This window comes from Ornithorhynchus anatinus, chromosome 2 (genome assembly GCF_004115215.2).
Source record: "Ornithorhynchus anatinus isolate Pmale09 chromosome 2, mOrnAna1.pri.v4, whole genome shotgun sequence".
Taxonomy (NCBI): domain Eukaryota; kingdom Metazoa; phylum Chordata; class Mammalia; order Monotremata; family Ornithorhynchidae; genus Ornithorhynchus; species Ornithorhynchus anatinus.
Genome location: NC_041729.1, coordinates 151,059,792 through 151,348,149, shown reverse-complemented (window position 1 = coordinate 151,348,149; position 288,358 = coordinate 151,059,792). Strand labels below are relative to the sequence as shown.

Sequence of the window (288,358 nt, the reverse complement as noted above, 5' to 3'; positions counted from 1 at the left end):
ACACAGGGGAATCAGGTTGTCCCACGTGGGGCTCACAATCTTAATCCCCATTTTACAGATGAGGTAACTGAGGCACCGAGAAGTTAAGTGACTTGCCCAAAGTCACACAGCTGACAAGTGGCCCAGCAGGGATTCGAACCCATGACCTCTGACTCCAAAGCCCGTGCTCTTTCCACTGAGTCACGCTGCTGAGGTGAATGTTGGGGTGGTATGATCCATGAAGATAGAAATTCAATCAGGGATGCCTCCTGTAGGAGGTGGGATTTCAACAGGGCTTTGATGGTGGAGAGAGATGTGGTCTGGTGCATTTGAAAGTGTGTGGGTGGCTGGGGAGAGGCTGGGGTGCTTCATGCAACCAAGGGATGTGAAGCTGAAGAGGCAAAAGCGAGGGATAGTGAAATGTTGGCTTGGAAGGAATACGGAATGAAAACTAGAGAATAACAGATGTAGACAGCAGATATGTAAGAAAAAGAGATCTGGTAAAAAAAAGTCTTGAAGCCTCATAACTGTACCTCAATCTAGATTCTCTGGCCTCCACCTCCTCCTCACTCACAGTATCCCTTCTGGCTAGGAACTCCCTCCCTTACCTCATCAACAGCCCACAGCTCTCCCCGCATTCATAAAGTCTCCTAGAAATCCAACTCCTCTAACAAGTTTCCTTGATTGATTTCCCAGCACACTGAGCCATAACACTCCTCTAGCCAATTTATTGATTGTTTCCCTAGAGCTAGGTTTACATGTCCATTCAATCTGTTTATTATTATTATGGTATGTGTTAAGCACTTACTATGTGCCAGGCACTTAACTAAGTGCTGGAGTAGATACAAGCAATTCAGGTTGGACCCAGTCCCTGTCCCACGTGGGGCTCACAATCTCAACCCCATTTTACAGATGAGGTAACTGAGGCACAGAGAAGTCACGTGACTTGCCCAAAGTCACACAGCAAAGAAGAGGTGGATCCAGGATTAGGATCCACGCATGACCTTCTGACTCCCAGGCCCGTGCTCTGTCCACTGCACCATGCTGCTTCCCTAATTTTGACCACTCTAGTTATAGATATCTAGCTTTAATCCTGGCACTGCCACTTGTCTTCTCTGTGACCTTGGTCAAGTCATTTCACTTCTCTGTGCCTCAGTTACCTCATCTGTAAAAAGCATATTTAGACTGTGAGCCCCATGTGGGAAATGGACTGTTTTCAACTTGATTAACTTGCATCTACTCCCAATGCTTATGTCAGTACCTGGTACTTAGTAAAAGTTTAGTGGCATAAAAAAAAAATGATAGTGTTTGTCTCTCCCATTAGAGTTTACTTAATCTGTAATTCCTGAAGGCTAGTTAATGGATGCTTTGGTTCACCCATGATTTTGGATGTGTACCTGTAAATTCACTCCACCTTCAGCCCCACAGCACTTATGTTCAAAGATGTAATTTATTATAATGTCTGTCTCTCCCTCTAGACTGTAAACTCATTGTGGGAAGGGAACAAGTCTACCAGTTCTGCTATATTGTACAGTTCCAAGTGCTCTACATGCAGTAAGAGCTCAATATATTTAATCGATTGATTGATCACTCAGTAAATGTATGACAACCACCACCACACTGTGGCCAAAAGTTTTTACCCAATGTAGTGGGAAATGGGTAGTCATTGGAGATTTCTGAGGAAGTTGTCAGGAAGATGATCTGAGATGCAGAATACTGTACAGGCTAAAGAGGGGAGTGGCTAGAAACCAGGAGACCAACAAGGAGGCTGATGTACTTGTCTTCTGAAGGGCTGATGAGCAACCCTTTCATTTCAGGATGGTGGCCTTTCGAAATGCAGATCTGAAAAACTAACACTTCCATCGATCTTTTCTAGAGAACCAAGGGGGAAATAATTGAATCGAATTTTCTGTATATTGATGAGAACATTTCCCTAGTAGAACACACACAAAAACCTTCAGATAATACTAATGCAGGGATCAATTCATGCTTACATATAGAAATAATTAACAGGCCTTTTCCAAATTTCAGAACAACAGATCTCTAGCCAACTCCAGAAACAGCTTAAGCTGTTCTCTGACAAGCATTTCTACCCTTCACTGTATATTTAGGAGAGAAGTGCCAGACTACTGCAGAGATGGGAGTTCTTTTCTTGGCCAGCACAGTACATCCTACAATTTAGCATGCCATATCCTATAGCAACGGACCATGGTAACAAAAAACAATGCTGAGTGGAAGTGATAAACTCATGCAAAAAAAAAAAAAATGCTAGACTCTGCCATATCAGGTGATAATTAGGAGTAGGGGAGTTAGGCAGGTTCTGATAAAAGAGATCTAGCTTGAACCTCACCTCAACCCAAATATGAACCAAAGAACTGGCTGAACTTCAAAACTATCTGATGAACTCTTTTTTCGGGTGGTGTCTCATCTGTGTGTGTCTGGAAGCTGCCAGATTCCAGCTATGACTAGCAGCAGAAGCCCTGAAATTCTATAAGAGAGACAGTGCCTGGGCTATTTCAAGCGTAATCGGTTACAAGGAGGACAGAAACTTCTGAGGCAGATGACGATTAGGAGAGGAGCAGCTCCATTTTGAAAATTTCAGATTCCCGACTGGTGATTTGGATAGTCTAAACAAGTGCTCCACGTTATCTCAAAATTGAATTTGATCCTTCAAGGTTTGTGGAGCTCCAGGGTCTGGCTCGGACCAATCAATAACAATACATCAGTGAAAAGCAAGTCTAAGAAAATACAGAGCTCACAGCTCTATGGAATCTATAGACTTTTACACTGAGCTGGTTTTACAAAGGCCCTCTCCTATGTGAGGAATCTTTGCTGCTCATGAGAAACGGCATGGTGTAGTGGATAGAGCACGAGCCTGGGAGTCAGAAGGTTATGGGTTCTAATCCCAGCTGTGCCACTTGTCTGCTTTGTGACTTGGGCAAGCCACTTCAGTTCTCTGGGCCTCTGTTACCTCATCTATAAAATTGGTGTTAAAATTGTGAGCCCCACTTGGGACAACGGGACTATCTTGTATCTACCCTAGTGCTTACAACAGTTTTTGGCACATAGTAAGCGCTTAACAAATGCCATCGCTATTGTTATTATCATCCAAAGTACTAATAAAGGTCAAAGGGGACCTAAAGAATTTGACCAGAATCTTAACAGATCTTACAATAGTATAAAATTGGAAACAAGAACGTAAATGCTCTCCTCAAGAGCCTCCCTCCAAGAGAAGGAGATCATTGATCCCACTAGATTATAAACTCCCTGATAGATTGTAAAATTTTTCAGATTAATGATGATGATTGGCTACGCCAAGTATGTCTGAACATAGGTCAAGAATATAATCACAGCCCAAGGAAATGATCAATGTAATCTATTATCCTTCCTTGACTACTGCATCAGACTTCTCGCTGACCTCCCTGCATCCTGTCTCTTCCCACTCCAGTTCGTTCTTCAGTCTGCTGCCCAGATCATTTTTCTAAAAAAGCATTAGGTTCATGTCACCCCACTCCTCAAGAACCTCCACTGGTTGCTCATCCACCTCGGCAATAAACAGAAACTCCTAAACAGCATGATGTAGTGGACAAAGCATGAGCCTGGGAGCCAGAAGGTCATGGGTTTTAATCCTGGCTCCACCACTTGTCTGCTATGAGACCTTGGGTAAGTCACTTCACTTCTCTGGGCCTCAGTTATCTCATCTGTAAAATGGGGATTGAGTCTGGGAGTCCCATATTGGACAGGGACTGTGTCCAAACTGATTAGCTTGAATCTACCCCATCACTTAGAACACTGCTTGGCACAGAGTAAGCACCTAACAAGTTTCATAATTGCTATTATTATTGTTAACATGGTGCTTCCAGTGACAATGTATGGATCCAAAAGCTGGACACTGAAAAAACAGGATAGAAAGAACATTGATTCTTTTGACATGTGGTGGTGGAGAAGGTTTTGTGAATATAGGGACAGCCCGAAAGACAAACAAATGGATTTTAAAGCAAATTAAACCGAAGTGGTCTTTAGATTAGATTAGCATATTTTGGACACATAATCAGGACTAGTTCTCTGGAGAAGATGCTAATGCTAGGAAAAGTCCAGGGAAAAAGTGGACAAGGCAGACCAGCACCCAGATGGATAGAGACCATAACAATGGTAACAGAAGAACCATTAGAAAGGTTGCGGATTATGGCAGAGGACAGCACGTTCTGGAGAAAGTATATCCATGGAGTTGCTATGAATCAGAAACGACTCGCTGGCACTTAATAATAATAATAGACCACATAGTCCCCAGATCTTCCAAAGGTCAAGCACTCTAAGGATTCAACAGTTCCATAGCAGAATGGGAAGCAGCACTGCCTAGTGGAAAGAGGGAAACAGCACGGGCCTGGGAGTCCGAGGACCTGGGTTCAAATTCCAACTCTGCCACTTGTCTGGGACCTGGGTTCAAATTCCAACTCTGCCACTTGTCTGCCATGGGACCTTGAGAAAGTCACAGCTTCTCTGTACCTCAGTTTCCTCATCTGCAAAATGGGGGTTCAATATTTGTTCTCCCTCCTACTTAGACTGTGAGTCCAACATGAGACCTGATCATCTTGTACCTATTCCAATGCTTAATACAGTTTCTGGCACATAGTAAGTACTTAAATACCACAGTTATTATGTTTATTATTATTACAAAGGCCAGATGCTCCAGGAGTATTTAACAGAGTTTATCCTGTGATTATGCTGCCTCAGGGCACACTGGTCTTCTGGCCATTTTTCTCTCCCATTCCAAGAGTCAAGAGCTAAAGCAGGATCTTTGGGGTCCACAGGCAACTGAATTAGGTGAACTAAGGGGACCTTAACCAGAGTTAATCCATAAAAAACAGGCTAACCTTTTCTCAGATGGAATTTACCCAAGGATAAATTTCTAGCAGAGGTGCTCTTGCGTGCATAATATATCTTATTTGGGTTTAAGGAAAGGCAAAAGAATGTAAACCTGGGACACAAACTATGTGACATGCTGAATCAGATCACATTTCAGCATAGAATTTTTCTGCATTATTTTTTTATATGGGCTAATGTATTTGATGAATATGAATCTGGCAACCTTTAGAATGGAGCAAAGGGTCACCATATAGAATGGTTTGGAGAAAGCAATTCAGAGATTTAAAAACTATTTGCCACAAGAAAAAAAGAATGCATGAACACCTTGCAGCTACTCATGAATTTCAAAAAAACAGAGGCCTATGAAAACCTGAAATGGAGCACACAGCTCGAGAAATGATCTTGATCAACAAGCTTCATACCTTATTAAAAGACAAGCCCCTTACCTCTTCTCTCCTCAACAGCCATCTTCAACCACTTAATTTCCAGTGGCTTCTTCCCCGCTGCTTTCAAATATGCTGATGTGACCCCTATTCTAAAAAACCCCCTGTTGACCACATGGCTCCCTCCAATTCTCACCCCCTCTCCTAACATTCCTCTCAAAACTTCTGGAGAGAGTTGTTTACTGCAGCTGTCTCCTCTTCCTCTCCTCCAATCTGGTTTCTGGAACCTTCGCTTCACAGAAACAGCCTTCTCTGAGATAAAAATGACCTTCTCACCAAATCTGATGGCCTGTATTCTATAATAATCCTCCTAGTACTCTCAGATGCCTTTGACACTGTAGACAACCCCAATCTCCTTGAAACTTTACCAAACTTTAACTTTACTTCCTCTCTTGTTCTCCTCCTATGTAACTGACTGCTGCTTCTCAGTCTCTTTTCCAGGCTTTTCCTCTGTCTCCCACCTTCTGACAGTAGGAGTCCCTTCTGGCTCAGTTCTGGTTCCCCTTAGAACTCATTCACTCCCTTGGTTTCAACTCCATCTCTATGAAGATAATTTCCAAACCTCCATCTGCAGTCCTGACCTCTCTCCATCTCTGCAGTCTCTGAAAAGCAGCGTGGTGCAGTGGAAAGAGCACGGGCTTTGGAGTCAGGGCTCATGAGTTCAAATCCCAGCTCTGCCACTTGTCAGCTGTGTGACTGTGGGCAAGTCACTTAACTTCTCTGTGCCTCAGTTCCCTCATCTGTAAAATGGGGATTAAGACTGTGAGCCCCACGTGGGACAACCTGATTCCGTGGGACAACCTGATTCCCCTGTGTTTACCCCAGCACTTAGAACAGTGCTCTGCACATAGTAAGCGCTTAACAAATACCAACCTTCAGAACATCTCTACCTGAATGTCCCACCAGTACCTCTAACATGTCCAAAACACAATTCATCTCCCCACTCAAACCCTGTCCTCCCCAATCTTTTCCATCAGTGTAGAAGATACTACTATCCTCCATACCTCACAAGTCCATATGCTTGGTGCTTTCTTCTACTCCTGTCTCTCATTCAACCCTTCACCAAATTATGTTTGTTCTACCTTCAGCACATTGCTGAAATCCACCCTTTCCTCACCATTCAAACTGGTATCACTCTGATCCAAGCACTTATCCAATCCCACTTTGACTACTCCATCTGCCTCCTGTCTCTCCCCACTCCTCAGAAACCTGCAGTGGTTACCCATCCACCTTCATATCTAACAGAAACCTCTTACCACTGGCTTTAAAGCACTCCACCAGCTCGACTCCTCCTACCTTAGCTCACTGATCTTCTACTACAGCCATCCTATTCGCTGTGATCCAATCTCCCCTATTTCACCTCTGACCACTTTCCCATGTCCTTTCCCTAGCCTGCAACTCCCCCTGCCTCCATAAACACCAGACCACCATTCTCCCCACCTTCAAAGTATTATTAAGGTCACATCCCCTCCAATAAACTTTCCCCGATTTTTTCCCAGCTCTCTCTCCCTTCTACATCATCCATGCAGTTGGATCTGTGAACTTTGGGCACTTGATTCATTCATTCAATCATACTCATTGAGCGCTTACTGTGTGCAAAGCACTGTACTAAGCATTTGGGAGAGTACAACAACAAACAACGAGCTCACAAGATATTCTTCCCATTCTGAACCCCACAGCACTTATGTCCATATGGACATAATCTTAAATTATATATTATCAATTATTTACTTACATTAATGCCTCTCTCCTCTAGACTGTAAGGTCATATCTGCCAACTCTGCGGCATTTTATTCTATCATTTAGTGCAGTGCTCTGGACATAGTAAGCACTCAATAAATACCCTTGATTGATTAATCAGAATGATATGATAATCCATTTCACACTGAGAGCTCATAAAGTTAGCCTTGTGCTGTGCTTATACATTTTCCATTTGCAGCACCAGATAAGGTTTCTCAACCCCTCTTGGAATATCCATCTTTGGACAGCTTCTGCTCAAGAAGAGAACTCTTCTCACTGCTACATGCCATCAGAGTGTGTTGGCTGCTGAGTCAGTCAGTCAATCATATTTATTGAGTGCTTACTATGGGCAGAGCATTTTGCCAAGTGCTTGGGAGAGTAGAATATAACAATAAAAAGACACATTCCCTGCCCCCAACGAGCTTACAGTTTAGAGGGGGGACAGATATTAATATAAGTAAATTACAAATATGTACATAAGTGCTGTGAGACTAGAAGGAGGATAAGTAAAGGGGCAAATCAGGGGGATGCAGAAGAGAGTGAGAGAAAAGGAAAGGAGGGTTTAGCCGGGGAAGGCCTCTTGGAGGAGATGTGTAAGCTCCTTCTAGACTGTAAGCTTGCTATGGCAGGGAATGTGCCTATTTATTATATTATCCCAACTGCTTAGTACAATGTTCCACACACAGTAAGCGCTCAATAAGTACGATTGAATGAATGAATAAATGAATGAACAAGGATTTGAAGAAGAGAAGAGTAATTTTCTGCTGAAACTCCCAACAGCCTATTGCTAGGACACATTGTTTGAGTCTGTACTTCACTGAGTCTTTTAAATATTTGAAGTCCTGATGCTGGTCCAGTGGAAAGACTGCTGCCCTGGGAATTAGGAGTCCAGAGGTCCAATTCCAGTTTGACCTGAATCTGGCTAATAATAATGGCATTTGTTAAGTGCTTACTATGAGCCAAGCACTGTTCTAAGCACTGGGGGGAGATACAAGGTTATCAGGTTGTCCCAGTTGGGGCTCACAGCCTTAATTCCCATTTTACAGATGAGGAAACTGAGGCAGAGAGAAGTGAAGTGACTTTCCAAAGTCAAACAGCTGAAAAGTGACAGAATGTGGATTAGAACCCATGACCTCTGACTCCCAAGCCAAGGCTCTTTCTACTTTCTACTACTACTACTTTCTACTTTCTACTACTAATGCTGCTTGAAGAATATGTCCCACTTCCTACACTCATCACTTGGTTGTTATGCCACATCTGATCCATAGAATTATTTGGGGATTTGCCTGGAAAAATGACAGCATTACCTACTGGAAAGAGCTTGGGCCTGAGAGTCAGAGGACTTGGGTTCTAATCCTGGCTCTGCCAATTGCTAGCTGTGTGGCCTTGGGCAAGTCACTCAACTTCTCTGTGGCTCAGTTTCCTCAACTGCAAAATGTGGATTCAATATTTAACAATATGAGCCCCATGTGGGACAGGGGCTGGGTCCAACCTAATTGGCTTGTACCTACCCCAGCGCTTAGAACAGTGTTTGACACATAGTAAGCACTTAACAAGTACCATAAAACAAGCAAATCTGTGGTAGTTTTGCTCTGAACACAGGCACCAGTGGTAATGATAATGATAGGAAAGGTGGTATTTGTTGAGCATTTACAAACAAGCCATGTGCTAAGCACTGGGATTAATAAACTATAAGCAGATCGGACACAGTTCCTGTTCCATAAGTTCCATGAAGGATTAGCATCATTTTGCACTTGACCCATTTATCTGGCAAAGTCTTCCAAGGCACAACAGTATCACCCCTCTTCCTCCATTGTCTAAGTGGTTTAAACTATGTCAGTCCCTGGCCTACTAGGGGGCAGAACCAAGGAATACCCGTTCCATGGTACCCGTTCCCACCCTACCTGCAGAGACATCTCCAACCCCCTCTACTCACAACACCACCAGAGGACTCCTCTTTCCTCCTCTTCTTTTCCCTGAACTGTAAGCTTGTTATGGGTCGGGAACGTGCCTAGCAACTTTATTGTACTGAACTTTCCCAAGACATTCTCAGGGTCACTCCTGGAGAGTTTCCAGTACTCTACCAGTTTCAGCTACGGGAGGGAGAGTCAAGTGAGGCATACCCATTCCATTCCTAGTTTGGCCAGTGGCAAGCAAGTGGAAGGCAAACTGCTACAAGTCAAGACTCCTCTGGGCTGGGCAGCAGCGGCAAGGAGAGAGTCGAGGGTGGAGACTCAAGTTTACCGCGCAAAAGAAGGCAATGGTAAACTACCATTTTTACCAAGAAAACCATATGGTTACACTACCAGAACAGTTACAGATGGAGTTGAGGCGTCTTGGGAGGTATGTGTCCATGGTATCGCTATGGGTCAGAGACGACTCGACAGCATAAGACAAGACTTTCCCAAGTGCTTAGTACAGTGCTCTATCCCCAGTATTTATGGATTCCCCAGTAATTTTTCTTGGCATCCAGCCTGGAGAAGTCCTGGGACCAACTCCTTCTGGAGCCTCGATGGCTCTCCACGACCAATTGGAAGGTAAGCTGGGAGCATCCCTTCCTGACAGTGATTTTTCATGCCTGGCCTGAAGGAGATCCTGGAACAAACCCTGCTGGAGCCAGCAGAGGCTCTCTATTTCCCAGGGGGAGGAGACCTGGGAATAACTCCTCCTGAAGCCCGTAATAATAATGATGATTATAGTAATAATAATGTCATTTCTTAAGCGCTTACTATGCGTCAAGCACTCTTCTAAGTGCTAATCAGGTTCGACACAGTCTCTGTCCCATTTGGGGCTCACAGTCAACCTCCATTTTACAGTTGAGGTGAGGCAGAGAGAAGTTAAATGATTTGCCCAAGGTCACACAGCAGACAAGAGGCAGAGCTGGGATTAGAACCCAGGTCCTTCTGCCTCCCAGGCTCATGCTATATCACTAAACCATGCTGCTTTCCCCAACCTTCCTCTACCACTACCACCTAGCAGCGATAGGGCGGTGGGGATGAGGATGGATACTGATTTTCATTATTCAGAAACATTCTCTCTGTCTCTGTGTCTCACAATGTTGCTGTGTCAGAAGACTGGTAGATCTTCTGATCAATCAGAGCCAATTAATAGGAACCATTGAGAGGATGTGGCTCATGAATGTACCATAAATCAATCCCTCCAAATGGGTGATGTATGAACAGATATGATCAGATGTAGAGAAGTTAACTATTGCCATTCTCTGAAGAGCTAAAGCAATACTTGTATTTTAGAAGGAGGTATAGCTGTCAAAAGGAGAATAGCATAGCCTAGTGGCTAGAGCATGGGCCTGGGAGTCTGAAGGACCCGAGTTCTATTCCCCATTCAGCCACTTGTCTGCTGTGTCACTGCTGTGTCACTTTGGGCAAGTTGCTTAACTTCTCTGTGCCTCCTTTGCCTCATCTGTAAAATGAGGATTAAGACTGTGAACCCCATATGGGTGACAGACTATATCCAACCTGATTAATTTGTACCTAACCCAGCCTTTACTGCAGTGTCTGGTACATAATAAGTACTTAAATACCATGAAAAAAAATTTAAAAAGAATAAGGGGGTGGGGGAGTTGGAGATAGTTTAATCTTCCCACCTTAGCTTTTGCCCAGTGCTGTATGCTTTCAGGGCTTCAGTTGAAGGTCCAGACTCAATGTTAGCAATAATAATGCCATTTGTTATGTGCTTACTATGTGCAAAGCACTGTTCTAAGCACTGGGGTAGAGCTAATTTTGTTGGACACAGTCCCTGCCCCACATAGGGCTCAGGGTCTTAATACCCATTTTAAAGATGAGGCAACTGAGGCCCAGAGAAGTTAAGTGACTTGCCCAAGGTCACACAGCAGACAAGCGGCAGAGTTGAGATTAGAACTCGGGTTCTTCTAACTCCCAGTCCCGTACTCCTGCCTCACATTTCTCTGAGGCTAATGGGGCTACTGAAAGTCTGGCCTTTGCTAGTACAGAGCTCCGGATGCAGGAAGTGCTCAAGAGATATCATTGATTGCTTGAATGCTAAAATGTGCAAAAGAGATCGAGCTAGATTTACACTCCACAACCATTTGGTACGTGTCACTGCACTGTCACTCTGGCAACCAGAAGGGAAAGAATGAGAGATGTGGAACTATTTTTATTTGCCTTCAGAGTACTATTTAAAGAGTCTGGAGAACATTGCCCAATTCAGTGCAATAAGAGAACTGAGAGGCTGCAGCTGACTTTCCAGGTTGTGCTGAAGTGATCCAGGCTTCTTCCTAACAGCTGTTCAACTTGGGAAGCTTGGGGAATGCATGGTGTTTACCTGATCAGCCTGACTTTCTGGATGCCTAAACAGAGGATTCAAAACAAGCCCACAAAGGCAACTGGGACTGAGATTTTGAGCCAAAGTGATGTACCAGAAAACAATTCTGACAGAATCAATCAGTGGCATTTATCAAAAGCTCACTGTGTGCAGAGCACTGTACTAAGCACTTGAAATCTCTGCTTCCAAAGTCCCCCTTTGACTTGAGCACCACTGAAGACAAAGACTGTGCCCTATCTGGTTACCTTTTACCTACCCCAGTGCTTAGTACATAGTAAGCACTTAACCACCACAATTATTGTTTTACTATTAATATTATGATTAGATTTCTCACAGGCAACTGGTAACTTCTCAAACAAAAAAATGCACAGCCTTCTGTTTGCCCCTGCAGCAAACCACAGACAAGATCAGAGAAATGGAGCAAGCAAATCAAGCTTGGGGACAAATTTCCTGGAGGAATTTAGCATGAAAAATGTAGCCTCATTTTAGTACAACATACATGCAGACAGTTGGAACTAAAAGTCTGTGTTGGTGTTGAACTAGAAATGGCACAAGTTGCCAGTCAAAGTGGCAGTAATAATAAAAATCATGGTATTTATTAGGCACTCATGTGCCAGGCACTGTACTGAACACTGGGGTAGAGACAAGATAATCAGGTTGGACATAGTCCCTGTCCCACATAAGGCTCACAGTCTTCATCCCCATTTTACAGATGAGGGAACTGAAGTGTGGAGAAATTAAGTAACTTGCCTAATTCATACAGCAGATAAGTGGCAGAGCCGAGATTAGAACCTAGGTCCTTCTGACTCCCAGGCCCGTGCTCATATTCCCCTTGTCTTCCTCCCCTTTCCCTGCCACCTCCACCTTCTACCCTAAGGGAGGAGGAGCAAAGAGGAGTACAAAATATAGACGTGAACTGTCTGAGGCTTATTTGATTGAATTAAGACCATCCCTGGACTCCCATATCTAATTGTTCTCCACTCAATTGAAGGGGTTGATTTATGACACACTTATGAGTCATGTACTCTTATTGGTTCCTACAGACAGGATTGGATTGATTGGAAGATCTGCCAATCTTCCCATGCAGTGAAACCGTGCGGAACCCAGAGCCCAAGAGAGAGACAGAGAGAATGTTTCTGAAAAATCAAAATCAGTGTCCTTTCCTGAGAGCTCTATAATGTGCGTCCTTTCCTTGAGGGGTTGGGGAAGAAGTGGTGTCATGCCCACCACTCCCATGAGCCTTACAACAGCACATCCTAGCTCTTTGTGGGGAGGTGGGGGGGGAAGGCGGGGGCAGCGGGCATGCCCCATGCCGAGTCGCATATCCTTGGGGTGGGAGGGGTCATGCCTGCTACCCTTGCTAACCTCAAAATGCTGTATCCCAGTTCTTTGGGGCAGAAGAAAAACCAAGCTGGCTCTATCCCAGTACCTCAGGATATGTCATTCCCACCCGAAGCATTTCCCTCCATAACCCCTGTTCCCACCACTACTGCCCCTCTGGGGGACAGAGAGGAAGTGAAAGGAGGGTATAGGAGGGTTAATGTCAATGGAAGGGAAACAGAATGTCCCTTGTCCTCTTCCCTGGCTCTACCACTATCACTAGCCCTGTGGCTAACATAGTTTAAACCACAAAGACTATGGATGAGACTGCAAGATTCCACAGCAGCTTATCTACTGATCTTAGAAGACATCACCAGGTAAGCAGGTTGTAGTTCAACTACTGGTCTTGGAGGACATCACCAGATAAACAGATGTAGTTCAAAATAGCGAGAATCCTGTGTGGAACCCCAGAGAATAGGATGGCAAGTGACAGCATTCAGGGATGCCAGACATGTTTTGGCCAACCCAGAAGTAACAGAGTTATGCATTATGCAGATTATGCAACATAACATAGTGACAATAATAATAATTATGGTATTTGTTAAGCGCTTACTATGTGCCAAGCACTGTTCTAAGTGCTGGGGGAGATGCAAGGTGATCAGCTTGTCCCAGTTGAAGCTCAGTCTTAATCCCCATTTTACAAATGAGGTAACTGAGGCACAGAGCAGTGAAGTGGCTTGCCCAAGGTCACACAACAGACAAGTAGCGGAGGCGGGATTAGAACCTACATCCTCTGACTCCCAAGCCTGTACTCTTGCCATTATACACGTTGCCTCTTTATACTGATGCTATAGAGATCTTCTTTAGGAAGCCCAAAGAACCTGGAAGACTTCTCACCCCACCCCCATCTTTGCTCCAAAAATGTTATGTTCCCTCCCAGGTCCCTGGAAAACATAAGCTACTCATGAGTTCCGGGACACTGAACAGGAGTCAAGGCAGAGGGATGCTGACACTGAAAAACACTGAACATAAAAGGAGCTGATGCCAACAGTAGTGGAAAGGGGACAGACTGGCTGAAAACCAAACTGTCTGGTGTAAGACTAGTTGGGTGGTGGTGGCGGGGGGAGGGACGTGACATGTCCGGAACGTTTTTCCTGAACATACTCCCTTTAAGCACTTTTTCAGCCCTCCTCCATAGCATTTATGTACATATCCATCTGTAATTTCTTTTAATGTCGGTCTCCACATCTAGCCTGTAAGCTCCTTGAAGGCAAGGATCATTTCTACCTACTCTATTATATTCTACTCTCCCAAGCACTAAGTACAGTGTTCTGCAAAGAGTAAGTGCTAAATAGATACCATTGATTAACTGAGAGTACAGAGAGTTAGCAGACATGATCCCTGCCCTCAAGGCAGGGATACTAGCAAGAGAAATAGACACTCACATAAAAAACAGGAAGAAGGAAGCAAAAAAATATAAAAATGTGTCTCTAAGTACTTAGGCGATGTGGAAGTGTTGAAGTGCAAGAGGAAGGGAAAAGATTGGGGAGATTAGAAATTAATCAGGGAAGGCCTCCTGGAGGAGATGTGATTTCTCAAGGGCTTTGGAGATGGAGAGAGCAGATGTGCCAGATGTGAAGGAAGAAAGGGTTCCAGACAGAAAGGAGAGGGTGAGCAAGAGGTCAGCAGTGAGAAATGAGACAGGCACAATGCATAGGTTGGCTTTCCTGGACCAAAGCAGGAAGCTGGGGTGTAGCGGGAGAGGAGTGGGAGAAGATTGAAGATGAACAGCAGACAGAGACCTAAATAAGTGCCTTAAAGATAATAGTCAGGAATTTTTGGTCAAAGAGGAGAGGAATGGGCAACCATTAGAGGTTTTTGAGGAGTAGGGAGATATATGTAAAAAACAATGTTTTAAAAGAGTAATAAGGAGCAGAGAAGCAGCATGGCTTAGTGGAAAGAGAATGAGCAAGGGAGTCAGAAGACCTGGGTTCTAATCCCTGCTCTGCCAATTGCTTGCGGTGTGACCTTGGGCAAGTCCCTTAACTTCCTCAGCCATAAAATGGGGATTAAATGCCTGCTTCCTCTCCCACTTAGACTGTGAGCCCCTTGTGGAAGAAGGACTGTGTACCTACCCCTGTCCTTAGAACAGTGTTTGACACATTGTAAGCACTTTAATCCTCATTTTACAGATTAGGAAATTGAAGCACAGAAAAATTATGTGACTTGCCCAAGGTCACACAGCAGACCGGTGGTGGTATAACTCAGGTTCTCTTACTCCAGGTAGGTGCTTTTGGGAAGCAGCATGGCTCAGTGGAAAGAGCACGAGCTTTGGAGTCAGAGGTCATGAGTTCAAATCCCAGCTCTGCCACTTGTCAGCTGTGTGACTGTGGGCAAGTCACTTAACTTCTCTGTGCCTCAGTTACCTCATCTGTAAAATGGGGATTAAGACTGTGAGCCCCATGTGGGACATCCTGATTCCCCTGTGTCTACCCCAGCGCTTAGAACAGTGCTTGGCACATAGTAAGCGCTTAACAAATACCATTATTATTATTATTATCACTTAACAAGTACCATTAAAAAAAAGACTGAAGTGGTTGAGGTAGAGAGGTCAGCCAGGAGGCTGATACAGCAGTTGAGTTGGGATAGAACAAGTGCTTGATCAAGCATGATACTGTTTTGGATATAGAGAAAGGGGTAGGTACTGGAGATGTTGTGAAGGACAGACAGGATTTGGAATCTGACTGAAAATGGGGTTTGCAAGAGAAAGAGGAGAGGATTTTGCCAAGGTTGTGAGCCTGAGGGATGGAAAGATGATGGTGCGATCAACAGAGATGGAAAAGTTAGGAAGGGAAGAGTATTTGTGGGGGGAAGATGAGTTCAGTTGGGATATGTTGAGCTTCCAGGGATACAATCATACAGAGACATCCCAGAGAAGGGAGAAGATGAAATATTGCAGAGAAGCAGAGATGTCGGGGCTACCGAGCGAGATTTGGAAGTCATCCATGAAGCCACGAGAAGCAGCATGGCCTAGTAGAAATAGCACCTACCTGGAGTAAGAGAACCTGAGTTCTACTACCACCGGTCTGCTGTGTGACCTTGGGCAAGTCACATAATTTTTCTGTGCTTCAATTTCCTAATCTGTAAAATGAGGATTAAATCCTATTTAGACTGTGAGCCCCATGTGTGACAGGGACTGTGTCCAACTTGATTATCCACCCCAGTGCTTAGAACAGTGATTGACACATAGTAAGCACTTAACAAGTACAAGTACCATGGTAGTTGAAGCTGTGAGGGCAGATGAGCTCCTCAAAAGAGAATGTAGATGGAGAATAGAAGGGGACTCAGAGTGGGAAGCTGAGTGGGAGCTGGAGAAGAGGATTAATCATCAACTGTATGCACTGAATGTTTACTGTGTGCAGAACACTTTACTAAGCTCTTGGGAAAGTACAATAACAGAGGTGAGCTGTTTCAACACCCTGTTCCCCCACTTCCTCATCTCTTCTCTCAAATGACCTGGCCATATTCTTTGTCAATAAAATTGAAACGATCCCTGAAATGTCCTGTCCTCCTCTCCAGTACCTCCCTTTACATGCTCCCTGTGAAACTTTCCCATCTTTCCCAGCAATAATAATAATGTTGGTATTTGTTAAGCACTTACTATGTGCAGAGCACTGTTCTAAGCGCTGGGGTAGATACAGGGTAATCAGGTTGTCCCACGTGAGGCTCACAGTTAATCCCCATTTTACAGATGAGGTAACTGAGACACAGAGAAGTTAAGTGACTTGCCCACAGTCACACAGCTGACAAGTGGCAGAGCCGGGAGTCAAAACCATGACCCCTGACTCCGAAGCCCAGGCTCTTTCCACTGAGCCACGCTGCTTCAAGGACATCTCCCATCACCTCTCAATATCTCCGCCTTCCACCCAATCCTTTCATTCATTCAATAGTATTTATTGAGCACTTACTATGTGCAGAGCACTGTACTAAGCGCTTGGAATGAACAAGTTGGCAACAGATAGAGACAGTCCCTGTCGTTTGACGGGCCTACAGTCTAATCGGGGGAGACAGACAGACGAGAACAATGGCAATAAATAGAGTCAAGGGGAAGAACATCTCGTAAAAACAATGGCAACTAAATAGAATCAAGGCGATGTACATTTCATTAACAAAATAAATAGGGTAATGAAAATATATACAGTTGAGCAGACGAGTACAGTGCTGAGGGGATGGGAAGGTAGAGAGGGAGGAGCAGAGGGAAATGGGGGGAAAAGAGGGTTAAGCTGCGGAGAGGTGAAGGGGGAGCGGTAGAGGGAGTAGAGGGAGAAGGGGAGCGGTAGAGGGAGTAGAGGGAGAAGGGGAGCTCAGTAGAGGGAGAAGGGGAGCTCAGTGTGGGAAGGCCTCTTGGAGGAGGTGAGTTTTAAGTGGGGTTTTGAAGAGGGGAAGAGAATCAGTTTGGCGGAGGTGAGGAGGGAGGGCATTCCGGGACCATGGGAGGACGTGGCCCAGGGGTCGACGGCGGGATGGGCGAGACCGAGGGACGGTGAGGAGGTGGGCGGCAGAGTGGAGCATGCGGAGTGGGCGGTAGAAAGAGAGAAGGGAGGAGAGGTAGGAAGGGGCGAGGTGATGTAGAGCCTTGAAGAGTGAGGAGTTTTTGTTTGGAGCGGAGGTTGATAGGCAACCACTGGAGGTGTTTAAGAAGTGGAGTGACATGCCCAGATCATTTCTGCAGGAAGATGAGCCGGGCATAGACTAAAGCGGGGTGAGAGAGGAGGAAGGGAGATCAGAGAGAAGGCTGACACAGTAGTCTAGCCGGGATATAACGAGAGCCTGTAGCAGTAAGGTAGCCGTTTGGGTGGAGAGGAAAGGGCGGATCTTGGCGATAAAGGTGAAACCGGCAGGTCTCGGTAACAGATAGGATGTGTGGGGTGAACGAGAGAGACGAGTCAAGGATGACACCGAGATTGTGGGCCTGAGAGACGGGAAGGATGGTCATACCATCCACGGTGATAGGGAAGTCTGGGAGAGGACTGGGCTTGGGAGGGAAGATGAGGAGCTCAGTCTTGCTCATGTTGAGTTTTAGGTGGTGGGCCGACATCCAGGTGGAGACATCCTGGAGGCAGGAGAAGATGCGAGCCTGAAGAGAGGGGGAGAGGACAGGGGCAGAGATGTAGATCTGTGTGTCATCTGTGTAGAGATGGTAGTCAGAGCCGTGAGAGAGAATGAGTTCACCAAGGGAGTGAGTTTAAATGGAGAACAGAAGAGGGTCAAGAACTGACCCTTGAGGAACTCCAACAGTTAAAGGATGGGAGGGGGAGGAGGCGCCTGCGAAGGAGACCGAGAATGACCGGCCAGAGAGATAAGAGGAGGACCAGCTTCTCTCTCACCTAATCAAAACACTTTTCCCTTCCCTTCTTCCCTCCCGACCACCATCGTCAACAATTCACCTTCCACTGGCTCCATCCCCACAGTGTTCAAACTATCCTAAAAAAAACAAACCCTCCATTAACCCCATGGCTCCCCCCCATTATCATCCCATCTCCCCCCTACCATTATTTCTTTCTACATTCCTTGTACATTGTAATCACTTGCTGACTCAACTTCTCCTCCAATTCCCTCTTTGGTCCTCTCCAATATAGCTTCTGCCCCTTCACTCCATGGAAAATGCATAAAGATCATCAATCTTCCTTCCGTCCTTCTTGCCAAATTAAATGGCTTCTAATCCTACTTAAACCTCACACTGTGGACCAACCCCTTCTCCTGGACCTAACTTTGGCTTCACCGACACTGTCTTCTCCTGGATCCTCTCATCTCCCTGGCTGCTTTATTCTACAGGCTCCTCCTCTACCTCCCACCCTCTAACTGAAGGAGTCCTTCAAGACCCAATTCTGTGTCCCCTTCTATTCTCCATCTAGAGCCACTCCTTCAGAGAACTCATTTGTTCCTACCGCTTCAATTACCATCTCTATGAGGTTGAGTCCCAAATCTACTTTGCCAGCACTGATCTCTCCTTCTCTCTTGTCTCACTTTTCCCCCTGGCTTCAGGACATCTCTTCATGATGCCCCGCCAACATCTCAAATTTAGCTTGTCCAAAAGAAAATTCCTCATCTTCTCATCTAAACTCTATCCTCCCCATCTCCTTCCCATAACTGTAGATAATAACACTATCCTACCTATCTCACAGAGCCAGTAAATTTGGCATTATCCTCAACCCATCTCTCTTGTTCAGCCTACAGATTCAATCTGTCAAATCCTGTCAATTCTACCCTCACATCACTAAAATCTGCCCTTCCCTCCAGTCCAAACTGCTATTGCATTGATCCAAACACTTGATCGTATCCCACCTTAAGTATTGCATCTGCCTCATCCCCAACCTCCCAGGCTCCTGTCTCTCTCCCTACTCCAGCCCATACTTCACTCTGCTGACTGGATCTTTTTTTTTAATAAAACATTCAGTCCACATCTCCCCGCTCCTGAAGAACCTCCAGTGGTTACTCATCCACATCCACATCAAACAGAAACTCCTTATCATTTGCTATAAACAACTCAATCAGCTCACCCCTCCTACTTTACCCCACTGATTTTCTAATACAACCCAGCCCGCACACTTCACTCCTCTAATACCAACCTACTCACTGTACCTTGATTTCAATTATCCCACTGCTGACCCCTTGCCCATATTCTCCCTCTGGCCTGGAACTCCCTCCATCTTCATATCCAACAGACAATTACTCTACACATCAACAAAGCCTTATTAAAAATCATATCTCCAAAAGGCCTTTCCCAACTAGGCCCTCATTTCCTCTACTCTCTCTCCCTTCTGTATCGCTTACCCACTTGGATCTGTACCTGTTATGCACTTCAAAATTACCCAGCTTCAGCCCCACAGCACTTGAGTAGGTATCTGTAATTCATTTTATTGTCTCCCCCTATAAACCTAGAGCTCATGGAGGACAGGGACCATGTCTAACTCTGTTGCACAGTATTCTCCCCAGTCGCTTATTACAGTGCTCTACATACAGTATATTCCCAACAGTATCATTTATTAATAGTCAATAGAATCTCAGCACAGAGAAACAGTGTGACCTACTGGATAGCGCACAGGCCCAGAAGTCAGAAGGATCTGGTTCTAATCCCAGCTCCGCCACTCATCTGCTGTTTGACCTTGGGCAAGTCACTTCACTGGGTCTCAGTTACCTCTTCTATAAAATGGGGATTAAGGCTGTGAGCCCCATGTGGGACATGGACCATGTCCAACCTGATTAGCTTGTAACCACCCCAGCACTTAGTACAGTGCCTGGCACATAGTAAGCACTTAATGAATACCATAAAAAATTATAGACCCTATCCAATATCTTAATAAGAACAGAAAAACTTTGAGCAACTGTAAGTTTTCTTAAAAAAAAATAAAAACAAATAAAAATAAAACTGGGCATTATAGCCCAATCTACACCAGCAAGAGTCTTCCCAGGGAGAGGGTTGAGACCAGTCCACCCAGCCCTCATCAGAAGGATCTAATATATGTCACCCAGGACTTGAAGAAAGGCATCAAGTTCTTTGTACATCTGTAGTCTAATTTTCTAGGGAAACTGATTATCCTGACCATTCTTATCCTGGCCTAAAATATGATCTTTATTTTAGGAACTGTAGAGTTGAATTTTAAATACAAAGAAATTTATTTCCCTATAATCCTTTCTCTACTTTTACCCTTTTAACTCTTGCTACGGGATTCCACATTTTTACAGCACATCACTTCTCATTGCCCTAACTTTACTTTCAAATCAAATCCAAAATTATCCCAAGGAATTTCATTTTTACCACAGTTTCACACAGCCACTTCATACAATCAGCATCTCAGCATAATTTCCAATCAGCATGTATTCTAATTGCTACCCTAGTGTGGGCACCTGATTTTTTTTGGGGGGGGGGGGAGGGTGGTATTTAGTGAATAAGGTTATCATAGATCATCTTATTTTAACCCTTCCATTTACTCTCCTGTCCCTTGAGTTCTCAATTAACTTTTCTGAAATTCCATCTTGATGTGTAACCCTTGTTTTGCCAGACCTTCTCCTGTGAGTCATTAACTTAATTGGATAATGATCGCTAACCCATGTATGTTTCTCACAAAATTCCCCATGTACAACTGGATGCAATTTCTTCAGAACTCTCCACAGAAAGAAATCTCTTCCAGATAGAAACAGTGAGGCCCCAGCATTTCAATTTAAAGTTACAAAAAAAGCAACTTACTGGCACTCAACCCATGGTATATTGAATTGTGGAAATGAATAACTGAATGTATTTTATAAGCTCCATTACATTTTCTTGAAAATCACCTCAATTTTCCATGCATGAACTTATAGAAACCATAGAGGTTGAAAGCATGGATGATTGCTGTATTTTTTATGACATTCATTGAGCACTTACTATGTGCCAAGCCCTCTGCCAGGTGTTGGGGTAGATACAGGAAAATTAGGTTGGTTACAATCCCTGTCCCACCTAAGACTCACAGTTTCAATAGGAGGAAAGAGGATTTATTCCCCATTGGACAGATGAGGAAATTTAGGCAAAGGGAAGTTAAATGACTTGCCTAAGGTCACACAGCAGGCAAATAGTGAAGCCAGGATTAGAAGACAGATCTTGCTACTCCCGAGCCAGTGCTCCTTCCACTAGGCCATTGAATTTTGACCTATGATGAGTCTGTGCAGTGATTAACAATAATTTGCGTGTCTTCTTGTGTATGTGACTTTATGCAAAGCAGCTGCATCTTCAAAAATAGCAGTACAAAATAATAATAATAACTGTGGGATTTGTTAAGCATAGGCCTGGAAGTCAGACAACCTGGAAGTCAGGGAACTGTGTGACCTTGGGCAAATCACTTAACTTCTCTGTGTCTCAGGCAACTCACCTGTAAAATGGGGATTAAGGCTATGAGCCCCAGGTGGGACATGGATTGTGTCCAGCCTGATTAGCTTGTATCTTACCCCAGTGCCTAGGATAGGCAATAAATCAATAAATACAATTGAATGAATGAACCAAATATTGCTAAAATGCAGATCAATCAATCCATCATATAGGAGTTGCAGGCCTCTTTCCATTTTCGCTGATCTTGAAAAAGCAGAGGCCCATATGGGACAGGGACTGTGAATTTTGAGTGTTTGCACAAAGTACCATAGTAACAAATACCAGACCATTTTTATTCTACATTACCAGTCTCTATGCATTGCTCTCCCTATAGCAAGGGCAACAAATAGCAACTTGTGCCAAAATTTCTACCTGCTAGTTACCCAAGAAAAAAGTCATGTGGGAAAATCAAAAATGCAATAATTCCAAACTGTTGAACTGCTATTTCAGGGGTAAACAAGACATCCACTGAATTTCAAGAACTGTAATTTTTTGACTATGCAAAACAGCTGGAAGCTCATTCCAAAATGTGTCCTTTATTAATTCATTAGCTAAAAAGATCCATTTACAACTATTCCCAATTACTTTTTGTTATGGGGTACCAATTATGGAGCACTGAACTCTACATACCCTATCTCATTTACAGTCTCTTTTAAAATTTCATATTTAGACTTGATTACCAAGTCATCTCACTGAAGGTAGTGACCAGTAAACAACATGGCCCGGGCTTGGGAATCAGAGGTCATAGATTCTAATCCCATCTCCATCGCTTGTCAGCTGTATGACCTTGGGCAAGTCACTTCACTTCCCTGAGTCTTAATTACCTCATCTGTAAAATGGGGATGAAGACTGTGAGCCCTACGTGGGACAACCTGATTATCTTTTATGTACCCCAGAGCTTAGAACAGTGCTTGGCACATAGCAAGTGCTTAACAAATACCAGCATTATTATTATTACTACAATCAGAGGGTTGGTAGAAAGATCATGGGCTTGGTAGACAGAGGACCTGGGTTCTACTCCTGGCTCGGCCACTTTTCTGCTGTGTGACCTTGGACAAGTCACATGACTTCTCTATGCCTCATTTCCTCATGCATAAAATGGGGATTAAGTTCTTGTTTCCCTCTCCTGAGACTGACAGCCCCATCATTCAATTAACGGTATTATGTGCTTACTGTGTACAGAGGACTGTACTAAGTGCTTGAGAGAGTAACAATTATGTTATTTGTTAAGCACTTACTATGCTCTAGGCAATGTACTAAGCGTTGGGTGGGTGAAAGCAAATCAGGTTGGATGCAGTCCCTGCCCCACATAAGGCTCCCTGTCTCAATCCCCATTTTACAGATGAGGTAACTGAGGCACAGAGAAGCTAAGTGACTTGTGCAAGGACACACAGCACACAAGTGGCAGAGCCGGGATTAGAAACTATGACCTTCTGACTCCCAAGTCCATGCTCTCTCCACTGTGCCATGCCGCTTCTCACAGCAGAGTTGGTAAACACATCCCCTGCCAACAACGAGCTTACAGTCTAGAGGGGGAGACAGTTGTCAGTGTAATTTAGAATATAAGCATAAGTGCTGTGGGGCTGAGAGTGGGTAAGTATTTAACAAATACCAAAATTATTATTGATATTATTATCATTATTGAAGTAGTTTGTGGCTTCCCTACTCACCCCCCGACAAAAGCAACCTAGTGAACTCTTCACAATTAGCAATCAAACTCCTTTCATTCAACTGAATTATAAATAGAATGAGGAAAAAAAACGCAAATATTTTACCTCAATTAATTCCTTAGAACATTAGAATGTGTCATACCACCATTATCAATCCTACTATGTAATTATAGCAAAACATCTTGCAATACATTGTAGCAATCACTCTCATTTTTCATTCCTAGTTGATAACTAAATTTGCCATTTAAATCTTAAATCTTTAAAATTTAATAGTCCACCTGGATTTTGGGGAAAGTCATGGAGGCCTGAAGAGAACAAATCTGTAAAGCTATTCAAATGACATGATATATTCAGATGAGGCATAGATGGCAGACCTGGATATAAACAAAATAAAAAAAGCATGAGTCTCCCAGATCTGGTCAGACCAATCTTCATTCCAACCAAGTTTTCAGTCTCCAGCAGGGGTAAACAAAAAATGTCTGGAGAAATGATGAATGCAGAGATCACATCTTCTAAATCCATCTTAGTTTCTGAAGTGCTTAGAACAGTAGACTCACAATAAACACAGTTGATCAATCGGTTGCCTTCTTTGAGAGCCATCCAGAAGGTTGGAATGTGCCACCTAATAACTTGAACTTCTCTTCATCCATAAAGTTTGGAAATAGCCTCCACTAATCTCTCTCATTCAACCCACATATTCAATCTCTAACCAAATCCTGTCAGTTCTAGCTTCACAATGTCATTAAAACCTGCATTTCCTCTCCATCCAAACTGCTACCCACATTAATCCAAGAGCCTATCCTGTCCCATCTTGGTCACTGCCTCCACCTCCTTGCTTACCTTCCTGCTTCCTGTCTCTCCCCACTCTAGTCCATACTTCACTCCACTGCCCTGATCATTTTTCTACAAAGCAGTTCAGTCCATATCTCCCCACTCTTCAGGAATCTCTCCAGTGGTTGCCCAACCACGTCCACATCAAACAGAAATTGATTACCATCAGCTCACTCCCTCCTACCCCACTTGGCTGTTTTCCCAAACCAGCCCAAAACTTTGCTCTGCTACTGCCAACCTACTCACTGTACTTCAGTCTCACCTCTCTCACCACTGACCACTTGCCTAGATCTCCCTCTCCCTTCATACGCACACTCACCTTCAAAGCTTACTAAAACCATATCTCCTCCAAGAGGCCTTTCCCAATTAAACCCTCATTTCCCAGACTCTTTTTCCCTTCTGCATCGTCTATGCAGTTGGGTCTGTACTCCTTAACACACCACTCACAGTCCCACAGCACTTATGGATACATCTGTAATTTATTTTAATGTCTATCTCCCCCTCCAGACTGTAAACCTTTTGTGGGCAGGAAACATATCTACCAACTCTGTGGCACTGTACTCTCCTAAGCACTTTAATTTAATTCAATCATATTTATTAAGGGCTTTCTATGTGGGCTTTCTATGTGCAGAGCACTGTAAACTGTGCTCTTCACACAGTAAGCTCAAAAAATGCAATTTGTTGATAGACTGGTTGTTTTTCCACTTTAAGTATAATTCTTGACTTTTCCTGATGATGCCATGTATTTTGTTGACTGTTGGAAATGATCATTTCAAGGAAGATCTGTTTCCTGAGTCCATAGCCATGTCGTAGTAGTTTGAATCATCATCTGTTCACAGTGAAGCACATCTGCCACTATTCTACCCAATCATTCTGTTTTTGAAGTTTGCCTGCAGTTTAACCCATCTGGACAGGAAAAGTTAGTTTCACCTGAAAATATGGTGATTACATCTGGAATGCTTTTCATTTAGGTTTTTATGTATCTGTTAAGTGGAAAAATTTCTAGCAACAATCCTTCGGGTTCATCTATATTAACACTTACCCATCTTCTTCATTGTTTCATACCTTGGCACCAGTTTTCTTCTCATAGTAGCAGCAGTAGTATTTACTGAGCACCTATTTTTGCGGAATGCTTTATAAGGTGCTTGGGAATTACAAAATAGCAAAGTGGCATGTTCCCTGTCCTCAAGGGGCTTACACTTCAGTGGGGAAGACAAACAAATTTTCTGTGCCTCAGTTTTCTCATCTGCAAAATGGGAATTCAATTCCTGTTCTCCTTAGACTGTGCGCCATTAGTCAATCAGTCATATTTATTGAGCACTTATTGTGTGCAGAGTACTGTTCTAAGCTTTTAGGAGAGTACATTATAAATTTTGTAGGTCATGGACTGTGTCCAACTTGATTACAGTGCTTGACACATAGTTAGGACTTAAGTACCACAATCATTATCATTATTATTATTATCATTATTTCTGTGGGTTCTAATCCTGGCTCCACCACTTGTCTACTGTGTGACCTTAGGCAAATCACAACTTCTCTGTGACTCAGTTACCTCATTGGTAAAATGGGGATTAAGACTGTGAGCCCCACGTGGGACAATCTGATTACTTTGTATCTGCCCCAGCAGTTAGAACAGTGCTTGGCACATAGTAAACACTTAAATACCATCATTATTAAATAGCATCTCATGACAGAACATTCTTGCCTGTCCATAATTACTCATGGGTCAATTTTTAAGCCTTTGGTGAGGAATCTTGCCAAAGGCTTTTTGAAAATCTAAATATATTTGGTCTTCTGATTCTCTAATTGTATGGGTTTTTTTTTTTTTTTACCTCTTCAAATAATTCTGAAATATTAGTGAGGCATGATTTCTCCTTATACAAACCACAAGGTCTCTCCTCAGTTGATTTACTTTATGTAAGTGCTACTGGTCCCAAGAATGATAGAGTCTACCAGTTTGCCAAGTAAATCTCAGGATCACCTTGACAGTCCTTCTGTAGTTAGCAATTACAAAGCGATCTACTAATCTTCTGGTAAACTTAAGGGCAGAGATCATATTATGTGCTTGTCATAATCATTATTATTTTTATTGTGGTACTTTTTATGTGCTTACTATGTGCCGAGCACTGTACTAAGTGTTGAGTAGATATAATAATAATAATAATGTTGGTATTTGTTAAGTGCGTAGTATGTGCCAAGCACTGTTCTAAGCGCTGGGATATATACAAGGTAATCAGGTTGTCCCCCATAGGGCTCACAGTTTTCATCCCCATTTTACAGATGAGGTAACTGAGGCACAGAGAAGTTAAGTGACTTGTCCAAAGTCACACAGCTGACAGGTGGCAGACCCAGCATTTGAACCCATGACCTCTGACTGTCAAGCCTGGACTCTTGCCACTAAGCCACACTGCTTCTCGATGTCAAATATCCAGTCAGACACAGTTCCTACCCAACATCAGGCTTGCAGTCTAAGGGAGAGGGAGATCAGGAATTTAATCCCCATTTCTATAGAAGAAAAAACTGAGGCCCAGAAAAGTTAAGTCACTGACTCAAAATCATGCAGGTGGCAGAGCCAGGATTAGAACCCAAGTCCTCTGACTCATAGGCCTGTGCTCTTTCCACTAGGTCAAGCTGCTTCTAAACAATTTCCCAAATGTCCCATCCAATGATCATATCTAGACTGTGAGCCCCATGCGGGACAGGAACAGTATCAACCTGATAACCTAGTGTGTATCCCAGCAGCAGTTAGAGCAATGCTTGGCATACATATAGTAAGCAGTTAAATGTCATAATTATTACTATACAATAAGTGCTTAATAACAATTGTTTATTATAGTGATAAACCCTTTGGTACAATGCATTGCTAGTGGATGCTCAGCATACATTATTAATACTACTAATGAAGATGAAGATGGCTTAATGGCCATTTGTAATGACAGGTTACATATTCATACCTAGAGATCAACAATTTTCCTACCAAGTTTCCTTGAACATTTCATTGGATGCCATCTAGTCATGGTGATTTGTTTGTAATCAGCTTATCAATTTTATTTGAAATGTCTTGGAGGCTAACATACTTTCATCAAATTCCTTGGACCGATCCACTCAAAATTACTTGAATTTGGGACTCTCTATTAGCTTCCTCAAAGAGGAACAAAAATAATCCACTGAGTCTTTCAGTTATTTCCTTTTCATCTCTGGATGCACCTTCTATGCTATAATCAAATAGCCCCACTGATTTCCTAGCTGGCATTCTGCCTTTTCATATCCAAGAATCTTTTAATATTAACTTTGCAACCCTTCACTCTTCAAACTCTTTTTGGCCTGCCTACATTTTTATTTTCTCTTGGCATAACGTTTTTATGGGTTTCCATTTCTCCTTACTCAAGTAAGATTTAGAATAATATGGAATAAATGTGACCAAGAATTCAGTTTCTCACCAGCCTTACGGAGAGTCGCCACCTTGAAATGTACAGCCAGGTGTAACTTACATTTCCAAGATAGAATTACAAGCAACTAAGAAAGAGTCACATACATTGCATTCAATCACCTGAGAAATGATAAAAACAACTTGGTGAAAAGTGCTACATAGACATATTTTTTATTACCTGATACTCCCTGATTCAAATATACTTTTATTGCCAGGCTTCAAGAAAGTGCTGATTATATTCACAGGCCCACGGCTGTATTATTAAACAAAATAACAAATTTGCTATCATGTAATTTAATCATTAAAGCCGGTTTCCACAAAATTTCACCATGGATGCAACCTTGCATGGGTGGCACTTAAGAATGATGGGGGGCGGGGGAGGAAGGGAAGGCGGACAGAACAAAGTGGAATACGCCCAAAACTCCCTCCTTACCCAGAAACCACCAGAGGCTCTGGGAGAAGTTTGGGTGGAGGGAGTGGTAGCAAGGTCAGCAGACATCAAGGTGTGGACTTCTGGATCTTCCCAGGGGTGTGGTCAAGTGCCATTTGCCGACATGATTCACATAAACCTTGAAAATATGTACCTCCCCTTCCTAAAGCAAAGTCATGGTCATAGTCAAGAAACAAAGCCATGAAGGAAACCATTGATTTTGGAAAATGTCTGGTGGTTCTTGCTTTTTCCTCTGCACTTCCTATTTCTACCAAGGCAGGAGTAGAATGCTAACATTCCATTAGAGGAGGTATTCCTAAAGTATTGGTAGTCCCCAAAGAAACAGGAAATACTTGCTCTCCTGAGATTTCCAAGCAAGTTTTTCTAGACTCCAGAAATACAGAATGCTTGGCTAAATAGTGAAATTTTCATAGGACATCCAAAACACAAAATATAAAAAAAAAAAAAAAAAAAAAAGCTCCTGAGTTTTCCCAATTGCAATTCATACAATTATTGAATACATTCCCAATTGCAACCCCTTATACAATTATATACTTGCCTGGCATTTTTTACCCATTCTTTTATACAAATATCAATTTTCCCTTTCTAACTGTGCCCTGAATGGGCTGAGAGCACTATAGGATTAGAATCAGCCCTGCACATTTTGTTTGTTTCAATAACAGTAATAATAACTGAAAATATGCAATAAACATGTTTCTCTCCCATCTGGTTGTCATTAAGATAGTTGCAAGTGGAAAGGAAGCTTTGGCTGTGTTCATTAAAAGCATTTCTGAAGGTTTACTTGACTTCTCATTGCGTGCAGTTGCTGCCTGAATGCATTAAAGGATTGGTTTCCTGCTAGGTCATCTGAACTTCCATTCCAGTGAGATGAAGGAATTCTTCCAAGAACGCTAAGCTAACAAGATGGAAACAAGTAGCAACAAATTGCAACAGAGATTCCATGGTGGTCAAACTTTCCTTGTAATGATTTGAGGCTAATTTCTAGAGGAAGAGCACTGGTTTACCTCCCACTGAATGTTTAACTTCAAGGTTGTCTGAGGACTCAAATTCTGAGACCCGTAGAGATATGGCCAAGGTCATTCCTGGTCAGAACAGGTTCAGATCTGTTTCTAACTTTGGCAACTGGATGCATAAAGGAATTCCTATTGTTACCCTATTTTTCAGCCCCCAAACACTGCAGAAATACCAATAATTAATCAGTGGCATTTACTGAATACTTCCTGCATGCAGAAGACTGTATTAAGATCTTGGAAAAATGCAAAGGGAAGTGCAAAGTGCTCCTGTCCTCAATCCAAAAGAAGAGATATTAAAATAAATTGCAACTAGGGAAAGGAACCGAGTATAAAAATCCAGGAAAGGTTGAGGGGTGGGGTGTGAGGTAAGTACTTAAGTGCTTAGGGGCCACAGACTTAAGTACATGGTTGACATAGAGTGGAAACAGGACAGATTTCAGTGAGAGATTAGTCAGAGAAGCCTTCCTAGAAGAGATATAATTTTAGTAGGGTTTGAAGATGGGGATGGGGGCAGTCCAAAGGATATGAAGGGGGAGAGAATTCCAGGCAGGAGGGAAGGTGAGTGTAAGCAAGAGATCAGCAGTAAGAGTGACAAGATCAAAGCACATTGAGTAGGGTGGTTTTGAGGAGTGAAGTGGGTGAGTTGTGTTACAGTAAGAGAGGAGCAAGGTGGTTAGAGTAATGAATTTCTGTTTAACAAAGAGATGGATACAACCACTGGAGGTCTTCGAAGAGGGTAGTTGTGCTCAGAATGATATTTTAGAAAAGAGGTCCAGTCAGAAGACTGATGAAGTTCAGACTGGACAGCGGTGAAGTGGAGTCTTTAGTAGTCAGTCCATCCAAACCACTCAGGCATATCATGCAGCCATGATACTGGCTGTGATGACCTGGATTTCCATAGAAGCATCAGCTGCCATGTTGACCACCTGGGCCAATTCTTGGAAGTTCCCAGTGTAGTCAAAGACAGCATTCTGAATTCACCAGGAGCACCAGAAAATGCCTATGTGGCCACTACTAAAGAGGAGATGGAAGAACTAGAAAGAGGATCCGACAAAGGTTTAAAAGAGTCTGCATAGATGCTTCTCTTCCCTCTATCCCTTGCTGTTGCCTCTCTACGGCTAGCAGCCAGAATGGAAGTGGGACCCAAATGAAACCAGGGGAAGTGCTTTTGGGTTGTGAGATGGGATCCCATGGAATCACTCATAATATAGAGTGAGTAGGTTGGTGCTAGAGAAGTTAAGTGTGCAGGCTGGGTTGTAGTAGGATATCAAGGTGGTAAGGTAGGAGGGAGCAAGGTGATTGAGAGCTTTAGGGCCAATGGAAAGGAGTTTCTTTTTGATAGGGAGTTGGATGGGCAACTGCTGGAGAGGAAAGACCAGATTCTAAAGCTGCTGAGAAGGATGAACCAACAGTGTTTGGTAACAGATTAAATAACAGGTTGAATGATAGAGATGACTCGAGTATAATGCCAAATTTATGAGCTTGAGAGACAGGGAGGTTGGTGGTATTCTGTACAGGGATAGAAAAGTCAGGCGAAGGACAGGGTTGGGATGGGAAGATACAGAGTTCTGTTTTGGACATGTTAACTTGAGGTGTCAGCAGGACATCCAAGTAGAGATGTGCTGAAGGCAGGAAGAAATGAGAGTCAGTAGAGAAGGAGAGAAAGCAGGGATGAAGATGCAAAAGTGGGAATCATCTGCATAGAGATGGTAGTTGAAGCCATGGAGACGAATGAGTTCTCCAAGGGAGTGGACCCAGAACTGATCCTTGAGGGACTCCCACAGTTAGGGGGTGGGAGGCAGAGGAGAAGCTTGTAGAAGAGATTGAGAATGAGCAGTCAGAGAGATAGGAGAAGAACCAGGAGAGGACGGAGTCAGTGAAGTCAGGGTTGGATAATGATTCCAAGAGAGGGGTTGGTCGAAGGCAGCTGAAAGGTCAAAGAGGACTAGGATGGAGTAGAGGTCATTGGATTTAGCAAGGATATTAGTGGTAACCTTTGAGAGGGCAGTTTCTGTGGAACAAAGTGGGTAAAATCCAGATTAGAGGGAAGAGAGAATTGGAGGAGAGGAAGGGGAGACAGCAGATGTAGACAACTTGCTCAAGGAGTTTGGAGTGGCAGGTAGAATACCTTGCCTCACAAGTAGAGGCATAGTAAATGCTATTAGTCTGAAGACAATCAAGGAACTGAAGAATGATAACATTAATAACAATATTAACTATGAAAAGTGGTATTTGCTAAGTCCTTACTATGAGTCAAGCACTGTGCTAAGTACTGGGGTATATAAGATGATGAGGTCAAACACAGTCCCTGTCTCACATGGAGCTTGCAGTCTAAAGGATGAAGAATAGGCAACTACTGCCAATTTTCCTGGGAGAGACTACCTCCTAACCCACACCGTTCATATCCCTGCAGTTAACTCCCTCTTTCTATGCCCATGGCATTTTTTCCATCTGTGGCTGCTTTCTGCAGTCAGCTGTTAGATTCTTTATTAGTAGAAAGACTTTCACAGTCTTTTAGAGAGTCAGAGGAACCTAAGTTTTAAACCCAGGTCTGCCACTTGCCTGCTGTGTGACCTCGGGTAAGTCATCTATTTTCTCTGTGGCTCAGTTTCCTCATCTGTAAAATGAGGCTTCAATACCTGTTCTCACTCCTACTTCGACTATAAGTCCTGGGAACCAGAATACTTTGTATCTGCTACAGTGCTTGGCACATAGTAAGCACTTAAAAAAAAACTACCATTATTTTAGAAGCTAAGCTTTTTTTCCTTCTGGATTTGGAGAAACGGAACAGATCATCGCAGTCGTTTCTTTTTTTCTTCAAAGCAGAGCTAAAAATACTGCTGACTGTACTGCAGTCTCCATTTTCCCTCTTTGTCGATTTGCCTCTCTCTGCAGTCATTATCAGTTGCTATTCTTGCACAAGTAAATCAGTCGCTGAAAGGCCTTGTACTCTTTTCTGTGAAAAACTTAGTAATGTTCGGTGACTAAGGTGATGTAATTAAATCTCAAGACTGACAAGGTGCAGATACCTGATATCTGAACATGCTGACAGTTTGAGGTTTGAGGTAGACTAGTGAACATGCAACTCATTTCCTCCCCTCTAGACTTAATGATTCTTTTTTTTTTTTAAGTTCACACCAAAGTCTTTATTTTTGCACTTTTACATCTAATTATCTTCAGTGTGCAATGTTTGCACAGGATCACTGCAAACACCATATCCTTATACTTCACACTCAAGCACAGTGCTCGATTGTGCTAGATTAAATCGTGTTTGATATGAAATTATCAGCTAAATTATTTGCTTTGTGTTTCTACAGTACTGCTCAATTCAGGCAGAAACTTTACATTTCTAATAAAAAAGAACCCGATGCATAAATTCCACCAAGGAGCATGAATATTCTATGCATAGTATCTCTTTTCATTAGAACAGTTTTCAAAAAGCAGACCAAGGCAAGAAGGAGGTCTTTTTGCCTTTTGGAACCAGAATACAGACACAGCACTACTGTTTAACACCGAAATGCTATTTATTAGATAAACATTACATTTAAATAGCACATGAAGCCATTACAAGAGTGAACCTATTTTTATTTTTTTTTTTGCCACTATAAGTCTTTCATGTTACTCCCCTTAAAAGAGGGACTTTCATAGGGGAGAAAACTTGGAAAAAATGAGACGATAAAAAAAGTCTTTCAATGTGCCAGTTTTCTGAGCTTTCCAATCCATTATTTTAGAGATTTATTTTTGAATGTGGACTCTTTCACAACCAAGCCTTTGGCCCTCAGCCTATCCTTCAGTGAAGTTGTAGTCATGTTTGAATTTCCACAGACTGGTGGTTGGAAAATTTGTGCTGCCGATTCCTTTTAACAGATTAAATTCTGACACTGTGGGTCTTCCTGTATACTTGGGAATACTTTGCAACGAATGTTGCAGTCACATGAAACTTTATGCAGGGACAGTAATAATAATTGGGGTATTTATGAAGCATATACTGTAAGCCAAGCATTGGGCTAAACTCTAGGGTTGGTACAAGAGAAAGTTCTTGTCTGCTGTGCTTCAGTCACCTCATCTGTATAGTGGGGAGACTGTGAGCCCCATATGGGACATGGACTATGCCCAACCTGATTATCTTATTTCCCTAATGAAAGCTCACCTCCTCCAGGAGGCCTTCCCAAACTGAGCCCCCTTTTCCTCTGCTTCTCCTTCCCTACCCATCGCCCCAACTCCCTCCCTCTGCTCTACTCCCCTCCCTGCCCCACAGCACTTGGGTATATATGTATTTATTATTCTATTTGTTTTATTAAATATATATATATAATTCTATTTATTTATACTGATGCTATTGATGTCTGTCTTCTTGTTTTGTTCTGTTGTCTGTCTCCCCCATTCTAGACTGTGATCCCATTGTTGGGTAGGGATTGTCTCAGTTGTCGAATTGTACTTTCCAAGCGCTTAGTACTGTGTTCTGCACACAGTAAGCACTCAATAAATACATTTGAATGAATGAATGAATAGTCCAGTGTTTAGAACCGTGCCTAGCATATAGTTAGTGCTTAGTACCATTAAAAAAAATCATCATTATCAAGAGAAGGTACTCTGTATGTTACTAAAGAACTTGATTTTCTCACCCACACTGGAGGGATCTTGAGTTCACAAAATCATGTGCTGACATGGTTAGCACATGGTTTATGTGGTGAGGAAGACTATCCCCTTTTCTATGCTCCGATACTCCAGTAATGTGCAGGCCTCAACCCACATGTAAAATGCTTCAGTGTAGAGCCTGAGGATGTGGGTGGCAACCTGAACTCTCCAGAACTCTGCAAAAACAATATTTGTGTAAGAAAAGCTCTCCCGCTGGCCACAGAAACTCCTTCCCCGATACTCCAATTTAATACTATTTATTAAATTCTAAAGCTTAGTAGAGACCCAAATGGCTGGGGCCTGAAGTCCTAATAGTAATAGTAGTAGTAAAATTAATTGAGAACCCATTTGGTATTATGGACTGTACCAGGCAGTTGGAAAGTACAGAATAACAGAGAAACCCAGAGAAACAGTGTGGATTAGTGGAAAAAACCGGAAGTCAGAGGTCTTGGATTCTAATCCAGACTCCACTTGCCTGCAATGTAACTTTGGGCAAGTCACTTAATTAACATATGCCTCAATTCCCTCATCTGTAAAATGGGGATTAAATGCCTTTGTGCCACCTACTGGTCCCCACCCTAGACTGTGAGACCCAAGTGAAATAGGGACAGTATCTGCTTCGACTGTATTTGTATGCACCCCAGGCCTTGGCATATAGTACGCACTCAGTGTGGCTTAGTGGATAGTGCACAGGTCTGGTCAGAAGGACCTGTGTTCTAATCCCAACACTGCCATAAATCTGCTGTGTGACCTTGGACCAGTCACTTCCCTTTCTGGGCCTCAGTTACCTCATCTGTAAAAGAAGTATTAATACTGTGAGCCCCATGTGGGATAGGGAGCATGTCCAACCTGAATAAGATATCTACCCCGTACTTAGAACAGAGTTTGGCACACAATAAGCACTTAAGTACCATAATTATCACCATAGTTAGTATTGGGTCTTCTAATCCTGGAACTCGATGGCTAGCATGAAGAGCAGGAACTGAAATGGCAACCAAATCAGCTTAACTAGGCAACAACTTCCTAGTCTATGGTATAGTATTGGCACTCGTGGCCTCGTGGATAGAGCATGGGCTTGGGAATCAGAAGGACCTGAGTTCTAATTCCGGCTTCACCACTTCTTTGCTGTGTGACCTTGGGCAAGTCACTTCACTTCTCTGGAGCTCAATTCCCTCATCCATAAAATGAGGATTAAGACTGTGAGCTCTGTGTGGGACTTGAACTGTGTCCAACTGTATTACCTCATATCTACCCCAGCATTTAGAACAGTACCTGGCATATAGTAAGCACTTAAATACCATATCGTTATTATATTAATCTGGCCTTAAGCATAATGTGCACCCACAATTTCAAGCACTTCACAATGCCCTCCACCTGATCACTGTGCTCACCTCCTCAGCAGGAATATGACTGGCACAGAGAAAGGATTGTGAGTGCCACGATGCATGAGAGGAGCAGCATGGCCTAGTGGCAAGACCACAGGCTTGGGAGTCAGAGGTCAGGGGTTCTAATCCTGTTCTGCCACTTGTCTACTGTGTGAACTTTGACAAGACAACTTCTCTGTGCCTCAGTTACCTCATGTGTAAAATGGGGATTGAGATTGAGAGCCCCACATGGGACAATCTGATTACCTTGTATTTACCCTAGTGCCTTGGAAGAGTGCTTGGCACATAGTAAGCGCTTAATACCATAATCATTATTATGACAGTCAATTATTCTCCCAAGTCCTCAATCCTGATGCTTCATGACTGGATCAAGGAAAACCTGTCATATACTCAGGGAGAAACCACCACCATTTGGGATTCATAAACAAAATCCAGCCCCAAAATTTTAAAACACGTAGATTTTATTCATTCATTCAATCATATTTATTGAGTGCTTACTGTATGCAGAGCACTCTACTAAGCTCTTGGAAAGTACAATTTGGCAACAGATTGAGACAATCCCTACCCAACAATGGACTGACGGTCTAGAAGAAATAATTCATTCAGTAGTAGTTATTGAGTGCTTACTGTGTGCAAAGCACTGTACTAAACTCCTGGGAGAATACAATATAACAACAAACAGACACATTCCCTGACCACAACGAGCTCACAGTCTTCAAGAGAAAGTCTCTCCCTTTTCCAAAATGCCAACCCACCCTGGGCGGTGATTCATTTCAGTGATTTACTCTTACGCTACACTGACTCTGCTGAGTTGCATTCTTCAACTTTTAATAACAGTGAATCTCGAAAGTGTCATATCTGCCTACATCATACGCCCTGTTTCAACGGTAGCTACCGAGCTCTTAGCTCCCGAATACAAAGAAATCATTTATCCCGTCTGCTGAAGTTGTTTACTGGGGCCAAAGTTTTGGTGGGTTTCTCAGGACTGTAAATCCATTCATGGACCCCTGTGGGCAAAGATCTTCCAAGTAGTGAAGGTTTTTCTTTAAATTTCACAACGAAGCTCAATTGAACCGTTAGACCACAGAACAAATCTGGGGTTTGATTCTGTGCCACCAAGTTCGCAAATCCTCCTCTAGCTTAGGTCTCCAGATGAAGCTAATTTTTTTAACATTAAGTCCTAAAAGCCTTAGGAGTGAAAAATAAAGAAAGAGATGGGATCTGATCTTGCCAACAGACTACGATCTTGTCATTTAAGGCCCAGGAATCTCTGACAGGGCTTGTTCACTGTCTTAGGTCTCTAAGCCAATACACCTTCGGAGATGGTCTGAGCCATTTACTACCTGAACCAGGTAATGATAATAATAATTGTGGTATCTGTAAAGCACTTACTAGGTGACAAGCACTAGTCTAAGCATTGGGGAGATACAAGATAATCACACTGGACACAGTCCTATCCCCCATGGGGCTCACAGTCTTAATTCCCATTTTCCACATGAGGAAACTGAGGCCCAGAGAAGTGAAGTGACTTTTCCAAAGGCACACAGCATATATTTGGCAGAGCCAGGATTAAAACTCATATCCTCTGACCCCAAAGCCCGTGCTATTTCCACTAGGCCAACCTGTTTCCATTACAGGTACACATTAAATCTCTGTTATTTGAATTGTTGCTCTTTTGGGGTCTTAACAAAGGTTAAGTTTCACTGAGGCATCAATGACTTTTTGTTTCTACTTTTTTATTTCTCTCTTTTCCTAAATACCTGAACCTCAGTCAGTGGTATTTATTAGGTGATTCTGTGTGCAGAGCACTGAACTAAGCACTTGATAAAGTACAATGCTTGGTAGATCTTAAATCCCTTGAGGTCAAGGACCTCCTCGCTTCTTACTTATAACGTACACTACCAATCTCTTAGGTCACTGTAAACTAGACTATAAAGCTCCTAAAGGGAAAGGAACCATGGCTATTAATATCTATATTGTACTCCCCAAGTGCTAGGTATAGTCTTCTGCACAGAGTAATCACTCAAATGCCATTGATTGATTCCTCTGCATGAAGCAGGTTCTTAATACTCTACTACGTGTTCCCCATCCTAGCCTGTAAGTCCCACTTGTCCACGTCCTACCGCTGGCCTGGAATGCCCTCCCTCCTCACGTCTGCCAAACTAACTCTCTTCCCCTCTTCAAAGCCCTAGTGAGAGCTCACCTCCTCCAAGAGGCCTTCCCAGACTGAGCTCCCTCCTTTTCCCTCTGCTCCTCTCCCTTCCTCCTTCACCTCCTCTCAGCTGAGCCCCCTTCCCCTCTGCTCCAACTCCCCTCCCCACAGTACTGTGCTCATATATTATTTATTACCCTATTTATTTTGTTAATGAGGTGTACGTCCTCTTTATTCTATTTATTTTAATAATGTTGTCTTGTTTTTGTTTTGTTCTGTTTTGCTCTGCTGTCTGTTTCCCCCGATTAGACTGTGAGCCTGTCACTGGGCAGGGATTGTCTCTATCTATTGCCAAATGGTACATTCCAAGCACTCAGTACAGTGCTCTGCACATAGTAAGCGCTCAATAAATACTATTGAATGAATGAATGAACTTGTGACAGGGGATGCGTCTGACATGATTATCTTCTACCTACCCCAGCACTTAGAACAGTGTTTGGCACATAGTAAGCACTTAGCAAATAGCACAAACAATTATTGATCGGTCCTCTAAAATGGTGCCATAATATAGAACAGAATTGGATCCACCACATCACCTGGTTCCACTACGATGAGATTGGATGAAGGACAATAATGGTGGTATTTGTTAAGTGCTTACTATGTGCCAGGCACTGTACTAAACACTGGGGTGGATACAAGCAAATGGGGTTGGACACGGTCCATGTCCCACATGGGGCTCACAGTCTAAATCCCCATTTTACAGATGAGGTAACTGAAGCACTGAGAAGCAAGGTGACTTGTCAAAGGTCACACAGCAGACAAGTGGAACAGCTGGGATTAGAACCAAGGTCCTTCTGACTCCAACACCCATGTTCTATCCACTAGGCCTTGTTGCTTCTCAAGATGGGATTCCTTCACCTATGACTTAGCCGGGCATATCATTAGGGAGAAGTATTTTGGTGAATGTCTTTTTCAAGTCTACTGATGGTACCATATTCTTATAAAGTTTCTAAATACAGTACAGCAGTCTTACTTTTACTCACTATTCTTCTATATGAGTCACGTGAGCAGACTGTGTCTGCTGTGCTTAGGTTTGAGGCCACTCTGGGATTCAAGGAGCACATAATTAACATTGTGGTTCAGTAGCCTGTTCGTAAGAACTCTGGTGAGAAGCTTGCTGACAATAGAGATTGGTGAAATACTCCTGTGTTTCAGCTTTCAGATCCTCACTGTGTTTCTAAAATAGTGATAACAGTTTCCCATTGCATGTCCACAAAGTTCTGTATGTGAAGAAGAGCCTGTGCTAAAGTAACTTCTTGTTAGTAGAATTCTGCAGTATTCCTATTAGACCTAGTTGCTTTATAGTCTTACTGACTGCAATAATGGTGACTTCAGAAGTTGAATTTTGAAGCATTCTTGATTTCACTTTCATTTATGAGTATAATGGCTTTAATTGCCTGAAGCTTCGGAGAGTCCCATCTCCTGATAGAGTGTCCTTTGTTTCTAAGACCACACTGCATCCATGAGGGTGTGGATCTTTAAGAGAGAATCTCTGACACACTTGGTTCTCTAGACTGTAAACACATTATGGGCAGGGAACGTGTCCGCTAATTCTGTTGTATTGTTCTCTCTCAAGAGCTTAGTATAGTGCTCTGCACCAATACCACTAATTGATTCAGAAGTTAGTGAAGACCTTGGAATCACCTTGCCCAATTCTTTAGGCTTCTTAGTTTCCCATTCTTATGTTGAAAGGCATATTCATAAGGAACTGACATTTTTATCACCTTCCTGACTCCAGCTGGTCTTTGATGAAGCTATCTCTTCTCTACAATAATGTTGGGATTATATTTACAGAGCCAAAAGCAATTTTTGGGAAGAGGTAAAGATTTTTAGTTTGGTGGCAGTCACCATAAACTTAGATCTCTTTAGTTTTGATTACATGCATGATCTCAGTTTGATCTGCATGTCGCAACACAGGCTTCCAGAGGCCTCCCTTTTATTGTGATCATAAGGAGTTGCAAGTAATAGAAGGTGCATTTGCTTTCCTTTAGTTTTTAAATCTCAGTCATTTCCATCAAATCATTCTTGGTGGTGGTGTCTTACCACATCCCCATTTCAATCATTCATATTTATTTACTCTCAATGGTTTTTGCTAAGCACTTGCTCTGTGCCAGGTACTAAGCACTGGGTTAGATACAAGCCACTCAGGTTGGACCCAGTCCCTGTCCCATGTGGGGCTCACAATCTTAATCCCCATTTTACAGCTGAGGTAAAAGGTACTGAGAAGTGAAGTGACTGACCCAAGGTAAATACACTAGTCAAGTGGCCAAACCAGGATTAGAATCCAGGCCTTTCTGACTGCCAGACCCGTGCTCTATCCATTAGCCATGCTGTTTCCTTCATTGAGCACAGAACACTATACTAAACATTTGGTGAAGTACAATATGAGTTGCCACAGTGACCCACAACAAGCTTACAGTCGACAGGGGGAAAACAGACAAAATGAATTATAACCAGGGGAAATAGCAAAGTTTAAGGATGTGTTGTGTGACTGAGGTGAGTATTAAAAAGGGCTTAGGGGGTACACAGCCAACTGCAAAGTCGACATAGAGGATAGGGCTGGTAGGGGAAATGAGGGCTTAGTCAGTGAAGGCAAGTTCTTAGGGAAGGGTTCATGTGTGTTCCCCATTAGTATTTGGAAGTGGGGTTCCTTGCTTTAGCAAGGCAGTTGCCAAGACAGGCCAAATGGCCGCTCCGATCAAATACCACGGCTCCTTCTACTGACACTGTGGTTTCCATGGCAACAGCCCTTCCCAGAAACTGCAGCACCTCACCCCCACCCCACATTCACCACAGCTGTCTTTGAGGGACCGGCTGCTTCACCCTCCACAGCAGCTGCTGGGGGCTCCCAATCCCCACTTCTCCCTGGCAAAACACCCTGGCACATGCCTGGCTTCCATCTGGTGCTGAGGGACATCATACTTGACCACCCGTGACTTTCAAAAGTCACTTCCTTCCTCCTGTCCAACTAGCTAAAACATACTACTCCAGTCCACCTCAGCTCTGGAATTTGTGATTTGTGGGGCGGTGTGTGTTTGTGTGTGTGTGTGTGTGTGTGTTGTGTGGGGGAGTGAGAAACTTGGGGAAGGAAATGTGGCTGAGTTGTTGCAGAGTTGTGTGTGTGTGTGCTTGTGTGTGTATGTATATATGAGAAAAAGAGAGAGAAGAAAAGAGAAACTACTCCCATCCCTAAATCTCTTACCTACATTAAAATTGAATTATTCCACACTATTATGTATGTGTACATATACACTAATGGAAGTAAACAAATATGTATATAACAAAACAATCCTTAAGGCCAAAGGAAACCAAAGAGGTATTCTGGCACCTGATCCATTCCTATCAAAAGCAAGCCAGGTTTCACATTAGCCATTTCATGGAGATAGTTGTCTTTCCTGCCCTTAAAGATCTCACTCCAGAAAAGGAGAGCCCAGGAAACCACTCTATTAATCAATAACTCTGATACTTAGATATCTTTAACTCCTGGAGGTAAAGTTAGTGGGGTTCAAAAAAATTTAAAGATTTCCCTAGGTCTTTGTCTGCCTTAGGCAAACTCTTTTTTGGAGAAAAAAATTTCCACAGACTGTAAACTGTAAGCTCCTTGTGGGCAGGTATTGCATCTAACTCTGGATGTACTGTATTCTGCCAAGTGCTTAGTGGAGTGCTCTGCACACATTAAGCCCTTAATACGGTTGATTGAAAAAACCTAATCTGGGCCCCAGTGAAGGGGGAGCAGACAGTGCTGTCAAACATTAGCAATTCATTCATTTAATCTTATTTATTGAGCACTTGTGTGCAGGGCACTGTACTAAGCAATAATGGGAAGCAGCGTGGATCAGTGGAAAGAGCACGGGCTTGGGCGTCAGAGGTCATGGGTTCAAATCCAGACTCTGCCACTTGTCAGCTGTGTGATTGTGGGCAAGTCACTTAACCTCTCTGTACCTCAGTTACCTCCTCTGTAAAATGGGGATTAATACTGTAAGCCTCACTTGGGACAACCTGATTACCCTGTATCTACCCCAGTGCTTAGAACAGTGCTCTGCACATAGTAAGTGCTTAACAAATACCAACATTATTATTAATTGTGCAGTACAGAAAAGGCAAGTGCTTTGGGAGCCACATATGTACTATTGGACCATCCAAGAATTAACCCCCAGAACCTTGGAGATCGGCCTGCCTATGTGTTTGACAGCCAGCATTTCCAAGTTTTCTTCTCCTCTCCCAAATCCTTAACCACCACCTCTCTGCAGCTCAGTCATTGTCTTTGTTGAGCGCTTACTGTGTGCCGAGCACTAAGTGCTTGGGAGAGTACAGTATAGCAAATGCATTTCCAGCCCACGACAACCTTACAGTGTAGAGGGGGAGACAGATGTTAATATGTCTCCCTTAACCTAAAAAAATTTTTAAAACCCCTCCCTTGACCTCATGGCTCCCTCCAGTTATCACCCCATCTCCTGCCTACCATTCCTCCCAAAACTCTTCCAGCTGGTTGCCTACACTTGCTATCTCCACTTGCACTCCTCCAATTCTCTCCAACTCCAATCTGGCTCTACCCTCTTCACTCCACAGACACTACCCTCTCAAAAGTCACCAGTGAGACCACCTTCCCAAATCCAATAGTTTCTACTCCATCTTAATCCTTCTCGTCCTCTCAGCTGCCTTCAGCACCACAGACCACCCCCTTCTCCTGGAAACTTTAACCTTGGCTTCCCTAATACAGTGAGCTCATTGTGGGCAGGAATGTCTCTGTCATGTTATACTCTCCCAAGAGCTTAGTATAGTGCTTTACACAGAGTAAACGCTCAATAAATATGACTGAATGAATGAATATCCTCTCCTGGTTCTCATCTCTCTGGCCGCTCACTTCCAGTCTCTTTTGGAGGCTCCTCCCCTGACTCTCACCCTCCAACTGGGAGTCCCTCAAGGCTCACTTCTGGGTTCCCTTCTATTTTTCATAAACACCCACTCCTTTGGAGAACTCATTTGCTCTCACAGCTTCAACTACCATCTCTATAGGTTTGATTCCCAAATCTCTCTCCAGCCCCATTCTCTCTCCTTCTCTGTAGTCTATCATTCGCCCCCGACTAATTGGGTGCCTCACCAACACCTCAAATTTAGCATGTGCAAAAGAAAACTCATCTTCCCACCCAAACCCTCTCCCTCCCCTTTTCCCATAACTGTAGATCCTCCCTGCCTCACAGACAATATCCTCCCTGTCTCACAGAGCCAATAAATTTGACATTATCCTCGATTCATTTCTCTCATTAAATCTGCATATTCAATTTATCGCCAAATCCTGTAGGCTCAACCTTTGCAATCTACCCCTTTCCTCTCCAAACTGCTACCACGTCAATAATAACAACAATAATAATTGCATTTGTTAAGTGCTTACTATGTGCCAAGGATTGTACTAAACACTGGGATAAATATAATCAAATCCCAACCCACAGTTTAAATAGGAGGGCAAACAGGTATTGAATCCCCATTTTACAGATGAGGGAACAGACACAAAGTTAAGTGACCGGCCTGAGATCACATAGCAGACAAGTGGCAGAGCTGGGATTAAAATCCAGACTCTCTTACTCCCTGGCCTGTGCTCTTTCCAATGTTGCTGCTTCCACACTGCTTGATCCAAGCACTGATCCTACCTCACTTCAACTACTGCAATAAACCTCCTTGCTGACTTCCCTGCCTTCTGTCTCTTCTTAATCCAGTCCATACTTCACTCTTTTGCCCAGATCATTTTTCTACAAAAATGTTCAGCCCATGTTTTCCAACTCCTCAGGAACCTCCAGCAGTTGCCTGTCTAACTCCACATGAAAAAGAAACTCCTTACCAAACACTTTAAAGCACTTAATCAGCTTGCCCCACTTCTATCTTACCTCCTTGATTTCCTATTACCACCCAGCACATTCTCTTTGCTCCTCTAACACTATTACTATTCACTGTACCTCATTCTCGGGTATCTTGCAACCAACCCCTCACTCATGTCCTGCCTCTGGCCTGGAGCTCCCTCCCACTTCATTTCTGATGGGCCACCACTCTATCTACCTTCAAAACTTTATTAAAATCACACCTCTTCCAAAATGCCTTCCCTCACTAAGCCCTCATTTCCCTTACTCTCTCTCCCTTCTTTGTCACCCTTGCACTAAAATTTGAACCCTTTATTCTTCCCACCTTTGGTCCCAAAGGATTATGTACATTTTCATTCATTCAATCACATTTACTGAGCACTTACTGTGTGCAGAGCACTGTACTAAGTGCTTGGAAAGTATAATTTGATCCGTAATTTATTTCAATATCTGTCTCTCCCTCTAGACTGTAAATTCCTCGAGGGCAGTAAATGTGTCTACCAACTCTGTTATATTGTACTCTTCCAAGAGCTTAGCACAATCCTCTGCACTCAGTAAATATGACTGATTGATTGCAGCCCTGAGTGGTTTCCAACAAAGCTTAATGGAAAGAGGATGGGCCAGGGAGTCAGAAGATCTGGGTTTTAATTCCCACTCGGTCACTTGCCTGCTGTGTGACCTTGGGCAAGTCACGACTCCTCTCTATCTCACTTTCCTCATCTGTAAAATGGGGATTCAATACTTGTTCTCCTTCCCTGTGTGGAACAAGGAATGTGTCTGATCTGATTTATCTCAAACAAGCCTCATTTACTTAGAACAGTGTTTGGCACACAGGATGCATTTAACAAATACCACAATCCATCTGCAGGGCCCAGAGTTGGGAGGTGAGGTGGAGAGGGAATGGAAAGCATTCCACCTGATAATGGAGATACCAAATGGGAGAGTTAGAATACTGATCAAAGCTTCAATCTCAGCCACAGTCCTCTATCCACATGACCTCAAGCTCTTGATTTTTAAGCCCTGACCTCCTCACTCAGAACAAGAAATACTTGAAGAAAATTCCTCTATAATTAGCTGCTTAATAAGTCACATATGAGCCACAAGATATTCCAGGATTCCTTGGCCTTTCAACTAGGCCATGCTGCTCCGCTTTATACATATCTTACGTACCCTATTACTTATGCACCAACTCCTGCACACAGTTCACTCTTCCTCCTTCCTCCTAACTGTAACTTTAGTGTCTGTCTACCACTAGATTGTAAATTCCTGGAGGGCAGGCAATCGTATCTACCAACTCTACTGGTCTTTCCCAAGGGCTTAAAGCATTCAGTAAGCATTCAAATACCATTGATAAATTCTAAGTTCCATGATGAGCACACACTTTAAACTGAGAAATAGATATCAAATGGGGTAGTCAAAATAAATAAGTGAATAAACAGGTATGAAACTGAGGATAGGTATAAATTCAATTAATCAGCAATATTCATTGAGCACTTACTCTCTGCAGAGCACTGTATTAAGAACCTGGGGGATTACACTAGCTTTAGTAGATATGATCCCTGACTAACCAACTCTGTTATAGTGTACTCTCCCAAGCATTTATTACAGTGCTCTGCGCACAGTAAGTGCTGAATAAATACAATTGATGTACTCCAGAACCTCTGGTTTGGATTTGTGTTTCAGAAATATTCCAAACCTAGAGTCAGCTCCAGAGGTGGAATGGCTCAATAGCTGTGTGCTGACCTGTAACTCCCTCCCCTTTAATTTATGATAGACCACCACTCTCTTCCACCTTCAAACCTTATTAGCATATCTCCTTCCAGAGGTCTTTTCCTACTATTTCCTCTATTCCCTCCCTCTTAAGCATTGTCTCAATTGTTCTGAGTTCTGCATTGTCTATACCGAATTGTACATTCCAAGCGCTTAGTACAGTGCTCTGCACATAGTAAGCGCTCAATAAATACTATTGAATGAATATTCTTTGCCAGAAACTCCCTATGAACCAATCACCTCAGGACGCCAGTTTATCAAGGCAGCAATTATTCTAACTAAACTGAACACTTCCTTCTCGGCTTTTATCAGATGAGGGCACACTGTTTCTGATTCAGCCATGACCTCTTAAGAGGCTCTGTCAGTTACGCAATATACAGATGAGAATACACATCGTTTCTCGCAGAACTCAGCTGCTCTTAGGTTCCAAGAGGAGTGGAGGAGAAACCATATGTCAAAGTTACAAAATCTTTTCTCTATTTCTGAGCATGCCTGCTGCTTCATGGTTTCTGGTGCCAATTTAGTGCACAGAGCATTTTGAGATGGCAAGGCACAGACTATTCCACACTGTCTACAAGAACTAGAACAAGGGCCAGTCTTCCTCTTCATTTGCTCAAAAGCCACTTCTTCTTTGATGTGGTTAATTATGACCTCTCAGGGCACAGCTCTATTCTATCAAAAATCAACCTCTAATCTTGTGAAAATATCTTCTCTCCTTTGCTTTATTACTACTCTCCCTCCAAGGATGTTCTCTGCACTATGTAATCAGATAGGAATGGCTTTATAACCAATGGGTTTAACACGAAAGACAGACAACACAATTAAGACGTGAAAACAGCAGGTGAGAATGTTGGAAGACTTGACAGGTGAGAAGTTTGTTTCATTTTTTTTCCCTTTTGTACTGTGTTATCTAGACTCATTAGCTGATATTAAAAATGTCACAAAAGTAGTGAATTTTTTGGAGGGACTTAAGAGAAGAACTAAAACAAACCTAAAGAATTTCAAAGATGGGAATAGGGAGAATGGGGAATGGGAATGGCAAGAATAAGGTAACAGGGAGAAAAGAAAATTTGGTAGAAATGAGACAGATTCTAAACTGAAAAAGCAGAGGAATATATTGAAAAGTGCCATGCAACAGCAAAGCAGGGGGAACTTAATGAATGGAGGGATGTCAGAGTAATGAGAAAGATGAAATTGACACCACAATTATATGTGCACAGGTAAAAGGACGAGTGGGAGGACACTGTACCAGTTGGAGGGAATGATAATCAACTTGCCATGAGCCTTCTAGCGCTAGAGAACAGCAGTGGGCTTAGCTGATGTTCCCTTGACTGCAGAAAGAAGGGAATGGAGGAAGCGCAAAAAAAAAAGAAAGAAAAGGGGGTATTTCTTAAGCACTCACTAAGTGCTGGGGTAGGTTACAGTATAGGCACTGTCTAAGAGGGAGGGAAAACAGATATTCTATCCCTATTTTACAGATAAGAAACCTGAAACACAGAGAATTTGTGACTTGTCCAAGGTTACACAGCAGGCAAGCAGCAGAGCCAGGATTAGAAAACAGGTCTTCTTTCTTCCAGGCCCATGGCTCTTTCCACTAGGCCATTAAAGCAAAGGAAGTGATCCCCCGAGCTCTGTAGTTGAGAGATCAAGGTAAACACGAAATGCCTAATAGTGACCAAAGGAAACGAGCCAGAGGAGACAGGAAAAACCCACAAGTTATTAGAAAAAGCAGATTTGGAGAGTTCCTCCACCTGACTGAAGTCTCCTTGTGGGCAGCAATTGTGTGTACAAACTGTACTGTGCTCTCCCAAGCACTTAGTACAGTCCCCTGCACAGAATAAGGGCTCAATAAATGCCACTGGTTAAGGCAGATTTTCACAGGAAGGAAAATGAATAGGGATATACTTAGAAGAAGGAGCAAGAGGGAGGTGTACAGAACAAAATGCTCCACTACAGATGCTACACTATCCATTTCACTGAACTTGGAAAATGCTCAAGTTGACCATCTGGATAAAAATGGGGAAAGAGGCCAAGCACTTCAGTGCCAGTGGAGCCTATGAGACCAACATCCCTGTGGGTGTTTGAGTTGTTTGTATGTCGAGCTAGTCTCAGCCTTCTTCGTGTTTGGGAGTGAGCAAGGGGTCTCAAGGAAGAGCAGCCAGATCCCAGATGTCCTGCAGTGCCCTGCGGCTTGAAGTTCTGGATAAGGCTCCCAAAGGGAGCCTTCTCAATAATGCAGGCAGAGCCTTCTCTGAACCACCTCCTGACTCTTGCTACCGTTGCTGAGAAGCAACGTGGGGTGTGATAAGTAGCATGGCCTAGTGGATAGACCACGAATCTGGGAGCCAGAAGGTACTGAGTTCTAATCCTGGCTCTGTCACTTATCTGCTGTGTGATCTTGTGCGAGTCATGTCACTTCTGTGGGACTCAGTTCCCTCATCTGTAAAATGGGGATTGAGACTGTGAGCCTTAAGTGGGACACAAACTGTGTCCAAACTGATTATCTTGTGTCTACCCCAGCGCTTAGAACAGTTCCTGGTACATAGTAAGTGTTTAACAAATACCACAATTATTATCATTATTATTGCCAGCTCTGAGAGGCACAAACTTTGGCTTCAGAGCACCCAATAATCTCCCATTCAGTGGGTCCATGAAGGCTTTCGTTGAAGTCTGGTATCTTTCACTACTAAACTCAGAAAAGTACTCTTCTAGGAAATTTGCGAACCAGCTACTATGAAAACTGAGGCTTTATGACTCTAACATGTTGTGTAGGCTGATATAATGATTTGTAGATTGGTATACTAGGAAGCCCTTCTCAGGGTCACGCCTGGAGAGTTTCCAGTACTCTACCAGTCTCGACTATTCATTCATTCAATAGTATTTGACTATGGGAGGAAGAGTCAAGCAGAGGAATATCCATTCCATTTCTAGCTTGGGCAGTGGCTAGCGAGTGGAAGGCAATATGCTACAAGTCAAAACTCACCTGTGCTGGGCAGCAGCAGCATGGGAGAGAGTCGAGGGTGGAGACTCAAGTTTATTGCCTGGAAGGAGGTAAACTACTTCCATATTTTTATCAAGAAAATTGTATGGATATACTATATTATATGGATTGCAGGTGGAGCTGGAGCATTCTGGGAGGGATGTGTCCATTGTGTCGGTATGGGTCAGAGTTGACTCGACAGCATAAGACAATATTAGGAAGCACCAGAGGAGAATTCACCAGTGTCCCTTTCCATCTCTTTATACAAAACATGTAGCTGACCTTGGGTGGGGAGGATGGAGGAGAATTGTGCCAGAGAAGAAGAACTGAGCCTGGTCAATAAGTGTCTTGGGGACCTTGAAAAAGACACTTGTCTTACACTCTGTGCCTCAGTTTCCTCATCCATAAAATAGGGCTTCACTTTGTTCACAAGGGCGTTGGGAAAAATAATTAGTGTTTGTAAAGCTTTGAGATCTTCAGATGAAAGGAGTGACATAGGTGAAGAGCATTATTATTATATAAAGTATGGGTGACAATTTAGACATAGGTTCATACTTCACTGTCTACAGTAGATCTCTGGATAAACAAAAAGGGCAGTAGACTGTTATTATCTTCCTACTTTTTCCCATGTCTGTTAAATACATTTTTTTGTTTTTTTGTTTTTTCTAATTTTGCAAGAAATTTCCCCTTCAGCAAATATATCGATGAGGTGATGGATTTTTTTTTAATTGAAGTTCAGGTTATTTGAAAGATAAATTTCAGATGTGAAACCAATGGAGTTTTGCTCATGGCTAAAGAAACTCTATGGTCCCAAATACATTACCACAATCCCACTGGACAGTGCAAACAGAACCACTCTCATCACAAAATCAAGCTCTTACACATAGCGAAGACACCATAGTGATTAACAGTGTGAGAAGCAACATAGTTTAGGAGAAAGATCATGGGCCTGGGAGATGGAGGATCTGGATTCTAATCCCAGCTCTGCTACTTGTCTGCAGTGTGACCTTGGACAAGTCATAACTTCTCTGGGTCTCAGTTACTTCAGCTGTAAAATGGGGATTAGGAATGGGACCCTATGTGGGACAGAGACTGTGTCCAACCTGATTAATTTAGTACAGTGCCTGGCACTTAAATACCATTTAAAAAATGATTAAAATAATAATAATGATGGTATTTAAGTGCTACTCTGTGCCAAGTACTGTTCTAAGCAGTGGGGTAGATACAAGGTAATCAGGTTGTCCCATGTAGGGCTCACAGTCTTAATCCCCATTTAACAGAGGTGGTAACTGAGGCACCAAGAAGTTAAGTGACTTGTCCAAAGTCACACTGCTGACAAGCGGCGGAGCCGGGGTTAGAACCCATGACCTCTGACTCCCAAGCCTGTTCTTTCCACTAAGCCACACTGCTTCATGAGTGTGGATGATGATTACATTATCCAAAATAAAGGAGGAAGAAGGCTTTCAAAGCCTGAAAAGCTAGTCAAAATTGAACGATATAGGCTTAACTCCATTTTTTGAGTAATTTCCACAAAGCCACAAAACAATAAGAACTTTAATCTAATGACATACCTGAAGAACTCCTCAAGAAAAGAGGGGACTTAGTTTTCTATCAATCCTTCATATTTAGTAAGCACTTCAATCCTAATTGCTTGGGAAAGTCCAACATAAGTAAAACACTATTTCTGGCTCTCGAAGACCCTACAGTCTGAGTGGAGAGACAGACAGAAACAAAGTATTTACAAAGAATGGGAGGAGAAAGGAGAACAAAGATATAACTGGTAATAGAGATGAGTAGGTTTATATAGATGACTAAGTACGATACATAGATTGACATATTTCACCAATTATCTACCTTAGCCCTTAGAATACTGCTTGAAACCTAGTAGGTGCTTAAATTCAGTAATTATTATTATATGTAAGTGAACATAACTGCAAATGCCACAGTTCTCCAGAGTGGCTGGAGAGGCTGCTATAACTTGGGGTGACGAGAATAAGTCAAAATCTTTTCTTAGGCAAGGTGGGATTTCACAAGGTTTTTGAAGATGTGCAAAGATGGTGGATTTGAAAAAAGAGGGAGTTCTTGGCTGGGGGGGGCAAGAAGTTCAGTTTAGAACAACTTCAAAGATGTCATCATAATCTCATCTTGAAGGTGTGGGTTGGGGGAGAAGAAAGACAGATAGTGAGAAACCAACTTTATATTGTACTCTTCCAAGTGCTTAGTACAGGACTCTGCACACAGTAACTAACAGTAATGATAAATAAAATGATATTGAAGGGATATTTTAAATCCCTTCTACATGCCAACCTCTGTACTAAGTGCTGGGTAGATATAGGATAGTCAGGTCCCAAAGGGGGCTCACAGTGTGAATAGGAGGAAGAATGGGAATTGAATCTCCATTCTGCAGATGAGGAAACTGAAGCACAAAGATGTTACATGTCCAAGGTCACACAGCAGGCAAGTGCGGAATCACCATTAGAACCCAGGTCCTCTGACTCCCACGCCAGTGCTTTATCTACTAGGCCACCTGCTTCTATCAATAAGATTGACTGAAAGACACAGAACAAGAGAGAGACACACAAACACCATGGAAAACTGGTAGGAAACACTTTCCTTCATCAATAAGATTCTAGACCAACATCCTTCGGAAAAGACTATGGGAGAACAAGGTCAGCTTGTACTATCTGCCTCCCATTGTGGATTAAGACCAATGTATAGCACAACAGATGTGATCTTCATGTCACAAAAGATCTAGGAAAAGTGCTGGAAGCAACAGGGAGGCTTCTAAACTATTTTCGGAGACTTTTCAATGCATTTGTCTCCATTAACAGATCAGGCTCTGACAATTTGCTAAGTAAATTCAGCTGGCCTGGAAATGCGCCAAGATCCTTAGGGTATGATTGGTTGAGACAGAGCCAAAGAGGCCTCGCCTAACTTTCCCCCACCCCAAACACCTCCAAAGTGAAGTGGGTTGTGGATACTTTCAGTCCTGTTCTTATGTTAAGCCTTAGAACAGTGCTTTGTACACAGTAAGCACTCAATAAATGATTGAGTGTTGCCATGCTTGAGTCTGGAAGTTGGCATTAGAATACTCTTTACTTTGTGCATTTGTCCCTGTCTTATGTTGTTTACCTTTTTTTTTTTTATGGCTTCTTATGTGCCTGCCTCCTGTCCCTTCTCTCTGACTTACAATCTGCAACAGTGTCCCTGGCTTTCAAGGAGCCCACAATTTAATTCCCACCAGTGGATTCTTCCCCAGCTTTTAGTGCACTGCTCTGCACATACTAAACACTTAAATATTTTTACTACTACCCTGAAATTCTTCCAACTCAAAAGACTATGGACATCATCAAGAGTCTTAGTGACAGTCATGCAGGAACTAACAACTATGCTCGAGACATGTGCCGTAATAATAATTATGGTAGTTAAGTCTTCACTATGTGTCAAGCACTGTACTAAGCACTGGGATAGATACAAGATACCCACAAGGGTGTCACAATCTAAGTAGGAAGGAGAATAGGTATTGAAACCTGTTCAATACCTAGAATCCGTGTCCCCTGACTCAGTCCTGTGATCTTTCCACTAAGCCTGGTGTCCTCCTCTATAACAAAATGAAGTTATAAAACTGTGTGATCTGGTGTCCAACCTTCTCTATAGGTGTACAAGAGAAGACATCTTCTTGAGATGTTTCACCCGCATCACCTACGAGTCATCTTAACCTCAAATGGCAGGACGACTTCAATGATGAGGCCCTAGATTGCTTAGGTGGCTCCCCAGGATGGCTGAAAGCACTGCTCACCACACAATGAGAACCAGTATGCCCTAGAGAAAAGATACTGGCCTGCTCCTTGTGGGCAAGGAACCTGTCTACGAAACCTGTACTCTCCCAAGCGTTTAGTATAAGGCTCTGCGCACCATAAGCATTCAAATGATTGATTGGGAGCCAGAGGACCTGGGTTCTAATCCTGTCTTTGCCCCTTTGTTTTATGGTATCTGTTAAGGCCTTACTTTGTGCTAGGCACTGTACTAAGTACTGGGGTAGGTATAAGCTAGTTGGGTTGGACACTGTCCTTGTCCCATTTGGGGCTCATGGTCTTAATTGTCAGATGAGGTAATTGAGGCACGGAGAAGTGAAGCAACTTGCCCAAAGTCACACAGCAGACAAGTGGTGGAGCCAGTACTCCCAGGCCTGTTCTCCATGTGACCTTGGTCAAGTCACTTCTCTGTGCCTTGGTTTTCTCATTTGTGCATGGTGGATTTCAATACCTGTTCTCCTTCCTCTTTAGACTGAGTCCTGGGCGGGACAAGGGACTGTGTTCAACCTGATTATGTTGAATCAATTGCATCACTTAGTACAGTGCCTGGCACATAGTGAGCGCTTAATACCACAGTTATTACAACACAGTGTGAGGAGAATGGATGATGCAGGAAAGCTAAACAGCTGTTATATGATGTCCGAAAGGGGTTCATGGAAGATAAGAGGGCAGAATAAATGATTTGAAGAGAGTGTGACAGAGGGTCTCGATGTGATATAGCAGTGGACGGACCTTTGCAGGACACAGGGAAGTTTAGAAGGCAGCAATCACCAGGACACACCATCTCCTTAGCTGCTCTGATTGCTCGCTGCTACACTTGCCTCATCATCAAACTGATCACAATCTCTCTGTGACTCAATTGCCTCATCTGTAAAATGGGGATAAGATACCTAAGACTGTGAATCTCATATGGATCACTGGCACAGTGCCTGACCTAATTATCTTGCATCTACCCAAGTATTTAAAAAGAGTGCGTGCATCCACAGGAAATATCATTATATTAGTAAGATTTCACAGGGAATGGGATAGCAAAGAACAAGTCTTGAAGATTGAGGCAGATACTGAATGGGGCAAAAATCATACTCATTGTAGTATTTGGTAAGTGCTTTCTATGTGCCAAGCACTGTTTTAAACAGTGGGGTAGATTCAAGATAATCAGGCCCCACCTGGGGCTCATATCAATCTGGGAGTCCAAAGACCCAGGGTATAATCTCAAATTGTGAATTGAGACAAATCACTTAATCTCTGCCCCAATCTCTCTTAATCTTATTCTCCACAGTAGAAGAAATATTATTTTCAAAGGAAATCCAGAATTTTCAGAAATTTTACCATGTCAAAACAGTTTAAAGTTTGGATGACTCCAAAATCCGCTTCTCAGTATCAACACTTGCACCTTTTGAGTGACCTCACTGCCCACCAACCTGAATAAGATTCATGTGGAATTAAAATATCTGAACCTCTAAGCCACATCATTTTTTTGAACTAATTTGTTTAGGTCGAGAGGATCAGCTGAAGCCAAAGAGGTTCATTAGGGAATCAGGATTAGCATGGGGAACATTTCTACGTATTGATCAAATGGGGAATAAAATTCCTAATTCCTCTAGTGCACATTTAAGAAATGTTTAAAATTAGTTTTACATGCGGAAGCCTGTGGAGAGCAACTCGAAAACCTATGAGCTTAACTGAGAAGGTGTAGGTGTTCATTTCATTTAGAATAAACCCCTGAAATTTTTAATGCTTTCCAAAGTATTCAAAACTCATTTAAACTGCAGAAAGTAGCTGGAAGTCCCATAAGACCAGGTTCCCTTGTGTGTTTTATAGTACTTCCTGTTGCCAATAAAGTTGAAAGTACCTCAAGGTTCTCACAATACATTTTGTTACTAGGCTCGCCCAGAATCAGGAGTCACAAAAGGATGTGAAAAGGAAATAGAAAAGGAAAGTTAAATGATGCATTTCAAACTCCCAGAATGTTTACCTCAGGGAGAAGAAAAGTCATTATATTCGCTGATCCAAATTACCTTTGGCTATTGTGTTTTGGAGAGGAAAATGTGATGGTGTTCACTTCTAACTTGTAATCTGCTGGAATGTTTTTGAGGAACAAGAGAAGGAAGGGAGAGAGGGGGAGGACGAGTTTGGGGGGTTGCCATGCACAGTCTTCATCCTCCCAGTTGAAGGGAGAGCATCTCCTTTAACTAGTGGAGCATTGGGAGGGGACCAATCAAGGACCCCTCCTGTCCTTGAGCTGAGGGAAAGGCTGTGAGAGTGAGACCTTAATGAGAAGCGGTGTGGCCTAGCGGACAGAGAACCTAAGTGGGTATCTAGAACCTTGGTTCTAATCCCAGCTCTGCTTCTTTTCTGCAGCATGACCCAGAGCACTTATTTGACCTGTCCACCCCTCTAGACTGTAAGCTCTTTAATCAACAGGGAACGTGTAGGCTCTGTTGCATTGTATTCATTCATTCAGTCATATTTACTGAGTGCTTACCCTATGCAAAGCTCTGTACTAAATGCTTGAGAGAGTACAGTAACAGACGCCTTCCTCCTCACAATGAGCTCAGTTTAGAAGGGGAAACAGATATTAATATAAAATATAAACATAATATTCAGATATATTCATATACATATAGAAACACATTTACATTGCACTCTCCCAAATGCTTAGTGCAGTGCTCTGCACATAGCAAGTGTTCACTATTTAGCACTAATTGATTGATTCTCTGTGGTTCAGTTTCCAGATGAGGATTAAGTACCTGTTCCGTTCCCATAGTGGGACTGGGACTATGTCTGACCTTATTATTCTGTACCTACTCCAGCATTTAGCACATAGTAAGCACTTACATATCACAATTAATGTTGTTAAGCGTTCGAGCAACTGGCAGGGTTTTGCTTTCTTAAGGGGCTCAGAACAAAGCCTGAGTGAACACTGGTCCCGGTTTTTCTTCTTTAAGGGCCTTGGCAGTTTCCTCTGTTCTGTTTCATGATATTTCTATCATGCTGTAAGTAAAACTGTCCTATGTTCAGAACAAAGACTATCTTGGCTTTCATTTCACAAGTGGGAGCAACACTCAGTCAACCAAGGGTATTTACTGAGCACTTACATGTGCAGAGTACCATATTAAACACTTGAGAAAGTACAATGCAACAGGGTTGGCAGAAACATTACCTGCCCACGAGGATGCAAGAGTGGCAGATTCAATCCTGAACTGATTAAATCTCACTGACTATATCATTTTTTGCTAATTCTGTTGCATTATACTCTCCCAAGTGCTTAGTACAGTGCTCTGCACACAGTAAGTCCTCAATACCATTGATTGATTGATCTTTGACCAAAAAAAGACAGATTTTTATGTACCCTATAAAAAAGGATGACGCCATTTTGAACCCAGCGCATGAGCTTGCAGCAAAGCTCCCCAAAGAGTGAAGTAAAGGGGAAAAAAGTAAAAGCCAAAGACATCCACAGAGCTGGGGTGGTGGACCCACAGTCAGTCAGTCTCTCTCTCACTCTCTCTCTCTCTCTCTCTCTGTGAGCTAAAAATAACAACTGCTGTGCTAACTGCTGCTAAGCTCTGGTTAGGTACATCAGATCAGGCAGAGAAACAGTGTGGCTTAGTGGCAAGAGCACGGGCTTGGGAGTCAGAGGTCAAGGGTTCTAATCCTGGCTCTGCCATTTGTAAGCTGTGTGACTTTGGGCAAGTCACTTAACTTCTCTGTGCCTCAGTTATTTCATCTGTAAAATAGGGATGAAGACTGTGAGACCCATGTGGGACAACCTAATGACCTTGTATCTACCCCAGCACTAAGGACAGTGCTTGGCACATAGTAAGTGCTTAACAAATGCCATCGTTATTATTATCAGGCCATCCTATCCCACAGGTGGCTCACAGACTAAATGGAAAAGAGAACAGGTATTCGATGTCCATTTCACAGATAAGGAACAATGTGGCCTAAGGCAAAGAGCAGGGGCCTGGGTGTCAGATGACCTGGGTTCTATACCCAGCTCTGCCATTTGTTTGCTGTGGCACCTTGGGCAAGTCATTTAGTTTATCTGAGCCTTAAATACCTCATCCGTAAAATGAGAATTAAGATTGTGAGCCCCTTGTGGGGGACAAGGACTGTGTCCAACCTGATTAGTATGTACCCAACCCAGCATTTAGTATAGTACCTAGCACATATGTGCTTAACAAATGTCATTAAAGAAAAAAAGAGGAGGCACAGAGAAATTAAGTAACTCCCCAGAGCCATGCAGAAGGAAAATGGCAGAACTGGAATTAGATTCTAGTCCTGGGCTCTTTCCACTAGATCACGCTGCTTCTTCGCAGATTTGTGAAGGGCCAGAAGGCACATGAGGAAAGCAATCCGATTGTGGAGAGGAGCCCCGTTCCTGGCTAGAGGCCGAAACCATGTGGGATTTGGAGTACACCTCTTGCTGAGGCCAGAGCAGAGAGATGGCTGAGACCAGGTCCCCTGTCACAGCCCCTGCTTCAAGCAAGCCCCCATCTTGGTACAAGAGGTAGGCCACTATTTCATGGAGCAATAACTCTCATTTCACTTCCAGGATCAACCCCCGGCTAGGAACTCATTCTCCATCATGGTGTAGTGGATTGAGCACAGGCCTGGGAGTCAGAAAATCATGGATTCTAATCCCAGCTCCTCCACTTGTCTGCAGCGTGGCCTTGGGCAAGTCACTTCACTTCTCTGTGTCTCAATTATCTCATCAGTAAAATGGGGATTAAGACTATGAGCCCCACATTGGACAGGGACTGTGTCCAACCACATTTGCTTGTATCCACCCCGGTGCTTAATACAGTGCCTAGCACATAGTAAGCACTTAATATCACAATTATTATTGACCTTATGAGCACATTTAGGGGCAGGGGGAGGGTTGTATTATTTTCATGGAATCGTTACAATGGAAGATGAAAAAAACGCAGTACCAATTTAGCTATCCAACTGCTAGCTGTGTGACCTGAAGCAAGACACTTTACTGTGCTACAGTTTCCTCAACTGTAAAATGGGGAACTCCATACCTGTTCTCCCTCCCAATTAAGACTGAGAGCCCCATGCGGGTCAGGGACTGTGTCCAAACAAATTGACTTGTACCCACCCTGGCACTTAGAAGAGTGCTTGAGACACAAACTTCACTCTGCTGCCCAGATTACCAAATATATAGTTGGTAGAAACGTTTCCAGCCCATAACAAGTAGACACCATCTATTGCCTCAAGAAGCTTACAGTCTTATCGGGGAGACAGACATAAAAATAATTTCCAGAGAGGAGGAATAAGAAAAAGAGAATTCCCATATCAAGGGGAGAACTGACTGTTATAGAGCAATGGAGTTGTAGCTCTTTGTGGGGGGAGCTGAAGCTCTATGAGGAGGGGATGTGCACTTGTCTGTGTATTCTTTAAGCACTTTGACATTCAGTCCAGCCTCACAGCACTTAGGTACCTATCCTTATACTCTACCATTTCCCCTATTTTAAATTTCTTTTAATATCTGTCTCCCACTGAAAACTGTGGGATCATGTCTGCCAATTCTATTGCTTTGTACTTTCCCAAGTGCTTAGTACTGTACTCTGCACACAGGCTCCTCCTCCCCTTCCCATCCCCTAACTATAGGGGTTCCTCAAGGGTCAGTTCTTGGTCCCCTTCTGTTCTCCGTCTATACTCACTTCCTTGGTGAACTCATTCGCTCCCATGGCTTCAACTATCATCTACGCAGATGACACCCAAATCTACATCTCCTCCCCTGTTCTCTCTCCCTCCCTCCAGATTGCCTTCAGGATATCTCCACCTGGATGTCCGCCTGCCACCTAAAATTCAACATGTCCAAAACTGACCTTCTTATCTTCCCTCCCAAACCTTGTCCTCTCCCTGACTTACCCATCACTGTGGACGTTACTACCATTCTTTCCATCTCACAAGCCCGCAACTTCGGTGTCATCCTTGACTCTGCTCTCTCCTTTACCCCACACACCCAATCTGTCACCAAGACCTGCCGGTCTCACCTTCATAACATTGCCAAGATCCACCCTTTCCTCCCCAAACTGCTACCTTGATGGTACAATCTCTCATAATATCCCAACTAGATTATTGCATCAGTCTCCTTTCTGATCTCCCATCCTCTTGTCTATCCCCACCTCAGTCTATACTTCAATCCACTGCCTGGATTATCATTCTACAGAAAAACTCTGGTTATGACACTCCCCTCCTCAAAAATCCTACAACCTACCCCATACACTCCACTCCTCTGCTGCTAACCCGCGCACTGTGCCTTGTTCTCGTCTGTCCCACCGTCGACCCCTGACCCAGATCCTACCACTGACCTGGAATGCCCTCCCTCCCCACATCTGCCAAACTCTACTCCCTTCTTCAAAACCCTACTGAGAGCTCACCTCCTCCAGGCCTTCCCAGACTGAGCCCTCCCTTTCCCTCTGCCCCTCATCCCCTCCCCATTCCCCTCATTCCCTCCCTTTCTCTCCCCACAGCACTTGTGGGTGTATTGTTGCATATATTATTTCTCTATTTTATTAATGGTGTGTATACATCTATGATTCTATTTATCTATTTTGATGCTACTATTTTGATCTATTTTGATGCCTGACTACTTGTTTTGCTGCCTGTCTCTTCCTTTTAGACTGTGAGCCCATTGTTGGGCACGGATTGTCTGTATCTGTTTCTGTATTGTACACTCCAAGCTCTTAGTAAGTGTTCTGCATACAGTAAGCACTCAATAAATCAATAAATACACTTGAATGAATGAATCAACCTTTGCATTAGGCAAAAACTCCTCGCTCCTGGCTTCAAAGTTCACTATCACCTTGGCCCCTCCTACTTCACCTCCCTTCTCTCCTTCTACAGCCCACCCCGTACACTCCGCTCCTCTGCTCCTAACCTCCTCATGGTGCCTCGTTCTCGCCTGTCCCACCGTCGACCCCTGGCCCACATCCTACCTCTGACCTGGAATGCCCCCCCCCCCATCTGCCCAACTAACTCTCTTCTCCTCTTCAAAGCCCTACTGAGAGCTCACCTCTTCCAGGAGGCTTTCCCAGACTGAGCTCTTCCTTTCCCTCTGCTCCTCCTCCCCTCCCCATTCCCTCTACTCCTTCCTTCAAGTCTACCCCCTTCCCCTCCCACAGGACTTGGGTATTGTATAATTTATTACTCTATTTTATTAATGATGTGTATATATCTATGATTCTATTTATTTTGATGGTATTGATGCTGTACTACTTGTTTTGTTTTGCTGTCTCCCCCTTTTAGATTGAGCTCATTGTTGGACAGGGATTGTCTGTATCTGTTGCCGAATTGTACATTCCAAGTGCTTAGTGCAGTGCTCTGAGCATAGTAAGCACTCCATAAACATGATTAAATGAATGAACGAACATAGGAAGTGCTTTAACAAGTACCATCAACACTCACTTATGCTGGGCAGCAGTGGCATGGGAGAGAGTTGAGGGTGGAGACTCAAGTTTAATGAGCCAGAGGCAATGGTAAACCACTTCCCTATTTTTACCAAGAAAACTCTATGGACACACTACCAGAACCTAAGGTGGGGCATTCTGGGAGAGGTGTGTCCATGATGTCACTATGGGTCAGAGATGACTTGATGGCAGAAGACGTTCAAACTTAGGTCTATGCCAAGTATCCTTAGGTCTATGCCAAGTGTCCGTCTAATATTCTTATGCCTTAACCTTCTATCATTTAGTCTCATATTTAAATAATTTGGATATAGGTTTCTTTGTTCCCATAGTAGAACCCAGAATTGTTAGAAAGCTTACTGTTTCCCCTCATACTCAAGAAGCTTCCCCCAGTTATATGAGGAATCACCTTAAACACATCACTTTTCTGGAATTGATCTCTGAAGTACCTGAAGAGCAAATTGCAAACAGTGACACATACATCTCACTTGTCATTTAACAAGCTACATTATCTTTCTTGGTTCTTTCCCTCCAAGAATTTACTCATATCTGGGGCTAAATGAATGTTCTGCAACTAAGCATTGAAAAAATAAAATGTTGAGTCATGAAGTCCAGGATTTGGAACACTTTACTCTCATTATCATCTTGCTTGAAAGAGACCACCCATTTCCTTTCTCTTCTGTTCTGCAGACCTATTTCCAAATGATACTTCTTCTGGATTTTTTTTTAATGGAGGTGTAGAGGACTGCTAGCATATCAATATACGATTACCTTTCCAGACCACCATTATGAAGCAGCTGGCATATCAATATACAATTACTTTTCCAATCCCGAATCATGTCATTTTCTGCTCATCTTTAAAAGCTTATGACCAGAAACAGGCATCTTACAGTTTTTTTCCAATAGTCCCACCAAGAGTATGGAGCTGAGGCTTTCATGGAAGAGTAGTTCCTGGAATTAAATAACTTTTCCTATCTCCTTCAGTCTGGGCTTTATAGTCAGAATCTGGAAGCTCAAGGAATTCAAGAGAATAGAAGTGGCACTTGAGGGATAGTTTCAGCTCCAGATGTGCTAGCTAGCTCTTCAGTAGAGCAGCAGGTAGCTAAGGGGCAAATGACTAATTATTCCACTGAGCCCAGTAAAGAACAGGTGGTCAGAGTTGTAGGTCCTGACTATCAAAAAGTGTCTCGTGGAGATGAGGGTTTTAGTTATCAAGGGAATAGGATCAATGGTATTTATGTAGTTCCTGGATAAATAATTCTCATAAACTACTATTGACTTTCTGCTAAATCATGAGTTCTTTGGTAAAGGATTCCAAAGTGAGTTTATTATGAGCACATATATCCTTTGGGTTTCAAGAACACAACTAATGAGATTTTTATTGGTGTGTGAGAAAGTGACTGATAAGGCCATTGCACAACTGACAATCCTTTCCACATCGGGTGTAAAAGATTTTTCTTTGCTGTGCTGTCTCATCTCTTCCCTTCAGCGGTTGGAGATACAAATATCGATGGGTAAGGCAAAACATTGTACAGCTACACAAAGACAATAAAACCTGCTGAAGAGATTTTCTAGTCAAGTTTACTTTGAAGTTTTCTAGTCAAGAGCACAGACTTGGGAGTCAGGAGACCTGGGTTCTCATCCTGACTCCCCCATTTACCTGCTGTGTGGCCTTGGACAAGTTGGTTAATTTCTCTATGCTTCAGTTTCCTTATGTGTAAAATGGGGATTCAATATCTGTTCTCCCTCCTAATTAGAATGTGAGCCTCTATATGGGAAAGGAATTGTGTCCAAACAGATTGTCTTGTAACAAATCCAGTGTTTAGTAGTGTATTGATCACACAATAACTGTTTATTACCACAATACCTCCAGACTGTAAGTTCATCGTGGGCAGGAAATGTGTCTGTAACACTGTACTTTCCCAAGCACTTAATACAGTGTTCTGTGCAAGGTAAGCACTCAATAAATATGATTGACTAAATTACTTATTATTGTGTCTTACCATTAAGAGACAGTAAGTAAAACAAAACAAAATGGACTGTGGAAGTCTTTCTGTGATAGTCAGTAGGCATTTATCTATGCATGTATAGGATGAGGTAAACGTTGCCATATAGTTAAGGGGAGAGTTGTCAACTGGACTCAAAGATGACACCAGTGGTTGTAAGATTTTATAGATATACATCCACACTGAATGCCCACCCATGTAAGTTTCCTCTCCAGAAGGATTGTGACATGTAAGACCACATGACATGGAAGGTGGAATTTCCTTCCCTGGAAAGCCTTCAAAAGAGGATAATTTTGGTAGTCCTGCTAGAAAGATCAGTACCATGCAAAAAGATTTATGGTTCAAGGCTCTTTGCACACGATCTAGAGCATATTTGCATGGCATTAACCTGCACACATCCAGTAGTGCTATTGGAGTTAGCACAATATGAGAAACAGTGTGGCTAGAAGCAGTGTGGCTCAGTTGATAGAGCACAGGCCTGAGAGTCAGTAGATCCTGGGTTCTAATCCCAGCTCCGCCACATGTCTGCTGTGTGACCTTGGGCAAGTCACTTCACTGGGACTCAGTTACCCCATCTGTAAAATGGGGATTAATAATAATAACAATAATATTGGGATTTAAGGGCTTACTATGTGCCAAGCACTGTTTTAAGCGCTGGAGTAGATAAAGGGTAATCAAGTCCCACGTGGGGCTCACAGTCTTAATCCCCATTTTCCAGATGAGGTAACTGAGGCACAGAGAAGTTAAGTGACTTGACCAAAGTCACACAGCTGATAAGCAGCAGAGCTGGAATTAGAACCCATGAGCTCTCACTCCTAAGCCTGTACTCTTTCCACTGAGCCATGCTGCTACTATAAGAAAGTGAGTCCCATGTGGGACAGAGACTGTGCCCATCCTGATTATCTTGTACCTACCCCAGTGCTTTGAACAGGGCTTGGCACATAGTAAGCACTCAACTAGTACCATAATTATTATCAATAATGTCATACAACCATATTTGGATAAAAGGAGATGAATCCCCAAATCCTTACTTCCACTGCATAATTAGACCTTTGAAGAAAATGATTCGCTGAACACCATTTGTTAGACTGTGCGCTCCTTGAAAGCATGGATCGTGTCTACCAAGTGTAATGTACTGTCCAAAGTGCTTAGTACAGTATTGTGCATAAAGTAAGCACTCAACAAATTCCACTGATTAAAAACTGGAAACAGTGAGTGAGATAGCAGAGCCAACAGATCTGAGAAAATTTTACTTGTCCAAAATGATGAACTTTGCTCAGTAGTTTAGCAACCCCCTCCAAAAAAAAAGGTTCTGAACTTTCCACATATTCAGCAAAAAGTGTGTTTTGTTTTCACAGTGGAGAGCAAAGGTTCAAGACGTAAATCACACTTGCTGAGTCACATTTCAGGCTTTAACTTCTGGTGCGTTGGAAACTCAGGTTCTTCTGGAAATTCTCACCATTATCTTAAAATACAGAGTCAGGAGGTGCAATTTTTTTTCTTTCTAAAAATAACTGATTCAGATATTCATCCCACTGAAAAATATTTAATTGTACTTAAGTGCTTATTATGTGCCAGGTACTGTACTAAGCACTGGGGTAGATATATAATAGGTTGGGCCCAGTCCCACGTGGGGCTCACAGTTTAAATCACTGTTGTAATCCATCAATAAATATAACTTGCTAAGTGTCTCCTCTTCTGGGAAGAGCACTGTATTTAGCATTTGAAGAATACAATAGAGTTAATAGACATTTCCCTGCCCTCAAAGAACTTCCAAACTCACAGAAAAGATGCACAGAGAATAATTGACAGGTAAAAGAAAAAAATTGATATGGATAAAAGTGCTAAAGTAATGGGATGAGCTGATCTGTACAGTAATGGGATGAGCTGAGTTTGAGTGCCGAGGTAGTAACTTGTCTTATGACATTAAGTCCCAAGGAAATTCAAAGAATAATAAGAATAACAGTGGTGGTATTTTTTGCTAAGCAGTTACCAGATGCAATCAGATCAGAAGCAGCCCCTGTTCCCAAGGTGGTTAACTGTTTAAGGGGGAGAGAGAAATGGTATTCAATCTCCATTTTACAAATATGGAAGCTGAAGTATTAAGTGATTTGCCCAAGATCATACAGCAGGCAAAGGGAAGAGCTAGGATTGGAACCCAGATTTTCTGACTCCCAGTTCCATGCTCTTTCCAACTAGGTCATTTTAATATACTCATCTACCAAGCGCTATAACAGTGCACTGCACACAATAAGCACTCATTGATTGGCTCTCACATCAGTGAATATTATTTGTTGAGCACTTGTGTGCTGGGCACTGTACTAGGCGCTTGGGAGAATATAGAGTTGGTAGAGATGTTCCCTACATTTGGGCAGGAAATACATTACTTTGCTTTGCACTTAAGTACCACAAACCTCACATGGCAGCAAGTGAGTGCTCAATAAACACTGTTACTACAAAACTTAATAATATTTAGTATTAGCTTGTAAAGAAGTTAGCAGTGAGATTTAAAACTGTTTCATCGTCAGATGAGCATCCCATTTCAAACCAGGTTCCATGTAAGCCCACTTGGCAAAATCCCACCTGCACTTTCAGGTTTACATTGAGCCTAAAGCTCTCTTATATTTCATTAAATGGAACCTCTCGGAAAAGGGCTATAAGGGAAAACCGGCACATTCAGAAAAGTAAAGTACTCTGACTACTCAAACGGTATTTTACTGTGGATCACTTGCCAGTCAAGGAACAACACACAAATGCACAGTGATGGTCAGCACCTTGGTAGAAGAGCAATCCTAGAATTTCTCAAAGATAAGGAAGGTGTCTGCTAATTCTGTTATATTTCACTTTCCCAATTGCTTAGTATAGTGCCATGCGCATAGTAATTGCTCAATAAATACCACCGATAGGCCATCTTTCATCAGTCAATCACTAAGCAAACAGGAAAGCTATAGTGGGTTTTGTTGAGGGAAGGCTAGACAATTATATTTATTGAGTGCTTACTGTGTGCAGAACACTGTAATAAGTACTTTGGAGAATACAATATAACAGAATTGGTAGACATTCTCTTAAATAACCTGAATGGAAAAAGAAAGTGAAAGAAGAAATCTTTAGGAAAAAAACACAGCTAAACTACATTGAATTGTAGAAATTTTCCAGCCTCTGTCGCTCATGACAGTATTTGTTAAATACTTACTATGTATCAAACACTATACTAAGTAATAGATACATCAATTAATAGCTGTTACTGAGTACTTACTGGGTGCAGAGCATAATCAGGTTGGACTCAGCCTCGGTTCCATATGAGGCTCAGTCTAAGTAGGAGGATAGCAGTTCGAAGAGGAACGAGAAAAGGTACTGCATTCCCATTCTACAGATGAGACAACTGGGGCACACTAAAGTTAATTGATTTGCCCAAGGTCTCACAGCAGGCCATGGGAAGAACCCAAATTAGAACCCAATTTCTCCAACTCCAAGCCTGCCTATTTCCACTGGGTCTCACTGTTTCTGGGCATCCACTACCAATTATTCAGGAGTTAGTGATCCAATTTGTAGATGATTTCAACTTTTCAAAAGAGGTAAAAGCCAAGTCAACCTGACCTGTTATAGCTATTCTAGCAAAAAGAAAATGAATTAGAAATTTGAGTTTTGATAAAGATTTTTGGGAGGATTATCTGCAGCCAACACTTACCCATGTTCTTGCTTTCTCCCATGGCCATAACCAATTGAGTGTTAAAGAAATCAAGCAGCTTGGAGGCAGAGCTTCTGAAATTCCCAAGGTTTCATAAAGAGGCTTGAGCACAGCTGTTGAGTTATTCTAAGGTTGACCCTTGACATAGAAGTATGACTTCTCCAGCACCCCACGGCCTAGAATATCAATCCCAACAGGTCTCCCAACCCCACAGCCTCAGCTGATTCCACCTCCCACACAGGCAAGCCTGATTCTGCCTTCCTTACAGCTGAGAGGAGGCCTCCTCTCCTGAAACACCTGCCATCTAGTCCTAGAGTCCTCTCCTTCTCTCCGGAGCTTGGAGGCCTGGCCTTTCCACCCAAACAACACTGCCCCCTCAGCCTGTTTTTTTCCAAGGAGGAGGTCAGGGATAATAATAATAATGGTATTTGTTAAGCACTTACTATGTGCCAATCACTGTTTTAAGCACTAGGGTAGGTACAAGGTAATCAGGTTGTCCCACATGGGGCTTATAGTCTTAACCCCCATTTTATAGATGAGGGAACTGAGGCACAGAAAGTGAAGTGACTTGCCTAAGGTCACACAGGAGATAAGTGGCGGATTCAAGATTAGAACCCACATCCTCTGACTCCCAAGCCCGCGCTTTTGCATCTAAGCCATGCTGCTATGTGGTGGAGGACTCACTGCTACCCCTTCCCTGCTCTTATTTTACATCATACTCTCCCCAGAGCTTACGACAATGTTCTCCACGCAATAAGTGCTCAATCAATTCAATGGATTTTCCCAAGACTTGTCAAACAGTATAGTTTATTAAATAGATTTCTATAAACTCTATTCATCCCATGAAGCTTGGAGTTGATAATAATAATAATAATAACAATAATGATAGCATTTAAGTGCTTACTATATGTCAAACATTGTTCTAAGCCTGGAGGTAGATACAAGCTAATCAAGTTGGACACACTCCGTGTCTCACATGGGGTTCACAGTCTTAATCTCCATTTTACAGATGAGGTAACTGAGGCCCAGGGAAGTGAAGTGGCTTGACCAAGGTCACACAGCAGACACACGGTGAAGCATCCTAGGATGCTTTCATCTGTGAATGGCTCTTCCCCCAAGGAGAGGGAACAACTTTTCCTTTGAGAGTGGGGTCAAAATTGGAGGGTGATAATGAGGCAGGGGTCGGTCTTCTTCTCTATGGCTCCCAAGAGCCTAATACAGTTTTCGCCATCCATAGCAAACCCAGTGAGAATGAGGGAGTGGAGGAGGAAGAGAGAGGAGTGGGGTTGGAAGTCTAGATTGTAAAAGACTTGAGATGCAGAGGAGAAGAATATGGAGGTAGAAAGGAAAAGAGGCAGGGAGAAAGAGAAGAAAAGGAGGAGGAGAAGGGGAAAGGAAGAAAAGGGAAAGGGGAGTCAATGTGCCAAAATGGTGTCTTGCAACTCCTCTGTACTTAATCTCCCAAGCGCTTAGTATAGTGTGCCGGATACAGTAAGCATTCAGCAAATACCCCTGATTGATTGGTAAACAACAATAATAATAATTAACAATAATTATGGTACTTGTTAAGTGCTTACTATGTGTTACGCTCTAAGTCCTGGGGTAGATACAAGTTTATCAGGTTGGACATAGTCCCTGTCCTACATGGGGCTCATACTCTGAAATTTCCATTTCACAGATGAGGTAACTGAGGCCCAGAGTCATGAAATGACTTCTCTGGTCACGTGGCAGACTTGCGATGGAGTCAGGATTAGAACCCAGGTCCTTCTGACTCCCAGGCCCATGCTCTGCTCTCACCCTCTCTTCCACACTGTCACTACTGCCCCTCCCACCACAGAAGCATTCAGCAACAACAATTCTTTGGAGAAGGAGGAGTGAAAGTGGAGGGGAGCAGAGGAGCAGACCAGCACTACCAATTCCCTGCCTCACCCTTGAAGGATCCCCTGGGCTTCCTGGTTAGTGAGACAATTTAGAAGGCATTTGATCAAAAGCTAACAATTTTAAACAGTGGCTATCATTAATTTTAAAGTAATTCCATGAACTAGATCTTTGGGTCAGAAATGTTCCCTATTTTAGTTCTTTTTGTCCTTTTTTCATGTTATTTGTTAGGTGCTTGCTATTTGTCACTCAGTGTACTAGGCACTTGCTGAGGTAGATATAAGATAATCAGGTTGGATACAGTACTTGCCTCAAATGGATGTCCAAATGACAATAGCACTGATCACTGACTAAAAGGCCAAGCTGGCCCAGAGCCTCCAGTTATACCACTCTGAACTAGAGAATTATGAACAGGTGATCTGTCTGCATGGAGCAGTTTTTATCCTATGAATCCTCATTATTTGACAACAAAAGCTTCCCCTTCCCCCCCTTCCCCTCTCCCTAAATTTACCTTTTTTCTTTCCTGGCACAAAACAGGGAATGCCTTAATTTGTAAAACGTAGGAGGTGGTGGCAGAATTCTACTGGTGAAAAACAGTGTGGCCCAGTGGAAAGAGCCTAGGCGTGGCAATCAAAGAACCGGGTTCTAATTCCAGCTATACTGACTGCTTTCTGTGTAGCCTCGGGCAAATCACTTCACTTCTCTGTGCCTCAGTTTCCTCAACTATAAAATGGGGATTAAATCTTTCTCCCTCCTACTTAGACTGTTAGCCCCATGTGCAACAGGGACTACATCCAGCCTGATGAACTCATATATACTTCAGTGCTTAGAATAGTGCTTGACAAATAGTAAGCACTTAACGATACTATAATAAAAAATTGGGGCTCACAATCTTAATCTCCATTTTACAAATGAGGTTACTGAGAAGCTAAGTGACTTGCCCAAGGTCACAGGGTAGACAAGTGGCAGAGTCAGGATTAGAACCCAGGTCCTTATGACTTCCAGGCCCATGCTCTACCCATTAGGCCAAGCTGCTTCTCTGATCCTCTCATCATCCTTAGCCATAAACATTCTAAACCTTTCTTCTGCCTTCCCCATGTTTACAACCATTTAGATCATCAGCAGTTATTGTGTCTCTATTTTTTTAGTGGTACTTGTTAAGTGCTTACTATGTGCTTACTAAGTTCTGGGGTAGATACAAGTTAATTAGATGGGACACGGTCCCTGCCCACATGGACATGCTAGCAACTAAATGGGAGAATAGCTTGGATTGTGATTTTGCAGTTGAAGGAAGTGATACACAGAAAAATTAAGTGACTTGCCCAATGTCACACATCAGGCAAGTGGCAGAACTGGAATTAGAACCCCACTTCTCTGGATCCCAGACCTGTGATTTATCCACTAAACCACACTGATTCCTTCCATTTAATCATCCTTTAGCCAATCTCTACATACATATCACTTTTTATCTTTTCTCTCATGAATTAGTCCTTCATTCCATTTATCATTATGGCCTCTGAACCTTTTTCATTTTCCCAGGGGATTAGAATAAAAGACTCCTTCTTGAAGAAGGATAGCAGTGATAGTTATTTTTTGAACACCCACAGGCACCCTGTACAGTTCTGACCTCATTGTTTGGGAAAATTCAACAGAACCTGAGATATGTTCCCTGCTCACAAGGAACTTACACTTTAATAGGGAAGATAGACATAAAAATGTTGACCAATAAATGAGCAAAAGAAAACTGATTTCAGATCTCCTTCATCTACTACACCCGTGCCCTTCCAAAACTTGGAAAAACATATCCGAACTATCCGTGTTAGAGTTTTTGGCTCTTAAAAGCAAGAAGACTTCTAAAAGGGTGTCACCTTCACTTAATAGTGAATCGCTGTTTCTCTCCCTCATCCCTCATCTCTGTCAGGTGGATTTGAAAAGCACTTGAAACATGTCTTCAGAGACCTAGGGAGACATTAAAGTGACCCGCTTTCCATTTGATAGTCGGTAACTAATTCTGACAGTCTTCCACTGATTAGATTACCAAAGACGATCTGGCCAGTAGACAAAGGAAGAGGAGAAGTCTAAGATTTGTATAAAGGATACAAAGGTGAACTGAAGAAGAGAAGCATATGTAGTTCGAGGCGCGCAATCAGAGGGAAAGGGAGAGACCTGATCCTCCAAAAAAAATAGAATGATGAGTGATCATTCCTTTCAGTGGGGGATGGGAATCCTGGACTGGAAATACCCTGTCAGCCCCAAACAACGCAGTGAGCTGAAACTGTTCAATCAGTTGAAGCACTTCTTAGTGCATTTTGAAAAATGATCTGATATAGAATTCTTCTTCCAAAAAAATCAAGGGGGAACCTCTAGAAAGCATTAAGCTGATTCAAATAACTTTTCTAGTCCAGTCTGAAGAACTATAAGACACATAACTCTTCTCCTATTTTCTGCCTTAAGGCAACTTTTTTTTCTCAAGTTTAGAGATATACAGCAGAAGTGATTTCTTCTTTGACAAATTAGAAGGCGGTGTGTTTTTACGAATATGCTAACTTTGACAGTTAATTAAAGAGTAACTGGGAAACTGGCACTTTGAAAGTGACAAGGTGCCTTGTAAGCATCCACTGAAAAGCTTCTCTCCTCTGGGGAGTTGTGACTTCCTCAGTTTACCTAATCGTCGACACCTCATAGAAGGTAATTAAAGTGAGTTCTGCTACAATGCACCTTTCAGATGACTGAGTAAAAAAGCATAAAACTTGCATTTCCTATTCAAGCCCCACGAAAGGCCCCAAGAAGGTTTATTGCAAAGCAGAGCTTTGCAAAAATCACAGCAGTTTACAATGATACGATACATAAGTCAATTAAATGAAAAACAGATTCCTAAGTATGTGCATGGAGCCCGGCTATTTTATCCAAGGCTCCAAAAGGTGCAGACATTCATTCTTTGGAGGCTATCTATACCTCTGCTTCCAGTGCTAATAATAGTAATAATAATAATTATGGTATCTGTTAAGTGCTCACTATGTGCCAAGCACTGTTCTAAGTGCTGGGACAGATACAAGGTAATCAGGTTGCCCCACATGGGGCTCACAGTCTCAATCCTCATTTTACAGATGAGGTAACTGAGGCACAGAGAAGTTAAGTGGCTTGCCCAAGATCAAACAGCAGACAAGAGGCAGAGCTGGGATTAGAACCCACATTCTTTGGCTCCTAAACCTGTGCTCTTTCCACTAAGCCACGCTGCTTCTAGTAATAGTAGTAGTAATTAAGCTAGTTGTGGTCAGGGAATATGCCTCTTCACCGTTGTACTGTACTCTCGTTCATCATTCATTCTATCGTATTTATTGAACGCTTCCTGTGTGCAGAGCACTATTTACTAAGTGCTTGGGAGAGTACAGTACTACAATAAACAGACACTTTCCCTTCCCACAATGAGTTTACAGTCTAGATGCAGGGAGACAGACATTACTATAAAAAAATAAACTACAGACATGTACATAAGTGCTGTGGAGCTGGGAGTGGGAAAGAAGAGAGGGAGCAAGAGTCAGGGCAACATAGAAAGGAGTGGGAGAAGATGAAAACAAGGGTTTAGTCAGGGAAGGCCTCCTGGAGGAGATGTGCCTTCAGTAAGGCTTTGAAGGCGGCAAGAGTAACTGTCTGTCGGATTCGAGGAAAGAGGGCTTTCCAGGCCCAAGACGGGACATGGGTGAGGAGTCTGTGGCGAGGTGGTGAGAACAAGGCACAGTGACCCAAGTTTTTACTACAGTGCTCCGCACACAATAAATGCTCAATAAATACAATTGAATGAATGAATTTGTTGAGCGGTTACTGTGTGAAGAACATTGTACTAAGCACTTGGGAGAGTACATTAAAAGAGAATTGGTAAACATGTTCCCTGCTCAAAAGGAAGGAAGTTTGTCCTGGGTTCTACTGCCGACTCTGTCACTTGTCTGCTGTGTTCTTGGGGAGGTCACTTAACTTCACAGTTACGGTTCTCACTACTGTTCTCTGTGCCTCAGTTACCTCATCTGTAAAGTAGGGATTAAGATTGTGAGCCCCATATGGGACATGGACGGTGCCCAGCTCCATTTGCTTTTACCTACCCCATTGCTAAGCGCAGTACCTGGCACACAGACAGTGTTTGACAAATACTATAAAAAGGAGTTTACAGTCTAGAGGGGGAGACAGACATTAAAATAAATTATGCATATTCATTCATTCATTTCATTCAATAGTACTTATTGAGCGCTTACTATGTGCAGAGCACTGTACTAAGCACTTGCAATATACAATTCGGCAACAGATAGAGACAATCTCTGCCCAATGACGGGCTCACAGTCTAAATGGGGGAGACGGAGAGCAAAGCAAAACAGAACAAAACAAAAACAAGACAACATTATCAAGATAAATAGAATCAAAGAGATGTATACCTCATTAAAAAAATAAATAGGATAACAAATAATATATACAAATGAGCACAGTGCTGAGGGGAGGGGAAGGGGGAAGTGGGAGGAGCAGAGGGTGGGGGGAGGAAGGGGAGAAAAGGGAAAGGGGGGGCTCAGTCTGGGAAAGCCTCTTGGAAGAGGTGAGCTCTCAGTAGGGCTGAGGGGCTGAGGGTGGGATGCATAAGGGGTACAAATCCAAATGCAAGGGAAGTGCAAAAGGGAAAGGGAGTAGGGGAATTTAGGACTTAGTTGGGATAGTAATAATATCTATTGAGTGCTTACTGTGTGCAGAGCACTGTCCTAAGTAGTAAGAGAAAGAGGAAGAGGAGAAGGAGCGGGAAAGAAGAGGATGACAATGAAGAGAAGTACTCATTCATTCAATCAATCCTATTTATTGAGTGTTTACTGTGTGCAGAGCACAGTACTAAGTGCTTGGGAGAGTACAATATAACAGTAGAGACACATTCCCTGCCCATAATGAGCTTATAGTCTAGAGGAAGAGACAGACATTATATCAATAAATTACAGGTATGTACATAAGTGCTGTGGAGGTGGGATGCGGTAGGGGGTGAATAAAGGGAACAAGTCAGGGTGACGTGGGCGACACAGAAGGGAGTGGAGAAGAGGAAAGTGCGGGAGGTGGGGGAAGAGTGCAATAGTAGTAATTTTAGCAGTAATAGTAGCATTTATTGAGCGTCCACTTGGTGCCGTACATTGTTAGGCACTTGGGAAGTACAGAATGAAGTACAAAATAAAGACCTTACATTCTAAAAGAGAAGACAGGCAAAAATAATTACAACTAGAGTGGTCAAAATACATAAATGCCCCCCTATATATACATGATGAGCATTTGCTGAGCACCCCTACGTGCAGAGGGGAATAAAGTGGACAAACGTTTATTCGTATACTATGTAGTTGTCTTTGGTTACCAAACCACAAGACTAAAGTAAATTTCTAGTCCATTTTGCACTTCCTCCCTGATAATGTAAAAATTGCTTCCTCTCTTGAGCACATTGATGACCCAGCTGGCCCAGACTCAAAGAACGTGTCCTCTGCTTCCAGTCGATGCACACTAGAATTTTTGGACACCTGAAGACCACAAAAAGCCTTTACTCGATGCATACTAGGCCTCCTTTTACTCCCTAGTCCCCTCTTCCCCCCATGTACCCCAAACCCAGTCCTGTGAGCCCCTCCCACAGACCAAGACCTTCCATGACTGGGCCAGTTCTACTTCCCCCATCCCTGGGGCCACTAAAAATAATAATAATGGTATTTGTTAAGTGCTTATTATGTGTAAAGCAGCGTGGCTCACTGGAAAGAGCACGGGCTTTGGAGTCAGAGGTCATGGGTTCGAACCCCGGCTCTGCCACTTGCCAGCTGTGTGACTTTGGGCAAGTCACTTAACTTCTCGGTGCCTCAGTTCCCTCATCTGTAAAATGGGGATTAAGACTGTGAGCCCCACGTGGGACAACCTGATTCCCCTATGTCTACCCCAGCACTTAGAACACTGCTCGGCACATAGTAAGCGCTTAACAAATACCAACATTATTATTATTATTATTAAAGCACTGTTCTAAGCACTTACAGTGCTTACAGTCTTAATCCCCATTTTACAGATGAGATAGCTGAGGTACACAGAAGTTAAGTGACTTGCCCAAGGTCACACAGCAGACATGACAGAGCGGGGATTAGAACTCAGGTCCTTCTGACTCCTAGGCCCGTGCTCTAACCACTAGCCCACGCCTAGGCTGCACCTTCCTTTCCCCACCAGCCCAAACTGAATTTTTTAAGAGCTGGGGGTGCTGGTCTGCAAGGAAGGCATGCAACAGGGAAGGACAGGAATCCCTATGGAAGAAGAAGAAGAAAAAAGAAAGCTGATGATTCAGGATTAGTTCAGGGTCAAGGAGCAGGTCCGGATTCAGAAGGTAGTGCAGCAGAGGATGCTGGACAGCTGTGGGGATGGATGTTTAAAGGAGCTTCATGTCGGGCAGGGGGCAGAGGAGGGGCCCAGTGCATAAAGAGAAGCAGCATGGCTTAGTGGAAAGAGCCCAGGCTTGGGAGTCAGAGGTCATGGGTTCAAATTCCGGATCAGCCACTTGTTAGCTGTGTGACTTTGGGCAAGTCACTTAACTTCTATGGGTCCCAGTTACACCATCTGTAAAATGGGGGTTAAGACTGTGAGCCCCACGTGGGACAACCTGATCACCTTGTATGCTCCCCAGAGCTTAGATTGGTGGTTTGCACATAGTAAGTGCTTAACAAATGCCATCATTATTATAAAGAAAATACATCCATGAAAACGTCTTAGGTGGTCAACACATGGGGTTAGGAGGTGCACTGATAGCTCGTGACTCAAAAAATGGCTAGCATGCACAAAGACCATGGCTCTGGGAGTCGGAGGATCTGGGCTCTAATCCTGGCTCCACCACTTGCCTGCTGGGTGACCTTGGGTGAGTTACTTAACTTCTCTAGGCTTCAGTTTCCTCATCCTTAAAATGAGGATGAACTACCTGTTCTCCCTCCTACCCAAGTGGGGCAGGGACCAGGTTCAATCTGCTTATTTTAGCACAGTGTTTGACACAGAGTAAGCACTTAACAAAGACCACAATCATTATTAGTATTATCGTTATTGTTATGTAGTAGTAATAATATTATTATGACTGTCATGGAACCATCTGAAGCAATCATCTGGATAATCCTGGACAATACCTACCTTTAGATCTTGTCATTCTAGTCTCACTGGATGACATTTTCCATCCAATATTAATGAAGATGCAAAACCAGATTGAATAAGTATACTATCCCAAAGAACTCCCGCATAGTAAAACATGTGAAACTCCATTTATCTCTCTCAAAATAATTATTAATAAAGGTAAGAAATACAACTAGAAATTACATTTTAAAGCACTGAGTTGTTCTCTTTGTAATGCTGCTGCATGGCTACCGCTCATAACTTCTGAAAAGATAGAAGTTATTTGTAGCATTCTTGTACTCGATAGGAGTAATGCATGCGGAAAAATAGAAAACATTTCACTGAGGAAATAAGTTGATAATGTCACTGAATGTGAATAGGAACTAGCCCGATTACATACAATCATTACTCCTAGCTCAATCAGACAACTCTCATTTTAATTTCCATTCAATTTAATTGCAACCATTGTAATTTGAAAAGGGATTATCAGTATGAAATCCAATAGTGCTTTATCTTAATTGCAGTTTATATTATTCTGCCCATAGACCATTCTCTCAGAGGAAAGATGAATAATTGATGACATGATCTGTCACAATTATCTGATGAATAATCAATCAATTTGTTTAGCAATTGAATTTTAAACTGTACATTTAAATAGAAGGGAAGAAATCTTCCCTATACTTAAATAATGAAAATGGTTAAATACTTTTAAAATTGAAATGCAAGATGACATTTAAGAAATCAGAATTATGGCTCACACTACACTTTCCCGCATGCCATTGAAATGATTGGAGAGCAGGATGTCTGCAAAATGTTGGAAGGGGGCTGGCATGAGAAGATGGAAAAAAAGCAATACCATTTGCATTTGAGGTGGCATTTATTCCTCCTGTATGAATGGTCGAAATTTTGCGAATTTATGCAAAACCTTAATATGGTCCCTTTAAAGTGAAACCATGTCAGTCATTCAGTGGTATTTATTTAGCACCCACTGAATGCACTTTCCTAAGCAGTTGGGGTAATGTAATAAATAATAATAATAATTATGGTATTTGTTAAGTGCTTACTATATGCCAAGCACTGTTCTAAGTGCTGGGATAGATACAAGGTAATCAGGTTGCCCCACGTGGGGTTCACACTTTTAATCCCCATTTTACAGATGAGGTAACTGGGCCACAGAGAAAAGTAAACTGGCTTGCCCAAGTTCACACAGCAGACAAGTGGAGGAGGTGGGATTAGAAACCACATCATCTGACTCCCAAACCCATGCTCTTTCCACTAAACCACACCACTTCTCTAGATTCTAGGGGTGTTTTCCCTGCCATTAAGGAGTTCATGGTTTAATGGGGAATTATTATGATTATGATTATGGTACTTGTTAAGCACTTACTGTGTGCCAAGCACTGTTCTAAGTGCTGCAATAGATACAAGTTAATCAGGTTGTTCACAATCCCTGTTCCATATGGGGCTCACATTCTTGATCCCCATTTTACAGATGAGGGGACAGAGATCCAGAGAAGTGAAGTGACTTGCCCAAGGTCATACAGCAGACATGTGGCAGTGCCAGGATTAGAACCCAGGTTATTCCGACTCCCAGGCCCATGTTCTAACCACAGGCAAAAATTATTTACAGATAATGACAGAGGAAGAAAAAACTTCTAAACCAAAAGCATTACAAACTCTTTAGAACACAATGGCTAAAAGAGGAACCGAATGCATAGGTAAAAATACACTCAATAAATACAATTGATTGGAATTCTGCCTCTGGGAAACTTCATCCAGCCCTGCTCAATTAATCAATCAATCGTATTTGTTGAGCACATACTGTGTGTGGAACACTGCACTAAATGCTTGGAAGAGTACAACATAAAGTAAAGGGAGGATCCAGGTGTCAAAGTTCCCTTCAACCAAATTTATTTTCTCAATCATTACTCTAACTTACCTGCAATGTTACCTTAGTTTCCGCTTACTCTCTGTCATGAATAATCAATCAATTTGTTTAGCAGCTGTATTTTAAAATGTGCATTTAAATAAAAGGGAAGGTATCATCCAGGTAGTTAAATAATGAAAACGGTGAAATAGTTTGAAAATTGTAATGCAAGATGACATTTAAGAGAATCCAGCATATTCAGCTAAATCCTCAACCCTAGGAAGTTCAGGCAGTCGTATTTATTCCCCATATGCTAATTAATAGACATACACTCTAGAGTGGGGGAGACACACATCAATATAAATAAATAAAATTATAGATATGTACATAAGTGCTTTGGGGCTGGGACAGGGGAAGAGCAAAAGGAGCAAGACTGGGCAATGCAGAAGGGAGTGAGTGATGAGGAAAAGTAGGGCTTAAACTGGGAAGGCTTCTTGGAGGAGATGTGGCTTCAGTAAGTAATTGTCTAATTTGAGGAGGGAGGGTGTTCCAGGCCAGAGGCAGGACCTGGGCAAGGGGTCGGCAGCGAGAGAGGGGAGATGGAGGCAAAGCTAGAAGGATAGCACTAGAGGAGCGAAGCCTGAGGTCTGGGTTGTAGGAGAGAAGTGAGGTGTGGTAGGAGGAGGCAAGGTTGTGGAGTGCTTTAAAGCCAACTGCGAGGAGTTTTTGTCTGATGCTTAGATGGATGGGCAACCACTGGAGTTTTCTGAGGAGCGGGATGATGTGTCCTGAACTTTTTTGTAGAAAAATGATCCGGGCAGCAGAGTGAAGTAAGAACTGGAGTGGGGAGAGACAGGAGGCTCGGAGGTCAGCAAGGAAGCTGATGCAGTAACCCAGGCGGGATAGGGTGAATGATTGTGTTAATGTGGTATCAGTATTAAGCATTTGGAGTACAACGAAATTAGGAGACAAGATCCCAGCCCTTAATGAGCTAGTAGAAAATCTTCCTTCACCTCTACACACCAAAATAACTCTACATTCAATCAATCAATTGTATTTTTTGAGCACTTCCTGTTGTGCTCATATTTACTGAGCGCTTTCTGTATGCAGAGCACTGTACTAAATGTTTGGGAGAGCACAATATAACAATAAATAGACACATTCCCTACCCACAGTGAACTGACTGTGTGCATAGCACTGTTCTAAGCACTTGGGAGAGTACAACATACCAATGTAACAGAGTTGATAGACCCACTCCTTGCCCACATTGAGTTCACAGTCTAGAGGATAGTATTTATTGAATCCTTATTCTATGCAGAAATTATAATTGTGGTATTTGTGAAGTGAAGAAATGTCGAGCACTGTGTTAAGCTCTGAGGTAGATATGAAACAATCAGTTCAGTCACAGTTCCTATCCCACAAGGGACTCACAGCCCAAAGGGGAGGGAGAACAGTTATTTAATCCTCATTTTTACAGGTGAAAAAACTGAGGCCATAGACATAAGTGCTCGGAGAGTGAACCAGAATTAGTTGCCATGCTCACATTCACATACCCACACAGGTCTGCCATTCCAGACTCCCTTTCCAAGGCTTTGGGTTACCAACCTCTTAGACTGTGAGCCCATTGTTGGGCAGGAATTGTCTTTATCTGTTGCCAAATTGTATACTCCAAGCGCTTAGTACAGTGATCTGCACACAGTAAGCGCTCAATAAATACGAATGAATGAATGAATGAATGAATGAATGAATGAATAAACCTATGGACCTCAGTAGCCCCATTACTTGCCTCTTCCTGTTGCCAGCTGCTCAATTATCGAACTGATTCTGCCAGTTTCATCATGCTGTGGCTCCTCTGGATGGCAGGGGGGAGTAGGACAGTAGTCATTACAGCTAAGTCCCTTCTCCGTAGGATATACCCATCTGGTGCAATGAGGCTGCTAGGGGAAACCACAAGACAGGGAGGTAATATAGTCAAGTGGTAATGATGATTTTCTGTGCCCTCCAGGGAAGATATCTTTATCAGCAGCCCTTAAAGAAAATAAAGCCGCAAATGTCTGGATTTTTGAAGGAAATGAATATAAAGTTTTCCAGGGCTCTGTAGTGTAATAAATTATATTATGATTGAAACAGCTTCAAAATAAAAGATAATTTAACATACCTCCTTTATTTCCTCCCCTAATCCACAACCCAATTTATTCCTGGATCTAAAAAATAGATGTGGCAATCAATCTTCATTATAAACAGAATCAGAATATTATATGTATGTATGTATATGTATATATATATATATGTACATGTAAACATATATAAGTACATGTATACAGAGAAGCAGCTTGGCCTAATGGATATAGCATGGGCCTGAAAGTCAGAAAGACCTGGGTTCTGGCTCTACCACTTATCTGCTGTTTGAGCTTGGGCAGGTCACTCACTTCTCTGGGCCTCAGTTACCTCCTCTGTAAAATGTGGATTAAGAGTTTGAGCCCCATGTGGGACAGGGACTGTCCCAACCTGTTTATTTTGTATCTACCTCAGTGTTTACAACAGTGACTGGCACATAGTAAGCGCTTAACAAAAATCGTTAAAAAAATAAAGAGCGAGAGAGAGAAAAAATACTCATAATAGTCACACAATGGTTGTACATAAACTACTGTGAATTTTCCTGCTTTGGAATACAAGAGTGATTTTTTTCCTGATTTTCCCTAACACATGTGAGGCTGTTTAGAAAGGATGAGAAAATAAATGGGTTTTGGTTTTGGGGTGATGTTCAATTTCAGAGGACCTCAATGTGTTTAGATCACATTTAGGAATACTACATGAAGGATTGCCTCTGTGGTGAAATGGTTTTTAGAGAGGACATCTGGGAATTCAGTCCTGGAACCCCTTAACAGAACAAGTCAACAAATCATTTAACAGTACGCAAATGATTCATCAATAACGCATCATGGTTCCCAAAGAAAAGCCTGTCTATCTTCACTTTTCTCTAAACAGATGGGATGACTAAAAGCTAAAGCTTGTAAAAAGCTAAAACTTGCTTGAAGTTTTCCATCAGTCAGTCAATCTTTCATTCATTCATTCAATAGTATTTATTGAGAGCTTACTATGTGCAGAGCACTGTACTAAGCACTTGACGGGCTCACAGTCTAAACAGGGGAGACAGACAGCAAAGCAAAACAGAACAAAACAAAAACAACATCATCAAGATAAATAGAATATGAGTGCTTACTGTGTGCAGAACACTGTACTAAGCGCTTGGGAGAGTACAATATAACAATAAACAGACATGTTCCCGGCATGGCATAGTGGATAAAGCATAGGCCTGGGAGTCAGAACGTCTTGGGTTCTAATTCCAGCTCTGCCACTTGCCTGCTCTGTCGCCTGGGGCAAGTCACTACACTTCTCTCTATCTCAGTTACCTCATCTGTAAGATGAGGAATGAGACAATGAGCCTCACAGGGGACAAGAGACTGTCTCCAAACCGATTTGCTTGTATCGACCCCAGCATTTAGTACAGTGCCTAGCACATGGTAAGTACTTAAAAATACCATTATTATTATTATTATTGTTATTATTTTTCTCTGCCTACAACAAGCTCATAGTCTAGACAGCTTACTTTACTAAGGAAGATGATGTCAGAATCTCTCTGTCTAGACAAAATTGGACCCATGTTACTGAAGCACCCACTCTACCAGGTCAACCGAACCTTGTTGGACTTGATTTTGTTCTTAGCTTTGCCTTGCTCCACCCTGGTTTTGACTCCCATGCAGGTTCACCATGTTGTTTGTGACCGAACCTTTTCCACCCTCTCTATTTCCGCCTCTCTTCTACCCCAGAAACTGCACTGTTGTCAGAGAGAGGCGAAAGCAAATCCCACATTCTCTAACTTCATTAAATGTGTCCTACTGATCCTCTCTCTTTTGCAAAATGTTTATAGCTGTGGCAGCGAAAACAGATTTTTCCATCGGCAGAGCATTTTTGTGGTTGATGACTCCCACCACATTTTTTCTCAATTCAATGACATTTTCATTCTCTGTGTATTGTTGTATGTTTTTATATGATCCACCTCAACCGAATTCTAGTTATTCTCTGCCATATACCCTCGACTATTGTTGTTTTCCATCAATTGCACATGCAAAAAATTAGCTTCAGCTGTTTGGCATATTTGAATAATTACATTTAAGTCCATTTCCATCCATTTTTTTTTCCATATGTCCAAGTTTCTTTTCCAGACACCATTTGATCTCTAACGAAGGATCCTTCTAGCTTCTACAAGAGCTTTTTCATAAACTCTGTAACCCTATTTGGGTGTCTAAGCACAATTTTCTTTGCTCATTCTAACTGGGCATTCTAACTGTGAATTTCCTGATTTCCTAAGTGCCTTATGAAGCTACAGTATGAAAGAAACTGTCTTTTCAGTCTTCTTGCACACAGATGAAATCTTACCACCAGCAGCTCAATCTTGAAAATAAATCAACTAAATAATAATAATTATAGTAACTAATAAACATGGCCAAGTGGATAGAGAAAAGACCTGGGATTCAGAAGGACCTGGATTATAATCCCATTTTGGCCACTTGTCTGCTGTGTAGCCTTGTTCAAGTCACTTTACTTCTCTATGCCTCAGTTACTTCATTTGTAAAATGGGTATTAATACTGTGAACCCCAGGTAGGAGATGAATTTTGTCCAACCTTATTTGCATGAATCTACCCTGGAGCTCAATATAATGTCTGGCACAAAGTAAGCATTTAACAAATACCATATTGTTTTTAAGTTTTGTCATTTGTTAAACACTCGCGTAGTGACCAGCACTGTACTAACTGCTGGGGTAGGTACAAGATAATCAGGTCAGACACCATCCCTGTCCCACATGGGGCTCACAGTCTAAATGGGAGGGAGAATAAGATATTTAATCCTCATTTTACATATAAAGAAACTGAGGCACAGAGAAGTTAAGTGACCTCGCCAAAGTTACACAGCAGGCAAATGGTGGAGGCGGGATTAGAATCCAGGCCCCCTGACTCCCCGTGCTCTTTTCACTGAATTCCCTAACTTGAATTGCCTACATGGGGTGGAGATGGGGAACAAGAGATCCACACAGGATTCAGGAGAGAGAAGACCAGATACAGCCAATCAATCAATCAGTGATATTTGTGGAGTGCTTACTATGTGCAGAGCACTGTTCTAAGCGCTTGGAAGAGTACAATACAACAGAGTCGGCAGAAACATTCCCTACCTACAACAAGTTGACAGTCTACAGAGTTTGCGTGTGTTTCCTACACAATCCCTCTCTTGTCCCAACTGGAAGTTGTTCAGTCTTTCCTTCCCCCTTACTTCACTAAACTGAACTCATGGCAGGACAGAGAGAAAAAGAATGAAAGTGATCAAGGCTGGGTCCAGGCTGGGATTGGAGACTTCTTTTCTTAGTCAGTTCACTGTTCCACATATCTTTCTTTGCCCCAAACTTCCAACTATCTAGACTTCTAGACTGTAAGCTTGTCATGAGCAAGGAATGTGGGCAAGTTTATTGTTATATTGCACTCTCCCTGGTGCTTAGTACAGTGCTCTGAACACCGTGAGCACTCAATAAATACAACTGACTGATTGACTGACTGGAATGGAGGCAAGATGATGATGATCCCCGGTGGTCTTTAGACCTTATCTTTGAGCCTCTAGCCTAGCCTCCAGAGACCAAAGAGCTTGGCTCGGTTGGAGTCTTCCATTTACCTCTCCTAGCTCCAGGGTCAGGGGGAGGGGGTCTAGCTACAATTGCCCACCCAGTTCAAAATGCTGGGTGGGTAAAGGTAACAATGTCAATCAATCCTACGGGAACGACAGTCGCCTTCACCCAGGGGAGCTGGTGACTCTGGATCTTGGAACCAATCTGTGTTGGAAATTTTCATTTGAAAATTCTTAAGCAACATTTTTTGAAAAGGAAAAGAAAAATGATTTGTTTGAAAAACGCTCCAGTTTTTCTCGGTTTCTTGCACAATACCAACCTCCAGATGAATAGGCAGTGTAATGACCTACATTAGGCCTGTTTTTCAGGTGATGCTTTTTCTCCCACATCCCAGAGTCTTCCAAAAAATAATTACATTGAAGAGAGTAAGATAAACTAGGCAAAATTCATATTAGCGCTACGTGCCTTTTCTCCTCACTCTTTTCATAGTAGTAATTGTGGTAGCGGTGGTAGTATTCATTCGATTGTATTCATTGAGTGCTAACTGTGTGGAGCACTGTACTAAGCGCTTGGAATGTACAATTCGGTGATAGTATCAGTGGTATTTATTATGCACTTATTTTGGCAGTAATCACTGTACTGAGTCCTGGGAAAAAACAAATGAAAATTGGCTATGGCACCTGATCCTCGAGGGACTTAAAATCTAAGGATAAGAGAGAAGAGAGAGAACAGATGACACAAACATAAGGAAACAATAAAACTACAAAAATACAATATAGAGGACAAGTACATTATATAAAAGAAGAAGGATGAGGCCTTATGGCCTTATAATAATTGGTATTTGTTAAGTGCTTACTATGAGCCAAACAGTGTACTAAGCCCTGGGGTGGTTACAAGTACATCGGGTTGGATATAGTCCCTGTCCTACTTGGCACAGTCTCAATCCCCATTTTATAGATGAGGTAAGTGAGCCACAGAGAAAGAAGTGACTTGCCCAAGGTCTATAGAGATAGAGAGTCAAGGACGGAGACTCAAGTTTACCGCATGGAAGAAAGCAATGGTATACCACTTCGAATTTTTACCAAGAAAATTCTGTGGATACACTATCAGAATGATTGCAGATGGAGGAGGGGAGTTCTGGGAGAGATGTGTCCATGAAGTCGCTCTGGACTGGAAATGACTCGACAGCATAAGGCAAGAGACAAGACCCCAGAGCTTGGTACAGTGCTTGGCACATGGTAAGAGCTGAACTAGTAACCACTATTATTATTAATTGTTGTAATCCACATATTCAATCTATCACTAAATCCTGTCAGTCCAAGCTTCACAGCATTGCTAAAATCCACCTTTTCCTCTCCATCCAAACTTCTGCTGTGTTAATCCAAGCGCTTATCTTATCCCCCCTTGATTACTGTATCAACTTCCTTGCTGACTTCTCTGGCTTCTGTCTCTTCCTACTCCAGTCCATACTTCACTCTGTTGCCCAGATCATTTTTCTACAAAAACGTTCAGGCCACGTTTCCCCACTCCTCAAGAACTTCCAGCAGTGGACCATCCACCTCTGCAACAAACAGAAACTCCTCATCATCGGCTTTAAAGCCCTCAATCGCCTTGCCACCTCCTACCTCACCTCGCTACTCTTCTGCTACAACCCAGCCTGCACACTTAGCTCATCTAATGCCAGACTACTTAATAATAATAATAATAATGTTGGTATTTGTTAAGCGCTTACTATGTGCAGAGCACTGTTCTAAGCGCTAGGTAGATACAGAGTAATCAGGTTGTCCCATGTGAGGCTCACAGTCTTAATCCCCATTTTACAGATGAGGGAACTGAGGCACAGAGAAGTTAAGTGACTTGCCCACAGTCACACAGCTGATAAGCGGCGGAGCTGGGATTCAAACCCATGACCTCTGACTCCGAAGCTCACAGTCTTTCCACTGAGCCACACTGCTTCTCTATGGCACCTAGATCTCATCAATCTCACCACCTACCTCTTGCCCACATCCTGCTTCTGGCTTGGAACGCCCTCCCTCTTCATATCCAGCAGGCAATCACTCTCCCCACCTGCAAAACTATTGAAGGCTTATCTCCTCCAAGAGGCCTTCCCTGATTAGGCCCTCCTTTCCTCTTTTCCCACTCCCTTCTGCATCGCCCTGATTTGTTCCCTTTTTCATCCCCCCTCCCAGCCCGACAACACAGGTGCATATCTGTAATTTTATTTATATTAATGTTTGTCTCCCCCTCTAGACTGTAATCTTGGTGTGGGCGGGGAATGTGTCTGTTATATTGTTATATTGCATTCTCCCAATTCCTTAGCATAGTGCTCTGCACACAATAAGCATTAAATACAACTGACTGACCTGCCTAAGGTCAGGCAGCAGGTGAATCGCAGATTAGAACTCAAGTCCTCTGACTCCCAGGCCCGTGCTGTATCCACTAGACCACACTGCTTCTATTATCACCATGGTCATTATTTGAGTCCCAACACAACATCAGTCATTGAGCCTCATCCCAGATTCCCGCTTTGCGACCCGTGTTTCCAACTCGAGAAAATTCAGCATCTTTTGTCCAAACAAAACACACATAATGATTATGCAGCCTGATTTGGTTCTAAGCAGAGATCTAAATCTACATATTAACAGTGCTACTTAAGAGACTGGCCCAGGCACCGATTCCAAGCTTAAAGCTTAACTGTGGGCGTGTGCCTATGAGTGAACTTTTTTAAAGACATGTAAAATAGAGTTGGGGCTGTTGGGACCAAAATGGAATAACGCTAATGTATATTCCACACAGTCCCATCCAGAACCCTTAGGCCCTAAAATTAGAGAAATTCAAGCCGAAGCTCAGCAGACGGCTAGAGCAGCTGAGCTGAGCCACACAAGACTACCAGCACTCTCTGTAGCCCAGAGAAGAGATTGTTTGCTCCTCCTCCCTTACAGCTTGGGAATATGGAATGCTGATATGTGTTATTTCTTTAACCATCTGCCCTTTGGTGACTCCCTGGCCCAAGGAACTAAAGACTCTAACAGTAAAGGAGTTATTATTTCTCTCTCCCTGCCCCCTCTTTCTCTTCCTCCCTCCCTCTCTTTCTCTTCCTCTCTCTCTTTCCTTCCCTCCCTCCCTCTCTGTCTCTCCATCACTCCCTCTTTCTCTCTCTTTTTCTCTCTTCCCCTCTCTCTCTCCCCCTCCTTTTCCTCTCTCCTCCTCTGTCTCCCTCTCTTCCCCCCTCTTCTTTGCTTTCCAATAAAGGAACTGAAGATTTTTCAAAACACTGTATTTGTGAAGCAGACACATTGATTTATACTCTGAGAGGCACTGGGGTTGGACCGGAGGATGTAAAATAAGCACATTTTAAATAACAAAAGGATGTTATTAGCAGCTTCAACTTTAACAACAAAAAAGTCCAAATGGTGCTGCCAACCAGAAGAACAGCAAATGAAGACCATCCAGTGTTTGTTCGAGGAAGAATGTTTCCTGCTGGGGAAGATGAGCCTGCATAGTAGCTTGGGTCATGTTTGGAAAGTATGGCATGCCTTTAAAAGTTAGAGAAGATCCAGCAGGAGACAGGACATCCCGGAGGAGACAGAGAGAAGAGGAAACAGCAATAAAACCTAAGGAGGAAATTGCTCCCAATATGTGAATAAACCAGTTATTTGTTGTTCTATAAAATCGATATCATCAGAGAAGCAGTACAATAGTAAAGATTCTGGCCCAGCCGTGGAGTTTGAAGGTGATGGAAAAGGCTTCCCCTTGACTCTATTTATTGCCATTGTTCTCGTCTGTCCATCTCCCCCGATTAGACTGTAAGCCCGTCAAACGGCAGGGACTGTCTCTATCTGTTGCCGACTTGTTCATTCCAAGCGCTTAGTACAGTGCTCTGCACATAGTAAGCGCTCAATAAATACTATTGAATGAATGAAAGAGGCATGTGAGTGGGGCTAAAAGCAGTAAGGACTCCCTGGGGACAGAACCAGAGGGGTTAGAAAGTAGGAGGAGAAAGACACATGGGCTAAAAAAGAGACAGAAGAAAATAAATTGAGGAACGGAAGGAGGTAGAGGAATAGATGAAAAGAGAGTGGAGGGGAAAAGAAAGAATACTCACATGAACAAACAAGGGGCAGCAAGGCAGGAAAGAGGACACGTGTGTGCGCGCGCGCGCGCGCGCACACACACACACACACACACACACCCCACCCCCACCCCCCCCCGTGCAAGAGAAGCAGCATTGCTCAGTGAAAAGAGCCCGGGCTTGGGAGTCAGAGGTCATGTGTTCTAATCCCAGCTCTGCTGCTTGCCAGCTGTGTGACTTTGGGCGAGTCACTTAACTTCTCTGGGCCTCAGTTACCTCATCTGTAAAATGGGGATTAAAACTGTGAGGCCCACATGGGGCAGCCTGATTACCTTGTATCCCCCCAGAGCTTAGAACAGTGTTTTGCACATAGTAAGTGCTTAACAAATGCCATCATTATTATTATTATTACACACACACCACATAATAATAATAATAAATGTAATATTTGTTAAGTACCTACTTTGTGCCAACCACTATACTAAAATCTGGAGTAGTTGCAAGATAATCTAGTCAGAAACAGTCCCTGTCCCACATGGGAATCACATCTATGTAGGACAAAGAATGGGTATTTAATCCTCATCTTACAGATGAGGAAATTGAAGCACAGAAACATAAAGTGACTTGTCCACAGTCACCAGTGAGCAAGTGTCAGGGCTGGAATTAGAACCCAGGTCCACTGAATCCCAGGCTCATGTTCTGTCCATTAGGCCATGCAGCTTCTATAACATGAATAAAAACAACAGGGAAACAGTTGGACTAGTGGAAAGAGCCCAAGCCTGGGAGTCAGAGAACCTGGGTTCTAATATTGGCTCCCCCACTTACCTCCTATATGACCTTGGGCACGTCACTTAACTTCTCTGAGCCTCAGTTTCCTCATCTGCAAAACTGGTAGACTGTAAGCCCCATGTGGTACCTGATTTTCTTGTATCTCTCCCAGTGCTTAGTACAGTGCTTGGCACATAGTAAGCCCTTAACAAATAACATTATTATTATTATTATTCTCAAAGACAGAAACAGGCATCCTGACTCTTCCCTTACTCTGCTCTTCTGGGGCATAGCCAGACCTTTCCACCACCAATGTTACGTCCTTCAAGTTCCTAGCACAGTTGCCCAAAGCTAGCCCTACCCTCACCCCAGCACTGGAAACATGCATGGGTTCTTTCCATGCAGAAAGGCAGCAATCAATAGCATGTATTGAGTACATACTGTGTGCAGAAAACTGTACACTGTAATAATAATAATAATGTTGGTATTTTTTAAGCGCTTACTATGTGCAGAGCCCTGTGCTAAGCGCCGGGGTAGATAAAGGGTAATCAGGTTGTCCCACATGAGGCTCATAGTCTTAATCCCCATTTTACAGATTAGGTAACTGAGGCACAGAGAAGTTAAGTGACTTGCCTAAGGTCACGCAGCTGACAAGTGGCAGAGCTGGGATTCGAACCCATGACCTCTGACTCCGAAGCCCGTGCTCTTGCCACTGAGCCACGCTGCTTCTCTAGCCATGCTGCTTCTCTACACAGACACCATTCCTGTCCTCAAGCAGCTCACAGTCTAGTAGGGAAGACAGATCCTAAAATAAATTACCAAAAGGAGGAAAAAGAAAAGGGAAATTTGGACTGTATTGTACTGAATAATAATGGTGGTATTCATTTAGCTTTTACTAATGTGCCACGAACAGTACTAAGCACTGAGGGTTGGTCCCACATGGGGCTCAGAGTCAAAGGGGGCAGAGCAGGTATTGAATCCCCATTCTGTAGATGAGGGAACTGAGGCATAAAGAAGTTAAGTGGGGTTTAGAAGCCAGGTCCTCTGACTCTCAGGCCCATGCTCTTTCCACTATGCCACTCTACTTTCATAGTGCTCCTAACTACTTAATACAGTGCTCTGCATGCAATAAATGCCATTGATTTATATCTGGATGAGTAAGTAACAGAATCCATAAATCTATACATACAGAAATGCCACAAAAATGTAAGGGTCACAGAAATGCCGAGGCAGTGATTAGGAGGACGTGACCTGTGAAAAAGAAAAATTGATCAGAGACAACCTCCTTGAAAAGGTAGGATTAGGGGAAGAATGGAGGTATAGAGAATTTGAAAGAGGAGGAAGTGCACAATAAATACGATTGAATGAATGAATGAATGAGTTTCAGGCAGGAGGAAGGACTTGAGGCAAGAGTTTGGGGCCACAGAGCTAAACTTCTGGGACTACAGGACTGATACCAGCTAGACTGCAAGCTTTCTGAGGGCAAGGATTGTGTCTCCTTACTCTACTGTACTCTTTGAGTAGATAAATATTGTTGATTGATTGGGTTGGAGAGAGGAGAGATGAAAATAAGACACAGTGAGTAGATTAGTTTGAGAGGAATGATGCATGAGAATTAGTTACTTGTTCTTATTGAGTATTTACTGTGTGCAGAATATTGTACTAAGCACTTGGGGGAGTACAATACAACAATATAACAGACACCTTCCCTGCCCCCAGTGAGCTTACTGTCTATAAGGGGAGACAGACATTAATAGAAATAAAGTACAGATATGTACATAAGTGCTGTGGGGTTGGGAGGGAGGATGAATGAAAGGAGTAAGTCAGGGCTATGAAGAAGGGAGAGGGAAAAGAGGAAAGGAGGGCTTAGTCAAGGAAGGCCTCTTGGAGGAAATGTGCCTTCATTAAGCTTTGAAGAGGGGGAGAGTAATTGTCAGCTAATTAGGGAATATTGAATTAGGGCATACTGGGAGAAGAGCATATATTAGAAATGGGGAGAAAACTAAGTGGGTGCCTAGAAGTCAATAGTTAAGGGTACCTGTTTAATTCAGAGAAGGACAGGAAACCATTGGAGAGTTTAATGAGTGGGGAAACGTGGTCAGAACAATATTTTAGAAAAATTATCTGCCAAAAGAGTGAAGTGTAATCTGTAGAGGGAAGAAACTGGAGCCATGGAGATCAGTGAAGAAGCTGATACAATAGTCTTGCTGGGTCAAGTTGCTACTCCAGGATGGTGGTCATTTGGATGTAGAGGCAGGAGAGGATATGGGAAATGTGGTGGAGGAAAATTATCATCAGCCACAGGAGAGGGAAAAGAAGCAGGAGAAGGAGAAGGTCAACTAAGCAGTAGTGTCCTTCAACCTTCTCCACTGCTTTTAGACCTGGACCCCACCCAAGCACCACATCCGGCTCTCAGAGCAGTTCCACCACTTCCCTAATGGCCTTACTCAGTAGCAAATGGCAAGACTAGATCACAGATGATGACTTTCTGGGACCTACTGAGTCCCCTAGCATCAAAACTATACCCACCTCAACCAAGCTATACTGGGTGGGACTTGTGAGAATGAGTGACAGTAGGACACCCAAACGGCTGATGTATAGAGAACTGAACTTGGGAAACCGAAAGCAAGGAAGGCTGAGGAAGCATTTTAAGGGTCCAAAAAAAACATAGCTCCTGCATGAAACATGGGAGTCGATTGCTGAGGATAGGCCAGCAAGGTCCTCTGCCATCACGAGGGGAGAGAGGGATTCTCTGGGCAAAAACTTGATACCGAGAGACAAAAAGGAAAAAAGAAAACAGCACTTCTATCTTTTCTATCAACTTTTCTATCTGCTCAATATGGATCCTGCATTGACCTTTCCAGCCACACATAGTCATAGGTAAATTTCCCCATCAGCTGTGTCTTCTTCATCAACATCATCATCTTATTCAGTGGTATTTTTTGAGTGCTTTCTAGGTGCAGAGCATTGTACTAGGCTTTGGAGAGTACAATTCAACAGAATTAGCAGCCATACTCCCTGCCCACAAAGAAAGAAAGCAAGTCTATATTTGTTGATAGGTAAAATATTGTCCAAAAATCATCAGAGGAGTACAAAAATGTAAATTGTGACCCAGTCCTGGAATTGGTTTAAAAACAGTTGGAGTTTAATCTGAACCCCCTAGGACACTTGGGGGAATTCAGGTTAGGACCCAAAATCCATTCCTGTTTTACACAGAGTGGAAGGAATGGGAACATAGAGAAGCAGTGGGGGCTAATAGATGGAACACAAGCTTGGGAGTCAGGAGGACCTGGGTACTAATCCCAGCTCCACTACTTGTCTTTGTGTAACCTTAGGCAAGTCAATTCACTTCTCTGGGCCTCAGTTACCTCATCTGTAAAATGGGGATTAGGACTGGGAGGTCTATGCAGGACAGGGACTGTGTCCAACCTGATTAGCTTGAATCCACCCCAGCACTTAGTGCCCAGCTCACAGTAAGTACTTAACAAATACCACAATTATTATTATTATTATTATTAAATTCACTTCTCTGGGCTTCAGTTACCTCATCTGCAAAATGGGGATTAAGACTGGGAGCCCCATGTGGGACATTGACTGTGTCCAACCTGATTAGCTTATTTCTACCCCAGTGCTTACTACAGTGCCTGCCACATATTAAGGGCTTAACAAGCACCATAAAAAAAATCAGAGTTGAAAGCCCATAAACACCAACACACGGCCCACCCACTTAGAGCAGGAGGCAAGTGGGAGTCACTTCCATGCTACTCAGAAGAAGAGCCTCCCTGGAAACTCTCCCCACTTCAGTCCATACTTCACTCTGCTGCCTGGATTATCTTTCTACAGAAACTTCAGGGCATGTCCCCCCCTCCCTCCTCAAAAATCTCCAGTGGTTGTATATCAACCTCTATATCAAACAAAAACTCCTCACTATTGGCTTCAAAACTCTCTATCACTCTGCCCCTTCACCTCCCTCCTCTCCTACATCCCAGCCCGCACACTCAGCTCCTCTGGTGCTAACCTTCTCACTGTGCCTCATTCTCACCTGTACCACCATCGACCCCTGGGCCACATCCTACCTCTGGCCTGGAACACCCTCCCTCCTCTAATGCACCAAACAACCAAGTGTGGTTGTTTGTGTCCCCTCTTCAAAGCCCTACTGAAGGTTCACCTCCTCCGAGAGGCCTTCCCAGACTAAACCCCCTTTTTCCTCAGCTCCCCCTCCCTTCCGTGTTACCTCACCTTGCTCCCTTTGCCCTTCCCCCCATCCCCTCCCCACAGCACTTATAAATATATGTAAATATAATTCTATTCATTTATATTGATGGCTGTTTACTTGTTTTGATGTCTGTCTCCCCTCTTCTAGACTATAAGCCCGGTGCGGCAGGGATTGTCTCTCTTTGTTGCTGAACTGTACTTTCCAAATACTTAGTACAGTTCTCGGCACACTGTAAACGTCCAATAGATATGATTGAATGAATGAATGAATGAAAATTCTCATCCATATTAGCCAACTGAAATCATCTCAGGAAACTTGGAAGCATTCTTGTTCACGTCTAACCCCAATGGGAAGTTTTGCTTTCCTACTCGCTCTGCAGGCAAATACTTTCTTCCCATTTTCCATAATTGGTTTATCCCAACCAGCTGAGGTTAATGGTCTGGAATTAGAAAACAGCACTTTAGATTTGTCTATGTCTATTTCCAAGGTGATACAGAACTACAAAATACTGGAATAAAGTACAAGGAACCAGATTGTCCCCAGACCTTGGTCTCTCAGGTCTCGGGAAGGCCCTTCAGTTGAGGCAATAACCTTTCTGGACCTCTAGACTAATCATTTATTAAACGCTTACTATGTGCCGAGTACTATGCTAACTCTAGGTCCTGAAAATATGAGTGGGCCAACAAAACATCCAACATCCACAGGAAAACAGGGTTGGGATCAGACCCAAGGAAAAATTCACTGCCTTTTGTCATTCTATATGGCATCTGAATGACATCTGGTGAAAATCCATTCAAACCCCTCAAACTAGAATGTTTCTCCAGTAATAGTAGTACTTGTTAAGTGCTTACTGTGTGCCAAGCACTGGGAAGATCCAGGGCAATCAGATCAGACACAGTAGTCAACTCAAAAAGGAGAGAGAGAAACTGGTATTTTATCCCCGTTTTACAGATGAGAAAACTGGCACAGAGAAGTGAAGTGACTTACCCAAGGTCACAGAGCAGGCAAGTGGCAGAGCTGGGATTAGAACCCAGGTCTACTAACTCCGAGTCCTGTGCTCTTACCAGCAGATCAAGCTGCCCCTGACCTCTACAGAATACTGTTATACTGTCCCAAGGGCTTAGTAAAGTGCTCTGCACAAAGTAAGCACTCAATAATTATGATTGACTGACTGACTGTGACTCCCACGCCCCTGATCATAATAATAATAATAATGTTGGTATTTGTTAAGCACTTACTATATGCTGAGCACTGTTCTTAACGCTGGGGTAGCTAGAGGGTAATCAGGTTTTGCCGCGTGAGGCTCACAGTCTTAATCCTCATTTTACAGATAAGGTAACTGAGGCACACAGAATTTAAGTGACTTGCCCACAGTCACACAGCTGACAAGTGGTGTAGGTGCTGCCATGGAGTAAAGGTTTAACCACCACCACCTTTCCATCTGAGTGCCTCACTCGCTTACCAGTGGCAGCTGGTGCTGTAGGAAGGACAAGTAATGGGATTTATTGAGCGCTTCCTGTGGGAAAAGGCAAAAATACCATATGCTGGGAGCGAATACATGGGAGAGAATTAGAACACATTCCTTGGCCTCAAGGGGCTCCCAATCTAAAGGAGAGAAGAGGGCTGGCCAGAGACACATAAGGATAAAATAAAACAATACAAACTCAAAAGCAGCATAAAAGATGAGGACAAGGATAGAGAATGGGTTCTAATCACGGCTTCACCACTTGTCTGCTGTGTGACCTTGGGCAACTCACTTCACTTCTCTGTGCCTCAGTTACTTTATCTGTAAAATGGGGATTGAGAATGTGAGCCCCAAGTGGGACAGGAACCGTGTCCAACAAAATTTGCTTGTAATCACCCCAGCTCTCAGTACAGTGCCTGGCACATAGTAAGCACTTAACAAATGTCATAATTATAATAATAATAATTATTATTATTAGAGGCGAAAATTAAAGCCTTAAACTGTGTCCCGGAGCTGTGGATAAGAGTAGACAGAGATTGGGGCTTCTCACAATTTGGAAGCTCAGAGTGAGAGCTGCAGTCACAATAGCCAGCCACCACAGCCAAGAACCTGACCCCCGATCAGGGTGGTATCCGAACACAGCTGGCTTAAGGCCTGTCCTGATCTGCCCCTTGCCCCTTCCCCCTAGTGATGCACCTCTGCTTAGTGTCCCCCCATTCCAAGTGTCAAGCTAAACAGCTGCCCGGGGCCGTAGTCCGAAGCTGGCAAAGATTCGCCCTCAGTGCCCCTTCTATACATCACCCCTTACCACCCTTGTGCCCCTCTCAGAGATGGGGGCAGTTTGCCTGGATGTGCCTAGAAGGTATGGCAAGTGTGGCAAATGCCATCGTGCCCTTCCCTGAGGCAGCTGTGCCACCAAAGTCTTAAGAATAACAACCAAGCAAGGAGAAACATGAAAAACCTCAAAACCAAAGTTCACTCAGCACAGGTATCAGAAAAGCAAGCCAAATTTCTTCGCCTGAGAGGCACCAGCACACGAGAGAGTAGAACTCTAATATCTACCTAGGAGGCAGATACTCAGTTCTAATCCTTACTCTGCCACCACCCCACCAAGGGAATTAAGAATGAATTGTTTCATTTCTCTTTGTCTAAGTTGCCTCATCTTCCTAATGTGAAAATGATTACCATATGCTAATTGCCGCTTTTATGTATTTTTTTTTTAAAAGTATTTGTGTTTTGAAGAACATTCCTAGGACAATGTAGGTCACGGGAAGGACAGAAAGTGAGGCCTTGTCTAGTTACTATTCACTGCCAAATCTCTTTCTCAAACTGAAAACATTCCTCAAATAGTTCCCACCTGAGATTTGGGGTCATAAAGTTAACTACCCTCCAACAGCAACTGATACAACTTTTAAATTACTAAATAGTTTAAGGATTTTAGAAATAGATTTACTGTTCTCCTGGTTTTCCAATCAGGAACAAGTGTCTATCAAAAAATGCTTCTTTGAAGGCACTTCTGTTTTTAAAAGGATTTGTACTGTTTATTTGCTTACCACCGGTGATTCCTTCCCTTAATATAGTCGAATCTGTCCAGAACTGGGAATGGATGTGGAGTGGGTATTTTCATTCATCTCCAACTAACATACTCAATAAGCATCATTCCTATCTCTCTTGATTCTGAACCTTTGCTCACATCCTTTCTCATGCCTGCAACTTCCTTCTTCTTCAAATCCATCAGGCCATAGTTCTCCCCATTTTCAAACCCCTTCTAAAATTACTGCTCCTTCAAGAGGTCCTTTCTAATTGACTTCTAATCACCCCAATTTACAATCCCCCAACTCCCACATCATCATTTTGGCACCACCTAACACTGAACTGTTCATAATCATTGCATACTTGGATACTCATGTGTATATCTCATATGCTTTATAACTTCCTTGAAGGTTCAGCTGAGAAGTGGTGTGGAGTATGGGCCTGGGAGCCAGAAGGACCTGAGTTCTAATCCCAACTCCTCCACTTGTCTGTTATGTGACCTTGGGCAAGTCACTTCACTTCTCTGGGCCTCAGTTACCTCATCTGTAAAATAGAGATTAAGACTGTAAGTCCCTTGTGGGACAGGGCTGTGACCAACCTGATTTCCTTGTATCCACCCCAGCACTTACTACAAGTGCCTGGCACATAGTAAGTGCTTAACAAATACAACAGTTATTATTATTCTGGGTCCCCTTCTAGTTTCCATCTACACCCACTCCCTTGGAGAACTCATTCACTCCCTTGGCTTCAACTATTGTCTTTATGTAGATGATTCCCAAATCTATATCTCCAGCCCAGCTAGATCCCTGTCCTTCCCTCCAGTCTCACATCTTTTCCTGCATTCAGGACATGTCTATTTGGTTGTCCCACCACCACCTCAAACTTAACATGTCCAAGCCAAACTCCTTATCTTCCCATCCAAATCCCATCTTCCCTCAGACTTTCCCATTATCATAGACAACACCATCATTTTCCCTGTTTCACAAGCCTGTAACCTTGGCATTTTCCTCGACTTATCTCTGTCGCTTAATCCTTATATTTAGTCTGTCACTAAATCCTGTCAGTTCTATTTTCTCAACATTGCTGAAATACACCCCTTCCTCTCCACCTAAACTGCTCTCACGCTAATCCAAACATTTATCAAATAATAATAATAATAATGTTGGTATTTGTTAAGAGCTTACTATGTGCAGAGCACTGTTCTAAGTGCTGGGGTAGATACAGGGTAATCAGGTTGTCCCACATGAGGCTCACAGTTTTAATCGCCATTTTACAGATGAGGTAACTGAGGGCCAGAGAAGTTGTGACTTGCCCACAGTCACACAGCTGACCAGTGGCAGAGCCGGGATTTGAACCCATGACCTCTGACTCCCAAGCCCAGGCTCTTTCCACTGAGCCACGTTGCTTGACTACTGCATCTGCTTCCTCACTGACCTCCCTGCCTCCTGTCTCTCCCATTCCTGGTCCATACTCCACTCTGCTATTTGGAACACTTTTCTAAAAAAGTATTCAGTCAAGGTCTCCCCTCTCTTCAAAAATCTTAGGTGACTGCCGATCCAATTCCTCCTCCAACAGAACTCCTCACCAATGACTTCAAAGCATTCACATGGCTATCTCCCTTCTACCTTAAATTATGCATTTAAATTACTTATTTATTCATATTATTGTCTATCTCCCCCTCTAGATTCTAAGCTCTTTATAAGCAGAGGACATGTCTGCTAATTCTGCTTATTGTACTCTCCCAAGTGCTTAGAACAGTGCTCTGCACATAGTAAATGCTCAATAAATACCACTGATTGATGGACTGATTACCTCACTGATCTCCCACAACCTAGTCAGCACATTTTGCTCATCTAACATCTATCTTCTCACTGTACCTTGATCAAGCAATCACTCAATCAATTATATTTATTGAGTGCTTAATGTGTGCAGAGCACTATATTAAGCACTCGAGAGAATACAATAAAACAGAACTGATAAATACATTTCCTGCCCACAAGGAGCTCACTGCCTAGACGGAGAGATGGATATTAAAATAAATTACGGATATATAAGGCCTTAGGGGCTGAGGGTGGAGTGAATAAAGGGTAGAAATCCAAGTGCAAAGGTGATACAGAAGGGATATGGAGTAGAAGGAATGATGGCTTAGTCCGGAAAGTGAAGATCAGTTTTTCACAAGACTGTGAAGGAGAGAAAGATACTCTGTCAGATAGGAAGGGGAAAGGTGTCCCAGGGCAGAGGCAGGAAGTGGGCAAGGGGTTGGCGGAGAGATAGATGAGATTCTTGACGTGTAGAGAGACAGGAACTAAATGCTTCCTTAGAAAAATGATCTGGCCAGGAGAGTGAAATATTGGACTAGAGAGGGGAGAGACAAGCGGCAGAGAGGTCAGTGAGGAGGCTGATGAGGGTAGTCAAGGTGAGATATGATAAGTGGATCAGTGCAATAGCCGTTTGGATGGAGATGAAAGGGCAGATTCTAGCAGTGCTGTGAGGATAGAACTGTCCTCTGACTCCCAATCCTGTGCTGTCTCCAGAAGACCACCCTACTTTTCTGTGGAAAAAATTGGGGGAGGACAGATTTGGGGTGGGAAGATGAGGAATTATTTTTTGACCATGTTAAATTTGAACCATTGGTGGGACAACCAAGAGATGCCCTGAAGCCAGGTGGAACTGCGAGACTGCAAAAAAGGAGAGGTCAAGGCTGGAGGGGTAGATTTAGGTATCAACCCTGTAGAGATGGTAGTTGAAACTGTGGGAATGATTGAGTTCTCCAAGAGAGTGTGTGTAGATGGAGAGTAGAAGAAGATCCAGAACTGAGCCCTGAGGGACTCCCACAGTTGTGGGGTGGGAGACAGAGGAGAAACCTGCAAAAGAGACTGAGAAATAGAAAACAGCCAGAGAGACAGGAGGAGAATCAGAAGAGGATACTGTGAGTGAAGCCAAGGTTAGATGTTTTCAGAAGATGAGGTTGGTCCAATCAATCAATCAGTCATTTTTATTGAGTATTTACTGTGTGCAGAGCTCTGTATTAAGTACTTGGGAGAGGTGCACTATAACAGAGTTGGTAAGTTTACAATCCAGAGAGGTGCTTGTCGAAGACAACTGAGAGGTCGAGGAGGATCAGCACTTAACAAATACCATCATCATTATTATTATTATTATTATTATCCATTAGACCACCTCTCTCCTCATCATCAAAGCCCAGCTAAAATCACATCTCCTTCCCCAACTTCCCCAACCAAGCCCTCACTTCTCTAAATCCTCCCTTCTGGGATTCCTTTGCACTCGAGGCGGTACCTCTTAAGACTGTGATAGCCATCCATCCCCCAGACCTACAATCTTATGTACATATCCATCTGTAACTTATTTTAACGTGTTTCCCTGGGCCCTCTGTAAACTCCTCATGAATAGGGATCATCTATACCTATCTATATCTAGCTATTTATCTCTCTGTCTATATCTATATATATATCTATATCTATATTCCCCCTTCTAGACTGTGAGCCGGTTGTGGGCAGTGATTGTCTCTCTTTGTTACTGAACTGTACTTTCCAATCACTTAGTACAGTGCTCTGCACACAGTAATCATTCAATAAATATGCCTGAATGAATGAATCTACTCTTTCATATTGTATTCCCTCAGGTATTTGTGGGGAGCAGTGTAGCCTAGTGGAAAGGGCTCAGGACTGGAAGTTAGAGGATCTGAATTCTGATCCTGGCTCTGCCAGTTGTCTGTGATTTGACCTTGGGTATGTCACTGAAGTTCTCTGTGCCTCAGTGTCCTCAACTATAAAATGGAGATTCAGTACCTGTTCTCCCTCCTCCCAAGAATCTCAGGTGGGACAGGGACTCTGTCCAACCTCATTAACTTGTATCTGCCCCACTGTTTAGAACAATAAGCACTTAACAAATGCCATAATTTTTTTAAAATAGGACAGTTGGTCTGCACACAAGTGTTCCACAAATACGACTGACTGATTCACCTTATCTGTAATCCATTTTATTATCTGTCTCCCAGCTAGATTGAGGGCACAACTCCTATCTACTCATCCTATTGTACCTTCCAACCTATTAGTACAGTGCTCTGCACATAGTAGGTACTCAATAGATGCTCTTGATTGACTGGGATTATCTGCATGGAACCAATCAAACTCTCAAATACTATGAACCACTGGCTGTTGCTGGGGTGGGGAGTTTCAAGTAGCTAGAATGTGTGCTTTTTTAAATGGTATTAGTTAATCAATCAATCAATGGTATTTACTGAGCACTTACGACGTGCAGAGGACTATATTAAGCGCTGTGGAGAGTAAAATACAACAGAATTAGCATACTACCCATAGTGAGTTTACAGTATATAGGGAGACATTAACAGGGATCTATAAGTAATTTATAACATATATAATTTAAAGATATGTACGTAAGTGCTGTGGGGTTGGGGCAAATATCAAATGTCCAAAGATGTCGGATCCAAGTGCATAGATGATGCAGTTAAGCACTTACTATGTGCCAGGCACTGGGGGAGATACAGTCCATGTCCCACATGGGGCTCACAGTTATAATACTCATTTTACAGATGAGGTAACTGAGGCTCAAGAGAAGTTAAATGACTTGCCCAAGCTCACACAGTGGATAAGAGGCGGAGCTGGGATTAGAAGCCAAGTCCTTCTGACTCCCAGGCCTGTGCTCTATCCACTAGACCACATTGCTTCACTGCTGCTTCATTGTTTTGGAATCAGAGTAGCAGTAGACCTGCCCTACAGCCCACCAAGAAACCATGCCATCAGCACCTCCATCACTTGACAGGTCCAAAACCAGAGCAGATATTCCCTCCTCCTCGTTGCTGCCAAATCAGGTCCAATTTCTCTTCCTATTCTTTTAGTCTCCAATCTACAGGGGTCCCTCCACAAAGCCCCCCGCTGCTCCTGCTCACTCAGCACCGCTTCAGTTTTTGTTGCTTAAGCAGAAAACCTGGCTTCGGGGGAGGGAGAGTTTACCTGAAGCACCAAGGGGCATGTTGTCCCACATTCATAACTATGATCTTCCTGGCAACAGCGAGTTCTGGTAGTCATGGAAACCGATGAACGAGGAGGGAAAAAAATCTCTCTTCTTGCTGGCTAGCTGAGATACATTTAGGACTGGGGAATCTGGCTGTGGCTTCCACGAGCCACCATCTCGGGAGCCGGAAGGGGCTGGCGACACAGGTATCCTTCAATCCCCTACCCCCCACCCCACCACACTGTCTTTGGGAGCTGCTCATACTCACTCTCACATCTAAGTTTTATACTCTGCTCCCTAGATGGCTCTGCCTCTGCTGTGGTTGCTGGGACTTCTGGGTCTACCGAGAGAAACCTTCAATCTCCTGGGGTGGCAATTTGGAGGAGGCTATTCACTGGACTCTAGGAGCTGATCGTACAAATATCAGTTGAAGATGTTCCCATCCTGTTCATGGTAGAATGCCTCAATCATTCAATCAGTGGTATTTATTGAGCACTTACTGTGTGCAGGGCACTGTACTAAGCACTTGGGAGAATACAGCACAAGCACATTCCCTACCCACATCGAGCTTACAGTCTAGAAGGGGAGAAGGACATTGATATAATAATAATAGTAATAATGATGGCATTTGTTAAGCGCTTACTATGTGCAAAGCTCTGTTTTAAGCACTGGGGAGGATGCAAGGTGATCAGGTTGTCCCAGTGGGCTCACAGTCTTAATCCCCATTTTACAGATGGGGTAACTGAGGCCCAGAGAAGTTAAGTGACTTGTCCAAAGTCACACAGCTGACAAGTGGCTGAGTTGGGATTTGAACCTATGACCTCTGACTCCCAAGCCCAGGCTCTTTCCACTGAGCCACGCTGCTTCTCTATAAATCTCTATGCTCAGCCTAGTGTTCAAAGCGCCAAACTGTGAGTCAGGAGTCTTGGGTTCTAGCTCTGTCCCACCACTTGCCTGTTGTGTGACCTTGGATAAGTCACTTAATTTCCATGTGCTTCAGTTTCCTCAACTGTACACTGGAAATCTATCACTGTATTCCCTCCTTCTTAGTCTGCAGTTCCCCCTTAGGGCACAGGGACTGTGTCCAAACTACCTCACTGTTTGGCAGATTAGTAAGTGCTTAATAACTAGGTAAAGAAATACTTTTTTCTATTATTATCATGAAATGATTGGAGGTCTGTAGAGCAGGGAGGGATAGCCAGCAGAAGTAGAGCAGGGGGGAATAGCCAGCAGAAGAGACTTTTGGTCCTGTCTACATTGCAATTGAAGGTTTGGAGGAGCCATCTTTATATCCCAAGAGTCAAGCTAGGGGTCATCTTTCTGCCACTTTTTTAATGGAATTTGTTAAGCGCTTACTATATGTCAAACACTGTTCTGAGCTCTGGGGTAGATGCAAGTTAATCAGGTTGGACACAGTCCCCGCCCCTCATGGGACTCACATTCTAAGTAGGAGGGAGAACAGGAATCAATCCCCATTTTGGTCATGGGTTCTTAATTCCAGCTCCACCATATGTCTGCTGGGTGACCTTGGGCAAGTCACTTCACTTCTCTGTGCCTCAGTTACCTCATCTATAAAACGAGGATTGAGAATGTAAGGCTTTTAGGGACAGGGACAATGTCCAACCTGATTTGCTTGTATCCACCTCAATGCTTAGTACAGCGCTGGGCACAAAGTAAATGCTAAACAAATACCACAATTACTATTGTTATTTTTCAGTTGAGGAAACTGAAGCACAAGGTCACACAGCAAGCAATTGGCAGAGCCGATATTAGAACTCAGGTCCTCTGACTTCCAAGCCCGGGCTCTTTCCACTAGGTCATGCTGCTTCCCCCTCTCCTCCCTGCCTCTCATGCTCATGACTGATGTGATAGAGTCACTTTCAGGACACAGAGGAAAACGAAGATGAAGTTTTCTGGTGGATGGATCTGAGGGACCTTCAAGGTACAAAGAGGATTAATGCCGGGGGTTTCATGCTGGAGCCTGGAGTCTGGCTGCAGTTGAGCACAACTGCTCCACTAGGTCAGGGCACCAACCTCCACAGTGGTGTGATACTCTGGGTAAGAGTTGGAATGGAAAGAGTTTATGGTCTAACGTATGAAGAGGCTGCAGCTAATTTGTCAAGTAGCCCATAGGCAACCATCCCTTCCCAGTGTCCCCTCCTTGTGGGCACGAATCCCACAGATATTGCACTCTGCAACCATTTACAACTTGTTCTGCACACAGTACGTGCTCAAGAAATATTACTTGACTTGGACTTTATTGCCATTGTTCTTGTCTGTCTGTCTCCCCCGATTAGACTGTAAGCCCATCAAAGGGCAGGGACTGTGTTGCCGACTTGTTCATTCCAAGCACTTAGTACAGTGCTCTGTACATAGTAAGCACTCAATAAATACTATTGAATGAATGGAGAAGCAGAACGGCGTAGTTGGTAGCGCACGGACCTGGAGTCAGAAGGTCTTGGATTCTAACCCCGGCTCTGCCACTTGTCTGCTGTGTGACCTTGGGCAAGTCACTTCATTCCTCTGTGCCTCAGTTTCCTCATCTATTAAATGGAGATTTAGAGTGTGAACTCCACATGAGACAGGGACTGTGTTCAACCTTATTTGCTTGAATCCACCCCAGTGCTTATTACAGTGCCTGGCACATAGTAAGCACTTAACAAATGCCATTGTTATTATTATCATCATTATTATTATTACTTAGTGACTGACTGTCCCTAAGATGTTGAGATACCATCCAAATACATACCTGGAGATGATGGATCCCTCCCCCGTCTCTCTCCCCTCTTCCCTTCTGATGCCTAGTCCTGGTAGAAGCTCTATGGGTGTTCCTGCCCGCACGTCTGCTCTTTTTCACTAATAGTAAAATTAATAATAATAATAATTGAGGTATTTGTTAAGTGCTTCCTATGTGCCAAGCACTGTTCTAGGTACTGGAGTAGATACCAGATAAGCAGGTTGGACACAGTCCCTGTCCCACATGGGGTCCACACTCTTAAATCTCCATTTTACAGTTGAGGTAACTGAGGCCCAGAGAAGTGAAGTGACTTGCCTAAGGTCACACAGAAGACATGTGTCAGATCCAGAATTAGAACTTACATCCTCTACCTCCCAGGCTTGTGCTCTTTCCACTAGACCATGCTGAGATCGGTGAAGCAGTTTCTCCATGAACAGTATGGCTTAGTGGAACTAGCATGGGCTTGGGAGGCTGAGTAATTGGGTTAAAAATCCAGCTCTGCCACTTGTCTGTTATGCGATCTTGGGCAACGTGCTTAATTTTTCTGTGTTTCAGTTTCCTCATCTGTAAAATGGGGTTTCGTTATCTGTTCTGTCTGCCTTTTATATTGAGCCCCATGTGGGTCAGGGGCAGTGTGTGACCCGACTATCTCATATCTACCCCAGGACTTAGAACAGTGGATGGCACACAGTGCTTAACAAACACCACAGTTATTATTATTCATTCATTCATTCATTGTACTTATTGAGTGTTTATTGTGTGCAAAGCACTGCACTAGCTGCTTGGGAGAGTATAATATAACAACAAACAGACACATTCCTGCCCACAATGAGCTCAGAGTCTAGAGGGGGAGACAGACATTAATATAAATAATTTAGAGATCTATGCAGATCTAAACATATGTGCTGTGGGGATGGGAGGGAGGATGAATGAAGGAGCCAGTAAGAGGGGTGTCAAGGGAGTGAGAAAAGAGGAGAGGAGGACGTAGTCAGGGAAGGCTTCTTGGAGGAGATGTGCCTTCAAATAAGGTTTTGAAGTAGGGGAGAGCAATTATCTATCTGATAATTATGCAGTGTGGATCAGTGGAAAGAGCCCGGGCTTGTGAGACCAGAGGTCATGGGTTCTAATCCTGGCTCCGCCACTTGTCAGCTGTGTGACTTTGGGCAAGTCACTTAACTTCTCTGGGCCTCAGTTACTTCATCTGTAAAATGGTGATTAAAACTGTGAGTCCCACATGGGACAACCTCATTACCTCGTATGCCCCCCGGCACTTAGAACACTGCTTGGAACATAGTAAGTGCTTAAATATTATTATTATTACTTCAGTCTCTCCCACCACTAGTCCTCTCCCCACTCCACTCCATACTTCACTCTGCTGCCTGGATCATTTTTCTACAGAAATGTTCAAGCCATGTTTCCCCACTCCTCAAGAACATCCAGTGGTTATCCATCTGCCTCCACATCAAACAGAAACTCCTTACCATCACGTTGCCCCCTCCTACCTCACCTTGCTACTCTCCTACTACAACCCAGCCCACACACCTTGCTCCTGTACTGCCATCCTATTCACTGCACCTCGATCTCATCTACCTTGCCACTAACCACTTGCCCACATCCTGCCTCTGGCCTGGAACGCCATCCCTCTTCATATCTGACAGACAGTTGCTCTCTCCACCTTCAAAGCCTTATTGAAGACACATCTGCAAGAGGCCTTCCTTCACTGTCCTCCTTTCCTCTTCTCCCACTCCCTTCTGTAACACCCTGACTTCCTCCTTTTATTCATCCCCGCTCCCAGCCCCACAGCACTTATGTACATATCTGTAAGTTTATTTAATTATATTTGTGTCTGTCTGTAAGCTCCTTGTGGGTGGGGAATGTGCTGCTATAATGTTGTATTGTACTCTCCCAACTGCTTAGTACAGTGCTCTGCACACAGTAAGAATTCATCACTCAATTCAATCGTATTTATTGAGCGCTTACTCTGGGCAGAACACTGTACTAAGCACTTGGAAAGTATAATTCGGCAACAGAGACAATCCCTACCCAACAACGGGCTCACAGTCTAGAAGGGGGAGACAGACAATAAAACAAAGCAAAGCAAGTAGGCAGGCATCAATACCATCAGATTAGATAAATACAATTGATTGATTGGTTCCTCTTCCATCGATATTACTTATTTACATCTGTTTTCATCTGGACGAGTCTCCATCCAACCAAAACAACACCATTAGGTAATTATTGCATATGGTCCAGGCAGCAGTTCCCAAGAGCTCCTTAAGTCCAGTTCAATCCTGTCTGACGAGTTTGGCACTGGGCCTCCTTAAGGGGGTCGAAGGCCACAACAGAGCAAGTGTGGTAATAGTAACATTTATGGTATTTGTTAAGCACTTACTATGATCCAGGCACTGTACTGAGCACTGGAGTGGATGCAAGCATACTGGATTGGACACAGTCCCTGACCCACCTGGGGCTCACAGCCTCAATCCCCAATTTACATGTGAGGTAACTGAGGCACAGAGAAGTGAAATGACTTGCCCAAGGTCATTCAGCAGACAAGTGGCAGAGCCGGGATTATAACCCATGACTTTCTGACTCCCAGGTCCGAGCTCTATCCACTACGTCATATTGTAATGATAATGGGGAGCCTCGTTTAGATCCTGATCCTTGTCAGAGCCACTTGGCTCCTCCCCATGGGAGTGCCTAGGAAGGAGAAGAGACTCTAAACTCTAGGAGGGAGAGGATTTTGTCTTCCAATTCTATGATAACCACCCAAGTGCTTAGAAGGTGTTCTGCATAGAGTAAACACTCAATAGATACCATTAATTGATCGACTGATTGAGAGAGCCAGGCCTGAAACACCCCAGAATGAAATAGCAAGAGGGGGATAAGCAAGACAGAGAGGAAGGGCCACAGTGTTTTGCACACAGTAAGTGCTCAATATATATGATTGAATGAATGGTCTGTGCTGGACTCCAGTGGTCTCTACTTCAACAGAGGAATCTTAGCAACTGGCTTGCAGGGGTCTAATTGCTTCAACCCCCATGGCCAAGCCTGTCCAAGCAAATATCCATTTGCCAAATAATGAAATCCCCAAATCCATGTGTTTCTGAGCAGCAAAAAAGTTTTCAGCCTCATTCCTGATGCAATGGTTGGTATCTGTAATTTATTTACTTATATTAATGTACGTCTCTCCCTCTAGGCTGTAAACTTGCTGCGGGAAGGGAATGTGTCTGTTTATTGTTATATTGTACTCTCCCAAGAGCTTAGTACAGTGCTTTACACACGGTAAGCACTCAATAAATATGATCGCATGAATGAATGAATAAATAAATAAATATTGCAATCCGGTTTCAGTAGTAGTTCATATGAATCAGCTCTGAAACCAACAGAGTTGCCTGAGGCTGATCAGAGAGGATCTTTTTGAACCTGCTTCCTCTGACCCACCTGCTGATTAGCCCTTGACCGTGGTTAACTGCAAACCACCACTAGCTGAGTCTCTTCTGTTTGGCTGACAACATCTCATGCCACAATACAGTACTTACATTTCCATAACCTGTGGTTAGGAAAGCAACATGATCTAGTGGAAAGAGCACAGGCCTGGGAGTCAGAGGACCCCCAGAGTCCTGGCTCTACCATGTGTCTGCTGTGTGACCTTGGGCAAGTCACTTCACTTCTCTGTGCCTCAGTTACCTCATCTGTAAAATGGAGATTAAGACTGTGAGCCCTATGTGGGATATGGACTGTGTCCAACCCGATTTGTTTAAATACACCCCAGAGCTTAGAACAGTGTTTGGCACATAGTAAGCTCCTAAGAAATACCAAAATTACTATTATATTTTAATAATAATATTTTGTAATTATAGTTTTAATCCCAAACTCAGAGGGATTGCCACAATTTCCTTGCTGTTGTCTTATGCTGTTGAGTCGTGTCCGACCCATAAGCGACGGCATAGACACATCTCTCAGAACGGCCCACTGTCATCTGCAATTGTTCTGGTAGCATATCCATAGAGTTTTCTTGGTGAAATTACAAGAGGTGGTTTACCATTGCCTCCTTCTGCAAAGTGAACGAGTCTCTCCCCTCAACTCTCTCCCATGCCATTGCTGCCCAGCAAGGGTGAGTTTTGACACATCATAGGTGAAGCGGGACCTACATTTGCCTTCCGAGAGCACTAGAGCCCTAGAGCTATGCTGAGTCTCAGGTAAGGAGCAGGACAGGAACTCCTCAGTAGAACACCCACTGTTCTCACTCAAAAAAAACAGGTACAGAGATGCACATGATGTTACAAGCATTACACTGGGCACAAAGTGTACCATAGTGATGTCAGACACACCACTTTGCAGAAGTTCAGCAAGTTCAAACCTAGAATGTTTTTCCCCCACCCTCCCTTCCATTATGAACCAATCATGGGGAATCAATCAATGGTATTTACTGGATGCTTACTGTGTGCAGAGCACACTACTAAACACTTGGGAAAGCACAGTGCAATAGAGATGGCAAACATGATCCCACAGTTTTCAGTGGAAGACAGACATTAAAACAAATGTAAAGTAGGGGAAATAGTAGAGAGCATAAGGGTAGGTACATAAGTGCTGTGAGGCTGGACTGAGTGTCAAAGTGCTTGAAGAATACACTGCTAAGTGTACGTCTCCTCCTTATAGAGCTTCAGCTCCCCCCATAAAGAGCTGAAACTCCATTGTTCTGTAACAGTCAGTTCTCCCCCTGAAATGGGAATTCTCTTTTCCTTATTCCTCCTCTCTGGAAATGATTTTAATTTCTGTCTCCCCGACAAGATTGCAAGTTTCTTGAGGCCAGAGATGGTGTCTACCTGTTATGGGCCGGGAACACATTTACCAACTCTACAGTATTGTGCTCTTCCAAACGCTTAGTAGAGTGCTCTGCACACAGTAAGCCCACAGTAAATACCATCGATTGAATAATTGGTTACTAAGTCTCTTGAACACTCTCACATCTTCTGTATAGTGCTCTGCAGCAGTAGGTGCTCAATAAATACCACTGACCAATTATGCACTCAGTAAATGATTATCCTCATCATCCACCATATATTCTCCAAGTACAGGATGACTAGCCTACTTAAGTATACCAGATTACTAAAACATATTCGAGAACTGGGCCTGGAGAAAATTGAAGTTCATAAATCTTCATTTTACTTTCCCAGAGTCTGATTCATTTAAATGAATCACTGAAAGATATTTAAAGATGCAAAATTTTGATATTACATAAATCCTTTCATTTTTAGGGCATCAAAATATTTTTCAAATTTTGAGAGATACATTCACCAATTTCTTACTTGATAGTCCTTCATAATAATATCTTCCTTTTGGGTGAAATCAAAGGATAGTTTGAGGGACCCACATGAAAACCTTTATGAAAAATACCATGAGATCAAATTTAATTACTGAATATATTACTGTCATATTCCTGTCATGTCTTATATGCCAGAGTAACTGCTAAGCCACTTCATTGTGGCCAATTTATACTAAATTAAGAAGTTAGACATCTCAGTATTTTAGAACTCGAAAAAAATTGAGAGAGGAGCTTTGACAAGAAATCAAGGTTCCAAATGAAAACAAGACAAGACATTTAGAGCATTGCAGGTAATCTTCAGAGGGCTTAATACGGAAGCATCTCAAACGAGCCCAGATCTTGGAGCTTCTCTTGACTGGAGGGAGTAGAAAAGACTGGAAAATGAGGCTTTATGTGGACTGTGAAGTGGGGGCTTGGAAATCTTTTTGAAGTCAAAACAAAACATTAAAACTCTTCTCTTCAATGGTCAAATGGGCTCATGAATTGATTTCTTGGTTAAAACTGGAATATGCCACATAACTCACAGGTCACCTTCAAATATTTAAGGAATATGGCAAATTTATTTGACCACTACTGAACTAAAAAGGTCATCAGCCCTTCATTGTTACTCAACTGCAGTCAGATTATATAGGGAAATTTATTGAGCCCAAATGTACTTAGCTCTGCAAGACTGTATGTTTTTACCATGGATTTTGGATAGAATGTGATTAAGAAGTAAGGAATGTTTTTCCGATAAAGCAAGTCTGTCTGGATACAGAGCAGTGTGGTTATGGAAGAGACGACTGTGCTCCTGGGCATGTTATCAGATGAGTTTTTTGAAAGAACACAACCCCTCCATTATAGAAGAACACACAACAGCTCTATAGAAGTGAAAACTCCTCATTAAAACTACTTAGTTGCAACAAGAATTTTTTAAATCTCATAGTGCTTTTTGTGTCTTTGGCTTTTCCCTTCTATCCTTCAACCTAAGACTTTCCTTCCTCTCCTTTTCTGCCTCTCTCTTTCACTTTCTTTCTTTTACTCCCTCTCTCTCTCTCTCTCCATCTCTGTCTCTGTCTCTCTCTCTTTATCTTTCTGTATTTTTCTCTTTCTCTTTTCACTGCTACACCATAGGGAGCATGAAGTGGTGTCCATAAAATCCCTTCCAGTTTATTCACATTGTTTGAGCTCTTCTGACAGGATCGCAAGACTAATTAGAAGCATCTTTGACAAAATAGAATTCCATTACTGCTGCTGTTCTTTCCCAGCTAATTCCTAATTCACATTAGTTACGATTCTATATTGCTTACAAATACAGCCTTCAAGGTAAAATATCCAACCAGATGCATCCACAAAATCAGGATTCTTGATCCTACTAATTGTCTGTTTGTTTATTTTCAGAAAATTATGTTCAGATTTGTCGTTGTTTCTGCACTCTTATTACAACTCTTCCTTGTATTCCTGTTAAATTTCTCTGCTTTGGAGGCTAAGATAACACTTTTTTGAATGGGTGGGCAGGAATTTTAAAGCTGTGTTTGAGGGATTAAGTATGGTGATGCAAGTTTATTTTAATCCCCTTACTTCATCTAATACGAATCTCCACTCCCACCCAAAGTTCATTAGATCAACATGCATAAACCTAAGTGGAAGTAATACAGGTTCCTCATCAGGTGGTTAGACTGAAAATTACATTATTCCTTCTGCCAAATCTCCTATGATTTGCTTTTTTATCTCACGGATTAAATAAACAAATTTCCTCTTTTAAATTCCATACACTCGGGTTGTAACATGCCATGTTAGGAATGCATTAGTGCAGGAATATGGGAATGAAGTGTGGTATGAGCTAAACATAGTCACATGTTTAGGGTAGTGATCTGAAAGACACAACTTCTCTGAAGTCCATACCTGGCTGGGAAACCACAAAGGCTGTGGAAGAGGCAAAATGATACTATCATTAGGGTTGAAGGGAAGAGTTTCTGCCCAAGGGTTTAACCTTCCTAAAATTGCTTGGAACCTCTCTGATGAAATGAGTTTTATAGAAACCCATACAATGAAAGGAAAAATCTGTCATTAGAAATTATTTTTTAAATTAAAAAAAGCACACCTAACCTGCTACTGAAAGGGCACATTTAACTAGACAGGGTTTTCCTTCAGATTACAGAACAAAAATCAAGTCTTGAAGTCTAGAATTTACTCCTTCCTCTCTAGCCAAACTGCTACCAGGCTGGTCCAAACCATTGTCATGCGACGACTGTATCAGCCTTCTCCTTGACTTCCATACCTCCAGCCTCTCCTCTCTTCAGTCCACACTTCACTGTACTGTCCTAATCTGTTCTCTAAATAATCATTCCGCTCACATTTTCCAATTATTCAACTTCCTCTAGTGGTTGCCCATCCATCTCTGCATCACACTCATCTTTCTCACAGTCAACTCCTAGATCACTCCTTCCCTCCTTCCTGGAACTACCTTACCCCTTTCCAGTCAGGCAGTCTACCACTCTCCCCATTTTCAGCATCCTACTAAAATCGCATCTCCCCAGGAATCCCTGACTAATCTCTCATCTTTCAACCTTATTTTCCCCCTCCAAATGCATCACCCAGGTACTTAGTTCCCCTTAGTTCCACTTAGTTCCCCTCCCTGAGCGGGTACTCACCCGCATCCCACCCTCACACTTTTTCTACAAAAACGTTTAGGCCATGATTCCCCACTCCTCAAGAAACTACAGTGGTTACCCATCCACCTTCTCAACAAACAAAAAATCCTATCAGCTTCAAAGCACTCAATCACCTTGCCTCCTCCTACCTCACCTCACTAGTCTTCTACTACAACTCAACCTCCTCACTTCAGTCCTCTGATGTCAGACTATTCACTGTACCTCGATCTTGTCTATCTCACCACTGACATCTGACCACATCCTTCCTTTGGCCTGGACCCCTCTCCCTCCTCAAATCTGACAGTTACTCTGTCCCAGCTTCAAACCCTTACTGAAGGGACATCTCCTCCAAGAGGCCTTCCCTGATTAAGCCCTCCTTTCCCTTTCTCCCACTTCTTTCTGCATCGCCCTGACTTTCTCTTCTTATTCATCTCCTCTCTCAGTCCCTACAGCACTTATATATGTAACTATAATTTATTTATTTGTTCATATTTCTTTCTATTAATATTTGTCTCCCCCTCTGGACTGTAAACTCACTGTGGACAGGTATGTGTCTGTTTATTGTTATATTTTACTCTCCCAAGCACTTAGTACATTCCTCTGCACAAAGTAAGCGCTCAATAAATATGATTGAATGAATGAATGAATGAATGAATGAATGAATGAATGAATGAATGAATGATTGAAAAGGACATATCCATATACTCAGTTGCTTTCCCTACCTGTGATTTATTTTGTGTCTCCCACTAGACTGGAAGTTCCTTGAAAGTAGAGATTGTATCTACTTTATTGTTAATATTAATTATGGCATTTGTTAAATGCTTACTATGTGCCAGGCACTGTATTAAGTACTGGAATTATTATGGTACTTGTTAAGCACTTACTCTGTGCCAAACACTGTTCTAAGCACTGGTGTACTACAAGTTAATCACATTGGACACAGTCCCTGGTCACATTGGGTTCACACTCTTAATCTCCATTTTTTACAAATGAGGTAACTGAGGCACAGAGAAATAAAGTGATTTGTCCAAGGTCACATGGCAGATATGTGGCAGAGTTGGGATTAGAACCCATGATCTTCTGCCTCCCAGGCCAGTGCTCTATCCACTAAATCATGTTGTTCTCCTCCAAGTACTTAATACAGTACTTTGCACACAATAAGTACTCAATTAAATTAAATACCCTTGATTGACTGATGATTGAAACAATCCCTTTTTAAAGCAGAACACCCAAATCAAGGGCAATAAATGTGAAAGAACCCACTTCTAATTGAGGCCAGCTTCAAACCAAGCCAGGCCAGGCAGTGGTCTTTTCTCTTCTCCTGATGACACAATTGTTGAGGCCAGGGAGCTTTTGTAGAGAAGCAGCGTGGCTTAGTGGAAAGAGCCCGGGCCTGGGAGCCAGAGGTCATGGGTTCTAATCCCAGCTCCACCACTTGTCAGCTGTGTGACCTCGGGCAAGCCACTTAACTCTTCCGTGCCTCTGTTCCCTCATCTGTAAAATGGGGATGAAGACTGTGAGCCCCACGTGGGACACCCTGGTTATCCTGCATCTACCCCAGTGCTTAGCACATAGTAAGCGCTTAACAAATACCAACATTTTTATTATTATTAGAGTACTTTGCATTCAGCAGATACTCAGTAACTTGTCTTGTCTTATGCTGTCGATTCATCTCTGCCCCACAGCCATGATGTGTCCATGATGCCATGGACACATCTTTCCCCACCTCCACCTGCAATTGTTCTGGTAGTGTATCCATAACATTTTCATGGTAAAAATATAGAAGTGTATTCCAGTGCCTTCTTCTGCACAGTAAACTTGAGTCTCCATCCTCGATTCTACCCCATGCCACTGCTGGCCAACACAGGTGAGTTTTGACTTGCAGCAGACTGCCTTCACTCACTAGCCACTGCCCAAGCTAGGAATCAAGGGGAAGAACATCTCATTAAAACAATAGCAAATAAATAGAATCAGGGTGATGTACATCTCATTTAACAAAATAAATAGGGTGATGAAGATATATACAGTTGAACGGACAAGTACAGTGCTGAGGGGATGGGACGGGAGATGGTGGGAGCAGAGGGAAAGGGGGCAGAAGAGGGTTTAGCTGTGGAGAGGTGAAGGGGGGGTAGAGGAAGCAGAGAGAAAAGGGGAGCTCAGTCTGGGAAGGCCTCTTGGAGGAGGTGAGCTTTAAGTAGGGATTTCACCCTACTCATTTTGTTTAATGAGATGTACATCACCCTGATTCTATTTATTTGCTATTGTTTTAATGAGATGTTCTTCCCCTTGATTCTATTTATTGCCATTGTTCTTGTCTGTCTCTCCCGATTAGATTGTAAGCCCATCAAAGGGCAGGGACTGTCTCTATCTGTTGCCGATTTGTACATTCCAAGCGCTTAGTACAGTGCTCTGCACATAGTAAGTGCTCAATAAATACTATTAAATGAATGAATGAAGGAATGGAATGGGGAGGCCTCTGCTTGACTCTCCCTCCCATAGTCGAGACTGGTAGACTACTGGAAACTCTCCAGGTGCCATCCTGAGAGGGGACTCAGTAACTACCACTGATTGATGGGGGTTCTGCCCAGACCAAAGTGTGCCCTGGGAGCCATGGGTATCTCTGGGTCGACCACTGATTGAGGTACCTCAAGGTGGGCCGGATATTTCAGCACCAAATCCCAAAGGCCACCCCAGAACCTGTGGGTCAGTGATAGCAACACCCCTGACTCCCAGGGGTGCAGACCTTCAGAGTACAGTGTCCTGCACACAGAAAACACTCAATAAATACCACCGACTGACTGACCTTCTGAGGCGCCAGACCTGGTCTGAAATTCAACTTCTTCATGGTCATGGAACTGGTAACCACTTAAAAGATAACTCATATTCAAGGTAATACTTTTGATAATGGCCTAGTTAAACTGCTATTGACTGAAGCCTAAAATGTGTAATCTATTTTCTAAGCTTGAAAACACTGAAAATTGTCATAGCTCATATATGGATCTTGAGGTGAGCAGGACATTCTGTTTTGCTACATTCAGTATTTAAGTCCTTACACGCTGCCAGCGGCAGATGAAAACTTTCTCCCTTGGCTCTGACTATTCATAACAACTGAAGTCGAACATTAATAATTTGAGGATGTTTTCAGAACTAGAAACATTCCTCTAGTTCACCAGAAGAGCTGAGTGCCTGCTGTTTCCTTCACCCACCAGTTTAGCTAATGGAAGTCAGCTCAGTTAACCAGAAGTAATCTGTAAAATCAATGAACTGATTTCCAGTGGTGAAAATTTCATTTTAATTTTTTGGAGCTACATGGAAGCAGATTCAGGGGTTGGTTATACTCATGCATGTGTGATGTGGGGTTCACTGCTTTAGCCTTCCGTTATTCTGAGCCTTCCTCCTGAATGAAGGGTGTTTGACAGGAGTAGATTCTGACAATCTCAGCGTCTTTCTGGGGATTAATTTTCCCCTCTATAGGTTATGTCCTCCCAACTTCCACTTCAGTACTTTTGAAACCATGGCTACCTGTAGCATTTATATGCATATTGAGCCACTCTTTGAGCATGCATTTATTCACCTCTCCATCTCTGTTGCCTCCTATCTGTACACGTTGTATCTGTCCTCCCTGTTAGATTGTTAGGTTTAGGGAAGGGTTTGAGTCATTTACTTTCACTGTACTTTCCTGAGTGCTCAATACAGTGCTCTGCACATAGGTTCTCAATAAATGATATTGATTGACCGAACAAAATTTCCCCCTAACCGCTGGGTAAGTCAGCGCTTGAAATTTTGACTACCTATTTAAGTCTTGATTTTCACTTTTGCCGGTTGAATGCATCATTCATTTGATTTTCCTGTAAGCTTCTCTTGGTCAGGGAACACGTCTACCTACTCTGATAAATTGTATTCTCTCAAGAGTTTAGTACAGTGCTCTTCGTAGAGTGCTCTGCACAAGGTAAGTCCTCAGTTAATACAGTTGATCGATTGATCCCTCACAGTCCTCGAAAAAAGCGAAAAGCGTACAGATTAATAGGTAGCATGCATAGCAAGGGCAAGTGCCTCATCATAAAATCCTGAGGAAAAGATGAACCGAGAACTGCATTCCCAGATTTAGCTTAGTGCATGAGATGGACCACTGCAAAGGGAGTTACAGCATTTGAAAGGCAGCCAACGACCTTATTCTCTGAATGCTCTATTCTCAGAGGGCAAGGAATTCTGTGTGTGTGTGTATTTGTATATATGTGTGATTATGTGATTGTGTGTGTGTGTGTGTGTGTTGCTGGTCTTGAAGGCGCAGCACAACTCTGAGTCAGGGACCGAATTAATCGCATCGAGCCGAAGCCAGAAATTTCCACAGATCTGTATCCTCCTCCTCCTGATCTCTTTTCATCCTCTGCCTCCGCCACTCCAAGTTTGCCGAGTGGTGCATTCTCCCTCCCCGTTGAATGTTTCCAAAAGTTAAGAAATGTCGTTTAGCTTCTGGAGGGGGAAAAAAATCTTGTCGATCGCCGCCACCCTCCCGAGGTCTGGAGGTTCCTCCGGAGCGGCGTGGGGTGGGGAAGGAGAGGAGAGCGCGGGGGAACAGACCCGACCCGGAGCTCCCCCCAGCCCCCAGCTCAGCCCCCAGCCCCCAGCTTCAGCTCCCAGCCCCCAGCCCCGGCCTCCAACCCCAGCCCCCAGCTCAGCCCCCATTCCCAGCATCCAACCTCAGCCCCCAGCTTCAGCTTCAGCTCCGGTCTCCAACCCAGCCTCCAACCCCAGCCCCAGTCTCCAACCCCAACCTCCAGCCCCAGCCTCCAACCCCAGCCCCCACCCCCAGCCTCCAACCCCAGCCCCCACCCCCAGCCTCCAACCCCAGCCCCCAGCCTCAGGTCCCAGCCTCAGCCTCCAACCCCAGCATCCAACCTCAGCCCCCAGCTTCAGCGCCCAGCCCCAGCCTCCAACCCCAGCTCCCACCCCCAGCCTCCAACCCCAGCCCCCACCCCCAGCCTCCAACCCCAGCCCCCAGCCTCAGGTCCCAGCCTCAGCCTCCAACCCCAGCATCCAACCTCAGCCCCCAGCTTCAGCGCCCAGCCCCAGCCTCCAACCCCAGCTCCCACCCCCAGCCTCCAACCCCAGCCCCCACCTCCAGCCTCCAACCCCAGCCCCCAGCCTCAGGTCCCAGCCGCAGCCTCCAACCCCAGCAATCCAACCTCAGCCCCCAGCTTCAGCTCCCAGCCCCAGTCCCCTGCCCCAGTCTCCAACCCCAGCCCCCAGCCCCACCTTCCAACCCTAGTCCCTGCCCCAGCCTCCAACCCCAGCCCCCAGCCCCACCTTCCAACCCTAGTCCCTGCCCCAGCCTCCAACCCCAGCCCCCAGCCCCAAACCTTAGTCCCCCGCCCCAGCCTCCAACCTCAGCTCCCAGCCCCCCACCCAGTCTCTAGCCCCAGCCCCCAGCCCCAGCCTCTAACCCCAGCCCCCAGCCCCAGCTCTAGTTCCCTGCCCCAGCCCCCAACCCTAGTCCCCTGCCCCAGCCTCCAATCCCAGCCCCCAACCCCCCACCTCTGACCCCTGGGGAGGTAAAGGGGGTCCCTCGGAGCCTGCCTGTGTCCCGGGGGAGGGGTCCCCGGGCTGATCCCGAAAAACAGGGGGCTTTTCTGGAGAGGCGTCCCGCTGGCCCCGTCCCCTTTCCAGGCTGCTCCTCGCACCCCAAAACCCAGCCAGGTCGGGCGCATTTAAGGCGATTGGGTAGGGAGAGAGGGCGAGTGCTGGAGCTAAGCATCACCAACAAAATCATGGTATCTCTTAAGCGCTCACTATGTGCCAGGCACCGTACTAAGCGCTGGGGCGGACACCAGCATCTCGGAGGACGGGAAAGTAAAAACCAAATTCCCTCCGGGCGCCGCCATCGGGGCGAGGGCAGGGGGCAGGGGAGGGAGTACGGGCGGGGCTTCATCCCCACCTCCCGGCCCGGGGGGCGTCTCCCCCGCTCCTCTCCCACCCGGCCAGCACAGCTCCGACCTCCCCGCCCGGGCGGGGCGCAAAGGTTTTCATCCCACCCTGCCCCTCATCCCTTCTTTATCCGATTCCAGTTCGAAGCCACGGGCACTGGGAGCCGCAATCATTCATTCGTCCGGCGCTTAGTACAGTGCCCGGCACGTAGTAAGCGTTTAACAAATACCATACTAATACTAGTACTAAGTCGATCGTATTTATTGCGCGCATCCTGGGTGCAGAGCGGTGCGCTATGCGCTTGGAAAGTACAATACAGCAATAAAGAGAGACCATCCCTGGCCACAGGGCAGCCGAAATCCCGTTCGGTGGAGGAAATTGGGAAGGCGAGCCTTCCCTTTCCTGCTTTTCCTGGCCGCGCATCCCGCACCAGCCCCGTCGAGGGGCTGCGGAACGCCGGGCTTCGGGCGCCCTTCGGCTCCGGCCTCGGTGAACTTTTAGGGCCTCCGGAAATCGACGATCTCACCCGAACGCCCTCGGGGGCCCGCCCCCCCCCCCCCTCCCTTTTCCGAGCGGGCCGAGACCGTTGGGGCCGAGACCCCCCGAGGGCGTCCGAACGCGGCCGGCTCGGAGCGCCGAACGTGGGCGAGCCCGATCCCTCGCTGTCAGACGATCCGGCCGTCCGGGTTTTCTCACCACCCGGCGGCGGCGGCTTCGGCGATTGGCGAGCGGGCCGGGCTCCAGCCAATGAGAGGGGAGCGCCGCCTGTGACATTGGGCCGGCCGCCGCAGCCCGAGCCCACTAGCGACGAGTCGTGCCCGAAGCCCGAAGCCCCGAAGTCCCGAAGCCCCGAAGCCCCGAAGCCCCGAAGTGCCGAAGTGCCGAAGCCCGGCTCGCCGCCCGCTCGGGGACGAAGCTCCGCCGGCCAGCTGGTCTACCCGCCCGCCCGTCCTGCGCGCATCGGAAAGCATGCTTGCCGCCGCCCTCCTGCTTTGACTTTCCCGGGGGAGCCGGCGAGGGGAAGAAAACCGTCGAGGAGCCGGAGCGACTTCCAATGTGACTGCCGCTTCTCCCTTCCCTCCCCAGACATTCCTCCGCCCCACCAAAGGAATATCTTGCCGCGCTCTTCCAAGTCGTTCTCGGGCCGGTGAGTGAACTGGACGCCCCTTGGGGAAGGGGAGGGACGGGGGGGGGGGTGGCAATAGGTGAGAAGCCTCTTGTGTGTCTGTGCGTGTGTCTTTCCGACGTGGGGCGATCCGCACAGCACTTAGTGCCTGGCACATAGGAAGCACCTAACAGATCCCCCGAGCGCTTAGTGCAGTGCTCTGCACATAGCGCTCAGTAAATACTCTCGAATGAATGAAATAGCATTAAAAAAAGAGATGCAGATCCCCCCCTTCTAGACTGTGAGGTCGTTGTGGACAGGGATCGTCTCTCCTTCTCGCTGTCTTGAGCTTTCCCAGGTAAGCGCTCAAAAATCGGAGTGATGGTAATCGTAATACTTAGGGTATTTGTCAAGCGCTTACTCTGTGCCAAGCACTGTTGGCACCCGCTCCGATCTGGAAGCTGCTGCGGAATGTCAGCCTTCCGAGGCAGCCAGTCGCCACCCTCTCATCTCTGGAGGGAGGGGATTTTGTCCATTTAACGGGATCCTGGATCCAGGACCAAGCAGGCACCAACGGTTGCTGTTGATTGGTGTGTGTGTGTTGTGTTGTGTTGTCTTGTGTTGTGTGTGTGTGTGTGTATATGCGCCCCTAAGGGTATCTGTGGATTTGGGGGAGGGGGTGAAGGGGGCAAAGAGATTCCTTTTCTTTAACGGAGGAGCAGAAGTTAAGGACCGGACGGACCCAAGACGGGTAGGGCCGGGACGCAGGTTGCAGCAGAATGCTGCGCCCTTTCCAGCGCTGCTGAGAAAAAAGCACATTTGCCGTGGTTACTGGCACCCTGGCTGAGCTGACCCACGGGCTTGTTTGAAAACCCCGAAGAGCATAAAGAATGAGAGTCTATTGATGGGGGGCTGGCACCACACTGAGTTGCTACTTGACCAACTGGAATCTAAAATCACTATCTAAATACATTTAATTGCCCAAACAGGAGTATCTTGCCGATGCAGAACAATAACAAAGAACAAGATAAACAACATCATGGGGAATGACCTAAAAGAGAAAGAATATATTAAATCACACCTCCATGGAGGCGGATGGGTTTCTGCGTTTTATGCGCAACCGTAAAGCTAAGCGGAGGCATTTCAGATTGGGTTTAAAACCTGGAAAGATTCCTTTCCAGTCCCTCCTCCCAGGCCACCTATGGACGTGTCTCTACCTACGCCTGCCTTTTACTTTGGTACGATCCGTGGCGAGCCACTTGTTTTTTCATGGAATTGGGGCCATTTTTGATTAGATTCTTAAATGTAGGCTGGAGCAGAGGAAGCTTCCATCTGTCCTTTCAGCGGGCCAAAACTACGGATGGGTGTGAGGTGCAGAGTGCTTGGCCCCGAGAGTTAGGGTCCAGATGTGTGAGCTCAGCTGTTGCCTGTCACTTGGGTGACAACTGGTCTTTTCCCACTAAGCCTTTGCTTTCTCCATTATCCTCAACTAAGTGTCAATGTTTCGGCTCCCTTCTATTATCCTGAAAGCACTCTAGGCCCATGGGAGAGGGCAGCAGCCTGGTTTGGCCATCCCCGACAATATGCTGGGTTTTCCGACTTCTAAAAAAAAGGCAGTGACAGCTAGATGGATTCATCTAGAATGGAGCCCCAACTTAATCTAAAGATTCTGCTTCAGTCAAGTGAGCTCTGAAAAGATGACGTAATATTTGTCAAGTCTTTTCTCTCAAACAATATTTACTCCCACCGGGGGATTTTAAACTTAAACAGCAGCCATTTATCATGCTGACTGGGTCCAATTCCTTGTGCCTTCAATGTGGTCTTAGCTGAGGGTGGCCGGAGCTGGCCTTGGACAGGAATCTGTCATTGTACCCCAGCTGGGGGCTGGAGAAAACAAAATAAAGCTCTCTGCTGGTACCAGAGTGTTTCTAAATGCCATCGACTGGAGAGTCGGGAAGCACAGAAGGGGATATTTTACAAGCTCTCCGAGCAGTGTTTATACAAAGGATTTAAAGGTTAACAATGCATACGCTCCACATATGAAAACTAAATGATGCCAAAAATAAATGGGCATTGCCCACCGTTAAAGTGATCCTGAAAACTGCAAAGTTTAATTAGTAATGTGTTTGTAGATATCCGTAATAGCTGTTCATTTTGAGGAATAAAAAGATTTCATCTTCACTTGGGATGAGCTACAGAAACAAACATATTGATGTGATTGTGGCACCTAACATGATTTTTTTTCCCCCAGTAGAGTTTCATTCTGATTGGTCAGGTTACTGCTGATTCAAACATTGGTCCACTCACTCATGGAGAAAATTCCATTCCTAATCCCACAGGCCACAGTTTTCCCCCAAATCAGAGCCCTCTGAAAATCGCACCTCTTCCAGGAAGCCTTCTCTGATTAACCCATCAGTCATCCCTAACATGACTTATATATGCCTTTCCTTCCTCAACAGTTTTGTATTCATTGATAATAAAATTAAAGAGTCAATGACTCATTCCGTACTTGGCTCAAAGTAAATGCTTAACAAATCCTGCCATTTATTATTATCATTATTATTCCTATCACCCTATTGGTCAATATTTCTGTTGCTGTTCTGTTTCTTTCTCCCATTAGAGTGCAACTTCCCTGTGGGTATGGGGTGTGCCCTACATTTCTATTGTATTTTCCTAAACACCTAGTATGGTGAATTCCACCCAGTGGGCACTCAATAAATACCACTGCTACTAGTATTTTTTTTTTTTAATGACAGATTAGATCAGTTTTTCAAGCCAAAATCAATGCAGCTAAGAGTTTACCCCAATTTATAGTCAGGGTCTGTACAGTATCTATGTGAAAAACAAAGGGGGTTGTAATAAATCGGCTCAGGTCAGCAACATGAAATTGAGCATCAGATGGGAAAAAAACCTTACAGGGTTAATAGCTAAACTATTAAGATTGGAGTCCAATGTGAGTAAAAGCAAAAGGAGAGCCTGATTTTTCCCTCATATTCTGTCCTATGATCATTCCGAAAAGGCCAATAAAAGGTAACATTTATTTATTTTGAATAGCCTGTTGAACTCTATGGTTTTTGAAAAGGAAAACAAAATTTAAGTAAAAAGGTAATGATTTGAGATTTGGGGCCCAGTTGCAGAGCATTTTATGTCCTGATGGTGGAAGTCCATTCAAAAGGAAGTAGAAAAATGTTTCCAGTTACTTTTCCAGTAATCTATTAACCCTTTGGGATACCTCGAAGCCATGGATGAACAGAGAGTGACTTTCACCAGTAGACTACAGTGAAAAATAGTGAATTTCCAGATAATTTCATAACTACAGACACAATTATTTTTCCTGTAAGGGATTCATTCAAAATTCAAGAAATACCCAATATGTCAGTGTTTCCAGGTTCAGGGCAGTCCGAGGCAATCAGTTGCCAGTCACAGCAGGATGGATCAGGATTAGGGGCAGCTCTGACAATACGAAAGCCCTGAGGAGGGTCCCCGAGTTTTAGTTCACCCTGGATATCCCAAGGACATTAAACAAACCAATTGGAACCCTAGGAGCCCTAAAACTACACAAATGTGCACTGAAGCCCTGAGTTCAGCCTAGTCTGATCTCTCTCTCACATCTTCCCAGCTACTGACCGCCATTGGACCGGAGCAAAATAGCCCCGGTGGTCCCCTTGGGATCCCTGGGTAAATTCCAGCCGCCTCAAGGTTCCACGTTTCAATCAATCAATCAATCAATGGCGTTTATTGAGAGCTTACTGTGGACAGAGCATTGTACTAAACTCTTGGGTGAGGACACTAGAGTAAATAGACATGATCCTGCCCTCAAGGTGATTACACTCTAGTGAAGGAGAGAGACATTAGAATAAATTACAAATAGGATAATCAATGAAGAAGGATATTTGGGGATGGTGGGGCTGGGGATGGAGTGAGTACATTAAGGGCTCAGGGAGTCAAGCTTCAAGTCCATAGGTGATGCAGTAGGGAGGAAAAATAGGATGGGAAGATGAGACACTAGTCAAGGAAGACTTCCTGGAGGAGCAGTGATTTTTTGGAGGGCTTTGGGGAGAAGAGTGATCTGTCAAAATATGGAAGGAGAGCGGGTGAGAAAGGAGTTGACTGGGAAAGATGAGAACAAAGTACAGTGAGTAGGTTGGTGTTGGAGGAGCCAAGTGCGTGGGCCGGGTTGTAGTGAGAGAGGAGTGAGGCTAGGTAGGAGGGAGAGAGTTGATTGAGTGCCCTAAAGCCAACAAGGATGCTGGTGAAGTTGTCTGGTCGCTGGCAGAGTTTACCTGGAATCTGTACCGGAGGAACAGCTTGACAAAATGCCAAAAACACCCTTTAATAATGCCGCCAAATGACATACAGTTGACATATTTTCGTCAATCAGTGTAGGATTAGTCTAATAGGTGGTCTAATATGTGTGTCCTCATCATTAAATACATGGTCTCATTATCCCCAGGGAGTCAACCATATGCATGTGTTGGTTTTAGAAGGAAGAATGTTGCTCCCTTCTCAGTCCAGTCATCCAGATGGCAGGGTGGTTTTGAAGATGTCCCACTCAGAGTTTTACAAGAGGAGAACATCTTTGAGAGTCACCTATTCCTTCGCCTTATACAATTCATATTGAGTCCTTTAGAAAGTTGTTGTGGTTACAGAGCATGGAGGAGGAAAGGAAAATAATTCCAGTATTGGCAGTTGATACCTAGGGAGACCTTCAAGGTTTCAGTCAGCCCTAAAAGAGGAGTGCACTTGAATCTATATCCATTAAGCACTTTGATACTCGCCCCCACAGCACTTCTGTACACAACCTTGTGTTCTGTCTTTTTCTTAACTGTAATTCATTTTAATGCCTGTCTCCCCCTCTAAGCTATAAGCTTCTTGAAGGCAGGGATCCTGTCTACCAACTCTCTTGTTTTGTATTCTCCCAAGCGCTTAGTACAGTGTTCTGCATACAGTAAGCACTTAGTAAATACGAGTGATTGATCGGTTGACTGATTGAGACCTTGGTTCTACCAGTACTACAGGCACAAGTGGCCCTTGTGGGGCTGCAAGGGAAACCATTTCAGTCTTACCATGTCTTGACGCTCACGTTTCTGGATGTATAAAGGTGCAGTTCATCAGCTAAGCCAGTAATCACAATAGCAGTTCTAAACTGAAACCGAAGAATGAAAACCACAGTTAGGTAGAGAATTGGGCTTCTTGAGGCACACTGTCTTACTTGAACACGGAAAAGACCAGATCTGAAATATCAGGGTGATTCCTAGGCACTTTTCTTTTCTTCCTCCTCCTCTCCTCTCTCAAATGAGAAATGGTGGGAAGAAACATGTTTTACAAGTTATAGCACACTGATGTCATGACACTTCTGGCACAGATACCACGGCAGGATAATCAGATTGCTTCACTAGTTGCCAAAATGACACAGTTTTTCCAGAAACAGTTCCTCAGTTGCTGGTGCACTGTCAAAGGATATTTCCAGTTATTGCAAAAAAAAAAACCCTCTCCAGGGGTATGTAATAATTCTTCCTGTATCTTTTTATTGTATGCTTGTTTAGACTTCACTCGAAATTCATTAAAATCACTTTTTTTAGCCTCTCTAGGAATGTAGAATGATTGCTCACCATTAACTGATTAGGCTTTTCCAGGGTCATTTTCCTGTAAAGACATTTTCTTAAATGTGCATCTTCTTAACGAACTAAAAATGTCAGAGAAGGGAAGCATAAGCCAACATAAATATTCTAATACCTGTAAAATAGCAAGCAGCTGCCGTTTATCTTTTTTTTGAAATTCTGCCCTAATGGGTTGGGTTTTTTTTTTTAATAATTACATTACTAAGACTAACTGATTTCCCCCCAAACCACTGACCATAATCTGAATGGTAATGTTTTTCTCACTAGTAAATGTGGTGAACTCTTGGGGAGACGGTGTCTCAGACATGCCGCATTTCCAGTGGATTACACATCAAAAAAAGTTAGGGCTGTGTTATTTCAGTTGTTCTAGTACTGAAGTCACATGCCCCTTTAGAAGAGATTTGTGTCTCAGTGGTTGATTTATAGCACCCCATGGCATTGACTGAACTGTCTTGGGTTCTGTCTCCCCTTCATTTTTCCATATTTGTTTGCTGCTAGCCTTTGTCAAGATTTGTCAGTAATATGATAAAAAGCACTGCAGATAGACATAGACCTACCAGCCCACTCCACGCATGGGGCCCAGTGATTCAGCTGCCCTTCTTTTATCTGCGGCACAGATCCTACAGCTCGCAATTATGGTCTTTGACTTTAGGAACAATTCTGTTTGAAATGTTTCCAATTACACACGGTATTGGCGGCATGGAGCAGCTGCATGCCAAAAAGCATTTCCAAGTGCGTTCCAAGAATCAGGCTGTGATTGCTTTTAATTTTAAATAAGGGCTATTCGGTTTCCTGGGATGTTTTTTATAAGCACCTTTTTCGGTCGCGTTAACTTTGTCATCAACAGAAAGTAGCCGTCATTCAACAATATACAATACTCAGTCTCTCTTTCTGGGGTATCCACTAACTCTCTGAAGCTGAAAGGCTAGCTACTTACTCTAAGTACCTCTTACCTTAAATCTAAGCCAGTGGTCTGTTAAATCATTCTGAAGAAACATTTTGCACTCTTTGCACACGAAGAAAGGGAACGTCATCTGATATCTTTGTTTTAGGAACTCAAGAGACAACAATCGTTGTTTTTTTTTAGGAATCTCTCATTACAGTTATTTGTACATCCAGAGCTCACCAGAGAGCAGCGTAGGCATATTCTTAAAAGGGACATCCGGAGGTTAACATTTAAATATTAAACATGCCCCCAGATCCTTAGGGTCTTCGATAGTAAAAAGGCTCCCATGATTCAAAGCAGCTGGACCTGGCCATCCAGCGGTGTAAAGACGGTTTCGAGTATCGGGTTAAAGCATCCCCTCCAAGCTAATGCCTAACCTTTTAGGACTTGTTTGATTTTTTTTTTAATTGCTACTATAAGGGCTTTGTTTATTACAGCTGAATTGACCCAACTGAAAGGAGGTGTGTCAGTACTTACAGCAAAGACATCTGGGAGCACAGTATGGGGAGGTTATGTCAAGTGTTGCAAGCGCTATATACGCCAACCCCAGGGCACTGATGAATTGCCCCTAGGCTTTATGGAGAGGAGGGAAGTACCTTTCTGTGTCTCACCCTCTCTCTCTCTCTCCCTCCCCATCTTCCTCCCATCCTCCTGGGCATTGCCGCCACCCAGCTGTTGGCTTCGTTTGTTCGTGGGTGGAAGGGAGTGGAGTCAGTTGGGGGGAGGATGAGCATATGACGGGGTGCGGGGGAGAAGGGCAAGGTGTCGTTCCTTTCAACCCTCCTCTACATACACACACTGCTGTTGTTAGTGTGACAGTAAATAAAAGTGGCAAAATGGAGAACTGAGGCCCCATGTGGGACAGAGACCATGTCCTACATGATTATCCTGGGTCTACCCCAGCCTTTAGTGCGGTTCCTGGCACATAGTATGCGCTTAACAAATGCCACAATTATCAGTAATAGGGGGTGGTGCTGTAGACACAGACCCACCTTGGATGGGTCAATTACCCATCCCACAGAGGAGCTGATAAAATGATGCTCCTTCAGGTCCTTTGGAATCAGTCTCCAACACTTCCACTAGTGAAGAACAGCCCAGTATACTTCTACATTTACCCAGAGGATGATTTGCAAAAATGTCCGTGGGTTCTCTTTGGAACTCATCCATGGGGAAACAGTATCCTATTTTCCTGTACTCTGGGTAAGTAGGATACAATCCCTTTGTCAGTTCTGAGGTTTTCATGGCTAAGTTAATACCCCACAATTATTTCTAAAATAGCCATTCTTGTAGGCTGATGGGTTGGTTAACCTCATACATTCTCATGGATGTATTCAACCTGTGTCTAAAGGAATCATAGAAAGAAATTTCACGAGATCCCTCTGTGGCTTCTCCTTTCCACCCCTTCAGTTTCCCTTTGTATCTCCTCTGATCTGAAGCAATCTTTCTATTAATGAAGTTATCTTAAGAAAGAGAAATTTGGCTCGGCTGGAAGCATAGTTGGGTGTCACTCCCTTGCTTGTTAGACACCTGTCCCACCCTGTCCATTGCTATAGTGACACAGACTCCCAGTAACTATGGTAGCAACAGAAAGCCTTTAAACACCTTCGTGTTCAGGTCCGCTAACTGCTTAAGTGAAAATGCAGATTACATCTGTCCTGCTACCTCTCCCTCTTCCTTTCCCTCCTGCCACACACCGCCTCAGAAAAATACTTGACTTCCCTTCAAGGACTTGAAGATCAAGCTGAATTTAGTGACATATAGAACAAGTTTCACTGAGGACATTTTTGCCGGGGGGTTTTATTACACCAATAAGCCAAAAGTATGGTCATTCTCAAAGGAAACTCATCTTGAATTTCACTGCTGTTACCGGCTTCGTGATTTCAAGTGCGTGCGTAGCTCTCAATTCCTTTGTTAGAATTAATTTGTAACCTGAAGAGAGTTGCTTTTTAGCAACCAAATATCTTTTTGCTATTCATTTCCGACTTGAGCTTTTAAGAGATTGTTGCATTTCATCAGAGAAAACTGCTTAATGCGCAGGGATAAAATACTTAATATATTATTTATTTAAAAGCGGCATGACTTTCTATTTTTGAGACTCTCTGATTTAATATGTCCAGAATTGGATGCATATAAATATTACATAATTTCTAAAAGGAGGTAAAGTTTGCATTAGGGAATCACAGATGTTTCTTCTAACTGACTGCATATGTTTCTTAGGAATTTTGAACTGATTCTGATGCTTTACTTTGTTCATCACGGATCATATGGATAATTTCATTGAGGTTCCTCCGTCTTGTTTACAAAGCTCGGAGAAAATATCTGAAGTGATAAATATTAGACTTCGTGGCCTAGCACTGAAATGATTTAGAGCTTTATGGCTTTGTGAATGTGGAGGGAGGGAATAAAATATACAGCGAATATGTTTATGTTTAGCTAAATTAATCATATAAGTTCTCTTTGAGCTCCTTCTATAAGCCTAAACAGCTTGGCAGGCTAATAGCCAAAAACATGTCCTCTAGGACTGCCAAATGTGTTAAAAGCAAACCAGACTTTTCTCCATACTGAGTTCCTGGAAACCTACTTTTACCTTCAGCTTTTAAAGACATAGATCAGAAAATTTCTCCCTTCTCCTTTCCTCATCTAGGAACAGACAACGAAAACAGATTTTGCGCTACGGGGCTGGAACTAGGAACTGAGATGAATGATGAATTTGACGTGTAGGTGTTCAAAACTAGCTTTTCTTGATGGAGACAGTGGCATTCCTTGTGCAGCAATTTATTCATTTTAATATTTGCATCTCTTGCAGGGAGTGGCTTTCTTTTGATTTAATGCATGCATGACTGAGCGAGGAACTGAACTTCTTTTCATGCTTCTTAGCCCGACTAGGATTAACTATTGTTCTGATATGGTCTTATTTTACCTAGTGCCAAAATAATATAGAGCTAATTTCCTTAAAGAATAAGAGAACCTGTGATGTTATCCAGAGATCGTGTGTGCTTCTTCTGTCAGCTAAATTTCAGGCAAAGGGAGAAAAAATTGAAAAGATTTCAAAATGTCATTGCATCCTGAAGCAAGCTCAGAGAATTTTGGTATCAAGTGGTTCCCTCATTGGTTAATCTTAGATCTTTTTTCTTTTGTCAGAGACCTCAAACTTCTAAAAAATATTTCCACTACCAGTTGCAATGGTAGAATAGAACTGTACTGTATTTCTGGACTGTTTTTTTTGTCTTGGTTCCTATTTGACTTCCCCTCTGATGGCTTAGCTCCAGCAGATGTTATCTTACTTTTCATTCCTTCATTCAGTGGTGTTTATTGAGCACTTACAGTATGCAGAGCAGTGTACGGAGGGCTTAGGAAAGTACAAAAATAGAGTTGATAATAATGATGGTATATGTTAAGCCCTTACTATATGCAAAGCACTGTTCTAAGCACTGGGATAGTCATGATCCCTTCCCACAAGGATCTCATAGTCTAGAGTTAGAGAAGCAGCATGGCCTAGTGCATAAAGCATGGGCCTGGGAGTCAGAAGGATGTTGGTTCCAATTCTGGCTCTGCCACTTGTCTGCTGTGTGACCTTAGGCAAGTCACTTCACTTCTCTGTGCCTCAGTTACCTCATCCGGAAAATGGGGGTTAAGACTGTGAGCCCCATGTGGGACAGGGGCTGTGTCCAACACGATTAGCTTGTAATTACCCCAGCACTTAGAACAGTGGTGGATACATAGTAAACACTTAACAAATACCATTGTCATTATTAGTAGTAATAAGCAGCGTGGCTCAGTGGAAAGAGCACGGGCTTTGGAGTCAGGGCTCATGAGTTCGAATCCCAGCTCTGCCACTTGTCGGCTGTGTGACCGTGGGCAAGTCACTTAACTTCTCCGTGCCTCAGTTCCCTCATCTGTAAAATGGGGATTAAGACTGTGAGCCCCACGTGGGACAACCTGATTCCCCTATGTCTACCCCAGCGCTTAGAACAGTGCTCGGCACATAGTAAGCGCTTAACAAATACCAACATTATTAATATTAGAGTTTCATCTTCCCACTGTAGTGAGGTGTAGGTTAGATTGTGGTGGTGATTGGAGTTGGGTCACAGCTGTTGTCACTTTGTTAGTAAATGGATTTGGGATGAAAAATGCTCGATTCCCCTGGCAGCATACAGTACCGTTCCCTGCCTACTTACTTGTTGCATTCCTAGCTCCAAGAGGAGTATGAGTGACAGGGATGAACAAGTGTGAGAGGTGATGTGGAAGCCACTAGCACTAGAATCAGTTCTGAGTTTCGCCCAATGTCTGTGATGGGAAACTCCCTCCGTCACTCAGGAGCCATTTCATTAAAATTGATTTAAAGTGGTTTCGATTGTCATCCAAGCCTTTGGAGAATCTTTAAGGAGTACTGTTCGAGCCAGCTTCGCATATAACACCATGTCACAGTGGGGTTCTGTATAAAACACGACCCCCCCATCTTACAAGCCCTTAACCTTGGCATTATCTTCCATTCATCTCTCCCATTCAACCCACATATTCAGTCCATTGCCAGGATCATTTTTCTAAAAAAAGTTCAGCCCATGTCTCCCCATTCCTCAAGAAACTTCAGTAGTTGTTAATAATAATTGAAGTTAAGTGCTGACTATTTACCAAGCACTGCACTAAGCTCTGGGGTAAGTACAAGGCGCAGGTCCCACATGGGGCTCACAGTCTAAGTAGGAGGGAGAACAGGTTTGAATCCCCATTTTGCCGACGAGGGAACTGAGACACAAAGAAGTTAAGTGACACGTACAAGGTCACACAGCAGACAGGTGGGATTAGAACTCAGGTCCTCTGACTCCCAAGCCTGTGCTCTTTCTACTAAGCCATGCTGCTTCACCATCCATCCACCTCCACATCAAACAAAAACTCCTGACTCTAAAGCACTCAGTCACCTTTCATTCATTCATTCAATCATATTTATTGAGCGCTTACAGTGTGCAGAGCACTGTACTAAGCACTTGGAATGTGCAATTCGGCAACAGTATAGAGACGATCCCTGCTCAATAACGGGTAAAACCTTGCCTACTCCTACCTGACCTCTCTGATCTATTCCAGCCCAGCCTGCACACTTCGTTCCTCTAGCTCCAGCTTGCTCATTGTGCTCCAATCTCATTTATCTTGCCACCACCCATTTCCCTTGCCCCGTCTCTGCCTTGGAACTCTCCCCCAGCTCCCTCTTTCAAAGTCTTATTAAGGTCACATCTCCTCCAAGGGACCTTCCCTGATTAAACCCTCTTTTCCCCAGCTCCCTCGCCCTTCTGTGTCATCTCTGCACTTGGCTTTGTGGTTTATGGGCATTTAATATTCACCCCACCCTCATCCCCACAACACTTATGAACAGATCTACAAATTATATATTACAAATTAGTCATTTATATTAATGTCTGTCTCCCCCTTTAGACAGCTTGTAGTGGACAAGGTAGAGAAGCAGCGTGGCTCAGTGGAAAAGAGCACGGGCTTTGGAGTCAGAGGTCATGGGTTCGAACCCTGGCTCTGCCACTTGTCAGCTGTGTGACTTTGGGCAAGTCACTTCACTTCTCAGTGCCTCAGTTACCTCATCTGTAAAATGGGGATTAAGACTGTGAGCCCCACGTGGGACAACCTGATTCCCCTGTGTCTACCTCAGCGCTTAGAACAGTGCTCGGCACATAGTAAGCGCTTAACAAATACCAACATTATTATTACGTTTCCGCCAACTCTGTTATACTGAACTCTCCCAAGCCCTTAGTCTGGTGCTCTTCCTACAGTAAGCGCTCAATAAATATGATTGATTGAATGACTGATCGATTTCATATAGCTTAATAATTAAAGTTTACACTCAAAAGTTTTCTTTCTATTTAAAGTTATCCATGAACTGTTTGCCAAAATTCTTCATGAATTCCAGAAACATAATAGGGGCCTCAGGTCTCCTGACACTCAATCGATCAATGGTATTTATTGAGCACTTACTGTTTGCAGAGTACTGGGGTAAGCACCCGGGAGAGTACGATACAAGACAGTTGGTAGACATGATCCCTGCTGTCCAGGAGCACGCAGCCCAGGAGGGAGAGATAGCTGCCACCATGTGGGGTGGCAAGAAGAGGGTGAAAACAGTTCCACCATAAAGTCACCAGTCACTTTTGCATGCGCTTCCCCCCTCCTGCTGTCAGGAGTTCCAATTTCTAGGACCGGGGGAGGCAGAAGTGAAGTGTCTTCTGGGAACCATCATACAATGTTAAGCCCAAAGAAGGTAAAGCAGAAGAAGTGTGACCTAGTGGAAGGAGCACAGGCCTGCAAGCTGAGGACCTGAGTTCTAATCCTGCTTTGGCCACTTGTCTGCCATGTGACCTTGGACAAGCCATTTCACTTCTCTGTGCCTCAGTTACCCTGTCTGTAAAATGGAGATTAAGACTGCAAGCCCCTTGTGGGACAGGGATTGTGTCCAACTTGATTACTGTGTATCTGCCCACTGCTTAGTACAGTGCTTGGTGCATTGAGAAGCGGCGTGGCTCAGTGGAAAGAGCATAAGTTTAGGAGTTAGAGGTCATGGGTTCTAATCCCCGTTCCGCCACTAATCAGCTGTGTGACTTTGGGCAAGTCACTTAACTTCTTGGTGCCTCAGTTACCTCATCTATAAAATGGGGAGTAAGACCGTGAGCCTCTCGTGGGACAACCTAATTACCCTGTATCTACCCCAGTGCTTAGAACAGTGCTCCGTACATAGAAAGTGCTTAACAAATACCAACATTATTAGTATTATTAGTATTAAGCATTTAACAAATGCCATTAAGAAAAAAAGGGACAGTGTCTGACCTGATTATCTTGTATCTACCCCAGTGCTTAGCATAATCCTCCTTCCCCCTCCTTCCCTTCCTCTGGCACCGTATTATCTACTCCTGCCTCTGTTTGGCCTAATGTCTCCTTTGGGGCAGTGGATTTACTGGCATAGCAGAATAATGTCTTAAAACTAAATTAAAACAAATTTAGAACACAAGAAGTTATTTAGACCACCTTTGGATTTAATTATCTGATCTCACTATTATGGTTAACTCAAAGTTGGTTGTCATTTTTTTACTTTCAAAAACATCTTGAAATAGATACATTTTGGGGACAATTTCCACCTCCTCTTACTATCTGCTCTCTCCTCCCACAACTCCCCCAGGTCACACACTCTTTGTTTTTCCCCATCTCACTTTCTGACTGTGATCTAGACTGTGAGCCCATTGTTGGGTAGGGACTGTCTCTATCTGTTGCTGAATTGTACTTTCCAAGCTTTTAGTACAGTGCTCTGCACACAGTAAGCGCTAAATAAATATGATTAAATGAATGAATTCATTTTCAACACACCTGCCTCTGAACTCTGGCTCATGCCCACCTTCCCCCTAGAAGACCCTCCTCCTTCACATCTGCAGTTCTTCCGATTTTCAAAGCCCTCCAAAAATCCCATGTCCTCCAAAGCATTTCCTGATTAATTTTCTCCTCAGCTCACATCCTCTCAACCACTTTTTCATTCCACAAAATGTAAGCTTTGTATATATCTGTAATTTTATTTATTTGTATTGATGTCTGTCACCCCCTTCTAAACTGTGAGCTCGTTGTCGGCAGGGATGTCACTGTATCTTCTTGTACTGTACTGTCCCAACCACTTAGTACAGTGCTCTGCATACAGTAAGTGCTTAATAAATATGATTGAATGAGTGAATGGGCAGGGAATGTGTCTACTAACTCTGTTGTACTCTCCCAAGCGCTTAGTACAGTATAGAAGCAGCAAGGCTTAGTGGAAAGATCATGAGCTTGGGAGTGAGAGGTTGACTCCCAGGTTCTGATTCCGGTTCCACCACTAATCAGCTGTGTGACTGTGGGCAAGTCACTTCACTTCTCTGTGCCTCAGTTACCTCATCTGTAAAATGGAGATTAAGACTGTGAGCCCCAGGTAGGACAACCTGATCACCTAGTATCTACCCCAGCACTTAGAACTTAACAATTAAAAAAATACCATCATTATTATTATTATCATTACAGAGCTCTGCACACAACAGGAGCTCAATAAATACCACTGATTGTTATCAACTTGTATACTCTACTACTGAACCACTCAACTATTCACCTATCCATCTTGTCTTTCCTTTCTCTTTTTCCTCTTAGGGGTAATTTTATTTTATTTATTCATTATTTACACAGAATATAGAGTGTAAGTTCGATTTACACTCTCCCCCATAGACTGTAAACTCCTTGAGGGCAGTAATTGTGTCTTTTACTCCCACGTACTCTCCCAAGTGCATAGTGCAGTGTTCTAGTCACAGTAGATGCTCTCTAAAGCTCTTTGGTGGGTTGATAGTTAGTACCAGGTGCTCGCCATGTAGCGGACAGACCTTTGACCTTGTCAGCACGATCTCTCAACCAAAGGACAAATCTAGCCAGGGAACGCATGCCTAGGCTGCTCTCACCAAGACACAGAGTCTGCGAGTTGGATTAGGCCCTGAAAATAATAACATCTCCCTGCTCAGGAGCACAGAGTATGTTGAACAGATGTTCTCATTCTCACACTGACTCTTAAGGTCAACAGTGCAAGCAAGTATCAGTAACTTCATTTTACAGGTTCCGAAATGGAGAACCAGAGGTGTAAGGATCTGTCTCAGTATCACATGGTGTGACAGCAGTAGATTTGGAAATAGAAGTGGACTTTCCCAAATCCAAGTATACCCAGTTCTGCTTTAACGCGGACCTTGAAGCCTGGCCTAGTGGATAGAGCACAGGCCTGGGAGCCAGGACAGGTATTTTATCCCCATTTTACAGATATTTTATCCCCATTTTACAGATTGACGATCCTACCCAACCCTCCTGAGGAGGCTGCGTACAACTCTGACCTCCTCTGACCTCCTCGATGGCAAAATACAGACCTATCTTTCAGACTTGGTTTAATATAATGTATATATTAAAAAGAGGATTTCCAAACAACCTTTAGGCAAGAAATTATCTGTTTTAGACTCCAGGAGTTAAAACATAACCGACTAAATGATCCTGAGTAGCCAACTAGGAAATCTAGTTCCTTGAAATTATTATTTTAATATCTTATGCTCCAGGCCTAAATTGGCAGTGAGTCTGCCTTGTTATTAAGGAGCTAAGCCAACTCATTTTGTCCAGAAATTATCATGTACTTCTTAACTATGGCCTACTTCACTATAATAATACCTTGGATTTATATGGTGCTTTACTCTAAAGAGCTCAAAGCACTTTCACATATTTATCACTTTTATTCTCATAACATCTTTGAGAAGTAGTAGGGACAGATGTTATTAGAAGCATTTGGCAGGTGGAAAAACTACCTCTTAGTCCATGACATGGCTTCTTAGCATCCCTTTTCAATATCACATCTGACCTACAACTACGGTTCACTTTAGAATGTACATATATATATATGTACATTCACAACAAGTATGTATATGTAAATATATTTGTGGCTAATCTAGAACCATTAAAAGGTTTATTTTGCTGTTTTATTATTTGGCAAATATTAGTTTATATGTATATAATCACTCTATCATACATGTTCCCTCCTAACTGCTTTTAAGTAAATATATTACCACTTATGAAACTGACAACTTTTGCTGTTCATCTAGAAAGTTTGTATATCCTGAATGTCTTCAGAATGACTGAAGCATGACGATCAAACATTTGTATTTTTCAGACGGATTTCTCCCTGCACTCAGCTCTGTATTGTTTATTGTTAATCTTACATTTGAATTCTATGTTCCAGCAGATGGTTTGGTGAATTTAATGCCAAGGAGTTGTGACCCAAAATTAATTATCAAAAACAAGATTGCTTTAAACTATTTTCTCCCCACTTTCATGCCACACTTTCAGATTTGACAAGACATTTTTGTATATTGGAAGACTTGTTTAGGTTTTATACTGAACATTCAGCATATGAAATAACCACTAAATTTTTTTTAAAAAAAAACACCTTCCAAATTGCTTAAAGTTAGCTTGGTTTTTTGTCCTTGTACCTATAGTTTGGCAATAGGTTAGAGACTCTAATTAGTTTCAGGCCTTAAATCCCTGATTACAATTTTACGTGACTGCTATAAAAATTCACATTAGCTATGTCTCTATGTGCTTTTAAAAATCAGCCCTCTTATTCATTAGCTCATGGAGCAGACTCACCATTAGTTTGGTCTTAAAAACAAAACAATGTCTTCTTTCCCCAGCTAAATTGTTGCTTTACAAGTCTATTTTAGAGCTTAATGTAATCGTTCAAAAAAATCATTCTCATACACAGTGTATCATAAATCTGATGTAATCCGGTTTATTTTTTTGTGTGGTATTTTTTAAGCACTTACTGTAGGCCAGGCACTGTACTAAATGCTGGGGGAGACACAAAGTAATCGGGTTGGACACAGCCCATGTCTCACATAGGGCTCACAGTCTTAATCTCCATTTTACAGGTGAGGTATCTGAGCACAGAGAGGTGAAATGATGCGTCCAAGGTCACCCAGCACACAAGTGGCAGGGCTGGGATTAGAACAGAGGTCCTTCTGACTCCCAGGCCCATATTCTATCCACTAGGCCATGCTGCTTTCTTTTGTAAGGGAAGCACATTTTCCCTAGAGCACTTATTTGCTTCATTTTGAATAATACAAGTTGCAACATGAGGTTGAACCCCAGTTAGGTGATAATTTTCCATTTAAATGAAAATGAAAGTTTTAAAGAAATCTTCCCTGGGTAGAGACTTTTGTTCTTTTTCTGAGTGGGTTAATCAGAACTTATGAGGATATTCCATCATACCTGGTAGAAGTTCCATAAAATACAGCCTTATTTCCTGCATCTGAATATGTGAATTGGACAGATGGAATTGACAATGAGTTATGGAACCGTTCACTCCAGATTGCAATTGCAGTCCTTTGCAATCACCTCTAAAGGAGCTATGTAAATGCATTGTACTCTCCCAAGCGCGTAGTACAGTGCTCTGTATACAGTAAGTGCTCAATAAATACAAATGAATGAATGAATGAATGAATGAATGAATGAATGAATGAATGAAATGTGGCCTCATATTCATGATCTAGGCTTGAATCTGGGTCAGCACATTCATGACTCAGAGATCAAATAGCAATGGGATGGTAATGACTGTGTGAAGAGGCAGGGGTGGCGTTCTGTTTCCTAATGACACCTCTGTCTGTTGGCCGCGTCTGCAGACTGTTAAAGGATGGAGTAGGGATGAAGGGTAAACTCTCTCCAACCAGGGGCAGCACCTCCAGGTTTCATTTGACACACTTTAGAGAGTTGCTCTGGGAAAGTCTTTACAGCAGCTGTCCATTTTGTATGTGCTTTATGGAGAGAAAAGTATGGGCCTACTGGCTTCTCTCTCACCTTAAATCAATCAAAGGTATCTATCGAAGGCTTATTGTGTGCAGATCACTGTGCTAAGCTCTTGGGAGAGTACGATAATACAATAGAGTTGGTAGATACCATCCTTTTTGAGGTTGCGAGCCCCCCCAAAGGACAGGGACCATGTCTGATTCCCACCTGTGTATATTCTCCCAGTGCTTAGTCAGTACTCTGCAAGGAGTAAGCCTTTAATAAATACTAGTACTACTAATAAATATTATTACTACGGCCCCCGAGGAGCTTACAATCCAGTGCATGGTTACTATTATGGAAGAGATTCGATTTTTTTTTCCTTGTTCTTTTTTCAAGGGGAGATTCCACTTAATTCATGAAATTGTATTTATTGAGCAATTACTGTGTGCAAAGCACTCTACTAGGCACTTGGGATAGTACAATAGAACAGTAAACAGGCAGACTCCCTGCCCACTTCCCACCATTTGGCATGAGCCCTTCGGAATTTTAATGTATGTAGCCGATTCAAGATCTTTTCGATTTTTAGTTTCTTTGAACCCCTTAGAGGTAATGGAGGCTGCTGATGAAGTTTTGTTGCTGTTCGTACAGCCTGTTGTCAGAATATTAAACACTGCCTCACCCTGGCTTGAATCATAAGGAAGACATTGAGGAAGATGTCATTTCCTCAGGGCCCTTTCAATCCGATCCTGTCTCTCTTTTCTCTGATTTGCCACAGGGTGCCAAAAAGGTTTGGTCCTTTTTCTGTCTGCATGTTACCACTTGGTGATGTTATCAGATATTTACACTCTGTCTTTCCATTGTTATGCTTGGAGCATCTAAATTTATTTACTCTTTCTTTCAACTGCCAGGTTTCAATTTCAGCTTTAACTGTTTATACAACATCCAGCAATCAGTGTCACCCTTCACTAAGCCTGCTATGGAGAAAGATGTCTTTCCTGTGAGGAGAGGTCCCTTAAAATCACAAGGAAAAAGGGTCTTAGTGTTAAAATAGTATTCGATCTTTCTGCCTGGATTAATATGCACTTTCAGATCCTAGAAAACTTGTTTGATCTTTCTAAAATCACAGTGCTTACAGATGTTGTGAGGCAGAGATACTTAGTAAGAGATCACAGTAATTGTAGCATTTTACTATGTGCCAAGCGCAATGCTAAGCACAGTGGGAAAGCAGCATGGCCTAGTGGAAAGAGCCCAGGCCTGGGAGTCAGAGGACCTGGTTTCAAATGCAGGCTCTGCTAATTGCTTGATCTGGGGTCTTGGGCAAGTCACTTAACTTCTCTGTGCCTCAGTTTCCTTAACTGTAAAATGGAGATGCAGGACCTGTTCTCTCTCCTACTTAGACTGTGAGTCTAATGTAGGACAGGAACTGTGCCTGACCTAATTAACCCCAGAACTTAGAACAGTGTTTGACACATAGTAAGTGCTTAACAAATACCATTAAAAAGCACTGTGGTAGATGCAAGATAATCAGATCAGACTCAGTTTCTGTCATGCATGGGACTCACAGTGTACAACTTTAGGGACGCAGAACAATATATAGTGCCAATTGTTACTCCTTAAATTTGTAAATCTGTTCCATTTGTGGCTATTGCCTATAGAGGCACTTGTATCACTTCTGTTTCAAGATCCATGCACGCTTCCTAGGAAAATTCCAAATACACAAATAAAGATTGTTCATTTCTTGTCAGATAGTGTTTCTGAATACACTAGGTTAATGGTAAGAACATGGGACTGAGAGTCAGGAGATCTGGGCTCTAGTTGTTTCTGTCTCTTGCTTGCTGTGTGACCTTGAGCATTTAACCTTAACTTCTCTACACTCCCATTTCCTTTGTTTCCAAATTCTTGCTCTCCCTTGCTTTTAGAGTGTGAGCCCAGCATGGAACAAGGATTGTAGGCCATCTTATTATCTTGTATCTACCCCAACACTTGCCATAGTGCTTGGCGCATAGTAAACTCATACTAAATACCATTATTGTTATTGAGGTAAGATTTTGGTGCAGCTAATTCAAATATCTAATATTTTATATTTTTTTCTAGTGTTCGTCAAGTAAGCTGTCAGTTATTTAATCAGATCAGTGAATGATTAATTAATGGTCTCATGGTCCTTTGAGCCTTCCTCCCATGAAATCAAATAGTTTAATTGTTTCAAATAGTTTCAAGTAATTTAAGCTTTCATCTCCCCACCTTATTTCCCTCTCCTACTATGACTTTCAGGCTTCCATGTCACCTCAGCACTAGGTCCTCCTTGCCTAAGTGCCCACCCCCAATCATAGCACTTATATGTCCATATCTTTAAACTCTGTTGCTTTCCCCTACCAGTAACTTATTTTAGTGTCTATCTCTCTTACTAGATTGTAAGATCTTTGAGGTCAGGGATCAGGTCTACTCACTCTTATCATACTCTCCCAAGTGCTCAGGACAGTGCTCTGCCCAGAGTCAGTGCTTAGTTCATAGATTTTTCAGGCATTAATTCAATTCTCACAATACCCAAGTGCAGTAGGTAAAGAATAATAATAATTATGGTATTTGTTAGGCACTTATTATGTGTCAAGCACCATTGACTACCCTAAGCGCTGGGATAGATACAAGGTAATCAGGTTGTCCCACCTGGGACTCACAGTCTTAATCCCCATTTTACAGATGAGGTAACTGAGGCAGAGAGAAGTGAAGGGGCTTGCCCAAGGCCATACAGCTGACAAGTTGGTGGAGCCGGGATTAGAACCCACGTCTTCTGACTCCCAAGCCTCTGCTCTTTCCACTAAGCCATGCTGCTTCTCTATAGGATTAACCACATTTTACTCATGAACAATGTAGGCAGCTGGGCTGTGAGATGCCCAAGTCTAATGGGGTATCTCAAAATGAAGACTCTTTTCTGAGCAGTCACATATGCGTCAGCTTGCCAGGATACCTTGGCTGATATCTGAGCCCCTGTAAGTTAGTCAATTGTATTTATTGAGCACTTATTGTATGCAGAGCACTGTACTAAGAACTTGGGAGAGTACAACATGAGAATATAACAGACACATTCCCTGCCCACAAGGAGCTTATACTTTAGGGGGAGAGTCAGGCATTAATATAAATAAATAAATTACAGATATGTACATAAGTGGGCCTGGAAGAAAGGATGAATAAAGGGAGCAAGTCGGGGCGATGCAGAAGGGAATGGAAGAAAAGGTAAAGAGGGCTTAGTTAGTGAAGGCCTCTTGAAGTAGATGTGCCTTCAATAAGGCTTTGAAGGCGGGGAAGAGTAATTTTCTGTCGGAAATGAGGAAGGCCCACCCTCTATCCACTAGGCCATGCTGCTTCTCAAAAGAAAATCTTCGATTACCATACTGCCAATCATGATGAGCATTGATTTCTGCTTTAAGATTTTTTTATCTAGTGAAGTCCCCAGAAGAAGCATTGTTACCTAGAGGATAGAGCACGGGCTTGGGCGTCAGAAGGACCTGCATTCTAATCCCTGCTCCTCCACTGGTCTGCTTTGTAATCTTGGGCAAGTCACTTCACCCTTCTGTGCCTCAGTTTCCTCATTTGTAAAATGTGGATTAAGACTGGGAGCCCCACATGCGATGTGGATTGGGTCCGATCTAATTAGTTTGCATCTACCCCAGTGCTTATTACAGTGTCTAGCACATAGTAAGTGCTTAACAAATACCATAAAAAAAATCTGGTTGGTCTTTGCCCTCTTTATCATCCTTAGTGGCTGTCTAGTGGTCTGGAAGAGATAATGCAGTTTCCCAATGGACCTAAATTACTCAGGAGTCATTTATGCACTGGTAGATCTGTTTTCTGGCTTGAAGCGAATTCTTGGCAAGTCCTACTCTTCCACACCACTCATCAGTATTTACTCGTGACCCCCACGTAAAGGCAAAAGAAGTAAACTACCATTACATGCAATATAATTAAACACTTTAGTTGGCCTGGTTCTGCTGACAAAGGAGTTGTATTTTTGAACTCCCACTTGGCTCGTTGTACTATACTAAGTGCTTGGAGAGTACCAAACAAACGAAACATTCCCAAACCACATGGTGTTTACACTCCTAAGAGAGAGACAGCAAAAAGTATTTGCAACCAGTAATCAAGCTTGGTCTAGTGGATAGAGAAGGACCTGGGTTCTAATCCCTGCTCTGCCACTTGTCTGCTGTGTGATCTTGGGCAAGTCACTTAACTTCTCTGTGCCTCAGTATCCTCATCTGTAAAATGGGGATTAAAACCATGAACCCCATAGGGGACATCTGTGTCCAACCTGATTCATTTGCATCTCCCCCAAAGATTAGTACATTGTCTGGCACATAGTAAATGCGTAACCAATACCATTAAAAAAAAAGAATGTGCAATTAAATAAATGCATATACATAAATATATCCTCTAGACTATAAGATCTTTATGGGCAGGGAGTGTGTCTGTTCGCTATTCTATTGTACTCTCCCAAACACTCAGTACAGTGTTCTACACACAGTAAGTGCTCAAAGTCCGATTGACTTACTGATGAAAATGCTGAGATACATAGATAAATACATAGATGTGTAAGAGCTAGAGATGAAGGTTGGGATTGTTTGACTTGGGACCCTATGAATTCATAAAAGAAGTCATCTAGGAGTAGGTGAGATTTATAAAAGGGCTTTGGATATGGGTAGGACTGTGATCTGCTGGATTTGGTTGGGGGGAATAGCAAAATTGTAGGCTCCTTGAGGATAGACAGCATGTGTACGTATATTATTGTACTTTTACAATTGCTAGATGTAGTGCTCTGCACGTGCAAGTACTCAGTAAATACCACTGATTGATTGAGGGGATGGAGTTGAGAGAGGTGAAAGCAAGACTCAGTCAGAAGGATGGCTTGGGTGGAATGAAGAGAGTGGGTTGGAGAATAGTTGGTGATCAGAGCAGACATGTAGGGTCTCACCCTGAGGTGGTAGAGAGCCTTGAAGTCAGTGGTGAGGAGTCTTTGCTGATGCTGAGGGAGATGAAAGGCCAGTGGATTATTTTGAGGAGTGGAGAGGTGTGAATCAAGCAGGGCTTGAAGAAGAACCCTGTAGCAACCTGGAGTACAGACCAGAGAGAGGCTGGAGGTAGAAAGACCAATGTGTGGGCTGATGCAATAGTCTAGTCACGATAAAGCCAGAGCTTGTACCAGAGAGGGAATTGTTTGTGTGGAGGAAAAGGACTGATCCAGGATACAGGTCAGATTTTCCTGACAGAATAAGGAACGATTAGAGAAGAGTTCCTCACCTTCAAACAGACAATCAAAATGCCATACATTCTTAGCTAAAACATGAGTGTGGTTATTTTGTATGTTACATTTTTATCTAGGTTCATTTTACTAATATTTTGCCTGGTAGTTTCACTTTTTTTTCTCTCAAGAATGGGAAAAGTCCACCCATGTGTCCTTTTTAAAGCAGACTAGGGGTCCAGAACTCTGAGATTACTTCCAGGTTCACCACTAATTCACCTTGGTTTCAAGATTGAAGGAAACCAGGACTGGATTGCTGCTCCAAACCAGAATTTATAGTGAAAATGGGGAGTTCTGGGCTAGGCCTGCTGTCTGTAATGATCAGGAGATGGTACTGAGCATCGAACTCAGCCGGAAGCCACTCTTCCAAATGTGAATTCCAGGCCAGAGTGGCGACCCTGCTAATTTCGGAGACCAGCTGGACCAAATTCTGTTTGCAATTTCTCTTACACAATCCCCAGGGGCTGAAGGCAGGATTTTGGCCTTGCAGTAAAAAAAATGGCCAAGGGTTGGAAGAGTTTCTGGGCCAAAGTTCAGCACATTAACATAGACTAATTCAGTACGTTCCTGTTTGAATGTTTATGCTTTTGTTCATAAAACCCCCAAATATGTCTCAGATAAGGTAGTTTGTGCCAAACACATCAATGAGATTGCCTCATAGCAGTGTCAAACATTTGACCTTGAATTTGGGAACTTAGGGAGTTTCAAGTTCCTGTGTTATTTGAAAGTTCACTATTATTATTATTATTATTATTATCCGAGTTGTTTCTGATTCATAGCGACTCCATGGATATACTTCTTCAGAACGTCTTGTCCTCTGCCATAATCTGCAACCTTTCTAATGGTTCTTCCATTATCATTGTTATGGTCTCTATCCATCTAGCTGCGAGTCTGCCTTTTTCACGTTTTCCCTGGACTTTTCATAGCACTAATGTCTTCTCCAGAGAATTAGTCCTCTTGAATATGTGTCCAAAATATGCTAATCTAAGTCAAGTCATTTGGCCTTCCAAAGACCACTTTGGTTTAATTTGCTCCAAAATCCATTTGTTTGTTTTTTGGGCAGTCCATGGTATTTGCAAAAGCCTTTTTGGACACCACATTTCAAAAGTTCAGTGGGAGTCATAAAAATGTTCTCGACGAGGTCAGTTTAGGAACCCCTTGTTGGCAATGCTCGTTTGGATTTTAAGATGAAGGAACTGTTTGAAACGTATACTTTACTCCTTAAAGAGCTGTCTTGTAGAAAGCAGCGACTATGTGCTATTCCGAGTTAGCAATCTATAATTCTATGAGCTGTTCAACTTAAATAAGGGTATAAATAATATCCTTACAAGCTGAGCTGCCAGCCGTGATATTATCCGGAACCAATACAGAGCCTTTCATCCCAAGGTGATATATGAAAACTTGTATGAGTCTTATCGCCAAATCACTTCATGCATCATTTGGAAGGCAGCCACTTTAGCATGGAATATTAACATTGTTTAACTCGGCATAGCAACAACTGTACAACAGTTTAGGACTTGAAGTAAGGAAGGGAACCATTTGCAACTGAGAGTCGAGAAGGAGTTTAGATAGGTGGTCATAACCACCCAGGTGTTTTGGCCTAAATCCAGTTGGAGTAAGTAGCCGTGTTCATCCAGAAAAGTGCCTTGGGATGATTAATGAGTTTATGTGATCAGGACTCGTGTCTGCAGATTTCCCTGTTAAAGTTGCACAGTTCATTCATTCAGTCATATTTATTGAGCACTTACTGTGTGCAAAGCCCTGTACTACATGCTTGGAAGAGTACAATATAACAATAATCAAACAGACACGTTCCCTGCCCACAGTGAGCTTACTGAGATCTCCCTAACATAACTTGAGGTTGAATCAGAAGACAGTGACTTGAGTCAACTAATCATTCAATGACTGGTATTCACTAAGCACATACTCTGTGCAGAGCATTGTACTTAGCCCTCGGGGAGATAAAGCTAGAGTTGTTAGACAGGATTCCTGCCCTCAAGGAGCTTACATTCTTATCTCTAGCAGGTGATCTATGGAGATACTGTCCAAGTACCAACTCTCTTTTAACATGGCCTCATGACTGTACTAGCCTGACCAGAATTTCCAGCCCAAAGCCGTTCATCTTCTAACTAACACTTAGGGGGAGACATGTTCCCACTGTCAATCCATCTGTTCCCAAGATTAGGGCACGGCAAAGTCCTCGATGTGAGTTAGCCTCAATGAGCCCCATTTAATTACATCGTTCGGCGGAGGATAATAAATGATTGCTGTGTGATGTAACTTTGAACGCTGTTCACCTTTCTCCAAGGCAGTCCATCCCTGCCGTCTATTTGCCTTCATCATCACAGCTGGCACAGTAGAGTGATGTATGAGTTGAAAATGGTTTTACTGTTTCCTGAAAACAGTGCTACCAGGCAAGGCAGTGAAATAAAACACACGCCCAGGATTGCTTGCTCACTGGGGAGGAGGCCGCATTTTCCAGAGTGGAAGGAGTCACTAGATGGCAGTCTAAAACAAACTTATAATGACCTGATCTCCAAAATCAAAGTCAATCGTGTGAGCTGGAGCATCCAGGGATGAGCAAAACGTCCAAGCAAAAGTTGATCGCTCCAGAGTTATTCATGTGATTCAGATCTACATAATAATAATAATAATGACATTTGTTAGAGAAGCAGCGTGGCTCAGTGGAAAGAGCCTGGGCTTGGGAGCCAGAGGTCATGGGTTCGAATCCCTGCTTCTGTGTGACTGTGGGCAAGTCACTTCACTTCTCTGTGCCTCAGTTCCCTCAGCTGTAAAATGGGGATTAACTGTGAGCCTCACGTGGGACAACCTGATAATCCTGTATCTTCCCCAGCGCTTAGAACAGTGTTCTGCACATAGTAAGCGCTTAACAAATACCAACATCATTATTATTATTATTAAGCACTTACTATGTGCAAAGCACTGTTCTAAGCGCTGGTCAAATGTCATCGATCGGTTACTATTCTAGAGGGAATATGACATTTAATGAACATTACTTTGTCACACTAGGGGACAGAATGAATGTTGAAAATCTTTCTCCCCTCTAGACTGCTAGCCCATTATGGTCAGGGAATGAGTCTGTCATATCGTTATATCGTACTCTCACAAGTGTTGAGTACATTGTTCTGCACTCAATAAATAGGATTGATTGGTTGATTTAGGCTTTGAATGTACTTTGACACCCATTCAAGATAAAACAAGCTTTACTCTTTTATTATTTCTTGCCTGATCATTATAAATTCCCTTCCACTTTCGGGCCTGCTTTGAGATTTGCTGTTTAAGAAAATACAAGGTATGATCGAGATGGCCTCCTGCTTAAGGAAAGGATTGTCACCTCTCTGGGCTGGCACGTCTAGCCTTGTAGGCATTCCTTAATGTCATTTGGTCATTTCCATCACATGAGGGAGGTCCTTGTATCTAATCTGCTTCACTGTTAATCTTCTCTGCCCTGTCTATAAGGAACAATTGAAATACTGCACCTGGCTACTATCTAGTGGATAGTTTGGTCACTAATTTATAAAGCATTGTTGACTCTGCTACTGACTAGATTGTATATTTTGCTAGACTTCCCAACTTCCCCCAAACAGCAAAAAAATGCACTTTCTTCTAAGTGGTACTATAAGGTTCGGGAATTTATATTGATGCTATTGATGTCTGTCTGCTTCTTTTGTTGTCTGTCTCCCCCTTCTAGACTGTGAGCCCACTGCTGGGTAGAGATTATCTCTATTTGTTGCCGAATTGTGCTTTTCAAGTGCTTAGTTCAGTGATCTGCACAGAGTAAGCGCTCAATAAATATGATTGAATGAATGAATGTATTCTATATTCTACGTTAATTGTGGTAGGGCCTTAATGAACTTAGTTTTTCAAAAACTGAAGTCACTCCCAATTACTTAGAGTTACAGAAAAATAACTATGGTATTTGTTAAGCATTTACTACGTGCCAACACTGTGCTAAATGTGGGTTAGGTACAAGATACTCAGGACAGACACAATCTCATGCCACATGGGGCTCACAGTCTAAGGGGAAGGGAGAGCAGGCCTCCCCATTTTATAGATCAGGAAATTGAGGCACGGAGAAGTGAAGTGACTTGCCCAAAATCCCACAGCAGGCAAGTGGCAAAGCCGAGATGAGAACCCAGGTCCCCTGACTCCGAGGCCCATGCTCTTTCCACAGGAGCACACCACTTCTCTAACAAAAGATATTGCAGGAACGATAACAATAACTTTCAGGATCTGGAATACTATTTAGCACACTGACCGAGTAGTTTACTAAGTACCATAGTTGAGTGAGCTGAAGTTATTTGGTCCCTGGAAGATGACAGTGTAGTCAAGTAGAGGAGGGGAAGCAAGCTCATTTTTAGCCCTGTAGTAATCCAAGGATAATCTATGATATATTTTTATTTCTCAAATTCATTATCTTGCATTTGTAGAGGGTAAGCTCTTTGTGGGCAGGGAATGTGTTACTTCCTAATTCTGTACTTCTCGAGTGCCTAGAACACTGCACATTATCAAGCAAATGTTCAGTAAACGCTACTACTATTAAATAAGAGTGAGTTTCCTGCACATACTGTAACAATGTAGGTCCATTGGTTTTCCTTTTCCTTTTTATGATTTGTGGTACTGCTCAATTTAATCTCTTCCAAATAAACAGAAGTATTTTTCCTTTCCAGATCATGAGATGATCATATTTTGCCACTTTTCAGTCAATCAGTGATATTAGTAGTAGTAGTAACAATAATAATAATAATAATAACTATTATGGCATTTGTTAAGCACTTACTATGTGCCAGACACTATACTAAGCTCTGGGGTGGATACAAGCAAATCATGTTGGACACAACTCCTGTCCCTTGTGGGGCTCACAGTCTCAATCCCCATTTTCCAGATGAGGGAACTGAGGACCACAGAAGTGAAGGGACTTGCTCAAGGTCACATAGAAGACAAGTGGCGGAGCTGGGATTAGAACTCATGACTTTCTGACTCCCTGGCCCATGCTCTAGCCACTATGCCATCACTGGACCCAACAGAATGACACTCCCCCTCCCTTCCCCTTCATCCCCACTCACTCCCTCTGCTCTACCCCCCTCCATGTCCCACAGCACTCATGTGCTTAAATAAAATTAAATATGTATATATTTATCATTCTATTTATTTTATTAATGCTGTATATATATATATATAATTATATTTATTTATATTGATGCTATTGATGCCTGTTTACTTGTTTTGATGTCTGTCTCTCCCCTTCTAGACTCTGAGCCCATTGTGGGCAGGGATTGTATCTATTTGTTGCTGAATTGTACTTCCCAGCGCTTAGTACAGAGCTCTGCAAACAATAAGCACTCAATAAATACAATTAAATGAATGAGTGAATGAATGAATAACATTCAGCAGCATCATAATGCATTGACATTGCCTCAGTTTATGGATCCTTAATACTGGAAAACCCAGTTAACAAAGCTCAAATTGAAGATTTGAAGAGAAGCAGTGCGGCCTAGTGGATAGAGCACAGGCCTGGGAGTCAAAAGGAACGGGGTTCTTATCTTGGTTCTGCCACTTGTCTGCTTTGTGACTGTGAGCAAGTCACTTCACTTGTCTGTACCTCAGTTACCTCATCTGTAAAATGGGGATTAAGATTGTGAGCCCCATGTGAGGCATGGATTGGGTCCAACCTGATAAACTTCTATCTACCCCAGCACTTACTACAGTGCCTAGCACATAGTAAGTGCTTAACAAATACCATAAAAAAAGGTTTTGGTCCAGCAAGGCATTATGTTGAAAGCTTCACTGAAGTTTAAAAAACTGCATCTCCATTCACCATCAGCCATTAATTTTCAAATGGGGCCACAAGATGTATTTCAGTGATGCTTCAGAAAGTTCAAAGAGATTGTTATATCTCTGCTTATATTGTCAATTTCTCTGTAGAATATTTAATTTTCTCAGAAATTCTATTGACTAGTTACTAATTTCTATACAGGCCGTCTAATTCCTTGCCTGTTTTCTAAAAGCCTGTGGTCTGTCAAGTTTGCTTAATACATATACATTTTCAGCAGTCTAGATTTCTCAATCTCAGTTCTCAAGTAGCCAATCTGTTTTTTAATGCTATTTGTTAAGCATATACAGTGCTTACTGTGTGCCAGGTACTGTACTAAACGCTGAGGTAATTACAAGATAATCAGGTTGGACACAGTTTCTGTCCCACCAAGGGATCACAGTCTTGATTCCCATTTTACAGATAAAGTAACTGAGGCAAAGAGAAGTTAAGTGACATGCCCAAATTTACCCAGCAGACAAGTGGGGAGAGAGAGGATTAGAACCCAGGTCTTCTGACTCCCAGGCCTGTGTTATTTCCACTAGGACGTGCTGCTTGACTGACTGAATGACTGCTTCACACTTTTTTTCTTTTCATACCCTCTGCAACCTTACAAATTATTATTATTCCAGCATGCTAAATTACAGCATCCTTAGCAAGAGTGTACTGCCTAGCATACAAATGGTCACTGTATTTGTGGCCCGCTAGATCATTAATGTAACTCCCATTTATTAAAGATTATGGAGTCAAGCAGTCATGGTCATAGTAGCACTCCCTGAGTAGTACAAAAGAAGTAAGTGACATTCAATGCCCACAAGGAACTTATACCCTAATTGGGAAGAGTCTAATTCCTATTCCCTGATTAATTAGTTGGATTTATAGTATGGTTTAGGCTTGGAGAATACTTAGAAAGACAGCATAGCTTCTCTAAGAAAAATCATACCTCACTAATCTGCTGGAGTTCTTTAAAGGGACCAAAGGTTATGATTTGAGGGAAACCAGAAGACTTAATATATTTAGATTTGACCAATTTCTACATCCAAAATTGTAAAATAACCATGAATTATGAGATTTGGGGAATGCTCAGTCATAGAGGGAATAATAGATAAAAGGAAGTGGAGTAGGAATAAATAACTGGTTTTCTAGATGGAAAAGTGTAAACAGTGAGGCCTCCATAGATGAGTGTTATGACCTGTTTCACTAAGTATTTTTTATCAGTGATCTGGAAGTAAGGGTGACTAGGAAGTTTCCAAGATTGGCAGAGATGATCATTAAGCCCTTCTCAATAGGAAATGTAGAAATGAATGCAATTGGATTAGACTCCCCTGTAGACTGTAAGATCTTTGTGGGCAAGACTCTCATCTAGCAAGTCTATTATATTTTACTTTCCCAAGTACAGTGCATGCGCTCTGCGCATGGTAAGTGCTCAATAAATACCACTGATTGACTGCTTGACTCCAGATGGACCTCCTAAAGCAGAGTGAGTAGGCAGAAGGGGATGGCTGAGTTTTGTTGCAAGAAAGTGTAAGGTAAAGCGCCCAGGGAAAATAAATAAAGCTACAACTACATGATGATGGGCTTAGATCCATCAACCACAACTAGGGAGAAATCTCAGCATCATTGGTGATAGTTCAGTAAAAGACTGCTTAGACAGTTAACTCATTATGGGCAGGGATAGCGTCTACATAATGACTCCATTGTTTTGTACTCTCCCATGTGTTTAATATGGTGCTCTGTATACAGTAAGCACTCAATAAATACCACTGATCGATTGATTGATTGAGTTCAATAAAATAGGGAAGATAGTAAAACAAAAGGCAACTTTTACTATTCCATAAAAACAAAAACACTGCATCCTTTTAAAAATATTTTTATGGTATTAGTGTTTTCTATGTGTCAAGTACTATACTAAGTGTTGGGGTGGATACAAGATAAGTGGGTTAGGCATCGTCCCTATTCCACATAGGACTCACAGTCTCAATCCCTATTTTACAGATGAGGAAACTGAGGCATGGAGAAGTTAAGTGATTTCCCCAAGGTCACATTTTGGTGACCTTGGCGGATCTAGGACTAGAACCCAGGCCCTCTGACTCCTAGTCCTGTGTTCTTTCCACTAGGCCATATTGTTTCTCTTAAAATACTATGTGCTGCTGTGGGTATTGCATTTTAGAAAAGGCATGATAGCATTTGACATAATTCTCCAGTAATCTTCTACATGTTCTTTCCACCTTACAGGTTGAGGTCCGAGAAAGTTTAGAAAACCGAATATATGTGAAAGCATGGTTTTAACTCCAATTTTTGGGCAAGTTTCCATCGCAGGTAGAATTGTCAAAAAAAATGGTCAACCATCAGGAACTGAGGCCATTCCTGCAGAAATCTATAAGCCTGGAAGGGCTTTATTGCTTAGACATCTGTGCGGACTCCTTTTCAACATATGAAACACTGAGGAAAGCCATGGGACTTCAAAGAAACCACCATAATCACAATCTTCAAGAAGAAAGGGGAGAGGGCTGACTGCGGGAATTACCAGAATAGCTTACTGCTCTCTCATGCCGGCAAGATCCTATGCAGACACTTCTCAACAGGCCCCTGAAAAATATTAATAACCAAACACTCCCTGAATCACAGGATGGATTCAGACCAAAGACAGGACAGCAGATATGATCTTTGCAAGACAGATACCGAAGGAAGATGGGAAGCAACGCCCAGACTAAACTGTAATCTGTAGCCAGTAAGCACTTAATAAAGACGATCGAATGAACATTAGCACATCTGGGGTGGGATGTCTACTAAGCCCTTAGATGTTCACCAAGACTCCAAGAGGACTCTAAAACAGTATGGCCAGGAGAGTCAATCAATCAATCGCATTTATTGAGTGCATATCATGTGCAAAGCATTGTACTAAATGCTTGGGAGAATACTATGTGACTATATACGTTGGTAGACACGTTCCCTGCCCACAACAAGATTACAGTCTGGAGTCAGAGTTGAAGAAGCAGCGTGGCCCGGGAAAAGAGCACAAATTTGGGAATTAAAGGATCTGGGTTCTAATCCCAGCTCTGCCATTTGCCTGCTGGTTGACTTTGGGCAAGTCACTTAATTTCTCTATACCTCAGTAACCTCATCTGCAAAATGGAATTAAAAACTAGTTCTTCCTCCCTTTTAGACTTTAAACAAGATATAGGACAAGTACTCTGTCCATTCCATTTAAAGTGTAGTAATCTCAGATTTTAGTACAATGATTAAGTGATTAACAAGTGATTAGTACAGTGTTAAGTGATTAACAAGTACCACTATGAATTCTATCACCCTGACCTTATAGCAACAGAGGAAAGGAGGATTGGGTAGAAGTTTCATTCCTGGGCCACCAACAAACGGGAAACTTGTCTGAGAATATACTCCTGACCCACTTGAAAACTCTTCCAATTCAATAGGCTAAGGACATCATCAGAACTCTCTATGAGTCTTCTTGGAGTGGCTTATGCTGATGATTTTACTGGCTGCATATCCACAAGATATGCAAAATGAATGTGAATTTACTCTCAGATTCCTCACAGTGCTATGGTCTGACATAAATAAGCCTGAAGTAAGCTAGGGAAAAATATTTAGTATAGTATACCACTAAATATTCAGCAAAATGACATAGACAGAATGAACCACACTAAAACAAAAATCCTGAAACCAAGATGCATCATCTAAAGTTGCTAGAGATTGTATATCCAGTAGAGATTAATAATAATAAAATAATATTAGTATTTGTTAAGCGCTTACTATGTGCCAAGCACTGTTCTAAGCACTGGGGTAGATGGTAATCAGGTTGTCCCACGCAGGGCTCACAGTCTTCATCCCCATTTTACAAAGTAGGTAACTGAGGCACAGAGAGTTAAGTGACTTGCCTAAAGTCACACAGCTGCCAAGCGGCAGAACTGAGATTAGAACCCATGACCTCTGATTCATTTGCTGGATTAAATGCTTTTTAGAACAAGTAAGGAAAAAATTCGGGAACAATTTCTTGGAAATTCTTGCTCCCTTTTCCTGCACCCAGGCAAGAAAAAGAAGGTTTCTTAGCCGAGATAGATAAGAAAGCCATAAGAAAGAAATTTGATTGAATGAATGAATAAGAAAGCCATTCTGTGTTTGAAATTATGAACATAAGTAGTTGGAGAAAACAAAAGGAATAGTTGAAAGGGAAACAAGTAGAAGAAAGAGAGCAAAAAAGTATGCTAGAACAAAAAGAGAGGCAGGAATTCAGCTGAGGACTTGAATAGTCCTCCCCAAGGCTTAGTACACAGTAATCATTTAATATCAATCAATCATTTACTGAGCGCTTACTTTGTGCAGAGCACTACACTAAGCACTTGGGAGAGAACATTATAACAGATACATTCCTTGCCTACCAGAGCTTACAGTCTAGAGGGAGGTCACTAGAGGATTCCCCTGTCCCGGGTCCCATTTTCTTTATAACTGCCCTCTTTCATCATTTCTTTGCTTTTTGAAATTGGGCTTTCCTTCAAGTTTCTGCCTACATTGTACACAAAGGGAACAACTTAATTGAATGGCAAAATGACTACAGTGTCACAGCAATGACCTCCAAATAAAGTCTAATAGCAAAACATCAGAAACATAAAATACTGGTAAAATTGAGTCACTCAATAAACACTATTGCTACTAGTAAAAGCGGGGTGAAGAGCATAGCAAACAAAAGTTCACAAAATGCCAGATTTTATTTTCTATGGTTTTCTTTTGGAGAACGGTACTTGAATGAAAGGGATAGCATCAAAAAAAGTTTATTAAGGCATATCTGCCAACACTGCTGTAGTCTCCCAAGTGCTTAATTCAGTGGTCTGCACAAAGTAAATGCTTAGTTAAATGCCATTGATGATGATGATGATGATGGTGATGATGATGTGAAGGTTTGCCATTGACTCAACCTCATTGTCTTTGGGTGACAGTTGATGGTTTATTATTAGTGCTAGGCATTTGAAGGATGTTGGTTTGATAAAGTCTAACCCTTAAGCCATTTCCCTAACATGATATTTCTAATGTCTTCAAAAAGTTTCTGCTGCTTATCTCCTTCTAATCTTGTCTGGCAATGTGAAAATGCCTGAGGGAAGTTGGGGGAGGATATAACCTGTCTTCACAGATTGATGACACTACAGGCATCCCAGCCTGTATGGATCCTATGAGGGGATTCCACCTCCAGGAAGATCGACATATAGAGATTTTTCTACCTCTGCACACGTAGAAATAATGTTTGCTCTTTTAAGATTTCTTTAAAAATCGTTTTTCCACATTCCCAAACTAAATAGCAATTTCAGCATCAAATGCAATAAAACTAATAGAATGAAAACATCAAGAATGAAGCAGGGCTGTAGGGAGAGAGTGATGACTCAGGCTTCAGGTGCAGTGGTGAAGTTGGGGCGGAGTTTTGGGGGATGGGTGGAGGTTACTCTGTTTCTGTTTCTGCCATCCCCTAGGCCTGCCCATATTCAATGCTGGACCAGTTCTGAAAAATCCCCAGTCTGAAGACCTGAGAGCCAGGAGGGAGAGGTGTCCAAATCCGTGTACTCTTCCATTTCCCCTGTCTCTAATATACTTCAGTGTCTGTTTCCCCCGTAGACAGCATGGCTTAGTGGAAGGAGCGCGGGCTTGGAAGTCAGATGTCATGGACTCTTATAATAATGTTGGTATTTGTTAAGCGCTTACTATGTGCAGAGCACTGTTCTAAGCGCTGGGGTAGATACAGGGTGATCAGATTGTCCCACGTGGAGCTCACGGTTTTAATCCCCATTTTATAGATGAGGGAACGGAGGCTCAGAGAAGTTAAGTGACTTGCCCACGGTCACACAGCTGACAAGTGGCGGAGCCGGGATTCGAACCCCTGACCTCTGCCTTCCAAGCCCGGGCTCTTTCCACTGAGCCACACTGCTTCTCCATCCCCACTCTGCCACTTGTTGGCTGTGTGACCATGGGCAAGCCATTTCATTTCTCTGGGCCTCAGTGACCTCATCTGTAAAATGGGGATTAAGACTGTGGGCCCCAAATGGGATAACGTGCTTACCTTATATCTACCCCAGAGCTTAGAAAAGTGCTTGGCACATGGGAAGTGCTTACAAAATGCCATAATTATTATTATTATAGTCTGTAAGCTCCTTGTGAGCAGGGGTCATGTCTATCATTCATATTCAATCAATCTTATTATCAATCATATTTATTGAGCACTTACTGAGTCCAAAGCATTGTACTAAGTACTTAGCACTGTACTAATCAGGTTTATTATACTGTATTCTCCCAGGCGCTTAGTAGAGTGTTCTGCACCCGGTAAGCATTCAATAAATACAGTTGATTGAGTGGAACCACCTCTACTTCCTGATGTCACTTAGTCATATTTATTGAGCTCCTACTGCATGCAGAGCACTGTACTAGCAATTGGGAGAGTACAATATAACACTAAACGGACACATTCCCTACCCACAATGAGCTTACAGTCTGAAGCTTTCTGGAACCCTGAGGCACTCACCTACTGAGATTGCCCCAGTAGCTCAGTGGCCCAGTCTGGTCCTGACCCCAGTTCTGCCTCCCAGAGAAAGAGAAGGCAGATGTTCTGGCCCGTTGGAGACCAATAACAGAGCCCGGATGAGAAAACAGAAATATTGCCTCTGGGGCCCAGGGAGGTTGGCGGGCTAGGAGCCCTCATATTTTCCATGCACGCATTCACACACCTACTCATCCCACAGTTGCGTTTGATTTATAGGATACCCAAACACAAATCTAGTCGTACCCTACCATTAGAGTTGTGTGATTAGACATCGAGGAGGAAGAAGAGAACTTGGAATATAGAAGAGTATTTGTATTTGACATGCAAGCAGCACTTGATCAGACTGTCCCGGTTGATGTCTGTTAATTCTGATATTTGTTAGGCACTATGTGCCAAGCACCATCCTAAAGCACAGAAAAGTTGTGAGATACCCAAGGTCTCCACAGCAGGGAAGTGGCAGAGCTGGGATTAGAACCCAGGTCCCCTGACTCCCAGGCCCACACTCCCATAATTCATGCTGCTTCTGTTAGCTTTTGGTTAGCCTGTTCATCTTTTAGGAGTGGCAGCACGAGGTTTTCCATCTTTCCACTGAGTGGGCACTTCCAACGTCTCTTTCTCTAAACGTTTTCATCGGAAAATGGAGGAAATGATGCTGTGAACTTCTTAGTTGGATGTGAGTCTGCCATCTCCCAACAAGATGGCCTGGATAATAATTTGGTTGAAGATCCTCTTAACCACTATTAGAATGGCCCAAATGTGACCAAGAAGTGCCCTCCGCAAAACTAATTCCAGCTGCTGACTTCAATTTTATCCCCTCATTTATATTAGAAGCCAAAATGTCTCCTTAGGTATTTATTCAGGTGAGAAACATGTGAAGAGAACGAAAGCCATATTACTCTCCTCCAGCCCCCACCCTAGGAAATTTAACTGGAAAAGAAAATGCTTGTATTAAAAAACATTGCTTTAAAAAGGGAGGTTCTTCGAAACCAAACAAGAGGCTTCTAAATGCCTAGCAATGCCATTTTATTGCGACCCGTAATGAGTGCTTTCAAACAAAGGGTTTATTTTTCATTCCCGGGCAGGCAACAAGGGCAGGCAACAAAACTGCCCTTGTGATATTTACAGAGAGTGACTTAGAGGTAAGTCTTGAGGAACCAGGAGGCAGTGACCAGCCAGAATCCTCTACGCTGGGGCACATCAACTGGAATCCAAACAAGCAGGGTCCTGTGCCCGAGTCGTCAGACCCGTGCTCCGGTTTCCACGGCAGCGTTGGAATTTTCCTGAGGCGATTTCACATCTGGATTTTTAAAGAAAGTTTACCCTTCAATAAAATGGTAGTAAATCTTAGGAAACATTGTACCTTTTTGTTTTAATTAAATTGGCATTTCTCTAGTAAGCCATTAACAAATTATTGGTTGGGGTCCCCCCCCCCTCTTTTTAGTGGTAAGGGACAAAGAAAAGAATTATGAAATAGTTTCTCTTTTGTTTTTATTAAGGGGGCATAAGTGTTTAATTAAACGGCAGTTAAGTATCTCTTTGCATTCGTGGAGGACATATACCAGGACTTTAGAGTTGTTGAGAATTCAGCAAGAGATATTTCTTCCTATATCTATGCTTGCTTTCCTGTTAGGGCCCTTTTGGTATATAAAAGGCATTTGGAAATTTATGTATAGTTAATAAATCTTTAGGAAAATTTGCTCTGTTGTGAAGCTAAATTTGGAGTTTGTTGTTACCTCAATATGCCGCTTAGAAAAATCTATGAAATGTCTCCTCAGAAACAGGTTTTAATGACTTCATATCTGTAAGAATAGCCTGATCTAATGTTAAGGAGACAGTTCCCTTGCAGTTTAATATAACAGAGCTGCTCTCTTTATATTATTGTTTGTGATGATCTCTGTATCAGTCTATCTTGGTGGCATTTCAGATTTCTAGGTGACATTTCATCAGACCTTTTAATATTCACCATAAGGAGGGAACCCCTCGAATGGTCAGATTGATAAGAGGGAAGAGGATATTGCTATTGCTATTATTGAATATTCTAAACCGCATCCTTACTCTTCTTTTTATTATACAGAATTCTTTATCAAATACAATGGTCTGGTTTGTTTGCATTTTCCCTTTTCTGCCCCAGGAGGATGACGCAACATGGCTCAGAAATTGTGTCCCTCCATTCCCTTCTACGTTCTGCACTCAGATTTGAGCAGAATTAAACAGTGGCCTCTGGAGCCATGGCTGACACTCAATTAACTTAGAAAAGGAGGAGCAGACTGGCTACACTGCCTAGGTCCATAACAACATGCACATGTGCTGCCAGTTTGCTATGTACCAACCTGGTCCATGAACCAAGGCATTCTGCTCTCAATGTAGAGGGTTTGCATTTGTGGGAAGTAGTTAAGGGGAGAGAAGGTAACAGCATGAGAAGCAGCATGATATAGTGGATAGAACACGGGCCTGGGAGTCTAATCCTGGCTCTGCCACTTGTCTATGTGACCTTGGGAAAGTCACTTCACTTCGCTGTGCCTCAGTTACCTCATCTGTAAAATGGAGATTGAAAATGTGAGCCTCTCGTGGGACAGGGACTGTGTCCAACACAGTTTGCTTGTATACACCCCACTGCTTAGTACAGTGTGTGGCACATAGTAAGCAGTTAACAAGTACCACGATTATTAGTATTAGGTATTGCATTCTACAAGAGGGAGAGTTGGGCTCAGACAGGGAATGTATGGCTCAGTCCATCACTCAGGTAGTCATTGAGTGTTTATTGTGTGAAGAGCACAGTACATGGTGTTGTTGGGATAGAAGTGGGGTGAGTGAATAAATGCTTAGGGGGTAAAAACTCAAGTTCATAGGTGACACAGTAGAGAAGAAAAGTAGGGAAAGGAGTTGAGAGATTAGTAAGGAAAAGCCATCCAAGACAGATCAAAACTGATTCAGTTTATAAAAACCTCAAGAAAAGATGTATGAACAACCTGATATATAGAATTAAAGCTGCTTTCCAAGAACTCATTTGCTTAAGCCAGGTGATTACATATACCCAGCGAGCTTTGCCATGATGAACCATTTTGATTATGATGATAATAATAATGATAATAATAATAGTATTTGTTCAGTGCTTATTATCTGCCACACACTGTACCTAGCACTGCGGTAGATACAGGATAGTCAGTTTAGACACAGTCCCTGTCCCACATGGGGCTCACAACCTAAGTAGGAGGGAGAACACATGTTGCTTCCCCATTTAACAGGTGAGGAAACTGAGGCACAGAGAAGTTAAGTGACTAGCCCAAGGTCACACGGGCTCACAACCTAAGTAGGAGGGAGAACAGATGTTGCATCCCCATTTAACAGGTGAAGAAACTGAGGCACAGAGAAGCTTAGTGACTAGCCCAAGGTCACCCAAGAGTCAAGTGGCAGAGGCCAGTGGATTAGAACCCAGGTCCTCTGACTCCCAGGCCGGTGCTATGTTGGAGGTTATCTGTGCTCTTCCCACTGCCGGTCCTCGTCAGGAGGTGCACATTTATATGAAATATGAGGTTTTCGGTCTTGAAATGTTTGCCCTGCTGGGCGCCACGGCTCTCCTGGCAGGAAAGGCTGGTAATATTCAGCTTAGACGTGCCCCCCGAGATGGCAGGAATCCCTTCACCGACCGGCGGAGTGTCCGTCGTGTTTATTTATTGCCTCTTGTCCTGGATGACAAATGCACAGCCAATCGGAAGGAAGGATTCCCACGGAGCCACACAGCATGTGTTTTTTTCCTCTGTCAAGTTTTCCAGTTTGCCCAAGCTAGAGTTTGAGTTAAGTAATAAAGAGTGTACTGTACGTCCTTTGAGAGCATGGTCATTTGCCTTGAGCAGTTTAGATGATATCTGTAGCCTGTTAAGCTGGAAAAGCTGGAGAAGCAGTGCTGCCTAGTGGAAAGAGCACAGGCCTGGAAATCAAAGGAAATGCATTCTAATTCCACCTCCGACACTTGTCTACTGTGTGACCTTGGGCAAGTCACCTCACTTCTCTGGGCTTCAGTTACCTATTCTGCAAAATGGGGATTAAGTCCTCCACCCTCTGATTTAGATTGTAAACCCCATGTCAGGCAGGAATTGTGTCCAGTTTGATGATCTTGTATTTTTCCCAGCATTTAGTTCAGTGCTTGCACATAGTAAGCACATCACAAGCACTGTAAAAAAAAAATTGTTTTCTGATGGGTCAGAGACATATTCTGACTGCAAGAAGTTGTTCCAGATCCCACGTTGCATCCTCAATAATTATGGTATTTATTAAGCGCTTATTATGTGCCAAGCACTGTTCTGAGTGCTGGGGTAAATACTGTTGGCATAGAATAGGATGAATACAACTGGACCTACTACCCAACTTTATCTTCGGGCAAGAACCTGAGGGATTCTGACTCTTGATGAATGTCTCAAGACAGTTGAATTGGCGTAGTAGTTTCCAACACGTTGATCTGAAGATGGTGCCAAACACTTCTGTAAAGTCAGTGAGTCTGGTTTAAACATTTTGTGTTGATCTCTGCTGTTTTCCTATATTTATCATGCTACAAAAGCTCCTCTCTGCTGTGCTGCATTTTGCTCTGAATCGCCATTGTGATTCAGGTAGGGCAGAGTTGACTGTGTTCTTCAGTACGTTATCCAGGACTGTGGAAATCTGAGAGATTGACTCTAGTTTCTGTCGTCAGCTCCTTCCTCTTTTTCAAGAAGGTGATCATGGTGCTTCCTCTGTGAGGAAAAGCCTGGGCAGATGTCTGAGGATTAATTCCCACCCTTGCTTGCTGATTTCTGCAAGAATGCCAACAGAGCCGAATGGTTTTCCATTTTTCGTGGCTTTGAACTGTGGAGATTAGTTGGAGCTAAGGCATATCTTCACATTTTGGCCAGTTTTCTATCTCGCTACAGGCCTTCTCCACAGGGGAAGGAATTCAATGTGTGTTCTTGCCTTTTAGGAAGGTTCTCTCTGCCTGTGAATTGAGTGCTTCCATGGGCCAGGACTGTGTCTACCAACTCTGTTATATTGTATTCTCCCAAGTACTCAGTACAGTGCTTTGCACATAATAAGTGCTCAGTAAATACAATTGATAGATCGATTCCATCTGTATTATTCAGTGTTGTAGGTATGGCATAAAACTCTGTAGTGCGTTGGTGATCATTATATCCCTGGATCTCATCAGTGTGAGCAGCTCACCAGTAGTAATACTAGTTTCCTATCTTGAACTGTGTGTCCCACCACAGGTTTTGTACAAATCAGTTAGAGTATTCTGAGAAACTGCAGGGGCGTGGTCATGCATCTCTGGTTTTGCTGCTAGTAGTTTTTTTAACATCTGAGTTGTTTTTGGCAAACCTGTCTTGGATGGTGTCTCCTTACCATATAGCCTTGATGGCTACCTGATAAGCAGTGTTCCCGAGAAGTGCCTATTTGCTTTTTCCATCACTACTCTTAGCTGGAGTTTCTCGTTCCAATAGAGCTGCTTTGATGTTGTCCCAGACCATCTCACCCTCTCCACCAGAACCAGCTCTCCCATCTTCAAAACCCTTCATGAATCCCACCACCTCTAAGGACCCTGACTTGCCCAAGATCACACTGCAGACAAGTGGTGGAGCTGAGATTAGGACCCGATCCTTCTCACTCCCAGGCCCGTGCTCTATCCACTAGGCCACACCGCTTCTCTTGTCTCCCTACTCCTCAAAAATTTCCAATGGTTGCCCATCTGCCTCCGCATTAAACAGAAACTCCCCATCAGCTTTAAAGCACACAGTCAACTCTTCTCCTACAACCTTTCCTCTTTTACCTCCTACTACAACCCAGCCTACACATTTCACTCCTCTAATGCCAGCCTTCTCACTGTAACTCAGTCTCATTTCTCTTGCTGCGAACCCCTTGCCCTCATCTTCTCTGGCCTGGAACTCTCTTCCTCTTCATATCTGATGGATTACCTCTCTCCCCACCTTCAAAACCCTCCGAAAATCACATCTCCTCTCAAAGGCCTTCCCTAATTAAGGTATCATTACCCTATTTGCCCTTTCTCCTCTATTGTCAATGCTCTTGGATCTGTAGAGAATTTGCTAAGACTTTACTATGTGTCAAGCACTATTCTAAGCACTGGGGGCAATTACAAGATAATCAGGTCAGACATGGTCCCTGTCCCACATGGGGCTCACGGTCTAAGTAAGGGAGAACAGGTATAGACAATCCCTCTCCCCCCCACTCAAAGTCTGACTTAAGGCACATCTCCAAGAGGCCTTCCCTGACTATGCCTTCCTTTCCTCTTCTCCCACTCCCTTCTTCTTTGCCTGATTATCTCCCCAGACCCGTAGCACCTATGTACATATTTGTAATTTATTTATTTATATTAATGTCTGTCTTCCCTCTAAACTATAAGCTTACTGTGGGGAGGGAATGCACTTACCAACTCTGTTATATTGTACTCACCAAGCACTTAGTACAGTGCTCTGCACACAGAAAGCACTCAATAAATGTGATTGATTGATTGATTGATTGATTTGCTCGGCACATAGTAAGCGCTTAACAAATACCATCGTTATTGATTGAATCCCCATTTTACAGAGAAGTCTCTAAGACTGAGAGAAATGAAGTGCCTTGCCCAAGGGCAGGGAACAGACAAGTGGTCAAGCCAGTATTAGAACCAGGTCCTTCTGACTCCCAGGTCCATGTTCTATCCACCAGGCCACGCTGCTTTCCATGAAGTTCACATTCACTGAACAGAAGTAGAGCATTCCTATTTAGCTTTCCAATCCCATGGAATCCAATTAATTTTTCTCATAATTGATTACCAACACCGACCTGCACAGTGAAGTCTCGCAGTGGGTCAGATTTTGGAGTTGATATGCTGAATCTGCCTAGCTAGATGTGGATTTTTCTTTCTCTTCTTTGCCATTTTGTAGGGGCAGAGGCTCAGAGAAGATGTAGCAAAGCATTTGCATTTTAGAAGCAGTGGCAGGAGACATCAAGCAGTCAGTGGAACCTCTCAGCCTATTTGGGAAACCAGAGATTGTAGACTGCCTGGTTGCATATCCATCACCTGACTGATATTGCCGCGGGGAAGGAAGGGGGGGTCCCTCTCCAAAAAGAGTACCCACTGTCTGTGTCTGGGAGCTGTCCTTCATCACGTAAGCCAATTCACTCAATGACACAATGGTGACTCTTTAGCTAAATTCATGAGCAACAGACACCAGTCTTTTTTGGGAGACAACTATCGGTTAGCATTGATTAGCATTCTAAGCAGCATTGCTTGGTGAAAAGAGCACAGGCCTGGAAGTCAGAGGACCTGGGTTTTAATCCTGCCTCTGCAACTTGTTTCCTGTGTGACCTTGGGCAAGTCATGTATAACTTCTCTAGGCCTCACTTTCTTCATCTGTAAAATGGGAGTTCCACTGTTCTTCCCTCCTCTTAGACTGTAAGCTTCTTTTTTTAATAGTATTTGTTAAGCGTTTATTGTGTGTCAGGCTCTGTACTAAAGGTAGATGTAAGCTAAATTACTGTTTTACAGATGAAGTAACTGAGACACAGAAAAATGAAGTGACTTGTTCAAGGTCACACAGAAAACCAAGTGGCAGTGCTAGGATTAAAACCAAGGTCCTTCTGACTTCTAGGCCTAGACTCTTTCCACTAGGCCATGCTGTTTCTCCTTGTGGTCAGGGAACGTGCTTACCAATTCTTTTAAATTGTTTTCTCCCAAGCTCTTGGTGTAGTGTGGTGCTTATAGTAAGCACTCAGTAAATATGACTGATTGATTGATTGATTAAGCTGTGAGCCCCATGTGGGACAGGCACTAAGTCTAACCTGATTATCTTGTATCTACCTCAGTGTTAGTACAGTGCTTGTTACATAGTAAGCAGTTAAAAAACCTTGTAATGACTTTTATATCTATTCATTGGTTTCTTTTTGTTTTTGAACCTCGAGATTAGAATTCACAAAGAGCAGAAATTTTCAGAGGCAGTTTCATGTTTGGTGAAGTGAATTTTGCCTAGGGCACTATTTCTAGCCATTTGAGATGATCAGTGAGCCTTTATGGAACTTCCATGCATGAAATGCCATCCCTGTCTCATCAGCCATTGAATAACCAAAACCCTGGTCAGTCAGTCAGTCAGTCATATTTATTGAGCAGCTACTGTGTGCAAAGCACTGTACTAAGCACTTGGGAGAGTACAATACAACAATAAACAGAAATATTCCCTGCCCACAATGAGTTTATAGTCTAGATGGGGAGACAGACATTGTTAATAAATAAATTACATATAAGTACGTAAGTGCTGTGGAACTGGGAGGGGGGAAAGAATGAAGGAGCAAGTCGGGGTGATGCAGAAGGGAGTAGGAAAAGAGGAAAGGAGGTCATAGGGCTTGTGTTTAGGGTAGGGAAGAGAGTATTCCATGACCAACAGGTCACATCTTTTTCCAGTTTTTCTTCCATGGTGATGGTGGTTAGCACTAAGCCTTCCACACTTTCTCACCCACTCCTCCAGGACCAACTGCAGTCACTGGTATTTGAAGCACTGTGGCCTAATGGAAAGAACACAGGTCTGGAAGTCAGAGGACCTGGGTCCTAATTCCAGCTCTGCGATTTGTCTGCTGTGTGAGCTTAGGCAATTCACTAACTTCTCTGTGCCTCGGCTACATCATTCATAAAATAGGGACTCAATCCTACTACCTCCCGCCTTAGACTGTGAGCCCCATGTGGGACAGGGACTATGTCTGACCTGATTATCTTGTATCCACCCCAGTGCTTAATACAGTGCCTGGCACATAGTAAACACTTAACAAATACCATAAAAAATGGTTTTTACAAGCCATTACTCTGGGCAGAGCACTTTACTAATTGCTTAATATGATGTAGTAATGTAGCAATATGTCTTCAATGTAGCAGACATTACAAGACAGCTGATAGGAGGCAGGATCGCATCTACCGACTTGATTGTGCTCTCCCAAGTGCTCCGTGCAAAGTAATGGCTCAATAAATACTATCAGCCCCACAGCACTTTTGTACATATCCGTAACTTATTTAATAATATTAGTGTCTCTCTCCCACTCTAGATTGTAACTTGTTCTTTCCTTCAGTTGTATTTACTGAGCACTTACTGTGTGCAGAGCACCGTATTAAACACTTGGGAGAATACAGTATAACAATAAACAGACACATTCCCTGCCCATAATGAGCTTACAGTCTAGAGCGGGACACAAACTTGTTGTGGGCAGAGAAGGGGATGACCAAATCTATTGTATTCTCTCCAGCACTTAGTAAAATGTCCTGCCCACAGTAAGTGTTCAATAAATACCACTGATTGATATTCCTTGATTGATAGGTATTAGGGGTGCAATCTGCAGACGAAATATCCGTGAACCCTCTATAACAGCAACATTACTAAGGCCTCATCCATTTTTCACACTGTTGAAATGGCATTCACTTCTGCTAGGCAAACCATTGGGTGCTTTTTCTTTTTCTTTCCGAAGAGCTGGAGCTTTGTAGGCTACCAGATGGGTCGGCTTCTTTGTCCCTGGAAAGAATTGGTCTATGATCATTTTGGAGGGCACAGACAGCCTCACTGAGCAGAAACCTGGGCTGTCATGCCTGGATGCCCAGGGAAACCATCTCTTTCATTGCAAGAAGCTAAAGAAGACTGCCCCTCCACCCACTGCTCTCTCCCCTATCCCCACACGCAAGTTGAATAGTCCATACTCCTTCCATGAAGGTGGGAAAGGGTTGGAAAGCTATTTAACATTCACAGTATCCACAACATATTAAACCTTGAACCCAGCACATAAAGACATATTCAGAAACAAAGTTCAAAATTCATTACGTGCATACGCACTCTTCAGGTCTTTCGATGACACTGGGAATGTGGTCTTTGAAACAGTTAAGAAAATACGCATATCCACATGGCTCCGTCCCATACTGTAAAAATGTTTGGAGGTTAACAGCAGGAATTGAGGAGCAACAGTTTTCTGAAATCATTTCTGCACCTGCAGTTTAAACTGTTAATACCTTTTTTTTACATACATAAAAATTTTAATACTATTTAAAAGCCAGAAACATTTGGGCCAAATCTGTTCCTTTCCTGGATGGTGCTGGCAGAAGAAATAAATGCTGAAAAATCAAAATGCAGGGTGGCCTATTTAAAACTTGTCTCACTTAAAGTTACAAGGCATTAAGCGGACCACCCTGCAGATAATCCGGATGACTGGCTAGTGAAGTTTCTCTGGCCAAAGAAAAGGTAATGTTTGGCTTGGAGGTGGCTCAGAACGACAGGCAAGGTGTATTCTTCAAAGTGCCTCTTCATTCTTGCTTTATTCCCTTCCTTGTCCTATCTTGAATATTGCGATTGCCTCTTCCCTGGTCTCTTTAAGGTTTCAGCCTCCCCTCCACATTCCAATCCATCCCGAATTTAGCATCATGAACCGTCTTCCTAAAATCTGGTTGAATCACTCTTTTTCTTCCTCCCTAAAAATCTGGGTGGTTCTGGGTCACCACCCATGTCTGATTTAAGCTCTCAGCTGCTGGTTCTAAGGCTATCTGATCTCTTTTTTTTTGTCACCTCCCAGCCTGTACCCTTCACTAAACCCAAGCTTCCCCCTCATTCAGTGCTTCTGTCTCCAGGCCTTTACTCATGCCATACGTCCAGTCTGGAATGCTTTTGCGCCTCTATACAATGCCAACTAAATCCTTCCTGTCCTTCAAAAGCTTCCTTAAGACCAACCCCCTTAGATTGTCTTCCTGCCTTGGCTGCTTCATGTATTACCATGTCCCCCAAATGGAGCATGGCCTAGGGAAGGCAGCTTGGTCTTGTGGATAGAACACGGGCCTGGGAGCCAGCAGGACCTGGGTTCTAATCCCAACTCTGCCACTTGTCTTTTGTGTGACCTTGGGCAAGTCATTTAAGTTCTCGGTGCCTCAGTTCCCTCATCTGCAAAATGGGGATTAAGACAGTGAGCCCCATGCAGGACAGGGACTGTGTCCAACCTGATTAGCTTGTATCTATCCCAGCAGTTAGAAAAGTGCTTTACATATAATAAGCACTTAACAAATACCATAAATCATTATTATTGTCGTTACTGACTATTCCAACTGTTAATGCAGCCCACCTCCTCTAGACTGTAAACTCACTGTGGGCAGGGAATGTGTCTGTTGTTATGTTGTACTTTCCCAAATTCTTAGTACAGTGCTCTGCACACAGTAAGGGCTCAGTACTGGCTGACTGACTGACCTCCTATACCTCCCATAAAACGTAAGCTCTTTGAGGGTAGATATCAAGTCTTCTGCCTCTATTTCACTCTTCCAAGCAGCTCTGCCAGTGTTCAGAGCACAGTAGATACTCGGTTAATGCTACTTATGGACAGATTCAAACCAGTGCTGTCTCCCTGCATAGACTCCAAGCTGTGTTGGTCTACAGCAACACACACAGGGAGGAAGTGGAAGCAGTGGAGTTGCATGGTGCAGTAGATAGAACACAGGCCTGGGAGTCAGGTCATGAGTTCTAATCTTGACTCCACCACTTGCCTGCTGTGTGACCTTGGGCAAGTCACTTCACTTCTCTGGTTCTTAGTTACCTCCTCTGTAAAACAGGGATTGAGACTGTGAGCCTCACACGAGTGAGGGACCTTGTCCAATCCGCCTGTATCCACCCCAGTGCTTAGTGCAGTGCCTAGCACAGAGTAAGTGTTTAACAAATACCACAATTACTGTTTTGTGGCAGGGCCTTAACATCATGTCCCCCCAGGTCCAGGTCTACCCCCATCAGTCCTGACTTCTCTGAGAAGCAGCGTGGCATAGTGGAAAGAGTCTCAGCCTGGGAGTCCGAGGCCCTGAGTTCCAAACCCAACTCTGCCACTTGCCTGTTGTATGACCTTGGACGATTCACTTCATTTTACTGAGGCTCAGTTCCCTTATGTGCAAAGAGGGGATACAGTACCTGTTCTCTCACCTACTTTGACTGTGAGCCCAATGTGAGACCTGATTATCTTGTACCTCCCCCAGCGCTTAGTGCGCTGCTTGTCACATAGTATGCACTTATCATATACTACAATTATTATTCTACTCCTCCTGCCCCTCCGTAAACAACAATTAGGGCTAAAATCTAGAATTTTCCTTCCTTGAGCCATTGTTGACGTCTTCTGCAATCTGAACCTAATTTGTTGCCCTCTTTTCCCTTGCTCCTATTGGAAAATTTTAAAGGAAAGAAAATGTTTGGTAGTTCAGTCAGTCCATCAGTGGTATTTATTGAGTGATTACAATAAATACAGGACGTAGAGGCCATCCCTGCCCTCAAGGAGCTTCCCAGGGAGACAAACAACAGGAAGGGGAAGCAACTAAAGATATGGAAGTTAGCACTAGGTGAAATGACCAACCAATGACCACCACACGTTCCACAGAATCTAATTGGACTATCAAGTGTTTAGCACAGTGTTCTGCACATGGCACTCAATAAATACCACTGATTGTTTTTCACCTGGTGCAGTGGACAAAGTAGGCTTTTGTCATCAGAAGGTTACATCTTGATGCACTGGGGGAGGAATCTGAAGTCTGTCACTACCTTGTGAACTTTCTGAAGCGAGCCATTAACTGAGCGCTATCAAAGCCGCTGAGGAAAGGGGTGATAGGAACAGGGTCCTTCTTTATTTTGTTGACTCCCCACTTCCTTTTGGATGGGGACCAACCAAACAAACATTTCTGGTACAAAATCCCTCCAAAGCAGCCCCTGACCCTCATGTCTTTTTCACTCTCTTCCTCACACTTTTTTCTATCTTACGTATTTACTTTAAAGCAAGGATGACACCTTTATTCTTTACAGGTGGGTCAATATTGACAACAATTCAAAGGAGATGGTGGGGTCCCTTCCTCCTAGAGAGTCAACAGAGTCCTGCAGCAGAACAAAAGCTGTCTATTGGTTGGTGACCCTCACATCTGCTGCTAACTGTCCTCAATGTTAGTAGAAGTCTAGAGATATGAGTAGTTCAAAGAAGAAAGTTTGTTTGGAGGGCTCACAGTTCTCTTCCTGTTTGGTAGGAAAAGAAAATAACTCCACTGCACATAGGTTCCAGATCTGAAAGACAGATACGTGGTGTAGAGTAGGCATTTCAATGTCTTTATTTTTTCTCAAGATCTCCACATTTTTGATGTGTGATCAAAAATGTCTGGACAATTATAGTTATTTAACCTACTGTAAGTTTAAAATTGAAGGGTGCATAGGTATATATTAACCAGGGTGGCATTGATAAATTAAAAAAACAGAGGGAGCTGATCAAAACAGCATTTTTAAATTAATGAATGCTATTGGATTTAATTATAAAAAATGCATATGTCTAGAACGCTTCCGTCGTCAGACTCTCTTGTGCTGACTGTAGCACATTTTTCCTCTAATAATTGCAGAGCTTGGCTTTATCATTAAGCAGATGTTTTCTATTAATTCTGAATGAAAATAAATGATTGCAATTAGCCAAATACTTAGACTGAAGGACTTTACAGTTCAGCTGCGATGCTTCAGCTACATTGTCTGGTTGACACCAGCGTTTCCCAGCGGCCAGAGGAAAGGGAGCCCCTTTAAAAGGACGTAGAATATATTTCTCTACTGCAGTGGAAATCAGACTGGCCCAAGTTTAGTGAGTGCTAAGTCCCAAGAGATGTGATGGCTTTGTTTGTTTGCTGTTCCTAGATTACGGTGGTCGGCCTGTATAGTGGAGTGTGCACAATCCTTTATGAAGTGATGTTAGCCTTAGTGATTATTTCTTTTAAGCAAATACCACTTTAATATAACTTCAGATATTGTTTTTGCTATTTCCTCTAGCATTTCTCAGCTGTGCCAGACTGAACTTTGATCCAGAAAGTGGTCATGAGAGTGATTGGTTGGCAGGCATGAATTTCCACTGATAGTACTGGACATGTGTGCCTGGATGATTTTGTTGTCACTCAAGATGGGTATTTTCAAATCAGAATGAAGAGTTCTGATTGTTTTTTCCCCATTGTTGATCACATGACCAAGGCCCATCCCCAAACAGGTCTGAACACACCTACTTCCTTAACGGCAAATCATGGTCCCCAGTGGATATGTGTGACTGTCAATGCAGATGTTTCAGGGGCACTTGAGTTTCTGTTGCTGCTGTTGCACTTCAAAAAAGAGTACATTTGGAGAGCTGCTTTACATGTCTGTGACTTAGAGCTTGTTGTGGGCAGGAATGTGTCTATTGTTATACTGTACTCCCCCAAGCTCTTAGTACAGTGCATTGCACGCAGTAAGCACTCAATAAATGCTATGGAATGAATGAAAGTCTGAAGCGTCCACCGAGCATCTCATCTGGGGAGGAAAAAACAAGATTTTTTTTTTTTACTGGTATATGTTAAGTGCTTACTATGTGCCAGACACTGTACTAAGTTCTGAAAGAAGCTAATCAGATTCCTGTCCCACATGGGGTTCACAGCTGAGGTAACTGAAGCCCAGAGAAGTGAAGTGACTTGCCTGAGGTCATACAGCAGATGAGTGGCAGAGCCAGGACTGGATCCCGGGGTTTTTCTGACTCCCAGCCCTGTGCTTTATCCATCAGGCCAAACTACTTCTCCAGAATGACTGGATCTGCGATTCTAGTGAAAACAGACTTTGAAACTGTGGGTTGCTACTGCAGAGGAGAGATGTGCAGGGTGTTTTTCAGGGTTTATTAAATGGACAGTTTATAGCTTTCCCAAGGGCCACAGCTTCTAACACCAAGAGAGGTTTCTTCAGCCCGGACCACCAGAAGTGGGATCACTTCACTCCCTCAGAATGAGACTCCCCACCTGAGGGCTTCCATGTGCCCGGGGACTGGGAGAGGACAGTGGAGGCTTGAAAGTCAGCTGTGGAGGGGAATAAGGGATACTTTCTGTCAGCCCGTTCTTCTCTGCACCCTGACATCCTCCCCCCACACCGAGCTCGGTCATTCTATTCAGTCCTCACCTGCCTCTCCTACCAGCCAAGTGACCATGGCAAGGACAAGGGGAGTCAGATGGATCTGTCCCTGGCCTGGAGACAGCAGTGGAGTACTGACCCTGATCCAGTTTTTAGGATTCTTTTGGGAGAGGAGGAGTAGATGGAGGGTAAAGAAATGTTGGAGAGGGTGCGTCCCCCACAGCACTTTCACTGGCCCTGCCAACAACAACCTCTGGAAATAAAGGCCTTGGGAGAAATAGGGAAGGAGGAAGAAGGAGGAACAGCATCAGCAAACCCTGCAAAACCAATGGAATCAAATCCCACAAAAAGTTGCTCTGGCCCGCCAGCTTGGCCTGGCGGTTAAGACCCTGTGCCTGGGAGTCATACGGACCTGGGTTCTAATCCTGACCACCCCATTTGTTGGCTGTGTGAAGTCACTTCACTTCTTTGTGCTTCAGTTCCCTCAGGTGTAAAATGGGGATTAAGACTGAGAGTCCCATGTGGAACAGGGTCTTTGTACAACCCAATTAGCTTGAATCCACCCCAGCCCTTAAAACAGTGCCTGGCACATAGTAAGCGCTTAAGAAATGCCATTATTGTTATTATTACTATTACTATTATTCCTTCCGAGATCCATTAGCTGCATGCTGCCCCTGACTTGTACAGGGTTCTTAACAGCTGTAGCCTTTTAAAACGAGGGCTCCTTAACAATAAACAGCCATTTAAAAAGTTCCATATGCTTTCCCCCAGTGTCCACAGCTCAATCTCCCTGTACTCGTCCACTACTCCCGCTGCTGTGTGGTCTTAACTTTTCTGCATGCCTGGCTGCTCTTGTCCCTCCCTGGAGAGCGATTTCAGGAAGCAACTTCACACATAAAGATCTTTGAATGTTTTGAGATGAAAGACACTACATGAGTGCAAATGGTTATTCATGGGATTGTTAATTCAATTATTATCTTTATCTGTTGGGAGTATGGACAAGAAATCTGACCTTAAGGCCAGAGGCCAAGGAGTCCTGATTTTGTCCACCAGTCACTAAACCTCTTAGGGATTCTGATTTTCAGTTTGAAAAATCTGTTGATCTGGTTTACGAGGGAGGAAGCTGTGGCAATTGGTGATCAATAAAATGGAAAATTATATAGTACTCTCCAACGCTTCAGTTTCATCTAAAGGATCCAAAGGATTTACACACATATAGCTTAAGCATAAAAAATATTTTCTCCTTAAGAGATGAAAATCAACTAGGATAATTCAAAATGCAATTTAATTGTAACATTAGAATTTAGTAACAATATTTCTAGGCATGCAATCTAGAAAAAATTCTGTAAACTTCAACCTTCAAATATTTGAAGTACTAAGGCATAAAAAATGATCTCCTTAATGTTACCTTTTTCTACTAAAGTAGATTCAGAATTGAATCTTTGTTCCTAGAAACACTTTTGTCATCCACTGTGGTTTGCCTAGGCTGAGAAAATAACATCAATGTTAATCTAGGTAGAAGTGAGTTCACACCCTCCCCTACACAATCCCAGTCAGTTTAACAAAATCTGTGTTGTTATTCAGGTATTATCCATATTTGTTAATGAGTAACTCACTTTGGTCATAGAGTTGAGAGACAAACAAATGATTTAAAGAACCCTTAATTGAGGCCTAGGACAGACATAGCCTCAGAGCCATTTATTTAACAAAAACTTTCCTAAAATGGAATTTAAACCTGCTATCTATCTCCTGCTAGCCACCAACTTTTCAAGCCCCCAAGAAGAAGGTCAATATACACTATAAGAAGAATGTATCCCATTTCATTTGAATTTTTTGCAGACTAGATCATTCATTTAGCACCCAAAAATAATATGGGTTTCAGGCTTGTCTCAGTTTAGGATTCAGGGCAGAAATGAGACTTGTATTCTAGTGGTTTGTGTCATAAACTATAATAATAATTATTATTATGGTATTTGCTAAGTGCTTATTATATGCAAGGCACTGTACTAAACTCTGGGATGAATATAAGCTAATCAGGTTGGACACGGCCCCTTGTCCCACATGGGACTCACAGTCTTCATTGGGGCTCACAGTCTTAATCTCCATTTTACAGATGGAGTAATTGAGGCACAGAGAAATGAAGTGACTGGCCCAAAGTCACACAGCAGACAAGTTGCAGAGCCAGAATTAGAATCCAGGACCTTCTGACTTCCAGGCCCATGCTCTATTCACTAGGCCATGCTGCAATTTGATTATCCTCTTTAGTGAGGGCAGAAGTAGGTCGCCAGAATAATCATGATTCAGGAATAATCCAAAAAAATTCATCAGTAGTTTTAATTCCCCCTCCAACTCTTTTTTCACATGATCAGCAAACAAGTAACTTGCTCACAAGTTTGAATTTCTTGATGGGTTTTTTTTCAGTTTTTTCTTCCTCTCCGCTGGTGAAGGTGTGAATGAGAAGTGGAAGGCAATCAGAAGGAGAAAGGCAAGAAGCCAGCTAGCTGTCGGAGTGGATAATCCAATCAATCAATCTATCAATCAATCATATTTATTGAGTGCTTACTGGGTGCAGAGCACTGTACTAAGTGCTTGGAAGAGTACAGTATAGCCATGTAGCAGACACATCCCCTACCCACATTGAATCCATGAACTGGTTAAGCAAAACCCTTGAATTATCCTGGTGACTGTTTTTTATCTTGGTTGGAAATTGGAACCACTTTATCAAAACCAGTTTAAAACTTACAAAATTCTAACTCCTCCCTGCAAATTCGTCATTTTTGAGCATTTTACAGCTAGAAGAGCACTTAGCTCTTTCATCAATTTAGCCTTAAACATGCCCTAAAGCTAAACAGCATCAGAATTCAGCATCAACATTTCAGGTGAAAAGTTCCTTCCATCAAATGAATCTGTTTTCATTTAGCTTTTATTTATGTCCAGTCCCCCTCCTATTTTGTCTCTCTATAATATTATTTTGTCTGTGATTGATTACCAGACCAGTTTCAGATTTATGTGCGCTGTGATTCAATTAAGTTTACCCTTAAGCAATGTGTTTTGAGACATATTAATGAGGTGGGAGTCTTTTCAGGAGTATTCATAACTTATAGTTTTTTTTTGGCTAGGCATCAAACTTTGAAATCATACAAAGCCAGATTCCCATCCTAAGTAACTCGGGTGAGGGGAAAATCCAGCTCTATATTCAGGGGCATGTTTGCTCATCAACATTTCCAATATTGGATTCCAAGTGATAGTGACTTTCTGCCTCTCTATTGTAGAGTGTGAATGTTACCTAGCAAAACCTTGTTTTGAGTTTAAGCCCCTTAACACGGCCTTATAAATGGATGTTAAAACAATTCTCTTTTAAACTCTAGTGTTTTGTTGATTGGTGTTCCCTCCCTGAACAAATACTATGCAATCCCTGTGGGAGTGTTACAAAAGAATTGTCCCTCCCTTAGATTCTACTAAATTGTCTTCTGTTCTACTGATATACTTAATGTAGACAATCATCAAAGAGGCCCAACCTGACACTGTTGCAATACCACAATCCCCTGATTAGTATACCTATCAAAATAGGCGACTAAACAATGTCACATCCCAGGTAGACTCTCATCTTTCACAAATAAAACCTTACACACCAGATTCCATCAGGTATCTTCCGGTTCTTGGAGTAAATGCAAAACGACCTAGTTTTCTGCCGGCTGCTGACACTGCTATATTCTGATAGGGGGAAAAAATGGAAGAAATGGCTAAATTACCTGGCATTTTTTTCCAAATTTATTGGGAGTGTACTCTCTAATAATGTTGGTATTTGTTAAACACTTACTGTGTGCCAGACACTGTACTAAGCCTGGCATTTCTCCTTTGTGATATAATAATTATTGCAGCCTGAATTGTCTGGGTTTTTTTGTGTTTTGGTACCAGGGCCTTCCGTTACAAAGTTGCACAATGTTTCAAATCCAATCATGTCCATATTTCTGCAGCACAAGTGGAGTAAAGAGCTAACATTTACTCCAGGGAATCTGAATGTGTCAATGGCAAAAGTGATATTTCACTGACAAAAAAGCTTTGTGGCTGGAATTCTACGGACTGGCTGTCAGCACAGTCTGAAGGTATGAGATTTTTTTTTCTAACTCTCCAGCTGTATAGACCCCGCTTAAACCATTCTGTTTCGACTCACTCCCCACCATTCACAGCTGAAGTGGATGGAGATAAGGTGGTGTTTCCATGCCACCCCTGCTTCCAGAGGCAGTCATGGATCGGTATTTATTGAGCGATTATTCTGTGCCGTGCACTATACTAAGCTCTTACTGTGAGCCTTAGGTGGGATAGGGACTGTGTCCAACCTGCTTAACCTTAATCAATCAATCAATCAATTAATGGTATTTGTTGAGCATTTATTGACTGCAGAGCAGGGTACTAAGTACTTGGGAGACTGTAGTATGATAAAGTTGATAGACACCATCCTGCCTACAAGTCGCGTGCAATCTACTAGACAAAATCTGAGAGTTTCCCATCAGAGCTGAAGAGACCCCAAAATGGGGCTTTCTGGCCTGTTAGGGCTTCAGAGGTTGTCCCTGTCCAGTTGCCATCCTCTCTAAAACCCCTGACTCCTTGTCTCACATACTCCAAGTGAAAGCTCGGCCACTTGTCAGCTGTGTGACTTTGGGCAAGTCACTTGACTTCTCGGTGCCTCAGTTACCTCGTCTGTAAAATGGGGATTAAGACTGTGAGCCCCACGTGGGACAACCTGCTTCCCCTGTGTCTACCCCAGCGCTTAGAACAGTGCTCGGCACATAGTAAGCGCTTAACAAATACCAACATTATTATTATTATTAAAAGTAAGCGCTTAATACAGTGTGCTGCACACAGTGAGCTCTCAATAAATACGATTGAATGAATGAATGAAAAGTAGCCACCTATGTCTCCACTAGCCAGAAGGTACAGCAAAGACAGCCAGGAGTCATGGCTGAAATATTGGATGCAGAAATATGGACATGGTTTGATTTGAAACACTGCAACTTTGAAAGGGAAGGCAGTGGTTCCCAAAAAACAAAAAGAAAAACAGACTATGCAGGCAGCAATAGTTATTATATCACATAAGAAGTATTTTAATAATCCAGGCTAGGGTTGCTTTGGCAAGGGGAGGGAGATTGGGAGGGTGAATCTGATATAAGTGCCAGGGACCCTCAGGAGGAATCTGCCATTCAAGGAGTCTCAGTTGGTTCCCTGGACCATCAGAGTTAATCAGTAATATTTATTGAGCGCTTACAGTGTGCAGACCACTGTCCTAAGCACTTGGGAGAGTGCAACAGCAGCAGTAGACATATTTCCTCGTCCATAACGAGTGTACAGTCTAGAGGGGTCACTTCACTTCTCTGGGCCTCAGTTATTTCATCTATAAAATGGGGATTAAGATAGTGAGCTCCATGTGCAATAGGGACTGTGTCCAATCTGATTAGCTTGTATTTACCCCAGTGGTTAATACAGTGCCTGGCACATAGTAAATGCTTAACAAATGCCATTAAAAAAAGAATCCCCTCAAAACAGTTGCTCAACATTATATGTATAATTCTCCTTATCTATTTTGATGGTATTGATGCCTGTCTACTTGTTTTGTTTTGTTGTCTGTCTCCACCCTTCTAGACTGTGAGTCCATTGTTGGGTAGGGATTATCTTTATCTGTTGCCAAATTGTACTTTCCAAGCACTTAGTACAGTGCTGTGCACACAGTAAGCGCTCAATAACTATGATTGAATGAATGAATGAATGAATGAATGAATGAATGAATGAATGACATGCTCCCAAGCCATTAGGCTGTAAGCTCCTTGAGGACAGGGATCATGTCTGCCAACTCATTTGAATTGTACTCTCCCAAGTGCTTAGAACAGTGCTGTGCACACAGTAAGGGCTCATTAAATTGATGTATAAATCCATCATATGACTAATAATAATAGTATTTGTTAAGCCCTTACTATATAACAAGCACTATTCAATTGTATTTACTGAATTGTATAAATGCATTTGAAGCACTGTTCTAAGTACTGGGGTAGATACAAGCTAATCAGGTTGGACACAATCCCTGTTGCACATGGAGCTCGCAGTTTTAATCCCCATTTTACAAATGAGATAACTGAGGCTCAGAGAAGTGAAGTGAGTTGCCCAGGGTCACACAGCAGACAAGTGGCAGAGCCAGGATAAGAAGGCTGGTCTTTATGACTCCCAGGCCTATGCTCCATCCACTAGGCCACGCTGCTTTTCATATGTATGGGGAGTCTGGTCTCTGTGCACCATAACTACAGGTTCCAGAGTGTTAAATCGGAGGGGCTGGAGACACATAGCTAAGAAAGGGCCATGTGAGGAGAAAAATTCCCAGCCACCTCTTGGTCTATTCACATCCTGTTCCTGAATGATTCTGAACACTCTGCAGGGAGACTGAGTCAATCAATCGATCATGCTTTTTGAGCGCTTACTGTGTGCAGAGTACTGTATACTTGAGAGAGTGTCCTCAGGAGCATACAATCTAAAGTGGGATTCAGACATTAAAATAAATTACAGATGTGGACTTATGTGCTTTGGGGGGTGAATAAAGGGTACAAAACTAAGTGTAAGCACAACGCGGAAGGGAGGGGGAGTAGGGGAACCCAGGGCTTAGTCAGGGAAGGCCTCTTGGAGAAGAAGTAATTTCATTAAGGGTTTGAAAGTGGGGAGAGTGATGGTCTATTGAATATGAAGGGGGAGGGAGTTCCAAGCCAGAAACAGGTCATGGACAAGGAGCTGGAGGAGAGATAGTTGAGATCGAAGTATGGTGAGTAAGTCGGTGTTCGAGGAGCAAAGTGAACAGGAGCAAAGTGTTGTAGTAGGAAATCAGTGAGGTAAGATAGGCATGGGCAAGGTGACTGAGTGTTTTAAAGGAGAAGAAGCATAGCCTAGTGGATAGAACATGGGCCTGGGAGCTAGAAGGACCTGGGTTCTAATTCCAGCTCTGCCACTTGTCTGCTGTGTGACCTGGGGCAAGGCACTTCACTTGTCTGTGACTCAGTTACCTCATTTGTAAAATGGAGATTAAGAATGTGAGCCCCATGTGGGACATGGACTGTGTCCAACCTTGTCTCTACCCCAGTGCTTAGTACAGCGCCTAAGCATGCCTAAGCATTGACTTGGCACAGTGCCTAAGTATTTACGATATTGTTTAACAAACACTATTGAAAAAAAAAAGACCAATTGGAGTGGCTCCTAATCCGCTGCAAGGGACAATGTGGGCCAGGATTGGGGATTAATTAATTAATTCAGTCAGTCATATTTATTGAGCGTTTACTGTTACTGTATGCAGAGCAATGTACTAAGGTTTTGGGAAAGTACGATGCAGCAATACAGATAATCCCTGCTCACATCGATATGGGGCTGGGGCTGGGGTCAGAGACAGGGACCTGACCCAGAGTGGAGTTGTAGCCACCCCTTCACCCACTCCGACAGCCAGCGTATTCCCATGGAGGGCTGCCTTCCTTGATTATAAACCTTCCATTACCCACGTTCCAAGCCCTCCTAAAATGCCATTACCTCCGACAAACTTTCCCCGATTATTTTCCCATCACCCTTGAGCCATATCATCCTTTATCCAATGCTTGTCTTGTCTTATGCCGTCGAGTTGTTTCCGACCCATAGCGACACCACGGACACATCTTTCCCAGAATGCCCTGCTTTCCGTGTGCAATCATTCTGGTAATGTATCCATAGAGTTTTCTTGGTCAAAATATGGAATTGGTTTACCATTGCCTCCTTCCATGCAGTAAACTTGAGTCTCCTCCCTCCACTCTCTCCCGTGCCACTGCTGCCCAGCACAGATGAGTTTTGACTTGTGGCAGATTGTAGCCTTCCACTCGATGGCCACTAGCCAAACTAGGAATGGAATGGACAGGCCTCTGCTTGACTCTCCCTCCCATAGCTAAAACTGGTAGAGTACTTGAAACTCTCCAGGTGCGACCCTGAGAGGGGTCATCCAACGCTAGTCCTCATAAATGTATTTACACCTTCTTCAGCTCTTACATGTATATAAAATACTTAACTTGACCACTGGAGTTGAGAAGCTTTGTGGCCTAATGGAAAGAGCCCAGGCCTGGGAGTCAGAAGGACCTGGGTTCTAATCCTGACTCCGCACTTGTCTGCTGTGACTTTGGGCAACTCACTTCACTTCTCTGTGCCTCAATTACTTCATCTGTAAAATGGGGATTAAGACTATGAGCCCCATGTGGGTCAGGTACTGTGTCCAACCAGTCCCCTTCTAGATGGTGATCCCGTTGTGGGCAGGGATTATCTCTATTTGTTGCTGAATTGTACTTTCTAAGTGCTTAGTACAGTGCTCTGCACACAGTAAGCACTCAATAAATATGATTGATTCAATGAATGAATGAATGATTAGCTTGCATCTACCCCAGACAGTCTATACAGTGCCTGGCACGTAGTAAGCACTTAACAAATGCCAAATATATAATTTGTTTGTCTCCTCCATTTTAGTGGAAGCTCCCTGTGGGCAAAGAATGTTCCATTTCTTTATTCTCTACTTCCCCAATGCTTACTCTGTTCATTCATTCAGTCATATTTCTTGAGCTCTTACTGTGTACAGAGCACTGTACTGAGCACTTGGAAAGTAAAATATAGTAACAAAAAGAGAGGATCCCTGCCCACAAGTCTAGCACTCCGCACCAAGCAGGTGCTCAACGAATACTACTTAAAAATGCTACTCTAATTAATACTAAACCCACCCCTTTTTTCCCCGCAATGCAGTGGTACTACCTGTCTCATTATTATGAGCTTGCTGGGCACTGTACTCATATTTAGTGCCTTTCATTTGACAATATTTACATGTGTTCTTATAGATAGGCCAGAAATGAAAAGGCCAGATAGTTAAGTGGAAAAACCGGCTTTTACTACCTTTGGAATTACCATTTTTTTAGCTATTTCGTCATACTAGAATGAAAAATATAAACCCAAATAAAGTTTATGACCAAAAAAAACTTCAAAATTGCAAGCTCTTAGAGGGTAATGATCGTGTCTACCAACTCTGTTGTACGGTACTCTCCCAAGAGTTTAATACAGTGCTCTGGGCATAATAAGCACTCAATAAAATGCTTTTGATTGATGGATTGATTGGTGAGTCACACACATTTCTTTCAGGTCTAGCAAAAATAGATGATTATTTTAGGGAAGACACACCCAAACTAGAAAGTTAAGGCAGAACAAAGATGAAAGATCAATTGATATTGCTGTGTTGCAAAACAAAAAGTAACTTGCATTTTATCCTTTCAGCATTTTCACTTCACCTCTTAATATTTTATATTCCTGGCACAGATTTTTAGGCAAAATGAAAATCGGATATATAGATTCTGAAGGGTTAGACTAGGTGAGATTCTTTTCTGAAATCATATTTGATATTCTGCTCGTACCCTAGAATGCTGAACGGAAAAAGATGTCAAATTTTCTGAAGGACATTAGATAGTAATTAAAGGGCTTTGCTTCAGTGCTTCTCAAACTTTCTCTGAAGTCAAAATCAAAACCAGAGCCATAGCATACTTGGCATTTCTTCCAGTCGTTTGCATTAATAATACTTTCTTTCTGTTGCTTTGTAGGGAATACATTAAACATGCACAAAGGACTTATTGCTTTAAAAGTTTAATGCAAAACTACTGACCTTTTAAACTCTGGCTCTGCAGATTCTTAATTAATAACAGATTACGAATATTAGTCAACAGGGCATTTAAAAATGGGGGTCACTCATGGGAAGATGTAAGAATTATAGAGGTGCCTTCTAGTGTCTGAACAGCTGTCAGATGTCCCATAAGAAAGGTCTTTTATTTTCAAAATCATAAGAGTTGCTAGGTGTCGAGATCAACAGGGCCCACGTGGGCCTCGAAGTCCAAGTAGAAGAGAGAACTAACTTCCAGTCTTGTGCCTTAGCACCACCAGACCACCCTCTTGTCATTAGCAGTGTGGTCAAATACAATACAGAGAAGCATCATGTCATAGCAGATAAAGCTCAGACCTGGGCATCAGAAGGTTATGGGTTCATTCAGTAGTATTTATTGAGCGCTTACTATGTGCAGAGCACTGTACTAAGCGCTTGGGATGAACAAGTCGGCAACAGATAGAGACAGTCCCTGCCGTCTGACGGGCTTACAGTCTAATCGGGGGAGACGGACAGACGAGAACAATGGCAATAAACAGCGTCAAGGGGAAGAACATCTCGTAAAAACAATGGCAACTAAATAGAATCAAGGCGATGTACAATTCATTAACAAAATAAATAGGGTAACGAGAATATATACAGTTGAGCGGACGAGTACAGTGCTGTGGGGATGGGAAGGGAGAGGTGGAGGAGCAGAGGGAAAAGGGGAAAATGAGGCTTTAGCTGCGGAGAGGTAAAGGGGGGATGGCAGAGGGAGTAGAGGGGGAAGAGGAGCTCAGTCTGGGAAGGCCTCTTGGAGGAGGTGATTTCTGATCCTGGCTCCTCCACCTGTCTGCTCTGGGACCTTGGGCAAGTCACTTCACTGTGCCTCAGTTACCTCTGACTTGCTCCCTTTGCTCTTCCCCCTGCCCTTCCCCCCAGCCCCACAGGACTTATGTACATATCTGTAATTTTATTTATTCGTATTGATGTCTGTCTCCACGCTCCCCTTCCCCCCACCCAGACTGTAAGCCTGTTGTGGGCAGAGAATGTCACTGTTTATTGTTGTACTTTCCCAAGTGCTTCGTACTGTGCTCTGCACACAATAAGCTCTCAGTAAATATGATTGAATGAATGAATGAGACTGTGAGGCCTATGTGGGACAGAGACTGTGTCCAATCAGATTTGCTTATATCTACCCCAGTGCTTAGAAAGTGTCTGGCACATAGTAACTGCTTAAGAAATACCACAAGTATCATTATTATTATTACGAGAGAAAAGGGATGGCAGTAAGCTTAAGTCCTAGAGGATAAAAATACAACTCTGCCTCTACTTAAAGTGATTTGAGTCACACTAGGTGCCAGCAAAGTCGAATAGGGTTGTACCATTAAGTAGAAGTGAGTACCTCTGTAACGTTTTGGGGAAGGAATGCCCTTTCACCGTCTCCTTGGGGATCGAGTAGCGAATCTGTTCCCCAAGTGCCCAGCATAACAAAGACAACGAGAAGGGAAACAGTACTTGCCGCCTGCCTGCCCAGCTCCTCTGCTCCCGATTTGCCCCATTCCTCTTGCTCTCAATCAGCCTCTTCAGCTCCAGTTGCCTCTCATTAAGAAGGTCACTGCATTGCTAGGGTCCATGGAGAAGGAAAATTATTGTTCCCACTTTATGTGGTGAAAATCCGCGTGTGTCGGAGTGGCCAGGTGGCCGGGAGATCGAGTGCATGCAGTGGCTTGGTGCTTAGCCTCCTTCGGGGTGGCGCCATGAAGTCCTAGAGTCAGGGTGCCCACTGGCCCACCTGCAGGTAAAAATAATGATAATAATGATAATAAAGTTATAATAATTGTGGGATCTGCTAAGCACTTACTATGTACCAAGCACTGTGCAAAATGCTAGAGTAGATACGGTATAATCAGATAGGACACAATCCCTGTCCAACATGGGTTTATGGTCTAAAGGGACAGCAGGTATCTTATCTCCATTTTCAGTTGACGAAACTGAGGCATAGAAGCTTTAAGTGACTTGCCCAAGGTTATATAGCATACAAGTGGCTAAACCAGAATTAGAAATCCAGGTCTTCTAACTTCCACAGGTGACATAGCCGACCCAGAGATGTGTATGGCTTTTCATGTAGCCTGTTGTACTCTTTCAGATGCTTAGTACAGTGTTCTGAACACAGTAAGCACCCAAAAATACTGTTGAATGATCGATGTACACATAGCACATATTCATTCATTCATTGAGAAGCAGCGTGGCTCAGTGGAAAGAGCACGGGCTTTGGGGTCAGAGATCATGAGTTCAAATCCCGGCTCTGCCACTTGTCAGCTGTGTGACTGTGGGCAAGTCACTTAACTTCTCTGTGCCTCAGTTACCTCATCTGTAAAATGGGGATTAAGACTGTGAGCCCCACGTGGGACAACCTGATTCCCCTGTGTCTACCCCAGCGCTTAGAACAGTGCTCTGCACATAGTAAGCGCTGAACAAATACCAACATTATTAATAGTATTTATTGAGCGCTTACTATGTGCAGAGCACTGTATTAAGTGCTTGGAATGTACAAATGGGCAACAGATAGAGACAGTCCCTGCCCATTGATGGGCTTATTGCAATGATGTCACTCACACCATTTTGTAGAATCCATCCCACACCAATCAAACTTAGAGCTTAGACTTTCCTCTGTCATGGCATAGTGGATAGAGCATGGGCCTTGGAATCAGAAGGGCAGGGGTTCTAATGTTGGCTCTGCCACTGGTCTGCTGGATGACCCTGAGCAAGTCACCTCACTTCTCTGTGCCTCAGTTACCTCATCTGTAAAATGGGGAGGAAGACTGTGAGCCTCACATGAGACAGGGTCTATGTCCAATTTGATTTGCTTGTATCCACCCCAGAGCTTAGTACAGTGCCTGGCACATAGTAGGCACTTAAATACCATCATCACCATCACTCCCTCTGGACACAGTAAATGCTTAATAAATATGACTGATTGATTCCCTTCTCAGTCAGTCATTGAATCGTATTTATTGAGTGCTTACTGTATGCAGAGCACTGTACTAAGCATTTGGAAGAGTACAATATAACAATAAACAGACACTTTCCCTGCCCGCAATGGCCTTACAGTCTCGTGAACAAAGGTGCCACTTCTAAAGCACTTACTCTGTGCTAAGACAGTGAGAATGCAGTTGGAGGGAGGCTGACAGCTTTAAATGAAAATACTGGATTTAAAGGCATCCACACTGACCATCTGAAAAACAGATTTTCTGGTGTGAACCAGACACATGGCCTCCTCAAATGCTCCGTATTGAGACTGGGGGACGCCCGTCCTTCAGTCCGTCTCCATCTAGTCCTGCCAACAGCCTTTCGCTCATCCTTAAGTCCGTCTCCATCCGGCCCTGCCAACAGTCTTTCGGTCACCCTAGCGATGCTGGCTTGGACTTGGCACTTCTCTCATTGATAGTTCATTACCTCATCACCTGAGGGCTTGCCATTTCAGTTATGAAAATACAACTACACTCTGGGTTTCAGATTCAGAAACATTTTGAACGTGAAAAAATATCTAACATCGGTGCAGCACTAGAGAACTAGAACGCTCTTTTGCACATATTTGTTCTGCTGAGGGTGCAGCAGTGTGAAGGTAATAAATAATAACAGCCCATTAATAATAATGACAATAACACTGACATTCCGGGTCACTACCAAATCGGAATAATTACTCGATCCCTGGCCTCGCTTTAATTATAAGTTAAGCACTGCCGCCTGGCCCCAGGGAAGGTAATCATTCACCTTGGTTCTGGCTGCTCTGGCCCTTCTTTACCAACATCACGATCATTCATTCATTTAATTGTATTTATTGAGCACTTACTGTGTGCAGAACACTTTAGTAAGAGCTTGGGAGAGTACAGTATAACAATAAACAGACTCATTCCCTGCCCACAATGAGCTTAGAGTCTAGAGGGGGAGACAGACATTACTGTACAACAATAAATTACAGATATGTACATAAGTGCTGTGGGGTTGGGAGGGTCTGAGAAGGGGGATGAATTACACCACGTCCCTATGTCCAGTGGTTTTATCGTTGTGTCCAGCCACTCTCTGCGTTGGCTCCAAACGCCATGGCTCCGAGGCAGTTTTCCCTATTTACGGCGTCGTGGGAGCGGAGCGTAATGGTTCTGGAGCAAAAGGAGAGGGGTGTGTCAGGAATTCCCTGGCAGCGCACACTCGACTCTGTGCTTTTCATTTTGTGCCTACTCACCTTGCCTCCTTCTCATCTCTCTCACCACTGACAAAATAATAATTATTATTATTATTATTACAGTACTTGTTAAGCACTTACTATGTGCCAGGCAATGTTCTAATCACTGGGCTAGATATAAGGTAATCAGGTTGGACACAGTCCCTGTCCCACCTGAGGCTCACATTCTTTATCCCCATTTCCAGATAAGGGAACTGAGGCATAGAGAAGTTAAGTGACTTGCCCAAGGTCACACAGCAGACAAGTGGCGGAGTTGGGATTAGAACCCAGGTCCTTCTGACTCCCAGGACCGTGCTTTATCCACTAGGCCACACTGCTTCTTGCTAGTGCTGTCTCTTCCACCTGGGTCTCTCACCCTCTTCCCATCCCACAGACCACCCTTCTCCCCATCTTCAAAGCCCTCTAGAAACCACATCCCCTCAAGGAAGCCTTCCATGATTAATGCCCAATCTTCCCACTCTGTTTCCTTCCTAACTGCCACATCAGGAAATTTGTGTCCTCTGAGGACCTGGTTGTTAACCAACCTTCCTCCCCACAATATTCATGTTCATGCCGTTAAACTGCATTTATTTATTTATCTCTCCTAGTAGATTGTGAGCTTCTTGAAGACAGGTATCATGTCTACCTGCCCCACTGCATTCTCCCAAGAGATCCGCTCTGCAAAGAGTAAGCACTCAATATAATACTCCATTGATCGATTTTGTGGATTTCCACAAAGGCTCCACAATGTCATCGTGTTGTCATGTTCTCTACATCGCCCACATAGCATAGCATATGTCTATGACTTCCAGATCGGTCAGTAGCTTCCAGTAGTACCAGGTGCCACCAGTGACCTTTCATTCATTCATTCATTCAATAGTATTTATTGAGCGCTTACTATGTGCAGAGCACTGTACTAAGCGCTTGGGATGAACAAGTCGGCAACAGATAGAGACGGTCCCTGCCGTTTGACGGGCTTACAGTCTAATCGGGGGAGACGGACAGACAAGAACAATGGCACTAAACAGCGTCAAGGGGAAGAACATCTCGTAAAAACAATGGCAACTAAATAGAATCAAGGCGATGTACAATTCATTAACAAAATAAATAGGGTAACGAAAATATATACAGTTGAGCGGACAAGTACAGTGCTGTGGGGATGGGAAGGGAGAGGTGGAGGAGCAGAGGGAAAAGGGGAAAATGAGGCTTTAGCTGCGGAGAGGTAAAGGGGGGATGGCAGAGGGAGTAGAGGGGGACGAGGAGCTCAGTCTGGGAACGCCTCTTGGAGGAGGTGATTTTTAAGTAGGGTTTTGAAGAGGGAAAGAGAATCGGTTTGGCGGAGGTGAGGAGGGAGGGCGTTCCAGGACCGCGGGAGGACGTGACCCAGGGGTCGACGGCGGGATGGGCGAGACCGAGGGACGGTGAGGAGGTGGGCGGCAGAGGAGCGGAGCGTGCGGGGTGGGCGGTAGAAAGAGAGAAGGGAGGAGAGGTAGGAAGGGGCAAGGTGATGGAGAGCCTTGAAGCCTAGAGTGAGGAGTTTTTGTTTGGAGCGGAGGTCGATAGGCAACCACTGGAGTTGTTTAAGAAGGGGAGTGACATGCCCAGATCGTTTCTGCAGGAAGATGAGCCGGGCAGCGGAGTGAAGAATAGACCGGAGCGGGGCGAGAGAGGAGGAAGGGAGGTCAGAGAGAAGGCCGACACAGTAGTCTAGCCGGGATATAACGAGAGCCCGTAATAGTAAGGTAGCCGTTTGGGTGGAGAGGAAAGGGCGGATCTTGGCGATATTGTAGAGGTGAAACCGGCAGGTCTTGGTAACGGATAGGATGTGTGGGGTGAACGAGAGGGACGAGTCAAGGATGACACCGAGATTGCGGGCCTGCGGGACAGGAAGGATGGTCGTGCCATCCACGGTGATGGAGAAGTCTGGGAGATGACCGGGTTTGGGAGGGAAGATGAGGAGCTCAGTCTTGCTCATGTTGAGTTTTAGGTGGCGGGCCGACATCCAGGTGGAGACGTCCCGGAGGCAGGAGGAGATGCGAGCCTGAAGGGAGGGGGAGAGGACAGGGGCGGAGATGTAGATCTGCGTGTCTTCTGCGTAGAGATGGTAGTCAAAGCCGTGAGAGCGGATGAGTTCACCGAGGGAATGAGTGTAAATGGAGAACAGAAGAGGGCCAAGAACTGACCCTTGAGGACCTCCTACCTTCGGGCTAGCGAGAGCCGGTGTGGTTTGCTAAGAACCACCGATAACACCAAATTAGTCCAAGCTCCCTACCAGGCGGCTGAAGATCCTTAAATATGGTCATTCCCCATAGAAGCATACTTGAGGGGTTTCTCAGGCATTTGTAGTGTATTCTAAATATAGCCACACAATTGCTACTCTCTGCAGCAGACGTGGTGCTATTACGTGGTGCGGGATCTGAATGCAACCCTAGCCAAAAGGGTGCCTTCCAGCAGTGTGTTCCCAAGGAGCTCTTTATTTCTTCCCACCTCCTCCATTTATTTTCCCATTTATCATTTTTCATATCCAATTTCACTTGTGTCAAAAATCTTTCTCCAGCATTCTTTCATCCGCCTTAAAGTTGGTGTTTTTTTTTAACCCATTCTGCATTGCTTTTTACAAAGGAGGATTCGCTAACTGAATGATCAGAATATTAAAACAAAGAAATATTCAAGATTGCTCTTTTAATTTTGTCCCCAAAGTTTCCATGTTTTCCTAGCTCGAGCCCCATAAAGTTGCAATCTAGACTTGTCTGGATGACCTTAAATTTGGCCGATTCCTGTTCCTGAAATTCTATCTTCCAAGAATCCTATCTTGATGGAATTATACCCTTTAATACCACGCATGTTTCCCCCAACAGTCTTTAGGATAACAGGAACCACGTCATCCCTGAGGTCTGAGTCTGGGTGAGGGGATTGTGGCCTCCTGGAAAGAGCATAGGGCCTGGAAAGAGCATAGGGCCTGGGAGTCAGGAGACCTGGATTCTAATAATAATAATAATGGCATTTGTTAAGCGCTTACTACATGTCACACATACTAAGTCATGGTGTATATACAAACTAAACAGGTTGGACGCAGTCCGTGTCCCACATGGGCTCACAGTTTTAATCCCCATTTTACAGAAGAGGTAACTGAGGCACCGAGAAGTTAAATGACTTGCCCAAGGTTACACAGCAGACAAGTGGCCGAGCAGGAATTAGAACTCAAGTCCTTTTGACTCCCAGGTTCGTGCTCTATCCACTAAGCCTTGCTGCTTCCTAATCCCAGCTCTACCACTTGCCTGCTGTATGACCTTGGGCAAGTCAATTAGTTTCTCTATATATCAGTTTCCTCATCTGCAAAGCGGGGAGTAAATATCTGTTTTTCTTTCCCATAGACTGTGAGCCAGATATGGGATAGGGACTATATCCAATCTTAGGCTTAGCACAATGTTTTCCCCACAGTAAACCCTTAACAAATACCACATTTATTATGTACATCATGTGTCGTATGTTGGTTGCTTGTAGTTACCCCAATGCTTAGAAGAGTGCTCGATAGATGGTAATCATTTAACAAGTACCAGAACTCTTCTTAATTAGGAGGAGGAGGAGGAGGAGGAGGAGGAGGAGGAGGAGGAGGAGTACTTTGGTGGATAGAGCATGGGCCTGGGAGTCCGAAGGACCTGGGTTCTAATGCCGACTCCTCCATATAATAATGTTGGTATTTGTTAAGCGCTTACTATGTGCAGAGCACTGTTCGAAGCGCGGGGGTAGATACAGGGTAATCAGGTTGTCCCATATAGGGCTCACAGTCTTCATCCCCATTTTACAGATGAGGTCACTGAGGCACAGAGAAGTGAAGTGACTTGCCCATAGTCACACAGCTGACAAGTGCAGAGCTGGGATTCCAACCCATGACCTCTGACTCCCAAGCCCGGGCTCTTTCCACTGAGCCACACTTTGCGTAAGTCACTTACCTTCTCTGGGCCTCAGTTATCTCATCTGCAAAATGGCAATTAAAAGTGTGAGCCCCATGTGGGACAGGGACTGTGTCCAACTTGATTTACTTGTATTTACCCCAGTGCTTAGAACAGTGCTTGGCACATAGTAAGTGCTTAATAAATACCATAATTAGTAGTAGACAAATCAAATAGATCAAGATCGCTCAGTGGCCCCTTTACTTTGTGTGAGTCAGTCAGGGGCACTCCCTAGCACGCTACAGCTGGGGCCCACTGAAGCAGCATTAATCTGCATTCCTGGGCCTGTTCAACCTGGAGTAGGATGCTTAATCTGTTTAAGGTTAAGCATGTCTTGCCAGTTATATTCCTAACATTCTGTTTGAAAGCTGCAGTCTGTGGCACTAATGATTTTACTTTTATGTGCGTAGACCTGGATGCTAGTGAACACATTGCCAATTTTTGGAAAATTAAATCCAGTGAAGAATGTTAAAGCTAGAGTGTGGGCAGTTACTTCCTGGAGTAACCCTTCTCCAGGGCCCCTGAGTTGAGGCTGCCCTCCATCCTCAGCTTTGCTTTCCCCTAGCATTTTTTCCATTTTGATCAGTAGTGTCATCCCTGACAATTTCTCCTCCTCTATGTTTTATTCATTTTAGTAATAACTGTGATGTTTGTTAAGCACTTACTCTGTGCCACGCAGAGTAAGCCCTGCGGTAGATACAAGATAACCAAGTCAAATCTGTCTCTATCCCACATGGGCTTACAGTCCAAGGAAAATAATAATAATAATAGGAATAATAATAGTGATATTGGTAAGCGCTTTCTGTGTGCCAGGCATTGTACTAAGCACCGAGGTGAATACAAGCTAATCAGATTGGACACAATCCCTGTCCCACATGGGGCTCACAGTCTTAATCCCCATTTTCCAGGTGAGGTAACTGAAGCTCAGAGAAGTACATAGACTTGCCCAAAGTCACACAGCAGACTAATGGTGAAGCCTGGATTAGAACTCTGGTCCTTCTGACTCTTTGTCCCGTTCTCTATTCCCTAGGCCACACTGCTTGGTATATTATCTCCATTTTACAGATGAGGGAACTGAGGCACAGAACAGTTAAGTGACTTGCCCAAGGTCACACAGCAGGAAAAATGGCAGAGCTGGGATTAGAACTCAGGTCCCATGACTCCCATTCCCGTGCTCTTTTCACTAGACTTCATGTAAAGGACCATTTTAGGAGGTGTGGGCTATTGGGGTCACTTTATTTGTTTACGGCACAACCCTCAGTGCATTTTAGTCAGGAATTCTGTAGTCGTGATTATTTATGATTATGTCTAGACTGCTACTAAGCTGTTGTTCAACACAGTCAGATAATTTACAGAGATTCTAATATGTAGGGCTGCATTTAGATCAGGCCACATGCTAAAAATCGAAAACTCTGTTTCACAATGGCAAATTATTCTCTATAAACAATGAAATCAGTATGAGCTTAAAGAACAAAAACAAGCTCAGTCTTACTGAAAACGACGGGGTCATTAAGAAGGTGGCTGGTGTGCTGGGTCCATAAAGAAACTGTGTTGTTATCAATCCTAAATGGGAATTTTAAAAGAATAATAAAATTCTTAAAAGGAATTTAATAGAATTGAGATTATTTTCATTTCATGCCATTGAGTGACTTATCAATCTTCTCATGGCATTGAATACCTGATTATCCCCTGCTCTATAAAAATGCATACTTTTATAAATTGATCATTATTTTACATCGAAGAAAAAGACCAAATAAGTCAGACTTTCCAAATAAATGGGAACAAGCTACCCCTGTCTTTAAAAAGCCAAATCTTCTGATGGTTATGGCCTTTGCCATTTAGAATGTTACTCTGCTCCTTATGACCCAGAACACACCATGAAAATCTGTTGAGTTAAAACAGCCCTAGTTAATTCACCTTGGTTTCATTTCTGAATCTTCAAGGACTCGTCTACTTCCACTGTGGAGTGGACACAGGGGTCATGAACTCTCTAGTTACAAAGTTTAATGACTAATTATTTTGTAGATGTTCATGTAATGGAGATGATTAATGATGTCTTTTAATGTCCTGCTGGTTTACCTTGGAAATCTTCATTTATAGACAGCGTGTGTGTGTGTTTGTGCTCGCGAGTGTGCATATTTTAAAACACAGCTAAAACTTTCTAGGATATTTGGTCTTCATGCTTCATTGTATTATTTGGGTCAAAGATAACCCCCTTGAAAAGGACTATTTCTCTAAATATGTAATTCTATTAATATTCTGGTTCTCAAAATTACAAAACTAGATGCTGTTTTGAAGGAAGTTTTATCTTTCACTGATTTGGAGCTGGAGGTAAAATATCCAAATGAGGAAATCCTGTGGAGTATTTTTCTGGCATTCTGTAGTATATAGTATGGGCCAGATTTTCACGGCTTTTCCCTGGGTGTAAGATAAACCTCTTGTGACGAGGCATGCTTTCGTTCAGGTACTCAGGATGCATTTAGTGCATAAAATAACCTTTCTGAGATACTTGAATAGCTTCCAAAGTTGCCTAGTTTACTCCAGAGAGTAGCTTTGGCACTGGGAGAAATTTTCTCAGTAAGCAGAAAAAATAAACATGTTACAGAAAAGCAGAGAAGGATTTTACATATCCAGAAGGCCAATTGGCACATCCTGCCTAGGCCACTATGTACACCACATGCCCCAGGAAGTAAAATCCTCCTCCAAACTGCATCTTGTTACCCAATGTTACACATTTTAATCTCACTTAAACATACACTTGCAAAAAAATGCCTTGTCTATATTTGCCTTCCAGTAGAATTTCTTAGCTCAAATATACTAGAACACCCAAACCTTGAAGCTGATGTTTTAGGTGTAGGCCTAGAATTCTAATGCATTCCCCACTACCCATTTTTAGTGCTTAATATCACCCAAGTAGACTTTAAAGGATCAAATATATCACAGGAAATATGGTGCTAAATTCTCTTTAAGATGTATTCTCTCCTAGTGCTTAGTACAATGCTCTGCATGTAAATGTTTAATAAATGAAACTATTACTACTATTATAAACTGTAGATATAAGCCTGCTACTTTCCTTAATGTTGAACCAATAGGCAAGAAGTTTTTCATGTCTATTTGATTTCAGAAGATTACTTTTTGACTTTCTTCAATTCATTCCATCTTCCATTTGCTTCATGACATCTTTTCTCAATAAATCCTTCTGCATTTCCAGACTGCTTCTCAGAGAATAAAAGGCAGAGTGGAGAAGCAGCGTGGCTCAGTGGAAAGAGCCTGGGCTTGGGAGTCAGAGGTCATGAGTTCGAATCCCAGCTCTGCCACTTGTCAGCTGTGTGACTGTGGGCAAGTCACTTAACTTCTCTGGGCCTCAGTTACCTCATCTGTCAAATGGGGATTAACTGTGAGCCTCACGTGGGACAACCTGATTACCCTGTATCTACCCCAGCACTTAGAACAGTGCTTGGCACATAGTAAGCGCTTAACAAATACCAACATTATTATTATTATTCATAAAAGAACACCGTCCTTTATACAGTAATGTTTTATAATTTTTATATCAGATAATGAATCCGGGATGACCAGTCTTCCAGAGAATCTGGGACTCATCTGCTCTTGAACATGTGTCTCGGAAAGACTAATGAATTTATATTCCTTTATTTTGGATAAAGTGGCACAAAGCTTATCATCCTGGGCTGGCTCTGGGCTTTGCCTTCACTCATACCTGCTTTGAGGTCTGCCAGGTTTAATTGTCCACCCATTACCGGTTTGCCAGGCAAAACCGAGAAAAAATGAAAAACAGCCATGACTTTTAGGTTTCTTTTAACTTGTGTATGTAATTAGTATCTTAGTTTAATTCCATATTAAACCTTTGCCATCTGCAGGGTTGTTGTGCTGCATCACATAAAAGTCCACAGGAACATGTTTAATTGGGTCATTAAGGTTACAGTAAATACTTCCTGTGGAACATTTTAATTACAAATAAAATCTGAAGCAAAGTATCTAGTTTTGAAGGAGCAGGTTTGTTCTGTGCTTTTAACTGCCATGGATTCTACTGTAATTTAGTAAACGGTTCCATGTGACACTTGAAAGGAATACATCCACCAAAAATGGCACAGCTCTTAAGGACTCTGTCATGTTGAAAACTTGTTTCTTCAAGCTACTATCTCCTACGCATCGAAATGGAAGGAAAAATACAAGTTCGGCTAGGGTTTTTTAAATTTTACATTTTGGAAGAAACTTGAAGACGACATAGTTCTTGTTGGAGATCCTAATATTGCCTGGATTGACTGTAGAGCGGGAGAGGGGACATTATGATCAAGCTCAGTGGGAGAGCCACGGAAGACCCGAAAGCGTATTGAGGATTCAAAGAAGCTTTTTCATTCATTTATTCAATTCATTCATTTGTAATTATTGAGCACTTACTGTGTACAGAGCACTCTACTAAGCCCTTGGGAGGATATGATCCAACAATAAACATATTCCCTGCCCACAATGAGCTTACAGTCTGGAGGGGAAGACGGATATTAATATAAATAAATTACAGATATGTACATAAGGGAATGGGCTGGGGGAAGACTAGAAGTAGTCGCCAGACTACTTGTTTTGTTTTATTTTGTTCTGTTTTGCTTTGCTGTCTGTCTCCCCCGTTTAGACCGTGAGCCAATTATTGGGCAGGGATTGTCTCTATTTGTTGTCTTTGCATTGTCTCTATGTCTGTCTATTGATTGTCTATTTATGTCTTTAGATTGTCTTTTATCTGTTGCCGAACTGTACATTCCAAGTGCTTCGGACAGTACTCTGCACATAGTAAGCGCTAAATAAATACAATTGAATGAATGAATGAAGAACAAAGGGAGCAAGTCAGGGTTACATTATGGGACAGAAAATGTTTACTGCAATAGAAAAAATATATATTTCTGGACCAATGACAAGGTTTTTTTAAATGGAAAAAAGTTTCATTTTGAAGCATCACGTCTAGATTTAGATGGAATCTATATTATTGAATTCATGGTACAAATGAATTCACCCTGCAGATTATTGAAATTAAATAGTAGTAGAAGAGGGCAAAACTGAGCTCATGCCCCTGCCCATCTGCCCATCTGAGATTCTCAAGAAAGCACTCCCTTTCTCAATCAGGTAAGTAAACGGGGGTGATCCTCTTAGCCACTCATCTGATAATGGGGGGCAGGTACTCTTGTCGGCGCTCAGTCAATCACTGGTATTTATTGAGCACTTTCTATGTGGAGCACTATAGTAAGCACTTGGGAGAGTACAAAACAACAATTAATAGTATTTATTGAGCGCTTACTGTGTGCAGAGCACTGTACTAAGTGCTTGAGAGAGTGCAATATAACAGAGTTGGTAGACTGGTCCTTGCGCTCCGTGAGTCTAGAGGGGAGACAGACAATATAAATGAATAATTTATGGAAGTTAAATGAAAAAAAGTTTTTATATAGCCATCAATTTGTACCCCATTTGGGGAAAGTCACACAGGAATATCATCATCTTAGAGACTAGGGCCTAAAAAGCAGTAGAAAGGATTTTTTTCAAGGGTACACCAAAAAATTCCATGCCAATATTGCTTCTCTATTTAACTTGAATAAGTGTCTCAAAAATTTAAGAGGTCTTAACGAGTGGCAGAGATCATGTTTACCAACTCTATTTTATTGTACTCTCCCAAGTGCTTAGTACAGTGCTTTCTACACAGTAAATGCTCAATAGATACCACTGATTGACTAATTGATGGCTGTCAAGAGAAAATCTGTTAAGATTGTGGAATTGTCAGTTACCACCAAAGTGGACCAAGTGAAGAGGACAGGAGGGAGCTAGCTTGGTGTGGTGGAGAGAGCAAGGAACTGGAAATCAAGAGACCTACACTTGAGTCCCAGCTCTTCTACTGGCTACTGTGTGTGACCTAGAACGGGTCATTTAACCTCTTGACTGTAAACTCGCTATGGGCTAGGAACGTGTCTACCAACTCTGAAGCAGCGTGGCCTAGTGGATAGAGTGCAGGCCTGGGCATCAGAAGGACCTGGGTTCTAATCCCTGCTCTGTCACTTGTCTGCTGAGTGACCTTGGACAGGTCACTTAACATCTCTGTGCCTCAGTTACCACATCTGTAAAATGGGGGTTGAGACTGTGAGCCCCCAATTAGGGCAGGGACTGCGTCCAACCTGATTACTTTGTATCTACCCTAGTGCGTAGAACAGTGTGCGGAACATAGTAAGTGTTTAACAGATACCATAATTATTATTATTAACAAATGCCACACAAAAAACTGTTGTAATACACTCTCCCAAGCACAAAGTAAGCACTCAATATATTGCACTAATTGATTTAACCCCTCTGGGCCTGAGTTTCTGCATTTGTAAAATGGGGATATGATAGATTATGAGCCCCGGGGTGAACAGGGACTGTAGCCAATTCCATAACCTTGTATGAACCCCAACATTTGTCTTGTCTTATGCCGATGAGTCCTTCCCAACCCATAGCGACATCCCAGACACATCTCTCCCATAACACCCCGCTCTCCATCTACAATCATTCTGGTAATGGATCCATTGAGTTTTCTTGGTAAAAATAGGAAGTGGTTTACCAATGCCGCCTTCCTCACAGTGAATTTGAGTCTCTGCCCTCAACTCTCTCCCATGCCACTGCTGCCCAGCATGGGTGAGTTTTGACTTGTAGCAGATTGCCTTCTACTCGCTAGCCACTGCCCAAGCTAGAAATGTAATGGGTAGGCCTCTGCTTGACTCTCCCTCCCATAGCTGAGACTGGTAGAGCACTGGAAACTCTCCAGGTGCGACCCTGAGGGGGCCCCAGCGTTTAGCAAGTAGTAAATGCTTTAAAAATGTCATCCATTTAAAGAATGAGCCCATTATTGTTCCAGTTGTGTGCTAGATAAAACCACGTAAAGTCAGACCAATATCTGGGGGGTGGGGGAGGGGGGAGAGTTCTTAGAAACATTTAGCCTTTTAGAGAAATCTGAGTAAAGGAAAATATTACTGAAATGTAATAATATCTAAAAGCTTATGGAAAATCGGGCTGTTAACATTATGGTGTTTTAAAATGTCAAGGAACCTTACAAATGTCCATAGTTTTCATCCTTTCTAAAAATAAACTTCTTCAAATAGAAATTTTCATCTTTGCTAAAGCAGTACTTATGTAAATAATGTAATTACTTCTATAAGAAGTCATTTGCTTCTGTTTCACTGTCCTGGGCTAGCAATAGAAAGAGGATAAAGTCTTTGGACTGCTGCAAATTGATTATAGTCACATAATAGGAAAACCCACCTATACCTGTATTTCCCTAGTCCATTCGGGATTCATCTAGGATTTGTCACTTGAATTTTTAAAATGTGAGCTCCCTGAGTGACAGGAGTCATGTAAGCTCATTGTGGACAGGGAATGTGTATGTTATATTGTTGTATTATCCTCTCCCAAGCCCTCAGTACAGTGCTCTGCACACAGTGAGCGCTCAGGAAATACGATTGATTGATGTCAATCCTGCTTGTGTTTTCTTTATGGTATTTGTTAAGTCCTTACTATGTTCCAATCACTGTTCTAAGCACTGAGGTCAATACATGTTTATTAGTTTGGATATAGTCCCTGTCCCACATGGGGCTCACAGCAATCTAAGTTGGAGGGAGAATGATTTCATCTCCATTTTATAGATGAGGTAACTGAGGTAACTGAGGTAGAGAAGTTAAGTGACTTACCCAGGTCATACAGTGTGCAAATAATAATAATAGTATTGTTAAGCACTTACTATGTACTAGGCACTGTATTGAGCACTGGGGGGTACAAGCAAATTGGGTTGGACACAGTCCCCGTCTCATATCCGGCTCATAGTCTCAATCCCCATTTTACAGATGAGGAAACTGAGGAACAGAGAAGGGACCTGCCCAGATCACACAGCAGACCAGTGGCTAAGCCAGGATTAGAACTCAGGTCTTTTGACAGTCAAGCACATGCCCTTTCCACTAAGCCATGCTGCTTCTCTCTATTCTTTCCCTGTGCTTACTACAGTGCTTTGCACAAAGTGCTTAATAAATACTATTAGTACTACACACTCTGATACATCTGAGAAGCAGCGTGGCTCAGTGGAAAGAGTCTGGGCTTGGGAGTCAGAGTTCATAGGTTCGAATCCCAGCTCTGCCACTTGTCAGCTGTGTGACTGTGGGCAAGTCACTTAACTTCTCTGTGCCTCAGTTCTCTCATCTGTAAAATGGGGATTAACTGTGAGCCTCACGTGGGACAACCTGATTACCCTGTATCTACCCCAGCACTTAGAACAGTGCTCTGCACATAGTAAGTGCTTAACAAATACCAACAGTATCATTATTATCAGATCTAGTGCTTACAAACTACTCCTGATGTCTTTCATCTATTATTTTCAAAATAATTAGCTCCTTGTCTCCCTCCATCTAGACTGAGAGCCGATTGTGGGCAGGAATTATCTCTCTTCGTTGCTGAATTGTACTTTCCAAGCACTTAATACAGTGCTCTGCACACAGTAAGCACTCAAATGAATGGTCAGGGAATATGTCTTCCAACTCTGTTACAGTGTTCTCTCCCAAATGCTCAGCACAGTTCTCTGCACAAAGTAAGCACCCAATAAATCCCATTGATTAAATGATTGGTTGATTGATTGAGTCTCTTGAGAGCCGTTGATATTTTCATCCCCGTTTGACAAATTAAGTAACCAGAGCACTGCTTTCAGTGGTCTGCTGACTCACAGCTCAATGCTCTGCTAGTTGTTTGTTGTTCTTGTTATTATTATTGTTATTATTACATTTCATTTTATTTGGTCATCCTGTGCAGTATTTTATAACTTGGCCATCTACAGTATCAAGTTTTCAGTCTGATTACAGCCTCAGACTGGAATTACCAAGATAAAAATTGAAACAGTTTTGGGTCCATTTTCTCTATTGTTTCCTCTGCAAGTTGGCAGTGGGATTTTTCATGGAGTAAGTACAATACAGCATTTGATTTTAAACTTCTTAAGCAACCGTTATTCCTGCACACTCAATTACTCCAGGTTAAACTGTGTTCTCTTAATTTGGAGATTATTAAAAGAAACTTTTGATCTTGCCAAAACGAGAGACGGCTGTAAAATGAAAAATGTGTAATGAATGGAATTTGATTTATTTTTAGCAGGGGTGTGTAATCAGGGGATACAAGTAAAGCATTTCACAACTAACCAGAAATCAAAAAATCTGGCCAAAATTCTATATGATAAAATGTTTACATAGCTCATTATAATACACATTCATTATGCTTTCTTGACCTAGTGGAAAGAGCACGGGTTTGGGAGTCAGAGGGCGTGGGTTCTGATTCAGGCTCCGCCACTTATCGGAAGTGAGACTTTGGGCAAGTGACTTCACTTCTCTGTCCCTCAGTTGCCTCGTCTGTAAAATGGGGACTAAGACAGTGAGCCCCACGTGGGACAACCTGATTAGCTTGTATCTACCCCAGTGCTTAGAACAGTGCTTGGTACATAAGTGCTTAATAAATACCATTGTCATTATTATTATTCTTATCTAGAATAGGGACTATGTCCAACCTATATATAACATTATAACAATATCACAGACACATTCCCTGCCCACAATGAGCTGACATTCTAGAGGGTGAGACAGACATTAATATAACTAAATAAATTAGTTATGGACATTAGTGCTGTGGGAGTGGGAGGGGGATGAATAAAGGGAGCAAGTCAGGGCAACAAAAGAGAGAGTAGAAGAGAAGAAAAAGGGGTTGTCAGGGAAAACCTACTGGAGGAGGTATGCCTTCAATAAGGCTTGCTGCAGAATAATAAAGAGACAGGTTTCCTGCCCACAGGGAGTTTACACTTTTATGGGCAAGACAACCTAAAAAATATTTACAACTAGAGAGGTTAAAATAGAAAAATGGAGCCTACAGATGTATATGATTGCTAATGTAAATAAGATCTTAAGTGATAGACTTGGCTGAAGAAATGATATGGCTCAGGTGGTTTGATTCGTAATTTTATATGTTCATATACACAACTGTTATTTACTGTCTTGTTTTTACCTGCCTTTCCTGTCAAGTTGTAAGATCTTAGAGAACAGGGACAGAATGTTATATCGCTTCTGTCTACTCCTTAGGTTGTCCTTACAATGCTCTGCTCTTGGGTCCTCAGTAAATTCGCTGAGAACATTTTGGGCTTGCATCTCTGGTCTCAATCTGAAGAATCGCAGTGTAGGACTAGCCGAGGAGTCCAGGTAAATTCAATCTCCTCTCCTTCTTCCTCTTATTTGAAGCCTATTTTGGTGTCTATTTCCTCCACTAGATTCTAAGATCCTGGAGGGTTAAGATCATGTCCCCTAATCCTATTCTACTCTTCCAGGTACCCAGTACAGTGATCAATAAATACTATTGGTTGATTGATTGACCATGAGCCACACACCACCCAGCTTCTTTGCCCAATCCATCTCGGGGGGGTGGGGGTGAAAATTGGAGGTACTGAACTTATCTTCTTTGCTAGCCATATAACCCAAGACAAATCACAACTACCCTGTACCACAGTTTCCTCGTCTGTAAATTAGGCATTAAATGCCTTTTCTCTCCCTTCCTAATATTAATCAATAATTATGATACTTAAGTGCTTACTATGTGCCAAGCACTATGCTCAGCACTGGGGTTAATCAGGTTGGACACAGTCCCTATCCCTCATGGGGCTCACACTCTTAATCCCCATTTTACAAATGAAGAAACTGAGGCCCAGAGAATTTAAGTAACTTGCCCAAGGTCACACAGCAGACATGTAGCAGAGTCAGGATTAGAACCCACAGCCTTCTGACTCTTGAGCCCGTGCTCTATCCACTACTCCATGCTGCTTCCCTGACTGTGAGCCTCAGGAGGAATAGGAACTGGGTCTAATAGAGTTGTCTTTTACATGTGCCAAAGCTTAGTACATTGCTTGGCACATAGTAAGAGCTTAAAAATACCACAATTTTTAAAATTGTTATTATTATGCTTGTCAGAATAGATTTTGCAGGTTATCCTGATTACTTAATAATAATTACGGTCCTTGTTAAGCACTTATTATGTGCCAAGCACTGATCTAGCTCTGGGGTAGATCCAAGCTAATCGGGTTAGACACAGTCCCTGTCCCACACTGGGCTTACCCTCTTATCCACATTTTACAGATGAGGTAACTGAGTCCCAGAGAAATAAAGTTAGTTGCCCAAGGTGACAGCCAGGATTGGAACCAAGTCCTTCTAACTCCCAGGCCTGTGCTCTAGCCATTTAGCCAGATTACTTCCATACCTACTGTTGGCCAAGGTGAGGATTGTGGAAGGGAAAGGTTTGAGCTGTGCTCACTGACTCCTCCATATTGGCCTGGGAATCATGAACCGGGCAGGACTGCTGGGGCACAAACCCCCAGCCAGCTGTCCGTCTGAAAGAAAGAAGGGATGACTCCTTCAGGGAGTTGGCAGTTGGCAAATCCATCAATTGATGGTATTTATTGAGCACATAGTGTGTACTAAGCACTTAGGATATCACAATCGATCAATTCATCCTTCGTATTTATTGAGCACTTACTGTGTGCAGAGCACCATACTGAGCACTTGGGAGAGTACAGTATAATAGTATAACAGACACATTCCCTGCCCGCAGCAAGCTTACACAGGGTAGGCAGACATGTTCCCTGCCCACAAGGTGCTTACAGTCTAGAGCGGGAGACAGATATTAATGTAAATAAATTACAGATATGTACATAAGTGCTGTGGGGCTGAGGGTGGGGTGAATATCAAGTGCTTAGAGTGTAGAGATCTAAATGCACAGATGACTCAGAAGGGAGAGAGGGAGTCTTTTAAATGAGGGCTTAGTCAGGGAAGGCCAGCATCGACTTTCAACAAAATCCTCCTCTGTCCTCTGTTCCAGGACAGAACACACCAGAATAATAATAACAATAATAATAATAACAAGAAGAAGAAGAAGAAGAAATACGGTATTTGTTAACTGCTTACAATGTGCCAGGCACTGTACTAAGCATTGGGGTGGAGACGAGCTAATTGGGTTGGACACAGTCCCTGTCCCAAATGGGGTTCACACTCTTAAGGTCCATTTTACAGATGACGTAACTGAGGCACAGAGAAGTTAAGTGAGCACGGGCCCTAGGTCTCACAGCAGACAAGTGGCAGAGCTGGGATTAGAACCCAGGCCTTTCTGACTCTCAGATACATGCTATCACAGGCCCATGCTCTATCAATATGAACTAACAAACTGTTCAATCAGATAGGTTCAGTTTCCATGAAGAAACTACCCCCTATTCCCTTAACTTCTTTCCAAAATGTTCACTTGGTACCATGTAAAATATGGGTTGGGGGGAAATCCAACACGTGGGTTGTTGGACTGTTAATTAAAGAAGATAGTTGTGTTATAAATACCCCATTCAATTTTTTTTTTTTCAAGAGAGTCTTTCATTGATGCCATTTCAAATTATCCGGACTGTACTGAAACATGTATAGTATTTGAAACCAAAAGGACTGAGGATGAAGTATTGCAAGAATCACAACGCCTGCTTTCTTCCACAGAGCCCACTGAAAGTTATTAAATCCCTTAGGATCAAGTTGATATAACATATCCACTTCAAAAATAACACTTTGCTAATTCCTGCTCAGAAAAAAAAAAGGTGGTAATTGCTGGAGTGAAAAAGGACTGTCTAACATGGGAATTGTTAAACCCAGGATGGTCAAGTGGTAGCACACCCATGGTGAATGGATCAATCAGTGGTATTTATTGATATTATTGAGCACCTACAGTGTGCAGAGCACAGTATTAAATGCTTGGGATAGTACAGTATGACAGAGTTGGTAGACATGTTCCCTATCCACAAGGAGGTGCTAAGGAAAGTAGATTTTGGACAACTAAGGAGGAACAAACTAATGGAAAAAGCACTGACCTGGGAATTAGGAGACCTGGGCTCTAATCTCAGCTCCACCACTTGCCTCGGGCAAGGCACTTAATTTCTCTGTGCCTCAGTTTCATCATTTGGGAAAGTGGGGATTAAATACATGTTCTCCGTCTCCCTTAGACTGTGAGCTCCATGTAGAACAGGGACTGTGTCTGTTCTAATTATCTAGCATCTACACCAGTCTTTAGTTCAGTGTGCTTTGCCCTCAGTAAGCGCTCAATATATATGACTGAATGAACTTGACATAATCAATGGCATTTATTGAGCACTTTCTGTATGTAGAGCACTGTGCAGTGTTATTGGGACAGTACAGTGCAATAGGGTTGGTAGACAGGTTCCCTCCTTAAAAGTAGCTTGCAGTCTAGAAGGGAAGACAGACATTAAAATAAATTATAAATATGTACAGAAATGTTGTGAGGTTGAGGGTGAAGTGAAGCAGCATGTCCTAGTGGAAGGAACATGGGCCTGGCAGTCAGAGGGCCTGCGTTTTATTCCTGACTCTGCCACTTATTTGTTGTGTGACCTTGGGCAAGTCACTTCTCTGTGCCCCAGTTTCCTCTAGTATAAAAATGGAGGATTAAGTCCTACTCCCTTCTACCGAGTCTGTGAGCACCATGTGGGACAGGGTGGTGGCCAAACTGATAACCTTGTATCTAACCCAATATTAAGATCTGTGCTTGGCACATAGTAAGCGCTTAGCAGATACCACAGTTATGTAAAGTGTCCAAAGTGACAGATCCAAGTGCATAGTCAACACAGGAAGGAGAGGGAATAGGGGAAATGAGAGCTTAGTCAGGGAAGGCCTCTTGGAGGAGGTGTGATTTTAGAAAGATTTTTGAAGATGGGGAGAGTGGCGGTTTGTTGTATATGAAGTGGGAGGAAGCTCTAGGTCAGAGGAAGGATGTGTGTGGCAAGGGGTCAGTAGTGAGATAGATGAACTAAGGTATGGAGAGTAAATTGGTATTTGAGGAGTGAAGTATGCAGGTTGGGTTGTGGTAGGAAATCAAAGAGGTAGAAGGGGTAGAGCCCATTAAGAGCTGTAAAGCTGATGGTACGAAGTTTGGCAGAGGAAGGTAACCACTGGAGGTTACCCATTCTTGAGACATGGGAGAATATGGACTAAACATTTTATTTTTTAGAAAAATGATCCAGGCAGCAGAATGAAGTAAGGACTGTAGTGTAAGAGACAAGAGACAGGGAGGTCAGTGAGGAGGCAGATGCGGTAGTCAAGGGAGGATGAAATAAGTGCTTGTATCAACATGGTAGCAATTCGGATGGACAGGAAAGGGCAGATTTTAGAGATGCTGTGAAGGTAGAACCATCAGGATTTGATGACTGATTAAATGGGTTGAATGACAGAGATGAGAGAGAGCGATGAGTCGAAGATAATGCCAAGATTATGGGCTACTAATACTGGTCTTTTCTAGTTAAGGGAAAGATGAGGGGAGAATGGAGTTTGGTTGGTAAGATGAAGAGCTCTCTTTTGGACATGCTAAGTTTGAGGTGTTGGTGAGACATCCAATTAGAGATGTCCGGAAGACAGGAGAAAATGTGAGACTGCAGAGAAGGAAGGAGTTCAGGGCTGGAGAGGTAAATTTGGGCATCATTAACATAGAGATGGGAGTTGTAGGCATAGGAGCGAATGACTTCTCCAAGGGACTTTGTGAAGCTGGAATATGGTAAGCACTTAAATATCATAATTATTATTCTTAACTGAAGCACAAACGTGAGCTATGGGTCAGAGATTTCAGTGTGTACTCCTTCTATACCCTCTCTTTGTAGAAAACATGTAGGTTTATAACAAGATACATTCTAGCTGTAGTTTGTTGAGGGGTGGGAGGGAGAGATTGGTCTTTTGACATTACTTTGGGACTGGAGGACTGGAGTAGCCAACTAATATAGTTAACTGTTGGACCTCTACTATCTGAAATCCAGGTCACTGTTGTTTATAACTACCTTGACATAACCTAGATATTCTGTGTTTGGCTAGTTTCATTTTAGCTTCATATTGAAAAAGAGGGACATTATAACTGTGCCATCAAAAAAAAGGTGGTTCCAAAACTTTTCCTCTCCCCATCTTTTGATCTTGGTGAGGCAAGGATGGGGGAACACATGTGACTATGTGATAGAAGGTACTATATATTATGTAAGTATTAAATACCTCGGCTAATATCTTGAGAAGCAGCATGGCTTAGTAGAAAGAGCACGGGCTTGGGAGTCACGGGACATGGGTTCTAATCTTGGCTCTGCCACTTGTCTGCTGTGTGACCTTGGGCAATTTAACTTTTCTGTGCCTCAGTTACTTCATCTGTACAATGGGGATTAAGACCATGAGTCCCATGTGGGACAACCTGATTACCCTGTATCTACCCCAGCGCTTAGAACAGTGCTTGACAGATAGTAAGTGCTCAAAAAATACCACATTGTAATAATAATAATGGTATTTGTTAAGCACTTACTATCTGCCAAGCACTGTACTAAACACTGGGATAATTCAAGCAAATTGGGTTAGACACAGTTTTTGTCCGACATGGGACTCACAGTCTTAATCCCCATTTTACCGATGAGGTGATTGAGACACAGAGAAGTTAAGTGGCTTGCCCAAGGTCAGAAGGCAGGCAAGTGGAAGAGCCAGGATTAGAGGACAGGACCTTCTGACTCCCAGGCTCAGGTTCTATCCATTAGCATGCGACCAGTAAGATTTATGTAACTAACCTATATCCAAACAATAAATTGTCCTCCCTTGAAGAAAGGAACAGAGAAATGGTGGGATTTAAACTGCTCTTTTGAATTCCTGTGCCATCCTTATCTCCTTTAATATTTCAGAACTGCACTTCTCAGTTGATTCTTATTGCAGACGTATTCTCTTTGCTATTTACCAAGCTGCTTCTCTGAATCAGCAGTGGCCCTTTTGGACACAATTCCAAAGTGTTCACAGAATAGGAGCTTTGATTTGGCCTCAAGATTCAGTTCTTGGAGACATAGGAATAACTTTCCCCTGTGCTGTATTTACCTTTTGCTCTGTATGCATTTTCCTGGCATCCACCCCTACACTGCCATGAAATGAAAGGCTTATTTCACCTCAAAGTCTCCACTCCCTGCACTATAATAATCAGTTAAGACCATTGCTCTTTTCCTTAATACCTGAAGAGTACCATAAAATGGAAGCCTTTTTCACCTCAAAGTCTCCACTCCCTGTGCTGTAATAATTAAAGACGTTGCTCTTTTCCTTACTATCTGAAGAATGCCATAAAATGGAAGGCTTTTTTACCTCAAAATCTCCACTCACAGCACTGTAATGATCAGTTAAGACAGTTGCTCTTTGCCTTAATATCTGAATAGTGCCATAAAATAGAAGGCTTTTTTCACCTCAAAATCACCACTCCCTGCACGTAATAATCAGTTAAGAATATTATTCTCTTCCTTAATATCTGGAAAGTGCCCCCTTTCAATACCCAGGAGTGGATTTGCCATATGTCACTGGGGAATAGTTTCTTGAATTAACAGAATGAACTCAGTAATGCAAGGAAAAACCCCTCTTGGTAGAAATAAAAAAGCCATTAGGGGAACCAGCAACTAATCCCCTGAAGTAAAAATCAGTGATTCTGGAGTGATGTTTTCTTTCTGCACTTGGGCCACCAATCCCCATTGCCTTGAGGGGTGCAGTTCATCTACAGAAGCTGCCTTGTGAGTCTCCTGTGACTCTTTAAACCCTGTCTATACTAGAGAGATGCAGGGTGCTAATCCCATTACAGTTACTTGGAAGAGAATTAAACACCTGTCAAGAATCCAGTTTTACACCCTTCTGTGGGATCATTTGCCCTCTTCTTGTGAGTGTTTATAAGAGTCAAGAAAAATACAATCCAGCAGGGGCATTGGGCATTATCCGTACTTGCTAGTGAATAAGCTTCCTCTAGCTACAAATCCATAGAGCCCAACTAAAGATCTAGTTTTCTTGCCTAACAATGTACCTCCCAGGTAGTTGCTGCCCTTAGCCTTATTGTAATAATTAATAATTATTATTCTGCTTGTTAAGCACTTACTATGTGCCAAGCACTGTTCTGAGCTCTGGGGGTGATATGTTAGTCAGGTTGGAACCAGTCCCTATGCCACATGGGATTCACACTCAATCCCCATTTTACAAATGAGGTAACTGAGGCTCAGAGAAGTTAAGTACCTTGCCCAGGGTCACACAGCAGAGGAGCCAGGATTAGAACCCAGGTCCTTCAGACTCCCAGGCCTGTGCTCTAGCCACTAAGCCACACTATTTCCCATGCTATGTGGGCTGAAAGTCATGGGTTTAATAATGTTGGTATTTGTTAAGCGCTTACTATGTGCCAAACACTGTTCTAAGCGCTGGGGGAGATACAGGGTAATCAGGTTGGCCCACATGAGGCTCACAGTTAATCCCCATTTTACAGATGAGGTAACAGGCACAGAGAAGTTAAGTGACTTGCCCACAGTCACACAGCTGACAAGTGGCAGAGCCGGGAATCTAACCCATGACCTCTGACTCCGAAGCCCAGGCTCTTTCCACTAAGCCACGCTTGATCAATTGAATGTTTATATGAGAGACGCAGGATTTTGGTGTGATTTTTCTCCGGCACTGTACTAAGCATTGGAAAAGATCACACAGGTAGGAATTAGACAGAGTACCTAATCTAGAGGGGAGCAGCAAGGCCTAGTGGATAAAGCACAGGCCTGGGAGTCAGAAGGTCATGGCTTCTAATCCCAGCTCTGCCACATGTCTGGTTTGTGACCTTGGGCAAGTCACTTCACTTCCCTGGGCCTCAGTTCCCTCATCTGTAAAATGGGGATGAAGACTTGAGCCCTATGTGGGACAGGGACTGTGTCCAACTCCACTATCTTGTACCTAGCGTGGCTCAGTGGAAAGAGCACGGGCTTTGGAGTCAGAGGTCATGGGTTCGAATCCCGGCTCAGCCACTTGTCAGCTGTGTGACTTTGGGCAAGTCACTTAACTTCTTGGTGCCTCAGTTACCTCATCTGTAAAATGGGGATTAAGACTGTGAGCCCCATGTGGGACAACCTGAATGCCCTGTGTCTACCCCAGTGCTTAGAACAGTGCTCGGCACATAGTTAGCGCTTAACAAATACCAACATTATTATTATTATTATTACCTATAACAGTGCTTAGTCCAGTGTCTGGCACATAGGGCTTAAAAATACCATATATATTAGTATAAATAGGGGAGAAGAGACAGGAACCAGACACATCAGAAGTGATGAAACGATTAAAGAAACCAATAAGACAGCAAAACACACAAGGACAATACATAAAATAAAAACAAATATCCACAGGGGGCTGTGGCTAAGGGAGAAGAATTTCAGGCTCTGGCTCAGAGTCCAAGGCATCATCAATCAATGGTATTTATTGAGCATTTACTGGGTGCAGAGTACTGTACTGTATGTGCATAAATGCTGGGAGAGTGAGGGTAAGGTGGGAAGGGAATTTCTTTCTACAGAAACGCTCAGGGAAGGTCACCCCCTTCCTCAGAAATATGCAGTGGTTACCCATCCACCTCCGTATCAAACAGAAACTCCTCACTCTTGGCTTCAAAGCTGTCCATCACCTTGCCTCCTCCTACCTCACCTCCCTTCTCTCCTCCTCCAGCCCAGCCCGCACACTCCGCTCCTCTGCCGCTCACGTCCTCACTGGGCCTCGTTCTCGCCTGTCCCGCCGTCGACCCCTGGCCCGCGTCCTACCTCTGGCCTGGAACGCCCTCCCTCCTCACCTCCACCAAATTAACTCTCGTCCCCTCATCAAAGCCCTACAGGGAGCTCACCTCCTCCAGGAGGCCTACCTAGACTGAACCCCCCTCTTTTCCTCTGCTCCTCCTCCCCTCCCCATCGCCCCGGTTCCCTCCCTCTGCTCTACCCCCTTCCCCACCCTACAGCACTTGTGTGTATTTGTACATATTTATTATTCTATTTATTGTATTAATGTTGTGTATATACCTATAATTTTATTTATTTTGATGCTATTGATGTCTGTATACTTGTTTTGTTTTATTGTCTGTCTCCCCCTTCTAGACTGTGAGCCCCTTGTTGGGTAGGGATTGTCTCTATCTGTTGCCGAGTTGTACTTTCCAAGACTTAGTGCGGTGCTCTGCGCACAGTAATTGCTCAATAAATACGATTGAATGAATGAATCAACAATCAGTACCTGTTCTCCCTCCTGCTTAGACTGTGAGCCCCATGAGGGACCTGATTAACTTGTATCCGTCACCTTGAACTTACTACAGTCCATGAGAAGCAGCATGGCTCACTGGAAAGAGCACGGGCTTTGGAGTCAGAGGTCATGGGTTTGAATTCCGGCTCGGCCACTTGACAGCTGTGTGACTTTGGGCAAGTCACTTAACTTCTCAGTGCCTCAGTTCCCTCATCTGTAAAATGGGAATGAAGACTGGGAGCCCCACGTGGGACAACCTGATTCCCCTGTGTCTACCCCAGCGCTTAGAACAGTGCTCGGCACATAGTAAGCGCTTAACAAATACAAATACCAACATTATTACTTAGCACTTGGAAGTTGGTACTTAGCAGCTGGAAGTTGGTAGACACATTCCCTGCCCATAAAGAGCTTATAGTCTAAAGAGTCACTGTAGCCACGGCGACCACTACAGCAGCCACCATGGCAACTGTGGCAGGTGGAGGTCCCAATCCAGGAAAGATCAGTTTATCCTGGACTGATAATAATAATAATAATGGTGGTATTTGTTAAGTGCTTACTATGTGCAAAGCACTGTTCTAAGCGCTTGGGGGGGATACAAGGTGATAAGGTTGTCCCATGTGGGGCTCACAAGTTTAATCCCCATTTTACAGATGAGGTAACTGAGGCGCAGAGAAGTGACTTGCCCAAAGTCACACAGCCAGCAAACGGCGGAGCCGGAATTAGAACCCACGACCTCTGACGCCCAAGCCCGGATTCTTTCCACTGCCCCTGCTGCCATCCCAGTTGAGTAGACATGATAGTGTGGCCTCCGGTGAACTGGCATATTCTGGGCTGGGTCTCTGCGAGTGGAGGAGACGACAGCAGAGGAAGCAATGAGTCTCCCTCTTTCAACCTGCCACAACCCCTCACTGCCACTTTTTACTCTTCTCTTTTGTCCCCTTTTTCCTTTTTACCCCTTTTCCCATTTCCCCATTCTATTCTTTATCCCTGGATAGAGCACAGGTCTGGGAGTCAGAAGGGCATGGATTTTTATCCCAGCTCTGCCACTTGTCTGCTGTTTGACCTTGGGCAAGTCACTTCACTTCAGGGCCTCAGTTACCTCATCTGTGAAATGGAGATAGAGACTGTGTCCAACCCAATTTGCATGTATCCACTCCACAGCTTAGTACAGTGCCTGGCCCACAATAAGCGCTTGACTGAGCGCTTAGAACAGTGCTTGGCACATAGTAAGCACCTAACAAATACCTTTTAAATACCACAATTACTACCTCTGCTCCCCAGCCCACCTTCTTTGGGCCTAATTTCCATCCCGCCTTTGAAAGGAGAGACGTACAGAAAGGCAGGAAGAGCAGAAGCATCAGGAAAGACTAAGTTCAACTCTGTTAACTGATTCAGCTCCAAGCTTCCCACTCAAATTACTCTGGGAAATTTTAAGTGCCTATATTATCCCTTGGTTGCTAAAGCCTCATTTTTGTTGTTCCCTGTTAAAGACTGTAGTCCCACCGAGATTCGCACATACACAAGGAGACTCTCCCCACACCCACACAAAGGGACACTAATATGAGACAGAGTCCTGACACGAGCACCCTAATTCCTCAACACCAGCCCTGAACTCAGTATCATGCATACGTGCATTTGTCAAAAATTTTATTTTGGGGGATCTTGGAAAGTCTTAATTGTCCAGACACCTTCAAACACAAATGTTTTTTCATCATTAATCTAACTTATAATAAGCCACCAAAATCACCAAGGGTTCAGATGTTCAAGATTATTCATTCATTCATTCAATAGTATTTACTGAGCACTTACTATGTGCAGAGCACTGTACTAAGCGCTTGGAATGTACAAATCAGCAACAGATAGAGACAGTCCCTGCCCATTGACGGGCTTACGGTCTAATCGGGGGAGACAGACAAAAACAATAGCAATAAATAGAATCAAGGGGTTGAACATCTCATTAAAACAATAGCAATAAATAGAATCAAGGTGATGTACATCTCATTAACAAAATAAAAGATTAGCGTGAACCCTCCCCCCGAAATTTCAGAGGGACTCTCTCACGGCTCATAACTGTATTCTCTCTCTCTCTTTCTCACTCTCTCAAATGCCTACTTTTCTAGGAGACAAAGTGGATGGACATTTTCTTAATATTAAACATAGAGAGTTTTGTGGGTGGGGGGTTTATTCTCCCAAATATATGTTTTTAAAACTAATAGAGGCAGGTGAGCTCCTGGGATCCACCCTTAGTCCCCTCCCATAAGATAAGTGAGTTTTGAGCCTCTGAGACATTGTTCCTCAAGTAGCACTGACTGGGAGAAGGTGCCCTGGAGATGAAAGCTCTCTTGTGAGGAACCTTGGGTCATTTTTCCGTGCCTTTGATGGAATTGAAAAGAACCTTTCAAGTCAAGATTTTCAAAGTACAAGGGGAGGAGCCACTGAACCAGGCAGATTGAGCTAAAATAAGGTGGTTAAAACAAGTGGATAATTGCTAATAATAATAATTAAGGTCAAGATGACCCTAAAACTTCTTGCACTGGTGGGTCAAGATTAACTTTAGTGTTCATTTCTGAAGAACATAGAGGATAATAAACTAAAAGTAGCATGAAATTGGGTTTGATTTTTTAACTTTAACCCAGGTGGACTCAACATGATGTTTTTAGTTAAAAAAAATAGGAAAACAGATGTACAGGACAAAGACTAGGAAAATTAAGGATTATTTTTACCCAGATGGAAGTTGTTGGCAGCTGCTGTAACTGTTGGAGCTGAAATAACTTTTCTTTTCTACAATGAAAACACAGCATATGGGCCTGATTGTACATGCTGTGTGTTTGGTTTTTTGAGCTTATTGTGGAAAACCATTTGGGTTGAAAAACTGTTGTCCAGAGAATTAAAAATAATTCTAGAAGATAGGCGAATGTTCGAGCAGCACCCAGGTGAATCTCGCATCAATTTTGGCATGGATGCTTTGATCTTATCTTCAATCTAAAGGCTTTCCATTGTCCTTTTTAGTCTATTTAGTGGAGACCTTGGGTAGTAGTATTTCTCTGTGTACTGTGATTTGGAATCATCTAAACCAGTCATATTTACACTGAGCACACAGTACTGTACTAATCGCTTGGGAGGGTACAATTCAATCATTCAGTCGTATTGATTGAGCACTTAATGTGTACAGAACACAGCTCTAAGCGCTTGGGAGAGTACAATACAACAATAAACAGTTACATTCCCTGCCCACAATGAGTTTACAGTCTAGAGGACCAGCTTACAGTGTAGCAGACCAGAAAGGATTTTAGAAAACAATGGTTATAGTTATAGCTCATATCTACCAACTCTACTGTATTGTAGCCTCCTAGCTATGCCCTGTACCCGGTAAATGCTCAGTAAATATCATTAATTGACTAATCATCTACTCAAGTTCCTTAATTTCAAGCAAACTACTCTAAATTGGCAGTGGCTGATATGGGGTATATACAAGTAGGGCTGCTAATACAAATGTCTGGAGGACAAAGAACGGTCTCAAACAATAAAATGGGCAGGCTGGCCTGACATGCAGCATCTGAAGGAGAGTTGCCTTCCTCCCTCTAGACTGTAAGCTCACTGTGGACAGGAAATGTGTCTGTTTGTTATAGCGTACTCTCCCAAGCTCCTTATGGTCAGAGATCATATCTACCAACTCTACTGTTTTGTAGTCTCCCAGCAATGCTTTGTACCCAGTAAGTGCTCAGTAAATATCATTGATTGACTGATAATTACTCAATTCCCTTAATTTCAGGCAAACTACTCTAAAGTGGCAGTGGCTGAATTGGGGCATACACAAGTAGGGCTGCTAAAACAAATGCCTGAAGGACATAGAATGGTCTCAAACAATAAAAAGGGCAGGCTGGCCTGGCATGCAGCATCTGAAGGAGAGTTACCTTCCTCCCTCTAGACTGTAAGCTCGCTGTGGGCAGGGAATGTGTCTGTTTATTGTTATAGTGTACCCTCCCAAGCACTTAGTACAGTGCTCTGCACACAGTAAGCACGATTGAATGACCTTCTCTGAAAAGGGCCTTGGGAAGAGGGGCATACCAAGCAGTAGATAGATCAGAAAGTGTCAGCACCCTTTCAAGAGGTATTGCCACTTAATGCTTACACAGTGTGGAATAAATTGTCAATAGTGCATTGACCTCAGCGTGGGTAGCAACTAATTTGTTTGGCCATCTTTGACTATAAAGAAGCAGCATGGCCTAGTGGAAAGAGCATAGTTTTGGGAGTCAGAGGACCTGGGCTCTAATCCCAGCTCTGCCAGTTCCTTGCTGCATGACCTTGGGCAAGTCTCTTAATAATAATGTTGGTATTTGTTAAGCACTTACTATGCCCAGAGCACTGTTCTAAGCACTGCGGTAGTTACAGAGTAATCAGGTTGTCCCACGTGAGGCTCACAGTTAATCCCCATTTTGCAGATGAGGTAACTGAGGCACAGAGAAGTGAAGTGACTTGCCCATAGTCACACAGCTGATGAGTGGCAGAGGTGGGATGCGAACCCATGACCTCTGACTCCCAAGCCTGAGCTCTTTAACTTCTCTGTGCCTCAGTTACCCCATATGTTAAATGGGAATTAAATCCTCCTCCCTCCAGACTATAAGCCCTGTGTCCTGCCTGATAAACTTGTATCTACACCAGAATTTAGAACAGTGTAATAATAATAAGTGCTGAACAAATGCCATTAAAAAAAATAGGTCTACACTCAGTGCTCTACATTTACAGTGTTCGACATAGAGTTAGTGTTCAATAAATACAATTGATTTTTTATTGATATCTTTCTTTCCAGTGTCCTCTTCCTATTAATTGTAAGTTATTTTGTATCTGTCTCCCTTATTAGATGGAAAGCTCCTTGAAGGCCATTACACTGTCTTCTAATTATGATATTTAAGGGCTGGGTAGATACAAGTTAATCAAATTAAACACAGTCCCTGTCCCACACAAGGGCTCACATTCTAAGTAGAAAGGAGATCATGTATTGAATACGCACTTTACAGAGGAGGAAACTGAGGCACAGAAATGTTACCAGAAGGCCAATGACAAACCTGGGTTTAGAATCCAGATCCTCTGACTCCCAGGCCCATCTTTCCATTAGACCTGTGTACCCATTAGACCCAACCTTGCAGTAAAATGCTTCAAACACTTAGTAGCATCTCAGCAAATATTATAATAATAATAATGTTGGTATTTGTTAAGCACTTACTATGTGCAGAGCACTGTTCTAAGTGCTGGGGTAAACACAGGGGAATCAGGTTGTCCCACATGGGGCTCACAGTCTTCATCCCCATTTTACAGATGAGGGAACTGAGGCACAGAGAAGTGAAGTGACTTGCCCACAGTCACACAACTGACAAGGGGCAGAGGGGGGATTTGAACCCATGAACTCTGACTCCCAAGCCCGGGCTCTTTCCTCTCAGCCACGCTGCTTCTCCAATTATCTATTTGCCTGGGATGGATACAAATCAATCAGGTTGGATTCAGCCCATGTGCCATAGGGGACTCACAGTATCAATCCCCATTTTATAGATGAGATAACTGGGCACAGAGAAGTTAAGTGACTTGCCCAAGGTCACGAAGCAGACAAGTGGCATACCAGGGATAAGAACCCAGGTCCTTCTGACTCCCAGGACTGCACTTCATCCACTAGGTGACACTGCTTCTCTCCTAGAGAAGCAGAGTGGCTCAGTGGAAAGAGCCCGGATTTAGGAGTCAGAGATCATGGGTTCTAATCCCGGCTCTGCCACTTGTCAGCTGTGTGACTTTGGTCAGGTTACTTAACTTCTCTGGGCCTCAGTTACCTCATCTGTAAAATGGGGATTAAGACTGTGAGTCCCACGTGGAACAACCTGATCACCTTGTATCTCCCCCAGCAGTTAGAACAGTGCTTTGCACATAGTAAGCGTTTAACAAATGCCACCATTATTATTACTAGGCCACACTGCTTCTCTATTATTTGATAGCAATATCAATCAGTTGTTTGATAGCCATTTTATAATCTTCGTATTTAAATGTCTAATGGGTCCATCATCCAGAAAGTAATCATCAATTACTGGAGTTTATTGATGACTTACCCTATACAGAGTACTGCACTAAACACTTCTGGCATAGTGGATAGAGCATGGGTCTGGGAGTCAGAGGTCGTGAGTTCTAATCCTGGCTCTTCCACCTATCTACTGTGTGACCTTGGGCAAGTCACTTCACTTCCCTGGACCTCAGTTACCTCATCTGTAAAATGGGGATTGAGACTGTGAACCTCCTCCACACCTTATCTCACCTTGGCTTCACGGACTCCGTCCTCTCCTGGTTCTCCTCTTAATCTCCCTGGCCGGTCATTCTCGATCTCCTTTGGAGGCGCCTCCTCCCCCTCCCATCCTTTAACTGTTGGAGTTCCGCAAGGGTCAGTTCTTGGCCCTCTTCGGTTTTCCATTTACAGTCACTCCCTTGGTGAACTCCTTCGCTCTCACGGCTTTGACTACCATCTCTACGCAGATGACATGCAGATCTACATCTCTGCCCGTCCTCTCCCCCTCCCTTCAGGCTCGCATCTCCTCCTGCCTCCAGGACGTCTCCACCCGGATGTCTGCCCGCCACCTAAAACTCAACATGAGCAAAACTGAGCTCCTCATCTTCCCTCCCAAGCCCTGTCTTCTCCCTGACTTCCCTATCACCGTGGATGGTACGACCATCCTTCCCGTCTCTCAGGCCCGCAACCTCGGTGTCATCTTTGACTCGTCTCTCTCATTCACCCCACACATCCGATCCGTTACCGAGACCTGCCAGTCTCACATTTACAATATCGCCAAGATCCGCCCTTTCCTCTCCACCCAAACAGCTACCTTACTGCTACGGGCTCTCGTTATATCCCGGCTAGACTACTGTCTCAGCCTTCTCTCTGATCTCCCTTCCTCCTCTCTCGCCCCGCTCCAGTCTATTCTTCACTCCACTGCCCGGCTCATCTTCCTGCAGAAACGCTCTGGACCTGTCACTCCCTTCTTAAACACCTCCAGTGGTTGCCTATCAACCTCCGCTCAAAACAAAAACTCCTCACTCTAGGCTTCGAGGCTCTCCATCACCTTGCCCCTTCCTACCTCTCCTCCCTTCTCTCTTTCTGCCGCCCACCTCCTAACCGTCCCTGGTCTCGTCTATCCCACCGCCGACCCCTGGGCCACGTCCTCCCGCGGTCCTGGAACGCCCTCCCTCCTCACCTCCAACAATCTAATTCTCTTCCCCTCTTCAAATCCCTACTTAAAGCTCACCTCCTCCAAGAGGCCTTCCCAGACCGAGCTCCCCCCTTTTTTCCCTCTGCTCCCTCTATGCCTTCCCCTTCACCTCTCCGCAGCCAAACCCTCTTCTCCCCCCTTCCCTCTCCTTCTCCCCCTCTCTCATCCCACCCCCCTCAGCACTGTACTCGTCTGCTCAACTGTATATATCTTCATCACCCTATTTATTTTGTTAATGAAATGTACATCGCCTTGATTCTATTTAGTTGCCATTGTTTTTACGAGATGTTCTTCCCCTTGACTCTATTTATCGCCATTGTTCTTGTCTGTCCGTCTCCCCCGATTAGACCGTAAGCCCGTCAAACGGCAGGGACCGTCTCTATCTGTTGCCGACTTGTTCATTCCAAGCCCTTAGTACAGTGCTCTGCACATAGTAAGCGCTAAATAAATACTATTGAATGAATGAATGATTCTATTTATTTGCTATTGTTTTTATGAGACGTTCTTCCCCTTCACTCTATTTATTGCCATTGTTCTTGTCTGCCTGTCTCCCCCGATTAGACTGTAAGCCCGTCAAACGGCAGGGACTGTCTCTATCTGTTGCCGATTTGTACATTCCAAGCGCTTAGTACAGTGCTATGCACATAGTTTGTACATTCCAAGCGCTTAGTACAGTGCTATACACATAGTAAGCACTCAATAAATACTATTGAATGAATGAATGTGGGACAGGGACAATGTCCAACCTGATTAGCTTATATCCCCTCCAGCGCTTAGAACAGTGCCTGGCACACAGTAAGCACTTAACAAATATCTCAGTTATTATCATTATTATTATTATTCCTGGTGAGTTTCGAGCATATGGTCCTTAAGGTGCACCCCTTCCGCCCCCCCCCCCCCAAATGCCACAGGGTAGGCCTGAGGAGGATAATTGTACTTTCCAAGCACTTAGTACAGTGTTCTGCACACAATAAGAGCTCAATTAATATGATTGAATGAGTGAATGATAAGGAGTCCATCCCCTCCCAGTTTCCAAATTCAGGTGGACATCTGCCAAGAGCTCTGGTTTATGTGAAAACAGGCGGGGCTCTAATGATCACCTACAGACCAGCTCAGAATCCTAGCTCTCTCTGAAGACAGAGATACTGGTTTGGAGAGCAGAGTGTTAAAAGGAAGAAGATTTCTCTGGCTGAATCCCCCAAAGTAATGTCCTTGACTATGATGCAGAACCAGTGCCCTTGACTAACATGTCCTTTCCTCCTGTCGAATTAAGCTGTGGGAACTTGCTGCTTCACAGTGTTGGGAGATGGAGTGGTAAACTCAAAGGACCCTCAGTGCTTGCATCTTTGAAGTGTCTGATAATTGTGCCATTGTCATGCCAGTTGGAGGGATACTTTGCTTTACAATTGTAAAGCTCTGCAGAACCAACTGATAAACGGGGATGCCCCGGTGTGAACCTGACCCTTTGAACTGTAAAGAATCTTTTAGATAAGTGAACAGTGGCATTTTTATCACTTATGTTTTTTTAGAGCACTTAGAGTAGCTGGTGGTGAGCCTAAGCACATAAATAAAATATTTTCGTCTTTTTGCTAATAATGTTGCCCCAGGTTACTTTTAAAGAAGATCTATTCATTCATTTAATCCTATTTATTGAGCGCTTACTGTGTGCCAAGCACTGTACTAAGCACTTGCAAAGTACAATTCAGCAATAAAATCAATCCCTCAGTCCCTCCAGCTGCCCAGGTCAACAGAAGACTTTGGGAAACCTTTTTCACTCCTACAAAGAGCTGAGATCCCAGCAGAGAAATTCGAATGATCCTGATTAAAGGCTTTTGAAAGAAAAGTCATGCAGTTGGATCCAAACTGGCTTCTTTGGCTTTCAGATCGATCAGCATAAATTATGTGTTGAATGTAAAGTTGTGGGGAGAGAATTAACTTGGGCAACTTTTGCCTTCCCATAGCCCTTCTGAACAAAACCAAGAAAACCTGGGGGATCTCAAATAAGCCAAAATTGGGCCTGGTTTAGAAGGTAGATAGGGACTTGTTACAATAAACCACATCAGAATTTTGAGGTCTTGAGCTTTGGTTTTATCATCAAGTTCCAGTAACAGTTTCCAAAACCATTTTGCTAAGTGCAGATTTTAGCCAAAAATAACATCCTAATTCAAGTGTAGAATTTTCAATTGCTGAATCCTAAATACTATCCAAGTTTCCAACTCTACCAAGATTTTCGAAGCTAGAACACTGTTCTGCTGCTCAAATTTTAGTCAGAGCGGGAGTTAAAAATCAACACATAGTTATTTTTGTTTGGAATATTACTAAGTTTAAGAAGATGAATTATATGTCATTTTGTGACCACGAGATTTAGAGATGAGCAGTCCAATTTTCTTTTTGTATTGTTAGCACCACTTTCCCAACCAACAAGTAGTAGCATGGCCTAGTGATTCGAGCATGGGCCTGGGAGTCAGAAGGACCTCTGCCACTTGTCTGCTTGTGATCTTGGGCAAGTCATTTAATGTCTCTGGGCCTCGATTACCTCATTTGAAAATGGGGATTCTTGTCGTGAATCCCATAAAAGACATGGACTATGTCCTCCCTCGTTGGCTGGTATCTATCCCAGCGCTTAGTAGAGAAGCAGCGTGGCTCAGTGGAAAGATCCCGGGCTTGGGAGTCAGAGGTCATGGGTTCGAATCCCGGCTCTGCTACTTGTCAGCTGTGTGACTGTGGGCAAGTCACTTCACTTCTCTGTGTCTCAGTTACCTCATCTGTAAAATGGGGATGAAGACTGTGAGCCTCATGTGGGACAACCTGATTACCCTGTATCTACCCCAGCGCTTAGAACAGTGCTCTGCACATAGTAAGCGCTTAACAAATACCAACATTATTATAATATCTGGCACATAACAAATACCATAGAAAAGAAAGTATACGTCTTTTCCCGAAAGTCAAAAAAGTCTTTTGCTTCCTCTCAAAATAAAAACTGGCATCTGTGCTATGAACAATTATCTGCAGTCAACTTTTATTCCTTTAAGAGAGACTACAGATGAGACTAGCAATTCAAAGAATGGGTTTATAACTTACTTGAAATTCTATCAATCAATAGTATTTATTGATTACAGTGTGCAGAACATTGTACTAAGCACTTGGGAGAGTACAGTACCATAGATTGGGTAGGCACATTCCCTGCCTAAAAGGTGTTTTCATTCTATACTCAGTTTCTTAAAAAAAAAAGTTCACTTAGCTGGTTGCCAAACTTTTAGGCCTACAATTTTTTATGCTATTTAAGAACAGACTACATAAAACTGCAGACTTCTGATCTCAGGCCAGCATTTAGTCCCATCTTCTCTCCTTTTTCTTTTTCTCATCACCCAATACTGTCCTTCCCAAATTCTCCACAAATAATTTTGGCAATGGCATTGCTTAAGATTATTGTCTTTTTATGATAAAAGGAACATTTGTTAATTATCTAGCACATTTCCATTCTCTTATTCCTACAACTAACAATTACATTAAAAATTATTAAAGACAAATTGATAGACTAAGTTGAATGAAGGTGACAGGATTGTACATTATGACCCCAATAAGAACCCATTTGGGGGACTAGAGGTGTAATTTTATCCTGACGTGCACCATCCACATATATTTATCTTCTATTGCTAAGGAGAAAAAATGAAGACTCTCAGTAATATTGATGAAACTTAAAATAAATCCATGTACTGTAGACGTTTACAGAATTATTATGATGATGATTATTGAAAAGTTAAGGCCCTATTTAGTTGCTCAACCCTCTCCCATTTATAAAATAACTGAATAAAAATCCAAAATTTTACTCTTTTAGATGGGTCTTTACCAACCATTCATTACCTAGGCATTTGGCTATCTCAAGAAGCCAAAAAAGATCATTAACATTAAGGCTGAATTCTTAGAAGTTCCTTCCCCCTCCCCCAAAACTAATATCCTACTCCTTAAAATAGACCATCTGCTTAAACTGCCTGGAAACACCCAGAACAGGAACAATTCCCTATATCTGTTGCCTTTACCTCTCCAGGACTCATTAAGGGACCGATCACAAACATCTGTAATAGTGCAGGTTATGTGTCCTTTACGTGAAGAAAGTGCTGTAATAGATACTGGCACGGTCTAGACATAAACTGTGCAGAGTTTAGGCAACAGAGGTGGATCTTCTGAGACTCAGCTAGGGGAATCCAACTCTTTATTTTTTTTTTAAGTGGTATTTGTTAAGTGCTTACTACGTGCCGGGCACTATACTACACACTAGGGTAGATACAAGCTATTCAGGTTGAACACCTGTTTAGGAAAGAAGCATGGCCTAGTGGATAGAACACGGGCCAGGGAGTTTAGGTTGATTCTGAACCTGGCTCTGCCACTAGTCTGCTGTGTAACCTTGGGAAGTCACTACACGTCTCTGTGCCTCAGTTACCTCATTGGTAAAATGGGGTTTAAGACTGTGAGCCCCATGTGGGACAAGGACTGTGTGCAACCTGGTTAGTTTATATCAACCCCAATGCAAGCACTGCCTTGTCCTGTCTTATGCTGTCAAGTTGTCTCCATACGACACCATGGACATATCTCTTCCAGAATTCCCCACCTCCATCTGCAAATGTTCTCCATCCATAGAGATTTCTTGGTAAAAATACGGAAGTTGTTTATCAATGCCTCCTTCCGCACAATAAACTTGAGTCTCCGCCCTCGACTCTCCCATGATATTGCTTCCCAGCACAGGGGAGTCTTGACTTGTAGCAGGTTGCCCTCCACTCACTAGGCAATGACCAAGATAGGAATGGAATAGGTAGGCTTCTGTATGACTCTCCCTCTCATAGTCAAACTGATAGAGTCCTGGAAACTCTCCAGGTGCAACCCTGAGAGGGTCCCTAGTGCTTAGAGTAGTGCTTAACACAAAGTAACAGATATCATCATCAGGTAACACACAGTCCATGTCTGACATGGGGCTCGCAGTCCTAATCCCCATTTTGCAGATGAGGTAACTGAGGCACAGAGAAGTGAAGTGACTTGCCCAAGAGCACACAGACGTGTGGCAGAGCCAAGATTAGAACCCAGGTCCTCTGACTCCCAGACCTATGATCTTTCCACTAGACCACGCTGCTTCTTGTGGCCTGGTGGAAACTCTTTTCTCTCAATAGATCAACAACTCAGGCCCTTTGGGGGCTGTAGACATTGAAAAGATCAGTCGAGGTTCGCCCTCCCAGTTAGGAAGCATCACTACTAATGGGACTTCCTAGATGACACTCTGGAATGTAGAGCAAAAAATCCTCCCTCAGAAACTCAAACTTGCTTCCTCTCCATCACCAGCTGTCCTGTTTTGTCGCAGAAAACTAAGTTCCTTCGTTTCAATAGAGTTTTTCCCTTTGTCTGGCAGAGCCATGTACCTCATTGTCTTCCTACTGTGCTAAAGCAGAAGGTTGTGTAAGCATCTTGATCTGCTTTGAGCTTTCAATAAATACCTCCTGGGGTTGGATGATCCATGATAGGCCCTGCGGTGTGTTCTGTGGGCATCCTGTCTGAACAGTCCTCTCCCCCCAGCAGCATCGGAATTAATTTACATTAATGGAAAAGACACTGGCCCATAACCTTTATGTAATGAAGCTTATGACCAGAACAAAATGCATGTGAGCTTTGTTAGTACCTCGGAAAGTACATGTGCCCAATTAAGAGTCATCATCAAATGCCCTAAAGGATGAGCTCAAATACTGAAATATTCCTTCTGCCACTTTCATGAATCCCATAAGGAGATGTGGGACACTGTAGCTTTAAGGGTCTTAGTACGGTATTCTGTACACACTAATCCCTCAATAAATGTGATTGATTGCTCTTTTAGATTTCATAGCAATGCTACAAACCACACTAAAGGCCAGTCTTACACGTTTTAGGGAAGAAGTTTATTTTCACTTGTGGCCTAGCAGATAGAACATAGGCCTGGAAGTCAGAGGGACTTTCATTCATTCAATCATATTTATTGAGTGCTTACTGTATGCAAAATACTGTACTTAGTGCTTGGGAGAGTACATTATAACAATAAACAGACCTATTCCCTTTCCACAATGAGCTGACAGTCTGGGGCAGGGGACAAGACACACATTAATATAAATGAATAAATTATGGCTATGTATATAGACATTATGGGGCTGAGAGGAGGAATGAATTAAAGGGAGCAAGTCAGAGTGATGCAAAAGGGAGGGGAGAAGAGGAAAGGGGGACTTAGAAAAGACCTCTTGGAGGAGATGTGCCTTTGATATGGTTTTGAAGGCGAGGGTTGGGGGGAAGGAGGAGGAGGAGAAGGATTTGTGTTCTTTTCCTGGCTCCATCTGAAGCTGATGGATTTTTCTGTGAGTGGAGAACTGTAGTTTCAGTCCTGTCTCACCAGTCCTATGCCACATGAGGAGAGCACATCTAAAGGAGATTGATTGTAAAGTCATCAAATGCTTGGTCATCTTAAACTAAGGGGGTTGTGGGGAAATAAATAAAAGAGAGGGAAAGGACAAAAGAGGAGAGAGGAAAAGAAGAAGGGAGGGAAAAGAAAGGGTAGGGGAAAATAATGACTGTTGTACTCAAGCACTTTCTCTATGCCAAACAATACTCTAAGCACTGAGCTAGATACAGTACAATTTGATCTGATTGCACAATCTGTCCCTGTCCCACATGGGGTTCACAGCCAAAGGGGGGGAAAGTACAAACAGGTATTTAATCTCCATTTTACAGATGAGGAAATTTAGTCACAGAGTAATCATGTGACTTGGCCAAGATTAAGGAACATGTTTGTCAACTCTGTTATAATGGACTCTCCCAAGCACTCAGTACATTGTTCTGCACCCAGTAAGAGCTCAATAAATACAGTTGATTGACTAATCACCCAACAGGCAAGTGATGGAGCCAGGACTAGAATCCAGGTTTCCTGACTCCCAGGCTTGTGTCCTCTCCGGTAGACCACATTGCTTCTCTAGTTTAAGAGTGCATTACAATGGAGAGGAAGAGACAGCAGAAGTGAGTTAAAAGCAGGACTTTGGCATTAGCCAGGAATTCCTTCCTTAACTCCCCTCCTCAGTCCCATCCTCCAGACAAACCACACTAAGTGATTTACCCCAGTCAACAATTCAGGAAATTTCACCAGCTTCACAAGTCCAGAGAGAAGGTTGGCTTCTAATACTCATTTGTTGCTTTGGTTTTCATTTGGAAATGGCATGTGACATTACCTAACTTTAATATGGCATCTTATTTTTGTTTTTTTTTAAATGACACCATAAAGTATTCTGTAAAGCCACAAAGTACACTCGGATTCCTTTTTCCACCTAATGATAGTGTTGCTTCTAGTAAGATTTACTTCTGCTGAAACAATGGATTAGTTTAAGCAGGTATTGAAAAATCACTGTATTTGGAGTTAAATCCATTCCTCTTCTAGTGTTATTCCACAAAAGCATCTGTCTGCTCCTTTAAATGGTGGGTATGAAGGCAGTTCAGGAATGCTCATTCAGGTGGGAGTAACTAAACCCTGAGTTTACAAGATAAGTAGCAGGTGTGAAGAATGTCAAACAGCTTTTAAGCCCTTAACAGCTGAATTAAGTCATAAAAATTTGTGATTATTTTGCCCTGGAACCTCTCACCCAGATGCACATTCAGAAATCAGAAGAAACTCAAAATTATTTGGGAGGTACATAATTACTAGTGTTATATCTAAATCCACCACATTTTGGGTGAAGATAATACTATTTAAATCAAACAATCCACCAGTCATATTTATTGACTGCTTACTAGAACATTGTACTAAGTCCTTGGGTGAGAATGGTATAACAGAATTGGTAGACACGTTCTCTGCCCACAACAAGCTTGCAGGCTACACGGGGAGATGGACATTAATATAAATTTTAAAATTACAGATGTACATAAATAGTGTGGAACTGATGGAGGGGTGAATAAGGGGTGCAAATCCAAGTGCAAGGATATAATTTAAGTATTTAAATCTAACCATTACATTTAACCAATTTAAATATTGGTGAAAATGAATTTTGAGGTGGGGGCTCATTGGTGTAAGCACAAAAATGGCAAGCTTTAAAATCTTGAGTGATAGCAGAACTGAGCTCTTTGGTTGAGTTTCAGTTTGCTGTTCAATTTTTCACGCTCTTCTTTTCCATAATGTCAGATGAACATGTGACTTGTAATATCCACCACTCTTCAAGTTCCTGTCAGCCTGTTTTGCATTAGGAGATTATGGGAACACTCCCTAAAGGAAACTTTCCAGCACAGGGAAGAGGTGAGGAAAACCGAGATATGAAGCAGTAGTGGTTAGGGGTGGAAGGAAGGGCAAGGGAGCAGAAATTGAGGAGAGGCTTGAAACAAATTGATTTCAACATCATGAAATAATATTAAAGTTCCATGTGTTGTTCGTGTTCTTATTCCTGCCCAAGAAAGTAACATAGACACGTATTCTAGCCTCTAGATGCTTATGAGCCAGAAATATATAGCCATTTCAAACTAGAAAAAAATGCTTTTATTTTTGCAATCCTTCCTTTCCCAGAGCAAACTACCCCACAGTAGTAGAAAGTACTTTTCTTTTCTCCTGCCTTTCTTTTCTGTCTCCCTCTGCTTCTCCCCTAAAATAATAATTTTTGTAAAAAACATGGGTGTAATAATGTTTTGGATTGTATAGAGCTTCCTTCCCGAGGCCCAGATGTTTCATGAGAAGTATTGTTTCACTTTCCCAAACATCTCTGTAAGTTTGGGTGAATATTCTTAACCCAGTTTCACAAATGGAGAACTGAAGTATGGGGATACTAAACCAAGGTCAGGCAATATTGTTTTGACACAGAGTGAGGCCTAGAATTCAGCAGCGTACAGGTATTGGCCAATAAGAAGTGCAGTTTTGCTGCAAAATCAATCGATGACCCTTGTTAAATGCCTACTGTGTTTGGAGCATTCAACTAAGCACGTGGGAGAGTATGAAAGAGTTAGAAGGTGCCATCCCGCAGTTGCTGCTACCTAGTGCTGAATGTCCAAAAACTTTCTAACCAGAATGAACCGGTATATCTCTCTCCTCTCTTTCCCTGCCCCCCCCCCCCACCTTTGCCACTCCAGAATCCTTTTCCACACTTTTTTCCTATATTAGGTCAGATTTCTATCAAATTCCAACTCACCTCTAGGACTTCTACCACCTTTTCTTCTATGGAATAAAAAAATACAGTACATCTGGAGGATTCTCAATATACCTATTCTTGAGGTATAAGCTTCAAGGTTGCTTCTAAGAAACCAAGTTTCTACATAAGGAAATCTTTCTAAACACCCCATTTTCAGAAGTTCAAGAGCTAATAATAGGAATCATTTCAGATTGAGATTTTTGTTCTTATTAATAATGTGTTGGACTTAAAAGAATTCTTCTCGCATTATACTAAGAAAGAAATATAAACTGAGTTCTTCAGTGACCTAGACAAAATGTAATTCAGTCTATTTTTGCAGATCTTCTAGGCTTTCAATGTGGGATCATTCTGTAGTCTGTAAGCTGGTCTATAAACTTCTGGTGGGCAGGATGCTTGGTACAGTGCTCCGTATACAGTAAGTGCTCAATAAATACCCCTGATTGATTTATCGATTGGCCAGTTGATTCAATCTTTCTCAGAATCTGCATGGCTAAGATGGAAAATAAGAAACTATTTTTATGTTCCAGTAAATACCAGTGAGATGGGCTAAGGATGAAGAGGGTACTTTATCCCCTGCTTTATAAAGTGAAAAGAACATTGATGCTATTGTATAGTTCTAAAACGTCAAAACTTTTTGCGAGTGTCAATTTTGCTTGCCTAGCAACTCAAAGTAACTGTAGCAGTGGGTAGGGACAGTTTCTACTAAGCACTTTTGTAGCCTTTAGAAAAAGGTAAGCCAAAGAAAGACCTTTAAAGCTGTTATGCATTAAAGAACATATATTTGCAAATCTCACTTTTACATACTGGGGTAAGCACTGTATTCTGGGAAACACAAAAACAGTAGATGTCATAAGCAGCACGTACATAAGAATTTGTCATTCTCATTTATCTTTGGAGTGGTCTTGCATTTGAAGAGATTGACTCTCTTCTCATTTTCAGCAACTAAAGCTTTTAAAAGTCTAGATTTAGAAAAAAAAAAAGGTAACAAGATCTGTTTCAGGAAAATTCTGCACAAAGTCTTCCACCCTTCATTGATTTGCCTTTTATTTTACAAGCAGAAGATGGATGACAGCACATGCTTTTGGAAAAAGATCCCCTGCTTTTCCCTGAACAAGGTGTAATATGTAGGGAGAGAAACATGGGAAAATTCAGCAGCAGACAAGGTTTCGGTAGTGAGAGCCTGGCTTGGTCTGTCATGTAAATAACAAAAATGTAGCCTGCTTTCATCGAGGTGGAAATTAGCTTGACTTGGTGAAAACAGTGTACTTCCTAATGAACAACAAAACATTTTACTCAAGGGTGGATGATAAGTAGAGTGGGATTTCACATTCATCTGACTGTTCTTTGTATCTGCAGTGGCCTGAAGTAGTAATTGTTTGTGGGATATATTTTGGTTGAGTTCTTTAACCCCACTGCCAAACAGTTTATTAATCTGGTTGCATTTTTAACCAGCTGTACTGAAGAAATTTAGTAGAAGATAATGTATTATGACCCTGTGGGTAGTCCAGCAGGGTTTTGTCTGACAAGTTTATTAATATCTGCATTACTTCGGGGTCTGTTTGCCTTCAGGATATCTTGTCAGATGATATTAGTAGAATGGTTTACGGGACAAACAACTGTAAAACTAATTAGCCATTCTAAGAACCGCCTTTGTTCGATATCATAATATAACTAGCTGGTTGCTCAATTCATTTAAATATCAAAGGATGCGAGTGCTATGCTATTTTGAAGTTCATCAGTAATGGAAATCCTAGAGATTAGAACTTTAAAATAGAAACACTAGTAAAGTGAAGTAATTTACTTCTGTAGATAATGTATGAGGTATTTAAAATGATAGCAAGAGAAAGAAAATGTAAAAATACTTTTTAATGTTTTAATACATGTATATTAGGGTGCGTGCTGTGGGTGCGTTTCTTATGAATATTCAATAGAGTTGCGCCACACTTGGGCAGTGTGGTGTAGTGGATAAAACACGAGCCTGGAAGTCAGAAGGACCTGGGTTCTAATCCTGGTTCTGCTACTTGTCTGCTTGGTGACCTTGGGCAAGTCACTTAACTTCTCTGTGCCTCAGTTATCTCGTCTGTAAAATGGAGATTAAGACTCTGAGAACCATGCGGTCAGGGACCGTGTCCTACCTGATTTGTTTAGGTATGAGGTTATACACCGCAGCACTTAGTACAGTGCTGGCACATAGTAAGTGCTTAAAAAAAATACCACAAACTGCTGCACTGCAGTTTGGGGAACAGTTCCCCTTTCCTCTTCCATAATAATGTTGGTATTTGTTAAGCGCTTACTATGTGCAGAGCACTGTTCTAAGCGCTGGGGTAAACACAGGGGAATCAGGTTGTCCCACGTGGGGCTCACAGTCTTAATCCCCATTTTACAGATGAGGGAACTGAGGCACAGAGAAGTTAAGTGACTTGCCCACAGTCACACAGCTGACAAGTGGCAGAGCTGGGATTCGAACTCATGAGCCCTGACTCCAAAGCCCATGCTCTTTCCACTGTGCCACACTGCTTCTCTATCTTCTCTCTCTCCCAACTCCCCTTGGCATAAGTCCCTTATTAATTTTTGAAACCGAAGAATCCCGTCAGGAAGACGCACCGCTGCCCTGACGCCTCACCTAGTTCCTGCCCAAGAGAAATTGTAGATGTACAGCTCTTTCTAGAAACAACATGGCCTAGTGGAAAGAGCCAGGGCCTGGGAGTCAGAGGACCTGGGTTCTAGTCCTGACTCTGACACTTGTCTGCTGTGTGACCATGGGCAAATCACTTTATTTCTCTATGCCTCATTTACCTCACCTGTAAAATGGGGATTCAGACTGTGAGTCCCATGTTCATTCATTCATTCAGTAGTATCTATTGAGTGCTTACTATGTGCAGAGCACTGTACTAAGCGCTTGGAATGTATAATTCGGCAACAGATAGAGACAATCCCTTCCCATTGACGGGGTTACAGTCTAATCGGGGGAGAGAGACAGACAAAAACATGACCACTTAGTAGCCAATATAAATAAAAATTAAATATTTTAATAGGGAGGTAAGTGGTAAATATGATTCTTAATTACACAAAAACTAAAGACTAGGATATTTGTCTCAAGAATTCATCATCATCACTGGAACATGAACTGTATCTAACCTGATCATCTTGTATCTACCCCAGCGCTTAGTACAGTGCCTGACACAGAGTAAGCACTTTAAAAATACCATTTTAAAAAAAAAAGTTGGGTGTGGAGAGGGAGGGAATTGTTCAGATAAAATAACTGATTCTCCATTCATTCATTCAATAGTATTTATTGAGCGCTTACTATGTGCAGAGCACTGTACTAAGCGCTTGGGATGAACAAGTCAGCAACAGATAGAGACAGTCCCTGCCGTTTGACGGGCTTACAGTCTAATCCAGAGCCCTCACAGTTTACCAGCTGCTTTTCAGCCCTCCCAAATTGTCACCAATCAGGATGGAAGCAGTTTGGCTTAGGGAAAAGAGCATGGGCTTAGGAGTCAGAAGACCTGGATTCTAATTTCAGCTCAACCACTTTCCTGCATTATAACCTTGAACAGGTCATTTTCATTTCTTTGTGCCTCAGTTTCCTCATATGTAAAAGAGGGAATAAATACCTCTTCTCCCTCCTACTTAGATTGTGATCCCTGTGGGAGACAGGAACTGTGACAGACCTGACTGTCTAGTCCTTAGTGTAACATACTAAGTAAGCAGATACTAAGCACTTAAATTCCAGAATTATTATTATTATTATAGAAATTTAATTCCTAATGTCTTTTAACCATCTAGCTTTCAGACAATTGAGGTATTTCTGTAGAGTAGAAAGACTTCATCTAAAATATTCTAATAATAATAATAAAAATAGTGATTATTAAGCCCTTATTATGTGCCAATCACTGAGGTAGATTTAATGTAAACGGATCCGATGTGATCTCTGTTCCACAAGGAGCTCTCAGTCCAAGGGAAAAGGAAAACAGATATCATATCTTTCCCCTATTTTTGCAGGTGAGGATGCTGAGGCACAGAAAAGTCAAGTGACTTGCCCTTGGTTCCACATGAGAATTAGATCACAGGTCCAGATTCCCAGGCCCATGCTCTTTCCACTAGAGCACTCATTCATTCATTCAGTCATATTTATTGAGAGCTTACTGTGTGCAGAGCACTGTACTAAGCGCTTGGAAAGTACAATACAACAATAAAAAGAGACAATCCCTGCCCACAATGAGTTTACAGTCTGGCGGGTGGGGAGAAATAATAATAATAATGTTGGTATTTGTTAAGCACTTACTATGTGCAAAGCTCTGTTCTAAGCGCTGGGGGCGGATACAAGGTGATCAGGTTGTCTCACGTGGGGCTCACAGTCTTAATCCCCATTTTACAGATGAGGTAACTGAGGCACAGAAAAGTTAAGTGACTTGCCCAAAGTCACACAGCTGACAAGCAGCAGAGCGGGGATTAGAACCCATGACCTCTGATTCCCAAGTCCATGCTCTTTTCACTTAGCCACGCTGCTTATCTAAGAGACAGACATCAAAACAAGTAAACAGGCATCAATATAAATAAATAGAATTATAGATATATACAAGAGCTGGGGGTGGGGAGAAAGGGGAAGTGCAAAGGGAGTGAGTCAAGGTGCTTCCCATAGAAATATTAATGATCTCACCTCTAGTGACTGCATTACTCTGTTCCCCCTCCCCTCCCCATCGCCCCCACTTGCTCCCTCTGCTCTACCCCCTCCCCGCCCCACAGCACTTGTGTGTAGATATGTACATATTTATAATTATATTTATTTTATTAATGGTGTGTATATATCTATAATTCTGTTTATTTATATTGATGCTAAAGATGCCTGTTTACCAGTTTTGATGTCTGTCTCCCCGTTTCTAGACTGTGAACCTGTTGTGGACAGGGATTGTCTCTTATTTCTTTCTGAATTGTACTTTCCAAGTGCTTAATACAGTGCTCTGCACATAGTAAGTGCTCAATAAACATGATTGAATGAATGAATGTACTTACCTCCTCTCAATGGGGACCACCTAGACAATCAGTCAGAACAGAGGTCCAGACTATTTATTCATTCTATCGTAGTTACAGTGTTCAGGAGCACTGTAGTATGCACTTGGGAGGGTACAATATAGTAGTAAACACATTTCCAGCCCAAAGTGAGCTTACCATCTAGAGAGGGAAAGAGACAATTAATATAAATAAATAAATTACAGATCTGTACATAGTGCTGTGGAGCTGGGATGAATAAAGGGAGAAAGTTAGGGTGGCACAGAGGGAGTGGGAGATACTAGGCGCTTGGCAAGGGGCAATACAATAATGCTACAACTAGAAGTAGAAGTAGTAGTAGAAACTTGTATCTGGTATTTGTTAAGTGCTTACTATGTGCCGGGCACTGTACTAAGCACTGGGATGGGTACAAGCAAATCGGGTTAGATGCAGTCCCTGTCCCACATAGGGATCCCATTCTCAAATTCCCTTTTTACAGAAGAGGTAATTGAAGCACAGAGAAGTGAAGTGGCTTGCCCAAGGTCACACATAGCAGACAAGTGCCAGAGCAGGGATTAGAACCCATGACCTTCTGACTCCCAGCCCATGTTTTATCCACTAAGCTGTGCTGCTTCTCCAGGACTTAATACAGAGCCTGGCATATAGGAAAGTAATCAAGTCCCACAATACTTACCTATATATCTTTAAGCTCTCTTGCCTCTCTACTTGTGATTTATTTTAATGTCTGTCTCCAGTTAAATTATAAACTCCCCGAGGTCAGGGTTTGGGTTTACTAACTCTATTGTTCTCTCTCAAGCACTTAGGACAGTGTTCCACACTAAGTAGGCACTCAGTAAATACTCTCAATTGAAAACAAATGTTCTGGAAGAACTGATTGTCCTTCCAAATCTAATTCACTGTGTCCCAAAAGCTTTTCTACTTTGCCACTATTTAATGTACTTCCTTCAGCTTGCTTTATGAAAGGACTAGGGCAAGCGCAGTGTCATAACTGTACTTCAAAACCTTCTCAGATTCCTTGAAAGAAACTTTCTTAGTTCTTAGACTGATTGTGGTTGAATTGCAGCACTACTCTGTAGTCGTTTTACTTCTGATTGCCTTATTTGCAACAGACTATGGTTCTGATTCTTATAAATATCTCTTTGAGGAAACTTTTCCTAACCTATCGTCTCCCCACCCTATTCTCCCGCCCTTCTGCTGCACTCTGCACTGAAACTCTCCCCTTTAAGCACTTTGACACTTACCCCACCCTAGGCCCCCAGCACTTCTGTGCTTTTAATTATTCTCTTCTGTTTCCTCCATATGTAATTTATTTTAATGTCTGCCTCCCGTACTAGAATAAAAGCTCTTTAAGAACAAGGATCAAATCTACCAATTCTGTTCTATGGTAGTCTCCCAAGCATTCATCATTTAGTACGGTAGTCTGCACACAGTAAACACTCAATAAATGCCACTGATTGATTGATTAATTGATTCATTCATTCATTCAATAGTATTATAGAACACTTACTGTGTGCGGAGCACTGTACTAAGCACTTGGAAAGTACAATTCAGCAACAATGGATGGAATTGGATGGAACTGACTTAATTCTGTACATATTTGGGGGAATTTCTTAATCACTACTACAGAATCTCTTGTTATTCATTATATTAAGGGAGAAACTTCTGTCTTTTGTGCTAATTGTTCTTTGTATTCATTCATTTAGTCATTAGGCTTTAACTCCATTTCTTATTAATAGTATCCTTATGTTCATCTCTCCATTTTCTAATGGACTCTGAACAAAGTCGTGGAAGCACTTAAAGCCGAAGAAATAGGAGCCATGTAATTATAAAGCAAGGGCTTGGAAGTCAGAAGGACCTGGGTTCTAATCCTAGTTCTGCCTCTTGTCTGCTGTATAATCTTGGGCAAGCCACTTAACTTCTTTGTTCCCTCATCTGTCAAATGGGGATTAAGACTGTGAGCCCTATGTGGGACAGGGACTGTCCAACCCTATTTTCTTTTATCTACCCCAGCGCTTAGAAAAGTGCTGCCTGGCACATAATAAGCACTTAAACGCCACAATTATTATTCCTTGGTTCTTACTGAGCACCTAAAGTGTATAGAGCACAATGTTAGGCACTTGGAAGCAGGGTGGCTTAATGGAAAGAGCCTGGTCTTGGGCTTCAGAGGACATGGGTTCTTACCCCGCCTCCGCCACTTGTCTGCTGTGTGGCCTTGGGCAAGCCACTTAACTTCTCTGTGCTTCAATTACCTCATCTGTAAAATGTGGATTAAGACTGAGCCCCAAGTGGGACAGGGACTGTGTCCAATCTACCCCAGCCCTTAGAGCAGTGCTTGGCACAGAGTAAGTGTTTAACAAATACCATAATAATAATTATTATTATTACCATGAAAAACATGGTCATTTCATTAATCCCCAACCAAGTGCACAAGGTGTCATAATAATGATGATAATAATAATGATGATAATAATGATGGTATTTGTTAAGTGCTTCCTCTTGGCCCAGCACTGTTCTAAGCGCTGGGGGAGATATGAGCAAATCGGGTTAGACACAGTCCCTGCTCCTACAAGGGGCTCACACTCCTAATTCCCATTTTCTAGACGAGATAACTGAGGCCCAAAGAAGTGAATTGACTGGCCCAAGGTCATACAGCAGACACGTGGCGGAGCTGGGATTCGAAGCCAGATCCTTCTGATGCCCAGGCCCGGGCTCTATCCATTAGGCCACAGTGCTTCTCTTTGATGGCCCCTGAGACAGGGATGGTGTGGTTCTTCCTGGCTTTTTTATGAGTACTTGGATCTCCGTATTTCTTGTTGCTATGACGATGACTTTGCTATAATGTTGGTATTTGTTAAGCGCTTACTGTGTGCCGAGCACTGTTCTAAGCGCTGGGGTAGACATAGGGGAATCAGGTTGTCCCACGTGGGGCTCACAGTCTTAATCCCCATTTTACAGATGAGGGAACTGAGGCACAGAGAAGTTAAGTGACTTGCCCACAGTCACACAGCCAAGTGGCAGAGCTGGGATTCGAACTCATGAGCCCTGACTCCAAAGCCCATGCTCTTTCCACTGAGCCACGCTGCTTCTCATAACGATGCTATGACGATGACTTGTCTGCTGTGTGGCCTTGGTCAAGTCACTTAACTTCTCTGTGCCTCAGTTACCTCATCTGGATAATGGGGATCGAGACTGTGAGCCCCACATGGGACAGGGATTGTGTCCAACCCGATTTGCTTGTATCCACCCCAGTGCTTAGTACCTTAATTTTCATTATTACTATTATTACTATTATTTTTATTACTATAAAATGCTTCCAGCTTGTCCAGCAGAGAAGGGTGCAGCAAAAAGATTGGGGAAGAGCCAGCTCTGGTGACTCACGTTAGTGACCTAGTGGATGTTGGTGATTAACTGAGGAAGGCTGGCTATAGAAGATGGGATTTTAGGAGGGCTTTGAAGACTGGGAGGTTTGCAATGTAGGTATGTGTGTAGGTATGTGATTGCAGAAGGGGAGAAGTTGGGGAGGGGGGAATGAAGGGAGGCTGAACAACTTGAACAAGGGAGGGGAGGGTGAGTCAAGGGAGAGGAAGGCCAGTGGAGATCGGTTGAAAGATGAGCTTGGGAGGAGCAGGGAATGGAAATTGGAGAGTAGAGGGTGAAGGGAGTACATAGCCTAAAAGCTCCTTGTGGGCAGGGGACGGGTCTAATTCTGTTAGGTTGGATTCATTCATTCATTCAGTCGTATTTATCGAGCGCTTCCTGTGTGCAGAGCACTGTTTTAAGCACTTGGAAGAGTATAATACATCAATATGCATTCATTCAATCGTATTTACCGAGCGCTTCCTGTGTGCAGAGCACTGTACTAAGTGCTTGGAAAGTACAATTTGGCATATTCCCTGCCCACAAGTTTACAGTCTAGAGAGAGGGCGACAAACATCAATACCGATTAATTACAGACGTTTACGTGTCATGGAGGTGGGAAGGGGGAAGAACCAAAGGAACAAGTCAGGCAACGCAGAAGGGAGTGGGAGAGGAAGAAAGGAGAGGTTTAGTCTGGAAAGGCCTCTTAGAGGAGATATGCCTTCAGTAAGGCTTTGGGGGGCAGAGGGAGACATAGTAAAAGCGCTCAGTAAGTATGATTGATTGAAGTAGAAAATGCAGAAAGCCGAGGGTGGGGGGGCAACGTTGAAGTCATTGGTAACATGTTTTTCTTTCATGCTGAGTTAAGTGGGCAGTCATTGGAGGTTTCTGGAGAGAATGTTCCAGAAAGATTAATCCAGGCAGCAGCAAAGGGCCGAAGAGGGGAAAGGCTTATGGAAGAGACAGTGAGAGTAACAGAGCAATTCTTCCTGCCCAAAGTGATAATCACTCAATCCACCACTCGATATTTATTGAGTGCTTACTATGTGCCAAGCACTGTACTAAGTGCTTGGAGGAATATAACAGAGTAAACCAGTGGTAAGGAGTGGGATAATTTTCTCCATTATTCCACCATGCAAACAAGATTATAATAGAACTTTAATAATTTGTGATGAAGATCTACCATGCTTTTCACAAGTTAGCACACATTTCATTGTGGCATTTATTAAATGCTTATTATGTGCCAGGTAGCGTGGCTTAGTGGAAAGAACACGGGCTTGGGAGTCAGAGGACATGGGTTCTAATCCCGGCTCTGCCACTTGTCTACTGTGTGATGTTGGGCAAGCCACTTAACATCTCTGTGCCTCAGTTATCTCATCTGTAAAATGGGGAATAATAATAATGTTGGTATTTATTAAGCGCTTACTATGTGCCAAGCACTGTTCTAAGCACTGGGATAGATACAGGGTAATCAGGTTGTCCCACATGAGGCTCACAGTCTTAATCCCCATTTTACAGATGAGGTAAACTGAGGCACCGAGAAGTGAAGTGACTTGCCCAAAGTGACCCAGCTGACCTGCGGTGGAGCCGGAATTAGAACCCATGACCTGTGACTCCTAAGCCCACACTCTTTCCACTGAGCCACTCTGCTTTTCTGACTAAGACTGTGAGCCCCACGTGGGACAACCTGATTACCTTATATCCACCCCAGCGCTTAGAACAGTGCTTGGCACATAGTAAGCGTTTAACAAATACCATAATAATAATTATTATTATTATTATTAGTGTACTAAGTGCTGGGATGAATGCAAGCAAATCAAGAGTCCCTGTCCCACATAGGGCTTCCAGACTTAATTCCCATTTTACTGATGAGGTAATCGAGACACAGAGAAGTTAAGTGACTTGCCCAGGTCAGACAGCACACAAGTAGGGGAGCTGGAATTAGAACATGGGTTTTTCCGACTCCCAGACCAGTGCTCTATCCTCTAGGTTGCAGCCTTAAAAATGAAGGTTGAATTGAGCAGAGCACCAAAGGCCAAATGTAAAATGTTTCCATTCCCAATGCCTCACCCTTTTCCCAAAATAATTTCACAGAAACTACCTGTATGGCATATCAGACTTTAATCTGTAGTGTGCGCTAGCAATAGTTTTCTGGGCGGGGGTGGGGGAGGATTGAACCGCAAATTTGAAGATCTCTGTTTTTAAATAGCAAAAAGGAAAGTTTAGATCAAAAAGTAGTTGACTGGAAGTCTTTTGTTGCCTAATTAAAAGGAAGGTAAAGAGACCCCCTGAAAAGATTCCAATCGCAGTGCAAAAAAGATTACTAAAGTTTCCAGAGAGAAGGGAGATGTCAAAAGCAACTTGGGTAAACCGACAGCTACTTATCTATTACTGTGTTCATGATCAAAGACCAATAGATCCATTTGAATTACAAATCATGCACTACCACAATCTAATTAAAGCTTGTAAACCAGTCTCCATTCCACTGTCGAGTTGTTTGGATTCTCACAATTGCAAAAAGGAACTAAGGATCTTAGATAAGATAAAGGAAGTTTATGGTAAGCATTGTTGACCTTTTTTCTTTTAGGTGGGATTCTTCGAGATGTTTTAAATAATTCCCTTTGCAGTGCTCTGGTCTGTCCTAGAGTGAGCTGGTTAGCATACAGTATACAGTGCTAGGGTGTTAAAAGCTTCCATACCAATGCTATAATAAATCTTTCACTTCTGCAGACCGAACTATCTCTATTAGTAGAAAACATAAAAACTAAACCAACCAGAATACCTGAGGTAAAGTGGTTAGAAAAACCTTGACTTTTAAATAAGTATTAAATACTGTAGTAGGAGGAGTCTTTGTGAATGATCCTTAACCCTGCAGTTGGATTTTGGACTCAACCTTCTCCTTGGCTATTTGTCTTTTTAAACTCCTTTTCTCTTTTTAATCCCCTTTTTTCAATAGGATTTGGTTAATTCCCCACCATAGATTACAGTCAAACAAGAAATCGTTTGTCTGCCTCTCCTTATGATGGCCTTTTAGCAAGGTAAGATGGGAGTGAAGGTCTAACCCAGACATTAATCTGTTCAGAGAGATGAATATCATGAAAGGGATAAAATTTAGCCCCAATAAATACAATGCCTCCTGGAACCTAAACCTTTCTCTCCCCCGAAATCAAAAATACTTTCCTCTTCTGATGAAAGTTTTCCTTTGCCTAACCTTGGAGGGGAGGCAGGTGTGGAGAGAACAGGAGGGTGATTGGATTCATTCAAACCCGCTTCAGGAGAGGCAAATGTATTAAGAGTGGAAAAGAACCCTATCTATTGCTGTTTCACCCAATCCCATTAGATAGTTATCTCGAGATCTCGGTTCTATCTTCCAAGACTTTCTTTGGCTAAAGTATTCTTTAGAAGCCTTACAGCTCTCCACTTGCTTGAGGGGTCTCAAGTGTAGTCTTGAAGTCCTTAGGTGGGAATTTCCAAGGAATTTGAAAACAAATTTCACACATTAACACATAAAACTTGAACAGTTTGGTATGTGGTAGCAGAAAGCCGGTGGCAGTTTCGTTTTTCTCTTTAAGTGGATTAACTCAGATTGCCGAACTGTCTAAAACACAGGAGTCAGATGAGTGAATGAAAATCAGATCTGAACTACACTGATTGTTGGCCAAGTTACTCATTGTGGGCAGGGAATGTGTCTGTTTATTGTTGTATCATACTCTCCCAAGCACTTAGTACATTGCTGTACACACAGTAAGCGCTCAATAAATATGATTGAATGAATGAGCGAATGAATGCTGATTATCAAAATAAATCCATCTGCCACCTCAATCATCATAAAATATCTTAGTTGTCACAGGCCAATATAGCACCGGGTGAGGAACAGTCAATCAGGTTACCTCCTCTCAAGCAGGCAGCATCTTCCTGCTTCCTGGAGAAGAAACGTGGCTTAGTGGAAAGAGCCTGGGCTTGGGAGTCAGAGGTCGTGAGTTCGAATCCCAGCTCTGCCACTTGTCAGCTGTGTGACTATGGGCAAGTCACTTAACTTCTCTGTGCCTCAGTTACCTCATCTGTAAAATGGGGTTTAACTGTGAGCCTCACGTGGGACAACCTGATGACCCTGTATCTCCCCCAGCGCTTAGAACAGTGCTCTGCACAAAGTAAGCGCTTAACAAATACCAACATTATTATTATCTTCCACCTGACTGGAAGCTACGGCCCCTCAGGATCAGGGACTGGAAACCACAGAAGCCCACTTGTTCATTCAATAGTATTTATTGAGCGCTTACTATGTGCAGAGCACTGTACTAAGCGCTTGGGATGAACAAGTCGGCAACAGATAGAGACAGTCCCTGCCGTTTGACGGGCTTACAGTCTAATCGGGGGAGACGGACAGACAAGAACAATGGCACTAAACAGCGTCAAGGGAAAGAACATCTCATAAAAACAATGGCAACTAAATAGAATCAAGGCGATGTACAATTCATTAACAAAATAAATAGGGTAACGAAAATATATACAGTTGAGCGGACGGGTACAGTGCTGTGGGGATGGGAAGGGAGAGGTGGAGGAGCAGAGGGAAAAGGGGAAAATGAGGCTTTAGCTGCGGAGAGGTAAAGGGGGGATGGCAGAGGGAGTAGAGGGGGAAGAGGAGCTCAGTCTGGGAAGGCCTCTTGGAGGAGGTGATTTTTAAGTAAGGTTTTGAAGAGGGAAAGAGAATCAGTTTGGCGGAGGTGAGGAGGGAGGGCGTTCCAGGACCGCGGGAGGACGTGACCCAGGGGTCGACGGCGGGATAGGCGAGACCGAGGGACGGCGAGGAGGTGGGCGGCAGAGGAGCGGAGCGTGCGGGGTGGGCGGTAGAAAGAGAGAAGGGAGGAGAGGTAGGAAGGGGCAAGGTGATTGAGAGCCTACTTGTGTCCCTGGTCCACATAGCGCTTACGGCCTAAGTAGGGGAAAGAACAGATGTTGAATCCCCATTTTATAGGTGAGGAAACTGAGGCACAAGGAGTTAAGTGACTTGCCCAAGGTCACCCAGCAGAGAAGTGGCAAGTCTTTCTGACTCCCAAGTCTGTGCTGTTTTCATTAGGCCACGCCAAGCTCTCATTCACCCCACGTATCCCATCCGTCACCCAATCCTGCCGGTCTCACCTTCACAACATCTCCAAGATCCGCCCTTTCCTTTCCATCCAAACCGCTACCACGTTACTACAATCACTCATCCTATCCCGACTGGATTACTGCATCTAGCCTCCCTTCTGACCTCCCAGCCTCCTGCCTCTCCCCACTTCATTCATTCAGTAGTGTTTATTGAGCACTTACTATGTGCAGAATACTGAACCAAGCGCTTGGAGTGTATAATTCGGCATCAGATAGAGACAATCCAGTCCATACTTCACTCTGCTGCCCGGATTATCTTTCTACAGAAACATTCAGGGCATGTCACTCACCTCCTCAAAAATCTCCAGTGGTTGCCTATCAACCTCCATATCAAACAAAAACTCCTCACAGTTGACTTCAGAGCTCTCCTACACCTTGTCCCTTCTTACCTCACCTCCCTTCTCTCCTTCTACAGCCTAGTCCATATGTTCCACTCCTCTGGTGATAACCTTCTCATGGTGCCTCTATCTCTCCTGACTTCCCGCCGACCCCTGGCCCACATCCTACCTCTGACCTGGAATGCTCTCCCTCCTAAAATCCATCAGAAAATTACTTCGCCCCCCTTCATAGCCTTACTGAAGGTGCACCTCCTCCAAGAGGCCTTTCCAGACAAAACCCCTTTTCCTCAGCTCCCCTTCCCTTCCACATCACCTTGACTGGCTCCCTTTGCTTTGTCCCCGTCCCCCCAGCACTATATATATATCACATACATGTATATTTTGTATAATATATATTTACTTATATTGATGCCTATTCATTTGTTTTTATGTGTTTTGATGTCTGTCTCCCCCCGTCTAGACTCTAAACCCATTATGGGCGGGGACTGTCTCTATGGCTATAGTGTATTTTCCAAGCTCTTAGTACAGTGCTCTGCACACAGTAAGCACTCAATAAATTTGATTGAATGAATGAATGAGTGCTTCCCAAGCCAACACATCCCATCCTCCCTTGATGCACAAATGCATGCCCTTATCACCTCCTTCTCCTCTGTACTCAACTCCTTCACTACTTAGTCCATCTTTTGACCTTGTACCACGACTCCAGCCCTGGATCACTTCCATAGTGTTTTTCTTCCCCTCCTGTGCTTGTGAGGTCGAGCATTATTGGAGGAATTCTAGACTGACTATGGCTACTTGCAGTCAGTTTCTTAATACTATTTTTCATCTCCAACATTTCTCAAATCTGCCCATTTCTAGCCATCTGAATGGCTGTCATTCACCCTGACCCAGGGTGCTTACTATTCCTCAGCCTGACTACTGAATCAACCTCCTCACTGATATTCCTGCTTCCAGCCTCTTTCCTCTCCTATCTCTACTTCACTCTTCGAAACCCTAAAGAAATCCTATCTGTTCCAATCAGTCAGTGGTATTGATTGAGTACTTTGTTCCCTTTATTTTGCCCAACAGAACTACAACTCTCAGCCACAGTGCTCTCACCAATTATTCTGGGACTGCTGGCTTTTTTCTCTGATATCCCCAGGATCTCCTCCACCCACCTTTCTTTGCCACTTGATGACCTTGGCAATTCTTGACAAAATTTAAACCACTTAGCCTCCCCTGCACCTCTCCAAATGCCTTCCACACCCTACACTCACTCTCATCTTTCCCAACTGTGTTTCAAGACAACTCTTGTCTCTTCTCAAAATCCATTGCCTCTACCAGTGGCTTAGACCCCATCCATCCTCCACATGGTTGTCTCCCCATCAACTCCAACTCTATATGTTGAAACACAAACTCCTCATCTTCCCCCTCACCTATAAGCAGCATGTCTTAGTGGAAAGAGCATGGGCTTGGGAGTCAGGTTGTAGGTTCTAATCCCTGCTCCAACACTTATCAGCTGTGTGACTTTGGACAAGTCATTTAACCTCTCTGCACCTCAGTTACCTCAGCTGTCAAATGAGGATTAAGACTGTGAGCCTCACATGGGACAACCTGATAACCTTGTATCCACGCCCCCCCCCCCTTAGAACAGTGCTTGGCACATATTAAGTGCCTAACAAATGCCATCATCAACATTATTATCTAGATACTTGGTTGATTCCTCTCCCCGTAATTGATCTTAATGTTCATTTCCCCTGTTACATCATAAAGTTTTTGAAGAAAGGGATCGTTGTCTACCAACTCTACTGAACCCTCCCAAGTGCTTAGTGTAGTGATTCTCTTTATTGATTGACTAATTCCCTCCTAAATCTTTGCCTCCACCAAACTTTCCTATCCTATTTCCCCTACCCTCCCTGGATTCCTAGGTTCCTCACTCTCTTTCAACTTTTCTAACGACTCAGTTTCTTAATTCTATTTTTCCTCTCTAACATTTCCCAAATCTACCCATTCCTAGGCATCCCAGCTCTGCCGCTTGCTAGCTGTGTGACTTTGGGCAAGTCACTTAACTTCTCTGTGCCTCAAATACCTCATCTGTAAAATGGGGATTAAAACTGTGAGCCCCACGTGGGACAATCTGATCACCCTGTATCCCCCAGCGCTTAGAACAGTGCTTTGCACATAGTAAGCGCTTAACAAATACCACCATTATTATTATTATTATCTGAATGGCTTCCATTCACCCTGGCCCAGGGTGTTCACTATACCTCAGCTTGACTACTGAATCGGCCTCCTCACTGGTATTCCTGCTTCCAACCTCTTTCCTCTCCTATCTCTACTTCACTCTTCAAAACCCTAAAGAAATCCTACCTATTCCAATCATTCAGTGTGGTATTGATTGAGTACTTTGTGCAGAGCACTGTGCTAAGCACTTAGGAAAGAACAGTACGGCAGAGTTAGTAGACACGATCCTTGCCCACAAGATGCTTACAGTCTACAGGGTGATGTTGATGGTATTTGTTAAACGCTTACTATGGGCCAAGCACTGTTCTAAGCGCTGGGGTAGATACAAGGTAATCAGGTTGTCCCACGTGGGGCTCACAGTCTTAATCCCCGTTTTACAGATGAGGTAACTGAGGCACAGATAAATTAAGGGACTTGCCCAAAGTCACACAGCTGACAAGCGGTGCAGCTGGGATTAGAACCCACAACCTCTGACTCTCAAGCCCGTGCTCTTTCCGCTACAGGGGGGACACAGACATTAAAGTAGATTTTTGGAAAGGGAAATATTAGGGAACAGTACTATTTACTAAAGTATTTGAGGTTGTTTGAGTATCACAATGCATCAGGGTTCCAAACTAAGTGCACGGTCAACTGCAGAAAGGAGGGTGGATAGCAGACCTAAAGAGCTTAGTATGGGAAGGCCACCTAAAGAGCTTAGTATGGGAAGGCCTCTTGGAGATGTGCTTTGAGGAAGGTTTTGAAGAAAGAGGAGGGGGTTCCAGGCCTGAGGGAGAATGTGGGCAAGAGGTCGGTGGTAGAATAGATGAGATTGAGGTACAGTGAGGAGATTAATGTTAGAGGAGCAGTGTGAGGGTTAAGTAGTAGTAGGACATCAGCAAGGTTAGTTAGGTAGGAGGGAGAAAGCCAACGGAGTGCCTTCAAGCTGATGGTAAGGAGTTTTTCTAAATGGCTTTCCCCGACTGATTTTTTTCTTCTTCCTTACTATCATCTCAGCCCTTTTGTTCTTCCTGTTCCCACTGCACTTTTGCACATATCATTTGCAGTACTGCTCATATCATCTTGCACTTTTGTACATATCATTTTACATGCTCCACTATTTGAAACTCTTCTTCCCCCTATTAGTAAATTATTTTCTGTCTCTCACCTCCACTAGATTGTAAACTCTTGAGGGCAGAGATCGTGTCTACCAACTCTATTGTATTGTACTGTACCTGTATTGTATTGTGATAATAATGATGATGGTATCTGTTAAGCACTTACTGTGTGGCAGCCCCTGTTCTAAATGCTGGGTATTTTCAAGCTCTAAGATTGGACACAGTCCATGTCCTATGCGGGGTTCACAGTCTTAATCCTCATTTTACCAATGAGGCAACTGAAGAGAAGTGAAGTGACTTTTCCAAGGTTACACAGCAAACAAGTGGCGGAGCTGGGGTTAGAACCCAAGTCCTTCTGACTCCTGGGCCTATGCTCGGTCTACTAGGCCATGCTGCTTCTCTAGATGGAAAGGAGGTTAATTCTTAGTTCAGTTTCTTCAGGGTGGACTACCAATGAACTTCTCCTCTCAGTATAGACCCTTCTCTGTTCCTCTGGGCAGTCCGACGAGAGTCCTATCCCCTGCACTTCCTATCGATAGGAGCAGAGGACCAGTGCCAATCTAGAGCTTGTTCTTGGGTCAGTGACATGTAGAGAAGCAGCGTGACTCAGTGGAAAGAGCACGGGCTTGGTAGTCAGAGGTCATGGGTTCGAATCTTGGCTTTGCCACCTGTCAGCTGTGTGACTGTGGGCAAGTCACTTCACTTCTCTGCGCCTCAATTACCTCATCTGTAAAATGGGGATGAAGACTGTGAGCCTCACGTGGGACAACCTAATTACCCTGTATCTACCCCAGTGCTTAGAACAGTGCTCGGCACATAGTAAGCGCTTAACAAATATCAACATTATTATTATTATTATTATTATTGCTGAAGTGTAGGAATTTGGTCATTCAGTGTGTAATTTTAAATCATTTGTTCTAATGCCCCAGAACAGACTTCTGTGACTTAACATCTTAGATGTGGCCTGAGCCATCCTGGGCATTGCCGTGTTTAATTTGATTGGTAGTACATATACAGGAGCAAAGGGCTGGCAGAAGGCTGGTGCCCTGCGACCCTGAGATCCCTGACTAATCTGGACACCAGGGTCCTTGTGGAAGTTGTAGTGGTGATGGGGACAATGGGTGGTGTTGGGGAATGGTGTTCAATGGCTCAGCTCTTTCAGCCTGACCTAGCTGTATTTTTTCCTTCCTCCTGCTCCCACTATTGTAAATTGATTATTGACTCTCTGACTCTCCTTTGGTTTGTGAGCTTTTTGAGGCCAGAAAGTGGGTGTCTTGGTTCTGTTATACTCCCCCAAGCATTTAGTATAGTGCTTTGCACTCAGTGGAGGCTCACTAAATAGCTGGGGACTGATTGACTACAGTGATTTGCAAGTCAGTCTGGTATTTTTGAGCACTTACTATGTGCGGAGCACTGAACTAAGCTTGGATTGATTGATTGCAGTGACAACTGGTTATTTTTCCTGTTGTTTCTGAATCTGCCCTGTTGTTTCTGAATCTGCCCTCTCTGGTTTTGATTTTTAAGTCTTTCGGGAGCCAGTAACCGTGACTGAATCAGTGTATCAATGTCCTTGTATTCTTCCTTGCATGTAGCATACTGCAGCATACACTGCAAGGGCTCATAAGCCCTGCTATCGGTGAATATCCAAGCACACTCCTGAGTAAGACTGGAAACTCCATTAGATCATAAACTCCTTGAAGGCAGAGTCAGACTACTAAATAGTTCGTTCTCCCTAGTGCTTGTCGTGTCTTATGCCGTTGAGTCATCTCCGACCTGTAGCAACTCCATGGACGCGTCTTTCCCAGACCGCCCCACCTCTGACTGCTGTTCTTCTGGTAGGTGTAGTCATAGAGTTTTCTTGGTAAGAAATACAGAAGTGGTTGACCACTGCCTCCTTCCGCACAGTCGACTTGAGTCTCCACCCTCGACTGTCTCCCAGGCCGCTGCTGCCCTGCGCAGGTGAGTTTTGACTTGTAGCAGATTGCCTTCCACTCGCTAGCCACTGGCCAAGCCAGGAATGGAATGGGTAGGTCTCTGCTTGACTCTCCTTCCCATAGTTAAGACTGGTAGAGTACTGGAAACTCTCCAGATGGGATCCCGAGAGGGGCCCAAGTGTTTAGTGCAGTGCTTTTGAAAGCCCAAGTGCTCAATAAATACTATTGGAACATCTCTCCTACAGACTTCTTACCTCTACTTCCCACATGTTTGGAAAAGTTTGGGGGGTGGGGGAGTTTGTCCAGGTTGTGTTGGAACAAAAACAGTTGGGAAGTGTGGGTTTATGATATCTGAAACCCAAAGGATGGCTATTATATGTGTAAACATTTGATGGCAGGGAAAGCTATAATTATGGTCCTGGGGAAATTGCAACCCATTTTGAAATGCTACATGAACTGCACCTGATGGGAGGGAGAACCACCTCTAGACTGTAAGCTTGCTGTGGGCAGAGAACACATCTACCTATTCCATTGCATTATACTCTCCCAAGCGCTTTGTCTAATCCCGGCTCTGCCACTTGTCTGCTGTGTGATTTCAGACAAGTCACTTCACTTCTCTGTGCCTCAGTTCCCTCATCTATCAAATGGTGATTGACACTGTGAGCCCCGCTTGGGACAGAGAACTGTGTCCAATTCGATTTGCTTATAGCCACCCCAGCGCTTAGTAGTCCAACTCGATTCGTTCGTATCCATCCCAGGGCTTAGTACAGCGCCTGGAACATAGTAAGATATTAACAAATACCATCATTATTATTATTATTACTACAGCACCTTGCACACATAAGTGCTCAAATACCATGGATTGATTCTCTAATGAATGCTTTTAGAGTAATGGGAAGTAGATTTTGCAAATATTCAATTACCCACCAGGGGGAGACTATTCATTCCCGAGAACGTAACCAAATTGTTCAAATTGACAATAAGTAGCTAAGTATTTTGAATAATCTTCATAAGTTTTCGAATGCAATGAAACATGGCAAACATGACTAATATGAATGCCGGTTTGAAAAAGCCTAATGATGGACTAGAAACTGCAGGAGCTAAGTCCTCAATATTTCGGTTTACGGCAAAAATTAGTTCTTAATGATGCGGTTGCCAAGGCAATGACAGGCATTTCTGTGGGTAAATAAATATATTGTAAACCTTCGCCTTCAATACGGAAATATGCAAATAAAAAACATGGTTAAATTTGAACGGATTAGATGTTGAGACCTGCAGATGTCGACCCTATAAAAATGAGATCCAATTCCTGATTTTTTTTCATTAAAATCTTTATTATGATAGCATCCTCTTGGCCCACAAAGGATTCGGTAACAAACAACTCTTAGGTAGCATCTGCATTCAAGGTGCAGTTTATAGCAGTCACACTCTGTAGTTACTTCGTGTTGCCATTTTACAGAATAAGAAAGCTGGGAATGCCATTCATGCTGGCTCTTTAAAGTACGTTGATTCTTACCAGACTAAATAGGTCAAACCCTATGCTCCTTTGAGCAAGTGAATCAGGACTTACCCGGACCTTACTTTTCCTGACCCTTGACAAATTTGCTTCCTTCTTTTCTCACCCTAAATTGTGAGGGCCTTCCTCAGCTAGGAGAAACTGTTGATTTTGTCCCACTGTAGAGCTACAGCTCAGAGAGTGGGAGAAGATCAGCAAGAGGGTCTGAGCGATAAAGGACCTATCCAGTTGGCTTTATCCCTCAGCTGTCCTCCATATGCAACCTCCAGCCGATCTTCCACCTGGCTGAAACAAAAACCCAGGCCCTGCTGAGGCTCACTGGTGACTCTGGCCTTTCCTCTGCTGATTGTGCTCACCCTTGACAATAACAATGCCTTTCAGCCAAGACCGACTTCTCTTAGCACCCTGTGGATAAAGTCTGTTTCATTCAGATTTAATTCTAGTAGGAAACTAGCTGTCTGCAAACTGCTTCATCACCAAAACACACATACAATGGGCTATAAAACTGACAATGATGTTGAAAATGTAACAAACAGTATTTACAAGTAACTGCATTAAAGGAAAAACACTTACAATAGCTGACATTGAATACTGATAAGTTTTTCAATGGTTTGCGGTTGGGACTATTCTGTGTGGCTTGGCTAATGTGTAGCTTTGCATATAAAAGCTCTTCAGAAAAGGGATCAGCCCGGTATAATGCCCAGTTCCTGTTTAGACACTTTCCAACACGCTAGTAGCACCAGGACTGGGCCAAGGCCTAGAGATATGTTTGCAGAACTTGTTGAACGGGAGGCAGCACGGAGCAGAAGAGCTCCGTGAGGAGAAGAGCTCCGTGGTTTCATTTAAAGCAAGAGTTAATTACATCTCTGACCTAGAGATAGAGGAGTAATAAATTATCACTGGTAATGACTTCCCAGGAGAAGCGAAAAAAGAGGTAGAAAGAGGAAAAGGAAATTTGACCTAGGTGTTCACGGTTAAATTCACAGATCCAGGGAGGAAGCTGGTGGTCTTCAGAGCCAAATCGGGTGTCTCTTTTTCTTGGCTTTAACAGATGGAATCAACACCGGCCACTGGCCAAGCTTGTCCGAATTACACATCGTGTTGTATTGACCAGGACTTTTCCAAGGCCACCTTGACCCAGCCACAAACCTTTTTCATTTTTTGCCACTCTAGAAGAGCCGGTTTGTCAGTGGGAATTGGTTGCCACTAGCTAGAGGAAAAAGAGTTTTGTCTGGTTATTTACTTGGCCAGGCTATTTACGGTAACTTGTTTGTGGTATTTTTAGAGACTACACTACAAAAGACTTCATTGTAGCAGCGTGGCTCAGTGAAAAGAGCCCGGGCTTGGGAGTCAGAGGTCATGGGTTCTAATCCCGGCTCTGTGCTTGTCAGCTGTGTGACTTTGGGCAAATCACTTCACTCTGTGTGCCTCAGTTATCTCATCTGTAAAATGGGGATTAAGACTGAGCCCCACGTGGGACAAGCTGATCACCTTGTATCCCTCCCAGGGCTTAGAACAGTGCTTTGCACAGAGTAAGCGCTTAACAAATGCCATTATTGTTATTATTGTATCCCCCCAGCACTTAGAACCGTGTTTTGCACGTAGTAAACCCTTAACAAATACCGTCATTATTATTATTGTAAAACATGTATATAGCTCCCAGCTCTCAACAAGTGCCCTAAGACAGGGACTCTCGCTCTCTCTCTCTATTTATATATGTAGGTATATCGATATATCTCTCCAGATACACTTATATATCTTATCTATATGCCTGTGTATCGATATTTATCTCACCAAATGACCGTCTTCCGGTCATTATTAGGATGGGTTTTATAAACCTCATGCATGAGAAGCAGCGTGGCTCAGTGGAAAGAGCACGGGCTTGGGAGTCAGAGGTCATGGGTTCGAATCCCAGCTCTGCCACTTCTCAGCTGTGTGACTGTGGGCAAGTCACTTCACTTCTCTGGGCCTCAGTTCCCTCATCTGTAAAATGAGGATGAAGACTGTGAGCCCCACGTGGGACAACCTGATTCCCCTGTCTACCCCAGCGCTTAGAACAGTGCTCTGCACATAGTAAGCGCTTAACAAATACAAATATTATTATTATTATTGTTAAGATACTGGGCATGATTCTTAAACACTGAAAAGGCAATTTTAAATGGCGCTCAAACATCATTTCTTTATTTCTATCATTTCCTCCTGTTGTCATTTTCTTTTTCCTTGGGCGAAGCGCCTAGCATATAGACTGCAGTTTTAATACCACCCTGGGGTCTTTACCGCTAGAAGTAACAGGAAAACGCACGGTTCGATACGTCGGCACCTTCCGTACTAACGTCGGGCCTCTTCATTTGTTTTAAAGTCATCCCCCGCACATCTTAAATCCACCAGGCTTCTCTTTTTCCGACTGTTAAGATGCGACGGTGATCTCTAGCAGCTTTAATACGGAGGAGGCTTCTTGCCTGGGGTTTAATAGCGTGCAATTACATTTCCTCTACCTTCCGTCACCGCGTTTGGTTCTGTGCAGAGAGTCCTTCCCCTGGCTTTTGCTCTCTCTCTCTCTCTCTCTGACTTTCCTGACTAATATAAAATAGCCGTCGGGAGGCAGGCCGGTGGACTTCTCCCTGCATTAGGGAATGAATGGGAAGGGAAAATTCCGATGCTAATGAGCCCTTCGAAATGGAAGGCGTCTCATCGGGCCGTTTGCTGACATTGTCATGGACCCGTTGGGGAGGATTTTAAGAAGGTCGGGCGGCCCGCAGCAGCTTCTCCCAGGTGCGGGAGTGTGCGTGTGAGTGTGGGAGCGGTGGGTCGGTGGGGGGGCGGTGGGAGGAAGCGGGCGCGCAGGGGCGGGAGGACGGACAGACGGACGGAGAGGAGCGGGGCGGAGCGGAGAGGAGCGGAGAGGAGCGGAACGGAACGGAACGGAACGGGGGCGGTCTCCCCGGACCTTTGCGGGTCTTTGGCAGTTGGAGTTGCGGGCCGAGCTGCCGGCCGATAGCCATGCCGACGGGGGGAAAGCACCGCGGCAGGTAAGGGGGAGAGAGACCCCCGACCCGTCCCGTCCCGCTCGGCCTCACCTGGGGCGGAGGAGGGGGGTCAGGGGTCACAGGCCCGCGGCGGACGGACGGGCGGACAGAGGGACCGACGGGGACCGATGGGCAGAGGGACGGATGGATGGATGGATGGATGGATGGATGGATGGATGGATGGACAGAGGGACGGACGGACAGAGAGAGGGACAGATGGACAGAGGGAAGGACGGACGGACAGAGGGTTGGACAGAGGGACGGACGGGCAGAGAGAGGGACGGGACGGAGGGCGGGCCGGACGGAGGGAGGGAGGGAGGGACGGTCGGACGGAGGGCCGGACGGAGGGAGGGATGAACAGAGAGAGGGCCGGACAGACGGACGGAGAGAGCGCCGGCCGGACGGACAGGGGACTGGACGGACGGAGGGACGGTCGGACAGAGAGAGGTCCGGACAGGCCGGGCGGACGGAGGGTGGGCGGGAGGGCGGGCGGGCGCCCGGCTTTGCCGCCGCCCCAGGGAGGGTGGTCGTCCGCCCCCCTCCCCCGCCCCCCCACCGACGGACAGACGGACGGACAGACCGCCGGCCTCTGTCCCCGATGCGGGGGGGGCCGGGGGGCAGCGGGGAGGCGCCCCCAACCCCCGGCCGGTCCTGGCCGGGCCGGTCCTGGCCGGTGCTGTTGTGGCGGGCCGGGGTGGGGTGGGGTGGGGGGGGTGGGGGAGTCCTCGGACAGGGCCGGGGGGCCCGGGGGCCCGGCAGCCGCCCTCCCTAGGGGACTGTGGGAGGACGAGCCCCTTCCCCCGCACGGACAGCCGGCCACGCCACGGACGGACGGACCCGCTGCGCCAAAGTCCGGGAGCAGCCCTGACCCCTGACCCAGCTCCTGCCCCCCGCCCCCAGCCCCAGGGGTTCCCCCAGACTCCAGGAGGAGGGTCCGTCCGTCTGTCCGGCTGTCCGTACGGGGCAGTGCGGGGAGGACCCTTCCCCCTTGCCACCGCAAACAGCCGCCGCCCGAGCCCCGCACCGACCACGGACGCGGCCTCCCTCTGTCCTTCCCTCCCTCCCTCCCTCCCTCCGTCCGTCCGTCCGTCCGCCTGTGTCCGTCTGTCTGTCAGTCCGTCTGCGGGGGACGAAGAGTCCGTCTGCCCGTCTGTAGGGGCGTGCGGCCCCCTGTTGGAGCGGTGAAGGGCAGTCAGCCCATCGATCCATCGATCGGTCGATCAATGAACGTCACTCGTTGAGCCGTGACCGTCTGCGGAGCCGAGAACGGTGCCGTTACAAGAGAAACGGGGGGGGGGGGGGGGGGCTGGGACACCTCCCTTCTCTTATGTAACAATGATATTGGTGCTTCCTAAGCGCTCACTATGTGCTAAGCACTGTTTTCGGTGCTGGGGTAGATACAAGCTACTCGTTCCCTTTGCTCTTCTCCCTCCCTCTCCCCCCCGCCACACAGCATTTATGTATATAGGTATCTATATGTAGATAGATATAGATATTATCGATAGATATGCATATATATCTATAAATTAATAGTGATACCTCTTGTTTGGATGTCCATGTCTTCCCCCCTGCACACTGTAAGCCTGCTGTGGGCAGGGATTGTCTCTATCCCGACTCTGCCCCTTGTCAGCTGTGTGACTGTGGGCAAGTCACTTCACTTCTCTGTGCCTCAGTTCCCTCATCTGTAAACTGGGGATGATGACTGTGAGCCTCACGTGGGACCACCTCATTCCCCTGTATTCATTCAATAGTATTTATTGAGCGCTTACTATGTGCAGAGCACTGTACTAAGCGCTTGGAATGAACAAGTCAGCAACAGATAGAGACAGTCCCTGCCGTTTGACGGGCTTACGGTCTGATCGGGGGAGACGGACAGACGAGAACGATGGCGATAAATAGAGTCGAGGGGAAGAACATCTCGTAAAAACAATGGCAACTAAATAGAATCGAGGCGATGTACATTTCATTAACAAAATAAATAGGGTAACGAAAATATATACAGTTGAGCGGACGAGCACAGTGCTGAGGGGATGGGAAGGGAGAGGGGGAGGTGCAGAGGGAAAGGGGGAAAAGAGGGTTAAGCTGCGGAGAGGTGAAGGGGGGGTAGTAGAGGGAGAAGAGGAGCTCAGTCTGGGAAGGCCTCTTGGAGGAGGTGAGTTTTAAGTAGGGTTTTGAAGAGAAGAGAATCGGTTTGGCGGAGGTGAGGAGGGAGGGCGTTCCAGGACGGCGGGAGGACGTGGCCCAGGGGTCGACGGCGGGATAGGCGAGACCGAGGGACGGTGAGGAAGTGGGCAGCAGAGGAGCGGAGCGGCGCTGAGAACAGTGCTCTGCACATAGTAAGTGCTTAACAAATACCAACATTATTATTATTATTATTATCCGTTGCCGAATTGTACTGTCCGAGTGCTTAGTACAGTGCGTTGCACACAGTAAACCCTCAATAAATACAATGGAATGAACGAACAAAAACAAGCCAGTCATGTTGCCCACCCCACCATGGAGCTCACAGTCTTCATCCCCATCTTCCAGGTGAGGGAACTGAGGCCCAGAGAAGTGAAGCGGCTTGCCCCAGGTCACAGAGCGGACAGGGGGCGGAGGGGGGGATTAGAACCCACGTCCTCTGACTCCCAAGGCCGGGCTCTTGCCACCAAGTCCTAATGCTTCTTTTGACCCCAATTTATGAAGTTGATTAAAAAAAAAAACTCCTTAAGAGATTTTTTAACAGACACCCACATTTTTTTGTTTGTTTGTTTCATCCCGTTAAGGTCGCATCAGTCCGTGTCAGTGTTAACCTGGGTCCGCGTGGCATTTTGTTTTTACAACTCCAGTCTTGGGCCTTCTCAAACACTTTCTCGGAGTGTTTTCTCTGGAAACTTGTTTCCAGTGCGGGCTGTAAGTCTTAACAAAGAAGAGTGTTGTTCGGGAGCCAACAGGTGACGGGGCGAGAAACCTGAGTCCTTGTGTACATTGGATTCGAGTCTGGCTGCTGTTTCCTACAGCCGTTGTTGAAAATAGAAATTTTTAAAAAAATCAATAAGGAACTGTAACCATCCATTCGTTTTTGGTGTTTGGTTGGTTTTTGTTTTTTTCTTCATCCGTGCACCCTATTGTGGAAAAATAACAATGGGCCTTCCTAGTCCAGGTCCTTCACTTGTCTGCCGTGTGGCCGTGGGAGGGTCATTTCACTTCCCTGGGCCTCACTTCTCTCCTCTGGAAAATGGGGGTGAAGACTGTGAGCCCCAGGTGGGCAGGGATCTTGTCTCACCTGATTTGCTTGTATCCACTCCAGCGCTTAGGACAGTGCCTGGAACATAGTCAGTGCTGAATAAATTAGAGAAGCAGCGTGGTTCAGTGGCAAGAGCATGGGCTTGGGAATCAGAGGATGTGGGTTCTAATCCCCCCCTCCAACACTTGTCTGCTGTGTGACCTTGGGCAAGCCACTTCACTTCTCCTTGCCTCAATTCCCTCATCTGTAAAGTCGAGATTAAGATGGTGAGCCCCAAGTGGGGCAACCTGATTACTTTGTATCTACCCCAGCGCTTAGAACAGTGTTTGGCACATAGTAAGCAATTAACAAGTACCATACTACTAATAATAAATGCCATTATCAGTATTATTATTAGTCCAGGGGGCGGAGCCGCTTCTCCTAAATCCCCCGCCTGTGGTTTGCCCTCCTCAACTCCTCCCCCCTACCCCCAAAGCCCTAACTTTGCCAAAGGACACCACTCTGTGCCATCCTGCCTCCTCCTTTTGGAAGCAGCCGCTTCTGGAGACTTGCTGCGATTCGCCACATTGGCATATTTTAACCTCTCAAAAGGACACATTCAAACCCAAAAGTTGATGGCACCATCAGATGCATGCGCAGGGGAGAAATCACCCCCCCATCCCACTGCTGAGAAATAGTAATAATAATGATGGTATTTGTTAAGTGCTTACTACGTGCAAAGCTGTGGGGGGATACAAGGTGATCAGGTTGTCCCATGTGGGGCTCACAGTCTTCATCCCCATTTTACAGATGAGGGAATTGAGGCCCAGAGAAGTTAAGTGATTTACCCAAAGTCACACAGCTGACAATTGGCAGAGCAGGGATTAGAACCCATGACCTCTGACTCCCAAGCCCGGGCTCTTTCCACTGAACCACGCTGCTTCTCAAACCCATAGCTTAGAAATAGGGACACTATCAAACGGCCCACTACTAAATCATGGTATTTAAGTGCTCACTAGGTGCCAAGCACTGTTCTAAGCACTGCTATTATTATTGCTGCCAGTTGTGAAGTTGTTTTAAAGGAGAGATGCCTTGTGCAGTCGTTCTCGGATTACCTTTTTATATTTTTTTCATACGACGATTTAATTGCTGATACATAATGGAAAATTTGTTTGAATTAAATTGAAAAACGAGGGCTTAATTACCATAACACCTCCACCTCTAGAGTTCTCATCCACTGATATTCTCTCCACCATCCAAAGTCTTACTGAAGGCACATTTCCTCCAGGGAGGCCTTCCCTGACTAAGCTCTCCTTTCCTCTTTTCCCACTCTCTTCTGCCTCGCCCTGACTGGTTCCCTTATTCATGTCCCCTCCCCGCCCCCCAGGACTTATGTACATATCCGTAATTTATTTATATTCATGTCTGACTCCCCCTTAACACCCCCCCCCCCCACCTCCAGACAGGAAACTCGTTGTATGCAGGGAATAAGTCCGTTATATTGTTGTGTTGTACTCTCCCAAGCGTTTAGTACAGTCCTGTGCACACAGTAAACCCTCAATAAATACGACTGATCAATACTCTCTACTGGACTCTAAGATAGAGTAGAGAAGCATAGTTTCTTCCATGACCTCCCCCATTTAGGCTCACTTTTTAACTTGAAGGTAAAACAAAATAACATTCATGGAAAAGAAAAAGTGCTAACTGAATTTTACTGTGCCTCAGCAAGATTGAAACAAACGAAATAGATTATGTAGATTTCTGAACCGGGGCCAGGTGCGCTCTGCCCACAGTAAGCGCTCAATAAATACGATCGAATGAATGAATGATATTACTTTCTTTTGTGATGCTGAACTATGACCATTCCATTCACCTGCTTATTTAACCCCCTAGTCTTCATCCTTTGGGGTTAAGAGTGACCATGCATTGTAAATGGTTACATGTGATATGCATCTTGTACTCCCTATTGCCTTGTTAACAAGCAGTGTAACAAAGAAGTTGTTAAACAATTTGCCTCGCAGGACAGAGTCAAACAGCAGGAGATGTGCAAGGAAAGGTTTGTCTGAGCGGCTTCAGAAATCTTGACCCTTGACTAGTTTATCGGGGATCAGAAGGTTTCCGGCTCCCTGAGTTTGATCCAGCACAAGGAATGGTTTCCCATAATGATCCGATAATTTTATGGTATATAGAAATTGAGTTTAAAGTGACTCGTTCAACAAGGATTGAGGGGTATGAGTTTTTGTTTTCAAATCTTTCTACTTCAATTACAAGACCTCGAAGACTAATTATGCTGGTGTGGGTGGTGGTGCTGAAATGGAGTCAATTTTGAGTGACTCCAAGACTCTAAATAACTAATATCGATTGGATCCCAAATAAAGTATCTTTTTGGCTTTGGCCATAGTGGTTTAGAAACCCTTGCTGCAAAAGCAGAATATGACCTATTTTTTACACTTGACTGCTGTTGGTTCAAAAAGAGTCATGTGGTTACAGCTGAAGCAAATAATTGCTTATTTTTAGCTCTTGGAGTTATCTATCATGAGAGCACTTTGGCATTTGAAAATTTGTAATGAATGCAACTGCATACTGCCTTCATTAATGATTGTGGTGTTAGTTAAAGACTTATTACTTGCCAAACACTGTTTTAAGCATGTGGTGATTCAATACAGAGACTTACTATGTGCCAAACACTGTACTAAGCAAGTGGTAATACAGTGCGGTCGGATCAGACCCCATCCCTCTCTCTTCTGTGGGGCTCACAGGCTGTGGGAGAATGAGAACAAGTATTTAATTTCCATTTTTACAGATGAAGAAAGTGAAGGACAGAGTATCCGATTCATTCAGGTCATATATATCGAGTGCTTACTGTGTGCAAAGCACTGTTCCAAGAGTTTGGGAGAGTACGCTATAACAGTTAACACATACATTCCCTGCCCACAACAGGCTTACAGTTCAGGTGACTTTCCTCGGGTCATACTGCGGGGAAGGGGCTGGTCTGAACCAAATCCTTTTCTCTAGCCCTGACCTCTCCCCTGACCTGCAATCCCACATCTCCTCTTGCATTGAAGAAATCTCCAATTGAAGCAACTGAAACACAGAGAAGTTAAGTAACTTTCCCAAAGTCATACGGCAGACGGGTGGTGGAACTGGAATTAGAACTCAGGTCCTTGGACTCCCAGGTCCTTGGTCTTTCCATTAGGCACCCGGTTTTCAAACCCATCATGTCTAAAATAGAATTCTTCATCTTCCCCCAACTTTGCTGTCTCCATCTTTCCCATCTATAGTCTTGACATCATCCTTGACTCTTGTATCTTGCAACTCTCCCTGACCATGACCTCCCTATCCTCGCCCTCCACCCCACCCCCCCGTCCACTCTGCACTTGGCTGTGTACCACTTAACCACTCTGACACTCACCTCAGCCCCACGACACTTGGGTACACAGTCTGATGTTCTGCTACTTCCTCAATCTATAATTTATTTTGTCTGCCCCTTCCTCAGAGTTTAAGCTCCTTGTGGGCAGGGATCGGGTCCATTGATTCTACTGTAATTTATTTTCCCAAGACCTTAGTACGATCCTCTGCACCCAGCTGCTCAGGAAATACCATGGATTGCTACTCTCACATTCAGTCCTGCAGGATTTTCATACACAGCCTCTGCCACATTCACCCCTTCCTCTCCTCCCAAAGTGTTACCACCCTGGTATAAGCTCTAGTCTTGCCTTTTGCTGGACTATTTCAAGGCCTCCTCGCCGGCCTCCCAGCCCCCATCCAATCCATACTTTACACTGCTACACGGATCATCTTCCTCCAGCATTAATTGGACCCATTTCTCTCCTCTCTTCAAAGCCCACCACTGACTCTCAGTCCCTCTCCTTATTAAACATGAGCTCCTCACCATCAGCTTCGAGGTTCTTGGTCATTCGACCCCACCTTTCCAATATGTTCTTATCACTCGCCAACTCCAACTCAACGTCTTCACTCTTCCCAAGCCAGCCTTCCAGCTGTACTTCGCTCTCTTCTCTCTTGCCTCCGTCCTCATGCTCGGCTTGGCCCTCCATCCCTTCCCACATGATACAGACCCCAGCCGTCCCCGACGCAGCTCACCACACATTCAGAATCCCTCTTAAAATCCCAAATCTTTCAACAAGCTTTCCCTGGTCGGTTTCCCAATACCGTGGGCCATAATCTCCATTCAACCAGCCCTAGCACTTCACATTTTTCTTGTTTCCCTGTGGAGTGGAACTCATTCTCCCTTCGTATCTGACAGACCACCTCTCTCCCCATCTTTAAAGCCCTACTAAAATCCCATCTCCAAAAGCAGGATTCCCCAACTAAGCAGACCCTCACTTCCCTCTTAGCCTTCCCTAGGCACTTGGGCCTTTTCCACCTCGAGCACTTGATATTTAACCTTCCCCTAACCCCACATGTCCACCTGAAATTTCTTTTAATGTTTGTTTTTTCCTCTAGACTGTAAGCTTCTCATGGGCAAGGATCAGCTCTACCTACTAGTGAACTAGGAGGGTATTGTGCTCTCCCAAGTGCTTAGTACAGTGTTCTGCATACAGTGAACACTCAAATACCCATGATTGATTGAATGATTAGTATGTAAGTTTTTATTTACAGGGAACCTGCCATTTTGATATTCTGTACTTCCCAAGTTCCTACTACAGCGCCCCACACCGAAAAGCTGCTCAGTAAATGTTTCTGCTTCTCAATCAGTCAGTAGTGTTTATTGAGTGTTTATGCAGGGCACTGTACTAAGCACTGTGAAGAGTAAAATATAAGAGTTGGTGGACATCCAGCACTTAGAACAGTGCTCGGCACATATTAAGCGATTAACAAATACCGTCATTATCATTATTATTATTATTATCATATTCCCTGGTCACAGGAAGCTTACTCTGGTTCTACTACTCTTGATTAATATTTGTTAAAGGACTTCAAAGCATAATACCCCAATATTAAATAAGGAGTTTGGAGTATGATGATGAGTCTTTACAGAGGCTGAAAGAGTAGAAGCTGGTTCTGCTGATTTTGGCAGTGGTTTTTCAACTTGAGTGAAGAATTTGTCCAGCGTAGATTGAGCCAGTCTTCTTGGTTTCACAAAGTACCTCCTTGCCGGCCACTTCTATCTGAACACCTCTTAACACCTTCAAACTTTGCATTCTCTGGAATGTCAGCTCATTGTGGGCAGGGAATGTGTCTACCAACTCTGTACTCTCCCAAGCGCTTAGTACAGTGTTCTGCACACAGTAAGGGCTCAGTAAATACCATTGATCAGGGGTTTCTTAAATCATTTTTGTAAATTGTTCTTTCTTTAAAATTGATGCAAGACTTCTTAATTCCCCAATTTTAGCTGATGGTGAAGAGACCATAACTTCTAAATCTATTTTAGGCATCCTGCCTAAAACATTGGATTGTCGGGGTCATATTATAATAACTGAATCTCCAGGTTGTATGTAGCTTGCTTGCTTTGTGTTTCCCAAACGCTTGGTTCAGTCCACTGTAACTAGGGGGTTAGTCGAACAATATATTAATTTGCCAAGCCAATGATAATTGTAAATGCTTTATCACAACTTACTGAAGTAAACTAGGAAGAAAATTCAAGTATCTTGATTTTTGAGTTTCTTTGCCCTTTTTTCCACCACTTTCTCAGGGGCAAAGCATAATGATTAAAAAAAAAAAAAGCAACTGCTAGATGCAAGCTCCTCAAGGGTAGGGATTGGGTCTTCTAACTCTACTGTACTTTCCCCAGCGCTTAGCACAGAGCTCAGCATATACACAGTCGGTGCCCTGTGAATACTGCTGACTGACTGGCATTAGAATGTTTTCTAAAATATGCACACAGCCCACTCACCTGTTTCGAAAGACATGTAAAATGAAGTTTGGGAGAAAAATAACTGATATTTCTAAAGTGCTTACTGTGTAGCAAGTGCTCCATGAAGCACTGTGGTAGATACTAGATAATCAGGTGGGGCAAAGTCCTTGTCCCACATGGGACTCACAGTCTAAATAAGAGACACAATAGGTATTGAAGCCCCACTTTACAAATGAGGAAACTGGGACACAGAGAAGTTGTGACTTGCCGAAGGTCACAGAGCAGACAAGTGGAAGAGCTGGGGTTTGACCACAGGTCCTCTGACTCCCTGACCTGTGCCTTTTCCACTAGGTCACACTACCTTCTATGCATGTAAATGGATGTAAAGTATTGTTAAAAATACATTGTAGTTAGACATTTCAGCTCCACTCATCTCCACGGACCTCAACATTATATACTCCTTTGCACATTCCATGCCCCAGCAAGAATATCACTGGCAGGGAGGAAAGAATGGGTGGCCCGAGACAACCACTAGCAACAGAAGTTCTTCAGCGATTCTGTCCTGAAATCTCAGATCTGAAGCTCAGACATCTTTTCTGAAAGGAGAACTTCCAGCAGGAGACGTGGCATGGCCTAGTGGATAGACCATGGGTCTGAGAGTCAGAAGGACCTGGGTTCTAATCCTGGCTCTGCCACTTGTCAACTGTGTGACCTCGGTCAAGTCAGTTCATTTCTCTTGCCTCAGTTACCTCATCTGTTAAATGGGAAGTAAGACTGTGAGTCTTAATGGCCCACTTGAGACTGGGACTGTGTCCAACCCAATTTGCTTGTATCCACCCCAGAGCTTAGTACAGTGCCTGGCACATAGTAAGCACTTAACAAATACCATAATCATTACTATTAACAAATACCTTTGGGGTTTTTTTTTTAAAAAAAAGCTCCATTGAAGCTGAAGAAGTGTGCTCAGTGTGATATTCTTTGTTTAGTGACCTGATTCTATTCATCCTTGCTTTCTTGTTGTATTTACCCAAATTAACATCTCAACAAGAATTGCCAAGAGAAAATTCTGGCAGTTTTGCTTTCCTGGAGGCTTTTTAGAATAATGGAAACCAACAGTGTCAAAGAGTTTGAGGTCAACCTGCACTTCTCTGGACAGATCAATTTTTGTCCCTTCCGGAAGCATGTTCAATCTGTTTCCTGACTCATAAAGGCAGAGAGCGGTGTATCAGCAGGTATTTTAAGGAGTGTGTGGCTTCAGAGGTGAGTGGGCTGGGTGCAGATTTTAGAAAACATTCCAAACAGATGGAAAAGCAATTTTTGAGAATCAAGTGTTCCTTCCTGAGTGTAAACATTCACTATCTTCCATGGAGGTCTGCTTTTCCCAGGCCTCTAATGGCTTCCCATCATCTTCTAGAGTAAACTCCTGACAGTTGCCTGCAAACTCCTCAACATTTTGCCCCGGTTTCTGTTGGCATTCACGTGGCTGTGAGGCTTCTTGAGTCAGTCTGCATCCAGTCCTTCCACTCCTCTACTAAATCCTCTTCCCCCTCCAGAAACAAAAGTCAGGGAGGATTCCCTGATGATTCTCATCCATTCTTCCATGCTCCAGCACCATGCTTGTCCTGCAATACCCCCTTGTAACAATCTGTATTTACATATATGGAGAGTTGACAATAATAATAATAATGTTGGTATTTAAGTGCTTACTATGTACTGAGCACTGTTCTAAGCGCTGGGGTAGATACAGGGTAATCAGGTTGTCCCACATGAGGCTCACAGTCTTAATCCCCATTTTACATGTCTACCAACTCTGTTATTTAGTACTTTCCCAAGCATTTAGTACAGTGCTTTGCACACTGTAAGTGCTCAGTAAATACAGTTGATGGATGTATACCAGGCACTGTACTAAGTGTTGGTGTAGATACAAGCTAATTGGTTTGGATACCATCCATGTCCCACATAGGGCTCACAGTCTTAATCCCCATTTTTCAAATGAGGTTACTGAGGCATGGAAAAGTGAAATGACTTGTCCAAGGTCACACAGCAGACAAGCGGTGGAGCCGGGACTAGAACCCAGGTCCTCTGACTCCCAGGCCAGTGCTCTTTCCACTAGGCCATGTTGCTTCAACCTTGAAGTATGGATTGGTTCCATTCTTGAATGCATCTCCCATCCGGGAAGTTTCGGTAAACACTTAGCTGACTGCCTCCATAGTCATCACACACACACACACACACACACACACACACACACATAGACACAAACACACGTATAGACATTCCTTCAGCATTATAAAATGTGTCTTCCCTAGAGCACACCCACACACATACTCCTGTTCTCTCCCCAACCTTTTAAACAACCCCCTCCCCCGCCCCCATTCCTCTCTTTCCCTCTTCCCTTCATTTACTTTTTATTTTTTCCTTCATCCTCCCACTCCCACTCTTCAGTTTTTCTGCTGCAACTCCAGCCCTAAAATTTGGCAAGGATCTTGCATTCTCATTAAAGGGAAACAGGCATGCGTTCTGATTCCCATTCTTGCCTCTGATTTTAGTTTTTCTTTTCAGCCCTCTGTGACTTTCACCATGGCTCCTGTTTCTAATTCCAACCTCTCAACTTGATGATATTCTTTCCCTTCTGCCAAGTGCTTTTTCTCCTTCCCCTCCTCCATCTCTTTTATTTCTTGCATTGGTTTCTATCCTGGTCCCTTTCTCTATACCCTCAAGGACAGGTTTTTTTTCTATCTAAAAAAAGTCACTTGTACCTTCATCTCTCTCCCTGACCCTCCATCCCTCTCCCCGACTTTCCTTTCTAGGTTCTTCGAATTAGCCGCTGACACCCACTTCTTCTGGAGACTGACACTGTCTAAAAGTCATAACTCTGTACATTTCAAAGAATCTAAATCAAGCCCTCAGCAACCCCCATTGTTGAAAAATCTAGGTTGACAGTGGACAGATCGGGTCCGGCTTGGGACCGAGAAGAGAGGGTTCTCGTAAGTCCAGCCCAGGCTAGGGAAGGCTTCAGCTGACCAAGTGGCGGTCTGTGGCGTGGAATTCCATCCCTGGAGGGGCTCGGGGGGATGACCGACCAGCCCACCCTGGCAGAGTGGGATTGAAGTCCTTTCTGCCTGAGCTCTGGAAGCTACATCGCTGCATTTGGCTGGAGGAGGCCATACCGATGGGCCACAATGTTTGCCGGTAGACTCTCCCTTCCCTGCCCAAGAATCCGCACCACCTTTTATCCCTCCCTCTGCCACTTGTAGGGCAGCGGGAAGCCTGGGACTGACCTGGTACCTTCATCTTGGGTTAGCCATTAGTTCCATTGGACTCTCTGACTGAAATTTTCTTTGACCCCATGTCAACGTTTGATCCTGCCATTCAGAAATCTCCTTGATCCTTTCCAGTGCGGTTTCTGTGCCTCACTTTCCAGCCCCCTCCTTGCCCCCGCCCCCCAATCACACTTGAAAAGATTCCCAATGACCTCCTTGGGATCCAACTCAAAGACCTATTTTCTATTCTTAGTCTTTTTGATTTCTCTGCCATCTGACACCCACCCCCTTCCCTGTCTAACGTGGACCGGATCTAAATTCCATGAAAGTAAAACCAGAGAAAATCTCCTTGAAATATTTCAAAAATCATGTTTATGTGACTTTGTTTTACATTATCTAAGATCATTATGTTTTGCACCATGAATTGGAGGTCTCCTAATCGGTTCTTCTACTTAGACGGTAAGGCCCAAGTAGGCAGGGACTGTATCTGACCTGATCATCTTCTGTCTACCCCAGTGCTTCGTACAATGTTTGCTACATAGTAAGCGATTAACAAATATTGTTGTTATTAATAATCACCATTAGTAGTTGACTTTCAAACAGGGCATAGCATTTGGTGGATCCTTATTTCTGTTTAACTTGCAGTGAAAGACATGCTGGGATTTAAATGATGATGCATTTTCCATTTAACATTGGTAATGTCTCTGAAATTGTACCAGCACAATTATGATTATTACCAACAATGGTAATATTGTCACACATTGACATAACACATCTATTCAGGTAAACTTACAGAATGTATAGGACTGTCTTGAGAATCTTAAGAAAAACACATTTCCGAGTAAAAGATAATAGATTTTTTTTCTCATACCTGAAATGGAAGCAGCATGGCCTAGTGGAAAGAGCATGGGCCCGGGAGTCAGAGGACCTGGATTCTAATCCCAGCTCTGCCATATGCGTGCTGTGTGACCTTGGGCAAGTCATTTAACTTCTCTGTGACTTAGTTCTTCTTTTCTCCCTCCCGCTTAGCCGGTGAGCCCCATGTGGTATAGGGGCGGTGTCCAACCTAAATACCTTATATCCACCCCAGCTCTGAGAACAGTGTTTGACACATAGTAAGCGCTTAACAAATACCATACAAGAAAATCTAGAGGTTCCAGGGATATAAACTGCCAAGTATTGTTGCTGTTCTACTTGAAGACAGAATTGCAGACAGTGAGATTCTATCCAAGGGTGTGAATGTCACATTGAGACTCCCTTGCATGCTGTGCCCGAGATAATACGGTTAGCACCTTGTGAGAAGCAGCATGGCTTAGTGGATAGAAGAGCATGGGCCTGGGAGACAGAAGGAACTGGATTCTAATCCCAGTTCTGCCACTTGTCTGCTGTGCAACCTTGAGCAAGTCACCTCACTTCTCAAGGGCCTCAGTTACCTCATCCGTAAAATGGGGATTAAAGTGGGACAGGGACAGTGTCCAACCCGATTACCTTGTATCCCACACCAGCACTTAGAACAGTGCTTGGCACAAAGTAAGACTATGTAAGCGCTCAACAAGTTCCATCATTATTATTAGTATTATTACCTTTTCTGCTCCACTTGCCATTCAGGCCGAGCATTGCTTAGACCCCACTGGTTAATTAGTCAATCAATCAATCAATCATTCAGTGGTATTTATTGAGTGCTTAGAATGTGCAGAAAACTGTACTTAGCATTTTGGAGAGTACACTACAACAGACTTGACATTCCCTTCCCACAGTGACCTTACAGGCAAGAGGGGGAAACAGACATTAATATAGTAAATAATTTATACTATATAATTTGAAGATTATAAGTAAGTACTGGAGGGTTGAGGGTGGGGAGTGAAGAGCAAATGCTCAACGTTCACAGATCCAAGCGCATAGGTGACGCAGAAGGGGGCAGGGTGAGCCGGGGGAAAAGAGGGCTTAATCGGGGAAGACCTTTTGGAGGAGATGGGATCTTTTAATAATGCTTTCAAGATAGGGAAAGTGAAGCAGAGTTGAGACTTGAGTATAGACCATAAGCTCCTCATGGACAGGGATTGGATCTACCAACTCTATTACACTGTACTTTTCCTCCTACTCCAACCCAGCCTGCACACTTTGCTCCTCTAATGCCAACCTACTCACTCTAACTCCGTCTCATCTATCTCGCTGCCTGCCTCTCGCCTAAGTCCTGCCTCGGGCCTGGAACGTCCTCCTTCCTCATATCCGACAGACAATGACTCTCCACACCTGTCAAGATATAGGGGAAGCAGCGTGGCCTAGTGTCTTGGGAGGCAGAGGGCCTGAGTTCTAATTCTGAGTCTGCCACTTATCTGCTGTGGGACCGTGGGCAAGTCATTTCACTTCTCAGTGACCTCATATGTAAAATGGAGATTAATTTTTCCTCCCTCCACCTTTAGAGCGTGAGCCCTGTGTGGGTGGGACAGAGGCCGGCGGTTCTGATTACCTTGTGCTTACCCCAGCCCTCAGTACTGTGCCTGGCACATACTAAGCATTTAACAAGTACCATTAAAAAAATATATAGGCTCTTTACAGCACTGGTCTTTAATAATGGTAATAGTTCCTGGGATGAAGTTCCAGCATCTCAATTCACCCTTCAAAAAATAAAAGAAGAAGCTTTCTCCAAATATGGGCATCAGGCAGGAAGCATTACCAAACTGGAATTAGACATATCTGGATTGTAAATTTTTCCTGCCATTTTTGGGATGTCCCCAAGGAGGAAACTCAATCTTGGTGAAAAGACAATGGAATCCAAGTGGGTTTAGGACCGTCGTATCTAGTCGGATATCTATCCCAAATAGTGAAATCCAAGAGGAGTTGATAGAGTTCTCTTTGTTGTTGGGCGCTGTCGATGTCTAGTCAGCTGTGAGACCGTGGATTATGTCTTCTTACTCTATTATACTGTCCAAGTGCTTAGTTCAGTGCTCCGCACAGAGTAAGCACTCAATAAATGCTATTAATTGATTGAAGTAGTTTGTAAGACCATGGTATTTTTCAACAAACAGGAATGACTATGAAAAAATCATGCCCCTGTGAGATTGAATTATTTTCTCTTTAAAAATTTACATCTAAAAAAAGCTAATCAGGCAGTACAGCTGCTAAAGTAGTTCATGATTGGCAATCTACATCTGTGTGGTATTTCTGTAACAACTCATCGTGTATCAAATTTTATTTTGGGGTATTTTTATTTCTTAGTGTAAATATTTGTTGCTTTTCAGCTGCTGTGTGTGCCATTAGGTTATCTCCTTCAGTTTTTAAAATAAATTTACACTAGGAGCCAACATTCATTCATTCAATAGTATTTATTGAGCGCTTACTATGTGCAGAGCACTGTACTAAGCGCTTGGAATGTACAATTCGGCAACAGATAGAAACAATCCCTGCCCACTGACGGGCTTACAGTCTTAGAGGATAGAGCACAGCCCTGGTAGTCAGAAGAGGACCTGGGTTCTAATCCCAGCTCTGCTGTCTGATGTATGACCCTGGTCAAGTCACTTAACTTCTTTGTGTCTTCTGTAAAATGGGGACTAAGACTGTGAGCCCCCTGTGGGACAGGGACTATGTCCAACCTGATTTGGTTGTATCAAGCATTTCACAAATTCCATAAACTGCCCCCAAAACCACCCCGCTCCCCTCAAACAACATGTCTATGTTGGTTTTGGAACATTCAGTTGAATCTTAAAGGACAAACTTTCGTGATAATCATCATTTAACTTATTCTGTTCAAGTTCCCCACTTTCCTTTCTGCGTGGTCCCTTGAGTTTTCAAAACTAAAAGGTAGGGGGATTTGAGGGATTTTTTTGTGAGGGCTTTTATAAATAATAAATTGTTATTTATTGGCCTGAAAAATGTATTTCTGTATGTATATTTGTAAAGCTCAACTCAAGCGTTGAATGAGTAGCACCTGTTTAAAACGATGACTTGTTTGGAAGGTCATAACCTGCAAACTGTAGGCTCAGAAATGAGGTAATCTTTACTTCTAGGCCTGAATGGAGAAGAAATGATTTAGCCCTTGTACAGTCTTCAGTGTAGCTATGATAATGCTTAAAATATGCAGAATAGGAAATCTGAAGGTACGTCTGAGTGCACCAGAAACTTTAGTTTTTTTCAAATCAAGTACAGTTTTAGAAGAGCTGTCATTTTGTAACATCATCGGTTTTGCAGGAAGATTTAAGAAGTTATTAAAAACGGTCTAGTCTTAGCCTGAATGTGCTGCCGATTGTGTGAATAGAGTCCTCCTTTTTCTGCTTCATCGACTTAAAGAATTATTGAAGCAATAAGAATTTTAAGAGCTGAGCAGATTTGCTCTCAATTGGAAGGTCAATCTACGTTTTGAAAGTAATACTCGAATGTGCTGGATTTTTTTTCTTCTTTTTCCAAATAAAGTTAGTAAGTTGGGTTCTATTATCTTGGGATAAATGACGTATTTGCTACTAAATAAACTTCTGGACCATCAGGTATCCAGATCATATACCATGTACACACCCATGACTAAGTCTTGAATACAAACGGCCGGTGACTCTGACACCCTTGGCAACAGAGAAAACTGGAAGCCAGAGAGAAGGTGGGAAGTGCACCGAGAGATAGAGAAGCAGGAAGACCAGGGTTTGGAGGAGTGCCGAAGATCTCCCCAACCTGTTTACCATTATTATTACTACCATCATCGTTATTGTCATTATCATTATATTAAGTGCTTATTATGTGTCAAGCATTGTATTCCTGATGTAGATACAAGTTAATCAGATCTGACACAATTGCTGTCCCAAATGGGGTTCACAGTCTTTAAATAGGAGGGAGAACAGGTATTGAGTCCCCATTTTACAGGGGAAGAAATGGAGGCACGGAGAAGTGAAGTGACTTGCCCAAGGTCACCCAACAGGCACCTGGCAGACTTGGGATTAGAGCCCAGGTCCTCTGACTCCTAGGCCCATGCTCTTTCCACTAGGTTTCACTGCTTCCCTAAGCCTGGAAACCATCTCCTTTCCTAAGAATGTGTTTTTTTCAGTGGGGCCCACTTGTCATTTCTTTCATGTTCAGTTCTATGTGATGGAGCCTGATTCAAGTCTGACTGCTTGGAGACAAATTTATAAGATTAAAAAATAAAAATGAATTACCATTTCATATATCTAGCTATCTAGGATTATTATTGTGGTACTTGTTAAGCACTTACTCTGTGCCAAACATGATTCTAACCACTGGGGTAGATAAGCTAATCAGGTTGGACAAAGTCCCTGTTCCACTTGGGACTCACATGCTTAATCTCTGTTTTACAGATATTAATAATAATTCTGGTATTTAAGTGCTTTCTGGGTGCCAGGCACTGTACTGAGCGCTGGGGTGGATACAAGCAAATTGGGTTGGACGCAGTCCCTGTCCCACAAGGGGCTCACAGTCTTAATATGAGGTAACTGAGGCACAGAGAAGTGAAGTGACTTGCCCAAGGTCACACAGCAGACAAGTGTCAGAGCTGGGATTAGGACCCATGACCTTCTGACTTCCAAACCCGGGCTCTATTCCTTGCCACTTCCCTACTCCATGCTGTTTCTCTCTAGATAACTAGATAGATAGAAAGACATGTATCTGTCCTTTGTATTTGAAGATGACAACACTGATGGTGAAGTTCATCTACGAGTACATGTTCATGACTGAAAAGACCAATGCAGAGCCCACAGTTCTGGTCTCACCGTGCACATAAAAAGACTGCTCCATTCCGTGTTATTTTGAATGTTTGCTGAGCTTGGCAATGTTTGATTTATTTTCCTCTTTGTTTCTGGTTCTTTACCAAGCTTTTGTTTGTAAAGAGCCGCTCCTTTCTTAATGAGAGTGTACCATGTCCATCTGTCCTCGGTGATGTACTCCTAGTTTTCAGCTGGGATGCGGTATGGTCTAAGGCTACATTTACCATGTCCTTAAAATGTTTCCTCTGCCTTCCTTGCTTTTGGTTTCTTGGTTTCAGCTGTCCGGGCAGAGGCTGTTTGGCCATCCCAGTGTCGCTCATTCTCTTTACTTGACTCAGAGAAGCAGCGTGGCATAGTGGACAGAGCATGGGTCTGGGATTCAGAGGGTCATGGGCTCTACTCCCAGCTCCACCACTTCTTTGCTTTGTGACCTTGGGAAAGTCACTTTACTTCTCTGGGCCTCAGTTACCTCATCTGTAAAATGGGGATTGAGATTGAGCCCCATGTGAGACAGGGACTGTGTACAACCCGATTTGCTTATATCTACCCCTGTGCTTAGTACAGTGCCTAGCACATAGGAGGTGCTTAAATACCAAAATTATTATTATTATTTTTACCCAGTCTGGTTATGAGCAGATCCTAGCCCTCCTTTCCTCTTCTCCCACTCCCACTCAGGAAAAATCAGTTTACTTATTCCAAAGTGAACGCATGCCTATATAACTGGTGAATTGAACCAGTTGCTATTCTCACTATTGATCTGGCTGTGCCCTACCTCAAGGTATGACAGGAAGCAGAGACGTTCCCTAGGGACATAACCTGCTCCTTACATTCTTCTGGAATTGAATGTAGGCTAGTGATTTCAAAGGAGGGGCCGCAGAGTAAGGCTGGAATTTAGGACACACTATCCACCAGGCTTCCCAGTAGGAATAATCTATGTAATCTTAATTTGTAAATTCCTAGAGGGTAGAAGCTGGGTGTTCTTGTTTTGGCTGTACTTTTCCCCTAGTGCTTGCAGCGCTCAATCAATCGATAATATGTACTGAGCAGTTACTTTGTGCAGAGTACTGTATTAAGTGCCAAGAATAGTATATAGTTGGTAAGCGTGATTTCTGTCCTCAAGGAACTTACTTAAATTCCATTTATTGTATGTTTCCAGATTCCTCCAGTCACAAACATGTCCATTAGAAAAATAGCCTCCCAATACTTAGGTGTAAAATTCTAACCCTTTCCAAAATGCAAACCTCAAACAAAAATGAATATAATAATAATAATAATGGTATTTGTTAAGCGCTTACTATGTGCAGAGCACTGTTCTAAGCGCTGGGGTAGACACAGGGGAATCAGGTTGTCCCACGTGGGGCTCACAGTCTTAATCCCCATTTTACAGATGAGGTAACTGAAGCACCGAGAAGTGAAGTGACTTGCCCACAATCACACAGCTGACAAGTGGCAGCTGTGAACCTATCTATGAACCTGCAATCAGTCAATATTATTTGGTGAGCCGGAATTAGAACTAGGTCCTGTGACGCCCAGGCCTCTGCCCTTTCCGCTAGGCCACGCTACTTCTCCCCTCCCCTACCCATATTTGCGAAGAAGCCTACCTAGCCAAGCAACCCTCACTGGTGTTTGGCAATTTAGATTCTCAACTAAGCTTAGAAAGGCAAGAGTTATTTCAACTAGACAGAATCCGGAGGTATTAGTGTCATTGTTAGCAGTGGGAGATAGAAATCAGCACTCCACTTTCTGTTTTAGTTCAACTGAAGAGGACTGATGTATAGCTGCAAGTGAGTGAGTGATCGTGACCTGCTCTGTATCCAACCCTTAACATGTAGAAACATTTAATTACCAGTCCACAACTGCACTGCTGTGTAGAGCCACAGTTCAAGCAGGTATGCAGGTCTCCAGCTCAAACTCCTCCAAATGTTGATATTTGATTAGCTCATACTGGCCTCCAGTCTTCCCATTCCTTTTTTTAAAAAAATAGTATTTAAGTGCTTATTATGTGCCAGCCACTGTACTAAGCACTGGTGTAGGTACAAGCTAATCAGTTTGGAAAAAAGTCTGTGCCCACATGGGGCTCACAATCTTAATCCCCATTATACAGGCGAAGAAAAAGAGGCACAGAGTAGTTAAGTGACCTGCCCAAGGTCACAGCAGACAAGTGGCAGAGCTGGGAGCAGATCCCAGGTCGTCCTTACTGTTAGGCCCGTGCTCTAGCCACTAATAATAATGTTGGTATTTGCTAAGCGCTTAATATGTGCCAAGCACTGTTCTAAGTGCTGGGGTAGATACAGGGTAATCAGATTGTCCCAAATGAGGCTCACAGTCTTAATCACCATTTTACAGATGAGGTAACTGAGACACCGAGAAGTGAAGTGACTTGCCCAAAGTCAGCTGACAGGTGGCAGATCGGGGATTAGAACCCATGACCTCTGACTCCTGAGCCTGTGCTCTTTCCACCGAGCTTCTGCTTCTCTGCTGCTTCCCTAAGTTTTATACAATGCCCAGAAATGCTAATAAAATAAGAAAGATAGTTCTGGATAAGAGACACATTCTCCTCAATGAAATTCCAGATTTCAGTGACCCCAGGCAGGGCAGTGGGTATAATCTGACAGGGCATTTGGAGGTTGAAGAGCCCAAGATTCCCAACTGTCTTTGCTTTGATTAGAGTCAGGGTACACTCTGAGCAACTTGCCCAGTAGCACAGAATGAACAAAACACACTTCTGGGTGTCAAGACCCAAGTTCTCCTGGCTTTGTTGCTGGCCTGTTGTTTGCAAAGGGGGATTTACCATTTAAATCTAGTGCCTCAGTTTCCCTCATCATGGATAATATCTATTCCTTGCCTTTGCCATATTTAGAGAAAAACACCATTCCAAGATGAAGATGGAAGCAAAAAATTAAGATGAATCAAGGCTATAGGTGCCTCTCCCATGACCGTTTATTCATTCAATCATATTTATTGAGCACTTACTGTGTGCAAAGCACTGTACTAAGTGCTTGAGCACTGTACTAAGCACTGGCCTTAGGCTCGTACCACACACCTATGGAGCTGCCTCTTTTTCCTTCAGAAGGGAAGTCAGTCAATCGTATTTATTGAGCACTTACTGTTTGCGGAGCATTGTACTAAGCCCTTGGGAGAGTACAAAATAATAATATAACAGACACATTCCCTGCCCACAACAAGCTTACAGTCTACAGGGGGTGACAGACATTAATATAAATAAAATTACAGATATGGACAAAAGTGCTGTCTGGCTGAGAGCGGGAAATGAATAAAGGGAGCAAGTCAGATTGATGCAGAAGGGAGTGGGAGAAGAGGAAAGGAGGGCTACTCAGGGAAGGCCCCTTGGAGGAGATGTGCCTTCAATAAGGCTTTGAATTCAGGGAAAGTGAGGAGGGAAGATGTTACAGGCCAGAGGCAGGATGTGAGCGAGAGGAGATAAAGGTATAGTGAGAAGGTTAGCATTAGAGGAGTGGAAGAGGGCTGGTTGTAGTAGGAAAGTAGTGAGCTGTGAGGTAGGAGGGTCAAAGTGATTGAGTGCTTTAAGAAAATGAGGAGATTAGCACCCATTCCCACCTCCACCATCTTGGGCCTGTCTGGCTCTCTTCCACTCCACCAGCCTCACCTGTTTCCTACCTTCTAGACCAGGTGGGGTGTTAAGATGCCCTGGGGTAATAGTTGCTACCGGAAGCCTTGGCAACTCTTGAAGCAGCTCCTGGAATTCCCTTGAATGCTCCCTCCTGCTTTCAAGGCGGATGAGGAACTAGGCCCTTTGCCCTGAAATCTTTAGGGAAGAAAAGCGACCCTGTTTACAAAACGTTTAATTGGTGTTAGGGAGTGGAATGAAAGATCCCATTCCGATCTTGAATCGGTGCTGTTTTTCATAGTAGTGACCAAGTTAGTCTTTTCAGTTTCTAGCGGCAGTTTTAGTCTGCAGGTCTGTGCCTTAAATATGCAAATGACTCAGGAATTGCAGGGCAATATAGAATTCTTTGCCATTGTGTGGGCATGCTCCATGTACTGATGGCTTGGGCTCAGCATGGCCTATAACCTCTTCTGTGAAAAAACAAGAAACATGCATAGAATAAGATCTATTGTTGAATTGGGAGCACATGTTTACATGTAGCAGATGTGTTTGTATTTTGTTTTTTTTCTGCAGGAGGTTTCTGTGGCTACTCTTGGGGTTTTTGAACAGCTCACGGTTAACACATAAGGGAATCATACAGTTCTAGTTATGCTTGTGAATCTGTCTGATCCAGTTGTTCCTTGAACTCCAGATTTCTTGGGCTACTTAGAAAAACATAGTACAAAGTACATCGTTTTTCAAAATGGTATTTATTAAGAGTTTACTTTGTGCCAAGCAGCATGGCCTAAGTGGCACAGCAGGGACTCGGGAGTCAGGGGTTGTGGGTTCTAATCCCATTCTGCTACTTGTCTGTGGTGTGACCTTTGGCAAGTCACTTCACTTCTCTGTGCCTCAGTTACCTCATCTGTAAAATGGGGATTGAGACTGTTAGCCAGCCCCACGTGGGACAGGGAATGTGTCCAACCTGATTACCTTGTACTCCAGCTACTCCAGCGCTTAAAACAGTGCTTGGCACATACGAAGCGCTTAACAAATACCATAATTATCATTATTATTATTATTAAACACTGGAGTAACAGACACGTGGCAGATCCAGGCAGGATTCCAACCCAGGTCCTCCTGACTCCCAGGCTCTATCCACTAGGCCGTGCTGCTTCTCGACAGTTACAGTGCTGTCCACACAATATGCTCTCAAAAATCCAGTTGATTAGGATGTGCCACTTTGTGATTTTGCAGCACAAATCTAGGCATGTATAGAGCATGCTCAGCATGGAAAGGAATACAAAGTAAACCTTGGCAGCAGGCCCAGGTCTGTCTATTCAGCTTCAACTTTTAATGATATTTTGGGTTTGGGCCTTCATAGGGTACAGTGTAGACACTTTCTGATGAGTATTTCAGGGAAAAAGCTAAAATCAGTAAAGCATAGTTGTCTTTCAGAAATGTAAAGACTGAGTTTTGTTTTATGTTGACAATGAAGCCGTTCTTGAACGATTATCTTTACATCTCTCCATTTGACTCTTTCCAGGAACCCTTGCTTGATGAACTTTAACTGAATATCCAACTCCTTCCCACCCTTATTCTGCCTTTGGAGATGGAGCCTAAAATGAACAAACTCACCTTCGGGTGCCAGCGGAGCTCAACGTCGGACGACGACTCGGGTTGTGCTCTGGAAGAATATTCCTGGGTACCACCAGGCCTCAGGCCGGAACAAGTAGGAAGTTGTTATTGTCTTGTTTTGCAAAGTCATTCAAACATCCACAAAGAGCTGTTATGTATAGGAAGCAACTGTCTCGAAGGAAGGAAGGAAGGAAGGGCTTGATGATATTTTCTCAGGAAACACAGGGAGGGCCAAGAAACCTTGATTCTTCAACTATCCTGGTTTGTTGATGGGAAGGCGTTTGTTTGGGATGCAAATTCCCTGAAGAATTTTTTTTTTTTTTAGGGATGGGAGGTGGAGAGTACAGCAGGGAGACACAGTAGGGGATTCAAAATAATTGTGGTAGTTGTGATTTATTCACGCGTTTAGAAGGTCCATGACAATGGGTGTTTTATTAAAGGGAACTGTGAATAACCCACATGATGTTTATATATTTTGGAGGGGATGTGGACAGGGAGAGAAATCCAACTTAAATCCTGAGACATAGGAAAATAGACATGGCAGTTGCCAGCAGAGCTTTAATGTTAAAGAAACAGGAGTTTCAAAGTTCCTGAAACATTTTATGATTATGTGGAACAAGGTGATTTATTAAATGTAGAAGGAAAGTAAGTTTATTTGGTATCTAGTTTTTCAAAGCCATAGCTTAGTAATGCAGGGTTACTTTAAAGACCAGAAATGTAGGCGTAGTGTTACTTTCATCATAAAAAGATGGGGATGAAATGAAAACTTAGTTTCGCTGTTTGTCGTATTTCAATGTGAACCCAAGACTTGCCATCTACAAAGCTTCTCATTTTCTCAGCTAAAAATGGCTTTTTTAGTCCCAAATGTATTAACATGATAAACTTTCCTGAGCTTGTGATAGTGACTCAGATGTTTAGGGCAAATAAGGAAGCAAATCAGTCATAATTTACTTCATAGGAAACCTCAATCATTCTCCAATTAATAATTTTTTAGCAGAGCCTGGGCCCAGGAGTCTGGAGACCTGGGTTCTGGTTCTGGCTCTGCCTCTTGCCTGCTGCTGTCACCTTGGCCCAAGTGACTTAACCGTGCCTCAGTTTCATCATCTGTTAAATGGGGATTAATACTTGTTCTCCCTCCCTCTTTGACTGGGAGCCTCCTATGGGATGGGGACTGTGCTTAATCTGATTATCTTGTACCTGCCCCAGTGCTTAGTACAGTGCCTGGCATGTATTATGCGATTAGCAAATATCACCATTATTAGGTGGATTGTGTCCAACCCAATTTGCTTGTATCCACTCTAGCACTTAGTACTTGTGGTTTGTTAAGCACTTACTAAGTTCCAGGCACTTAGTAAGTGCTTAACAAATTCCACAATTATTATTATTATTATCTCTTCCCATTTTCTACCCAATCACTAGGCCCATTTGATAAACCTGGAGCTTGTCTAGACCCTCAAACTCCAGACCCTCAGTCTTTATCTCTCTAGACTGTAAGCTTATTGGGGGCAGGTAACAGATCTAACCAACTCGGTTATATTGTACTCTCCCAAGAACCTAGTACAATGCTCTGCACATAATAAGCACTCAATAAATTCTATTGATGAGAATGATGACAGATTGTCTCAATTACTTTGATTTTATTAATTTTTATTTCAAGGCTAACCCCTGTTAAAGAAGATACTTCTAAAGAAAAAAAAAACCAATACCTAAAAACTCCAGAAAATATGGACTCCATCATAAAAATGACCTAAAATCCAACCCTTCTTTAAGAAGGGGTGACCAGTTTCTTGCAGAAAGCTCACATGGAAGCAATGAAAGCTGAAGCTGGGGTGAACCCGATCAGCAGGAGTTTACAACCTTCAACAAAACATCTTTTGTCTCTGCCATGTGTAAAATGCAAAGAACAAATTAAATGTGTTTATATAGTGGGTGTTTTCTGGACAGCTTCACACATTATGTGTGGTCAGTTGGAGATAGAAACCTGGAATTTCACCCGGCCTTAAAGGGGGCATGAAGAATAGTAGAATTAAATGTGCATAATTTATTATACCCCTAATTGTCTCTTCAAATTGCATTCCAGAAGAGCAATTTAGCAGCTGGGTGCTAGTCCTATCAGAGACTATCCTGGTTCTGCCGCCTTCTTGGCTCCTTCTCCTTCTATTAGCTGGAAGGGGACAAATCCTCACGGGTCAAAAAGCACCACAGTGATTCCCATTCAAATAGAGTATCTGGTACAAAGGAGATGGTTTAGAAATGGACAGGAGCTTAGGCCCGGCAGCCAAATCACAGACATACTTTTTTCATCCTCTCTCGACTCAGGTGCAGTTGTACTTTGCCTGCTTGCCAGAGGAAAAGGTTCCCTACATTAACAGTCCCGGGGAGAAACATCGAATTAAACAGCTTTTGTACCAGTTGCCGCCACATGACAATGAGGTAAAAAGGGAGAGCCTTGGCGTTCGCTAGCATTCTTTCCCCCAGCGGGTGCCTGGAGGTTAAGGCGACTTTGGTGTGTTCATTGTGACCTTACCCGAAAACGATGAAATGTGATAAGAATCGCCGTTCAACCCAGAAATCCTACCTGGTGGTTTGTATTGTGGCGAGCCCCATTTCTGTTAGAGGGCGGCGGTGGGGGAGAACATTGCTTTCTCTTGTTAACAGAAAAAAAATGTGTGTCGGTGCCATAAACCTAACACAAGTTGGGTTTTATAGTGTTTGCAGCCACCCACCAATTATCAGGAACCTACAAATTCCAGAGATTTCATTGCCCCAAAGAGAAAGGATACTTTGTGGTAGTTAGAGGTCTGTAGCTTAGATGAGCGCGTAGAATCCAAGAGAAAAATCAGTTGAGTTCTTTTGTAGAGGTGCCAGTGTTTCATATATTTTTAGCTAGGCAGTAAGCAGAGTTTAAATGCTTTGGTAGCCACAATTCAACTGAACAGCAATTGTCCTGCTTTTAATGGTGGTGGGTGTATTTTGGTGTGATGTGTTGTATCTTTTAATAGGGTGTTTTATTTGGATGTATTTTTATTTTATTTTTTGATCAGGTAAATCAATCGAAAGCATTGAGTGTATTTTGTGAAATCCAGAATTCTTTGGAAATAAACTTTGTCCCTAATTCTGTGGCATCCTATAGCTTCATCCCTGTGTTCCTTACAGGTGAGGTACTGCCAGTCTCTGACTGAAGAAGAGAAGAAAGAATTGCAAATGTTCAGTGCTCAGCGTAAGAAGGAAGCACTTGGGAGAGGAACTATTAAACTCCTCTCTAGAGCGCTCATGCATGCCGTCTGTGAACAGGTAACCATTTCCAGTAAATGAAGTTTGTTTGTGGAAATGGCTTTAAGTAGAGCTCTGGGGAGCGATAGAGTTAGATCAATTTTTTTCCTAGTCCATAGAGACCATAAAAATCAGCTGATACTAAATCCAGCTTGATTTTTCTTATCAGCCACATACAATTTGGATAATGAGACTAGTTTACTCCTGGTAGCTGAAATCTAAATTCTGGGCCTCCACTCTCAGGCCAACAGAAAGAGGCCGCTGGACCTGATTTTTAAAAAATGCGGATACATAATGAAGACATTCAGGTCTTGAAGCTGGCAGTTTTCAGAGGAGGAAACACACTCATCCGGAGCCATCTGGCTGCCTCAGTGAAACCACTTTTAGTGTAAATCTGATTAAACAGTCCTCCGACACAGATGGAGTGTACACCAGAGAAATTCGTCTTTGCTGAAGCTCGCAACAATCTAGGTTGAACAGAATCTTTTGGCCACTCGAAAGGGTGACTGGACCGTAGCAGGAGGCAGCTAGAACTGCGATTCCTGCCATTCGGAGGAGAAGTTGTAACGCTATAAACCCTTTATTCCTAGTGTGGGATGAAAATCAACGGAGGGGAGATTGCAGTGTTTGCCTCCCGAGCTGGACCCGGAGTGTGCTGGCACCCGTCGTGCTTTGTGTGTTTTACATGTAACGAGCTGCTGGTCGACCTCATCTATTTTTATCAGGATGGAAAAATCCATTGTGGTAGACACCACGCTGAACTGCTCAAACCGCGGTGCTCCGCGTGCGATGAGGTAAATGAACTTCGTTAACCAAAGAAAACTTTTCCTTCGGGAATTCACATGCCACAGTCATTATCCGAACAGGGAGGGGAGTTCGGACCCTGCGATGAGAAAACGTGGGCAGACCCGTTAGTGGGTTGCCAAGATCCAGTCTTGGTGGTTGGATGGGCTTCCCGCCATTTTCCCTCAACGCCTATGCAAGGACGGTCCGTAAGAACAGGAACTAATGTAGCTGAAATTAGAATCACTTCCAAGAGGGTTTGTGGCATTTCCAAGAAAATTCATGGAATACTCCAAGGTTATCTCTGCCAGTTTTCAGAATGATTTGGGGGCGGGCACCCTGGTGTCTTTGCCTCTAATCCATAAAACCATGACCTACTTGGGGTGTTTGAAGAGCGGAGTTTGTTTTAGTTGCCAATTCTAAATCTGTCTTCAGCTGAAGGTAAGCTGATTGATCCAAGGAACTTTGGAGGTAAACTTTCAGAGTTCTTTAGGGGGTCAGTCACTTATTAACTACCCAGAAAGGATACTGCCCCATTAATTACATCAGTTTAGTCATTATTGAAGGGTCTGGGTATTGCCTGAACTGTCCACTTACCTTCCTAGATCATCTTTGCCGATGAGTGCACAGAAGCTGAGGGTCGTCACTGGCACATGAAACACTTTTGTTGTCTTGAATGTGAAACGATTCTCGGTGGACAGAGATACATCATGAAGGATGGACGCCCATTCTGCTGTGGCTGTTTTGAATCACTCTATGCAGAGTACTGTGAGTCCTGTGGAGAGCACATAGGTGAGCCAAAATCCCCTGCTCGCTCATTTTCAAATTACAGCAGAAAGCGTTGCAGAATGGGTTAGTGGAAAGAGCCTGGGGCTGGGAGTCAGGAGACCCAGGTTCTAGTCCCAGCTCTGCCACTGGCTTGCTGTCTGTCCTTGTCACTCCACCACTCTGGGCTTGAGTTTCCTCATCTGCAAAATGGGGATAAGATTGTGAGCCCCCTGCGGGACAGGGACTGTGTTGGATCTGCTAACCTCGTATCTATCTCAGCACCAGGCCGTAGTTAGCATTGAAGAAATACACCTGTTATTAAATGAAAGGAAAAACAACAGCAGGACTACAAAGAAATCAATCAGTTAATGGCATTTGTTGAGCACGGACTCACGGACTGTGTGCAGAGTGCTGTGCTGAGTGCTTAAAAGATATACAAGCATCCAGATGAAATCCCACCCAGACTCTCAGATTCACACCAGCAGTTGTGATCGCATTCAGAGCAAGTACTCAGACATACGTCAGAAATACTCAGACACACATACACACACAGACTCTCTCTCTCTCTCTCTCTGTCTCTTTCCTTCTCTCTCTACCTCTTCCCCCCAGGGTTCAGACTCACTGACATTCAAAAAGAGGGTGATAAACAGAGACCTTTGAGTCTGTGCTCCCAGAGTCACATCCTAGAAACACCAATAGAGTTTGATCTATCTGGCCATCTTCAACTCCAGGAGGATTAGGGTAAGAGTAGGGACAGGAGAGGGTGAGGGAAGTGTGGTTTAAAGTGACTGTGACCACCCAAAGTCCCAGATCAAATCCTGAAGTCTTTGAAGGAAGCGCACAACTTCAGCCACTTTCTACCATTGCCTGGGCGACTTCCTGTTTTGGCGCCTAAGCACGTGGGGTTCCAGGGTGGAGATGGCTGCTTCTACTCCAATCAATCAGGGTTTTTTATTGAGCTACTGCTTGCAGAGCACTGTACTAAGTGCTTGGGAAAGTACAGTACAACAGAGTCGGTAGATATGATCCCTGCCCACAGGGAGCTTTACAGCCTACTAGCCAGTGGAAGAACATATGGGTTGGTGATGAAACAACCCCAGTCTGCTCTGTGCTGAGAAGGCCTGTGGGGGAAGGGCAGTCAGAGCTGATACTTGTCTCCCGTCAGGATATATCCGAGGCGGGAAGGCAAGGAGGAAGGCTATAATTGTGCTCAGGCGGCAGGGAGGGTGGAAGCCAGTCTTTGGGCACTTTCCTTCTGGGATTCAGCCTGGCCTACACCTTTGGGAGCCAGGGTGAGATGAAGATGGAAGGTCAAGAGCTGTCATCTCTCCTCAGGGCTCCCTCCTTCCCTTCAGAGAGGCAGGAACCCAGTCAGCTGCAGAGAGGGGCCATGCGGACATCCAGGAGTTGGGGGGTTTTCCACTCTAGAAACATCCGGAAACCCATCTCCCAAATACCCGGAGCACTCGGCCCCAAAGGCCCTGGCGGCAGTACTTTAACAAAATGGGATACACCTTCCTGCAGCCTTCCCCGGCCCTCATTATGCATTTATGAGTGAGCGGCAATTTTAGAAAGTTGAAAATTGTAATCGGGTTCTTCTTGTAAACCAACAACTACTCGATAGGTAAGAGGTGCATGAAACATCAAAGGGCAAGAAGGCTTCCTTGGGGATGGGGATAGTGGTCCAAGATTACGATCACACACACACACACACACACACACACCCCTCCCGCTCCCCCGATGCACGTATCCCCAGAGGCCTGGTTGACCTCTCCCTCAGGATACCCAGCCCACTGCCTTATGGCAGAGAGAGGTGGGAGAGACCCAGCCAAACCAATCTCTGTCCCCTCCCCATCCTTTACTTTGCCTGGCAGCCTGACTGGCCCCTCTCAGGGGCTTCCAGAATGGAAAACCCTGACAGCTGCATGGATTAGCAGAAAGGGCACACGGCTGGGAAGCCAGAGCCCCGGGTTCTAATCCCAGCTTTGCCATCTGCCTGCCACGTGCCCTTAGGCAAGTAAGTCCCTTAACTTCTCCGAACCTCGGCTTCCTCCTCTGCGAATTGGGGATTCAGTGCCTGGTCTCCCTCCCCCTTGGCCAGTGAGCCTCGTCTAGGGGGGCAGGGAATGGGTCCGACCCTATCCTCCTGGGTGCAGTCCAGCGCTTCGCCCAGTGTCGGCCCAGGCCCCGGGGAGTGCGCGACCCGGGCACAGCCATCTTGGGACCTAACGGGCCGTGGCTCCCTCTCGTTCTCCGACAGGTGTCGACCACGCCCAGATGACCTACGACGGACAGCACTGGCACGCCACCGAAACCTGCTTTTCGTGCGCCCAATGCCGAGCCTCTCTGCTGGGCTGCCCCTTCCTGCCCAAGCAAGGACAGATCTACTGCTCGAAAACGTGCAGTCTGGGCGAAGACGTCCACGCCTCCGACTCCTCGGACTCGGCGTTCCAGTCGGCCCGCTCCCGGGACTCGCGGCGGAGCATCCGCATGGGGAAGAGCAGCCGGTCGGCCGACCAGTGCCGCCAGTCCCTGCTCCTGTCCCCCGCGATCAACTACAAGTTTCCCGGCCTGTCGGAGAACGCGGACGACACCCTCTCGCGCAAGCTGGATGACCTGAGCCTCACCAGGCCAGGGACCAGTGTGGCTAACGAGGAGTTTTGGAAGGGCCGGGCGGAGCAGGAGACGCCGGAGGAGCCCGAGGAGTGGGCGGAGCACGAGGACTACATGACGCAGCTGCTGCTCAAGTTTGGCGAGAAGAGTCTCTTCCAGCAGCCCGGCGAAGGAGACCTCCGCTCCGGCGAGCCCTGGAGGGCCGATAACGCGGCGAAGGGCAAGGCCGAACCGAAGAAGAACAATCAGAGCTTGGCCAGTAAAAAGTACCAGTCAGACATGTACTGGGCCCAGTCCCAAGACGGGCTGGGCGATTCGGCCTACGGGAGCCACCCCGGGCCCGCCAGCAGCAGAAAGCTCCAGGACCTGGAACTGGAACACGGGGCGTCGGGATTCAACCCTGACCAGACCCAGTGGTATGAGGATTCGTTAGAATGTCTGTCAGACTTGAAGCAAGAGCAGAGCGTCCGGGATTCCATGGATTCTTTGGCCTTGTCTAATATCACAGGTATGGCGGCCGGAGGCCGTGGATCCGCTCCACTTTAAAGTCTTCTGGTTCCTGCTTTTTTCTGTCTTCATCTCACGCTCCCTCCTCACGCTTAAGTCCTCAGGGGCTTCCTCATTCTCCACATCTTCTTTCCCTTCCTCTCCCCCGTTTCTCTTCCCTACCTCCACACCCTCTCCCACCCCTAACTCCGAGTTCCAGCCTGTTGAGGTGGGGTGAGTAGTCACGTGTGTGACAGGCGCTCAATCACTTGCCGGATCTGGAGGACGAGGGGCAGAAAAGAGAGTTTGGGAGGGGGAGAGAGTTGCTGGGAAAAAATAGAGCTTTTCCCTCTATTCTCTAAAGTCACCGCATTTTGTGGAACCACTGGCTTAAAGACAATCAATCAATCGGGCTTATTGAGCACTTCCTGTGGACAGGCCTCTAAGAGGTTGGGAGAGTACAATATAGCAGAAGTTGGTAGATCCATTTCCTGCCTGCAACGAGCATGGGCTTGGGAGTCAGAAGGACCTGGGTTCTAATCTCAGCTCCCCCATTTATCTGCTGTGTGGATTTAGGCCATGTCCTGACTTAACTTCTCTGTGCCTCAGTTACCTCATCTGTAAAATGGAGATTAAGACTGTGAGCCCCATGTGGGACAGGGACTGTGTCCAACCTGATTCATTTGTATCTACCCCAGCGCTTAGCACAGAGTAAGGGCTTAGTGAATACCAAAAAAACCCCAAATGAGCTTCCTGGGGAGTTACCAATAACTCCTCTGCTAGCAGTAATAATAATAATTATGGTATTTGTTAAGCATTTACTATATGCCAAGCACTGTCTGAAGCATGGGGTAGATACAAGGTAATCAAGTTGAACATAGTCCCCGTCTCACATGGGGCTCACAGTCTTGATCTCCATTTTCCAGTTGAGGTAACTGAGGCACCGAGAAGTGAAATGACTTGCCCAATGTCACATAGCAGACAAGTGGTGGAGCCGGGATTAGAACCCATGTCCTCTGACTCCCAAGACCCTGCTCTTGCCACTAGGCCATGCAGTAATCCACAGAAGCACAGTGCCAGTTTTGTGTGTGCCGTTTTCAGGAACTTGAAACTTAACCCTAGAAGTAGGCACCTTTACAGTAGCATAATCTCTGGACTTGAAGATGAACTAACCGAAACCTTAAGTTGTACATGTAGGTGATCAAAACACCCCACACTTGACTTCTAATGTCTTCCAGTCTAGGTTGACCTTTTAGTGAATGAGAAAGGCCTAGGTGCAGAAACTATAAAATCTCTGCTCCAAAAGAGAGGCTCCATCAGAATGTTTCCATTGTCGTTGATTCTCAAGCAGTCCTTGACGGTGTGACCAGAGAGCGCACGCTTCGGCACACCTATCCACCCACCTGGCTTTCAATGCTACCCAACAGCAGGACCAATGAAAACTCTATTTGCTCAGAGCTTGCTATGGGCCAAGCACTGTGCTAAGTGCTGGGGTACACCCAAGACAATCAGATCAGACACAGGTCCCTGAACCCCAGGGAGGCTCACAGTTAAGAAGCAAGAACAGGGATTTAATCCCCGGTTTGCAGATGAGGAAACCGAGGCGCAGAGAGGTTAAGTGAGTGGCTCACGGTCACAGAGCAGGCAAGCGACAGAGACAGGATTATAACCCAGCTCTTCTGACTCCTAGCCCCGTGCAATTTCCACTAGGCCACACTGCAGTACCCCACCGTATACCAAATAACGGTGAACGGTGCTGCCGATATGTGAGAGAAGGGGTTGCAAGGTTTCACTTCATTTTTTTTTCCCGATTCATATTTCACCGCACCGTGCGACTACTGACCTTGCTTCCATTTCTATTCTCCACAAAGGCGGACCGTTCATTAACCTCCATTTTTCGTCGTCGTTGTACTGTAATGAAATGACGAGGGTTGACTTATGCCTCCCGTGTCTTCCGTAGGGGCTTCGGTGGACGGAGAAGGCAAACCGAGGCCATCTCTATACTCTCTGCAAAACTTCCAAGAGCTGGAGACCGAGGATTGTGAGAAGATGAGCAATATGGGGACCCTGAATTCCTCCATGCTCCACAGGAGCACGGAGTCCTTGAAGAGCTTAAGCTCCGAGCTGTGCCAAGAGAAGCTGTTGCCGACTGAAAAGCCGGTCCACCTCCCGGTGCTGCGGAGATCCAAGTCCCAGTCGCGGCCCCAGCAGGTGAAGTTTTCGGACGAAGTCGTGGACAAGGGCAACTACGACCACCTCGAGATCCGCCAGCCGCCGCTGAGTGAGAGGACCCGCCGCCGGGCCTACCACCTGGAGGAGAGGGAGCCCCGCCCGGCTCACCAGCAGCACCACCACCACCACCGCCGCCGGCGGAGCCGCAAATCCCGCTCCGACAACGCCCTGAACCTGGTCGCCGACCGGCGGACCTCCCCGAAACGCCGGCTTCGCCTCCTCTACTCTCCCGGCGACTACGAGAAGTTCCTCCAGAACAAGAGCGCGCGCGAGATCCAAGCCTCCGTGCGCAATTCGGAGCTGTACGGCCGGTACGCCCACGCGGCCTCCGACTACGCGCTCCAGAGCCAGGTCGCGGATAGGTTCTTCGGACTCTACGGCGACGACGCCGACTCCTGGGGCTCGACGTCCTCGTCCTCGTCCGACTCGGAGGAGGAGGGGTACTTCCTCGGGCAGCCCATCCCTCAGCTGCGGCCGCAGAGGTACACGTACTACGCGGACGACCTCTCCGGCCCCGCCGCCGCCCTGCCCAGCGCTCACTTTGGGCAAAGGACCACTAAATCCAAGAAGAAAAAGGGCAAGAACTGTATCATCTCGTAACCCGCCCGGTCCGACTCGGCCCACGCCGTCAGTCCGAACCACCGATTTCCCGCCGACTCCTTCGAGACGTGGCGAAAGCGGACTCGAGGGCTTTCTCCGACGCACGAGACCAGTCGACCGCCGTCTACGACGACCGGCCGACGTCGAGAAGGCGGGAGTCCCTCCTGCCTTCCCCTCCTCGGGTGTCGCCGGCGGGACGTGGTGGGTTTTGACTGACGGGAGCGTCGCGGCCGGACTCGGTGGCCGCGCGCTCTTCGGTTCTCCATCTTGTAAAGAAAACCAGAAAAGATCGTCACCTTGGGCTTAGAGGGGGGCTTGGATTTAAGTCGGCGCGGGAGCCCGATCGCCTTTGTGAAACAATAGTGTTTTTCGTTAACTAGCGTAGCTCGAGCCGGTCGAAACCCCGATCGGTTTGTTTTCTCGTGAGGCATGCATGTAGCTCTTTCGGAAATAGAAAACTCTTTACGGTGTGTTTGTGCTAGGCACATGGGTGCCCTTTCAGAACTCATTAGCCCAGTAACCTTGTATTGTATTAGCCGCAGCTACAAACGGAAAAAAACGTCGCTATTTATAATGTAGTTCTTTCCTAGACTTTTAAGTGTATTCCTAATTTAACGGTGCAAATACGAATGTATATAGTGTACAGTCCAGATTTAAAAACTGATATTTTTATATCCCCGAATCACAAGAAGTTTGTTACACTACCAAACTAGATTTATTAGGGGGTTGGCGGCGGCGGCTGCAGCAGCGTTATGGATGAAATGATTGCTTGTACTTTAGGCAGGGTTTATAAGTTTAGACGGTCAAATTTATATTACGTAGCGATGGAAAACTTAATTTTTGATTTTTCGACATTTTCAAGCTCTGTATGCATGGTGGGGCTGTGTAAATACTCTTTGAAACTATGGCCCTATTAATCTTACAAGTGTTATTTATGGGTCAAATAATGTATACTGTATAAATGTAAAAACCAACCAATCAAAAAAAAAAAATAAACCCCTGGAATATAACAGTCAAAACAAGCAGACACTGTTTTGGGTGATTTTTTTTCTTCTTTCTCTTGGTTACATTTTCTCACAGGTGGTTTTGACGCCGAACCATGATTTTAAAACGTTGCCTTTCGAGTATGGTTTTAGTGAGTTATGCTTTAGAAGTGTACGCTTTTTTTTTTTCATTTCTTAAGTGGTTATCTCAAATTCTAATTCTCCTAAAAGCTCTACCCCCCTCCCCTTCCCTTAGGTTAGAGGAAGGTCTAGCTTCTTTCTTACAAGATCTGTAAGGGACGGGATATTTCAGAATTAGGAGAGTTTAAGCAACAGAAGCTGAAATAGAAAGAATCGGCTTTGTCTGAAGGAAGTATGCTTGCCTAGTGCTATAACCCAATTCCGAATCCTATTCTAGTACCTACTGAACTGCTTGTTCTGAACCCATCTCCTGAGCCCATTGTATAGTGTTTAGTATGTGTTGAAGAACTGCTGTCTTGCATTTCTAAATATCACATTGAAAAACCGGCTGGGAACTTTTTTTTTTGATTCTTCTTTATTTCTCAACACTCCACGTGTCTGTGTGACCTTTGACCCTCACCATCCCAGAATAGGAGGAACGGGACGGGGGCTCCCCGGGAGCTGGAGTGAAAACTGAGTGATCCGGCGCCTTTCCTCACCACGAACTGAACCAGAGGAGCAGGACCCCCGCAAGGAACCATCTGTGCCGCTCAGTCTGGTTCTCCTTGAGTGCAGTTTATGAGGGCTTTTCTTCTGTGTGAGCTCCTCTCCCTCTCACCCTCCTTATCGCTCTTGCTTTTCCTTCCCCTGCCCCACTCCCTACCCCGCCCCATCTCCTGAGCACGTTTCTAATACTTAATAACCGCTGGCTTGCATTTTGAAATATCAGATTTTTAAATCCCACTCTGTTTGACTTCTACATATTAAAATCTGAATATAAGCCCATCCTGGATGGCCTGAACAAATGAGAGAGTATCATTTTTAATATACAGTAAGTAACTTTCCTCGGGCCCCACTACTTGACTGGATTTTAGCTTGAGCCAGGGGTGAGAATATTAGGCTTAGTGCCTAATGGACACTGTCAAAGGAATTTTAAAAAGAGAGAGATTATTCCAAGTTAATTTTGGAGCAAAACCCCAAGGAAATATGCTGCGTGCTCTGGGGGTGGCTTTTTAGTCCTCTAAAGTCTAAATTTCATTATTTTGAGCAATTCAAGTCTACTTTATTGCAAAGGCGAGAGGGTACAGATCTTGGGGGGGGGGGAGTGCATCTTGGGGGCTGGCTGGTTTTTTGAAAGAAAATCATCTCCGTGGAGGTCCTCAACAAGATGGAGAGCACCAGCTCGCTACCTCCACTGCGACCGGCTGCTCTTCTGTAGGGACAGGAGACTCTCATGGGGTCTTTTTGTTCATTTTTTTCTATTTCCTGGTCTCTTCTAACTAGTCTCCTGCTCCCATTGGAGTTCTTCATCCTACCTGTCATTCTCCCGGGTTGACACTCTTTGTCGTTTCTTGCCTCGGGCTCCTGGCAGGGCCTGGCTCTGAGTTCTTCATCCTACCCGTCTACCTGTCCGTTCTCCCGGGTTAACACTCCTTGTCGTTTCTTGCCTCAGGCTCCTGGCAGGGCCCCGCTCTCACCTGTGCTGCCCTGCAGTCGCTCTTCTCCTGCTTGTCCATCCCTCAGGTCCTGCAGGCCTGTTCCATCCCGAGGCCTGGCCCCATGACAGTCTTTCTCTCTCTCTCTTACCCTCCTGCTCCACTCCCCGCAAACCTTTCTCTCCCCAAGTTTACAGCCCCACACCTACCCAAAGGCTCTCCCTGAGAGCATTCACCCACTTAAACCGTCATTGTGCCCGCCCTCCGTCAATCAGTCCTATTTACTGAGTGCTTACTGTGTGGTGTACTAAGCACTTGGAAGAGTACAATGTAACAGAGTTCATTAATTCAATTTTTTCAATCGTTATTTAATAATAATAATGTTGGTATATGTTAAGCGCTTACTATGTGCCGAGCACCGTTCTAAGCGCTAGGGTAATCAGGTTGTCCCACGGGGGCTCACAGTCTTAATCCCCATTTTCCAGATGAGGTAACTGAGGCACAGAGAGGATAAGTGACTTGCCCAAAGTCAGCTGACAAGTGGTGGAGTTGGAATTAGAACCCATGACCTCTGATTCCTAAGCCCGTGCTCTTTCCCCAGAGCCACACTGCTTCTCGTGTATTTATTGAGCACTTACTTGGTAGACACATTCCCTGATCACAACGAGTTTACAATCTAGAGGACTCATACGTACGATGATGATGGTCTTTTGAAAACCCTTTTTTAATTCTCATTTAAAAAAAAATACTCAACAGCTTTGCAATGCTATGCATTCAATTTCGACCTCAGGGCTGCCATTTCAGTGGACAATACCATTTTGTACTCCAAAACCGATGTCGGGATATTCGTTAAATCTCACGGCTAGTTGATGATTTTGCCTGTGGGGTAGATCTTCAAATGCCCATTAAATGGAAAAGTCCAATTGCAGCTAATCGGCTGTGCCATTTGCTCCTGGCACTGCCACCTCCTCCAGACAGCAAGCAGAAGAAGGGCTTCGAGGGCATCTATTTCCCCAGCTCTAGTCGAAATCTAGATGATAAACCACTGCCGAGAGCCCAGCTCTAGTCATTGGAGTGAAAGTATCGGAACCCAACCTTTTACCCAGGTGGCGTTTCTATGAACTCCTCGGTCATTCCCCTTCCCGGAGAATTTGAGATGAACAGATGAACCCGTTTAAGGATGTGGTGGAAAGGCTGTCGGTTCTCAGCACATGGTTGCAGTTATTGAAAGCATTTGCAAAAGCTATTTAACACTCTGCCTGGAGGACTCGAACCCAGCTTTTTGACCGGTTTGGGGAGGAATTTTAAAGGAAAGTAAATACATTATGTAAGCCTGGGAGCGTTCAGCTGGTCACTGCATTTTTGTTCTTTGGACTCTGCTGAATTTTAAGTAGGAGCCTATGGCACTTTTTGTTAATCTCAGCTTTTTAGGAGGAGATGGGGAAAATACATATTTTTTCCATTTTATGGCCAGGTATCTAATGGAGGAATAAGGATGTTAAACACACTATGATTTAAAGTCAAAAGCTTCAGTTAGGAAGAGAATGAAACAAGTGGTTACAATAAAACTTACAAATTTTCTGTGTATTTCCCTTCTCCTTCTCCATGATCCCCGGAGCTTTTAGTTTTGGCTAGACCAAACTTTGGAGATGAAAGACTCGACTGGAAATTTGGGAGCGACTACGGACCAGTCGAACGAGAGACTAGAGAACGCCCTGTCCCGAAACCAAATCAAGATTTGTTACTCCTTGCCTTCGGTTTCTTTCAGAAAATTGCAATTGAAGAGTGTGTGCGGAGGGTTCTGCGAGTAATTAAGAGAAGACTGTGCCGGCTCTGGTGAAATCGAGGCCATCTGGGTCCAGACACTATTCCGGCCATTATTCAGTTTAGCACAAAACTGGGTGACGAACAAGGAATGATGCCAATAAAGATCAAAACTCTTTCCCCTGGCACATACGTTGGGTTGCTGCTCGTGTTTGACCAGTAAAACTCTACAAAAATGTAATGGTTGTTCACTGGAGGGGTGCTGAGGTAAGGGACGTGTGGATCGAGGTCAACCCGCCAATAATCTATCTTTAAAGCCTTAACTTTAATGTTCTATTCTTTAAATCTCTGCTGGAGCAGTAAAATCGATTCCTTCGATCCGAGGACCAAGCTCATCATCAGCCATTCCAAATGAATCTATCATTGTCATTATCCTGCGAGGAGCTGCTCTCAAACAGTAAAGGAGACCGGTTTGAATTCCGCATCCTGTCCCTGGTTATTTCCAGGTGTTCGGTCCTTTAATGTCCCAAAATCAGGTCCCCGAAGTGGAAGAAATCAGTGACCCAAGATAACGCCAGTTCATAATAATAGTATTGGTTAAGTGCTTCCTACGTGCCAGGCACTCTACTAAGCGCAGGGCTTAGATGCAAGAGAATCGGGTCAGACGCGGTCCCTGCCCCACATAGTGCTCACAGTCTTAATTCCCATTTTACAAATGAGGTAACCGAGGCCTCTGAGAAGTGAAGTGACTTGCCCAAGGTCACACAGCAGACAAGTGGCAGAGGCAGGATTAGAACACAGGCCCTTCTGACTCCCAGGCCCGTACTCTATCCACTAGGCCACGCTGCTTCTCAACAGATACCATAGTTATTGTTATTTGGATGGCCCTTTTATTTTTTCAAGTGCTTTCTTCACACCCATTATCTCATTTTAATCTCAAAATCCCTGTGCGGTTGGGAGATGTAGGTATTACCTTTCCCAGACAGAGGAGAACACTGAGGTATGGAAAGAGCAATCAATCAAGGGTATTTATGGACACACACCGGCAAATACAATTATTATTTACTGAGCACTTACTGTGAGCACAGCACTGTACTAAGCATTGGAAAGAATGCTAATCTCAGTTCTGCCACTTACCTCTTGTGTGACCTGGGGGAAGTCACTTCACTTCTCTGTGGCTCAGTTATCTCATCTGTGGGGATTAAAAATGAGCCCCACGGGGACCATGGATCATGTTCATCTTGATAATCTCGTATCTACCCCAGTGTTTAGCAGAGTTCCTGGCACATTTATTCATTCAATCGTATTTACTGAGCGCTTACTGTGTGCAAAGCACTGTACTAAGCGCTTGGAAAGTATAATATGGCAACAGATGGAGACGATCCCTACCCAACAATAGACTCATATCCTAGAAGGGGTGATAGATAAAACAAGTAGATAGGTATCAAAAGCACCAAAATAGATAAATAGAATTATAGATATATACCACATTTGTTCATTCATTCAATTGTATTTATTGAGCACTTACTGTGTGCAAAGTATTGTATTAAGCACCTGGAACAGTACAGTATAACAGACACATTCCTGCCCACGGAGAGCTCAAACTCTAGAGGGGGAGACAGACAGTAATATAAATAAATATAGTAAGTCCTCAAATACCATGAAAAAAATCAAGTTGGTACACGGGATCCCTCCCGTAAGGAGCTTACAGATTAAACAATTGAAATGCCCAATGTCTCGCAGGAGGCCGGTCTCCTGAGTCTTAAACCTAGCTCACACTGCCTCTCTATTGAATAATTTTAATTATTAGGGCAAACCACAGAAAACCCCATTCTCCCAGCAAACAACTAAAATGACTTCCCAGTAATAAGTGAAAAGGCGGGAAGGAGGTTCCAGATTCTAGGGAACCATTTTTCTGCCAAGTTGGCTGGCTCTACACAATGGATTGAGCATCGCTGGGTGAAACGATTCCTCGATGGTCTGCAACGAGTTAACGCTCCTTCCAACGTGATGGATCTGGGCTCGGGGCTCCTTCCAACGTGATGGATCTGGGCTCGGGGTTTTGAAGAAAATACTTTCAAAGTAGCACAAACGGTTACTGCAGTGACTGATGCTAATAGCTTCGGAAGTATATGAGTTTTACAATTGCCTGAAAACTACGACTTGAGTAGGAGAAATTCCGGCTCCAACTCCGGCCGTCACAGCGGGCTGAGTCGACGCTTGATCCGCAGTACAGAGTCCCCATGAATCAGAAAACCGGGGCCCAGCCATCCGACCACAGAACGTACATTACGTCGGAAGTGAGTCCACCGGTCGGTCAGTTCTCCAGTGAGCTCCCAGTGGAAGGACGCACGTCACTTCCTTCGCTGCTGTCTTTGAGATGAGACATTAAAATACACCTCCCAACAGCTCTGAAATACCTCTATTTGAATCTGTCCTTGAACTTGAGGGAAGCAGAGTAGCCTAGTGAAAAGAGTCTAGACCTGAGAGTCAGAAGATCTGGGTTCAAATCCTGACTCTGTCCTGATCTGCTGTGTGACCTTGGGTGAGTCACTTAATATCTCTGTGCCTAAATCCCCTCATCTAGAAAACTCCACCTCCCTCCTACTTAGACTGTGAGCCCTGTGTGGGGCAAGGAGTGGTTCCAATCTAATTATTTTGTATCTACCCAAACACTTAGTACAGTGCTTGGCCCATAGTGTTTATTAATAATAATAATAATGACAATAATAGCCTCTAGCCTCATTCGTAACACCACCTTGTTTTACAATGGCACTTTAATTTTTTCCAGTGCTTTCACACCTATTTTACTTTATCCTCAAAATTCCTGTCAGGTAGAGAGATGCAGGTATTACTCTTCCCATCTTGTATCTATCCCAGCACTTATGACAGTGCTTGGTACATAGAAGCAGCAGGGTCTAGTGGACAGAGCATGGTTTGAGAGTCAGAGGAAGTGGGTTCTAATCCCAGCTCAGCAACCTGTCTGCTGTGTGACCTTGAGTAAATCATTTAACTTCTCTTCGCCTCAGTTACCTCATCTGTAAAATGGGTATCAAGAATGTGAGCTCCATGTGGGACAAGGGACTGGGTTCAACCTGATTGCCTTACATGTACCCCAGGGCTTAGTACAGTGCTTGGAACATAGTAAAAGTTTAACAAATACCATAATTATTATTGTTGCTATTACAATCCCAGCTCTGTCACTTATCTGCTGTGTGACCTTAGGCAAGTTGCTACTCTTCTCTGTGCCTTAGTTACTTCATCTGTAAAATGGGGATTAAGACTGTGAGCACTATATGGCACAGGGATTGTGTCTGACCCAATTATCTTGTATCTACCCCAGTGCTTAGTACAGTCCCTGACACACAGTAAGTAAGTGCTTACTCTGTGTCAAGCACTGTGCTGGATAATAATAATAATAATAATTATGGTATTTGTTAAGCACTTACTGTGTGCCAGACATGGTACTAAGTACTGGGGTGGAGACAAGCAAATTGGGTTGGACACAGTCCCTGTCCCACATGGGGCTCACAGCATCAGAAGGGCTCGCAAAGGCTAACCAATCAATTGACAGTATTTATCGAGCACATATTATGTGCAGAGCGCTCAACTGAGTGCTTGGGAGAGCAGTCCACAAATACACTTTTAACTAGCCCTGCCTCATCCTAGGAAGTATGAATGAACAAAAATGATAAATGAACGAATAAATAAATAAAACTAGCAACAGCCAGCTACTCGGCATCAACTGAACTGATCGGTAGCTGGCTTCACATTAGACCACTCTGCAAGTGTTTTCTGCATCCCGGTAGTCAAAAAAAAAAAAAAAGTTCCCATTAATCTTGCAGGCAAAATTGCTTTTAGGATAATACACTTGATGCAATGTGTCAGCAACAGAAGGAATCCAAGATTGCTATAATGAGAGGAATGATCATTTTTATTGACTTTATGGAATGTTTTTACATTAGAAAGTCTAAAAGGAAAGCTTCAAACTACACATGAACATATTTTGAATATGAAATAACAAATACAGAGAAAATTAGGGGGGGAGTTTTCTCCCAAAAAACTGAGGAACTCCCCTCTCCTAAAGACATTTTAAAAAAGAGTTATTTTAGCAAGAAATACAGAGATTACATGTTTAAACACATCTATCTTAAAAACCATCTTTCTGGGCAATCTCTTCCTACGTTTGACACTGATCTCCTATAGCAATATTGTTCACCACTACCTACAATACAGAGCATGATCTATTTCGGGTGGAGATATAAGGTGGCTTCTTGAATAATTCATGACTTGTGGGAACAAACAACTTTTCAAATTATGCAACCCATTGAAAATACTTCTTTCATACATATAAAACCGATTGCAACAGGCCCAATCGTAAAGAGGAGGAAGAACCTCCCTGAATATGCCAGACCTCAAAGGTGTGGGGGAGAAGATCACTGCAGGAGAGGGAAGAAAAGCGACAGCAGAAAAATAGGAGGAGGTAGGAGGGGTTGAGAAGCAGCAGGGAAGCAGCATGACCTAGCGGAAAAGGCACGGGCCTACGAGTCAGAGGGCCTGGGTTCTAATCCCAGCTCTGCCACTTGCTTGCTGTGTGACCTTGGATAAGTCACTTAACCTCTCTGTGCCTCAGTTTCCTCAGTTGCAAAATGGGAATTCAATATTTATGCCTACTTATACCCATGTGGGATGGGGACTGTGTCTGACCTGACGGACTGTATCTACTCCAGTGCTTACAACAGTGCTTGATGCATAATAAGTGCTTAAAAATATCATTAAAAAAGATAAGGGAGAGTAAGAAAAGAAGGGAGAAGGAGGAGAAAGGGAGGGGGAGTCTTGATACCGTCTCTGGTGAGCTGCTTTCAGTTTAGGCCTGGCGGGGGTGAGTTCTGTGGTTTGGGTGACGAAGTGTCGAAGACCTCCCCTTGGGTTAAGGAAAAAGCAAGTTGGATTTCGGACACTGGGGCAACCCAGGCTTTATTATTACTATTATCTAAGAACTCCCACTTCAGGGTATGTGCGTCAAGGGGTGGAGGACGGAGTGAGGAAGGATGGTTCTACCAACTGGGAGAGGAGCTGGGGGAAGCCCAGAACTCCAGGGACTTCTTTTTTTACCGTACTCTCCCTAATGCCCACTCTGACCACCGTGCAGGCTCCCAAAAAGTTAAGCTCCTGTCCCTGCTGGGTCGTCGCCCCCTCTCACCTTTCTCAGGCTGCGGGACTGGGCCACAGGCTCCTCCCGGCCCCGCTGGCCACCCGAGAGGCCAATATTCCCCGAGTTGTCACCCACCATTCCCGCCCAGCATCGCTGGCGGTGCCACCCAGCCAGCCAACCCAGAGCCACCAGGACTCCCTTCCTCAAAATGACTTCGAAGCCTTATTGAAGGCATGTCTCTTCCAAGAGGCCTTCCCTGACTAAGCCCCACTTTTCCTCATCTCCCAATCCTTTCTATGACTCATTCCCTTTATTTACCGCCCATGCCCCCTAGTTTCACAGCACTTATGAATACACTGTAATTTTAGTAGTTTATTTCTATTAATATGTCCCCCTCTAGACCCTAAGCTCACGGTAGGCAGGGAATGCGTCTGTTTACTGTTCTATCGTTCTAGCGCACTGACTGAACAGTGGTCCTAGGCAGAGCCGGTGCCTAATGGCACTGAACAGCTTGCCCTTATCCCTGTGAGAGAAGTTAGAGAAGTGAGAGAAGCCACTGCCATGCAGTCCAGTAAGGACCTCGGGAATCCATCGGGCAGGGTGCAATATTAGGAATGGAGGATGAAAGGCGATTAGACATTCTGGGGAAACTGCACTAATTCAGACCAAATCAGCATGAACTCCAAATTGAAAATCCATGTGTGCATATGTTTGTGTGTACATATGTTCGTATGTACTCATTCTGGGTGTTTCTGGGGTGTACTGGTTGGCCTGGGGGACAGCAGGAATTTAAGGTTGAACCGCCCACTTGGCTCCTCCTCCGGAACCATTCCGGTTCCCAGGTGAGAGGTGGCTTAAGTGGGGCTCCCTAACATACCTAAAAAGCTGTGGGGGTGACTGACGGATCCCTCCCCCCATCCCTACCGAGTCGGTCTGTCCCTCTGGCCCGGGGTGCCATTTCTCATCCTAGTCTACGGGTTCTCTCTCATCCCGGGGTCCGTAGAAGTCCTCCAGGCAGAGCGCAGCCATGCTCATCTTAGGACCGGGTTTCCTGGCCCTACCCTGACATCTGGAGAAGCAGCTTGGAGTTGGGGGTTAGTGTCCCCTGCAGTGGAAGAGGTACTCCCTCTCTGAGGAGGAATGGTTATGGTAGTTAAGAGGCTTACCCCTTCGAAGGGGAATCTCAGAGAGTCCAAGTGGCGTAATCTGGGGGCAAGGGGGGACGGAGTGATTTGGAGCATCTTTTGCCCCTCCCCAAACGTCTGCAAACCAAAGACGTTGGCGATCCACTGTTCTGAGCACCTGAAGGGACTGATTCACTTCTCAAGTGTCTTCTCCCCGGGGACAGACCTACTGGACCTAAGAAAGTTCATTTCCGCACCAAAGGCACAGTTAACTTTTCTTGTCTGCA

At 43.7% G+C, this 288,358-nt stretch overlaps 1 protein-coding gene and 2 non-coding genes across 7 annotated transcripts; 1 reads left to right on the top strand and 2 right to left on the bottom strand.

Annotated features, from left to right (window-relative positions):
* The first annotated feature begins 115,756 nt into the window (after nt 1-115,756).
* PRICKLE1 (prickle planar cell polarity protein 1) lies at nt 115,757-278,454 on the top strand. 5 transcript variants are annotated; one of them, XM_007658143.4, is made up of 8 exons: nt 115,757-116,082; nt 266,583-266,768; nt 268,994-269,107; nt 269,831-269,968; nt 270,538-270,741; nt 271,336-271,522; nt 273,759-274,619; nt 276,558-278,454. In XM_007658143.4, exons 2-8 carry the CDS (start codon nt 266,649-266,651, stop codon nt 277,427-277,429), a joined length of 2,496 nt encoding a protein of 831 aa, XP_007656333.1. In that variant the 5' UTR covers nt 115,757-116,082; nt 266,583-266,648; the 3' UTR covers nt 277,430-278,454. The 5 variants fall into 5 exon arrangements, with proteins under 5 accessions (XP_007656333.1, XP_028913573.1, XP_028913572.1 ...); XM_029057740.2 differs by lacking the exon at nt 115,757-116,082 and adding an exon at nt 242,904-243,229; XM_029057739.2 differs by lacking the exon at nt 115,757-116,082 and adding an exon at nt 243,352-243,486.
* Nucleotides 190,973-191,110, bottom strand: LOC114809920. The gene has a single exon (XR_003757691.1). It is a non-coding gene; the product is annotated as a small nucleolar RNA SNORA7 (small nucleolar RNA).
* Nucleotides 238,977-239,114, bottom strand: LOC114809636. The gene has a single exon (XR_003757412.1). It is a non-coding gene; the product is annotated as a small nucleolar RNA SNORA7 (small nucleolar RNA).
* Nucleotides 278,455-288,358: the final 9,904 nt, after the last annotated feature.

Coding starts and splice junctions, on each gene's coding strand:
- PRICKLE1 (XM_007658143.4), top strand. CDS start 266,649: ATGGAGCCTAAAATGAACAAACTCACCTTCGGGTGCCAGCGGAGCTCA. Junction 269,969..270,537: donor TGCATGCCGTCTGTGAACAG/GTAACCATTTCC, acceptor CTTTATTCCTAG/TGTGGGATGAAAATCAACGG. Junction 270,742..271,335: donor GGTGCTCCGCGTGCGATGAG/GTAAATGAACTT, acceptor TTACCTTCCTAG/ATCATCTTTGCCGATGAGTG.